Consider the following 288,358-nt stretch of genomic DNA (forward strand, 5'->3'; position numbering starts at 1 on the left):
CAGCGTGCCGTGCACTCTTAGGCAAAGTTACACCCTTTGGAGTGCCCCTTCTGCCACACAAGGATAATCGTCATCTGCCTTGATGCGTTTCCTTTCTTTAACGCTGCGAGCCCGGCACTTTCCAGTAACGAACCGCATGCGCGTTATCAGCATGATAGCATTCCCGACAGGAAAGTAGCGGGCGCGGCGTTTTCAAGAAAGGAAACGCATCAATGCAGATGACGATTATCGTTGTGTGGCAGAAGGAGCAATTCAAAGGGTGCAACTTTGCCTAAGTGTGTGGTTGAAACTTGCGAAGACAGTGGTCTTAAACTAGCTAGCCGACGCACTTCTTCGGCACGATGTAATGTCTGCGGAATGGATGTGTGTTGGGTTAGTGTCAATGGCAAAATTGTGTTGAAGAACGTTTGGGGCCTGCGAGCGTTCAACAGACAGAAAGCGCACACACGGTTACATCGAGCGTGGCTGTATTGTATGCGTACTTGACAAAGGGCAGCATGACATCTCAATTCCTGTGATTAGCTGCGACGTACAGTGACATGTTGGTAAGTGTCCGGTGTATTCGTATGTTCGGTGAGGCTTTTTGTTTTTAAGTGGTACGGCGTTGAATGGCAATAAGTAGAGCTTCAAAGCGCAGCAGTTCAACAACGTCGGCGGTGAATTGCCGTCCACGGTAACTTATAACAACGCGTGGAGAGCCGTGATGCAGGATGACAGAATGAAGCAGAGAGCACGACAGATCGCTGGCGGTAGCAGAGGTAAGCGCCGCTGTCTCAGTATAGCACGTGAAGTAGTCGATGCACGCAATAATCCAGTGACGGCCGGTAGACCTCTTCAAAAGGGGGCCCAGCAAATCGATACCAACTTTTTGAAATGTTAAGGTACATCGCTTCACTGGTTGTAAAAACATACAGGAAGGGTCGCCGGCTTCTTATGACGTTGGCAACCTGGGAAACTCGCAAAGTACGGCCTTGTGCTCTGTCATAGCTTCGGCCAGTAATGCTGGCGTAATCATGAAGCGTGCGAGCAAAGCCAAGGTGACCCGATGTGATGTCATCGTGCATGGCGTGAAGAATAGCAGTACCCAAGTGTTCGGGAACGACTAGGAGCAAGGAAACGCCTGCAGTAGAGTAATTCTTTTAGTAAAGCAGACCGTCACATAGCGTGAAGGGCGTTGTCTGAACTGACGTGCGGGCCGCCTCCAATAGGGGTATGAGTGTAAGATCACGACGTTGTTGACATTTAGAAGTGCTGAGGTCAGGAAACTCGGTAATGCTGGCAAGATAGTCGTCAAAGTCGTCATCGTTGGCTGTGAAGTGTGGAGATGGGAGACGGGACAAGCAGTCGGCGTCGGTATGACACCGATCGCTGCTGTAGCCAACAGAAAGCGTAACGCCCAACATGCCAGCCGTCCAGAAGGATCGCGCAGTTCAACAAGCCAGCAAATGAAATGATGATCCGTCACTATCTTGAAATGGCGACCGTACTGATATGGCCGAAACTTCTGGATGGCGAGGAATACTACTACGCATTCCAATTCGGTTACAGTGTAATTTCGCTCCCCTCTCGTCAGTGTCCGACTTGCGTACGCAACGACGTGCTGGCGCCCATGACGAAGTTGGAGGACGGCGCCAACGCCCAACCGCTACCGTCAGTGCGTAACGCAGTCATGGCCTCTGGCTTGAAATGGCGCAAGAATGGACCAGAAGTTAGTAAATACTTCAACTGACGAAACGCGTCCTTGCACCCTGCAGTCCATACATAGGGATTGTCTTTTTGAAGGAGGTATGTGAGTGGGTGAGCAAGTTGAGCGTAGTTCTTAATAAATCGGCGAAATTACGAACCCAGGCCTGTAAACTGCAGAGGTCTTTCGCTGTCTTCGGTCGGCCAAATCGCCCACTGCAGCAATCTTTCAATGGTAAGGTAGGAATACCTTCTCTGTCTTCGAGAAAACCGAGCGCGAGAGTCTGGCACTCACCGAAGGGACACTTCTCTGAGTTTAAAATCAGTCCAGCGTTTTGTATGCGATCCGGTGCGACACCAAATGACTGATTTTGTTCCTCAAGTTTTTTGCAAAATATGATTAAGTCGTCGAGGTAGCACATGCAGGTCTCCTATTTAAATCGGCGCTGCAGTGTGTCCACAAAACTCAAATGTTGCTGGTGGATTGCATAAACTGAAATGATAGAAATTATGCTCGAAGAGACCATCTGGCGTCACAAACGCACTTTTCGCTTTATCTGTCGGGTGCATGGGTGTTTGACAGTATCCCGATCGTAAGTCAACAGAGGAGACGTAGCAGGCTGCATGAAGGCAGTCGATAGTATCGTCGATGCGTGGCAAAGTGTATACGTGCTTCTTTGCAACTTCGTTAAGCCTTCGATAATCAACACAAAATCCGCAAGAATTGTCCTTTTTCTTAACTAGTATCAGTGGAGCTGCCCAGGGACTGCAAGGCCTCTAGACAACGCCATTACGAAGCATTTCTTGAACTTGGTCAGTGATTACTTTTCGTTCTGCGGGAGAGACGCGGTATGGCTTCTGGCGAATAGGCGTTGCTTGGCCCATGTTTTATCGGTCTTGCGTTGGCGAGTCAGGAAACGAAATTGGACGCTTACCTTGCCCGAAATCGAATACTAGGGCAAAGCGGACGAGCACCTTTTGCAATTCTTTCCTCTCTGAAGTGTATAGCGATTTGTTCATCATGCGGTAGAATTCCATGGAATAGTCGCAATTTGCTGCCCTTGCATCGGTAGACACGTCAACGGCGTCAATACTGACGGTTGCTTCTGAGTAGAGGTGGCCAGCTTGAGTCCTCTCGGCAGCAAAACTTCCACCAATGACGTGTTCACCATCCACACGTGAACACGACCATCTACACATTCTATAATGGATCGAGGAATTAGTACATTTTTTCTTCGACAGAGTATGGGAGTACTGCTCAATTAAACCATGGAAGCAGTGCGGAGGGCCATGCGTGGAAGTCACCGGAACAAATGCCGCTGTCCAAGCTGGTAAAAGGAAATCGTGATACACAGAAAATACACTCTGCTTGTCCACGCCTGATACTGCTGGTACGGGTGTTATCAAGTGCCTTCGAAGGAACATTTCTCCAGCCCCACAGTCTAACATTGTACGACATTAACCAAGAAAGTTAATTCCAAGGATGATATCGTGAGTGGTGTGTTCCAAAAGAACATATTAAGTTGGAAAATCTTGTCCATCCACTCCACACTCACTATAGCAGAGCAAACTCCAACGGTCCGCAGCAGTTCGCCGCCAACTCCAGGAAAAGTGCTCTTTTATTGCCACGCGAACATCATTTTGTTTCTAGCAATATTCTGAAACAAAACAGTCATTACACAAACTGTAGCACCGGTATCGACTGAGGATGGTACTTAAACAATCAACAAAGACATAAACTTTGTTTTTGCGCATGGCGAGAAAAGCAGGACTAATTGACCATCCCGCGACCTCACGTCCATTGGTCGCTGAAGCTAGTTTCCCAGCTGGAATGGTGGTGAAAGTGAGTGACAGCGAGGTGATCGCGAGCGACGATAGCTGGTCGAAGGAGAAGTAAAGGCTCATTCACAGCGGCGACTGACAGCGGTCGAGCGAACAAGTTGGTCGCAAAGCGACCAGTCGCAAATAGTCGCAAATGGTCACTTTTCTCGAAAAGCGACAATTTGGGCTGGTCGCTCGCTGCTCGATTTTTCAGTCGTGTGACCGTGGTCGCAAACCTGATAAACCAATCAACGGCGCACCGTAAGTGATCTTTCTTGTGTCTACATAAAGCCTGCTCCCGCGTCGCGGCAAATTGCGCGTAGATTCCGAAAGTTTTCGCTGAGAACGATAATCTCCGGGATTGCGACTTGCGGGTCGCGCTCAGCCGGGCTTCCGATATGAACATCAGTCGCCTTCGGTCACTTTTTGATCGCGAGTAGCAAATGGTCGCGCGACCTCCAATTAGCCGGTGTGAATGAGCCACAAGGCTGCGGTCGGAAGCTGGAGACTCACGCCGGGATGCACGTTCACGCGGTTGTCGTTCACGAAGCGCAGCGGTCTGCCCCGGCGCGCTGACTTGGCCTCCAGATTGATAACAGGGTAACAGGATGATAACAGGAAGCTTGCTGGTCCCGTCGGCGACAGTGTGTCCACGGATACCGCAGCTAAAGCAAACACGTAGCTCGCGGTACACAAGATAGTCCTAAAATGGAGCCTCGGGCTGGCTGTACCTGGGAGCAAGGCGTTGGGGTGGTGCGCTCTGACGACGTTCGAAGGTACGCGAAGGATGCCGCGATCATGCAAAGGCCGAATTTCGTTGTCAGTTTGGAGTTGGCAAAGTATCGGCTGTTCAGAACATTGTACGTCAAACGCGCATTGGGGTACTGCCTTCGTACTTCTCTTGCTCCACCTTGTGCTTGAAAGTGGGCCAATTCTTCTTTAATGAGTTGACGTACTAGCAAGGCGATGTCGCGCGAGGAAGAGACATCCACGTTTGCGACTTTGGTCACGTTCTGAAGTATACCTAACTTTGACAATACACGACGCGTCTTGAGTGTCCCTGTTGTCATCGTGATTTTGTTACTCTCGAACCAGAGTAGCGCGGTTCGGGTGAGAAAGAAAACGCGGTTTAGCAAGTTCGGCGCCATTGCGTTTGAGCAATTGTGACTGCTCACCCTCTTAAAATGCCTGAGCCAGTCGTCGACATCCTTGTCAGCTTTCCCGGAAAAGGTGCGCAGTTTTTTTAGGGATCCAGCAGATGACTTGCTTTGGGCGCTGACTGTCAGCTTGCATGCTTGTGTCATGGCTGCCGCCAGCTGCTTGGGGTTCGTTCTTGTCCATGTCTTCACGTGGTAGTCCGAAGAAGCGGCCGCTTCGTCGGAGGGTGTGTAGAAGGAGGTTGTCCAGAGCGATTACCCCACACTGTCCACCAAAGCTGCTACAGGATGAGATAAATTTCTTTACAAGATGATCGAGGGGCCGTAGAGACGATATCACTGGCAGTCGGGCATCTTAGCACCGCGATCAATTCTTTCATCTCCTCGTCTTCGGCTCCACCGCGCAGCGTAACAATATATGCGTACGCCTAAAGGTAGATGCTGGAATCACCGTGCCGTTGGATAGGGTTATAGTTCCTAGCATGGACAGCAGTGTAGTGTGAAGCGGCCACGAGGGAAGTCGCCCGATATAAGAGGCTGGGAGCTAGCGCCTGTGCGCAAAGAAGGGGTGCCACGTATCGTGCAGCAGCGAAGAGTGTTTGTGTTTGGTGCAGCTTCGTCCTTGCAAATGGATGCGCGCAAGTGCGTGTCAGGTGGGATGGCGACGAATGTGCCGTATGGAGGATGGAGGTCTGGGTTGGCATGAAACGAGCAGCACGGGTGGATGCTGACGACGTGGGCCGCAAGGAAACGGCATGGTGTGACTGGTCCCATGGCGAAGGTGGTCGGGACTGTGTGTCGGGAGGCAGCTGCCGTGAGCCTGAGGGAGTATAGCACCTAATGACGGTGCACCACGCGTCCACGTACGTGTTCGGCTTCGGAGGTGGCAGTCGGAGTTACCTGGCCAGGCCTTCCGGAAGCTTCCGCTGTGCTTGATGGTAGCGTATGAGTGGATCGGTCACGTTGGTAACGTGCAAGCTGCTGTTCAGTTGCCCTAACCCTAGAGCTTGCTGACGACATAGAATTCCTTGAGGCCATAGAACCACGGTACGTCTGTTGGCACAGGAATGTTCCTGGCACGCTCGTCATGTTCTATGCTGATATCTTGCACGTGCTGGCTTGGTCAGCTGGCGTCACCCATTATGTGGAAACGGCTCAGGAGACGAACCCGCCGCTGTCACTATTTGTTGGCGCTGGTTGCTCGTGGTGCCGGTGATCACGGAGAGCGGAAAGTAGATGCAACTGCGTGAGGTGGACTCGATGGCAAGGTGTTCTCCGCATGAGAATGAACATACGCCGGTCTTCTTTCTCGGCGCGCTATAGTAGACTGTCGGGCTATTATTATGCTATCGAAATTGTTTGATGTGGAAAGCATACGCAAACTCTGGCGTCATGACAAAAGCTATGAATACATTATGTACGCTACTACTAGGATAGTATGATTCTCTAAACTGGTCTTTCGTTTAGGTTCAATAGAACTTGCAAATTAAGTCAGAGTGTATCAACTCTTTCTCACCAGGTACACTTTCATTTTCTCTAAAATTGAAATGTTGCTCATTCGTGGACCCACAAAACAGGTCAACACTTCGCTTGCAATAACTATGTGTAACTTGTTGACTGATAATAGCTCCACAATGTCATCAACGTTAATAATACTACTGCTAATGATAATTAATCCTGCTCCTTCCTCCTAATATTGTTGAAGTACGGCAGAGAGCTGCGTAAACCGAGCTAACTAGGCCTTCAAATGAGGCTATTGTGGCGGAAGGAAGTTACTCACCGTTGACACAGCACTAAAGCAGCATGCGGGTGGTCGGCGACGTTGTACAGGAGGGCCGCCTTCAAGAGCTCACTGCTTTCTCGCCTTCGGAACCTGTGTCTGAACAATGTTTGAGTTATGAGGCGCCAGAGTCACGGGTATACAGTTGAGATCAAGTAACTTACCACATATCTATACATACTACGCAGCTCAAAAGCAAATTTTGAACTAGTAAAACGTTATACAGGGCGACCGCCACCACCATGGAAAAATGAAGAGGAAGCCACGCAGGGTAGCCTGGCTGCCTCAGAAATGCCCTGCGGAAAAGTACTCAAGGAAGCTCGAACGAACTAGAAAGAGAATTATAAAATGGACTAGTACTCAACCTGAACGAGGAGCGCGGACAGATAGAAGGGCCTTCGTGCTCCTCTGTGCATGCACAACCAGATGCAACCCGGCGCGTGGCCCTCGCGCAATGCGGATGCTAAATATTTCTCAGAACATGTCACACGCCCACTGTAGGGTATGGGCAAAGCATTCGATACTACATGAGGACCAAAAATAAAAATAAACAAAAATATCAATATAAATACAATGCTTATATACGCAAGATATTAGAGAGCCTTAGAAAAGTAAAGCAAGTGTGAAAAAATGTCTAAAATTATGACGAAGCAAAAAACGAGCACTGCAAACGCGTGTACACTCATCTTAAAGTTGATTTTTAGAACTTCTCTACTTAGTATTTGAAGTCTAGAAATATACAGAAGAGAAAAAAAATCCTTGACACATCTGTTCTAGTCTGACGAATGATACACCAAAAGCAAGGACGCTGTATTTAACGAGTTGTCACATTGATCGTTAGTAACATACTCTGCTTCCCTGATCGTGTGCAGCGGTGTGGAGGCTAGCAAGACTACCAATGTATGTTGAAACAATGCATTCAAAATGCGTGTCAGAGCTAACAAATAGAACTATTGATAACTTAAGTGCTAGATGTATTACTGGGGGCCTTTGTGTAACCAGGGGTGGCTCACGTGTAAAAGTGCGGTGAACATGACCGTCCAGCGGATGACTGTACTAACAATTCAGTGTGCGAAAAGCGATGGCGGCCACCCCTCGCGCACATGGTATTTTCTGCCAGCAAAAAAAAAGAAAGAAACACCAATTCAAACGTCAAAGAGAACATTTGTTTCAAGGAAGCACGGAGCCATCTTTACATTGTTCAGTACACCTCTTACGTAGATGTGGAACTTGAAGGGCACGAGTCACAACATCCTATCGTGGCCATGCAGATCCCTCTAAGTGGACCGGCGGCGGTGCATCCAGCGCCAACGGTGGATGCTGCAGGTGGTGCTCGGCTGTCTTCGAAGGTACCTGAGCTGTTGCATGCGAGCGACAGAGTGGTACTAGCGGACAATGCCGGGCATGGATGTGTAAGCATTCTTTGGCAAGTACCATACAAAATCTGTGTTTAATGCGGTGTATCAGTGCCAACGGCGGATGCTGCAGGTGGTGCTCGGCTGTCTTTGAAGGTACCTGAGCTGATACCACCTGAGCAGGTGGTACCAGCTCAGGTACCTTCAGTACGATACAAAATCGTACGATACAAAATCTGTCTTTAATGCGGTGTATCCAGCGCCAACGGCGGATGCTGCAGGTGGTGCTCGGCTGTCTTCGACGGTACCTGAGCTGATGCATGCGAGCGACAGAGTGGTACTAGCGAAATGCTTACGCCAAAGAATGCGTAAGCATTCTTTGGCGAGTACCATACAATATCTGTCTGCAACGTGAGAAGTGTCACACCCATTATTTGGAAAATAATCGCATAGTTGGCAAAATTAAGACATTTATACGTTATAATAGCGTAAATGTAGATGATTGTTAGCCTTAGAATCGATAAGGTATGAATGAAAAGCTTAGAAAAAATTTAAATGCCATGCCGGCTCTGGTCGAGTGGATGTCCAGTTAAGCTGTTACAAAACAATCAATACAAGTCAGTCTTACAGTATATCTGTGAAGCAGGCCTGTTTGCTTATATTCAGTTCTATCGTTACGCTACGCCATGCACCAAGCCAAGCGCAAAAAAAAAAAAACCTGCTGAGGGGGACATACAATGCTTTACTGATGGTTCCGTTGCTTGTTTTGAGCTTGTTCTTTACGGAACCGTACGTTGTTCTGTGTGTTGTATGGGTACTTTCAATGAATGTACGCGCTGCTCGCTTCACTTTGCTTAGCGCTTGTAGCCTCTGCCTTACGGGCGTATCAGCCATTGCATTTTTTCTTGCTTACGAGGGTATGACCCATTGCTTATGATGACAGATGCTCGTTTTGATCTTGTTCTTTACTGAAACGAACGTTGTTCTGTACGTTGTATGCGTGATTCTAATGAATGTAAGCACTGTTTGGTTCACTTTGCTGAGGGATTGTAGCCTCTGCATTACGAGGGGGATGAGTCTTTGCATTTTATCATTGCACCCTCTCAGGAGGGTGTGAGCCATTGCCGATGATTATTTTTGTTCACAGAGGTACATGAAGTATGCCCACCACAGAGAGGATAATAGCTTCACTGTAAAACAAATACAAGAACCGTTTGAATCATGCCCCCTTGCAAGATTACTTTTCCTGCTGGCCCGCGTGCAAAGAAGCGCGCTTCCGGATTACAGATTAAAAAACGATAGAATAGCTGATTGATATACGTTATAATAGTGGAATACCAGATATTTCGTAGCCTCAACAAAACCTTAGCTCGCCGTGGCCGTCTTAAGGTCGTAACAAGAACAAGAAAACAAAAAAAAAAGACCTGTGCTGTGAAAAAGCTAGAAAACCGGTACTGACGGCGTTGCGGCTTAGTTGATATGATAAATCTGCAAAGTTAATGCGTTATTAGTCAAGTTAACACATGTAATCATTACAATAGTGTAATAGTAGATTATTGTTAGCGATGGGTAGACATGAAAAAGCTAACGAAAGTAATAAAACGATAATACTTGGTGCTGGACTAGTTGGTGATGCATTCTTGAAAACTGATGGCAGCACTAAAAGAGGCGAACACACGCTGAAACGACGACACGACGACACGACGACGAGGGAACGCTTCCCTTGTCGTCGTGTCGTCTTTTCACCGTGTGTTCGTTTATTTTTGCGATACCATCAGGTTTAAGTAACTAAACTAAGTAAAAGCGAAGTAGCAGCCGAGTCAAGAACGCTTACGCATCACAATACGACAGAATAAGGGGAACGCAGGGGCTTTATTTTGTTAAACATGCCCACATAAAACCAGCAGACAATGAAGCCAACAAAAGCATAGGGGAAACTAGTTGTAGTTGAAATAAAAATGGGCGCACAAAATAACAAAGAAAGCGAATTGAAAGTGGACGGAAAGATACCGTGTCTCTGGGGGGAGCCGAACCCCCAACCTCTGCATTACGCGTACGTTGAGCTACTAGTTGTGGTGCGCCGAGGGCTATCGAACGATCCACTACTTGCGTATCTATGTTTATCTGCCATGCTAGTTTGCCAGCTGGAATGGTGGTGAAAGTGAGTGACGGCGAGGTGATCACGAGCGACGATAGCTGGTTGAAGGAGGAGTGAAGGCTCATTCACACCGGCGACTGACAGCGGTCGAGCGAACAAGTTGGTCGCAAAGCGACCAGATGCAAATAGTCGCAAATGGTCGCTTTTCTCGAAAAGCGACCATTTTGGGCCAGTCGCTCGCTGCTTGAATTTTCAGTCGTGCGACCGTGGTCGCAAAACTGATAAACCAATCAACGGCGCACCGGAAGTGATCTTTCATGTGTCTACATCCAGCCTGCTCGCGCGTCACGGCAAATTCCAGGTAGATTCCAAGAGTTCTCACTGAGAACGATAATCTCCGGGATTGCGACTTGCGGGTCGCACTCAGACGGGCTTGCCCCTGTGAACATTAGTCGCCTTCGGTCACTTTACGGTCGCGAGTCGCAAATGGTCGCGCGACCTCCAAATCGCCGATGTGAATGAGCCACAAGGCTGCGGTCGGAAACTGCAGATTCACGTCGGGATGCACGTTCACGCGGTTGTCGTTGAAAAGGCGCAGCGGTCTGCCACGGCGCGCGGACGTAGCCTCCAGGGTGATAACAGGGTATTCCCGAAACTGGCTGCTGCCGTCGGCGACAATACCTGGCCATATGTACATGGATACCGCAGCTAAAGCAAATACGTAGCTCGCGGTACACATAGGATAGTCCTAAAATGGGGCCTTGGGCTGGCTGTACCTGGGAGCAAGGCGTTGGGGTGGTGCGGTCTGACGACATTCGAAAGTACGCGAAGGATGCCGCGATCATGCAAACGCCGAATTTCGCTTTTAGTTTGGAGTTGGCAAAGTACCGGCTGTTCACAATATATTACTTCGAGCGCGCATTGGGGATACTCCCGTGGTGCATCTCTTCCCCCCCTTCCTAGTGCTTGAACGTGCGCCAATTCTTCTTTAATGAGTTGACGTAATTGCAATGGATGTCGTGGGAGGAAGAGACGTCCACGTTTGCGACTGTGGTCACGTTGTCAAGTATACCTAACTTTGGCAATACACGACGCGTCTTCAGTGCCTCAAAAGAACGGCTGCGACGTCTTACATCAGAGGGAGCACGGCGGTCTTCCTTTGATACAAGTAAATTTTAGACGTCTTCAGCGATGCCCTTGAGAAGATTTCCAACGTTACCTTCGTCCGACATGCCCGTGTTCACAATTCTACACAGTTTCTAGGTTGCGCACGTGTTTCCGGTTAACTGTGCTCTACGCGAAAGCGTATGCTGAGCCTTCTTTCTTTTTCAAAGCGGGTCTCCGAAGCAGCTCTTGGTTTCTTCACCAAACCTTTCCCCCGTTTTCATCGTGCTTTTGTTATGCTCGAATCAGAATAGTGCGGTTCCGGTGAGAAAGAAAACGCGGTTTTGCAAGAAGGGCGCCGTTGCGTTCCACCCATTGTGACTGCTCACCCTTTGATAATACCTCAGCCAGTCGCCGACATCCTCGTAGGCTTTCGCGGAAAAGGTGCGTGGTTCTTTTAGAGGGATCCAGCAGATGACTTGCCTTGGGCGCTCACTGTCATCTTGCATGCTTGTGTCATGGCTGCCGCCAGCTGCTTGAGGTTCGTTCATGTCCATGTCTTCACGTGGTAGTCCGAAGAAGCGGCGGCTTCGTCGGAGGGTGTGTAGAAGGAGATTGTCCAGAGAGATTACCCCGCACTGTCCACCAAAGCTGCTACAGGATGACATGAATTTATTTACAAGATGATCGAGGGGCCGTAGAGACGTGATCGAAGGCAGTCAGGCATTTTCTGCACCGCGATCAGTTCTTTCGTGTCCTCGTCTTCGGCTTCGCCGCGCAGCGCAACAATATATACGTCCGTCTAAAGGCAGATGCTGAAATCACCGTGCCGTCGGATAGGGTAATCGTTCTTCGTATAGAGAGCAGTGTAGTCTGAAGCGGTTGTGAGGGAAGTCGCCAGATATAAGAGGCTGGGAGCTAGCGGCTGCGCGCAAGGAAGGGGTGCCACGTGTCGTGAAGCAGCGAAGAGTGTTTGTGTTTGGTGCAGCTTCGTCCTTGCAAATGGATGCGCGCAAGTGCGTGTCAGGTAGGATGGCGACGAATGTGCCGTATGGAGGATGGAGGTCTGGGTTGGCGTGTCGTAACGAGCAGCACGGGTGGACGCTGATGATGTGGGCCGCCAAGAAGCGGGATGGTGTGAGTGGTCCCATGGCAATGTTGGTCGGGACTGTGTGTCCGGAGGCCGCTACCGCGAGCCTGAGGGAGTATAGCACATAATGACGGTGCACCATGCGTAATACGTGTTCGGCTTCGGAGGTGGCAGTCGGAGTTACCTGACCAGGCCTTCCGGAAGCTTCCGCTGTGCTTGTTGGTAAAGTAGATGCAACTGCTTGAGGTGGACTCGATGGCATGGTGTTCTCCGCGTGAGAATGAACATACGCCGCTCTTCTTTCTCGGCGCGCTATAGTAGACTGTCGGGCTATTATTATGCTATCGAAATTGTTTGATGTGGAAAGCATACGGAAACTCTGGGCGTCATGACAAAAGCTATGAATACATAATTTACTCTACCACTTGGACAGTATCGCTCTCTAAACTGGCCTGCTGCTTAGGTTCAATACAACTTGCAAATTAAGCCGCAGTATATAAAGTTTTTCTCACTTGGTAAACTTTCATTTTTCCTAAAAATTGAAAATTAGCTCGTCCGTGGTCCCACAAAACAGGTCAACAGTTCGCTTTCATTAACTATGTGTAACTAGTTGACTAATAATAGCTCCGCAATGTCATCAACGCTATTATTACTACTACTAATGATAATTAATCGTGCTCCTTCCTCTTATTATTGCTGATGTTGAACGGCGTAAAGTTGCGTAAACCGAGCTAACTAGGCCTTCGAATGAGGATATTGTGGCGGAAGGAAGTGGCTCACCGTTGACACAGCACTAAAGCAGCATGTGGGTGGGCGGCGACGTTGTACAGGAGGGCCGCCTTCAAGAGCTCGCTGCTTTCTCGCCTTCGGAACCTGCGTCTGAACAATATTTGTGTTATGAGGTGCCAGAGTCACAGGCATGCAGTTGAGATCAAGTCACTAAACGCAAATCTATGCATAATACGCAGCTGAAAAGCAGATTTTGAACTAGTGACACGTCATACTGGGCAACCACCGCCACCGTAGAAAAATGAAGAGGAGGCCACGCAAGATAGCCTTGCTGCCTCAGAAATGTCCTGCGGAAAAAGTGCTCAAGAAAGGTCGAACGAACTAGACAGAGAATTAGAAAAATTAACTAGTACTCAACCAGAACGAGGAGCGCTGACAGGTAGAAGGGCCTTCGTCCTCCTCCGTGCATGCACAACCAGATGCGACCCGGCGCGTGGTACTCGCGCAATTCGGATGCTAATTATTTCTGAGAACATGGCACACACCCACTGTAGGGCATGGACAAAGCATACTATGTTATATAATGACCTATAATATAGCATAAACAAAAATATTAATAAAAACACAATGCATGCGTACGCAACATATTGGAGAGCCTTAAAAAGTAAAGGAAGTGTAAAAAGAATGTATAAAATTATGGCGAAGCAAATAACGAGACAGTAAAGGCATGCACACTCATTTTAAAGATGATATTTAGAACTTCTCTGCTTAGTATTTGAAGTCTAGAAATACACAGATGAGGAAAAAAAAATCCTTGACACATTTGTTCCAGTCTGACAAACGATACACGAAAAGCAGGGACGCTCTATTTAACGAGTTGTCACATTGATCGTTAGTAACATACTCCGCTTCAGTGATCGTTTGCAGCGTTGTGGAGGCTAGGAAGAATACCAGGCTATATTGAGACAGTCCAGATCCCTGCCATAAAAGCGGTCAAGGCCAGAACATCACTGTTGCTGCACCATCAGTTCCATTTTCAAGCACGTATCGGATCGAACTTCCTCGGTTTCACAGCATAGCTGCATCGACTGTCCCCTCGATAGCTGCGTTGATTAGCTGTATTATCATACTTGCATCGAACACGTTCCTGCGCGGCACTGACTACCGTGCCGGTCACGGCACGCACTCCGCTGAAACCACCCCCAAGCTGCATTCTACGCAGTGCGGTTTCGGGTCATAAAAGCCGTCCTGGCGAGAGCATCACTGTTGTAGCCGAAGCAGTTGCATTCTCAAGCACACATCTAAGCAAACTTCCTTGGTTTCACAGGCTAGCGGCTTCGGCTGTCTCCTTGATAGCTGCTGTTACTACCTCGCTGAACATCCTCGAATCGTACACATTCCTGCGCTGCACTGGCTACCCTGCAGGTCTCAGCGCGCACTCTGCTGAAACCACCTTCAAGCTGCATTCTAAACAGTCCGCCTTCCTGCCATAAACGCCATCCCGACCAGATCCTCACTGTTGGTGCAGCATCAGTTGCAATCTCAAGGACGCATCTGAGCAAGCTTCAGTGGTTTCACAGTATAGCTGCATCGATTGTGCCCCTGATAGTTGCGTTGACTACCTGGATGATTATCCCTGCATCGTAGACGTTCCTGCGCGGTATTGACTACCCTTCTGGTCTCGGCGCGCAGTCCGCTGAACACCCCCCCCCCAGCTGCATTTTACGCAGTCTGGATTCCTGCCATGAATGTGCATCGTATCGTACACGTGCCGTGCAGGCACGTGTACGATGCGAGAATGAGCAGCCAGGTATTCACCACAGCTGTCCCCTTGATCATCAGCTATCAAGGGGACAGCTGATGCAGGTAGCCTGTGAAACCAAGAAAGTTTGCTTAGAAGCGTGCTTGGCAATGCAACAGATGCTGCTACAACAGTGATGCTCTCGCCGGGACGGCTTTTATGGCATGAATTCCGAATGCGTTGAATGGAGCTTGGAGGTGGTTTTAGTGGAGTGCGCGCTGAGATCAGCAGGGTAGTCAGCGCTGCGCAGGAACGTGTACGATACTTGGATGACAATCCAGGTAGTTAACGCAGCTATCAAGGGGACATTAGATGCAGTTATCCTGTGAAATCTGGGAAGTTTGCTCAGATGTGTGCTTGAGAATGGAGCTGATGCTGGAACAACAGTCATGTTTTGGCCGGGACCGCTTTTATGGCAGGAATCCGGACTGTCTAGAATGAAGCTAGGGCGAGGTTTCTGCGGAGTGCGTGCCGAAACAAGCAGGGTAGTCAGTGCCGCGCAGGTACGTGTACGTTACAAAGATGATCAGCCAGATTGTCACCACAGCTATCAAGAGGACAGCCGATGCAGCTAGCCTGTGAAACCAAGGAAGTTTATTTATATGCGTGCTTGCGAATGCAAGTGCTTCTGCTACAACAGTGATGTTCTCGCCGGGACGGTTTTTATGGGACGAATCCGAATGGCGTAGAATGCAGCTTGGAGGTGCATTCAGTGGAGTGCGCGCCGAGAACAGCACGGTAGTCAGCGCCGCGCAGGAACGTGCACGATACAAGAATGACAATCCAGGTAGTGAACGCAGCTCTCAAGGGGACAGCCGCTGGAGCTAGGCAGAGAAACCTATGAAGTTTGCTTAGATGCATGCTTGAGACTGCAACTGATGCTGCTACAACCGTGATGCTCTTGCCGGGCCGGCTTTTATGGCAGGAATCCGGACAGCGTAGAATGCAGCCTGGGGGTGGTTTCAGTGGAGTGCACGCCGCCCAGGCACGTATGCAAGTTTGATCATCCATGTAGTCACCGCAGCTATCCAGGGGACAGTGAAATCGGCTACCTTGTTAAACCAAGGAAGTTTGCTTAGATGCATGCTTGACAATGCAACAGATGCTGCTACAACTGAGATGCTCTCGCCGGGATGAATTTTATGGCAGCAATCCGGACTGCGTAGAACGCAGCTAGGGCATAGCTTTAGCGTAGCCGGCACCGAGAGAAGTAGGGTAGTCAGTTCCGCGTAGGCACGTGTATGATGCTACGATGATCATCCAGGTAGTCAACGCAGCTTTCAAGGGCGCAGTCGATGCAGCTATCCTGTGAAACCAAGAAACTTCGCTCAGATGCGTGCTTCAGAAATGAGCTAATGGAGCAACAACAGTGACGTTCCGGCCGGGAGGCCTTTTATGGCAGGAATCCGGACTGTCTAGAATGCAGCTAGGGCATGGTTTCTGCGGAGTGCACGCCGAGACCAGCAGGGCAGTCACTGATGCGCACGCACGTGTACGATGCGAGGATGACTAGCCAGATAGACACCGCACCTATCTAGAGGACAGCCGATGCAGCTAGTCAGTGAAACAAAGCAAGTTTGCTTAGATGCCTGTTTGAGAATGGAACTGCTCCTGCTACAAAAGTGATGCTCTGGCCAGGACGGCTTTTATCGTAGAGAACCGTACTGCGCAGAATGCAGCTTTGGGGTGTTTTTTGCGATGTGCGCACCGAGACCAGCAGGGAATTCAGTGCCGTGCAAGCGCGTGTGCGATGCAAGGATGATCAGCCAGATAGGCAGCGCAGCTATCAAGAGGATGGCCGAGGCAGCTAGCCTGTGAAACCAAGGAAGTTTGCTTACATGCGTGCTTGCGAATGCAACTGCTGCTCCTACAACAGTGACGTTCTCACCGGGAATCCAGACTGCGTAAAATGCAGCTTGGGGTGGTTTCAGCGGAGCGTGCACTGAGACCAGCGGGGTAGTCAGTGCCTCCCAGGGACGAGTGCAAGTTTGATCATCCATGTAGTCACCGCAGCTATCAAGGGGACAGCCAATGCAGCTATCCTGTGAAACCAAGGAAGATTGCCTAGACGCGTGCTTCACAATGCATTAGATGCTGCTACAACAGTGATGCTCTCGCCGAGACGGCTTTTATGGCAGGAATCCAGACTGCGTAAAATGCAGCTGGGGGGGGGGGGGGTTCAGCGGACTGCGCGCTGAGACCAGAAGGGTAGTCAATACCGCGCAGGAACGTCCACGATGCAGGGATGATCATCCAGGTAGTCAACGCAACTATCAGGGGCACAATCGATGCAGCTATACTGTGAAACCACTGAAGCTTGCTCAGATGCGTCCTTGAGATTGCAACTGATGCTGCACCAACAGTGAGGTTCTGGCCGGTATGGCGTTTATGGCAGGAAGGCGGACAGTTTAGAATGCAGCTTGAAGGTGGTTTCAGCAGAGTGCGCGCTGAGACCTGCAGGGTAGCCAGTGCAGCGCAGGAATGTGTACAATCCGAGGATGTTCAGCCAGGTAGTAACAGCAGCTATCAAGGAGACAGCCGAAGCCGCTAGCCTGTGAAACCAAGGAAGTTTGCTTAGATGTGTGCTTGAGAATGCAACTGCTTCGGCTACAACAGTGATGCTCTCGCCAGGACGGCTTTTATGACCCGAAACCGCACTGCGTAGAATGCAGCTTGGGGGTGGTTTCAGCGGAGTGCGTGCCGTGACCGGCACGGTAGTCAGTGCCGCGCAGGAACGTGTTCGATGCAAGTATGATAATACAGCTAATCAACGCAGCTATCGAGGGGACAGTCGATGCAGCTATGCTGTGAAACCGAGGAAGTTCGATCCGATACGTGCTTGAAAATGGAACTGATGGTGCAGCAACAGTGATGTTCTGGCCTTGACCGTTTTTATGGCACGGATCTGGACTGTCTCAATATAGCCTGGTATTCTTCCTAGCCTCCACAACGCTGCAAACGATCACTGAAGCGGAGTATGTTACTAACGATCAATGTGACAACTCGTTAAATAGAGCGTCCCTGCTTTTCGTGTATCGTTTGTCAGACTGGAACAAATGTGTCAAGGATTTTTTTTCCTCATCTGTGTATTTCTAGACTTCAAATACTAAGCCGAGAAGTTCTAAATATCATCTTTAAAATGAGTGTGCATGCCTTTACTGTCTCGTTATTTGCTTCGCCATAATTTTAGACATTCTTTTTACACTTCCTTTAGTTTTTAAGGCTCTCCAATATGTTGCGTACGCATGCATTGTGTTTTTATTAATATTTTTGTTTATGCTATATTATAGGTCATTATATAACATAGTATGCTTTGTCCATGCCCTACAGTGGGTGTGTGCCATGTTCTCAGAAATAATTAGCATCCGAATTGCGCGAGTACCACGCGCCGGGTCGCATCTGGTTGTGCATGCACGGAGGAGGACGAAGGCCCTTCTACCTGTCAGCGCTCCTCGTTCTGGTTGAGTACTAGTTAATTTTTCTAATTCTCTGTCTAGTTCGTTCGACCTTTCTTGAGTACTTTTTCCGCAGGACATTTCTGAGGCAGCAAGGCTATCCTGCGTGGCCTCCTCTTCATTTTTCTACGGTGGCGGTGGTTGCCCAGTATGACGTGTCACTAGTTCAAAATCTGCTTTTCAGCTGCGTATTATGCATAGATTTGCGTTTAGTGACTTGATCTCAACTGCATGCCTGTGACTCTGGCACCTCATAACACAAATATTGTTCAGACGCAGGTTCCGAAGGCGAGAAAGCAGCGAGCTCTTGAAGGCGGCCCTCCTGTACAACGTCGCCGCCCACCCACATGCTGCTTTAGTGCTGTGTCAACGGTGAGCCACTTCCTTCCGCCACAATATCCACATTCGAAGGCCTAGTTAGCTCGGTTTACGCAACTTTACGCCGTTCAACATCAGCAATAATAAGAGGAAGGAGCACGATTAATTATCATTAGTAGTAGTAATAATAGCGTTGATGACATTGCGGAGCTATTATTAGTCAACTAGTTACACATAGTTAATGCAAGCGAACTGTTGACCTGTTTTGTGGAACCACGGACGAGCAAATTTTCAATTTTTAGGAAAAATGAAAGTTTACCAAGTGAGAAAAACTTTATATACTGCGACTTAATTTGCAAGTTGTATTGAACCTAAGCAGCAGGCCAGTTTAGAGAGCGATACTGTCCAAGTAGTAGCGTAAATTATGTATTCATAGCTTTTGTCATGACGCCCAGAGTTTCCGTATGCTTTCCACATCAAACAATTTCGATAGCATAATAATAGCCCGACAGTCTACTATAGCGCGCCGAGAAAGAAGAGCGGCGTATGTTCATTCTCACGCGGAGAACTCCATGCCATCGAGTCCACCTCAAGCAGTTGCATCTACTTTACGCTCTCCGGGACCATTGCCACCACGGGCAGCCAGCGCCAACAAATCGTGACAGTGGCGGGTTCCTCTTCTGAGCCGTTTCCACATAATGAGTGACGCTGGCTGACCGAGCCAGCACGTGCAAGAATCAGCATAGCACATGGCGATCGTGCCAGCAACATTCCTGTGCCAACTGACATACCGTGGTTCTATGGCCTCAAGGAATTCTATGTCGTCAGCAAGCTCTCGGGTTAAGGCAACTGAACAGCCACTTGCACGTCACCAACGAGACTGGTCCACTGATACGCTACCAACAAGCACAGCGGAAGCTTCCGGAAGGCCTGGTCAGGTAACTCCGACTGCCACCTCCGAAGCCGAACACGTATTACGCATGGTGCACCGTCATTATGTGCTATACTCCCTCAGGCTCGCGGTAGCGGCCTCCGGACACACAGTCCCGACCAACATTGCCATGGGACCACTCACACCATCCCGCTTCTTGGCGGCCCACATCATCAGCGTCCACCCGTGCTGCTCGTTACGACACGCCAACCCAGACCTCCATCCTCCATACGGCACATTCGTCGCCATCCTACCTGACACGCACTTGCGCGCATCCATTTGCAAGGACGAAGCTGCACCAAACACAAACACTCTTCGCTGCTTCACGACACGTGGCACCCCTTGCTTGCGCGCAGCCGCTAGCTCCCAGTCTCTTATATCTGGCGACTTCCCTCACAACCGCTTCAGACTACACTGCTCTCTATACGAAGAACGATTACCCTATCTGACGGCACGGTGATTTCAGCATCTGCCTTTAGACGGACGTATATATTGTTGCGCTGCGCGGCGAAGCCGAAGACGAGGACACGAAAGAACTGATCGCGGTGCAGAAAATGCCTGACTGCCTGCGATCACGTCTCTACGGCCCCTCGATCATCTTGTAAATAAATTCATGTCATCCTGTAGCAGCTTTGGTGGACAGTGCGGGGTAATCTCTCTGGACAATCTCCTTCTACACACCCTCCGACGAAGCCGCCGCTTCTTCGGAGTACCACGCGAAGACATGGACATGAACGAACCCCAAGCAGCTGGCGGCAGCCATGACACAAGCATGCAAGATGACAGTGAGCGCCCAAGGCAAGTCATCTGCTGGATCCCTCTAAAAGAACCACGCACCTGTTCCGCGAAAGCCTACGAGGATGTCGGCGACTGGCTGAGGTATTATCAAAGGGTGAGCAGTCACAATGGGTGGAACGCAACGGCGCCCTTCTTGCAAAACCGCGTTTTCTTTCTCACCGGAACCGCACTATTCTGGTTCGAGCATAACAAAAGCACGATGAAAACGGGGGAAAGGTTTGGTGAAGAAATCAAGAGCTGCTTCGGAGACCCACTTTGAAAAACAAAGAAGGCTCAGCATACGCTTTCGCGTAGAGCACAGTTAACCGGAAACACGTGCGCAACCTAGATTGCAGAAGTATTGAAACTGTGTAGAATTGTGAACACGGGCGTGTCGGACGAAGGTAACGTTGGAAATCTTCTCAAGGGCATCGCTGAAGACGTCTAAAATTTACTTGTTTCAAAGGAAGACCGCCGTGCTCCCTCTGATGTAAGACGTCGCAGCCGTTCTTTTGAGGCACTGAAGACGCGTCGTGTATTGCCAAAGTTAGGTATACTTGACAACGTGACCACAGTCGCAAACGTGGACGTCTCTTCCTCCCACGACATCCATTGCAATTACGTCAACTCATTAAAGAAGAATTGGCGCACGTTCAAGCACTAGGAAGGGGGGGAAGAGATGCACCATGGGAGTACCCCCAATGCGCGCTCGACGTAATATATTGTGAACAGCCGGTACTTTACCAACTCCAAACTAAAAGCGAAATTCGGCGTTTGCATGATCGCGGCATCCTTCGCGTACTTTCGGATGTCGTGAGACCGCACCACCCCAACGCCTTGCTCCCAGGTACAGCCAGCCCGAGGCCCCATTTTAGGACTATCCTATGTGTACCGCGAGCTACGTATTTGCTTTAGCTGCGGTATCCATGTACATATGGCCAGGTATTGTCGCCGACGGCAGCAGCCAGTTTCGGGAATACCCTGTTATCACCCTGGAGGCTACGTCCGCGCGCCGTGGCAGACCGCTGCGCCTTTTCAACGACAACCGCGTGAACGTGCATCCCGGCGTGAATCTGCAGTTTCCGACCGCAGCCTTGTGGCTCATTCACATCGGCGATTTGGAGGTCGCGCGACCATTTGCGACTCGCGACCGTAAAGTGACCGAAGGCGACTAATGTTCACAGGGGCAAGCCCGTCTGAGTGCGACCCGCAAGTCGCAATCCCGGAGATTATCGTTCTCAGTGAGAACTCTTGGAATCTACCTGGAATTTGCCGTGACGCGCGAGCAGGCTGGATGTAGACACATGAAAGATCACTTCCGGTGCGCCGTTGATTGGTTTATCAGTTTTGCGACCACGGTCGCACGACTGAAAATTCAAGCAGCGAGCGACTGGCCCAAAATGGTCGCTTTTCGAGAAAAGCGACCATTTGCGACTATTTGCATCTGGTCGCTTTGCGACCAACTTGTTCGCTCGACCGCTGTCAGTCGCCGGTGTGAATGAGCCTTTACTCCTCCTTCAACCAGCTATCGTCGCTCGTGATCACCTCGCCGTCACTCACTTTCACCACCATTCCAGCTGGCAAACTAGCATGGCAGATAAACATAGATACGCAAGTAGTGGATCGTTCGATAGCCCTCGGCGCACCACAACTAGTAGCTCAACGTACGCGTAATGCAGAGGTTGGGGGTTCGGCTCCCCCCAGAGACACGGTATCTTTCCGTCCACTTTCAATTCGCTTTCTTTGTTATTTTGTGCGCCCATTTTAATTTCAACTACAACTAGTTTCCCCTATGCTTTTGTTGGCTTCATTGTCTGCTGGTTTTATGTGGGCATGTTTAACAAAATAAAGCCCCTGCGTTCCCCTTATTCTGTCGTATTGTGATGCGTAAGCGTTCTTGACTCGGCTGCTACTTCGCTTTTACTTAGTTTAGTTACTTAAACCTGATGGTATCGCTAAAATAAACGAACACACGGTGAAAAGACGACACGACGACAAGGGAAGCGTTCCCTCGTCGTCGTGTCGTCGTGTCGTCGTTTCAGCGTGTGTTCGCCTCTTTTAGTGCTGCCATCAGTTTTCAAGAATGCATCACCAACTAGTCCAGCACCAAGTATTATCGTTTTATTACTTTCGTTAGCTTTTTCATGTCTACCCATCGCTAACAATAATCTACTATTACACTATTGTAATGATTACATGTGTTAACTTGACTAATAACGCATTAACTTTGCAGATTTATCATATCAACTAAGCCGCAACGCCGTCAGTACCGGTTTTCTAGCTTTTTCACAGCACAGGTCTTTTTTTTGTTTTCTTGTTCTTGTTATGACCTTAAGACGGCCACGGCGAGCTAAGGTTTTGTTGAGGCTACGAAATATCTGGTATTCCACTATTATAACGTATATCAATCAGCTATTCTATCGTTTTTTAATCTGTAATCCGGAAGCGCGCTTCTTTGCACGCGGGCCAGCAGGAAAAGTAATCTTGCAAGGGGGCATGATTCAAACGGTTCTTGTATTTGTTTTACAGTGAAGCTATTATCCTCTCTGTGGTGGGCATACTTCATGTACCTCTGTGAACAAAAATAATCATCGGCAATGGCTCACACCCTCCTGAGAGGGTGCAATGATAAAATGCAAAGACTCATCCCCCTCGTAATGCAGAGGCTACAATCCCTCAGCAAAGTGAACCAAACAGTGCTTACATTCATTAGAATCACGCATACAACGTACAGAACAACGTTCGTTTCAGTAAAGAACAAGATCAAAACGAGCATCTGTCATCATAAGCAATGGGTCATACCCTCGTAAGCAAGAAAAAATGCAATGGCTGATACGCCCGTAAGGCAGAGGCTACAAGCGCTAAGCAAAGTGAAGCGAGCAGCGCGTACATTCATTGAAAGTACCCATACAACACACAGAACAACGTACGGTTCCGTAAAGAACAAGCTCAAAACAAGCAACGGAACCATCAGTAAAGCATTGTATGTCCCCCTCAGCAGGTTTTTTTTTTGCGCTTGGCTTGGTGCATGGCGTAGCGTAACGATAGAACTGAATATAAGCAAACAGGCCTGCTTCACAGATATAGCTGAACTAATAGCTCAAAGGCCAATTCCTGCATGCTTTTCGCCAATCGGGTAGTGTGCAGAAACTATGTGTGATACATCACTTCAGCTACACCAATAATCAAACAGCTAAACCTGCCACATATAGTTAAATCATCGATATAGGCAGAGAAAGAAGTTGCACCTATGTAACAGTTACTCATCTCATGATATGTGAATGACCCAAACCTTCGCAAGCATATCGGTCACAAACACCCGGGAGCGCAAGTGGGAACACTTGTGCTATCATAAGTGAAAACAAGTAGAATATTGCCACCATCTCGGCAGGTTTGTCGTGATAACCTTTCCTGCAAGTTTCTTGTATATATTGGATAGGCTTCCTACTTTATGAATTAGGAGCTTTCACAACATTTACTGCGCTAATGAAGGCACATCACAGATACCAGTACTGAAGGAGGGATATACAAGTAGGGCAGAGAACTTGTCCGTAGGTTCAAAAATATACAGGTAAAACTATGTTGAACAAACTATTTTCACATTAGAAGATATACGACTGGCAATGAATGCGCATTCAGAACATGCAATAAGGGCCCTGTGCGGAAGACCGCGACCTGTGATGCCAAAAACCTGTTTGCCTTTAGAATATTGACATAAAGAAGAATTCCACTCTGTACTTCTGCGTCGGAGGGTAGAATATCAGAGAGGTGCAAAACAGATTTTGTATGGAGTAGTCCACTATGAGTGTACTGTGTTTGGCACAAGCTGTGCCAAACATAGCTACCTGTGTGCAAAGCATTGGACAAGGTACCATATGGATGTCTGACACAATAAAAATTTTTTCCATTGAACATTATGAGGTCTATGCATGCTGTTTTCAGCTACAAATAGCGCGTATACATATTTGACCTGCACCACAAACAGCTAATGTGACAACGAAATATATACACCTTGGTGTTATGTTGCTTTTTATGGTGTTTCAGTTTACGTATTACAGTTTTGAATTTACAGATTACTTCACATGCTTATGGCTAAAAACTACAGAAAACTACTTGCATTGTTACTGCGAGATCACAACACGAGGATTTGTGTGGTATCTTTTGTCCATCAATGTGCCCTTGCACTATATATGTAAAAGGTTACACCTGTAAAGCTGAGCATGCACCCTTAAATCTCAAACACTTCTTTGAATGCTCGGTAGTTATGCCTATAAACATATTTTTGCAGCAAATCTACACAACCATAATTTCAGTGCGATATAAAGGGCTGTTTGTGCATAGCCATTCTGTTCTAGCGCGCCTGCAGGAATACAGCATTGTCCAGTGGCACCGTATAGGCGAGGCGTAACAGTGAACTAGTAATCAAAGTGGCTGATAATACTAAGCTGACCCATTTCTAGGAGCATATTATTATCTAACACACATACAAAGTTGCTTTTAGTGTATTTAATAACCACAGCTTTGATTTGCCAAGTTATATTACTGAACACACACAGCGCTGAAACAGTCTGTACAATGGTGAGCAATGTGCCAAGGAATGAAAGATTACTTGTGATGTGTGGATTTGAATAGTAGATGGGAATGCATACCCAATTCACAAGTATGCGTGCTTTCTTCTCGAACAATCTTACATTTTGCACAGAGGCTGAACCATTGCGGCCTCCTGACTGCAAATTTCTGTGCTCTCACAATGCTAATGGGGTATCATTCATTTGGCCAGCTGAATAATGGATAGATAATGGAGCACAACAATCTTGCAGTTTTACGCAGAACACCTTGTGCTCTATTCACGAAACTGAACCTAAGTAACTATTTGCTGGTTTGTTATGCAAATAAATAATGGCAATGAATTGTTTCCTCACTTTAGTGTGGCCCGTCTTCCGCCATATAAGCCTTCATTTCATTGTCATGTGCATGTTAAAGCAGCTACTAATTAAAAAATACAAACACAAGACTACTAACTACATCAACCTTGTCAGACCACAAGAGGCGGCTGAACTCACTGCTAAGCTAAGTCACTTGATAATCTCCGTTTGCTTTCAAATAAATACAGGTGTTGGCCAGCTGTTTATGTTATGCTATGCATTTTTTTTCATTTTCCTTAAATATGACTGCATCAGCTAGCTAGGTTGTTACTGCATAAATACATAAACAACATGCAACCGATGCCCAACTAACTCAAGTGACCTGAGTAGAGCTTACAATAATTCATGTATCATGTGCATCCTGTGTGAGCTCATTTTTTATATGTAGGGCAATCAAAATAGAGCATGCATGTATGATACTGACGGTATCAGCCTCAAGTCGATCATCCTTGTTTGCTGCCATGGGTGAGAGAGGGAGCATGCCTGTCATGATACTGCTTAATTTTGTGCACTTTGGTAATTTATAAGTAGTAAAGTGGCAACAGCTTGACCACCCAGCCTGGCAAGAAAGAATACGATTGTTTGATTTCACTCAAAATCAGCTTTCTTATCAGCAATATAAATTAGTTACTTTCAAATAGATATTCTCCTTGAAAACATCTCATGAGTACATATCTGCATAAGGTCACCGTTATACATACCTACATATTGCTTTTATGCCAGTGATAATGAACTGTACACTCGCTGCTTAACCTGCGATTCTTTCTGCACCAAGTTAACCACTTATGCACAACCTTTTTGCACATGGTGAGAACGTCATCCACGACTGAGAACATCATTTAAGGTTATATTTTGTTTTGAAGTTTACAAGCAGCAAGTATTAATTTTTCATATGCATACTTGATGCCTGACTTCATCTATGGTGACTTCATGTACGTAAAAAAGCAAATGGCATTTCATGCATCCAAGCGTTTTAAGCACTTTCTTAAAATTGGCAGAGTGAAAAACAGAAAGCATGAGCAAGCAAATGCAAGCATGTCACCAAACTGTACTCGGAGCCTCACATGCGTGCAGCGTGGTAAATAGGTGTGTCTTGGCGACCTACGCAGCTGCATTCCGCGACAGATGTGCGTGTGTTCCCTATTCTTGCAAGCTGTTACTAGCACTACAAAAACTGCTCCATCGCGCCGAACACGGGGATTTGGGACGAATTGCTTGCTGCGACAATATCACTTTCGTGTGACGTACAACGCTGCACGTTGGATAATTCGAGAGGTTTTGCTCAACCAGCCTAGGCAGCGCGCGCTCAGAGCAATCGTCTGGGAATATGCCGCATGCTGCCGAAATGATGCGACTGCAATGCATCTTTAAGAGGTGGCTCAGATAAGATTTCTGTGCAGTGTTTCGAAGAAGGATGACGGTGCCAATGCAACACATGCGGTTGCAGCACAGAATGTGGAAGCCTAGAGTCACATCTTCACTGTAACACGAAAGCTTGAAATCACATCTGCAAAAATGTGCCAGTGTCGTCTGCTTCCAGCGCCTCATCTACGTAACGGAGGCGATATCTGCTGTCCAAGGTAGTTGCCGACCTTCAAGACCTTTGCTCCGCCTAACGGTTGCCTGCTGTCAACAGGCCACGTCGCCCAATAGAGTGCGCTGCGAGGGTAAATGCCCTGAGGCATTTAACCTCGCATATAAGAAAATAGGAATGCGCATGCAATCCGCTCGTGCGGATTGAGCATGCACCAAATTTTGCGACATATCACTCGCCTATTGGACGTCCGCACGCGGGCGGACGAGGGCTGAACAGACGGGCGGCTTGACCCTAACCCACGCTACTCGCGGGCCGGACCGATGGTGGCCTCGGAGACGTGAAGAAAGGCGGGGGGGGGGGGAGCGACATCGATGATATAGACGCTCCTTTTCCAGCCCCTTCCACTTTCAAAGAGCCTAGGGAACTAATGGCTCGTGTAGGTCCCACATGAAATCCGTTATTCAAAATTTTGTCGTTGCGATAGGTAATGTCGAAGACGGGCCCCAACGCACTCATTTCCTGTAGCCACTAATTGCTGAAAATTACAAAGTTAATTACCGTAACTTCACTAATTACACACGTTATTGCGTAGATTCTTCTGTATCTAGAGGCTGCCTATCCGTACATTCATATGGTAAACATCACGTTGCCATAATTTATATTTTTCTAAAACTTAAACAGGCGCTTAAACAGGCGCTAAGAAAATATGGTATTATTTATAGCTTTGAAATCATCGCAGAAATTTTCTAGATATATAAGCTATGGGCTAGTTTTTCTGGATTCCTTCTCTTACTATATGTCCCAATAATTTCCTGTGAGAAGACATCTATTCTAATTGATTTGCATAACTTAGGTCACAATTCTTTTTATGTTTAGGCTGAACCGCTGTCTATGTGGGGGGAAAGAATAAATATTCACGTAAAAGGCCCCGCGTACAATTTACAAATAACCATTTTGAGCTACTTGTGATGTTTCCATGTTATAAATATATGATTATCTAATCTCGTAATTGCTTTCTCTCCACAGAAATCCCTGAACATGGCTAAGCACAGTGTTGGAGTGTTCGCGCTCGTGAGCCTACTCGTGAATGTTGCCGCCCTGGTGATCGACAAGTCCGACGGTGGCTACAAAGACATGCTGATCTCCATCCATGATGACGTCCAGCCAGATGAGGCTATTGTGGAGAACCTCAAGGTATTTAGCACGAACTGAAACCGTTCCAACAATCGAAGAGTACCTACTGTACCACTTTTTAGAACACCCCACACCCGTCTCTCTCCCCCACGCTACCGCCGTTTTATAGGCGAGAAACAGAGCAGCAAGCTTCAACCGCTGCACTCCATTAACACCACGACGTGAGCAAGTAAATCGGTGAACGCGCAGATTTTGCTTATAGTTTTGTTTCACCGCATAAACTAGAAAAACGGTACGAATGTGGTGTATATATTTCGGCGTTAATGTTTGCTATGCACCTGAGCCCCTAATGTGGCCATACAAGACGCATATGGTGACGGCAAGAAATGTTGCGGCTACTTAAGGAATGGTAACAGCGATTGCGCCTAGATGTCGTTCATGACAACGAGTTTTTTTGGTTAGCTATATATCTTCCTGAACGCACCAAAATGTGCAAAAAATAATTTCATCTTCATATGAGCGTCGCAACACCATTTGTAGCTGACGACTTATCAAAACTGTAGCCAATGTCACGCCTAGCTACCAAATCAGAGAAAAGCTGCCGTGTTGCGATAACCTAGCTGCGGCACCCGTTTGCTACCTACGTGGTAACATTGCTCTAAGGGATCATATCGCGGGAACGTAATCTTTTACGAAAGCATTGAGATTGGGATGGGCAAACTCGGGTGGTGGATTTTACTCGGGATGTTGCGGTATGTGCACGACCACTGAGACACGCCACAGACTGAGCCACGTAACTGTGTTATTTTGCATTATCGTCACTATCACGTGACTCCGTCATTTGTAATGACGTCGCTCTCTTACATCGTGGGAATTTCTAGCATCCTTCAATGGGAAGTCTGAATTCTAGAGTTCTTTTGCAAAGGGCAAGGATGAAGATATCGAATAAAAAGAAGTGTCCCGCGTGCTCTAACCCTGCTAGGCGCAATACGCACGTAAGCCACACTCAAATGCTGTACGAATTTCGGAACAGTAAATAAACCCGCCAGTGACGATGTCTCGCGGTTCTGACAGAAGGTAGCTACTGTCATTAGCCCTGGAAAGAGGCATCCACCTTGAGCTAAACAGTGGCATTTCTGATCCGTTCCCAAAACAGGGAACCCTCATAATAAATATATTATCTTTAGTCATCTGCATGAACTTATGTCTGCACAAAACAGCATAACATCTTGTTCATGGCTGTCTCAAAATCTGAAGGACGTACACTCTTCTTCAATACTCTCAGAGAGCGAGGCAGTGAACGCCGCGCAGGTTCACTTGACACAAATCATTATAGCGTAATCTTTGCGAGCGTGGCTTCACCGCTGCCCTCGTGCGTCCTGCATGCAAGCGTTCTCCACAGGATTCGTCTTTATTTGTCAACTCATCATGGTGGCTCAGTGTCTACTGCGTGCGCTTCTGAGCATGACGTTACCTGCTTGATTAGGCAACTGCTCCACCTTTCTCCTAACAGTGCCCTGTAATGAAAAATCATTCGTATACCATGTATGTGGCACGCACCAAGGAGCCCCAGATGGTCCAAATTATTCCGGAGACCTACACCACTGTGTCCCTAATGTATCAGTATGCAATTTTTTACACAGTACTGCATACAGTATGTTATAGAACGGAGCTATGAGGACACTTCTGCAATGATTGTCTGGTGGTAGTGAAGGCCGCAGTGCGACGGTGCGGCCAATATAAGATGTAACTGAAGCATAGCGTGTTTCACAGCGTCGAAAGTCGCTTGCATCGTAACAAATCATAATTACAGATATGTTACCTTAACCCTATCACACTGGAATAAAGGACAACTTGTATGAATCATTTTATTTACGTGTAACCCCCAATTCTTGTTTGTCTTGTTTATATCTACAATTCTTTATCTGTTTTTATCTACAATTCTTTATCTGTTTTTATCTACAATTCTTTATCTGTTTTTATCTACAATTCTTTATCTGTTTTTATCTACAATTCTTTATCTGTTTTTATCTAGAATTCTTTATCTGTTTTTATCTACAATTCTTTATCTGTTTTTATCTACAATTCTTGATCTTGTTTATATCTACAAGTTACAGGTAACTGAGTTTAAATCGTTGCGGCGGTTAAAGCACAGAGTGTGTTTTTGTAACGAGGCGGGCCTGGAAGCTGTCACTAAGAACAGCTACAGCCAAGACCGCTCTCGAATGCTGCTTCAACGAAAGCTGTCATCGATTGAGGCTGGGAGGCACAAAACAGACTTCTTCTATTATTAACGTTTGAGGACCTGAGTATAGTGTTTGACTGTTTTCGATTTATCACTTGTCAGTTTCGCATATATATGTGAAGATTTACAACGGAAGGAGGGTCTAGCGAGACTGTTGAGCATCATAGCGCCATGGTTTTTATTGGATGAGTGGCGTAGCCAGAAATGTTTCTCGGGGAAGGAGGGACGCACTTTAGAGGTTACGCTGATAGTGAGGGGGGGGGGAGGCGTGGGTGGCTGTATACTAGCACAGAAGCTCCAGTGGCCGGGGGTGGCAGAGGGAGGCACATATCTGGTATTCCACTTCATGGCAACGCCACCACGTGGAACGGTAAATGCCGGCGTATGACGGCCCAGTCGATATCAAGTGTAAATGCAATGAAATGCTTAGCGGAGTCCGCAGTTTGCTTTCCATGGCGGCGTAATAATAAATGGTTATAATATAAGAGTTTTTTTCACATAATCAAAGTCGCCTGTTGAGTAATTGACCTAGATAAACGTGCTCCTGTAAAGACATTGGAAGCTGATTGGCGCATCTGAATTTTCGTTCTCTCGCCAAGCCACTGAACATTACCTTTGTCGCCTGCATTATAATCTTCAACCCTACTCTTACGCTTTCTTAGTTGACGCCCTCAATCATTTCTTGCAGTGTCGCTTGCAAACTTAAAGTTTTTAAGATATTCGACGTTGATTCTCATTCTTAAGCCTTCCCCTTCCAATAGCTTCAATACTTCTAAGCATGCAGTGAATAACACAGGAGAGATTGGGCCTCCTTGCCTGATCCTTTCTTTATAGATATTTTTCCACATTTATTTTGGGGATGCAAGGCAGCTGTAGAGTCTCTGTACGTATTTTCCAAGATATTCACGTATAAATGTAATCTTTCATTACGCATTGCCTCCATGAGCGCTGGTATCTGTACTGAATCAAATGCTTTTTTTAATAATGCACAAAAGCCATATAAAAAGTTGATTGTACTATGCAGATTTCTCACTTACCTGATTGATGACAGGAACGTCATCCATCTTGAAGCCAGCTCCTGGTTCACTGAAGTCAAGCATTTGCCTGACTCTATTGGAAATTATCTTGGTGTCTATTTTATACATTAATGAAAGCAAGCTAATGTGCACTCTAAAAATTAGGGTGAGTATCGCAGAGGTAAAGGAGCCGATTTACTCTTCAACTCATTGTTTCACTCTCGCAAAATGTCTTGTGGAGTGAAATGCATTGTTCGCTCCAACAGCAAGGAGAGAGCGAAATGTTCCTTTCACTCTGCCCATTTGAGAGAGAGTAGAATGCCCGTTCAACTCTCGCGGCAATAGAGAACAAAACATAGCGTAAGCGCCTGCTTCAACTGTAGGAGGCTGGCCCCGAGCATGGCAATGCAACACTTACGCACGCTGAGCAAAGAGCACACCGTTTTGCATTTAAGAGAAGAGGCAGCCGCAGTACAAAGGTACGCAGAGCCAGCTTCAACTGTAGGAGGCTGGCCTCGAGCATGGCGATGCAACACTTACGCACACTGAGCAAAGAGCACATCGTTTTGCTTTTAAGAGAAGAGGCAGCCGCAGTACAAAGGTACGCAGAGCCAGCGTTCTACTTGTTTACTCGGAGTTGCCCAAGCGTGTGCGCGCACAACATCGCGGGACAGCACAGCACTGGAGAAAGAGGGTCGGTCCATGCAGCGTGAAAGAACGGAGGCCATAAAGAGAAATCGTGTGTCATCCATCTTGCGCGGCCGCGAAAACAGGACGAGGCGTTCATTTGTGGGATCGCCAGCCGTTTGTGCGCAGGCAGGCGTAAGAGCGAGCGCAAGAAAGAACATCTGGGGTCTTTTGCTCCTTGAATATATGACGCTGTCTAGCCGCGATTTCATCAAGGTGTTGTTCACTCAGCCCAGGTCAGGAAAACTAAAGCGAGTGACCTGTCGATGCAAGGCCTCTGACGTTCGAAAAAGCCAATGTCTTCCATCTCGTCTACCGATAGCAACGACGAATAGGACCAGATGAACACGATAAGTAAACAAAGCATCTGTTCAGACTTGCATATTACCATAGGCGGTGGTGAACTGAATGCCTTAGTGGACACAGGTGCTGATTATTGCGTAGTAAGATATGCACTCTCAAACGAACTAAAAAAAAAGCTTCATGCGGTGGAGTGGATCTCAGGTATGTACGGCTGGCTGGCAACTCATTACACCTCTGGGCAGATGCACAGCGAGAATCGGAATATTATGTTTTGCTTCAGTCACTGATTTTCTCGCACTATCGGCATGTTCAAAGTATGTAATACCCGGATGGACTTTTTCTGGCGAACGGTGCCATAATCACCTGCCGAACTCTAGTGTGCCCTCTTCTGCGAAGCCCGCTATAGATATGCAAAAATCGCCGGAGACAAAGCCCGTTGCATTGCGGGTTACCAACGATGACATAACCGTGCCACCATGATGTAGCACGCTGGTTCGCGTAAGAAACGAAGCTTTGATCGACTCATAAAACTTAGCGGATGCGAAAGTCGCACTACTGTTGAAGAAAGGGACTTGTGCAGCACGCGGAATTGTTAAGCTACGCAATGGGTGTGCTAATGTATTGCTGACGAATTTGGGAAGTGAATTTCATCATGTCGGAAAGAGCATAGGCATCGCCTTTCTGCACAGCGTTACCGAAGTCACAGATGTATGTAGCTTAGCGTCAAGGCCGCCTGCCGCACAAACTACGGATGACGCCATGACATCAGTTGCAACCAGCCAAAGTCTGTCGCCCGCCCAGAAAGAAATTATGGAAGACCTCGTAAATGACTTTACAGAATGTTTCTCCAACTCGTCAAAGGTACGGCACAGACCGGTTGTTAAGCACCGTATAGTAATAGTCAAAGCGACTCGACCAGAATAGCAACACCCGTACCTAGTATCACCGGTTAAACGAGAGATCACAAAAGGTCAGGTGCAAGAGATCCTTAAGGACAATGTCATTCAGCCTTCAAACAGCGCGTGGGCGTCACCCGTAGTACTTGTGAGAAAAAAGGAAAAAACATTGAGAAACATTGACTACGAGAAATTTAACAGCGTGACCAAGCGTGATGTATATCCCCTGTCGCGCATTTATGACACCTTGAATTGGCTACAACATGCAAATTTTCCTCTTTATTAGATCTCAAGAGCGGGTATTGGCTAATAGAAGTTCATGAAAGACGGTAAAAAGCTGATTGCGTAATCACAGACGGCCTGCACGAGTTCAAAGTGCTTCCATTCGACCTATGTTGTGCACCGGTGACGTTCCAGCGCACGATGGACAGTGTGCTCCCAGCTCTCGAATGGCAGTCCTGCTTAGTTTTCCTAGGGGACATGGTGGTGTTTTCCAGAACATACGACCAGCATGTACAGAGGCTGCGTTTATTATTTCAAGCTATCCGCTTGGCAGGTATGATCATTAAACTGGAAAAATGCCAGTTTGTATTTCAAGAACATTGTTTTCTGGGTCACGTAATCAGCGCGCAAGGTGCTGGCCCAGAACCCGAAAAAGCTATTGGCGTTGCGCCATTTCCGAAGTGGACAGGCAAGAAGACAAGAAGGCGATTTTTGGGTCTGGGACAGGCGATTTGCAGAAAAGTACTCAAAAATTCCTGAACCTCTAACAAGACTTACTAACGAATACATACCCTTCATCTTTCATACTGTACAAGAGGTTGCCTTCAATGAAATAAAGGAACGATTGCAAGCCCCGTCGATTCTCACCCATTTCGATGAGACGGCGGACACAAAAGTCCATACAGATGCAAGCAATCTTTGTCTCTGCGCGGTTTTAGCTCATTGGCGAAATGGGGAAGAGAAAGTCATAGTGTGTGCTAGCTGCACTCTCTCGAAAGCTGAAACAAATTACTCTGCGTCAAAAAAGGAGTGTTTGGCTGTCATATGGACCATCAGCAAGTTCCGACGATACCTCGACTTCTACGGTAGGCCGTACCGTGCAATCACCATTCTCGTTGCTGGCTGGCAAGCCTAAAGGGCCCATCTGGGCGACATGCGAGGTGGAGCCTTAGCCTTCGAGAATGCATTACTATTTGTTATGTCGGTGTGGCCGCCATGAATGACACGCCGGGCGCGGAGAATTAAGGGCACGCGGGGACGGCGGCCTGAATCCAGCACTTGGACACAGGCAGCTACCGAGGTGGAGAACTCCTTTATTTGGCGAGGAGCCGCTAAAATAGACTCTGAACCCTGCCACAGTGCCCTCTAAGAGCCAATCAGCTTGGTTCCGTAACCTAAACCAATACATAACACTTGTATGCAGGTCTAGGAGAAAACATAACGATGCTGACTGCTTGTCTCGTTCACCAGCGGAGTCGATCTCATAGTATTTCTTGTTCTTTACTGTTCTGAACGCTTCGGAAATCGCCGAGCAGCTGCCGGTTGACACAGAACTGCTCCCACTCATCAAGCACCTGGGAGGACACAACCTCCGATTCCGGTGCGTGATTGTGTGAGGTCTGTCATCATTTTGGGTCCGAGATAATTTCCACAAGAGGAACTTTGAACTCAATCAGGAAAAATTTTTACTCGCTGTGCCCTCAGCAATGCGACTGAAAATTTTGGAAGCTTGCCGTAATGAACGGTCGTAGGATGACTTATGTGTCAGAATTTGTTCGCCAGACTTTGTCTTGGATGCTCGTGGCATAAATTATTAGCCTCGGTTCAGCATTACGTGAGGACGTGGCCTCATATCAAAGGCGCAAAACACCACGTGTAAGGCTGGCCGGCATTTTATAACCCATAGACGCACCGAAGGCCTTATTTCAACAAATTGGAAGAGATCTTCTTGCATGCTTCCCAAGGTCATCGTCAGGAAGGAGATGGATCTTTGTAGCGACGGACTATTTAACAACTTTATGTTGAAACTGGCTGCCTTGAGCTAGGAACAGTAGTTGAACTTGCCAAGTTCTTCTTTTTTAACATGGCCATGTGACATGGTGCACCAATGGTTGTGATTACCAATGGAGGAGCGGCCTTCTCAGCTGAGGTGATGCAGCGTTTGATGAAGATGACTTGCACCAGTCACAGGAAAAGCACTGCATACCATCCCCAAACAAACAGCCTAACAGAACGTCTAAACCAAACGCTGGCCGACATGCTCTCCACCTATGTCAACCTCAATATAAGACATGGGCCGCAATTTTGCCTTACTCTACTTTTGCCTCAAATGCGGCTCTACAAGAAACAACTCGGGTCACTGCATTTCAACTGGCCTATGGTCGTACAGTCACAGCCACATAGGATACTACGTTACCAGTAGATGATGAAAACTACAACCCCTACGACGTCGACGACTTCCTACAAAGAGCTGAAGAAGCCCGGCAGTTGGCATGGTTCCGTATACGCAAGCAACAACGTAGGGGCGCGAACAACTAGAACCTGCAGCGCAGAGCAGTTTAGTACCAGCCAGGCGATAAAGTGTGGGTATGGACACCAGTGCATCCTCGCTCACTGTGAAAACTCCTTCGCCGATGTTTTGGTCCTTACGGCACTATTCGACGAGTGGGCGACCTGAATTACGAAGTAATACCTCATGGACAAGAAGGTAGAACCGGCACATCCTTGCGAAGGTCGTACACGTAGCAGGCATGAGTGCGACGTGCAATGAAAGCACTTCTATTTATCAAATTTACCTCGCACGCACAGGGACGATGCGTGTTCGGAGGGGTATTCATACATCAGATGCAACACTGTGGAAGCTACGCAAGTAGTGCAGTCTCTAAATTTTATCACTCCGTGCTTAGCGTCTATGCCTCGCTGGGTGCCAGCGGTGTTTGCTCGCGCGAGCATGCAGGTGAGGCTGCCGCGACGGTATGCAAATAAAAACAACGAAATGAAGATTGATGTGAAACCACGTGGTAGCATCCAAATAAGCGCATGGTTTATTTGCTTCTAAGGGTAAATTCTTATTTTCATTGAGAACCGAGCTTATATAAGGAACAGTTTCGCAAAAAGCGGTCAAAAGACACCCAACTATTTCTAATCGCGAACGCAGCCACCGCAAAAAGTATCTCTAGCCTCCAGAGCGCTGCACCTGATATATAAAACGGAATATAATGCAGCAGAGAGCTCTCCACATGCCAGTTACGAGCACTCTCCCGAAGTACCCTTCCCAGCGCCTGATCGCGTCGCCATTCAAAGAGCGCCAGCAACGCCTCGCGCATGGCGAGCCAGCACGTGGCTCTCGGGCACGCGCACGCGACAGCGACCGAGTCCGCCCGTCCAATGAGGAGTCAGGCATGGCTCCTGGTTATCGAGGCGGGGAACGTGGTTTGGTGGAGAGACGTTCTTGGGGGGAGGAGGGGGGAATTGTTGGATAGGCTCCAGCTAACTCTGCTATCAAATTGTGTAGAAGCGTTTTAGCCTTGAGTTTGCACTCACAAGTTCACCCACAAGAAGCCAGTTTGTTTAGTGCTCTTAGTTGAAGAGTGCTACACTATAGGGCTGCATGTGTCAGAGCAGAGTGTCGACACGCAACTAGGTCAGGAGTTGCCTGAAAATTTAACTTCACACCACGTCGGGTCAAGCAAAAAGCTGATCGGCAAGACGGCACTTAACTAAGGGCCCCCTCCTAATAAACGGATGCGAAAAAAATTCACAGGGTCTAATATGTCATCCCTAAGGCGACTTGAACGCGAAAGCCCAAGTGCCGATGCTTTAAACATGGACACATATTGCGTGCACATGCCTTTTAATTCGCTTGGTCTACTTCGCTTGGTCATCCCTCTTAATTCTCTTACTCATCCTCTTAGTTCCCTTAGTCATGCCCGTTAATTTGCCTAATGTACTTCGCTTAGTCATCCTTCTTAATTACAAAGATCAAGGGTTCGACTGGCAGCCAACGTCCTGGGTTCGAACGGCTTAATTAGCTATATCTTAATTACCTGAGTCCTCATGAACTTTGTCTTCATTAACATCAAAGGTTAAGTGTTCGAGTGCCGCACATAACGCTCCCTTAATTGCCTACTTTAATTAACTTCGTCTTTAGTACCACCTAAGCTTGTGGGTCCGACTCCCACTCAAGGTCTAGGGTTCGACTCCCACCAATGGCCGAGGGTTCGACTTCGACCAAAGATCGTGGATTCAACTCCCACTTAGAATCGTGGATTTAAGTGCCTTAATTAACTCCATCATCATTAACTTCCCCTTCATTAGCACAAAAGATCATTGCTTCAACTTCCACAAATGGTCGTAGTTTGCAACCGACGATCAAGGGTTCTTAGCCTTTTGTACCTTTTGCGTCACCGACACGTTTTCGCTCAAGGTAGACTAATTAGAAAAATAGTATTTTCGCCTTACAGTAATTCTCTCTCTCCCGCGCAAGCTGTCTCTCACTTAGAAGTTCGTCAGATGTGTATACATATCTGGAATATGTGTACTTTTTTATTTACAGTAGGCTTCAGTAAGCGAACCTGGCAGACGACACAAAAACGTTTAAATAGATACTTTTAGCTTGTCCGCTATTCCAGCAAACGGGGTGGTTTGGGTGGATTGCCGGATAGTCGGGGGCGTAACCATGAGCGTCCGGAGCAGTACAGCCGCCTTGTGGTGTATAGCTCAACCAAACACAGAGCTAAAATTGCAGTAACCTACAATAGTCTGCATCGATGCTGGTGCACATTTTTGCAGTGTCGTAATCGTGAACATGATTAAGCTGCTGTCGAAAATTTACACCCCAGCTAAGGATATCGTAAGTGGCTCTGTGTTTGTCGTTGAGCTTTGCACCACCAGCTGGCGCCACCAATCTGACCACTCACGTTCACGCTCCCACTCATCCGGCAAACCGCCCGTGCTTGTCGGAATACCAGACGCACTAAAATTCTCTAATGACGCAATGCATGCATTTCTAGATAATCCTGTCTACACGAGCGCAGCCATCTACTGCACCTTGTAGAATTCGCTCAGAGCATGCGAAATCACACATTCCTTGTTTCTCTAACCGTGATTAAGATAGCGCACGTACGAAGTGGTAGAGGTGCATTGGCACACGTGTTTGAATTGAATGCTGGGGTTTTACGAGCCAAAACCACGATTTGATTATGAGGAACGCCCTGGTGGAGGACTCCGGATTAATTTCGACCACCGGGAGATCTTTAACGTGCCCCATTGCACTGGACGCGAGCGTTTTGCATTTCGCCCTCCTTCGAAATGCGGCCTCTGCGGCCGGGATTCCACCCGTGTGCTCGTGCTTAGCAGCGCAACACCATAGCCGCTAAGGCAACCCGGCGGATGGCACATGTGTTTGAGACGCGTAACTAAATGAGATAAAATGAGACTATTCCGAAGAAAGCACAAACCTACCCGCAGAGCCTGCATACTCTGGTTGCAGCAGGAAGCTCAAATGTCTCTTCTCTAAGTGTAGGTTCCATTTCAGGCATGTTCTTTTCTCTAATGAATGCGAGCACCATGCCCTGGTATTTTTGTAGAGAACTGAGCCCCACCTGCTCTACGGGTATATCCGCACTGACTAAGCCTAAATTATATTCGGGTAAAGGAGTCGCAGCGCAGGCAATTTTAAAGTGATATACCTTATAGTTTGGGTGACAATAATGAGCTCTAAAGCTTAATACACCTACGTCTATCTAATGTAAGCTAGGCAGCGCTGGTATAAATCGGATACATTAGCTATAGTCAGCGGTGAAGCGCTAACTAGACGTTTTCTCGAAAATTTGGGAACACAGTGAGCATTTCCTATGTGAATATATAAGCACGTCAAACACAGGTTCAGGCTTAACCCAAAAGGTCGAGGATTCATAGCCTTTTTGTAGCTTTCGTGGAAAACTCGTTTGTTAGGCGTGTTTTCCAGTTAACGGAACTTGCCCGTAATGCAGACGATGCATCCTGACATGCAGGTTGTGCTTCGGGCTTCATCAGAATTCCTCCACCGTGCCACAAATGGCCGAGTGTATTTCAGGCACGTAATCATCGACTTCCCGGCGACGTGGCCGAAAAGAAGAGGCGCCCGGGGCGTGCCGTCAAAGTTTTTCACTTTGAGCGACGTTCGTATCGAAAATCCCACGCGAACTGATGTCCCCGTCTTCGCGAAGCCATCGAGGCGCTGCGGTCAGCGGGGAGAATTTATCGGGCTGTCGTCCAGCTTCCTTGGAAACCTCAAGCCTTCAGCTACCGAGTCCTTCAAGAGCGCAGGTACGCCCATATAGAAATGTGACTCATGTCTGGCCGTCTATATATATATATATATATATATATATATATATATATATATATATATATATATACTATATATATATATATATAACGAAATCGACGCTTATAAACGAAATCGGGTGACTTGACGTGCCACGTGAGCGCGATCGATGACTTCACGAGCGTACTCAGTTATATATATATATATATATATATATATATATATATATATATATATATATATATATATATATATATATATATATATATATATATATATATATATATATATATATATATATATATATATATATATATATAACTGAGTACGCTCGTGAAGTCATCGATCGCGCTCACGTGGCACGTCAAGTCACCCGATTTCGTTTATAAGCGTCGCAGCATATACAAAAAGAGTGTTATGACCGGTGCCATCGAGATGTTAGCTTCACGCCAGTTGTGTGGGTGCTTCTTTGGGCACCACGTCATCGGGTTAGCCTCTCCCAGAAGTTTCTCTCGCGCTACACAGCGCCTTATGAAGTCCTACGTCAAGTTAAAGGCGTAAATTACAAGAATCCGCCATTACAGTTTGATGCATCCTCAAGTCTGACGCCTGTAGACCTCGTCCACGTTTCGCGGCTGAAGCCATACTTCGCTCGTGGTTATATATATATATATATATATATATATATATATTTCCACGATTGACAGGCGTCAGACTTGAGGATGCATCAAACTGTAATGGCGCAATCTTGTAATTGACGTCTTTAACTTGACATAGGACTTCATAAGGTGCAGTGTAGCGCGAGAGAAACTTCTGGGAGAGGCCAACCCGATGACGTGGTGCCCAAAGAAGCACCGACACACCTGGCGTGAAGCTAACAACTCGATGGCACCGGTCATAACGCTCTTTTTGTATATGCTGCGAGGGTAATAAACGATATCGGGTGACTTGACGTGCCATGTGAGCGCGATCGATGACTGCACGAGCGTACTCAGTTGTAACACGCGGTACAAAAGGGAGGATGGTGTCAAAAGGCAAGGTGGGGTTGCGGCCATACAAAAGATGGAAGGGTGAATATCCTGTGGTATCATGTCGTGACCAGTTCATCCTTCCGTAATATATATATATATATATATATATATATGATGGGTGCCTGTGTGTGCATGTTTGTGTGTTTGTGTGTGTGTGCGTGTGTGAGATAATACTACTAGGAACCAAAGGCATAGTGAATTATTTGTTAGATTGTTAGAGACATGAAAAAGGCAATAAAGTTAGAAACTCTTAAGGAAAATTGTCACATTTCTTTATTTGAAATGTATCGATAATCAGTAAACGTAAGTCAGCGAAACCTGTGTTTTAAATACAGGTTTAGATGTGGCCTTCCCTCCGTCAAATTTATTTGTTGTCGAAATATGTGTACAAGATTTTCAGTAGGGCGCTTATACGTGGTTAATATAACGTAACTTACGATACAGTGTTGGCGGCGACAAGCAGCAGCAAAACAATTGATGTAATAAGTGAGTGGACGTGGCATTCTCCGAACGCAATAAAGGACTGTGGTGCTGCCAATGTTCTTTGTTCATTGGGACTGACAAGTTCATTTTCAAGTGTGGTCCCCATGCGTGGCACGTACGTATACAGAACGAGAGCTAAGACAGCGCTGTAATTTGATTTCTCACTGAATGCCCATTTTCAAACCATGTTTCTCACTGGCACCATCTTTCGCGGTCTACTACCAGTGGCATTACGACATCCACCCAGAGTCACGCCATCTAGCGGTGATGCATTGTGACAAGAGAATCACACATTTCACTTCAGAGGAAGCGGTATAGTTTCACGAAAATATGGAGGTGGAGGACATGGAGGTGAACAGGAGGTCGAACGTGAGTAATCTTCCAAAAGCGAGCATACTATAAGAGAACGTGTAGAGATTCGGTCCGGTCGCTGCTAGCAAATATTCGTGAACTCTATTGAGCGCTATCATTATCGTCACAAAAATCATCCATCTATATGACTCGCTCATGAGATTTCAAATCCTGCTCAAACAATAGAAGCCAGAAACTAGGGTAAAAGGTGGAGTAGTGGCAATGCGAACCCTATTCACCGACGTCCATATCGTGGTTCTGCGTCGGAACGAGCTGTTATCAAACAGGAAGTAAAAAAGATGGTCGAAAAGTACATTATCGAGCCTTCCTGTAGTCCCTGGGCTTCTCCCGTCGTACTTGTCAAATAGAAGGATGGAACATGGCGCTTTTGTGTAGATCATCGCCACCTGAACAAAATCACAAAAAAGGACGTGTACCCTTTGCCACGTATTGATGGCGCTCCAGACTGCCTGTACGGTACCAACTATTTTTCTTCTATCGACTTACAGTCCGGCTACTGGCAGATATTTGTTGATGACATGAACCGAGAGAAGACTGCATTTGTTACCCTTTACGGTCCTTATCAGTTCATGGTGATGCCTTTCGGTCTCTGTAACGCGTCCGCCACCTTCGAACGAATGATGGACTCTTTGCTTCAGGAGTTCAAGTGGTGCACCTATTTGTAATATCTGGACGAAGTCATCGTTTATTCGCCCACATTCGACACGCATCTACACAGCCTTACAGCGATTCTTGACGTGTTCCGCCGCGCCGGTCTCCAGTTTACTCGCCAAAATGTCACTTCGCTCGCTGCCAAATCACCGTCTTTGGGCACCTCGTGGATGCCAGAGGCGTGCGACTTGATCCGGACAAAATTTGCGCCGTTACGAACTTTCCTGCTCCGAAGTCTACCAAAGACGTTCGTAGTCTCGTAGGGCTGTGCTGTTATTTCCGACGCTTTGTGAAGGATTTTGCGACCATCCCACGTCCCCTTACCGAGCTGTTGAAGAAAGACGCCCCATTTTCTTGGGGACCTGACCATCCCGCATCTTTTTCGCAGCTCACTACTCTCCTTACCACGCCTCCAATTCTGGCCCACTTTGACACGTCTGCCTCAACGGAAGTTCGAACTGATGCCAGTGGTCCCGGCATAGGAGCAGTGTTAGCACAACGCCAGCGTGGACATGATCACGTTATAGCCTATGCCAGCCGACTTCTATCACCCGCCGAGCGCAATTATTCAATCACAGAGCGCGAGTGCCTAGCTCTTGTGTGGACTGTTGCAAAGTTTCGTCTATACTTGTACGGACGCCCATTCTGCGTCATCCCTGAACACCGCGCTCTCTGCTGGCTATCCTCGCTCAAGGATCCCACGGGACGGCTCGCTCGCTGGGCGTTACGCCTGCAAGAATATACCTTCTCCGTGGTGTATAAGATGCTTGTCAGCACCCGCTTGCACCAGGATGCCGATTATTTGTCCCGCTACCCCGTCGACGAACCGGCTGATGCGAACGCCATCGCTTGCGTTTTCTCTGTGTCCCATTTGCCTAAAATCGCCAACGAGCAACGCCGCGATCCTTCAATACGAGCCCCCATCGACCGTCTGGAGTCAACGCCTGGCGACGCCTCTCTCCGGATGTTTCACCTCAAGGACGTGACATTACACCGCCGCTCTTTCGATCCACACGGCCCTGAGCTTCTGCTCCTCATTCTATCAGCACCTGCGTTCGACTGTCCTCCACCAAATTCACGACGCTCCCTTGGCTGGACACTTGCGCGTCTCGCGCACATACGACCGTGTACGCCGTCGATTATATTGGCCGGGTCTCGCCCGCTTGGCGCGGCGCTACGTCGCGGCTTTTGAGCCCTGTCAGCGCTGGAAGAAGCCTTCCACACTTCCACCTGGATGTCTCCAGCCGATGGACATACCACCCGAACCACTTTTCCGTGCTCGTCTAGACCTTGGACCATTTCCTCTCTTGGGCTCCTGAAATAAATGGGTAGCCGTCGCTACTGATTATGCTACGCGGTACGCAATCACTAGAGCCCTCCCGACAAGTTGTGCTACGGACGTTGCTGACTTTCTTCTTTATGACATCATTTTGGTGCAGGGTGCTCCGCGCCAATTACTCACTGACCGCGGTCGCAGCTTTCTCTCGGCAGTCGTCGAGGACATCCTCCGTTCGTGCTCGACAAAGCATAAGCTCAGCACGCACTACCACCCACAGACCAAGGGCCCCATGGAGCGCCTCAACCGGACCATCACCGACATGCTTTCGAAGTACGTTGCGACCGACCACCTTGACTGGGATCTTCCCTTACCATATGTGACGTTCGCAAATAATTCATCGTGTCACGACACCGCCGGCTATTCCCCATTCTATCTCGTATATGGCCGAGAACCCGCGTTGCCTTTGGACACTTTGCTGCCGTCGCCTGCACGTTCAGCCACTGAATACGCCCGCGACGCGATCGCACACGCCGACCACGCACGCTAGCTTGCCCGCACCCGTCTAGAGGCCTCGCAAGAGCATCAGAGACGCCTCTGTGATTGCCACAATCGCCACGCGTACATTTCTTTGGGTTCTCTGGTGCTTCTCTGGTCACCCATTCGACGTGTGGGCCTTTCCAAAAAGCTGCTGTCGCGCAAACACTGGACCATACCGTGTGGTGCGACAAGTGACTGATGTCATGTATGAAATCATCCTCTCCGACTTCTCAGAGTCATCGTCAGCTGCAAATGACATCGTTCACGTGGCGAGACTACAGCCATACTTCGCACATTTCATCGCGGATGTGTAAATTAAGCACCGGGACGGTGGTTCTACTGACGGGGGTGACAATATGGAACAGCCACCACAGTGTGGCTGCACTAAGGAGGAAGAAGACGACGTGTATGACCGTTTGATGTAGCGTCGCCATTTTGGCCTCCGTTTGCTCCCCTCTAAATAAATTGTAAAGAGGATTGGGCCTCGGCTACACGTAACAGTACAAAACTGGCAAAGTTCACTGCATAACATATTGACCGCAAATAAAGACGGGGACAGCGGGGGTGTACACATAAACAAGGGCGGTAACTTTCAACTGGTTCATTCACGGCAGGCCGTGGGCATATATAGACATATAGAACCTGCGCAAACGCAGCAAACAAGAACACTCATCAGCCTAGCGTGGCAACCAATTATAAAAAAAAAATCTTTTTCCGATAGAAACAACCTAATGGAGGTGTCACTAACAAAGTCTTGGCCTTTCTTTTTTATGTGGTAAGCCTCCATCAGTTCGCGTGCAGTCTGGTTCTGCCTTCTCCACAGAATCTTCATCTCTTTAAAAAGAGGTGCACAGTGACAGGCGTTGCAGCGCGCAGGCAAGTGCGCCAATTCATCTTTCGTTAACTTTTGTTTATGTTCCCTGGCTCGACCATTCAGGCACCGTCCTGTCTGCCCTATGTAGGACTTGCGACACGCTAGAGGGATTTCGTACACAACTCCTACATTGCATTTTTCATACGGCTCGGTGTGGTTCTTGCCACAGCCTTGCCTTCCTTTAGAATCACTGGAGGTGCGGGGGCAGAGCCGCGTCAGCTCAAAAGGCGCTGAAAAGACAAGGGGGACTCCAAACCTGCCTGCCACCTTCTTTAGGTTGTGAGTGACCCTATGAATATATGGCACCACTTCAGGTCTTACCGCCATAGTAGCCGTCCTCACCCTTGCTAAGCTGCTAGATCCTTTTACCTTCTGCAGGAGGGTCTCCACCACTGGCGTTACCATCGAGTCAGGGAACCCAGCCGTCTTAAGACGGGAAATTCGATTAACAAAGGGAAGCTGCATCTTGTGCACACACGACTTGCGGAGAGCCGATTCTCGATTAACAAAGGGAAGCTGCATCTTGTGCACACACGACTTGCGGGGAGCCGATTCTAAGCAGAGCATCGCTATTCCTCGTTTAACAATTTTTGAGTGGGAGGAATCAGATTGCACCAAACCCTTCTGTGTCCGAGGGAAGTACTGCCAGCACGCGTGGCCTTTAGCAAAGGAAATGCGTAGGCCTAAGAAACGCAGGGGATTGTTACGCGGAAGTTTGTGTGTAAACGAAAGCCCTTTACCGAGTTATTTAACAACGGCTAGAATGCTGCCACAAGAAGTTAAACTTCCTTGCCCGTTAAAAACCATTAAATGCCATCCATATATCTAAAAAAACATTTAAAATGTTTAAAAACGCCCCCTCCCCAAACGCCTGATCAAGCGCTTTGTCAATGGTTGCTAAAAAAAAAATGTTGCACAAAATCGGCGCAATGCACGAGCCGATGCAGATCCTACAATTCTGCAGATAGAAGTGTTCGTCATAACTGATAAAAGTGATATTAAGATAGGCTTCTAAAAGAGTTAAAAAATCTTCCACCGAAATGCCAACTGCATTCTGGAAGGGAATAGTGCCATTTTCTTCAATACACATCCTCGCAGCAACAAACTGATCTTTATGAGGTATGGAGTGGAAAAGATCTTCTGCACCAACTGAAAAAGCCGGACCTATGTCCTGGTTCTACCACATGTCATGGCGCTCTTTGGCCAAACCTGGCCCTTGCGCCACAAAACACCACATATCATCATCATATGTCCTGGTTAGCCCTTAGAAAATCAACAACCTCGTCAGAGCTTTTTTGTAACGAAGGAGTCGGATAATACATGCGCCTACAAACTCTTTAAAATGAAGCTGCTAACTTCAACCAGCCATGTTTCACGCTCGCTAACTATTGTCCTGAATGGGATGCCGGGTTTATGCGTCTTCGCAGTAAAGAAAACACTTAGCGCGGCGCCTTAACCGCTACTGATATTCCTAGCTAGTTTATAGAGATTAAGAGGCTTGCACATTTTATAACCCTGCTTTTAACTCTGGTTTCAGAGTTCCTAATAGGTTTAAATTCTTCTTCAGTGCTTCAGAGGCTTTAGCACCAAACATGCCCTTCGGGAGCACAAATCCCCCCCCCCCCTCTTTGCTCCCAAAAGAACAAGCTCGTTGTTTTTACAAAACGTCAAAGTCCTATGAATGGCAGATACTGTTTCATTGGAAGCCGATTTCGAGACACTCCTGCTAAGGACAGGCAACAGCATGCAACAGGCACCTGTCGTGGTGATCCTGCGGAGCCATGTTCGCAACCCGCCTGTTCAGAGCAGCCAGTTCATGGGCAGGAGCTTGATGCTCGACGCTGTGCTTCGCTCCTTTAGCAAGCAGGGCGGTCACGTCTTCTGGGATGCTTGCGTCGCCCAGCACAAGCGGCTTATTTTCTTGTCCCTGACTAGTCCTCGTACTGTTCCATGCCCTAAGGAAATGACCAACCATGTTGTTCCAGTAGTACTCGGTGAACTGATGAGAGGCAGACTTCTGAGAGGAAGTCTAGCAGACTTCAAGTTCCTTTCCGCATGCCATTCTGTAGCTTTAGTAAAGTATATGAAGCGAAGCCAATCTTCGAGCAGTCTAACTTGCCGCCACAACTCTGCCCGGAGAATTTTGCATAGGCGCTTGATGTGACCCCACGACGGAACGACACACCCAAACAGGGCACTCACTTCCAAAGGAATCAGGCCGCGCTTGATACAGAAGCCGATGAATCTTTCCCGGCAGGTAGTTGCCTGCCGGGTACTGTTATCTACGCGGTACTGCTACGCAGTACTATTACGCAGGTACTGTTATGCAGTAAACACCAACTAAGTCAAACTGAAGTTCTTCTGGCAAATTTCAAGTGAGAAACACTGCAACATCCACCATACTACCCAGACCTGTCACCTTGCGACTTCCACATTTTGGAGCATATGAAAAGACAGCTCAAGGGAACCAGATACATGTCGGACGATGACGTGAAAGAGTCAGATACAAGACTTTTTGAAGCAGCAACCCAAGGGGTTCTATGAGACGGGAATCACGCGACTCGTTAGTCAGTGGGACAAATGTCTAAATGCTCATGGAGACTATTCTTAATGTAGCCCGTTTGTCAGATATTCAGATTAACTTACTTTCATTGGACTTATCCTCGTATATTTTGCAGAACTCCTGCTTTTATATGTTGCTCTCTCTCGCTACTTTTTGGAAGTTTGGAGCGATTACTCAAAAGACACGACCGGCGCCAGCTGCTCCTACGCAATACATTATAACAAAGGACAGCATCATTCAGATTTTTCCCTGGTCTCTGCGTATGTACAAAAATGTAAACAAGGTTCTTGAATGACAGAGAGATGCGAATTAGAGAAAGGGAGAGAGGATAAGAACGTTCTATTAAAATAGTTCTCCTCAAATTGTTCATTTTCTGGCCTTAACATTTTTTATATCAGCGGCATGCATTGTTTTGATGGCTTCAAACTGATACAGTTCCAAAGTTCGTGTGATATTGGCTTTACCTAATAAATACACTGAAAACATGGAAGCATTGATATCAGTTACTTCGGGCACAATTTTTGAGACATACGGGTATATTCTTTTTAATTACATATTTTATTTGCCTTGACAGTGCGTAGCGTTCAAGAATTCTTTCGCAGCATCCTTGGCAATGGCAACGCAGTTATTAATAACGTTTAATGTATTTGATCCCTAGACAATTTTTATAAGGAGGAGGTGGACCTGCAATGTGAGCCTGGATAGAATGTCCGGATAGAAGCATGGATAGAATGTCTTTTTCGTAGATAAGTTTTCCCATGCATACTCTGTAGATGTAGATAATGCCTTTGTGTGATTTGGAGTTTGGAACACTGTATGATATGACTTCATGTTCCTGGCCGTCGGTATGAAAGACTAGGTGGCGAGATATTTCTTCAAGCGATCGCAGCTTTCCGTGTTGAGGGTACCTGTGATGGTGGTGGGGTTGATGGTAACGACGTCTTGGCGCAGCTCCACAATGGCTGAAAAGTCGGCTGCCGCAGAGGGAAGCTTGGTGACTTGGAAGTGGCGGAAGTGGGAGGCGCCGAAACGTCCGCGAATACGAAAAATAGCCTTGTATCAGCTTTCAGGTAACTTGAGAGGCCTGATTTTGTTATTCCTGGAGACCATCTGTTTCCATACAGCAGCCTTGGCCGTGGCAGTGATGGCGTCCTTGCGGAATGAGTCTTGATATACGGCGTCGTATATGTGCGAGGCACTGGAAGTCGTAAGGGAATACATCTACTTAGGGCAGGTAGTGACGGCGGATCCGGATCATGAGACGGAAATAATCAGAAGAATAAGAATGGGCTGGAGTGCGTTTGGCAGGCATTCCCAAATCATGAACAGCAGGTTGCCGTTATCCCTCAAGAGAAAGTATATAATAGTTGTGTCTTACCAGTACTCACCTACGGGGCAGAAGCCTGGAGGCTTACGAAAAGTGTTCTACTCAAATTGAGGACGACACAACGAGCTATGGAAAGAAGAATGATAGGTGTAACGTTAAGGGATAAGAAAAGAGCAGATTGGGTGAGGGAACAAACGCGAGTTAATGACATCTTAGTTGAAATCAAGAAAAAAAAATGGGCATGGGCAGGACATGTAATGAGGAGGGAAGATAACCGATGGTCATTAAGGGTTACGGACTGGATCCCAAGGGAAGGGAAGCGTAGCAGGGGGCGGCAGAAAATTAGGTGGGCGGATGGAATTAAGAAGATTGCAGGGACGGCATGGCCACAATTAGTACATGACCGGGGTTGTTGGAGAAGTATGGGAGAGGCCTTTGCCCTGCAGTGGGCGTAACCAGGCTGATGATGATGATGATATGTGTGTTTGTCGCCACTTGAGCATCTCCTCCGGGGATAGATCTGCCCCTTCTACTACCTCAACCTGGTTCATGACGCCCGCACGAGGCGTGTCAACACCTACGGTGTCGGAGAGTCACCACGCTCTTGTAGGAGAGGAACCACAAAAGTCACAATAGACGGCGTTCTAGTGCACAAACCTCATCAAAAATCGTCTCAATAGGTCGCGGAAATCCTCACACATGTCGAGTGAAAGAGCCACTAGGATATAACAAAAAAGACTGGCGTTACACCCAAAAGCTCACGGGGCCGATGAGAAACGTCCACACGCTGCGACGTCACCTCGAGCTATGAACTCCTCGCGGGCGAGAAAGCACGTTGAGGCGCTTGGCAAGCGCCTCCTAGACAGCGCAGAGCCGGTTCGCTGGCTTAGCGAAGTGGATAAGACACTCAGTTTCTGAGCGTTTGGCCTAGGTTCAAAATTCACCACCAACGTTTCCTTTTCGAATTTATTCTGTTTTTGTGCATTAATTTCTTTGTAGCAATTACCGAGGCGAAGCTAGAACGCAGGCGATAGCTTGCACGGAGAAGGAACGTACGGATAACGTACGGTTGCGAATGTGAGGGTGATGTGGTGTCATGGCGATGCTGTGTCGAGGCCTGCATGTGACGTGGCGTCGCAGCCAATGTGAAGTTAAGGGCCACTGCGCTGCTACAGACGCCGGCTTTCTTGCTCAATGGGCCATTTGATGCTTTCGCATAAAAAAAAAACATGCGTACTCACCGTGAAAGTACCGCTGCAGAAGTGAAAGAACGCAGGCGGTTTATAATAAATAAAAGCAAATACAAAGCTGTATACAGACAGCATTTTTTTCTAGGTATACGCCTCGTTTGGTCAATGGCAACCGTATACCAGAAAGTCGCTTATTTCCTCATATTCATGGTGGGCTTCTGTTCGTGTATACTGGCCGCTTCATGCTGCCCGTGTGTAGAGAGACTGCTCTACAAATAATTGTCTAAGGCACTTTCTTTGGTGTATGATCAATCTTTGTGAGCGGAATGTCTGTTGCCTGGGAAGAGGTTCTATTATTGTTTCTTTAAGAAATCGGTTATACAAGAATCGCTTGGATTATGTTACGACACTAGAAAAGTGCATAATACTTCCTACTACTGTCGATTTACTGCGAGCAATAGTCCTAAGCCAATCAATTGTTTCCTGTTTTTTAAAGATTGAACTTGCCCATTTCTGGATCTGTAACAGACGTGTTGACAATATATACCGGTAATATTCGGGGATTCCTAATGTAGTCATTTATTTCCCGCGCACCATAAAAGGCTGTCCCTTTGTATGGTGCTTAAAATGAGTGCTCTTTATTCAGTTTACTTCACTTGATTTCCAAACTCGCTTACGCGACATGTTAGTGTCATAAGGCCTTATCAAAATGACAACCCTCACTTCAGTCTCAGGTAATACGCATTGACCTGAAATACAGTCTCCGTATTTCTGTTGGTTTTCAGGCCTGCCCGTGTACGCCTTAAGCTCTAAGAGCTTGAGTTTCAGCTGCGAACCTCACATCCCGTTTCGGGGAAGACTAATAATATGAACGCATTGCCGTGAAAGTGGCCGCAAATATTTGTGATTGTCGTGTTTTTTACTGTTTTGGCCACATGTTTAATATTACTGGGACGGTATTACTGATGCGAATGCTTCAAATGGCTCATTGACTGAAAAAGCCGGCGTCTGTCGTCTGTAGCAACGAAACGGCACATAAAGCCGCACTGCCATTGGCTGCGACGCCACTTCATCAGCGCGCCTCGAAGGTGCAGGGGAAGGAAAAGTACACCTGTTGCTACGCTGCCACGCCAGTTGTTGCGGAGGCGAAAGGATATTATCGAGACAAATAAATTTCAACAAGAGCGGACACTCCCATAGAGCCCAGCGGCCGAATTGACTGTAGTGCACCACGCGGATGGTATTAACATCTTCCGGTTTGCGTTTTAGCGCGCGCGTTTTGAAGGCCAGTTTGTACACGCCAGGCCGGCTGCGCTGATCGCCGCGGCATTTATTTTTTTTCGCTTCAACAGCTAAACCACGCGCGGCCTTGGCGGTGAACTGTTTTATTATTTAGTAGAAATGATTGCGAACGATCTTTACAAGTCTCCGCCGAATATGTGTCACGTGCAATTTCATAAAGAAAACGCAAGACGTCTTCTGAAATTATGAAATGTTTATTTTGCTCTATATAAATGCTCGTTCCGGGCTTCTTGTGCATTCATCCAAAGTTGTGGCACCAGGTAAGCAGCAGACGTTGCCGTACGAAGCTCCACCGGATGCCCTCAGCTGAAAAAAAGTAAATTACAAGCATGTATCATTTTGGTATATTGACCTAACAGCAATATTGCGTGTAGAGGCGAAACGTGCGTAAGTGGTGAATGAGCGGCATTACAGATAAATTCACTTTTACATACATTTCGTAGCAAATAGACTCCTCCCAAACACTGCCATAAAATCCAAAGAAAATATCCAATTTTCAAGCATCCCTTCCTTCCCGGGCATTATTTTATGCACTTTAAGAGCACAAATGCATAGGTCACTGCGCGTTTTCAAAGCAACTTGGCCTGAGTGGACGCGATGGCACGCCGAGTACACAGAGGTGGCTACAACACAAGCTCTCAGCCAGACCATGTTACACGTTCCCAGAATGTCTTCCAGTCGCACTAACGACAGAGTCGTGGGTGTAAAGCCTGTTTTCAGTCGCTAAGAAGATATAAATGTCAAGTTTATGAGCTCCTCGGGGTTATCTTTTACGCGTCCTGCCGGCGCAAGCAACACACTCCCGTGTTATCACTCTCGGCAATCGCTCGTCGCGTTTTCGACAAGCGTGAGAACCGAAATAAGGTGTATAATAATAATAATAATAATAATAATAATAATAATAATAATAATAATAATAATAATAATAATAATAATAATAATAATAATAATACCTTTATGTTGTTGCGTTATGTTGTTTCTGGGCCATAAAAAGCGTCACAAACATGTCCCACTAAAATTCAATACAAGCAAATCTACGCCACTACGCTGAGCGCCCCAAGTACCCCAAGTACCCCAAGAAGTAGCGAAATTAGTTACAATATTATCTGGGGTCAGAGAAAGCGCCAGAATTTGTCCCGGTAAGATTCAGTACACGCGAAACTGCGTCACACGGCCGAGGTACTTTTCGTCACAAAGCCAGGTGCAGCGAGCGTGCCCAAAAACTACCGAAATAAGTTAGAATAATGCTTGGGCTCATAGAAAGCATCGCAAACATCTCCCAGTACGAGTAATTACCTTAAATTAACTATGCTTGGATGGCGAAGCTGTTTTTCGATAACTGCGTCCATAATAGGTTCAGTTTTGTGAGCTAAGTCTAAGTGTGCCTGAAGTGCGTCGCAGACAGTGAAATAAAATTGCTCACCTTGCTGTAGTCCAGTAGTGCAGCGGTGTCGTGTCGAAAAGCAGACGAAACACAAGGGAACGCCAGGAGCCCCAAAAACGGCCTACATCCAAAACAGGTGAGTCGCCGAGCACGCGAGCTTCACATGCGCGGCCTGCCTCACTCGTTTCTGTGGCATGTCTGGCGCATGACGTATGCACGCGCGTCTGGCGTCTGGCGTGCCGCTAGCTTGTTGCTGGGCAACGCAAGACAAATAAGTCGCAAAGTATAAGTTCATTTACACGCAAAACTTCTTTAGTTTTAGTGGGAAAGAATAAAATATAAAACGTTGTCTGTAAGTTCATTTCACATTCTTTTTTTTTTTTTGATGCTCGCGTCAACTATAACGGATGGAGTTAAAACTAGGCGGGACATGTTTCCTGTTGTCAGTTTTTTCCGAGTGTACCCTCTTGTTGAATTTCTCTCTCTATGGCCGAGACGCCACGTGAACCTCACTCTGGATCTGAGAAGCCTGTCTTATCCGCGCGTTCTGTGCCCCTGCAAGTTCTCGCCTGCGTTCTGACTGCGCCTCGGTAAGTCAAAATCAAAACACGCCAAGCGTCTCAGCGTGCTCGCTTCCACGCGAGGAGTTCGTGAACCCGAAGGACCGTTCAGCGGTGTTCAAAATGACATTATTATGCGAAGCATATTAACGTAGGTTTCGGGCCTTCGCGCGACGCCCGGCGGTGGCCACCATTGACCCTGAAGTGGGGTCACGTGACATGACGTCACGTGATGACGTCACACAGGCTGCAGATGGGGCCTCATATCGCGCCGTCGGTCGCCTCCCGGCAGTGGCCACCATTGACCTTCAAGTGACCTTCAAGTAGGTCACGTGACATGGCGTCACGTGATGACGTCACACCGGCTGCAGATGGGGCCTCATATTGCGCCGTCGGTCGCCTCCCGGCGGTGGCCACCATTGACCCTGAAGTGAGATCACATGATGTGACGTCACGTGATGACGTCACACCGGCTGCAGATGGGGCCTCATATCGCGCCGTCGGACGTCGCCAGGCGGAGGCCATAACGCTTCGGTTCGCGCCGTCGCGCGCTACGCGGCGGCGGCACCACAATCGCTGCATCACGTGATATGTGATGTCACGCCAGGGATGAAGCGGCGCGCGCCCGCCGTCGCGTCAGTCTCTGTGCCCGCAACCGCGCCAGCGTCTTTGCGCCGGGCGTGTATGCGGTCAAGATGCCTCCAAACGCTAAGGATACGCTAAGGTTAAGCCCAGTGATAAGCCTCTAATTTTTTGCTATTGCATTCACAACGCATAAGAATAAGAAGTGTTTAGGTGTCCTCGGATTGTTGTAAACGCTATGGCGCCCTCTGGAGGCGAGCATTAATAAGGTTTCTTAAGTTGTGTGCAAGACTTCGCAACCTTCTAGTTTCACTGTTCTTCACCCCACTTATACACTTAATTACTCTTCACACAGGTATTTATACATGAGGCTCACAACCACAATATTCAGGTGGCTCATATCGCAATTCTTAGGATTTTCCCACCACACCCAATGGCTCGGCCTTCGGGGACGCACGAAACGGGGAGTAGGATTTACGGCTCGTTGTTGTCGTTAATGTCTGTTTTTTTTTAAAGACCTCTCCCGTGCCAGAGGCAGGCAGACGCGACAGTAACCTGATAAGTATATCTCCGTGCGTACGCGACTGGCAGTTTCCTGGTAAGCGATGAAAACTTTTTTTAGACACGTTTTAAATGTTGCTCAAATTCAGCGAAAATATCTCGTGTACATAGCCGCGTTCATACCTGCATGCGTAATGACACGTGTACTTTACCGAGTGGCCGCGTTTCATCGTCTAACCATAGGTCTAACGGATAGACGCCGAGGTTGAGCCGAGCAGAGCGGTTGGCTCTCGTAGAACTCCGCGATTTCCTATCTTTTGACCAGTTTTTCCTATGATGTGCTCAATTTCGTGTAGAATACATGATTCGGGAACATCCACAGACTGTGCACTGTGCAGTGTTAGCGGTGAGCCCTTCGTCTTTTCGTAAATACGGGCCAGGACGTGCCCGCCACACGTGTGCGGATTGCTAACACTTACGCCGACTACGGTGGAGGCGTCGGCTGCTGCGCGGGAGACGCCGTGCGCGCTGCCGCAACAGGTGACGACGGCATCTGCGGCCGGAGCTGCGACGCCCACGGGGGCGACGAACGCTTCGACGAGCATGCCTAAACCAAACTATATTGAAGCTTCAAGCTCGCACGAACCACTAAAAGTACGAGCGACGCTCTCAGGCCTGGACCGGGAACAAATGAACACCCAGACACCGACGAAAGGTATGGTATCATCCTACAAGACACCGATATGCCCGTCACACGCGTCGGGCAGGAGGAGCACAAAGGAGGAGAGTGGCAAACGGTGTTAACTGTTCGCCCGAAGAAGGCTTTCGCAAGAGTTGGAAGAAAAAACATGGCAGCAGGGCTGCCTACGACTCGTCAAGTCATTATGGCCACACAAAGGAAGGTGAGAGGGGAACACTTCCTGTTACGACTAAAGCCAGGATCAAACATCTTTATCATATCTACCCCTAAACAAGAAGTAGAAGATATAGTCAGGAAGATAACGACACTCGTTATCAACGGCAAACAACACGCACTAAACGCTTACGTGACGGCCGGAGACGACACAAAGAAAGGTGTAGTGCACGGATTGGCAGCGCAAACGAGTCCGGAAGCATTCCAATCCAACCTGCGCATCAGAGCGCAAGGAGTGGAGATACTACGAGCACGCACGCTTGCGGAAACAAAGACTACGGTCGTTACATTCTATGGCCCCATGCCACCACGCTTTGTCTACTTCGTGGGAGGAGAAATGCCCTGTTACCCGTTCAAGAACACCATACAATTCTGCAACGCCTGCATACAAAGAGGCCACAGGACGGACGCGTGCCCTCAACCTCATATCTCGGTATGCAGCAAATGCGGCACTTATGAGCCAGAGTTGGAGCACGAATGTAAACCCACCTCCTCCACTTGTGGAGAGGAGCATCCTGCCGGATCGAAGGACTGCAAGAAACGGTGGAAACAGTCAAGGCAGAACAACAAAACGCCTAGGAAGTCTTCATCCTGACTAGCCAAGACTCCGATCAAGGAGTTTGTACCAAGGCCACGGTGGTACGACACGGCTGAAACGGACGGCGGCGGATGGCCACCATTAAAGCGCCAAGAAGACCTACAAATGGTGTCTCCACGACGACAGCGATCCCGATCAAGAGAGCGACGAAGGTGACATAAGGACTCTTACTCTTCAGACCACTCCACTTTCAACTGCCAGCCCATTCTTACGGGATCCAGGCAAAGATCTCCCACTCCAACAAGGAAGAAGGAACACACCGACAAGGTGAGCGGGGTGGGGATGGTTCATACGACTCCCATAACATCGAACCCGGAATACCAACAGATTGTATAAGAAAATAGGCAACTGAAACGAAGCTTAGAAGAACTTAGGATGGAGATCGCCACACTTAAAAGCAAACTCACAGCCAAGGCGGAACAAGCAAAACCCATAGATGCGGCACAACAAGAACACACGGAAGCGACATCCTATACGGACAAAACATTACAACTCCTTGTGCAACAGTTGCAAAGCATCCAAAGCTTCCAAAAACAACTATACGCTGATTTACAGGAACCTAAAGGATACGTAGATGAAACGCTAGCCCGACAAAGGCCACTGCGTAAAAGAAGGAATAGCAACCCCAGCGCACCGTCGGCTAGAAAAGCTAAGAATGGCATAATCTCGGACTCGACAGACGTCGAAAGCGTGATAAACAATGGCCAGTAAAACGCCCAGAACCGCAGACACGCTGAGATAATTGCACTAGAACTGCCGCTCTTCTTTGGAAAGAGCGGCAGCGCTACAGACATACATGAATTCGGCCATCAGCAAACCTGATATTATATGCCTCCAAGAAGTAGGAAAGGGATCGCTGCACAGTTACGAATCAACTGTACCCGCTGGTTGCTACATTAGCGCATAAAGGAATAGCGATGAGCTCACACTATGTCGCTCAATGCGCAACCGAGCACCAAATCATTGAACTACAGACATCGAAGACAGGGAGAGCAAAGACTTATTTGCAGCATATACAACCCTCCCAAGGAACGTCGAAGGGACTTTGCGGCAAATATTGAATACGCATTAGGTGACCTGGGAGGAAAAGGCAAATTCGTACTCCTAGGCGACATAAACGCTCCCCACACCAATTGGGGATACCGACGATATACCCTCAAAGGGCCTTGTAGAAATTAGACAGGTATGATCTAGAACTAGTAAATCTCCCACTAACACCCACTAGATTAGGAAATAGCGTGTGTGGGGACACCTAACCCGAACTAACCTTCACACTAATGGTAGCGGATGGACAATACAGGAATTTAGACGAAAATCTGGAAAGTGACCACTATGTTATTACGATGAGCAAAACGAGAACAAGGTGAAAGCAGGAACCAACATTTCGACAAGTGGACTTGTCTTCTTCATGGCGACGTATGCTTTCCTCGCCACAGTATATATAGGTGGGTTCTTCTAAAGGAGAGAGGGTGTAAGGCGAGTGGGTGCGGCAACGAGGGAAGGTGTGTTAGCGTGTCGGATTGAGAATAAGGGAATACTGAGCACAGTCAAGGCCAGGGACTCCCCCCCCCTCACTCCATTTGTCAACCACGTGTCAACGCACGTGTATTAGCCGGCGTGTGAACTGCGTCTGACACGCCGGTTGAAAAAAAAGGAGGAAAGGAAAGGAAGAAAAAAAAGGAAACGCCAAGAAACCAAACTAAGTGTTGTTGCATATAGCTTAAAATTTAGCATAGCGAATAGAATCTAAAGCTCCCTTTGAAACGTTTATGGCTATTGGTTGCAAAGTCTTGAACTTATGGATACGGTATGATTCTCTGCATTTTCTTTCTCGTTCAGAACGGGAATTTGGCTGTAAGATGTAGACTTTAAGTTTATCAGAGTTATGTCCTGCTTGGTTGAAATGCTTGGCGACGGCTTTGGGAAGCTTTTTAGCTGTGTCCGCGCGATGTCCGTTTAATGTGACGTTCATTGATTGTCCTGTTTCCCCGATATAACATTTAAGCATATAAATAACATCCGAACTTGTACAAGTGAAGCTGGATTTGACTTCATGTGTATGACTATTTGCGGTGCTTTTAATTTTAATGTCACTTTGAAGATGCCTGCAGGTTTTGCACCTGGGGTGACAACATGCTTTTATTACGGGGGAATGCTGTTGGCTGAGTTTTGCGTGCCCTAACATGTCTTTAAAGTTCCAGTTTCGGCGATAGGTAACCCTATTCAATGATCACACCCCTGCTTAAACTTCAACCAAAGCAGTCCAGAATTACAAACTGGACGGTGTACAGAAAATATCCAATGTCCATAACACCTCCCAACACAGCTGAGGACTGGGCAAAGGAACTCAAAGTCGCACACGAAGCCACAACAGAAAACATATCCATTAACGTGAAAAGACCTGCAGTCGACCCACACCTTCTGCACCTGTGGGAGGGATGGCGCAGCTTAACCAAGCCTTGGAAAAATCAAAGACTGCACAGATAATTTAGGTCAACAATAGCAATGTTATCGGAACAAGCAAATGAGTGTACCAGACAGCTGCAAGCGAAAAATTGGCTCCAATACTGCGATTCACTGAGAGGGACGTTATCCACCGCTAAGACATGGGCTATCTTACGTAGCATGATAGACCCGGACTCTACAAAGACGGCAACAGCGAGAACGATACGCACCCTAGTAGGTGAATACAAAGGTGACACCGATAAACTGATCCAAGTGCTCAGGGTCAAATACATCAAAACAGGGGGCGATAGCTTCGAATCTCTCGGCTACAAAGGGCCGACAAACAAACCTCTAGATGAGCCCGTTACTGTTGCAAAACTATACGCAGCGGTACAGGACATCACACGAAACACAGCACCCGGAGGGGACGGCATCCCCAACGCAGCTGCGCAACCTCAGCAATGAGCAACTCGGACGACTAGTCGACTACTTCAACAAGGGCTTCTGGGAAACTGGCACTATTCCACAGCAAGGAAAGGAAGCCACCATAGTCCTAATCGCTAAACCGGGAAAACAGGAAACTACTCAGAAATTGAGACCAATCTCACTTACGTCATGTCTCGGGAAAAAGTGAAAAAGTTTGAAAAAGTGATACTCACCAGGTTAGCCGATTATTTCGAAAGTCACAAGCTCCTGTCGGTGTACATGTACGGTTTCCGCAAACATCTTTCAACACAGGATGTTTTCCTTAGGCTGAGAGACGAAGTAATAAACAACGTGGTAACTGGAGAAGAAATCATAATGGTGGCGTTGGACCTAAAAGCGGCATTACACACCACGTCCCATAAGCTCATCATGGAGGAACTAGAAGAAATGGGATGCGGAAAGATAATTTTTGACTACGTCAAACCCTGCTTAACTGGTAGGACTGCCACGATAGGTTTAGAAGATATACGATCACCCAAGCTCAACCTCCCCAACAAAGGAACTCCACAGGGATCTACACTCTCACCCTTATTGTTTAACATTGGCATGAACAATTTGACAAGAAGGCTGCATCCAATCCAAGATCTCAAATTCGTGCTCTATGGGGATGATATTACCTAATGCATGCACAAAGGATTGTTAGGCCACAAAGAAAGCACCCTACACGAAGCCATCAACACCGTCCAAAACTTCGTGGCAGAACACGGCATGGCCTGGGCACCAGAAAAGTCCGAATGAATCAGAGTCCATGGATGAAACTACCGTAACAGGCCAAACCTACACCTCCAGCTAGAGAACCGCATGCTTCCAGAAAAGACCAAGGTTCGTGTCTTGGGCCTCTGGATACAAAGCAACAGGCGAGCGGAACAAACTATCGCGACCCTGAAAGCGACAACTAAGCAAATAGGAAAACTAGTAGGAATAATTACAACGAAAGGGAGAGGCCTATACGAAAGTAAAAGAATACGACTCGTTCAAGCTATTGTCAAAAACCGGATAACTTATGCTCTACCCTATCAAAACTTAAATCGCACAGAAATCAAGATGGTGGGCCAGATCATACGGTACGCGTGCAAGGTGGCCCTAGGATTACCAATGAACACCGTAAATGAAAACCTACATCACACAGGAGTTTACAAAACCTTTGAAGAGCTCAAGGCAGTGGTTATAATAAATCGGACAGAGCGCCTGTGTCTCACACAAGCCGGACAACAACTGCTGACTGAATTAAGATGTTCCGTGAAACCACCATATTGCATTGGCCAAATCCACCAGCTATCTGGCCACATCAGGAAGTAAATGCAAGCCACACCGATACCAAAGAACATGAATGCCGAATACCACAAAGGCCGAAAACAAGCCCGAGCCAAGTAACATATCAAAAGCTTTGGGAATAATCAAGAATTGCAGTACACGGATGCCGCTCGGACTACTAGAGGACACTTCATAGTAGCAGTTCGCAACAAGCAGCGGAAAAGAGCCGAAATAACGGCCTCAATAAACACAACATGCACAGCCACTGCCGAAGCCTGAGCAATCACGATGGCAATCAAACACAGCGACAGCGCCGGGCACTCGGCACTGGTTATCTCCGACTCTCAAACAGCGTGTAGAATGTACATGCAAGGCAGATTGCCATGAATAGCGCTGAGAACCTTAGGCGACGCACTCCAAGAAGAACATGCATTCATATGGTGTCCAGGACACGAGGGCATCCCAGGCAATGAGAGGGCCCAATCCCTAGCTTGAGAACTCACAAACCGAGCGGGGAACCACAGCCCCTTCCAAGATAGTCCACTCACACCCAGAGACACCCTCGAACACCAACGTCGCACGAGAGAGCGGCTTGCTCCCCGCATCGGCAACTGAGGGTACAAGCCCGCGCATACAGAAGAATACAGACACATATCTATCCCCACTTGGAAAGAGCTCACCATATGAATCCCACACTACATGCCGGCGCTTGTGCATGGTGTGGTGCGTGGCCGTCGCTGCCACATGTGGTGTGGGAACGTACAAAAACACCACTAGAAGCGAACTCGCCTGATATGCTTACCTACAATAGGGAGCCGTGGGTGATCCTCCTCGCTCGGCCGGGGCTGGGGGCCGAAAGGGTCCTCTTGGACCAGGCGGAGAGAGTAGCCAGGATCACTGGCGCCGGCGAATAGGGACCCACCCAACCGCTTCCCGCCCAGCCTACCCTTTTCCTTATTACCCTCTTCCCTCTCAGTAATTAATAAAGCTTTTTCCTCCTCCTCCTCATCGCCTAACAAATGCTATCGCTCAGTGTAGGATGCGTCTACATGTGTCGGAATTTCCTGGAATGTTATCGATGATTTTATTGGTTTTCTGCTGTCGCCGAACCTTGTGTAACCTGATTGCATGTATGCGTTACACGAATGGTGTAGAATTACCTGGAAGACACGCTGGCACTAACGATAACTCCATAGGGAAAGAAATTCAACAAGAGGGGACACTCGGCAAAAACTGGCAACAGGAAACTCGTTACACCTAGTTTCAACTCCATCCGTTAGTTGACGCGAACATAAAAAAAAAAGAATGTAAAATGAACTTATATTTTGCGACCTATTCTTCTTGTGTTGCCTAGCAACAAGCTAGCGGCACGTCAGACGCGCGTGCATGCGTCATGCGCCAGACATGCCACAGGAGCGAGCGAGGCCGGCCGCACGTGTGAAGCTCGCGTGCTCGGCGACCCGTATTTTTTGGATATAGCCCATTTTTTGGGTCCTCACGTTCCCTTGTGTGCGGTCATCGCTGCACTACTGGACTACAGCAAGGTGAGGAATCTTGTTTCACGGTCTATGACGCCCTTGAAGCACAGTTAGGCTTACCGCACAAAACTAAACCTATATAGGGACTCAGTTATGGCAAAACAGCTTCGCCGTCCAAGCGTAGCTAATTTGAGGTAATTACTCGTACTGGGAAACGTTTGCGGCGTTTTATATGAGCCCGAGCAATATTGTAACTTATTTCGGTAGTTTTGGGGAAGGCTCGCCGCAACCTGGCTTTGTGACGATAAGCACCTCGGCCGTGTGACGCGGTTTCGCGTGTACTGAATCTTACCGGGAGAAGCCATGGCGCTTTCTCTGATCCCAGACTTTATTGTAACTAATGTCGCTACTTTTTGGGGTGCTTTTAAAGTGGCGGAGTTAGCGAAATGCAGCTCGGATGTGTGCCGCAGTTAGTTTCGCGTGTACTGAGTCTTACTGGAAGAAGTTTGCGACAAGTTCTCTGACCTGAAAAATTATTGTCATTCATTTCGTAACATTTTGCGATACTTTTGAGGCATGCTTGACGCGTGTGGGGTTGTGAAGCTTTTAGCAAAAAAGCAAGCCGGCCATGGTGAGTCAGTTTGGCGTGTACTGAAATTTAGTGGGACAAGTTTCGGACGCTTTTTACGGTTCTGAAATAACATATTCCTTATTTCGCTACTCCCGCTTGCACAAAACGCGACGCGCCATTGCCAAGAGTGATGACACGGGAGTGTGTTGCTTGTGCAGGCAGGACGAGTAAAAGATAACGCCGATGACCCGAAGAATTTGAGATTTCTCTCTTCAGAACGACTGAAAACAGGCCTTGCACCCGCGAATTTTTCTTGAGTGCGACTAGAAGGCATTCTGCGAACGTGTAACGTGGTCTGGCTGAGAGCCTGTGTTGTAGCCACCTCTGTGCATTTGGCGTACCTTCGCGTCGACTGAGGCCGAGTTGTTTTGGAAACGCGCGGTCACCGGTGTATTTGTGCTCTTAAAGTGAAGGAAGTAATGCCCAGGGAGGCAGGGATGCTCGAAAATCGGATGTTTTCTTCATATGTCATGGCATTATTTGGGAGGAGTCTATTTGCTATGAAATGCATGTAAAAGTGAATTTATCTGTAATGCCGCTCATTCACCACTTACGCACGTTTAGCCTCTGCACGCAATATTCCTGTTAGGTCATTATACCCAAATGATACATGCTTGTAATTCACTTCTTTTTAGCTTATGGCATCGAGTGGAGCTTCGTACGGCATTGACTGGTGCTTACCTATTGCCACAACTTAGGATGAATGCACAAGAAGCCCGGAACCAGAATTAATATAGAGCAAAATAAACATTTTATAATTTCACAACACGTCTTGCCTTTTCTTGAAATTGCACGTGACAAAGATTCGGCAGAGGCTTGTAAAGCTCGTCCGCACTCATTTTTACTAATTAATAAAACGATTCTGCGGCAAGGCCGAGCGTGGTTCAGCAGTAGAAGAGAAAAATAATAAACGCTGCGCCGATCAGCGAAGCCGGCGTGGTGTGTACCAGCTGGCGTTCAAAACGCGCGCGCCGTAAACCGAAACCTGAAGGTGTTAATACCATCTGCTTCGTGCGCAACACTCAATTTGGCCGCTGGGCTCTATGGGAGTGTCCGTTCTTGTTGAATCTGTTTCTCTATGATTACACTGGAAAGTTCGATTTCTCATGTGTAAAAACCGGCACGCTTGACCTGCTCATCAGATTTCGACGATCACTGACAGTGTTCGCCGCTATCGTTTTACATTAAGTGTAGCCTGTTTTTGGTGGGCACAGGTTCGGCCAATAAAAGTTTCGTCATTCACAGTATTGCTGCTGTGTTCCTTACCGTTACTATTACGTAGCATCTAGTGGAGGTGGTTTGTTTTCATCTACCGGAGGCTCCACAAAGTCGTTACCCAAGCGCGAAATCGAAAGACAAGATCATGGTCGCCAAGAACCAGAGAGGTAGCCGCCGGTGGCAAGGACTGACCCCGTTACAAGGGCATTTGCCTTATACAACGAGGAAGATCGTCGCTAAGTGAACTCCAATGGCAGCCCCAGCGTCGCCCATCCTGATGGAATAGCCCAGGGAACCACCACCCTTCCATGGATCATACCTGGCTTGAGACTAACGAAAGAACCGCCACATTCAACAGCTGGGACTCCGACAACGAACCGCGCCATGTATACTTCACCTTAGGAGACGCAGGCAGAACGTGGTTTGAGAACCGAGAATTGCCTCCGACAATATGGGACCTGTTTCAGACCTTTACGACTGTCATGCGCAAGAAAAATGCCGAAGCTCTGCTAGAAGCCTGAGTGCAACTTGCCAACGGGAGCACTGCGATCTTCACGGAGGAGATGACTCGCCTTTTCAGACCGCCGACCCGACATGCCAGAAGGGAAAAAAGTTTGCTTCTTGATCAGCGGTGTCAAGCAAAGGCTCCTCACCTGGTTGGTGCGCAACCAGCCCAGGTCAGTTGTTGAATTTGCTTTCGAGGCTACAACCATCGAGAAAACAATCCAAATTAGGAACAAGCAGTTCAACCCACGCACTCTTCTTGTGAACTACGCCGATGTTCATCCAGTGGGCGCCGACGACTTGCACGAGAGCATCAGAGTGGTGGTGGAAGAGCAACTATAGAAGCTCTGCTCAAGGTCGCAGCCTCAATAGGCCTCAATCGCCGACATCGTCAAAAAAGAAGTTCAGCGATCACTTGGGCTTACTTAGGTGCAACCGCCATCGCCACAGCCCCAGCCAGAAGCGATGACATACGCCACCGTCGCCCGCCGCCAGATTCCGCCTCGTGCCCGCGACCATGACTCCGCGATTCTGTCGCCAGACGCTGCCACCTCGCCCACCTGCCGACCAACGAAACGCCCCAAAACCGCCCGCTTTGCTACAATTGCGGGGAAGCCGGCCATGTGTACCGCCGATTCCCATACCGCGACTTGCGACTGCGACGGGGGTTCGCCATCAACGCGTCGCTCCACCGCTTGGGGAGCGCACACACAACATCGCCGACTACATCATCGGCAGTCAGCGGTTCTCGACTACCATTCTGTTCGCCCTCAACCGCAACGCCAACCATAGACTGGCCCAGCCCGGGGCCTGTCTGCGAGTCCATATCCGGACTCCATGGAGCCGATGGAGGTGTGGTTGCTGTTCGTCGAGCTGACGAAGATCCTGCGCCCCTAACGAAGACGCCTAAAAGTCCGTCTCGACAATACATCAGCGAGAGGCCGCCACCCGGACGAAGCCTAGAAGCAAATATTAGGTCAAAAAAAGAATAACTGATGAGCCGATATTCCAGCCACAAGTTAACACCACGTCGTCGTGATCCGACGCCAAGACTCAACTGTGACGTATTACAAAGAACCACCGACCTCGATGTACTTCTCAATGGCTACGCAATCACTTCCTTAGAGGATACAAGAGCCCACTACTCCGTGATGAGTGGACCACTTGCTGCCCAGTTAAAGGAAGTTAAGACTCCATGCGACAGCCCTCAAATCCGGACATCTGGAGAACACATCATAACACTGGCCGGAATCAGCACGGTCAAAATTACCGTTCATGACCACACCTACCCTGCCACTTTCGTAATCCTCCAACAGTGTTCACGAGACGAAATTCTCGGCATGGACTTCCTGAACCAACACGGCGCAGTCATCGACCTGAATTCGAAGTCGATAACGCTATCCGAAAATCAAGAATACCGCCGGGGAGCTCTCGTGGTCATCATGCCTTGAGTGAGCTCGAAACTACAGTCGGCATCCCGCCCCGCTCTAGCATTGTCATTTCCTTCGGCACCGAAACAATTGCAGACGTAGAAGGCCTCATCGAGGGCGACCAGCATTTACTGCTCGACCATGAAATTTGCGTCGCAAGAGGGATCACTCGACTGCACGGAGGAAAAACGAAGGTGTGGCTGACAAACTTCAGCAAGGAGTTCAAGCGCATCAACAAAGGCGTGACGATCGCATACATGGAGGAAATTCTGGAAACCAGCACCGCGTTTGTCCTCTTGGATTCTGCCGCATCTACCTCGACGACCATAGTTCCCGAAAAAAACTTCAACATAAATCCACATTTCCCCATCAGTAAGCAGGAAAAGCTCAGATGTATTCTCCGACGCCACAAAGACTCCTTTTCGAGGTCATCGAGGATTCGAAAAACGCCATCTGCAAAATATCGCATAATAACCGAAGAGTGTGCTTCACCACTCCGCCAGAGCCCATGCCGAGTTGCATCACGAGAACGTGCTGCTATAAAGCAACAAGTCGACGAGATGCTGCGGGACGACATCATCCAGTCATCGAAAAGCCCGTAGGCATCTCCTGTAGTCTTCGTAAAGAAAAAGGACGGAACCCTACGTTTCTGCATCGATTGTTGTCGATTAAACAATATTACGAAGAAAAAAGTATACCTCCTTTCACGGATAGACGACGCATTTGATCAGCACTGCAACGCCAAATACTTCTCATCAATGGCTCTCAAGACTGGCTACAGGCAAAGAGAAGAGGACGAGCGGGATCGCGAATAGACTGCCTTCGTCAATGTCCCTGTTAGTTGAAGGTCATGCCATTCAGACTGTGCTCGGCGCCTGCAGCGTTTCAGTGCGTGATGGACATGGTGTTTGCAGGGTTGAAGAGTGGCAGACCAGCCTTGTGTCCTTGGATGATGCCGTTTTTTCTGCAAGTTTTGACGAGCACTTGAAGTGCGTTAAACAGTGCTAAAGACAATCAAGTCTTCCGGACTCACTTTGAAACCGGAAAAGTGTCGCGTTGTGTACGAAGAGCTGCTATTCCTGAGACGCGTCATCAGCAAGCCTGAGTACACCCCGAATGCAGAAGACATCTGCCATCGCAAAGTTCCAGCAGCCCGTTGGTAAAAAGGCAGTACGTAGTTTTCTTGGCATGTGTGCCTACAACAGACGCTTTGTCAAGGACTTTTCGTGCATCGCTGCACCGCTGCCACATCTAGCCCAATGCGATGTCTAGTTCAAGTGGGAAACGCCACACGTTGGCGTATGTCAAGAACTCAAACGACGCATGCATTTGCCACTGTTACTTGCGAAATTCGATGAAGACGCTGATACGGAAATCCACACTGACGCCATTAGCCTAGGCCTCGGCGCCGTCCTTGTCGAGAGAAAAGATGGCCCTGAACATGCGACAGCTTACGCTAGCCGGTTGTTGCCAAAAGCGGAAGGCAAATCTTCTACAACCCAAAGGGAATGCCTTGCCACCATAAGGGCTACAGCAAAATTTCCCTTTTAACTATATGGCAGACCGTTCAAAGCCGTAAGCGACAATCAGGTTTTGTGTTGGCTAGCGACCTTAAAGAACCCTTGAGGACGCCTGACACCGTGGAGCTACAGAATGCAAGAATATGAGATCACTGTAATTTACAAGTGAGGACAAAAACCCTCTCATGCCGACTGCCTGCCTCGCACTCCCGTGGACCCTCCGCCCAAGAATGATAAGACGATGACGCCTTTTTAGCAACAATAAGCACAGACGACTTTTCCCAGCAGCCGCGAGAAGACCCCGAGCTAAGAAGCCTTGCTGAGTACATGGAAGGAAAGACCAACTTTGTCCCGAGGACATTTAGGCGCGGATTCTCTTCTGTCTTCTTGCGAAATGACATCCTGGCGATGAACTTTTTCCCAGCCTGTCCAAGCTACTTGATCGTTTTGCCTGTAGCACTCCGGTCAATAGTCCTGCACGCCCTGCACTACGATCAGAAAGCTACGCATCTCGTGTTTTTCCGTACACTCCCAAGAATACAAGAGAAGTATTACTGGCCACGCCTGACCTCCGAAGTCGCCCGTTATGGCAAGTCTTGCCGTGGCTGCCAACGACGCAAGACACCGCCAATGAGGCCAGCGGGATTACTACAGCCGATCAAGCCACCTTGCCGACCGTATCAGCAGATCGTGATGGATTTGTTGGGACCTTTTCCAATGTCAACGTCAGACAAGCCACAGGAGGACAACTGCCTGCCACCCGCAGACGAATGGTCCTACGAAGCGGTTGAACAATACTCTCGCCGACATGCTAGCAATGTACGTCGACGTCGAACACAAGACGTGGGATGCTGACCTGCCGTAAGTTGCCTTCGCTTACAACACGGCAGTGCCAAAAAACAACAGATCACGCCGTTCAAGGTGGTTTACGGAAGGAACCCGACGACGACTCTTGACGACGTGCTGGCGCACGTCACTGACGAAGAAAATGTCGACGTCGACGCCTATCTCCAGTGCGCCGAAGAAGTCTGACAGCTCGCGCGCCTACGCATCAAGAACCAGCAGAGGACCGGCAGCTGACACTACGCTCTTCAACGACGCTACGTGGAATACCTGCCCGGCGACCATTTTTGGGTTTGGACCCCGATACGCCGACGAGGGCTCAGCGATAACCTATTGCAACGGTATTTCGAACCCTACAATATCACTCATAATGGCAAAGCCTCTAGCGCAATTAAAAAAACAGGGGCGTGACAGAGACGCAGGGCAGCGCTAACTTTTAACTGACGTCTGTTGAAACACAGGGGCAGATATACACTTGAAGAAAAGAGCGCTACGAAGACGCGGACTAAAAGAAGAACAAGCACGACGGACAATATGCTACTTCCAACTAAATGTTTTTTGAAGAAACATGACTTTAAATAGATACAACCACGAATGGCCCATCGTGACATCACGACCTCCCTATCTTATTAGGAAAGCTATCTCTTTTTCAGTAAGCATCACTGAAGGGCAACTAATGGATGTGCCCTCGGCCTTTGCAATGTAAAAGCTTATAATATCTCCCGTTCTAGTCTATCTCTAGGCCGTACCAGAAACTTGGTGTCGCGAAGATACGGACGGCAATATAGTGGCAATATGGTGGCAATATAGGCAATATAGATATATAGTGAAGCAGGTATGAAAGATATAAAAGATACAAAAATACAAAAGATAAATGACACTCCACGCATGCGCATGCCATTACGGTGAAGGAACGCGATTTCCTTGTCAGAAAGATTAACTGACGATGTACTAACCCAGTCTGCTCCCGTTTTTCGAATCAGCCGGGCTTTGATTATTTCACGCATGCAGCAGTCTTTGCTTCTGGCCTCCACTGTGCATGTGCCAAGCATTGGCTTCCACGTTTTACAGGGACAATCATGGCAATGTTCAGAAAGGATCCCATCCCTTGGTTTTACAACATTTCACATGTGTTCTGCAAGCTTTTCATTGAAGCATCTGCCAGTTTGCTCTATCTATACCGGGCCGCAAGTTAACGGAATACGGTAAACCACCCCTTGTCCTGTCATGATACCCGTCAGCCTGAGCGAGCAAGCCAGTCGGCTTTCTGTGGCTGGTGATTCCAAAGATGTGCTTGTTTCCGTGACGGAAGGCTTGGTGAAAGAAGTGCAAGAAAAGCCGCAGCGAACAATCCACCGGAAGGGAAAAGACGGCGGTGATTCCGTACATACACGGTATCTCCCATATGCTGAACGTGTTGCCAATAAGGCGAATATCAAGATGACATTCTCTGCCCCAGACAAACTATCAAAGTTGTGGAAGCTCACGGACCCTTTTTCCAAGCGATCAAGAGGACGTAAAGTGAAGCATAGAAATAAGTTTGTGGAGTGCTCGAAAGGGGTCGTTTACCGTATTCCGTTAATTTGTGGTCGGGTATACATAGGGCAAACTGGCAGATGCCTCAATGAAAGGCTTGCAGAACACACGCAAAATGTGGCAACACCAAGGGACGGGAACCTTTCGGAAAATTGCCATGATTGTCCCGGCAAAACGTGCAAGCCGATGTTCGGCGCATGCACAGTAGATGCTAGAAGCAACGACCGTTGCATGCGTGAAACAATGGAAGCCCGGCTGATTCGAAAAAAAAAGGGTGCGGACTGTGTAGGTACATCGCCAGTTAATCTTTCTCACAACGAAATCACGTTCCTGGACGGTGATGATGTGCGCATGCGTAGAGTATGCTTTCTCATTTGTATTTTTGTATCTTTTGTGTCTTTCATACCTCCTTGGCTTTAAATCTGCTTCTGTGTTTCAATAAACGTCAGCTGAATTTACCGCTGTCCTGCGTCTCTGTCACGTCCCTGTCTTTTTGAATTGCGCTAAAGGCTTGGCCGTTATGAGTAAACCGTACCAACTAGCCCAAGAATCAGTCTTGTTGACCTTCAAGATCATCCGACGTATTGGTACACTGGACTATGAGGTCGTGCCAGACGGCATTTCCCAATCACAGCGGCGCCGCGCATGATGTCAAGTGGTCTACGTGGTTTGTCTTAAGCCCTTTTACGCACGCTGACGAAGTTCGTTATTTTGTTGTTCTACTATGGGTGTTTTTGTTTATTACTTTCGTTTAATTGCAGCCTCGGCAGGATGCTTTTTTAAAGAGAGGGGAGTTGACACGTGTACTTCTTTATCGAGTGAACGTGTTTCATTGTGTAACAAATGTTATCGCTCAGCGCAGGACGTGCCTACATGTATCGGAGGTATCTGGAATGTTATCGGTGGTTTTTTCCGCTGTCTGTGGTCATCGAAACTTGTGTAATCTGATTGCGCGTATGCGCGACGTGAATAGTGTCGAATAGTCGAAGACACACGGGCACTAGTGATTACTCTGGAACGTTCGATGGCTCATGTATAAAAGCCTACGCGCTTGACCTGGTAATCAGATTTCGACGATCGCCGACTGTGTTCACCGCTATCGTTGTGCTTCAAGTGTAGCCTGTTTTTCTTGGCACAGGTTTGCCGAATAAAAGTTAGTTTCGTCACTCACAGTATCGTTGCTGTGTTTTTTACCGTCACTACAATATGACAGTATGTGAAATTCCGGAACCATGATGTTAAAACTATTGAGATAATACTACATTATGACATCTATCGCGAAAGGAAAACCCGTCTATCGCGGAGAAATCAAGGGAGATTTTAGGCATGTCAGATTTACGAGAAGGGATTGGACTTACGCTAGGGACATTTTACTGAAAACTCTACAAATAATATGAAAAGTACAAATTCTTGGCATCTGTCTTAGTATTCATCCTTCGGGTATAAATGCTGAGATGGCCTTGTTGTTAATCCCTTCGTAAGCATACACACATAAGAGTTTTCTTATGCATACCTCACACACGTATTCGGGGAACTTAATGCGTGAATAGATGCATAAATCAACGTAGATTTTAGGCATGTGGGCTCCGCTGGGCTGGACTTCTCAGAGATAACGGGGCCTCGCCGCCTACAGTATTATCTGATTCAGCTATCTCGGTTGCTTGGTTGCCAACTTCAGGAGTTCGAATCCTCGGTTATTTTTTAATCTGAAGGTGGTAATCTCGAATTCGCTTCCTCCAGTGCACTACATCTCTAGGCTTCGAGTGGCGTCTGACGCCGGCAAAAGATGCCGAGGCCCAGTGGGGCTATGCTAATCCAGGTACAACCAAATTAGGAACACCAACTAAGCTTCCACAAAATACAATCCCTCACCAGTACAGGAATTGGCCTCTATGGTGCAGTATTCGGTCACTCGCTCGCAAATAACTCATTCGATCAGCCAATGGCCCACAGTCCCCAGAAGCTGCGCAGCACCTGACCAACGCTGTGGTTAGAGCTGTGGTGCAGAAGAGGGTGCTATGAATTTCGGTACCTGGACAGCCCACCAAAGAAAACTGACCCTCGCAACGTGTAACACCTTAGCTCTGGAGTGATGCTAGCTTAGGAGGACGTTTTTAGGAGCTATCAGGCATTGTTTGGAGTATCATTGGCCTTAGTGAGGTTAGAAGAACTGGTGAGGCTTATACAATACTGACTTATGACCACATACTCTTCTGTAGAGGGGTCCCAGATAGGAAGCTTTACGGCGTAGGATATCATTAAGGACATAGCGGGCAACATTGACGAATTCTCAACCAACAATGAGAGAGTAGAAGTAGTAGCAATAAAACTTAGTAAGAGGTATAGAATAAAGGTAGTAGAAATCTACTCTCCCACCTCCAGTCATTATAATAATGAAATAGATTAGTTTTATGAAGATGTTGAATTACCCAAGAGAAAAGTGCAAACTCAGTACAGTGTAGTGATGGGCGACTTCAATGTAAAAGTGGGGGAAAAATAGGCTGATGAGCAAGCAACTGACAACTACGGCATCGATTCTAGAAACACTATAGGAGCGATGCCAGCAGAATTCGCGGAAAGGAATAAGCTGCGGCTAATGAACACCTTCTGTAGGAAGAGTAGCAGCAGAAGGTGTAGTTGGAAAAACCCTAATGGTGGAACAAGGCAATCAAATAGATTCATGCTTTCTACCGATCCCAGCATAGTGCAAGATGTAGAAGTGTTAGGTATGGTTGCGTGCAGTGAACATAGTTTAGTGAGGTCTAGGATTCACCTCGATTTGAAGAGAGAAAGAGTAAAATCGGTCAGAAAAAAAACAGGCCAACCTAGACTGAATAAGGGTAAAAGCGGACAAATTCAGGCAGGTCCTGGCAAACAAATATGGAGCCTTAGAACAGAGAGATGAAGATGACATAGAGGTAATGAATGAAACGGTAACTAGGCTGGCTTCAGAAGTGGCATTTGAAGTGGGAGTTAACGCACCAATGCAAACAGTGGGTAAGCTCTCCCATGTAACAAAGGACACAATAAAGAAACCACAAAGAATGAAAGGGTCCAACTCAAGAGATGTCAGAACTGATCAACAAGGAGAAAGTAAGGAATACTTGAAATTATAACGTGAGTAAGACTGAGGAAGCAGTAAAAAATGGACGCAGCATGAAATCAGTGAGAATCAGGCAAAATACAAACCAAGATGTATGCACTGAAAGATTAGCAGGTTAATGTCATCAGCAATCTCGAATATATAGTAAAAGCAGCGGAAGAATAGTACACTGCCCTGTACAGTACCCAGAACAGCCCCAACACCTCCACTCGAAGTAGCATTGAAGAGGTCATAGAGGCTCCTTGTATCATTAGTGATGAAGTTAGAAGGGCCTTGAAAGACATGAAAAGGGAAAAGGCGGCAGTAGACGATAGAATAACACTAAATTGGAAAGTTGGGCGAGTTGGTATACATTCATAACGGGAACAGCGCGAACAAGACGACGATGGAGCGAAAGGACACAGGACGGGCGCTGACTTACAACTACGTTTACTGAAGCACACATCAGGTATATAGCGACACAAGTAATCACATGGTCATTCGAGGAAGGCACAACCGGGCAACGTGTATGCAGGGCATCTGTTACCGTATCGAGCTATCTAGGTACGTCAATTCCTGCTGAGGAAGCGCGATCGAAGGCTAGCTAATGCACCACGTGTCCTTTTGGTCAATGTGGGCTGCGTCCACACTAATCTGATGGATGCATCAGTATGCTTAGGGCCCGTGGTGCATTAGCCATCCTTCGATCGCGCTTTCTCAGCAAAAATTAACGTACCTAGACAGCTCGATACGATAACATTTGCTTGGTATACACGTGTCCCGGTTTTGCGTTCCTCGATTGACCATGTGATCGCTTGTGTCGCTATATACCTGATGGGTGCTTCAGTAAACGTAGTTGTGAGTCAACGCTCGTCCTGTGTCCTTTCACTCCGTCGTCGTCTTGTTCGCGCTGTTCCCATTATGAATAGGATAACAGCCGATTTATGCTAAGATTGAGGAGACATAATGCTTGGAAAACTGGTAGCCCTTGATACGAACTGTCTCACGAGTTCAACGCTGCCAGAGAACTGGAACAATACAAACATTATACTAATCCTCAAGAAAGTAGAAAAAGAATTGAACTATTATAGGTCTATTAGCTTGCTTCCAGTATTATATAAAATGTTGCCACATCCTATATGGTCGACGCGGGTATGTGCCAGGCGATGATAACGACGCTGGAGTAGAACGCGGGTAGAAAAAGAAACAGAAGACAACGACGTCGTGTTGACTGCTCTGATAAAGTGCTTTTATACGTCCTCTACACCGGCTTTCCCGTCTTCTACTAGTGACACTGGTGGAGGTGAGGGGTAGGATTGCCTCATGGTTGGCACTCCTTCACGGAGCCATACATCGAACGCGGCATCACCTTCGTTCGTCAAAACCCCTGTTCACCGGTGCAGTCGCCACCTGCTAGGCCTGACCACCGAGTTCAATCTTTTGCAGGACCCTGCAGGAACGCGTCTACCTACTTCCGCCATGGCCACTGCAACTACATTGTAGCTTACACCGCAGAATCCTAAGATCCCAGAAAGTTTCCATGGTGATGCTTTTGAAGATGTCCAAGATTGGTTGGACCAATTCCAGCGTGTCCCCAGTTATAATGACTGAGGCTCCCAGAAAAAGCTGGCTAATGTCTATTTTGCTCTTCAGGACAGTGCGTGGACGTGGTTAGCTAACCGGGAGAGGAGTTTCACCACATGGGATGGCTTCCGCAACCAGCTGCTAGACACATTCACTAGTAGCACCAGAAGAGAGAACGTGCAGCGCCTTCTCGAATCCCGTATTCAAGAACCAAACGAGAGCGTTGCCATTTTTGCAGAAGATATGGCCCGCGTTTTCCGCAGAGCAGACCCTTAGATGGCTGAAGAAAAGAAGTTACGCTATATCTTGCACGGAGTGAAGGAGGAACTGTTTGCCGGACTCGTGAGGAATCCACCGACGACAATGGCCGAATTCACTAAGGCGCCCAACGCTATCGAACGCGCACTACAGCAGCGGTACCGCCAATATGACCGCAAGAACTCTTCGAGGAATGCTTCAATGCTACCTGAGAACTGCGGCGCGTCTCAGCGTGAAGTCATCCGAGCAACTGTACGAGAGGAGATCAGGCAGCTCGGAATTTCTCCCAAGGCCCCAGCGGTGGCTTCTGTCGCTGATATTGTTCAGAAGGAAGTTCGACAGGCCTTTTCGTCGCCGGAATAGCAGGTGGAATAGCAGCGCAGAAGCTGTTTGTCGTGCACCTCCCGCCATTTCGATGCTGCTGACACCGTCAACCACTACGATGCAGCCATCACCGCCACCACCGACCCTATTCGACAGCCTCCGCCAGCTACGGCGTATCGCCAATAGCCGATCACTCCGCCTGGGTCTTACGGCGAATCCCCTGCCGTCTACCCGCTTCGAAAAGACCGAGTTTTGGCACACTGCTGACCGCCGCCTCCTATGCTCCCATGGGTGGCGAAGCAGGATATGTTTACCACGCGTGTCACTACCGCGCAGCCGGGTATCCAAGATTTCCCAACTGCAATTACCCTCTTTTTGATGCTGCACGTACCTGTGACAGCAATTCTACGAACTCCCGGCCGGAAGATTCAACGACGCCTTGATCGCGTTCGCCATTTTCGGCTCGTTACACCCCACCGATCCCTCGCGATTTTCCTCACGCCTCTAGGGGCGTGGTCCCCTAGCCCACGCCGGGGAGACTAGAAGGCAGCGATCTGCGGGGATGAGGTTGCAAACCGCCTAGCTTTCCAAGAGCCCCTATCGGCGACGATCGACGACTATAAAACTCCGACGACTCCAACCGCACCCCCTTGTAACCGACGCTGTGAGTGCTGATCTTGTCGCCCGCACTGACGGCCACCAAGTGGCCGCCCTCGTCGATACTGGTCCACATTATTCGAAAAGTCTAAAGCTGGCCAACAGGTTGAGAAAAGTGAAGACGCTGTGGACCGGGCCCAACATCAGAACTGCCGGCGGCCAATTGATGACGCCGATTCGAAAATGCACAGCCAGAATAGTAATCGCCAGTTCAGCCTTCGTCGCCACCCTCGTCCTTCTCTTTGAGTGCTGCAAGGAAAGTATATTGGGAATGGATTTTTTGAGACAGTATAGTACAGTGATTAACGTCCAAAACCTCGTCATTACATATTCTACGAGCTCAGACGACGTCGACCCTACGGAACACCAGCGACCCCGTTTATGTTTCGCCGACGACGACGTCCCGCTACCACCGCGAAGCTGTTCCCTCGTGCCTGTAATCTGCGACAACTTTCACACAGGGTCTGGCGACGCTGAACACATCGACGCACTGGCACTGAGTCAAAACGTTCTCATCGGCAGGGCCGCAATTAATGTACTCGATGGACATGCTGAACTCCTACTGACGAATTTTAGCAGGGAACGTCGACACATCGTTAAAGGCGCGGCTGTTGCTTACTTAGAGAAATTTCCCCCAATACAAGACAGCCTCTCAGTGCAGCATGCGGCGTCCACCTTGGCTATGCCTGCCCCTGTAGCCGATGTCAGTCCCACCTTATCACCCGTCGAACGCAACAGCCTTCATGAGCTCATCGATGAGTTCAAGAGCTGCTTCCCATTTACGGCACGAGTTAGCCAGACGCCGCCCCCTAAGCACTGTATTGTCACCGAAGTCAACACCAGACCAATTCGGTATAGTCCTTATGGTGTAGCGCTGAAAGAGCGCGAGGCAATACGAACACAAGTGAAGACGACGCTTCAGGACGGGGTTATTTGGCCATCCAAGACTCCTTGGGCATCACCTGTCGTATTGGTGAAAAAGAAGGACGGTAGCCTGCGCTTCTGCGTCGGCTATCGAAGATTCAACCATTTCACAAAGAAAGACGTTTATCCGCTACCGCGTATCGATGATTCACTCGACAGGCTACGAAACGCACGTTACGTTTCATCGATGGACTTGAAAAGCGGCTACTGGAAAACAGAAGTTGATGAGAGAGACCGTGAGAACACCGCTTTTGTGATGCCCGACAGACTTTAGGATTTCAGGTGTTCCTTTCGGTTTATGTTCTGCGCCAACAACGTTTCAACGACTAATGGACACGGTACTCTCAGGCCTCAAATGGCAAACCTCCCTAGTGTACCCTGACGACGTGATTGTCTTCCCCGCCACGTTCGAGGAACACTTGCAAAGACTAAAGGCGGTATTTGAAGCAATACTCTGAGCTGGTCTAAACTTGAAATCTGAAAAAGTGCAATTTTTGTTTTGAAGAACTTCAATTCGTCGATCATAATGTTAGCTGTGAATGTGTCCGAGCTGACCCTGATAAAATCTCTGCCGTCCCTAATTTCCCAACACCATCCGATAAAAAGGCCGTGTGACGTTCTCTGCGCCTTTGGGCCTACTACCGACGGTTTATTGCGGAATTTTCGCGCATCGCATGGCCATTAACTCATCTTACCAGAGAAGATGTTCCCTTCGTGTTGGGCGAAGACCAGCAACGGGCATTTCGCGACCTACGGCAACGGCTGCCAGAAGCCTCCTGTGCTCGCACAATTTCACGAAGACGCTCCGACGATTCTTCATGCCGATTCGAGTAATGTCGGCCTTGGCGCAGTGCTTGTACAGCTGCAGGACGGCACCGAAAGAGTGATTGCTTACGCCATCAGGACGTTATCATGAACGGAGGCTAACTACTGCGCTACAGAAAAGAATGTCTCGCACTGGTATGGGCCGTCTTGAAATTTCGCCCATATTTGTATGGTCGGTCTTTCACCGTTGTCAGTGATGACAACGGTGAAACAACGGTGTCAGTGATGAGTTTCACGCCAGCAACGCGAGGACGCAGAACTGTTTCCTCTTATCAGTTACTTAGAGGGAAGGACCAGCATCGTGCCAAGGTTATTTGCCAGAGGGCTGCCTTCATTTAGCTTGCGCCACGACGTTCTCTATGAAATGAATTATTCAATAAGTGGCACCAGATACCTACTCGTCAATCCCGTATTTCTTCGTGACGAAGTCCTACATGCCTGTCCCAACGAGCCAACCTGTGCTCACTTTGGCTACGCCCACACATTGGCAAGAATTAGGCTAAAGTACTACTGGCAGAGACTTGCCGCGGTCGTGAAACGTTACATCCAGACTTGCGGCCAGCGCCGCAAAGCCTTACCCGGCAAGGCCGCTGGACTGCTGCATCCTGTTCAGACCCCGCAAGCGCCGCTAAAGCAAATAGGCTTAGACCTTGTAGGTCCGATTTCACTGTCTGCTGTCGGTAATAGAAAGATAACCGTTGTCACAGATTATCTTACTGGATACGCCGAAACATGTGCTATTGAACGGGTAACAGCAGCAGAAGCAGCGGGATTTTTTGTCGAAACCGCCATCCTAAGGCATGGCGCTTCCGCAGTTGTCATAACAGACAGAGGTACTGCGTTCACGGCCGCGCTTCTGGATACTGTTTTGCGACTAAGACCACGGCTTGTCATCCCCAAACCAATGGGCTGACAGAACGTTATAACAAGAATAAGACTCTGGCAGACATGATGAGTATGTACATCGACGTCGACCACAAGAACAGGGAGGAGATTTTACCAAATTGTCGCGTATACCCTGCTGGAGTATACAAGCTGAATCAATATACAGGCGGTTGCACTTTACGGGCAGTGCAAGGCAAGGCGCGAGAGTGCGTCAGCGTGTTGTTGTATGCGGCCCGACTTGTACACGATGGTCACGTCGTACTCCTGCAAACGTAAGCTCCACCGTTCCAATCGTCCAGTAGGGTCCCGTAGATTTGCACGCCAGCATAACGAGTGATGGTCAGTTACAACTTTGAATGGGTGGCCGTAAAGTTAAGGTCGAAATTTGGTCAGCGCCCATACAACGGCAAGACACTCTTTCTCCGTGGTGGTGTAGTTGGTCTCTGCACGCGATAGTGTGCGACTTGCGTAGGCGATCACTCTTTCAATACCTTCCTGCCGTTGTACAAGCACCGCACCAAGACCAACGTTACTGGCGTCTGTATGAACTTCCGTGTCCGCCTCCTCGTCAAAGTGGGCCAAAACTGGTGCTCACACCAGACGCTGTCGAAGCTCGGTGAAAGCAGTCTCTTGCTCTGAGGACCAGACAAACGATACATCGTCTCTCGTGAGGCAATTCAGCGGCTCCGCCATCTCCGAAAAATTTTCTATGAAACGCCGGGAGTATGCGCAAAGGCCCAGGAAGCGTCGGAAACCTTCATTGTCAGTCGGTGTTGCCCTTTGTGTTCAGAAAGTGATGCAGCGCTCGTGGAGGTCAATAATGACGCCATATTCCCGGAGGAAGTCCATCCCAAGGATTAAATCGCGGGAACACTTGCGTAGAACCAGACAAGTGGCGAGAAAAGCCGCACCGCGAATTTCTTCTCTGGCCGTGCACAGGCCAAACGGTGTGACGACGTGGCCACCTGCCGTACGAACTGGTGCCTCATTCCAGGGCAAGGTAACTTTTTTCAGAACGCTCGCCAGTTTTCCACTAAGAATAGAGTAATCGGCGCCGGTATCTACAAGTTCGGCCGTCGATCAACACAGGTATGTCCAGTGAAATCTTGTTCGCGGAAACTGGTTCTGGCGTCATCGTGTTTTCGTTATTCTGCGGTCGGCACGATACGAGGTCTTGAGCGCGACGAGTATCAGCGGCCTCGCCTCGCAAGGCCGCTGACATCAGTTTCCCCGGCGTGGACTTGGTAATCGCGCTTGCGTCGTCCTCGAGGTGGTATCGCTAGCAGGGAAATATCGCCGCGTTGAGGGTGAGCGTGACTGCCGCTGCGATGAGCCCGGTATGCGCTGCTGTTCGAGCAATTATGCGATGTCGGGTGGTCTTTGGCCGAGCCTAGGTCGAGGTGAATCGATAGAAAAAACCCACAGTCTGAGTCGTCGGTAGGCGCACTCCCGATACACATGATCAGCTTCGCCGCTGTGGTAGCACAGCGGTCGTCGACCGGGTGCTCGCGAAACCTCTGATTTCCTCGCGCGTCTTCGGCGGTCGTCGAAATACGGTGGCGAGGTTGTCGGAGCGGCTTGCGCCGATCGCCACACCATGTGGCAATATGTTACATTTGCGTATAACACGGCTCGCCAAGAGACAACTCGCGTGACACCTTTGAACTTTGTTTACGGCCGGGAACTGACAACAATGTTGGAGGCGATGCTGCAGCACGGGTGCGGTGACGACTAGACTGCTGCCGAGGAGTTTACGCAACGCGCAGAGGAAGCCAGAAAGTTTGCGTGTTTGCCAATCCAAGAACAAGAGGACTACGATGCCAGGCACTACAATCTTCAGCACAGACCCGTCCCGTACAACGTCGGGGTTCAGGTGTGGGTCTCGATTCCTATTCGTCGTCGGGGGCTACGTGAGAAGCTCCTGCGTCAATACTTCGGGCAGTACACTTTTCTGCGCCGCATCAGTGATGTGAATTATGAAGTTGTCTCCGACAGTCATAACTGCCCCAAACGCCGGCGGCATCTGCCCGAGGTTGTGCACGTGCTTCGTATGAATCCATACTTTTGCTAATGGCTTCAACTTTGCACCATCTGTGCACTGCCTGCGGAGGTTGTGGCATCGGGACGATGCCTTTTTTTAAAAGGCGGGGCAAATGCCACATGCTACATGGTCGCCGCGGGTATGTACCAGGCGATGAAAACGACGCTGAAGTAGCGCGCGGGTAGGAAAACAGACGACAACGACATCGCGTTCACTGCTCTGATAAAGTACTTTTATACATCCTCTACATCGGCTTTCCCGTCTCCGACTAGGCCGTGACAATGTTCACGAACATCATTTTCAATTAAATAAGGGCAACACTGGAATTCAGTCAACTAAGGCAATAGACTGGCTTCAGGAAGGGATCATCTACAATGCATAACATCCATGTCATCAATCAGGTAATTGAGAATTCCGCAGATAGCATTCAGCCTCTCTATATGGCTCTCATAGATTACGCACAGGCATTTCATTCAGTACAGATACCACCAGTGATAAGGGCATTACGTAATCAAGGAGTACAGGGCGCTTATGTAAATATATTGGGAAATATCTACAGAGATTCCACAGCTACCATATTCCTCCACAAAAAAGTAGGAAGATTGTTATAAAGAAATGAGCCAAACAAGGAGATAAAATTTCCAATGCTATTCACGGCGTACTTGTAAGAAGTATTCAAGCTATTAAACAGCGAAGGCTTAGTAGTCAGCCTCAACGGCGAATATCTCAGCAACCTTCGGTTTCCGGATGACATTGTCCTGTTCGGCAACACTGGGGACGAGATACAACAAATGATTGAGGACCTTAATAGAGAGTGTGTAAGAGTGGGGTTGAATTATTATGCAAAAAAGAAAGTTAATAAATAGCCTAGCAAGGAAACAAGAAATCAGGATCGCCAGTCAGCCTGTAGAGTCTGTGAAGGAGTAGCTTACCTAGATTAATTACAGGGGATCCCCACCATGAGAAGGAAATTCACAGAATAAAAATGGTTTGGAGTGCATACGGAATACATTCTCAGATCCTGACTGGAATCTTACCATTATCATTGAAAGAAAGGTGTACAATCAGTGAATTTTACCGGTGCTGACATATGGGGCAGAAACTTCGAGACTGAAAAAGAAGCTCGAGAACAAGTTAAGGACCGCTCAAAGGGCGATGAAACGAAGAATGTTAGGCTTAATGTTAAGAGCCTGGGAGAGAATGGGGTGGATCAGAAAGCATACGGGGATAGCCAACATTCTTATTGACATTAAGAGAAAAATAGATCTGGGCAGGTAACGTGTAAGTAAGATAACCGGTGGACCATTACGTTTGCAGAATTGGCTCCAAGGGAACTGCACTCGAAGAAGGCAAAAGACGAAGTCTGGCGATGGAATTGGGAAATTTGCGTCCTCCAGTGGGCATACAATAGACTGATGAATGTTTTCACTTTGTACAGGTCGTTAACACAAATCAATCAATGTAACATCACGCCGTGTTGCTTGTCATAAATGAAAAGCCGAAGCAGCATATCATGTAGACTGATTAGATGAAGCCAAGGGATGCTTGTATGGTATTCATTATTGTCAAACGAGAGAGGCAGCTAGTTAACGTATTTTTACTATAGCAATAGCGCTGCACCGCGACTCTTCGTTGACAAAGTGTTGATCGCGTTTTCTATTTCAGCGTATGCCTTCGTTCACGCATGGGCGAAATTCAGGTATGGTGTGTTCGAAGAGTATGGCAGCATCTATGACGACGACTATCCTTTTACCTACTGCACGCCTGACGGAAAGGTTGGTGGCAATCTTTTGACTTAATTTGTGCGCGCTTTGAAGGCGATAACGTTGCACTCAATTCTTTTATATAAAGATTCGACAAGTCCTCTTAAGTTATGACTAGACAAAGAGAATCACAAAAATACGGATACATTCACGGATTAACGCTTGCGACACAAGGAATTCGCGACGTGTAGTCTTTGCAATGAAATCGAGCTTTGGTAAGTACAGGAACGGTGCATCGGAAAGAAGATACTAAAGGGCGAAATGCTCAAAATTCCTTTGAGCAAAGGGAATTATGTGCACCAATCGAAAACATAGAAATTTCTTTGTTTTGATCTGTCTAATGCGCTGTTTATTGACCTAAACACGGCCGCTTGATAGAAATGCACGTCGAGCTGCCGTGTCTGTACAAGACACAATTTAGGCTCACCTTATTACAAACCCAACCGTCTTGCAGTGTCGTGCAGCGTAAAATAAGGACATTTTTCGACAGAATCATTATAGATGTAGTGTGCGCTAGAATTTGCCAGGACGGCGTGGATGGATGGATGGATGGATGGATGGATCGATCAGTGGAAATCTTTACTGTGGTCCATAAGGTCGCACTAGCTTCCTAGACCGATGCGGGCCACTCCCAAGTTGGGACCGAAAGGCCAAGCCTATGGGCGGCTTCGCGGACCCGTTGGACTGCCCATAGCTGTTCTTCGAATGTGAGAATGCGTAGAGCTGCGCCCCACCACGCTTCAGTGTTGTCTTGTCACAGCGTAACTCTGAGCAATGTCAGAGCATGAGATTAACATCTGTGGTGTCGTTACATTGATAGCGTGTCGTAGGTGTAGAGAACTTGGGATAGATCTTGTTGATTAGAAGCGGTTTCGGATAGGGTCTTGTTTGCAATAGCCTTAGCGGAATGACCTGAGCTCTATTTAGTTTACTGTGTGGAGGGGTGAAGACCCTGCGTCCTACGTAGGAGTGCTTGGTTAGCTCGTTGTACGTGAATAGGTTATTCCTGCAATCTGGAACCTCAGAATCGTCTTGCCTTGTGGCTGCGCGGTTGGCAATTCCTCATGCAGCACTGCGGGGAGATTCGTTGAGATTCGTGGGAGCACCGGCGATTTCTCCCATATGAGGAGGAAACCAGATGATCGTGTGGAGTTTGACGACCTTTGCGTCGAGAATGGCTAGGGCCTGTGTCGATATGACTCCTTTGGCAAATGTTCGGACTACTGCCCAAGGATCGCTGTAGATGCTGGATCTCTTTGGGTCTAAAATCGCCAATGCGATGGCTACCACTTCTGCAATTTCTTGTTCTGTGGTGCACGTGGAAGCCGAGTTGACTTCACCTTTGCCGTTCCGAAGGACCGCTATGAAGGCTCGTCCGTTTGACACGAAAGCCGCGTCGACGAAGAAGCATTCTTCTGTCTGATTTTCAGCTTTCGGTAGTAGGGCTTTGGCTCTGGCTTGCTTTCAGCTTTGTTCGGCAGGTCTTTGAGAATTTCTCTAGGTTTACTACGTAGTTATGTAATTCGTATACCAATCTGTTTGGGGATGTTTAATGAACTGGGCTCTTTCTTGTGCCTCGCCTATTTCCTCCAGTGTATTGTGCAGCCCTAGTTGCATTAATATTTCAGTTTCTGTGTATATAGGTAACCCAAAACCTACCTTAATTATCTTCCTTAACAATGCATTGAGCTTGACTCTTTCAGATCTCTGCCACTAGTACATGGCTCCATAGGCGAAGCGATGTAGCACAAAGGTGTGAAGTAGTCTGATGACGTTGTCTTCTCCAAGCCCATGTCGGTGGTTAGTTACTGGTTTGGTGAGCCTCTGATTGCATTGTCCAGTTCCTTAGCGATACGTACAATCATTTGATTATTGGACCCGTTGGCTTCTATCACCCAGCCCAGAACGCGCATGGAGCCCACCCTTGGGATGACGCTTTCGCTGCTGCTATAGAGCATTGTGTCGTCCTCCCTACGATCAAGCCATCCCCTCGGTCTGCGGCCTCGTCGCTTAAGTCGGTCTAGTAGGAGTTGCGATTTCTTGGGTAAGCATCGGAGTCCGATTGGAACGAGGTGCTCTTCAGTGACGCTTCCATAGTCTTGGAACATTTCTTCTACTTCTCCGTCGCTGTATCCAGTACACCATATTGTGTCGTCTCCACGTAACTCATGTATTCTGTGCCTTCGATGTCTTCGAGTCTTCTGGTGAGACCCATCGTTGAGATATTGAAAAAAGTGGGCGACGTGACCGCTCCTTGGGGTGTGCCTCGGTTGGCTAGCTTCATTGTCTGTGATGCTAGGTCCCCAGCTTTGAGCGTGGCAATCCTTCCACTGAGAAAGGCTTCGACATATTGATGAAAGTGAATACGCAGACCGAGGTTCAAAATGGTTTGAGTGTAAACGTTGGGATATTATCAAAGGCTTTATCCATACTTAGTCCCAGTATTGCTATCGTGTGCCTAGTCTTGTGGCTCATTATTTTATCCTTGAGTCGGTGCGTGGCATCATGCATAGATAGACCAGGTTTGAAGCCGATCGTCGTGTGAGGGCAAATATCGTGCTCTTGCAGGTACCGAGCTAATCGGTTGAGTATTGCATGTTCAGCAACCTTTCCTACGCACGATATGAGCGAGATTGGTCATAGATTCTCGAGGCCAAGCGGCTTGCCCAGTTTGGGGATTAAAATAGTGTGGACAGTCTTCCATTTGCCAGGAGCGTCATCACCCCTCCACATGTCATTAATTAGTTGTGTCAAGTACTCATTGAGTCGTCATCCACATGGCGGAGCATTTTGTTATACTGACAGTACCATGAGGCAGATCTTACGTTGACGCCCTGTAAAGCCACCCTAACATCTTCTACTGTAAACTCAGCATCTGAAGTTGGGATGCTTGTTCCTATATATTCCAATCGAGGAGGGGGCGCCTGCTGCGTGTCATCGGCGGATAGGTGATAGGATAGGATAGGGCTAGCTGTGCAATGACTTCTGACTAGGATAAGTCATTCTGTGCCACGCGCAAGATTTTACTTAACGCGTAGCGTTGATTCGATTTTGTGCCGCTTTCACCTAGTAGGTGCTTCAGTAGATTCCAGGTTCCTGCTTCGCTTTCCGCCATCTACAGAGTTGCAAACCTCATCCCACTGTTGCTTAGAGAGGTTTTTGCAGTGCCCTTCTATCGCTCGATTGGTGTCGGCAAGTTTCTTTCTCAGCCTACGATTGATTGTCTGAGCCTTCCATCTGTCGAGTAGGGATTGTTTAGCTTCCATGAGGTGCGCCAATCGGCGGTACATCTTGTCGATAGGGAGATCCGTTAGCACCTCTTTAGTCGCGGCGCCAACGTCCTTCCTTAGTTGTACGGTCCAGATGTGCGGTTCACTTCGCCAATTACAATTTTCTTTCTGATTTTACGGAATTCATCCTAGTGTACGACCGGGAATTAGCTTGGTCTCTTGTGTCCAATCTGTAACGCGATTGTTATTATATTATGATTGCTACCAAAGTCACGGTGCAAGTTAGCCCAGATGGGTTCCGAAACGTTGCGAACAAAAGTGAGGTCAGCTGTCGTATCTCGACATGTCTTTGAGCCACATCTAGTTGGGAATACTGGGTCTGTGAGGAGCCATTTCGCAGCGGCTGAGTTTGAAGTCATTGCCTCGAATTAGGATCAGCCTGATTTTTAGTACTTGTCCGCGTTGTGTGCTAGCAATCATGATATTCGGCTGATAGTTGGGGCATATTACGTCATCGCTGGTCCGCGATGGGTTAAGCCCGACCGCTTCAACGATGGCCCTCCCGATGACGGTGGGCCCAGTCTTGGTTATATTAGGCCCTCCCCTTGGTCGGAGCACAATTTTAATGTCTTCCTTCGGCATCAGTGGCCATGCCGGAGTGCGCTCACTCTCCGGTTCTTCCATTTATCCCCACTGGTCTTCAACCTGGACGACCCGCTGATGCAGTGGCCAGCCAGACTCGAAGTGCGTACGTTGCGGTCTACTCGGCCAGCTACGGCACTCGATCTCTTTGAAGGTGCTGTTTTCCAGCCATTTTCCTCAGTAAACCCTCCGGGGGGTAAACCGTCCCCTTCCACAATTATATCCGCCATCTCCGGCCCTTCCAGTGGCAGCGCCGTTTGGCTCGTAGTCGACGTTAAGCCTAGCAGAGCGGCGGTGCAGTCCGATCACAGAAATTTTCAGAAAATGGGAAATTGTCCACCCACCGTGCAATTCTTGGTACCGGAGTAATCCACGGCAATTTACACGTCGATTGGTACATGTTTTCGGAGGATCGGAGGTTATTTCACGGGTGAAAACATTTGAGAAATATGAGCCCATGTTTCCCCATCTGCATTGCTCGGCGCTTCTTTTTCTTCCCCAACGGCGTGGAGGCTGCATAGTTGGCACGCCCTGGAAGAGACGCTGGCTACAACGATGTGCACAGGCGCGAACTGGTTGGTGGGGGCGATACACTGGTTCTTGGTGGAGTTCGCTGGCGCGAAAAGGAACCTCGGCTGGCTCCACATGATTTGCACTTGTGTTATTGTAAAATTCGGCGGAAGAAAGAAGCCAGTATAGTGAAAAATAAAATAATTGATTCGATATTACTAGAGGCAGCGGACCATTCTCCAAAGTAACGATACATTTTGAGGCTCCGTATGTGCGTGTCGCTTCACAAATGTGAACGTGCACTTAGCCGCGATATTCCCGCTATGCACGCTACGACACTAACCATCAGTTTCGTTTCTGACGCGCTTTTGACTCTGCGCAGCATTGCGTTATTGAACGAGAATGCTCAAATCCGGCTAATGTATCATGTTCTTTTTCTTTTAGGCTTGTGGCAATGGGGAGAACCGCAATGCATGTACACCTTTTCTCGCTCATTCACCATATTTATGTCAGTGTCACATCTATGGTGCGTTGCTCGTAATTCTTATGTAATGGCGTTTTCGAAAATTGGGGGAGTTGACGCCACCGACGACTGCTAATTATTAGAATGATGTGATGATGGCGCTATTAGGAAGCTCGACACAATATTTCAAAAAGACCCCGAGAAGCCGGCCACTGCACGCAATCATCGTACTAAGAAACCAGCTGAAGCAAGTGTTGCGTTTCCACTTGGTTCATTTTAGTGAAACATGAATGGTATTGTAGCACCCACTAATGCCGCTACGCGCGGACGCTAGAGCTTGGCGCTCTCTGTCGTCCCTGAAGAAATGGCAAAAATAAAATAGGGTTGCGCGTGCTCGCGGCGCAAGCACGGGACGTGCTAGTCCGTTATAAGAGCCTGCTACGCTGGTCCTCTGGTTTTAGCGCTCCGCTGCAACCCCTCGGTTCCTGACGTTGGTGATTCCGGACTACGAGATGACCGAACCCAGCTACCTATCGCCCTGCCGCAACGTTGCGCCTGACGCTACCTCGTGCCCTCAGGACGTCGCAGCTCTACAGCATCGCCAGCCCACGTTCTGGCGCAACAACCCACAAAATATGTTCACCCAGGTTGAAGCGTCCTTCGATCTACACGGCATTACCTCGGAGACTTCTCGATATCACCGCTTATTTGCCAACCTGTCTTCTGAGATTGCTCAGGAGGTGGTGGACGTCATCGCTGCTCGTTTGGGGGATGCCGCATACAAGCAACTGAAGCCGAATATGTTGTACCGCACCTTCGAGAAGCTTTGAGATCGCCGCCCTTCCAGTTGCTCAATAGCATGTGACGACTCCTTGACTCCAGCAACATCGACGGGTACGGTGCGCTGTTGAAGGAGCTCTACCTGCAGTGCTTGCCGCAGTCACCCACCTTGTGTTGGCTGCTGCAGCAGACTTGACCCTTGACCGTCTCGTCGAGCCCGCTGTTCGAGTCCACGGCGCGACTTTTATTTTTGTCGCCACCCTCTTCAGTACCAGAATCATCTATCATGGCCCGCTTAGAGCCCCGGATCAACCAGTTCGCCGTCTCCATCATCACCCTTTTGGCGTCCTGTGATGACCAGTGCGGCTCCTCCTCACGTTCCAGCCGCTGTCTCTCTTCTCTGAAGAGTCCCTGTTCATGCTGTCGTCAAAGTTCCCCTACTTGCTGGTATCTTTGCACTTTCCAGTACCGCGCCCGCCAGTGCAAGTCCCCATGCCAGTGGTCGGGAAATGCACTGTGAGATCACTGACGGCGGCATGTGACCTCGGCTTACAACCCGACACCCTTTTCATCCTCATGGATCGTATTTCCGGCCTGCGTTTCCTTGTAGACACGGGTGCCGAGGTCCGCGTGCTGCTGCCCACCAAACGTGACAGCCCTTCTAAGTGGTCCTACGCTCTGCGCGGCAAACTTTATCGCCACGCACGGTCTATGGTCCCTCACTCTCAACGTTGGCCTGCGGTGCACGTTCCGGTGGGTTTTCATCATAGCCGACGTCAATCAGCGTATGCTCGTCTCGGACTTCTTAACCCATTTCGGCCTCGACGCCAGCATGCGCCTCCGTCGCCTGATTGACAGCAAAAGGGGACTCTCCATCTCTGGAGTCTTGTCTGCTGTCTCTCCCACTGGCATACGCACGCTGATTCTACCATGCCTGTACGCTGGCATCATCGATGACTTTCCTGAGGTGACGAGGCCCTGCACTTGAAATAAGCCACCCAAGCTCAGCGTAACCCACCAAATTGTCATGGGTGGTCCAACCATCGCAGCTCGTCTGCACTACCTCTTCGGTGAGCGCCTGGTCATTGCTAAACGGGAATTCGAGCGCATGCTCCAGATGAGTATTATCCGCCCTTCATCCAGTAGTTAGGCCTCCCACTCCACCTGGTGCCCAAGAAAGAACCAGGTGACCGGCGTCCATTTGGCGACTACCGGGTGCTCAATGCTCACACGGTCCACGATAGCTATCGCCTTCCACACATCCAAGATTTCACAAGCCACTTCTAAGGATGCAAAATATTTAGTAAAGTGGACCTTGTGAAGGCCCGTCACCGAATCCCCGTTAAGCCTGCCGATATTTCGGAAACAACCATTACTGCACCCTTTGTCCTGTTTGAGTATGCGCGTATGCCATTTGTGCTAGGCAACGCTGCTCAAACGTCTCAAATACTCCTTGCTGAGGTAGTACGTGGACTCCTGGCTGTATTTGCGTAGGCCGACGACATCCTCGTCGTGAGTGCTAATCCACAAAATCATGAACTTCACCTCCGGTAGCTTTTTCAACGCCTTCAACAATTTGCGTTGGTTCTCAACCCCAGAAATGCATCTCCACGTCTTCCGAGCTGGTATTCCTGGGTCACCACATCTCGGCTCTCGGATTTTGTCCATTGCCTTCCCACGTCCAGGTCATGCATCACTTCCCGACGCCCATTGCCCTAGGTCATCTGCGTGAGTTCCTGGGCCTGCTGAATTGATCCCGACGCTTTATTCCGGACTGAGCTGAGCTGCTGTTCCCATTGACTGACCTTCTTCGCACGACCAAGGGCTGCTCGTCCGCGATTTCCTCGTCTCCAGAATGTGAAGCTGTTTACGGGGCTGGTAAGCAAGCCGACGCTGATTCGGTGCTTCTCATACACCCGAGAACTGATGTGGCTACTCGCATCATGGTGGATGCTGCCAGTGTGGGCATTGGCGCTGTTCCCCAGCAGCAAATAGGCTCCGAGTGGCGTCAACTGAGCCGCTCACTATCTACTCCACCATGCAGCACTTCCGGCACTCTAGGAACGCCAATGAATTCATGTTCCAACGGGGCATAAACCTGTGGTTTATGTTTTCCGTACAAACTCTTCTAAGTACGTCGCACGTGGACTTCGTGAATTCACCTATATATCTGAGTTCACTACGGATATCCGGCCCATCAAAGGCACCGAAAATTAAGCAAATGATGTTCTCTCCCGCATCAACAGTCAACTGGCAACGTCTAGTTCGGGCCTACATGGACGACCGTGACCTGCAAGCGCTGCGTGATCATCTCTGTTCTCTCTGTCTGCAACTCGTTCATCAACCGTTTGTACCTGGCTCACTCTGGTGTGTCGTGTCAACGGCTGCAGCTCACCCTTCATTCCGGCTACCTTCCAACGTGCGGTGTTCTAATCTTTTCGCCATAACCGTCACGTAGCGCCTCGTTACAAAGCGCTACGTCTGACCAAGCATTAACGACGGACGATGTTCGCCAGTGGGCACGTTCGTGCCTCACGTGCCAGACAGCCAAAGTGACCCACCACACGAAGACTCCCACAAAGTATCTTTTGCCACCTGGCTGTCGTTTTGACTACGCCCATCTTCATTTGCCTAGGCCACTTCCTCCCTGTCATGACTGCAGGTATGTTTTAACAATGATTGACCGCTTCAACCGTTGGTCCGAAGCTGTGCCCATTCTGATTATCACTGCGGAAACAATGGCCAAGCCTTCGTTTCAGCATTGGTTTTCCTGTTCGGCTGCCCCAGCATCGTGACCACTTATCGCGGCCGGTAATTTGACTATTGCGTCTTCAGTTCTCTTCACCGCGTCCTCAACGCTAAACACTGCCATACCACTACATATTCTCCGGTGCCAGTGGTTTGGTTGAACGACGCCACCGTCAGATCAAGGCTGCCCTCACTGCGCGCCTGGATCTGGAGCAGTGGGTCGCCCACCTACATATGGCGCTTCTCGGCCTACACCCTGTCCTTCATGCCGACCTCAATTGGATGCTCTCCGGCCGAACTCGTCTATGATACACCTCTGTGGCTTCCGAGAAACTTGTTGGTTGAACCCTCTTCCCAGCCGCTGCAGTACTTTTAATGCCTACAGGACTGCATTAAGCAACTGCGTCCTGTACCGCCTCTAAGGACCATCTTTGTGGATACGGACCTTGTGTCGTCGACCCTCGTTTTTCAGACGAAATGCTGTAAAGGCACCTCTTCTACCCTTCTACGATGGGCCGTACCTTGTCCTCCGCAAGACACCGAAGACTGCCACCATCATATTGCTGAACGCGTAACTTAGCGCTATAAAAACCACAGATTCAAGAAATGTGTGCAAAGACAAGCGCTACTGACAACTGTTTAACGCAAGTACAGAATTTCCCATATATCCTATTGTTACGCATGCGCATACCGAGCAATCAAACCGGGCACATGTGCATCAAAGGCGGTTGCGTAAGAAGTCACATTCAGCATCAAGTAATTAGATAGAAGGCTTACCTATACGCCGATCTCTGTTCTTGATGATGAAGGCCTCGAGTACAAGTCTAAAAGAAGTGTTACCACTCCGGCTTAGAAAGGTGGTCTCACAAAATCAAGCGCCACACCCACCCGCGGTAATATGAGCCACCATATGTGCTCTCTTAGCCTCCTTTTTACTTTTTTGCGCACGTTCCTTTACACGGTCGTTCACGCAACTCCTGGTTTGTCTGACGTACAGCTGCCCGCAATAGTGCAAGGGGATGACATAAACAACCTCTCTAGAGCACTTCACAGAGAGCTTCATATTTTTTTTGTGGCCAACATGCTTTCGAAGCTATGCTCTCGTCAGCTGTGAGAGCAGGCGGGGCTGCCGCACTGAAGCGCTTTGTTAAGGGCTCCAACGGGGTTGTGTATTCCATCTCCTTGCACCAATATGGGCAGCTGTACATCGGTTAACCCAAGCGCTGCGTGAACGACCATTCAAGAAAACATGCGCAAAAAATAAACAAAAGGAGGATAAGGGCGCACAAATGGTGATTCATGTTAACACGTGTGCGCGTGATGCTAGATTTTCTAAGACTACTATTCTGGGCAAGTGCAGTAGGGCCTCTTCTAGACTTCCACTCAAGACCTTCTTTATCGAGAAGAACAGATATCTGCGTATAAGTGAGCCTTATATCTCAATACTCGATGCTTAATCGGACTTCTTGCGCAACCGCCTTTAATGTACATATACCCGGTTTTATTGCTCGGTGTGCGCATGCGTGACCACAGGATATATATGCACAACTATTTCCTTCGAATAAACAATTGTCAGTAGCGCTTGTTTTTGTCCACCTTTCTTGTATCTGTGGTTTTTATTGGGCTAAGCTACTTGTACAGCTGTGGAAAACCAACTAGCCCATCAATCAACTCTTCTAGAATACTATCGTATGGTCTCGAAGAGGCGGTCTCATTAGACAGCACCAAACCGGCCTCCCTCCTGACGCCTTCCACGAAACTACCCGGGGATGTCGGCGGTGTATCCGCGGATCTGCATGGAACCAAGACAGCACCTTCTCCACTTGGGCGACGAGTAGCGCCCACCGATGCCACTATATGTGCGGACGCTAAAGGTCGGCACTGCAAAAGATGGCGACAATGAAGTTGGGCGGAGCGTGCTCGCGGCACAAGTGCAGCACGCGCTAGTCCGTTCTAAGAGTTTGCTACGCTGGTCCTCTGGTCCTGGCGCTCCGCTGCAACCTCTCTGTTCCCGACAGTATCAAGTCTATGAAGCTCCAATGCACGCCAAGAAGAATCGTAATGGACACGTTGGTAGTAATGGTCCATCTTTATGGCAGTACATTAACTGAGAGAGAATGCAGGAAAGACACAATGCGATGGACATAGATTTATGCGATATTCTAAATGCGCGATTTTACACAAAGGATAGTACACGAGAGTGCTATCAGCCATTGTTGGCAGAATAGGCGTGGTTAAAGCTGTACTATTCACTTCTGCTGCAGGTTTAACCTAGAGCACCGGTCAAGTCCATTGGTACGAACAGGGCAACATGTTTCAAGAATAGACAGTTCTTACAAGGAGTAATGGCTCTAAAGTTCTAATTTCATGTCAAAGGTTTTATGCAAGCATTTACTTCTTGTCTCTACGGTGTCCACACATAAAATCTGCAACACCGATGCGACACCCTGTTAACATACATGCTATTGCCATGCCCGCAAGCCACACTAACCGACAGTTCTCTTAAGATGTAACTACTTGGATGTGTCGATCGGCACGCATCCTGATATTAAAATATTGATTTCGTCAGGTGGATTGCGTTAGCCTTTTTTCCAAACAAACAGAAAGTTATGGGACTTTCGAAAGAGCGGCGTGTCAGAGCTGGCATCGGCGCTTCTACGAGAAAACACTACACTGAGCATTCATGTAGGCTTTGTTTATATATTGTTGCTCTACTGAACAAAAAAAAATATATCCATGTCGTTTGGCACAGCCGAGAGAACCAGCTACAGAAATGGGTAGCAGTATCCTAACCAGCGTCCGTGATTACCGTGGTCCTTCTCTGGTTTTATGCTGAAACACAAGCACCCCACTCCCCCCGCAAAAAACAAAAAAAATCTGTTTTTTACTTGACTGCGTGCATTTCAATAATGATATAAACGTGCTCGTGGTGGCATAAGCTTTAACTCTGGTCGAGAAATTCGAGAAAATTTCGGGCTTAGATAACGCAAGCTATGTAGCGTTGAAGGGGTCTACTAGTTTTGCAATGCATATATACGCTGTGTCGATAAATTTTGCCTAAAAAGAATATCTGCGAATTCAACCCGCGATGTTGTGTATGATGCTCAGCTAAACACTTAACATTCCCTTAGTACTTAGCTATGAGGGATATTGCATTTTTACATGGAAGAAAAATCTTATCTGGTGTCGACATTATTCCGCGATAAGGCCTGCGCAGCGAAGCTTTCGTCATTATTCTTATTACTGTTGCGAGTTGTTCTAGTTAAATAAGGCCGCTTTATTATTGCGTCAAACGAAGAGCTAGGCGCGTTTTGCACGAAAAAGCTTGCTACTATACTTTCCCCAGTCTCTAAAACAGGCACCCAGAAAGCGCATTGATCATGGTGGTTAACACGACGGTGGGTCATCCAATTGCTTCACGAATATTATAACGGCGATCACCTGAGAGAAAAGTTTCGCAATTAAGATCAAGAGCTAATCAACGGGCGCTAAGTATGTCTATCATAGTGGCCTTCATAGTTGCCCTGAGTAGCCTTTATCGACAATATGACATACCTCTCAAGCGACGCAAGCAACCGACTGTCGTTATGGTGAGGCACGCTTTTTTTCGCGAAATCCATCATTTCCCTACAACTTCGAATTTAAACCCTGGTGCAGCTTTTTTACAATGCCAATTGCAGTGCCTTAGCTATGCTCGAGGCACTACAGCGCAGCATAGGCTGCCAAGAATAGCAAAATTCAAACACATTGTGCCTCACCACGTCTCGAACGTGCGTTATTTGAGTATACAAACTGAGAACTATTCATTTCGTGAGTACACCAAAGAGGACCTCGCGTACCCGCCTCATCAGACGCCACAGGCCTCACATGAATTCTCTTGATTTTTGACCACCGCGCATTCACGATATGTTCAATATTTTCCCTTTACTACTAGTAAATGAGGCTTCCGTTTCATTCTGGCTGCTGTCATGCGACGGAAAAGACACATTGCAATCAAATTTGGACCAAGCAGCTTGTGTCAGTTTGTTAGACAGATGCGTCATGTTGGTTCCTCAAGCAACAAGCCCCAGTAAATTACATAAGTGAGTTGAACGTGTAGCACAGAAAAGGGAATAAATATTGGTATCTTTCTTTATGTACGTTGCAAACAGCTGTAAGCCTCAATTAGCTTTACATGAAATTACCGCCGCCTAATATCGGTTAAGAAAGGCCTAAATGTGAGAAAGGGTTAAAGAAGTGGTGATGGTAGAACCTAAATAGCAATGTGACTCTTGTACTTAATAAAAAAGAACAACCACTATATCATAAGTCCTCGGGCTGCTGCAGAGCGCTACTGTGAAAATAATACCTTGAACTGTTTGTAGTGACCAAACATATTTAAGCGGGCGAAAATCAAAGTAAATGCTGTAGAAGTCATATATCGCCAGCGTTTCTGAGATGCTTGTTCATCACGGCTGGTATGATGTCTTAACTGGATTCTTATCTGCTATGTTATGCATTTATGCTTTTATTATTAACGTGAGCACCGGCCGCAATATGTATAACCGCACCTAAAAAAAGCCGCAGTGGGCTGGTTTCGGCTCCTTCAGCTCGTACTGTAGCGTTACCTTTGAGCAATCTATTGTCATCTAGGAAGTAGACTCTTTTAATAAATTTTCGCTAATAAATGCGTCACCAAAAAATATTCGAGACGACCGTCATAAGTATAAAAGCACAGGTAACGAGAGTAAGCAAACGGAAACACTGCAGAACGCGCCCGGACACCGCCCGAACGGCAGCAAACGACAGGGGAGCAGGCGATCGCTAAAGCTCGCGCCTCATCAGACGCCATCCGACGGAAGCAAGGAGCAGCAACCCGCCCTTCCGCGGTGTTGTAATCGCACCGCTGGCGCGAGTTGTTGGGAACTCGGCGCTGACGCCCATTGTTGCAGCTGGGTCGCAAGCCCCAAGGGTAGCGTTGGCCTGGCGGCCTGGGGCACAACTGGAAGCATCCGAAGGTCCCGGCAAAGCATGAGTCGACTGGTAACAACAAAACAACTTGTTTATTCTAACATCGCAAAGAGTTGGCGGTCAGGTTGACCGAAGTAGAGAGACGGGAGTGCACTTTACTCAACAGAAGAAATCGGAGCCCTCTTTTGGCGTCCGGGGGCAGCTGCTTTTATACTCTCGCAGTTGAGGGCAAGAAGGAACCCCTCTATAGACGAGCACGTGACGGTGCCGCTCGGGAAAAATGGGATAAGGTGGCGCAGCCGTCGTGCCGGCGCCGTTCGGGCACAATGGGGAGGAGAAGGTGGCTCACACGTCGTGTCGGCGCCTGTCAGTCCCCCTCGCTTCACAGTTGTTGGGAGCTCCTCTCCCCGGCTACCGCGCTTCGACAAGCGTGGGCACCAATATGCACATACACGCACACACGCACATGAAGACACGTGGCATCGGAACATGCCTGTACGCGCTTGGCGGGGAGGCGTAGCGGCGGCGCCGAACGGGCCAAAATGTCTGCCGCTTTAAACGAAGCCCCGGCGTCCGTTGCATCCGCGCCGGCTTTACCGCGCGTCGTAGGCGAAACGTAACAGACCGCCCCGCCGGGGGAAGGAGATCCCGATGGTCAGGGGACTGCATCCGCTGTCCGGAGGGATGTCGCTCGATGATGCTCATAACCGAAGTCGGGCGTCCCTCGACGTTTCTTGAGCGCAGCGCACAGAGAAGGCCTCGTTCTCTCGTTCAGGTTCGCACGGGACACTGCAAAGTGACTTCGAGAGAGTTCACATTTTTGTTCTCGTTCCCGGCAAGCGTTAGAACTACGCTGAAACTCAACCGCTCAGTCAGCAAGCACGGCACAACCCTCACTAAGCCCTGCCAGGCTCTTTCCCATTTTATACCACTGCCTAGTTCCTTACAGTAGTCTAGCAGCACTCAGAACGCGTCCACAAATTGGAAAATTGCACTAGAAAGCATGTCATCACTTTGAAACACTAAACAAAAGCAATATGTTAAAAATCCTGCCTCAGGAAGAAAAACATCAGTAACAAGCCATTTTGAGGCTGATTCCTACGTTAGGGGCTTCGAGTTAAGCCATCGGAGTTACCGTTGAGACTCCCCTTTTTGTAACGCACCTCAAAGGAATATTGTTGCAAAGCGAGGCTCCAGCGCAGGAGGCGGCCATTTTTGGGAGAGATGGTCTGCAGCCATTGGAGAGGGCAGTGATCCGTCTCAATGATAAACCTCGAGCCGGCTAGATAGCATGACAATTTCTGAACGGCCCACACGAGACACGCACACTATTTCTCGGTGGCGCTGTACGCCTGCTCACGACTGGTCAGCTTACGACTAGCATACAGGACGGGGTGTTCTACTTCTCCATTTTCCCGTTGGCACAGTACAACGCCCATGCCTCGCTCACTAGCATCGCACTGAACTACGAACCCTTTTGTGTAGTCTGGCGATCGTAGCACAGGCTGGCTTGTTAGGGCACTCTTTAGGGCGCTAAAAGCTCTTTCCTTTGTCTCATCCCATACGACTGTTTGGGGCTCTGTTTTTCTTAGAGCACCTGTCAGGGGAGCCGCGATATCAGAGTACCTGGGGATGTACCTCTGATAGTAGCCGGCGACACCTAAAAACGACCGAATATCGGTCTTCGTGCGTGGTTGCGGGAAGTCTCGCACAGCGGCCACCTTTATTTCAGAGGGGCGGCGACGACCCTGACCAATCACGTGACCGAGGTAGACAACCTCGGCCTGTGCTAACTGGCACTTAGGAGCCTTGACTGTCAAGCCCGCTTCGCGCAGGCGGGTTAGCACGGCCCGCAAGTGTGCCATATGCTCAGACCAGGATGCGGAGAATATCGCTACGTCGTCTAGATACGGTAAAGCGAATTCTTGCTGTCCCCGCAACACTTTATCCATGAGGCTTGAAAAGCAGTATGGCGCGTTCTTCAAACCAAAACTCAACACTTTAGGACGGAATGTTCCCATTGGTGAAATGAACGCCGCATACCTACTAGCCTCTTCTGTAAGTGGAACCTGCCAATAACCCCTGACAAGATCTAGGGTGGAAATAAACTGAGCGCTACTAACTTTCTCAAGGCTCTCCTCGATGTTAGGGATCGGATAAATTTGATCCTTAGTGATGGAATTAAGCCTGCGGTAGTCGACGCAAGGACGAGATTCCTTGCCCGGTACCTCAACTAAAATCAAAGGGGAGGTATAATCACTATCACCTGCCTCAATAACACCGAGCTGTAGCATTTTCTTTACCTCAGCCTCCATAATATCGTTCTGGCGGGGTGACACCCGATACGCCTTGGATCGTACTGGCTCTGGGGAGGTAAGTTCTATATCATGAGTAAGTACAGAAGTCCTACCAGGCCTCTCAGAGAACAGACCTTGAAACTCTTGTAAGAGCTGGTGTAGTTCGGTTTTCTGCTCAGGCGACAGCGATGCTCCACTGACTAAGTCACTAATGACCTGATCGGTGTCTTTCCTGTTCGTCACTGAGCCTAGTCCCGGAAACTCGACCGGAAGCTCTTCAGGAACGTTTACCATCATGCTCACTACTGCTTCCCTTTGTCTATAAGGTTAGAGCAGATTACAGTGGTAAACTTGCTGTGCTTTCCGCTTTCCTGGCAGACTCACCACGTAGTTAACGTCCGACAGTTTCTGAACAATTCGTGCTGGGCCCTCCCACTGCACGTCTAGTTTGTTGTTTAGCGATGTGCACAATATCATGACCTCATCGCCCACCTCAAAACGACGGGTCCTGGCGGTCCGATCATAATAAACCTTGGCCCTCTGCTGGGCCTTTGCCATTGCTTCGCCTGACAACTCCTGTGCCCTTCTTAAGCGTTCGAGGAGCTTAAGCACGTACTCCACCACGACTGGGTCGTCGCCCCTGCCTTCCCACGATTCTCGAAGCATGCGAAGCGGAGATCGCAGCGAGCGACCGTACACCAGCTCAGCTGGCGAAAACCCCGTAGCTGCATGCGGCGCGGTCCGTAATGCAAACATCACCCCAGGCAGACACAGCTCCCAGTCAGTTTGATGTTCAAAACACAATGCTCTCAACACGCGCTTCATGACGGAGTGGAGCTTCTCAACGGAATTCGCCTGTGGGTGGTACACTGAGCTGTGTAACAGCTTTACCCCACACCTTTCGAGAAAAGTTGTCGTCAAAGCGCTAGTAAACACTGTGCCCTGATCTGATTGGATTTCCGCAGGAAAACCAACTCGCGCAAATATGGACAGTAGTGCATTGACTATCTCAACTGAGCTGAGTTCTTTAAGCGGCACTGCTTCAGGGAACTTTGTCGCTGGGCAGATCACAGTCAAAATGTGTCTGTACCCCGTGGCTGTTACCGGCAGAGGTCCCACTGTATCAATAACGAGCCGTCTAAAAGGCTCCGTAATGATAGGTACCAATCTCAACGGCGCCCTCGATTTGTCCCCTGGTTTGCCCACCCGCTGACAGGTGTCACATGTCCTCACGAAATGGTCTGCGTCCCGAAAACACCCTGGCCAATAGTACTCTTGCAAGAGACGGTCCATAGTTTTCTTAACTCCTAGGTGTCCGGACCACGAACCCCCGTGCGACAAGCGCAACAGATCCTCACGATAGCATTGAGGCACGATCAGCTGATCGAACTCCACTCCCCTGCGGTCTAGATACTTCCGGTACAGGACCCCACCTCTTTCCACAAAGCGAGCATTTTTCTTGGCGATGCCTGCCTTGACAATGCAGCGTATGTTTTCTAGGCTGCCATCCTTCTTTTGCTCGGCTATCAAAGCCGACCGGCTGACTTTTAGCAACCTATTAAGTCCGTCTGACGTAGGCACGATGAGCAAATCTGCAGATAGCTCTTCTAACTTTCCCGCATCGGGAATTTCCTCTCCAGTATCTGGTGCCTTTAACGTTACAGACTCAATTTTATTCAGTTCAGGCGTGCTCTGAATATCAGCTTGCTGCGCCTCTGACCCTTTTTCATTGTTTGATAACGTCGGCCCCGCAACTACCGCCTTTGCAGCGAGCTCCCGAACCTTCGATCTGGTTAAGACCTGAACGCTAGCCTCACCAAACAAAAGCCCCTTCTCGCGCAGGAGGTGATCGGACCTGTTCGAAAATAGGTACGGGTACTGGGGGGGGGGCAGACACTCCGAAGCGCTCCGAAAGGTCCTTCAATAAGCACTTTTGCTACGGACAGACACACGCTATGAGCTTCCACGGCTTGCTTGATCCATGCGCACTCGCCCGTGAACATATCGGGTTCTACGTAAGACGGGTGAACTACATCCATCGTAGCTGCGGAATCGCGAAGCACTCGGCACTCTTTCCCGTTCACGAGGAGGTCTCGCATGTAAGGCTCGAGAAGCTTCATGTTCTCGTCAGTGCTGCATATTGACAAAAACACAACTTTTGGTTTTGTTTCCGGACACTGCGCCGAAAAGTGACCCGGCTTCTGGCACGTATAACAAACGCGCGCTTGCCTCGTCTCGAACCGCTTTCTGCGTTCGGCTTCGGCTGCCGCCGTCTCCTTAGGTTCGGTCGCGCTGCTTTCACTCGCATCCGCACTACGTGTGTTCCCCTTGGCTCTCATGGGTGTGAACTTTGGCCTCTCAAACTTGGAGCCAAATTCACCCTTTTGACCGTCCTTAGCTCCGCGAGCCCGACGCGTCACAAACTCCTCGGCTAGCTCGGCGGCTTTAGCCACTGTACTAACGTCTGGCCTATCCAAGACCCAGTACCGCACGTTCTCCGGTAACCGAGTATAAAACTGTTCTAGCCCGAAACACTGCAGAACTTTCTCGTGGTCACCAAACGCTTTCTCTTCTTTGAGCCACTCCTGCATGTTTGACATAAGCCTGTACGCAAACTCTGTATATGACTCACTTTTGCCTTTCTCATTTTCCCGAAACTTCCGACGGAACGCCTCCGCTGACAGCCTGTACTTTTTTAGCAGACTCGATTTCACTTTGTCGAAATCCTCTGCCTCCTCTCTATCCAAGCGAGCGACTACGTCGGCCGCCTCGCCGGGTAACAAAGTGAGCAAGCGCTGTGGCCACGTTTCCCGAGAGAACCCCTGCTTCTCGCACGTTCGCTCAAAGTTAACCAGGAACAAACCAATGTCCTCTGCAAGCTTAAACGGCCGCATCAGGTCAGTCATTTTGAACAATACGCGTTCTCCTGCACCGTGTGCCTGACTTCCATTACGAGCGCGTTCCATCTCTATCTCGAGACGCTTCATTTCCAAAGCGTGTTGACGGTCGCGCTCTTGTTGCTCTCGCTCTTTCTGTTCTTTACGTTCACGCTCTTCTTTTTCTTTCTGTTCTTTAATTTCGCGCTCCTGTCTTTTTGCCGTCTCCCTTTCCTCAGTGGTCTCAAGGCATTCCGACAGCTCGTCATCCTCAGCTTCTAACTCAAGAATAGCCCTTAGCAGTTCTGGTTTTCTGAGTTTGTCCGAGACATCCAGACCCAACTCTCTTGCAAGCTCCAGCAATTTCGGTTTGCGCAACGACTTCAAATCCATGGCTGCTCTGAATGCTGCTTTCTCTACTGCCTAATATTGTCTTGCCGCAAACTAACCCGGCAGCAACGACAACCACAATTACCAGCTCCGTTTCTGACACTAACAAAAGCCTGGCAAAGCTCAGAAGAAGAAAGTCCCGCACTCACCAAACCTCGCAGCCAAGAATTCAGCGCAGTCGTTCCGCTGCAGGCAACCAGTCATCACACGGGGCTCGTTGCACTGCTCCCGGATGGTCGTTGAGCTGCTCAGCATACAGTCAACTGCATCTCTTCGCTGCTGGCCTCCGTTGTCGCGATCTCACCGCTGGCAGACAGTTGTTGTAATCGCACCGCTGGCGCGAGTTGTTGGGAACTCGGCGCTGACGCCCGTTGTTGCACCTGGGTCGCAAGCCCCAAGGGTAGCGTTGGCCTGGCGGCCTGGGGCACAACTGGAAGCATCCGAAGGTCCCGGCAAAGCATGAGTCGACTGGTAACAACAAAACAACTTGTTTATTCTAACATCGCAAAGAGTTGGCGGTCAGGTTGACCGAAGTAGAGAGACGGGAGTGCACTTTACTCAACAGAAGAAATCGGAGCCCTCTTTTGGCGTCCGGGGGCAGCTGCTTTTATACTCTCGCAGTTGAGGGCAAGAAGGAACCCCTCTATAGACGAGCACGTGACGGTGCCGCTCGGGCACAATGGGATAAGGTGGCGCAGCCGTCGTGCCGGCGCCGTTCGGGCACAATGGGGAGGAGAAGGTGGCTCACACGTCGTGTCGGCGCCTGTCAGTCCCCCTCGCTTCACAGTTGTTGGGAGCTCCTCTCCCCGGCTACCGCGCTTCGACAAGCGTGGGCACCAATATGCACATACACTCACACACGCACATGAAGACACGTGGCATCGGAACATGCCTGGACGCGCTTGGCGGGGAGGCGTAGCGGCGGCGCCGAACGGGCCAAAATGTCTGCCGCTTTGAACGAAGCCCCGGCGTCCGTTGCATCCGCGCCGGCTTTACCGCGCGTCGTAGGCGAAACGTAACAGCGGTCGTGCAACCTGGGTTGTCATTCAGGGACGCGCTCAGCGGTCGCGGCGCCCAGCCGGCGGGGCAAGCGCAGACTCAACAGCCTACTACCTCCGCCACCTCCGATGCAAAGGATGCAGTTATTGCGGCCCTCGCAGCAGCACTGCGCGTTCTCATAGAGACAGCAGCGATGGACGACACCACTCGGCAAATGTGCGTCGCGGCCCTTGCAGCCCAGCAAGCCCTACCCCAGCATGGATAGGCGATCTCCAAAACGTCGGCCGCGCATCCTCCAGTGGAATGTCCGCTCCATGCGCTGCCGCCACGCACAACTCGCCGAGCACTTCTCACTACACGAATACGACGTGCTCGCGCTACAAGAAACTTACGCGCGTCCCGGCGAGTTTAACCTCCCCGGATTTGTGGCCTATCACAGTGCCACCGAATGCCAGTCGCAGACCTGCAAAAAGACTCATTGCTGTGACCCACTCCATTCGCCTGGACGGTCCCGCGCATCTCTGTATGTTCGCGCATGTCTCGCGCAAGCCGACGTAAATGTCACAGACATCGTGACCAGTGGCATCGAATGCGTGGCCGTGACTGTGCGTGTTGGGGGTGCCGACACCTGTGTCGCCAGTGTTTATGTTCGGCCCTTGCGTCGGTGGGACAGTTCGTTCGTGGTTGCGCTTGTCGCTCGCATCGGGGTTGATTGTGTGGTATTGGGTAACTTCAACAGTCACCACACAACATGGGGGTGCCCGCACACCGAGCCGCGAGGTAGGGACTTGCTGAAATCCATCCTTTCTGCGGGCCTCCTACTTCTCAACACCGGCAGTCCCACATTCGTGCGCCGGGGCGCGCGGAAGAGCGCCATCGACTTGTCGCTTGTGAGCGAGGGTTGCCACTACGAGTGGCGACGCAGCCCCGACACTCAGGGCTCCGATCATTACCCGATCTCCCTCGAGCCGCACGCTGCAGCCCATGGACCGCGGCGCTCCTACCGTGTCACCGACTGGACACAGTTTAGGAAACTCTGTGCCACGCCCCGTACTGTGAACACAGATTTCCTGATTCACGTGACACGTTGTGTCGACGCCGCCACGAGATGCTGTTCTGCGCCTGCGGGAACGCCGGTGCCCGACATCAAGCTGCTTAACCTTCGAGCTGTCCGGCGCCGCGCTGAACATCGAGCCATCAAGAGTGACAGGAAAGAGGATTGGACTCTCTACAATCGCCTTGATGCGGCTTGCCGCCGTTATGCCAGGTAGCGGCGCAATCAGAGCTGGAACAGTTTGTGTGTGTCGCTCGACGATACGCTCAACAGATCGCGCCCGTGGCGCATTCTCGGCGCTCTCCTTTGACCATAGGTCCCTCGTTGTCCTGCGCTTTCCGTCGTGGTCGCCCAGGGCTTGAGCGCAGCGCAGCTCGCGGACGCGTTCGCCGCTGCCTTTGCACTGCCGCCACCGTTGCTTCCGCCGGATGGTCCAGTTTTCGAGCGTCCCGAGCTTCCTGAGCACAACAAAGCCGCTCTCCTCGCGCCGCTGCGCTACTTCCCGACGAACGGAATTCAGCAGCAGGTGAAGGCGCTGTGCACGGAGGACTTCACCTTGAGCGAGCTTCGCATCGTGCTCAACGCTCGGAGGCGACGTTCTGCGCCGGGCGCGGATGGAATCACCTACCAGACGCTGCGAAACATCGACAACGAGCAGCTCCCATCGCTGTTGGAGGTGTACAACCGCGTCTGGCGCACCGGGGTCGTCCCTGCCGAGTGGAAAGAAGCAACCGTGGTACCTCTCCTCACGAGTGGCAAACCGCGAAGCAGCGTGAGCTCCTACCGGCCGGTTTCACTCACGTCTGTCACCGGTAAGACACTCGAAGCCATGGCACTTCGTCGTCTGGAGTGGATTGCGGCGGCACTCGACGCATTCGCTCCCTTGCAGAGCGGCTTCCGCCGGCTACGCGCAAGGACTAACGCCCTGTCCGAGGTTGTCGCTACTTTGGAGCAGGCGGCGGGCCGTCGCGAGGCCGGCTACCTCGTCCTTCTTGATGTACAGGACGCCTTCTATAGGTTGCCGCATTCTACGATCGTCAGTGTGCTGCACGAGCTCGGCATCACCGACCGGCTACTCGGCTACGTAGGAGCCTTCTTGTCTGATTGCACGCTTCGGGTGCGGGTTGGAGGTGCGCTCAGCCGGCCGCGCAGTGGGTTTTCTGGTGTTCCACACGGCAGTGTTTTGAGCCCCTTTTTGTTTAATCTTGCCCTCGCGCGACTTCTGGACTACATCCCAAAAGCGATGCCGCACGAAGTACGGGTGGCCATCTACACTGACGACATCGGCCTCTTTGTGACTGGCCCTACTGAAGTCGGCTATCAGGTGCGTGCATCCGTCCAGACTGCAATTGACGCGGTGGACCAGTACATGGGAAGCATCGGCTTCCAGCTGTCGGCGACCAAAACAAAGGCACTACTGGTACACCCACGAGGAACGCGAGCACGTTCCCAAACGCCACCACTGACTCTGCGCCGTTGCCCTCTCCCGTGGCGCAAGAGCGTCCATTACCTCGGCCTGCAGATCGACTGCCGCGTCAACTTCAATGCGGCCCTCTCCCACATCTACAAGCAATCAAGGAAAGTCGCCAGCGCCGCGCGCTCTCTTCTCGCGCGTGGACACGTATGCACGCCGCAACTCGCACTGCGCGTGTAGAACTCTGTGGCCCCATCGAGGGCACAGAGTTGTACGCCACAGCTGCACTGCAGGTGCAGCGGTGGCGTAGCGGTAGAACACGCGCCTCGCGTGCACGAGGTCCGTGGTTCGAATCCCGGTGCCGGCAATTTTCCACCCGATTAAAAAAAAATCCGCGTGTTGATAAAATTGCATAAACAGGCCTGGAGTGTAGCCTGATCGCGGTGACCAGAACCGGTAACGCACTCCCTCACCAGAGCAGGATTGGCCACCCTTTTGCAGTACTTGGCCACAACCTCCTATATGAACACAGTAATTAAACCCCGGCCCTCAGTCCCCCGCAGCTGCGAAGCAACTGACCCCGGCGGCGGTCAGACCTGCGACGCAGCAGAAGGTGCTATGAATCACTGGCTCCGGACAGGCCGCCATTGGAATATGAACCAGGCAACGTTTAACGCTAGAATGTTATGTATTAAGGCGAGTCTAGCAGTGCTATTGGAGGAATTAGGGGGCAGTAAATGGGATATAATAGGGATGAGTGAAGTTAGGAGGACAAAAGAAGCATATACAATGCTAAAAAAAGCGGGCACGTCCTGTACTACCGGGGCTTAGCGGAGAGACGAGAACTAGGAGTCGGATTCCTGATCAAGATCAGTGATAGGCCAAAATAGAATCCTGGGACGTATCCTAGTACGGATTCTATCCTGGCAGGCTCGCCAATTTGTGTCTCATGTCCCTGATCTACGGGCCGTGCGAATGTTAGGAGAGATGGAGACGCAGGGCAACACTGCAAACAGATCTTAATTTATCCAAACTAAAAACTCAATTGGCCAAAAGAAAACTCCACACTTTTATATCTTAAATATGTCCTTATCCTCGCCTACGTTATTCCTTAGCGGTTCCTAGGCGAAAGTGAGGCAACCCTAACCTATGGCTGCGCACGACCAGAAAGGAGCGTCCTTGCAGCATCTTGTCACCTGTGTCCTCTGAGTCCGATGCCAGTCAGATCTTCCCCATCGCCGACGCGGTAGGCGTAGCTGCCTTGATGTCGGCCAGTCCACCTGTCCATCTTTTCATGCCGGTGTCCCGAACCCTGTCGGTGACGTGGCACCACAGCCTCGCTGCCTAGGCCTAGCGCTGGGTTCCGCCGCTACTTCTTCGTGTGCTGACGAGACGCCCCGGTGACTATCGTACATGCTGGTCCGCCTCTGAAAGGGGATCCTTCTTTGAATGCGCGGCACTGCTGTGAGAGGTTGCAGCAGGTCCAAGGAGCCTCGCTCGAACGTCGCCGAGGTTGACGGCCACAGCCTGGATCGCCAGCGTCATGGGCTTGACCGAACCTCCATGGCTCCCGTAGCCAGTGCAATGCTGATGCTCCAACGTTCTTGGTCCAGAGCAACGTCGATAATGCCAGCTCAGCGCCGCTTCTCTCCCGATCACAGCTCGGGACAGAACCTTGAGGGCTCGTTCCGTTCGGACGGATCCGCAGGCACGGTCCTCTTCGTTTCTTTTTTCGCTGCATGGCTCTTACTTATGACACGCACTGCCTCGACTCTGCAACGCTAAATAGTTCCCTTCGATGGATGACAAGTCTGACTACTAGCGAATAGAAGTCGGCGAGAGAGATCGCAAAAAGACCACCTTCATCACGCTAGACGGCCTCTTTATATTCAAGGTTATACCATTTGGACTCTGATCGGCACCTGCGACGTACCAAGGCGTTGATGGACACGGTTTCAGCAGGATTGTAGTGGCAGACCTGTGTTGTTTACTTGGACGACGTCGTCGTCTTCGCCGCTAATTCCGACAATCACCTTAGGCGGTTTGCGACAGTACTAGAGGCCATCAAACCATTGTTGGGACCCTTTCCAAAGTCAACATCCGGAAATAAGTGGATCGTCGGGGCGATGGACAACCTGACTCGCTTCGCTGAAACGAAAGTTCTGCCGAAAGGTAGCGCAGCTGAAATGGCGAAATTCTTCGTCGAGAACATCCTGCTGCGACATGGCGCTCCAGGAGTCATCATCATCGACAGAGGAAGGGCCTTTACAGCGGCGCTTACCCGAGCCATTCTGCAGTATTGCCAGACAGGCCAACAACTGCCTACCGAACTCAGATGAATGATCTTGAGGAGCACCTGAATAAAACCCTCGCCGACCTGCTAGCAATGTACGTCGACGTCGAACACAAGACCTAGGATGCCGTTCTGCCATACGTAACGTTTACTTACAGCACGGTGGTGCAAGGAACAACACAGATCCCTCCGTTCAAGCTCGTTTACGGCAGGAACCCGATAATGGCTCTGGACGCCATGCTGCCGCATGTCACCGATGAAGAGAATCTTGATGTCGCCACTTATCTCCAGCACGCCGAAGAGGCTCGACCGCTCGCTCGCCTGTAGATCAAGAATCAGCAGATGACCGATAGTCGACAATACAACCTTCGAAGACGCTACGTCGAGTACTAGCCCGGCGACCATGTTTGGGTTTGGACCCCAATACGCCGACGAGGTCTTAGCGAGAAGGTTTTACGCCGCTGTTTCGGACTGTACATGATCATCCAACGCATAGGCGCACTCGACTGTGAGGTCGTGCAAGGTGAAATTGCGCAATCACAGGGGCGCCGCTCCGGACCTGCAATAGTCCATATTGTGCGAATTAGGCCGTTCTACCAGTGCTAACGTACCTTGGGAATTTACATAGCTGAGCTTCGGACTTTCTTTTTTTCTTGGGGGGGGGGGGTTGACTTTGTTACTTTCAACTTTTGTTTTTGATTTTCTTACTTTTGTTTAATAGGTATCTTTTGTTTTTCGCTCTCCTGTTATGGAAGTGCTTCTGGAGAGTGGGCTTCGACATGTGTACTTGTTTATCTTTTCCAGGTGACCGCTTTTCACCGTCTAACAAATGTTTTCGCTCAGCACGAGGCGAGCCCGAAAGTATCGGAGGTTTCTCGAATGTTATCGATGGTTCTATCTGTTGTATTTTGTTACCGAAGCTTGAATAATCTCAGTGCATGTGCGACGAGAATTGTTTAGAACTTTCTGGAAGACACGCGGGCGCCAGTGATTACTCTGGAACCTTCGATGGTTCATGTATAAAAGCCGACGCGTTTGACCGGCAGATCAAATTCCTAGGATCGCCGGCCGTGTTCGCCCCTATCGCTGTGCTTTGAGTGTAGCCTGTTTTTGTGGGCAGAAGTTCGCCCAATAAAAGTTAGTTTCGTCATTCAGACATTGGGCGCTGCGATTAACCGTCACTACTGCGTGACAATATGCATATTCAACTCTGACGAATTGCTTCCAAATTCACAAGATTACTCACCCTCCTCAACCTTTTCTGTACCGCGTGCGCTCAAACTGGTCCAGACTGACGTTATTGTTTTTTTTTTCTTTGCAATGTGTTCTTAGGTGAAAATGGCTACTGCGTCATAAGTTTCTTTGCGAAGTCCCGTTCTTGGGCTGCTTACTGTTTTATGTTGTTATACCAATAAGCCAGCAAAACCCAATTTTACGAATTTTTCCTCTGAAGTAAAACTATTTGGGTCTCGAACTTGAGACTGCGGCTCGCGCTTACTTCTGTCGAGTCGCTTGCTGAAAACTTGGCTTTCGCATTGTTCTGGTGAAAGCGCGCTGTTATCACATTCTCTCTGTTTTACACAAGCATGTCTCATAAGCGGATTTGAGGTGTTTTGTTCTGTCTCAGAGTGAAGCTTAGAGGACAAAGGCAAGTTCACATTGCTTAGATATATTTTTATTTATTTATTTATTTATTTATAGATACTCCGATCTTGTACAAGATCTTAGCAGGGTGGGATCATACAAGTACATACATGCAAACATACAGTTCAAGGAATCATGCCGACGCTTGGATTCAAGATGGCAAAAGGACAAAATGCATATTTTCAATATATATATATATATATATATATATATATGTGTGGATAATATATGCAAACTTTCAGAATGTGTTTGTTTTCTTTTTACTACTTCTTTCCTTTTTGTGTTGCACTGTTTCAGGTCACCTTGAACTCGTGCTCAGGCAAAATTTTATTTAGTGTTGAAGGAACATGCAAGATCCGGGAAAACTGCCAGCTTACCGACCACTGCCAAGTGGTGCTCTTCCAAGGAACTGACAACCCTGTCGATTCGTCCATTATGTTTATGCCTTATCTCCATAATGCAAGTATTTCTGTAATATGGGCCTCTTCTCGTACGCATGTCGTTCATGTCTACCACAGATTCATTATGCATTTGAGTGCCTGCAGAGAATGCGGTATTGTGAAAGAAGTCTTTTAAACTTATTTTATGAGATCAGAATTTTTCTTTGCACTGCTTAGTTTTTATTTTGCTACCAGTGGATCGCGTGGTGAAATGGTCCCCTCAAAATTATGCTTCTTTAACCTTAGCAGTTGAACGAGTCTCAGAATATTGAAGTAACATTGCGAAGAAAAAGGCTATGTGCCTGAAATGCAAATTCGTTCCAGCTCAGTACATGAATAAACGATGTGAAAATGGGCAATATTTCGGGACTATGTTTTGTGACAACCTGAACGACATCGTATTGCGCTGTGCAAATTCAATAAAAGCTATCATTTATATTTATTCGCTTTTCAAATGAATATTTATTGAAGTTTATAGAAACTAAAAGAAATCCGCAGAATGTCAAAGAGCACTTGCGTTGGAAGGCGTTGGAACCATCTCCGACGCTTTACTTTGTATACTGCAATTATTCACTGGACTAGCGTTTTCAAGTATACATTAAAATGCAAAAACCCGATTGCAGTGTAACGTGTTTCACATATATTCTTCCACTAATGATGAGCACGAAGCAGAACTTCCATAGAAGCCCTGCTTAAAGCTGTTATACCGGTTCTGGAAAATGCTATCGTCTCACTGTGTTGATATAATAAATATGCTAAATAAAATGATCAGTCAATCAGTAATTATTATACCTTACCCACGACCAAACCTGATGCTTGAATGTTAGCGCACACGTTAGGTAAAATGTTTTTTTTAATATGAAAAGAAGAGGAAAAGGACAGAACAACTGGACATAGTGTGCATGACTAAACAAATTAAGTATGTACAAATACACCGACAACAAAATATCTATGTTCAATAGAAAATCGGGGAGAAAATGACGAATAATATAATGAACCATACTGCAAAAGCGCCAAGCTCGCAAGAAACAATGCGTAGTTCAAGCAAACTGGCCGCATAACTATATTGTATTGTGTGGACAGCTGAGCATTGACTATGACAGGCGGGAACATGGAAAGGTATAACGGCCTGGTGGTTTTGCGTTGCAAGTAAAAGTCGATACAACTGAACAGTTCAGGTTGGGCAAGGATAGCGCAAAGGCAATGAAAACAGAAAATTAAGGTAATTCCAATATCATTGGCAATGAAGTAATGGCGGTGAAAATAATCCAACAGTGATAACAATATTGACACGTATACTTAAGCAATCCGTTTCTCGGGGACTGCATTTCACCCACTAAGAACTTAAACTTATCGCTCAGAGCAAGACCCACCTAAATAATTATAACTTGCTGAAACGTTATCGTTGGTTCTATGCGTTGTCTGTGGTCACCGAAGCTTGTGTAATCTGGTTGCTTGCGTGACGCGAATTTTCTGGTACTTTCTAAAAGATAATTGGGTGCCGGCAATTTCTCGGGAAATTCCGACGATTCCTGCAGAAGAGCCGACGCTCTTGACCGGCAGTTCAGATTTTCAACGATCGTTGACTGTGCTGGTCGCTATCCTTGAACTTTGGGTGTAACTTGCTTTTGTGGGCACAGGTTCGCCGAATAAGAAGTTAGTCAAGCTATTGACAGTCTCGCCGCTGCGTTTTTTGGTAGTCACTACCGCGTGACACCTGGTGAAGGTGCTAGTGCGTTCATGTACCGAATGCCCCCGCAAAGCCGCGATACAAACCCGACACCTGAGGACAAGTGCAACGTCCTCGAAGACCGCCCAGCTAGCCGTAGGCAGCAAGGACTTCTACCAGTATACGGACTGCTACCTGAAAATACCAGGAAGTGCCCGGTCACGACAGCAGCTACATTAGAAGCGCCAGCATCGCCAACATACATCCTGCTGCAGCTTCCCAGGGAACCGTCAACGTTCCGCGGATCAAGATTTGAGGACCCAGAAAGCTTGCTGGAGACGTATGAGAAGGTCACTACGTTTAACACCTGGAAGAAACACCTGGAAGAGCAATGCGACATGTCTATTTCGCATTGGACGTGGTTCGCGAGGACGTGGTTCGCCAGGACGTGGTTTGAGAATCGAGACACCACGTTAACAACGTAGGACCTGTTGCGCAGCGGCTTCCTCCAGACATTCAGAAGCGTCGTGCGCAAAGGGCGAGCCGAAGCTCTACTACAAATCCGAGTGCAGCTGCCCAATGAGGCTATCACGAATTTCATGGAAGAGAGTGCCGTCTTTTAGTGTCGGAGGAGAAGAAAGATCGCTCCTTGATGCGGGACATCAAGGAAGAACTTTTTGCCGGACTAATCCGCAACCCGCCGAAGAACGACAGTCCCCCTCTGCGGCGTGCCTCACAATCACATCGTGGTATTGGCACGTAAAACACCATAATTTAATCGATCATTTTTGCACCTCTGCAAATGCGCACTAGGCAATATTACCACCAAGTGCACACGCAGCAGTGCGCCATCCAAGGACTGGGCTCCTACGAGCTCCAAAAGACCACCAGGGCCATTGTGTGCGAAGAACTGCGCAAGATCTTGCCTTCATCGCAACCTCAGGCGGCCTCGGTCTCTGACATGCTCTACAAGCAACTACAGCGATCACTTGGAGTTCCTCAGGTGCTACCGCCATCGCCGCGATCCCAGCCAGAAACGATCACAAACACCGCCGTGGCTCGCCTCCATAGTTCCCCTCCGTGCCCGCGCCAGGGCCCCACAGCATCGTAATTCCGTCGTTCACATCCACCGTCCGCTCTGCTATCACTGCCGAGAAACGGGTCATGTCTACTGCGTGTACCCATACCATGAAATGGTACTACGAGGGTTCTCTGTCAACCATCTGCGCCCGCAGCAAGGTGAACGCCTGCGCGATATCGCCGACTACCTCGCCGCCACTCAGTGGAGCCCTCGACGACGATATCATTTGGCGTAACCAGGCCGCTACCTGTCGCTGAAGCGCCAACCATACAATGGCGGAGCCTGGGGCCGGTCCGTCAGCCCATACCCAGAAAACTAAAAGTAGGATCTGATAGAGGTGCGGTTCCGGTTCGTCGAACTGACGGAGATCCCCCGCCGACAACGAAGACGCCCAAAAGAGTATCTTGACGACACATCAACGACATGCAGCCATCCCGACGAAGCCTAGAAGCAAAAAAAAAAACGCCGACAAGAAAGATCTGATGGCGCGACGTTCCAGTGACAGGTCAATTCGACGCAGCCGTGATTGAGCGCCAAGACCTAACTGTAACGCAAGATAAAGAACCAGTGACCTCGACGTGCTTCTCGACGACCACGAAGTCATCGGGCTTCTAGACAATGGAGCCAACCATTCCTTCCTCAATGGATTATTCGCCGCCAAGCTGAAGAAAGTCAAGACTGCATGGGAAGGCCCTCAAATTCTGCCTATGGAGGACACCTAATAAGGCCGAATGGAATCTGCATGGCAAGAATTACGGTTCTTGCCACCTTCGTTATCCTCCAACAGTGTTCACGAAACATTATTCTCAGCATGCACGCATGGCGCAATCATCAACCTGAAGTCGACGTCGATGATGCTGTCCGAAGTTGAAGCGATACCGCTGGAGAGATCTCGTAGTCGCCATACCTTCAATGTGCTCGAAGATCAAGTGAGCATCCCACCTCGCTCCAGCATTCTCATTTCCGTTGCCACCAAAACATCCGCAAACCCTAGAAGGTGCCATAGAGAGCGTTCATCGTCTACTGCTCGATCATGAAATTTGTGGCGCAAGAGGGATCACCTGACTGTATGGAGGAAAAGCGAAAGTGATGCTGACCAACTCCAGCCAGGAGTTCGAGCTCGTCAAAAAGGAAACGCGATCGTATACCTCGAGGAAATTGTGGAAAACAGCAATGCGTTTCTCCTCTCCAATTCTGCCACATCCACCTCGACGACCATAGTTGCCGAAACAGTCTTCGAAATAAATCCAAGCCTCCCCGTGACGTAAGCCACAATAGCTGGAAAGTATTCTCCGACAATAAAATGACTGCTTTTCCTCGCCATCAGACTCGGCAAACGCCCCTTGCAAAGCATCGCATAATAACCTAAGAATCTAATCGACCACTCCACTAGAGAAGATGCCGCGTGTCGTCGAGAGAATGAGAAGCTATAATGCAACAATTCAACGAAATGGTGCGTGACATCATGTAGCTTTCGAAAAGCCAGTGGGCGTCTCCTGTGGTATTGTTGAAGAATATGGATGTAACTCTGCCCTTCTGCGTCGATTATCGCCGCTTGGACAAGATCACCAAGAAAGATGTACACCCCGTTCCACGCATAGATGACCCATTAGACCGACTCTGCAGAATTACTCTGTATGCTAAGTACTTTTCGTCAATGGACCTCGAGCCTGGTACTCGCAAATTGAAGTCGACGAAAGGGATCGAGAGAAGACCGCTTTTATCACGCCAGGCACTATATTCAAGTTTAAGGTGATGCCATACGGACTTTGCGCCTGCAATGTTCCATCGCGTGATGGTCAGTCTTGGCAGGACTGAAGTGGCAGACTTGTCTTGTCTGCTTGCATGACGTTGTAGTCTCTGCCACTAATTTCGAAGCTCACCTGAGGCGGCATCAGACAGTAGTGGGCGCTATCAAGTCATCTGGACTCACCCAGAAGCCGGAAAAGTGCCTATTCGCTTGAGATGACCTTCCCATCCATTATTCGATGAACGCCTTCCCAGGAACAATAACTGCAGACGACTTCGCTGAGCAGCAACGAGTGGACCCGGAGTTACGAAGCCTTGCGGAGTGCTCAGAAGGAAACACCGACGTTGTCCTTAGGGTATTTCAGCGTGGACTGTCTTCGTTTTGCTTGCGCAACGACGTCCTCGTAAAAAAGAACGCCCCAGTCCGCGCAAGCGACCCTCTCCTTGTTCCAGCAGCACTTTGGCCCGAAGTCTTGCACGCCCTGCATGACGATCCGATTGCCGGGCACATTGGGATTTCCTTGTATGCTTGTAAGATTACAAGAGAAGTACTACTCGCCGCTTCTGACCACCTACGTCGCCTGTTAGGTGAAGACATGCTGAGACTCTTAGCTACTCAAGACACTACCTACAAGTCTAGCTAGTTTACTACAGCCGATCGAGCTACCTTACCTACCGTTTGAGCAGATGAGGATGAATTTGTTGGGTGCCATTCCGACGTCTACCTTTGGAAACAAGTGTATCGTCGTGGCTACCGACTATCTTACCGGCTACGCCGAAACGAAATCCTTGCCCAAAGGTAGTGCAGCGTAATTAGCCAACTTTTTCATCGAGAACCTTTCGATGAGACATGGGGCGCCAGAAGTTCTGATTACTGACAGAGGAACGTCTTTCACAGCTGAGCTGACTCGAGCCATACTGCAGTGTAGTCAAACAGGTCACCGGATTACCACTGCCTACCACCCGCAACCGAAGAGCCTAACGGAACATCTGAAGAAGACGCTCACCGACATGTTAGCGGTGTACGTCGACAATGAGCACAGATTATGGAATTTCGCCCTGCCGTACGCAACCTTCGCTCACAACACGGCGGTGAAAAAAATAGCGCAGATCACGCCGTTAAAGCTGGTTTACGGCAAAATCTCTTCGAAGACTCTCGACGCCATGCTGCCATACGTTACCGACGAAGAGAATCTCGACGTCCCCGCCTATTTCCTGCTCGCCGAAGGAGCGCGACAGATTGCCCGCCTGCGGATCAAAAACCCCAGTATAGGAGCGACAGCCGACGCTACCATCTTGGACGACGCTATGTCGAATACCAGCCCAGCGACCGTTTTCGTGTTTGGACTCCAGTATACCGTCGATTGCTTAGCGAGAAGCTTTCGCGATGGTACTTCGCACCCTACAAGGTCATCCGACATATTGCCGCGCTGTAGTTTGAAGTCGTGCGAGACGGCATTTCGCAATCGCAGTGGCGCCTCTTACGGTCTGAAATAGTCCATGTTCTGCGCGTTGAACCCTTCTACCAACGCTAGCTAGGGACTTCGTTTCTTTATTTCACTTCACTGTATGTGCCTTAGTTTCTTGTGCTCTTGGTTGTAGCATCGGAATCATGATTTTTAAGAGGGGGGCGTTGACACGTGTGGTTATTTATCCTTTCTTTTCTCGGGGACTGTATTTCACTCAATAACAACTCGTTAACGCTCGTTAACGCTCAGCGCAAGACACGCCTGCATGATTGGAACTTGCTGGAATGATAGAGCAAGGAATACGCGGACACTCCCATAGAGCCCAGTGGCCGAATTGACTGCAGCGCACCAAGCCGTGGGCATTAATACCTGAAGCACACTTCCGGTTTCTGTTTTGGGCGCGCGCGTTTTGAACACTAGCTATTGCGCGTTACGCCGGCTCCATTGGTTTTATTTTTTGCAGCAAATATTTATTAATATATTTGTTTTTTTTTATTTATTAAATGTGTATTTGCAAATCATTTTATTGATAAGTAAATTTGATTGCTAACGATCTTCGCAAGCCTCCACTGAACATGTGCCACGTACAATTTCATAAAAACGCAAGACACCTTGTGAAATGAGGAAATGTTTATTTTATTCTTTACAAATGCTCGTCGCGGGCTTTTTGTGCATTCATCCAACGTTGTGGCACCAGGTAAGCAGCAGTAGTTTCCGCAGGAAGCTCCACCAGACGGTATTTTGGTATTAACATGTAAGAATAATGCCTGTATGGGCGAAGCGCGCGAAAGTGGTGAACGGACATCATTACAAACAAAAGGAGTTCGTAGTTACACACACGGCGTAGAAAATACCCGACTCCTCCCCCCCCCCTCCCCAGCAATACCGTACATACCACAAACACATCCTAATTCCAAGCATTCCCCTCTTCCCAAGACTTATTTCCTGCACTTTAATAGACCGAATGCGCGGGCTACGGCGCGTTTCGCGAACTTGGCTACAACGGACGCGATAGTACGCTACGAATATACAGAGGTGGGCACAACACAGGCTCTCAACCAGAGCATGCTGGACGCTCGCAGAATTCCTTCTACTCGCACTCAAGACAAATGCGTGGGTGCCGTTCAGAAGACAGAATTTCCGAGTTACTAGTTCCTGGCGTTTGAGCTCCTTGGCTTATGTCTTGTGCGTTCTGCAGGCGCAAGCAACGTACTCCCGTGTTATCACTCTTGACGATTGCGCGTCGAGTTTTCGACAAGCGTGGGTACCGAAAGAAGGCTTAAATTGTTGCGGGGACATAAAAATTACCACAAACTTGTCGCAGTAAGATTCAGTACGCGCCAAACTAACTTTGTCACCACGGCTGAGCTGCTCTTCGCTGCGTCACAACAGGCGTGGCGAGCGGCCCTCATAAAAGTACCGAAAATAATTTTCAGCAATGTTGGGCGTCAGAGAAAGGGCCATGAACTTGTCAGTGCATTAAAGCGCGAAACCGCGCACCACGGCCGAGCTGATTTTCGCTAACCGCGTCACAGCGCCAGGCGTGCCCACTGCGCTCGAAAGGTACCCCAAAAAGTAATGAAATTTGTTTCAATAATGTTGGCACTCAGAGAAAGCGCAAAAACTTGTCGCAGTAAAATTCAGTACACGCGAAACTGCGTCACAGCACCCTGTGCGACTAGCATGCCCAAAAACTACAGAAATTAGTTAAAATAATATTGGGGCTCATAGAAAGCGTCGCAAACAGCTTCCAGTACGATTAATTAATTCAAATTAACTGCCCCACGACGGCCACGCTGCTTTTTTGAGTGGCCGTCGCCACAAGTTTAGCCTAGGTGTCGGGCAATAAGCCTGATTGCTTGAAGTGCGTCGCAGACTATCGAACAAAGTTTCTCACCTAGCCGTAGTCCAATAGTGCAGTGGCGCCATGTCGAAGTTGCGAAGGAACGCAATAATTCGCCGGGAGGCCGCCAAACCAGGCTAAATCGCAAAATAGAAAACAGGCAGACGCGTGCCCGAACAATCCAACGCTCAGATGCGTGGCCGGTCTTTCGCGCTTCGGCGGTGTGTCTGACGAATGACGCAAACATCTGGCTCGTCATTCACCGGTTCGCCTGTCGCTAGGCAACGGAAGTAAGCCGCAAAGTTTAATTTATTTATACGCAGATATTTTTACTTTCTCCGGGAAAGAATAAAAATATAAAACAATTTCTGTTAATCTCATTTCACATTCTTTTTATTTCGATGCTCGCGGCCCCAATTCATCGGCGTTAAGTGACGCGTTTCCTGTTTCCAATTTTCGCCGAGTGTCCGCTCTTATTATATTCCTTTCTCTATGCTGGAATGCTATCGATGGTTCTATGCCTTGTAGGTTGTCGCCAGGGTTTCTGTAATCTGATTGTATGAGCGAAGCGAATGGTGTGGTACTTGCTGGAAAGCACGTGGGCACCGGCTGTGACTCTGGAAACTTCCATGACTTATGTATAAAAGCCGACGCGCTTGACCGGCAGTTCAGATACTCGACGATCGCCAAATGTGTTCGCGGTCATCGTTGCGATTTGAGTGCAATTTGCCTTTGTGGGCACACGTTCGCCCAATAAGAAGATTATTCAAACTATTGACAGTTCTGCTGCAGTGTATCTTGACCGTCACTACCACGTGCCAATATTGTTACGACGCAACCAAGAGTGGCGCCAGTCAGGAGAAGACGATTTAACATGTGTTGGCGGAATCGGCCTCGACAGCCGTCATATTTATGCATCGTTGTCTCACTTGTAAATATTGTAAATACATTTTTATTATGTGTGCCTTAGGCAACGTAACAATATGTTGCAGGGCTGGTGTTGGGAAAGCAAAATGCCATATGCCAATTTTATTCTGGACCCTCTTTACAATTTCAGTAGTATTTAAAGGTGTCATTCCGTAGTCCACTTATTGAAGTTAAGGATAACACATTGTTGCGTACAATTGGTGAAGAATTGTATTTTTTTATAGTCTGCAAGCAGAACCTACATAGCGTTTAGTCCGAGCAGAAAAGTGAACGTTGCAGCAAGGAGTTCGCGAATATTTTTAAGCATAAAGGCCTCACACAGCGGCACAGAATCTGCAGAATAAGGAAACGTGATACTTGCTGTTTCACGAGAAAAAGTCACAGCTCTGCTCTAAACAGCATTGAAGACGAGGTTTATGATATTACACCATTCAGAAAAATAAAACTCGCACTGCACGGCACGACTCAATAACAACGTAAATTTTCATAAGAATCGGCCTATAAGAGACGGGAAGAAATCCAAGTGCAAGAAACATTGTTTAAGAAGTGAACAAGTGATTTAACAAGGACCCCGTTGCAGTAATTGACCTTGGCACTCTCGTCCGCATACTATCTCTTATATATTCATTGCTATTTTTTGCTATTGAATGGAGAATAAACTCAAACAAACTGAACTGAATCCTAGTACTGACACATGAGACACGCCGCTAGCTCGCAAATTATTCTAAGATAACATAAGCTGTCAATATGATAGCAACATAAAAGTATGGCAGCTGGAAATGTTATAGCAAAATGCGTTAACTTGAGCAGAAGCATGAATTGAGAATGTCAAAAGCTTTACTGAATCACAGTGAATGGTACCAACTTGCATTATTTTATTTACCAGCGGGTCTTGAAACTTGCGAGAGATTTCCTAAACTGTGACTGAAATGGGAAAATAAAGGAAGTGTCTAATTTTCCTTTGTGCCTCTTTATTGATAACCTACGCGTTGATAATCCTTTCTCGGTCAGATCTTCGTCATGTATTCCAAACAGACCAACGTTTTCTTTCAGACGCGACACAAACTTGAGTGCTATTTAATATTCGTGAATTTTTAGCTATTATTACACGCTGTAATAAGGCGCCTGCTGTTATATTACAGATAAGTCATTTTTGTGAAGGCAAGAATGGAAGCCACCCGCACAACCGTTTTGCGCCGAACCTGCATAACAAGATGTGCGATGGTGCTTCAACTTGGGAGGTCATCAGCAAGAATGATGACTTCAAAGAGTACGTGGAATCTTTCTTTTTAATAAACTGACAGCTTTCTGCTTCCACACCTCTTTCGTCATCTTAAGGCGATCGACGGATGTTTCCTCCCAGTGAGCTCACCCTGAAATGCATGGGTACTAGTTGTTGAATTTGCAGAGCAGGTAACATAATTGAGTTATTAGGGCTTGAAGGCTGCTTCAGGTGAAGTGATGAATGATCTAAAACTAACATCACACTGTGGAAGAAAAGTGCCAGTGGTGTATGCTTTTATAGAGTCCTGTTTGTGTTGGTATGAACCAAAAAATTAAAATGTATGAATGCCTCTGCTGAGCTATAAAACGCCTTTTTGGAATAATTTAGATTTTTAATGTATGGGGATTATAATGATTTATGTCAAAGTGTAAAACAGTGTTGCACTCTGCCAGCATAAGAATACGCGAAGCAGTTCTGACTGCAAATCAACGCCTGTCTTTTACGTTTGACGCCATGTACACTTTCGGTAGAGGCTGCACAGCTTGAAGTTTGACATAACTGTTGATTCTTTTCTAAGCTCAGGAAGAAGTTGTTACGATGCATAACGCCGACATAAATAATCAAAACATAGTTTGCCACTTCTCGTTGTAAATTTAGGAGACTATAGTTTCACAAGAGCTATTTATTCTAGCAGATTCTGGCGACCTTCAGCACTATCATCTACAGAATATTTTTAGTGCCATTGAACTACGACACAGCATAGAACACACTCGTTTTTTTTGGCTGATTAGAATAATATTTACAATAAGTATAACCAATTCGCAGATGTTCATTTATAAGCACGAATTCGTTAGCCATGAATATACAGTTCTGGCTTATACCGGGTGCTCGTTTGGCAGTACATCAGTTACATATTATTTATGTAATTAGTTTATGCAAACTACTACCCATAAACAGAAACTTCATGCAGCATATTTCCGACACCTTTCTAGCGACTGAACTTCGCATGTCGTTGCGTGATTTTAGCGCCATACCAATGGTAAAACGAACTTGGCCATTAGGACTCCCATTCAACTGCTAACAGTTGATGTCAACAGCATGGGTTCATATGGCTAAAACAAAAACAAGCAAAAAAACCGCCACTTGCGCAGAAAAGCAGACAGCCTGTGAAAAGAGTTCTCATACCTTTGGAATATTTACACTAAAAATTAATGGGAAAATAGAAAAATCACAGAAGCGTTCTTACAAAGAAATGTAATTCAATGGAAGACCGATATTTCATTTTTTAGGGAATCACTTCTTTCTCTGTAAGGTCCAAGACACAATTTTGCTTCATTCTAAGAAAATTGGTGTCAAAAGTGTATGTGAAAATTTTGTCCTCGCTACTGAGAGCGAAATTAGATTTTTTTCCTTTCTTCAATATCTTCGGTTACCACTTGTGTGCAGCTTAACCAGTCAGGCAAGTCTCGGCCAAGATATCTCGCTTAACTTGAGGCAGAGCGCAACAAAGCACGAAGATAACAGAAGGGAACGAAGGCACAGCACTCGTATGCCTGAGTAAATTGGTCTGTTTCAAAACAATATACTGTTGCAATTGTGCTGAGTCACGCGGCCCAGAGCATGCCTATATGAGCTCGAACAGAGTGGATATTTGGATGTGTCGCGTAGCGCGGCAGAAGGGTGGCTGCTTTGGGCTGCTTGATGAAACATTATTTAGTCAAGAAAAATTGTTTTATTGAGCAAAATGCAGGTAGAATATGATAAGGCGACAAGAGTACGTTCTTTCCTGTCGCCTTCTTTTTTCCTTTTTGCATTTTGCGCAATAAAAAAGATTTCTCTTTCTAAGGAGCGTAGTGCGCATTTCTTGGTGCAAGCTGTCTGGGCAGGGGGTCACACCTCATATGTTCCTGTAGCGTTCTTAGCTGTACATGTAAAATGTAATAGTTCTGCGGAAACACGCAAGGTGGTGAGAAGTAATTAATAAACGGGAAAATGAGACATACAGCCAAACGTAGCCAAGTGCTACAAATGAAACCCATACGGGTTCCTCGAAACACTTGGCTCGCTACTCCTTGTCTTAGTTCCTCCTATGTAGCACTTGCGATCGATCAGGTGCCATGAAAGGTCAAATCATAGATTCAGCTGATGCTGAAGACAAGTTGCTACATCTATATCTCCGTTGCGTTATCAGGTTGGTGTTCATACACTGGGCTCAACATGGCAGCAGTGGTTAATTGCATTTGCCCTCGCAGCTGTATTACAAAGGAAACATTTTGCAATGTGTTGCCACTTCAAAGGGAATTTTATTGTGCTGCGCTGAGCATAGGGAGGTTTAGCCTTCGAGCCATTACTGTCATTACAAGTTGACAGCTGCCTATTTGTCAGAACTCCTAAAGGTACATGGTACGATGCTATGTGGGCCTGGAGGGTAAATCGTATTTGGAAGATCACTCTCTTGCTGGCTAGCTTGAGCACCCTAAACATGAAAAAAGGACAGAAACTTTTCAACTATGCAAACACATAGCTTACTAGTTACCCCGCATTCAGATATGCATGTTTACTTGAAGCTCATGATTGATTTAGTCATTATATCGACAGGAGTGGACGTTGCAAAGATAATCATTGCCTTTCCTTAGACGCGTTCATGACGGGCTTTATCTTGACCAAATCACGTGTGGGCTTCAAGTTAAGGCACGTTTCAAAATGCAGGGGTAAGGTACACGAAGTAACCTGAGACGCCTAAAGTGACCGGTTTTTAGCTTCTCTACATGCAGTGATTGGGATAAAATCCGAGAGTAGATATCAACAGCTATAGCATCTCCTGTATCATTGTAGCAGACCTAAGGCATCTGCTTAAATAGTACCACTGGCAATGAAATTTGTCCTTACAAGCAGTAGAGCACAGCGAAGCTTTATGTAATGTGCAAAAATATTGACTGTTCAAGAACACCTGACAGTATATAGCTTGTGCCTACAAACGATGCAAGCACGTAATAGTGCACGCTGTACAAAAGAGCTATGTAAACATACAGAAGAGCAACAAAGCGTGCAAAAGATCACTTAGCTCTACAGACAGCCCTTATTACAAAAGCCCTCCACCAGCACACAGAAAAAAAGCAATGCATAAATGGTGACTATCTTACAACATCGAGCACCACTACCGAAAACGTGTGCCGGAACCATTGAAACCATTGTGCCGTTGTGCAAAAAAACCTGTGGACGGCGAGAATCACAGCACAAGAAAGACGAAGGCGGGCATGAGAAGCTGCACTGAAACACGGGAAAGAGGGAGACAGACAGGTAGGTCGCTTGTCTATCGCCATTTGTTTTGGGTTGCAGTTCAGCTATTCAAACTCGTCTTCGCCATGCATTTTGTGGTTCAGTTTTTTACTATCCCGACGAGAAACACCGGCGATATGCCTTGAAGTGTACTGCCGAAACCATTCTGTATTTGCGTTGTGCACGAGCCTTAATTCCAGCCCAGCCCAAACTCATGAGCAGCATAAAAGAAAAGAAAGTACAAAAAGAACCCCGCCAAAATACCTTGAAAAACGTGTGCCTGCTGACGACTGCACACCACTGCAGACATGGCGAGAATAAGAATTGAAGCGTCACAGCATCAGGAGGCACCGCAACATGAAAGTGGTACGGCGTAATAGTTCTGGGGAAACCCGCAAAGTGGACAGCAGTAACTAATGAAGGGAAAATGAGGCATCCTCCGAATTGTAGCAATGGCTAAAAACGAAATCCATATGGGTTCCTCAAAAGAAAAGCCTCGCAGGTGAAGAAAAATTTGTCCTGGTCCGGGACTCTAACCCAGGACCACCGCCTTTCCGGGCCAGCCGCTCTACCATCTGAGGTATCCGGGCAAATTCGCATTTGTCAACCACTCGAAGCAAAGCAAGTGTTTGATTTTCCCTTTCACATCCCGGACCAGGACGAATTTTTCCTCAACTGCCAGGCTTTTCTTTCGAGGAACCCGCAAGGGTTTCGTTTGGAGCAATTGCTACTGTTCGGTGGGTGTGTAATTTTCCCTTCATCAATTACTTCTCTCCACCTTGCGTGTTTCCACATAACTATTACTTCAAACTCTTACCGTCGCTTCGAACCATGCCCGCGCTGTTCCTCGTATTATCTGTCCACACCTGTCTTAGCACGTGCCTTCGTAGTAAGTGACAAGGTTTCAACTTTATATTCAGGCTGCCCCCACCCAACATGTCCAAACTCATCCAGGTGGATTTTGAAGAAGTTCAGCAAAAACCTAAAACGATCCAGCGAATTGTTTTTGCTCTGGACGTTTCCCGTAGCATGTCGGTAAGTGCCTTCTGCTTCTCGCGCTGTTTGTTATTACTAACCTTCCGCAACGTTCTCCCACATTTCAAACTCTGGCCTGGCGTAAGCTTTTAAGCGTGTACTGAGTATTCATTGCAAATTACTGAATGCCCAGCGCATTAACCAGCTCACGTAGACAAGTATATTGTACCAGCTTCTTCTTTAAGTGCATTTATAAAACAGGCTTCGTAAAGAACTTCGTAAATTTCTGCACAGGGCAGTAAGCCACGATGTTGTTAACGTAGTTTGGAAACTTTATTATTTTAAAGGTTATCACAGTATCATTTAGGCCGGCAAATGAGAAGTACTCAACGGGACAAGAAATGAATTAAACACTCAAGGTACAGCTTTCCGACAGTCACCTACCGTATATTCTCATTGAAATATTCGCGGTGAGCCGTAGCTACATGATCTTCCCTTGAAATTGAAGCCCAGAGCACCGGTGATGTCTATAGTACTACAGAATATTGCGCTCCAACAGAAACGAAAAATAATTGTTCGTCACCTTCCACATGCACTCCGGCTCTGACCGAAAGTTCTGAAATAATATTAAGCTCCTGAAAGGGAAGATAATGTTATCCACCCGAATGTAGCACGAACATTAAGCTCCTGGAGGATGACGGAAACGCGTGGCTGTACTGTATTGCACGGCATAGAAGAATGTATCAACGGACGGCACATACTATTCAAGAGCCTATAAACGGAAGACGCCAAAATAAGACACCTTCCTCCACAACACATGTTGCTTAGTCATTCGAATGGCCTCCCAGAATCTCTCTACAGTCTGCACTATAAATAGTCTAAGTCTATCCAAGAATCTTTTTGGAAAGTTATGAGGCTCAAAAGCAGGGCTTAAGGAAACTCCTAAACACAGCTACGCAAACAGCTCCTGAACGTCAATTTGCATCTAAAAAGATTACCGTCAGCATAAATTCAAAAGCCAGCATTTCTAAATAGGCTTGACGGGATTCATGGTGTATTTTTGTGCAGCGCTCACAATTCCACGAAGGGCGAAGCAGAAACACACATGCGTTGAATCTCAGCTGACATTCATTTTGAAAAACATCGAGGAAGAGAGCAATCCGTAGTCTTTGGACACGCGATGAACCCCGGCCGAAGCGTTGCTGCCTTATTGGTGCATACTCAGATTTGGAGCCCGTCGTCGGCTCCTATGTGACTCTGCCGCGCGTGCTAGTCCGACATTCAAATTCCTTGTCCCATAGCGGAATTGACGGTTGACCGACAGCCCCTTTTCTTCTGATGTGAAGTGCTTCAATTATTTCACGCATGTGTGTTTCTGCTTCGTCCTTTGTCGAATTGTGAGCGCTGCACAAAAATGCGTCGTCATGAATGCTTACCAACTTGCCCGCTTTTCTATGCTAATGCAGTCAATCGGGTTCTTATGAGACGTTCACTTGGGGGATCAACAGCTGTCTGTGTGCAAGCGCGAGTAAGAGCGGGCGCAAGAGAGAAAATCTGGGTGCTTTTGCTCCTTGAATTTATTACTCTGCATAGGCTCTACGGAGGAGGTTTCTATGCAGGCGTTTGTCCCTAGGCATGCTGGCGTTGCGGAGTGGGGTCGTTCGTTTGCGTTCGGACGCTGGCTGCTGGCGCAGTAAATTAGGTGAAGCAACGGGCACTGACGGCTGATTTGGTGACCGTTGCGTCGGACAGACTGTCTCTCACCTGCGGCGCTCGTGCTAACTCAATCGTGGCGGATCATAGCTTTGTCGCGCCTTCCGGCAATGTACCTTGTAAATAACACTACAGAAGTTTCTGTGGGAACAGTAGCGACCGTAGTAGAGCCCTTACCGCATATGTTGAAAATCTAGAAGGCAGAGTGCCTTAGCAATCACGCTTGAACCAAATTGAGTGAAAGGCCGCCAGTAACGATGACTGACTCAGCACCCGCGCCGCAGACGCGATAAAATATGCCCGGCGTACCTTCAGAGGCGAAGTCCTGACTGATGTTGCAGGAGTCGTGGGGTGGTGTAGTGCTGAACTTAGCGTCACTAGTTACTGAATCGTGTTTTTTTACTAATTATAACAACGTGTTGTTATTTCACATTATTGATGGCACCTCCAGGACACCAAAGTGGCAACAGAGACACCATGCAAAGCTGGAACCTGGACTGGTCCGTGGGTTGCCGCTTTCCGGGGCTGCACGTGCGAAAGAGCGGCTGTCCGCGACAGCGGACAGCCAATTTTTTATGCGAACACGCCCTGGCACGGTTCGGCCTCAGCAACCCCAACCCACGGGCCGCCGTGCTTCCAGCTTTGATACCCACTCTACGCCTTGGGTGCCCTGGGTATCCTGCGCCGTCTGCTTTAATATAAGCTCAAGTGCCCTCCTGAGGCCTCCGTTTGCCGGTTACATGTGCCCTCCTTGAACAGTGCTTGTAAAAAATCCAATCTATCATCGCGACGAAAACAGCAACCCCTGACTTAAACAACACCAATCAGAACCTTGCCCCTTCAGACGCAGCAATCACCAAATGGGGCGTCCGTGCCTACTGTCTCACCGCGCGGGCAACCAGCGGTGGAGCGTAAACAAACTAGACCGCAGTATAAATTGGGCTGTCCGCTCTCGAGGACCTGCGAGCCCCAACCCACGGACCAGTCCGGGTTCTAGCTTTGATGTCCCCGTTGCCGCTTTGGTGTCCTGGAGGCGCCACCAATAGTGCGAAATAATGGCACGTTGTTTGAATTAGTAAAAAACACGATTGAATAAATATAATTGCGTCAAGCCACCCACTTGCGGTGCTAAGTTCAGCACTACCACGCCCCATTACTTCTGCCGGCACGCCTAGGGACAAGGGCATACAACACGCGCTAAGAAACTCCACCGTAGTGCCTAGGCAGAGTCGTATATTAAACGAGCAAAAATCCCCTCATTTCCTCTTTCGCACCCGCTCTTACTCGCGCATGCGCGCAAACGTCCGTCGTCTCCGCAAATGCCACACCCCGCTGTACCTACTATAGCAATTGGAAATACGCGTCCGGGTTCTCTTGCTCTCACGTTTGCCAGCGCACATGTTACATGCAGAATGTATACGCCGTATGGATATTAAGCGGCCGCTTCTCCTTACGCAAAATGGCATCAAGGCATCTAGCACGCCGTAGTGATGTGAATTTATGTTAAAAGGCTATTACATTTTGCGTTTGTCTTGTTCCTTATTCGAACATTGGGAATGGTGCATGATATACGTGGCCTCAAAATGCCCACTGCGCCAGTATCGGAGGCAGCCCTTGGGCCGATACGGTTTTCCTCAAGATCGCGAGATGGAGGCCTGACCGATTATTTAAGCTGATACTATAATAGTACAAAGCCTCTAAAAAGATGTGCCAGTGGTAGTAATATTTTTCTTGCCGTGGGAGGGGGCAGGGCGAAAATCCACAACCTGTTTAAAATATTTGATTCAATAACTCGATATTATCTAATAATAAAACTTGACTAATAAAACGGGCACCTCGGTTAGCCCGCTTTCTTCTCTATATATTCTGGATAGGTTTATTACAAGTGGAATTGAAAATATAAATATTTGCGCTTCAGAATATCAGAGAGTCGTTTCAGAGGACGTCGCAGGGGAGGGTTCTGCGATTATTTCTGCCATCCATGGGGCGTTACATGCACATAAATAACGCTCAACGCTTTTTTTTTCACTCGGCACCCATCAGACTGCATCAATTCTCGCGTACGTAATGCGCATACATGTTAAAGAGACTGTCTACCGTTTTTCAAGGACTTTATATTTTGTAGCACAATAGAAATCCCTCCATTTGGAGTGTCTCAATGTGCAATGTTTTCTGCGGTAAACGAGTAGAAATTTTTACAATAGAATTTTTGTATCTGCATAGCTTCCCCTTAAAAGTGTGTACGGATAGCGGCGATAGTAATTATTGGACGCGATGGCAATCTCAGAGACCACGTGTCGATGCATTACTCCAATCACTGTGGCTCCATTCATTTTCACAAGCGGTGGAACTTTCCAACATGCGCTAACATGAAACATGAAAGAAATACCTCTCTCGTGTTAAGTTAGCAGGACAAGATGAAATTCAAGTTCAGGCAATTGATACAATATTGCATCTAAGTAAGAAAACTCTTCCTGCACAATTTTTTGTTACGTGACGGTGCAGAGGTTCCATACACTTTTTCACTGTCGAGCGACGTCACATGCATGTGATGCTTGCACCACTTTCACAGCCAAATTAAAGATAATATCTCTTGTTTATCAGATACGAGCATGCTCGTGTCCCTCTATATAACACGCAATCTTCTCTATTCTCACTGCAATCTAAACACATGTTCCGAGTGCCACTGTTTGTTTAAATGATCTCTCGAATGCAGCGGCCGGGAATTGTTCCAACTACCCCGTCTCCTTCTCAGTAAGAAGTCGCTGGTGCGATTCCTAGAGCCCCCAGAACGCTGCATAGCTGTTAAGTCAAAAAGGGGGGTCTTCATTTTCGCGTTCGGACTGAGTTTCCCATCATACGTTGCGTAAGGTTTAGTGAAATTGCCCAATCGACTGTTTAGACCGAATGAAGTTCACGGTATATTAAAACGTGTATGTGTGTTGACTCCGAAAGAAAACACCGTGCTATAGATTGTTTTGGGATCTTGCCAATTTGAAATAATGTTGCTAATTATAATTTTCAAATGTGATACCTGCGTTTTGTGAATTCTAACGCTTTTTTTATTCAAGGAGCAACATAAAAAATTGGTTCTGTAAATACACATTAGATCGATCTTGTGTCAGATGTTGCACTGTGTTAAACGAGTTGTCTATGCAGCGTCTTCTAGTGAAATATTTAAAACTAACAATGTCTCTTTAGTCGATGACTTGTCCCGCTTTCTCCTTATCTTGTGGCACGCCAGTGCCATGACCACACCACTCCACACAAGGCGCAACATTTTTACTCCCGCCTTGCTATTCTGGACAATGTCTGCACTGTATGCCTTCCATATTGCAGAGACACAAGCGCCTGCAAATGGTGAAGAATGCAGTTGTTGGCTTCCTCCTGAGCTTACTCGACGACTCGATCCGGCTCGCCATCGTCAAGTTCAGCAGGGTGGCAGAGGTGCAGCACCCGATGGCGGCTGTGAATAAAGCAACCGTGGGAGGCTTTCGCGTTGCTGTGCATAACATGTCGACGGCAGGCGGCACCTGTATCGGTTGCGCTCTGGAGAAGGCGCTTGAGGTACGCTATATCGTGAAAATTTTATTACCAACCCTTTAAAAAAGCACCTGTATTGGCACGCTGTCCTGGTTGTGAAGAATCAGAACTAGGAATATCGCAAAACAAACCTTTTTTCACGGGCAATCTTGTGCGTACAAACGCAAGTTGAACCCCCGTGCTCGCCACAAGCGTTGCGTTCATCGTCGAAATTTGATGTGCGGGTCAATCGCATCGGTAATAAATAAGTGGCTTGTATACATCCCAGCGTATTTGCCGGTGCACTGCTAATGTTTGCTGTGCTTTGCCTTGGAATTGCGCAGATAATTTTCTTGCCGCCTCTGTGCAACCTTATTCTGATGCTCGGCATGTGCTTTATCATACTAGGTTTCTTTATATTTGGTTTTGCACGGCAGCCATCCCCCCCTCCCCTTCCCCTTTTGTAGCAATGACGCTGCACGCTTATCGAGAGGATGGTTTGAAAAATAAATTGTGCGTTTAAAGAAAAAAATTACCGACGATTACGTTACTTCCTAATGCGAAATTTGAGCGCAGCAAATAAGCTGTTTCACCTTTTCGATAGATTGAGGCAAAGAAATCGAGCAACACATGTGTGCGCTATCACAGAATTTTTTTTTTATTTTTCACACGTATTCCTTTAACAAAGACTCCACTAACAGTTCTTGACAGTCATGAAGGAAGCTTTGGGGTCGGAGAAATAGACTGATATATGTTTGACTTGGTACACCAATGCTTGATTCTCAAAGATGAGATCTATACAAGTGCCTCGCGAGGTTGTCACAGCCGTGGGACGCGTTACGAGCGAGAGGAACGGGAGGTTCTCCCGCATAAGTGTTAGGAAATTGCTGTTTGTCTTTATGTCAAGCCGCCACCGATCTGGCTCTCTGATTGCCACCGCACAGGGCGAACGGCAGCGGCAATTTCGGCTCGGGCGGTGCACATATACAGATCCGCCGCCACCGATCTGGCTCTCTGACTGCCACCGCACAGGGGTTGCATTGGAGGAGGAGCGAAGAAAGGAATTAAGTTCGAGCCGGCGCTTTGACAACCGGAGACTCGCAGGAAGAGGGGGGAGGGGGGCGGCGTGTACACCCAGCGGCAAACGATGGGGGCAGAAGCGCGCGCAGCAAGCGGACAACACGATAAAGGGAGGAGGGAAGAGATAGCAGCGACTGACTGATGCCGCTGACGCCGATAGTGAGTCAACCCCAGCTGCGGAGTTGGTTTCAGGGACAACGAATAACCGGCGCGTCGGCAACTGAAGAGCACCCTATCCGCCACACAAGAACAGGGGGGGGGGGGACCCTTTCCTCCTCTTTCTGCATGGCGGCGACGGTGTTCTATGCAGTCACGTTATCTTGACTCTCTAGCGGCGTCAGCGGCATCCAGCGGTATCAGTCGGTCGCTGCTAGCGCTGGGGGGATGAAAGGGGGGCGGAGCTGGTTACGAGGCCGACGACGACGACGACGCGAAACCCAGGAACGGACGCCAAAGAGCTGCGCTCTAAAACGAGTCAGATATAATTTAATGGAGGCGGTTATGGGGCGCTGTATGAACCTTCTAAATTGCCGTCCCAGATTTGAGCAGTCAGTTATATTATGTAATAGTTGCAGTAAGAAAAAGAGTGTGTCTGCGGAAAAAATGAGTTATTCGAAACACACGTGCATGGCGGCATTTGTTCAAGAAACATAAGTATTACTTCAAAATACTTGAGTGTGAGTGCTCCGATATTGAAGGATGGGTGTGCCTGTGCAGACGCTGTGTCCCTCATGTGAGAGCTTATCATCCTTGTGTAATCTCTAGCTGCTTTTATGTTCATCCACCCATTATTTTGTTTCTCATTTAAAGAAATTGTTTTTCATTCACAGAGAAAGGTGTAAATCTGAGCTTAAATCGGTATTTACAGTATACGAGCCTTTCGGCGCGCTACACGAATACGATAAGAGAATGATTGTACATAGAAATGGGCAGAAAGCTTTTACCTGATGTGGCAATATATCTTTATTTGCTGTGCCGCCAAATGATCTAGGTCCAAGACCGATACAATATTCCGGCAAGGGTACAACTTAAATATAAGTAGAACCTCGTTCATACGTTTTCGGGAAAAACCGCAAGATAAAATGTACTTACCGGGTAAACGTACAATCCGAATAACAAAAACAAATTGACAGACTCAACTTTTGTTGACATCTACATAATGCGAAGCCTAGCGCGGATTGTTACGGCACGAGACGCCGACACGCGTCGAGCTGGTGATGCTCCTGCGGCCTGAGACGCGTTTTGTTGTTTTGTTCTTGCGCGGTATTTTAAGAGGGCGAGGGGGATTCTAAACAAAATCGCGCTGGTGGGTGACACCGGTTGCCGCTGACGCGAAACGTGATGCCCACATCACGTGGCCTGCAGCAGGGAAGGGCGCTGCGTTCGGATTATCGCCTACTAAAAGCGTGCAGTACGCTAGTAATGACACTACGCACCACGCGCTGCAAAATAGCCAGGTGAATATGCTTATTGCAATAGGTTTGGCGGCGATAGCTGTGAATTCGGTGTGCGACGACCCACGCGGAGATTCGCTTGGACCGGAATAAGGAACTGCGCGCGCCGTAGTTTTCCAGTGAGACAGGCGGCTATATACCGTGCTCGATCACCTGAGCAGCTAGCGCCTTTTCTTGTTCACGTGGGATCTAGCGGCCGGAAAACGTATTATACGATCGCCGTTTGGCGATGCACTGAATGTCGGTGCCGAAAATGTGTGTTTTCCGGGAAGGTATGATCCTGCAAAAAATGAGCGTAACTCTGTTATGTAATTTTATGTGCTCTCGAATGTGAACGTTGGCGCCGGAAAAACGAACGTAGCGGGAATGTATCAACCAGGTTCTACTGTATCATCAGTGTCATTACGAATGGTATTATTACATCCCTAGTATATTGATTCCATCTTTCTTGTGTGCAGGTGCTGCGTTCTGTTGACGAGACTCCAGAGGGCGCAGTTATAGTGCTTTTGACCGACGGCTCAGAGAATGAACACCCCTACATTGACGACGTCTTGCCGCAACTCTTAGAGGAAAAGGTCGAAGTTCTGGCTATGGCAATAGGAGACAAGGCTGAAGACAAGCTTGAGAAAACTGCTACAGCAACAAAAGGGAAGACCTTCTTTTTTCCAGACATCCATGGGAACACGCCGAAGGCCTACATAGAAGCTACCGAAAGTCCAGAGCACGGGCACACTAGACAGCGTTTGGTCAGTACCCTGTCATCTAAGAATAGACCATAGATATAAACTTTGTTGCAACTCCAGTTGCTTCAACACCTTCCTGCATTGTTTTCGCCTTATCGAAATCAAAAGGTACAGCGAGTTTCAGAAATTTCCATAAAGTCCATAGAGGTCATAAAGGTCGACAGGTCCATAGAGCCGCTTTATATTTTACCTTTGACTGATATTTGCACTTTCACCCAAAGAGGAAACATAGCAAGTGAGAAAAAAGGCTTAGCGTTGCGCTCGAGCTCCTCGGACGGAGTGTTAACAATACACAGCGATGACACATTGTCTTGTCACGCTATAAGGAACCATTGCTGCGAAGCAGAAACGTCGCCCTTGCGTCCAACAGGCATGTCTATACTCTTCGCATGCATAACGTCTATATAAAGTGCACTTCCTGACAATTTTATGCGACTATAAATTATTATAAGTTACTGAGCAATCTTTGCTCAAGTAATCTTCAAAAAAGGGCAATAACCTCACAGTATTGTGCACCTATAAATAGACGTTACATACTAATCTTTAATAAAGGGGCCCATTCTCACAAACTTGTGCACCTATATATTAAAATGCATATGGTAATATTTATAGGTAAGCTTCAGAACAGGAGCAACTAACCCATTTTACCTTCGCGGTTGCTGTAGCGGATTTATAATCGTAGCCTTTCGTAATGGCATAACACCTTGCAATTCCTCCCCCGCGTATCCTTCCATGCTTGCCCATGAATTGCAGCCATTGCTCCTTCGGCCATCCGTTAAACATGCCACAACGCACTAGCGTAGCTCACTGAGAAATACTTTATAAGACTAACATGTGAATAGACTAACCGAATTTAAACAACTTTCAGCTATCAATTACTCTCTTCTGATAAGGTAGGCATCTACGGTACTTAGTCTAAACTTCTTTGCTGCGTTGTAGCAGCATTTTGGTCAGGACTAAAACACTACTATAACACAGCAGGGAAGTTACGACTAACTGCCGTAAAAGCGTATGTTATCAGACAAATCTTTTCTTCGGCACTGCGAACAGAAATTGTTGCGTTTCGGCCGATATATTTAAATATCAATTTTTGAAGGTGCTGTTGATAGAGTTACTCTAGTGCATTGTGGTGAAATGCGACGTATGGACGACGAAGCAATGTCGAAATTTCGTAGGCATGTCCCGAAGGACGCTGCAGAGGACTAGATGCATTTATGAAATGTGCTTATACTGAAAGGGACAAAAACACGTCCAGGAATTCTGGACTTTATCCTTCGGAACTCACAGCAACGCACAAGCGTAACTCAATGGGAAATTTCTTTTTTCAAAATTATATTTCAGAATATCGGCAGAGGGTCAAAAAGCTTCAACTGACTACAACAACAGAGTAGCCCGTTCTAACAACATATGTATTTTGGCACTTAGAACATTGGGGGTGCGTTAAAGCAGGCAAAGCAGGTCAGGTAGAGCAGGTGAAGTCCCACTACAGGAGGAAATGGTTTTGCACCATCCCTCCTGAGGGCACATTGACTTGAAGGAGCGCCAAATTTGAACCGTAAAGCGGTTTATTCCAGTTGGCATTGAGAAGGTAATGGTAGAGGGAGTGTTATGCAGCCTATTAGCACGTGCAGGTTTTTGAGAAGCAGCCGAGATGGTACATAGTGGTTATGTGTGTGCATGTCTTGAGGGTGCCTTGGTAGGGTTCTATGCGCGTGTGCGCTCTGTGTATGAGTGTGTGGGCGTGTGTCTCCGTATTTGCGTTTGCATGCGCGCGAGTGCGTGCATGGGTGTGTAAGCGTTCGCGGTGCGTGTGCGTGCCTGCGTGTGCGGGCGCGTGTGCGCGCGCTTGCCGTGCACGCGTGGGCGCGTGTGAACGTGTACGCGTGCCAACGTGTTTTGGAACTTTAGCATGCACGATTGCGAAAAAATGTGTGCGTGTTTGTGTGCGCATGGGTGCCTGTGTGTGCGTGTAGTGTGTGTGTGTGTGTGTGTGCGTGCGTGCGTGCGTGTGTGCGTGTGTGTGTGTGTGTGTGTGTGTGTGTGTGTGTGTGTGTGTGTGTGTGTGTGTGTGTGTGTGTGTGTGTGTGTGTGTGTGTGTGTGTGTGTGTGTGTGTGTGTGTGTGTGTGTATGACGGATGGAGAGAGAGTACATGCGCGTGACGGAGAGTGCGCTTCTATGCGGGGGAGACAGAGAGAGTGCGTGTGGGCGAGGGAGAGAGAGCTTGTGCATGCGCGAGGGAGAGACAGACTGTGCGTGTGTGTCCGTGCGAAGCGAGCGTGTGTGCGCGGGCTAGTGCCTCCGTATTTGCGTATGCTTGCATGCGAGTGCGTGTATGCATGTGTAAGCGTTCGCGGCGTGTGTGCGTGCCTGCATCTCCGTATTAGTGCATATGTGTGAGCGCTTGCGTGTTTGCGGCGCATGCATGGCGACGTGTGAATTTGCACGTGTGCGACCGTGCGTGTTCGTCTTTCAGCATGCATGCCTGCGGGCAAAAGTGTGCGTGTTTGTGTGCGCATGGATATCTGTGCGTGTGATGGAGAGAGCGTGTGAGTGCTTGTGAGGAAGAGAGTGTGTGCTCGTGCGAGGGAGAGACAGTGCGTGTGTGTGCGTGCGAGGGTGTGTGTGTTTTCAGGTGTGAGCGAATATTTTCCTCCTTACACCTGCTCTTGGAAACAAAGGCAATGCGGAGACCATTAAAAGCCGTGTTTAAATTTTCCAGACAAGAACAAATGACACTGCATTTGTAGCATTATCTCTTTGTTAAAGCGAAATCAACAAAAAAAAAGCGCCTGTGACGTCAGTATTGCCGCTCTTGGCTGGCACAGCCTCGTAACAAGCTGCCAATCAGTTCAACTTCTTTATCTTGCTTCCGTCGGTGGCAGCTCAACGTCCTGAGGGCAATGACGCGCTAAATCTGCACTATCATTTAATCGTGTATCGTTTCTGTGACCAAGGAAGCTTTCGGCAGCGCACGTTCGTTGCTACATTGAAATTTCTACTTAAAACGACTTGGCTTCGGAAAAACGATGTAAATAAATATCGACAGTCGTCTGGCCGCAAGTAACATGCTCACGGAGCTGTGCCATTCATGACAATATCTCGAAAGGCTGGAAGCGGTCAGGTCGATGTTACGCACGATATTTTTCCGCATCAGTTAGGCTTTCAGAGAACGCCTAATTGCAAAATTTGTTCTTAGCTCTTACAGAAGCATGATTAATAAGCATATATTCGCTCAACTACACAATGTGAAAGACAGGCTCCAAACTACGGATTTGCTTTAGCCACCCAAAATCAATTATTTGAAAGATAACATACCTTCGTAAATTACGCACACAACTGCTCAACTTTCTCCGTATCCGGAGGTTACCATCTGAACACTCGAATGACAACAATTATTTCAGGATGATTTACATTGATCTATTTCTTAAAATTTGGTGCGGCTAAAATGACCGCCTGTATATTGATGGTGCAGTAGGCACCTAATAAAGCGAATATTTGGACAGGTTTTATTGACGCAATTCAAGTTGAAGGACTTAGAACACATGCCCTCAACCGTGCACCTCTCTCTTTACAATGTATTATCCAACATTGTACATTAAACGCCTCAGCCCCACGGTACATCAAAAAGGTGTGCGGGAGCATTATTTGCTTTCCCTGATAGCTTTCTGAGCGTTCGTGGCATCAGGCTTGGTTTCCTCGCGCCATCAAGAATGGAGGAGCACATATCTAGGGGCCCATGCAGGTTTCCTACTTCCACTCCTGGGTCAGCGTAAGATTACAGACAGACAGACAGACAGACAGAACAGACAGACAGACAGAACAGACAGAACAGACAGAACAGACAGACAGACAGACAGACAGACAGACAGACAGACAGACGGACGGACGGACGGACGGACGGACGGACGGACGGACGGACGGACGGACGGATGCTGTTGATTGACTTGCTGTTGATTCCGTAATTCGTAACAGATGGGGCAGTGCGAAACCGATTAGATCTGGGTTGGGACGGAAAATATCGGAATTTTAGGATGAGTGTTTCCTGAAAATGGATTGTCTAAGGTGAATTATAATAAATCTTTCGGTTTTACGAGCAACAACGACGATTTAATTATGAGGCACGTAATAGTGGCGGGCTCCCGATTAATTTTGACCACCTGGGCGTTCTTTCAACTTCCACACAATGAGCGGTACGTTACACTTCTTGCATTTCGTCGCCTTGGTAATGCGGCCGCCTCGGCTCGCATTCCAACCCACACCCTCGGCCTTAGCGGCGCAACGCTAAAGTCAGTGCTTGAGGATGGCTAGAACTGGGAGGCATGAAAATCGGCCTCCTAAGCATGTGGCACTTTCTAAATGTCGCACTGTCGTCGGGTGGGGCGGGGGGGGGGGCGACTGGAAGACAGGGAATTAGGGTTTGATTTACCTTGCATGAGTAATCGACAAATCGCGCAACGGAAGGTCCTCGGAGTCATGTATGATGACACTCTTCCACTAGCGGACAATGCATGTGATTTAGACACTTGCGAATATTTGTGGCAACGCAGCGACAAACTTAAGCCTTAAGTTTAGCACAGAGAAATCGGGACTTATGATTCTTAATGAAAGGGCGAATAATTATATGGTGTCAATTCAACAGCAAGTCATACGCATAGTCAAACAATGTATATACTTATGCGTATATACAGGCTGTCCTACGTAACTTGAGCCAAGCATTAAAAATATGCAAATACAACGTAGCTGAACGGACTCAACGTAATGTTGTTTTCCATCGCTTGGAGATACTCAGGTTAATTTTTTTCATTCGGATTAATTAGATAATTAGCCTTAAATATATATTCACCTTCTCAAATATTATATTTAGGTGAAAAGTGTCAATGAGAAAATTGTATACCAACATGAAAACTCCCGATCAAGCAAAAAATGAAATGCCTCATAACCCCGTAAGGCAGAGGCTACAAGCACTCAGCAAAGTGAAACGAACTGTGCTGAAAATCTTTCTAATCACGCACACAACATACGAAGCGGCATGTCGAAAAATGTCATCATCAATGGCTCATACCCCAGTATCAAGAAAAAGAATGCAATGGCTCATAGCCCCGTAAGTTTCTTGGCTACTCACTATGCGCGAATCAGCTGTGATGTCACTACCTCTGTTGTTGTCGGTGATTTCAATGTGCATGTGTGGGTACCGAAAAGAAAGCGGTTTACGCGTTCCGTGTTGCAGACATATCCCTTGCGATGCCACACTGATCCGGCCCAACCGTCCATCCAGCGGCGTATGTGCACCGATTTGACATTCGCAAAAAATGTGAGTGCAGTTGCGAGTGAGAAATGACGACCCTAAGACAATAAATGAGTTTGGACCTTTTGTTCAAAATTATGTGTCACCTCCGAGTCATGTGCTAAACAGCTTCGCTGGTCAAACACCTTCACGGAATGGAATGGCTCATTTTTTTTTTTACTTTCTCTCTGTCTTTCTTCGTTTCTTTCTTTCTTTGTTCTCTTGTTCGATCTTTTGTTACTTTTTTCTTTCCGTTGTTTTTTTTCATTTTGTTTTTTCATTCATATTCAGCCATTGCATCTTTGCTTGCTTAGAAGGGTATGAACCATTCCTGATTATGTCGTTCTTCATTCGGGAAGGACCCATTGCTGCAGGTATTTTTTGTACCATTCATCTACTTTTCTTGTATCATTCCTCTACTTCGTATCACTGGACTAGACACCGCTTATTTTTTTTTAGGGTATGAGCCATTGCTACGAGCAACTTGAGTCGTTCGCCTTAATAAACCAATATTTCGTGTGCCAATGTAGCCATGCTATTTGGGGCTGCGTCCACCACGGGCCCTAGGTCGGAACTCATGTTTCCCTTGACTGCATACGTATATCAGGATTAATTCTAAAGAAAGTCTGGTATTTTTTTCTTTATATGTTAACAATAGATAGCTAAAATATATTCCGCAAAGCACTCATCCTAATACTTCAGTACTTTTTGTTCTAACACACACGTTCGCGATACTCTATTTGATAGAATGTACTAAAAAAAATTTCATTGCTTTCCTCCAGGCAACTGCTTTTATTCTTAATGACGCCAGGAAACCGAGCCTGATGCCACCAATGCTCATATATGTAATCGGGAGCGCGCACAATGTTCTCGCACACCTTGTGTGATATACCGTAGCACTGAAGTGCTTCTTGTATAACGTAGGAGAGTACGTCGTAAAAGCAGAAGTGTACTGTTGGGCACATGTGCTTAAGTTTATGAACTTGAATTGCGCTAAGAAAACCTGTCGAAGCAATCGTATCTGCTTTTTAAGAAGCGTACTGCACCATGAGTATCCAGCCAGTTATTTTTTAACGGCGCCAAACTTTAATAGAGCGATATAAATCTTGCTGACATTATTATCATTCGAGTGTTGAAATTGCTAGCCTCTACATACGGAGTAAGTAGAGGCTAGCACTGCCGCAGCCGCTGGACTTCTCCGACACGCTATTCTCCTAATTACCACCCTCGCCCTTCTAGTGCATCCTTTTCCTTCGCCCCTTCTATGCCCGCTCCATCATCTGACCCTGCGACGCCTTTGACACGACCCCGCTACTCCCGCTCGCCTCCTCCCTCCCGTCGTCAATCTCGCTCGCCCCCGTCTCGCCGTGCTCCTTCTTCGACCTACTCGCCGCACCCTCGACCGGAAAACTAGACAGTGCAGCTTCTGGAGGTGAAGCTGCAATGACGACATTAGCACGAAATCCTCGCTTCACATTACCCACGAACAAGAATCTTTTGGACGTTCTCATCGACAATGTTCCTGTGTGCGCGTTGATTGACACCGGGGCGCATGTGTCCATTATGAGTGCTGCTTTCGCCGTCAGCTCAAGAAAGTTCTGACGCCCGCCCCGAACCGAGTCTTACAAGTCGCCGACGGAGGGACTGTCGCTATTGTTGGCATGTGCTCTGCCCCGCTCACCATTGCTCACAGACACACCGCCGTTCTCTTCACCGTCATCGAGCATTGCCCTCACGAACTCTTTCTCGGTCTGGATTTCCTTGGCAATCATTGTGCCCTCATTGACTGTTCGGGCGGCTCCCTTCGACTTGACTTGCCTCTTCTTGCCGACCCTGTGGACCCGCCTCCAAGCCGTTTGAGCTGCTAGGATTTTATTCGCCTACCACCTTACTCTGTGACACACGTCGACTTGTCCTCACCAGCTGTACCTGACGGTAATTACGTGGTCGCACCAATTCCGGCAGTTATACTTACACATGGTGCTACCGTGCCGCACACTGTGCTGACAATTACTAGCAACCGCACCTGCCTTCCCCTTGTCAATTTCGCGCTAACCACGCAAGTTCTGCTTCAGGGGATTTCATTGGCTATAATTAGCACTCTGCAGGATGATGAGATCGACCCATTCACAGTGGAAGATCGTCACAGCTCAGCCCATACCGTGACATCATCGCACGTTACTGACGTCGACTTTGAGAAGATGGTCTCCTCTGTCCTTACACCTGCTCAAGCTGAAGCTCCTTGCCGCGTTCTTGAAGGCTATCGCGACATTTTTGATTTTGACAATCGACCCTTAGGTCAAACGTCCGTCGTGACCCATCGTATAAACACTGGCGATGCGAACCCTATTCACCGAAGTCCATATTGTGTTTCTGCGTCAGAACAAGCTGTTATCCAACAGGAAGTCAGAGTTGCTTGCAAAGGACATTATCGAGCCTTCCTGTAGTGCCTGGGCTTCTGGCATCATACTTGTCAAAAAGAAGGATGGAACGTGGCGTTATTGCGTAGATTATTGCCACCTCAACAAAATATCAAAAAGGGGCGTGTACTGTTTGCCACGTATTGATGACGCTCTGGATTGCCTGTACGGTGCCACTTATTTTTCTTCTATCGACTTACGGTCCGGCTACTGGCAGATATCCATCGGCGACATGGACAGAGAGAAGACTGCATTTGTTACCCCTGACGGCCTTTATAAGTTCAAGGTGATGCCTTTGAGTCTGTGTAACGCGCCCGCCACCTTCGAACGAATGGACTCTGCTTCAGGGGTTCAAGTGGTCCACCTGTTTGTACTATCTGGACGACGTCATCGTTTATTCGCCCACATTTGGCACGCATCCAGACCGTCTTTTAGTGATTCTTGATGTGTTTCGCCGCGCCAGTCTCCAGTTGAACTCGTCAAAATGTCACTTCGCTCGCCGCCAAATCACCGTCCTTGGACACCTCGTGGACGCCAGAGGCGTGAGACCTGACCCGGAAAAAATTCGCGCCGTTACGAACTTTCCTCTTCCGAAGTCTACGAAGGACGTTCGTACTTTCATAGGGCTATGCTCTTATTTCTGGCGCTTTGTGAAGGATTTTGCGACCATCCCACGTCCCCTTACCGACCTGTTGAAGAAAGACGCCCCATTTTCTTGGGGACCTGACCATGCCGCATCTTTTTCGCAGCTCACTACTCTCCTTACCACGCCTCCAATTCTGGCCCACTTTGACACGTCTGCCTCAACGGAAGTTCGAACTGAGGCCAGTGGTCACGGCATAGGAGCAGTGTTAGCACAACGCCAGCGTGGACATGATCACGTTATAGCCTATGCCAGCCGACTTCTATCACACGCCGAGCGCAATTATTCAATCACAGAGCGCGAGTGCCTCGCTCTTCTGTGGGCTATTGCGAAGTTTCCTCCATACTTGTACGGACGCCCCTTCTGTGTCATCACTGATCCCCACGCGCTCTGCTGGCTGTCTTCGCCTAAGGACCCCACGGGACGACTCGCTCGATGGGCTTTACGCCTGCAAGAATATGCCTTCTCCGTGGTATATAAGACGGGACGCTTGCACCGGGATGCCGATTGTTTGTCCCGCTACCCCGTCGATGAACCAACTGATGCGGACGCCATCGCTTGCGTTTTCTGTGTCCCAGTTGCTTGAATTCGGCAACGAGCAACGCCGCGATACTTCATTACTAGCCCTCATCGACCATCTGGAGTAAACACCTGGCGACGCCTCTCTCCGGATGTTTCTCCTTAAGGAGGGGACATTATACCACCGCAACCTCGATCCACACGGCCTTGACCTACTCGTAATTCCATCGCACCTGCGTTCGACTGTCCTCCAACAACTTCATGACGCTCCCGTGGCTGGACACTTGGGCGTCTCGCGCACATGCGACCGTGTACGACGTCGATTCTTTTGGCCGGGTCTCGACCGCTCCATGCGGCGCTACGTTGCCGCTTGTGAGCCCTGTCAGCGCCAGAAGAAGCCCTCCACACCTCCAGCTGGATGTCTCCAGCCGATCGACATCCCACCGGAACCCTTTTTCCCTGTTGGCCTAGGCCTGCTTGGACCAGTTCCTCTCTCGGGCTGCGGAAATAAATGGGTCTCCGTCGCTACTGATTATGCTACGCGGTACGCAATCACCAGAGCCTTCCCGACAAGTTGTGCTACTGACGTTGCTGACTTTCTGCTCTATGACATCATTTTGGTGCAGGGTGCTCCGCGCCAATTACTCACTGACCGTGGCCGCAGCTTTCTGTCGGCAGTCGTCGAGGACATCCTCCGCTCCTGCTCGACGAAGCACAAGTTCAGCACGTCCTAGCACCCACAGACAAACGGCTTCACGGAGCGCCTCAACCGCACCATCACCGACATGCTTTCGAAATACGTCGCGACCAACCACCACGACTGGGATCTTCACTTACCATATGGGAGGTTTGCGTATAATTCATCGCGTCACGACACCGCTGGCTATTCACCATTCTATCGCGTATATGGCCGAGAATCCGCGTTGCCTTTGGACACTTCGCTGCCGTCGCCTGCACGTTCAGCCACTGACTACGCCCGCGACGCGATCGCACACGCCGACCACGCGCGCCGGCTCGCCCGCACCCGTCTACAGCCTTCACAGGAGCATTAGAGACGCCTCTATGATTGCCGCCATCGCGACGTGCACTTTACTCCGGGTTCTTTGGTGCTTCTCTGGTCACCCATTCGATGTGTGGGCCTTTCCGAAAAGCTGCTGTCGCGCTACACTGGCCCATATCGTGTGGTGCGACAACTGATCGGTGTCACGTATGAAGTGATCTCCGCCGACCTCTCAGCGTCATCGTCGGCTGCAAGTGACATCGTTCACGTGGCGAGACTAAAGCCATACCACACACCTTTAACCGCGGTTGTGTAGATTAAGCACCGGGACGGTGCTTCTACTGCCGGGGGTGATGCTACGGAACAGCCGCCACAGGGTGGCTGCACTGAGGAGGAGGAAGACGACGTGGGCCCGCTTGATATAGCATCGTCATTTTGGCCTTCCGTTAGCGTGTCCGTAAATAGAGTGTATATAGCACTGGGCTTCAGCTACACGTAACAATTTGTCTCCGGTCACGCCTACTACTCGCTCCATCGAAACTTCACATCACGTCGTTGAGGTCAGCCGCCTAAAACGCTACCAGTACTTTTCTGCCTAAAAAGCAGCGGGACGGCGCTTCCACACGAAGTGGAAATATGTTGCGCAGCTCTGCACAAAGCTGAGGAAGATGAGCACGAGCTTAGGTATGAAGAAGTGAACGCTTTAATGACTAGCCTGCTGTAGGCCTGGCTTTGTCAATTATTGTAAATTACTGTGCATTCTCTAAATAAAAGAAATTATGGGGTTTTACGTGCCAAGACCACGATCTGATTAAGAGGCACGGCGTAGTTGGGGAATCTGGAAAATTTCGACCACCTGGACATCTTCAACGTACAGCTAAATCTAAGTACACGTGTATCTTCGCATTTCGCACCAATCGAACTGCGGCCGCCATACTTTATATGCGCTACCCGCCATGCTTCTTCTCTCAGCAAAAATATTGTGACACGCTGACGAAGAAAATGTTTTAATCATCGTCGGAAGAAGACAATGTTCTGGGTTTGGCCCGCTGGCTACCATCTCGTCAGCTGATAAAATTATTGTAAATATTCTGTAAATACACGTCTCACTGTCTTTAGCACAGTAACGTTTTTGGTGGAGGTTGCGGTATCATTATCAAGACGGATTTACGCAACGGGCGCTTCTTGGCTGCATCTACAATGCAAGCTCAAGATGAGGATACTGTGGGCCCGTCGGCACCCTCGCTCACCGTCATTCTAGCAGAACCCCGCGACCCAGGAACCTTTTCCGGCACCGACGACACTGATGTTGAAGACTGGCTTCAACTATTTGACCGGGTGAGCGCCAGCAACCACTGGGTCCAGACCATCATGATCGCGAATATGATATTTTGCCTCGTGGGCACGGCACGCGTCTGGTTTCAGACCCACGAGGGAAAACTTACCAGCTGGGACATTTGTAAACAGAAACTCAAAGATTTGTTTGGCAAGCCAGTTGGACGTCAGCGCGCCGCCTAAAAAGACCTCGAAATTAGGTGAAACAGCGCGAAAAAGACGAGGACACAAGGAAACAAACACCACAGACAAGCGATCGCACACGCCTGCGTGTGCGATCGCTTACTAGATCGCGCTTGTGATCACGCTTGCGTGAACGCTTGCGTGATCAGCGCTTGTCTGTGGTATTTGTTTCCTTGTGTCCTCGTCTTTTTCGCGCTGTTTCACCTCAGTTCTAAGTATGAACCAACTAGCCCTCATCAAGATCTTACTAATGCAAAAAGACCTCGCTTCGCGTGTCCAGACGCGCACAGAATCCAATCTCACTTACACCCAGGACGTGTTCGCTCTGTGCCGCAAAGTGGATCTGAAGGTGTCCCAACCAGAGAAGGTTGCACATGTCATTAAGGGCATAGCAGATGATGCCTTCTATATCCTTCTCTTCAAGAATTCTTCCACTGTGCAAGCCATCATTACCGAATGCCGGCGTTTTGAAGAAGCCAAAAGTCGCCGCATTGCCCAGCCATTTCCCCGCTTTCCCAACCCAGCTGCTACGTCCACCTGCGAAGAGCTCCGCAGTTCACCCACACCCAATTGCTCTGATGACGTCCTCCATGTCATCGAACGTGAAATAGAAGTCGTATCTTCTGTCATGACTCCAACCCATGGCCCCTACAATTGCGAGGCGACCGTTTCATTGATATAGCCCGTCGTGCGTCAAGAATTGGCCAACGTTGGCATGACCAACGTCTGCTCAGTTAATCTCCCTGACTACACTCCGTCCAGCACTGTCATACGCACCAGCAGCCTGAATGCCCCAACACGGTATAGCAAGCCGGCCGAATGGCGTACTCCAGACGACAGGCCTATATGCTTCACTTGTGGCCGTATCGGCCATATTTCACGTCACTTCCGGTCTTCGTGGAATTCGACCCCCTGGTCCTACCACTCATGCCACGGCCCTCATGCTGCTCCGCGCTTCGCCCCGCAAACGCAGCCAGCAAATTCTGGCGACACTTCTTGTCCTACCCGCTCTAGCCGCTCTCCTTCACCACGTCGCTGCTTCTCCCGATCGTCCCCATCTCACCGATCACCATCCCCTAGTTTCTTCCGGCGCACCCCTCCGGAAAACTAACGTGTGCAGTACCTAGAGGAGATGCTGCCAAACCGACCCGACGTAAAAATCCTCTTTCGACCTTGCCCACACATCGGAACCTCATTAACGTGAGCGTGGATGGTGTACCTGTTACGTTTCTGATTGACACTGTCACGCACGTATCTGTGATGAATGCTCAGCTTCGGAATCGTCTCATGAAAGTCCTAACTGCTGCCCCTTCGCCTGTGGTCCAAGTCGCCGACGATGGAACACCAGCCGTTATAGGAATGTGCCCGGCTCACGTGAGTGTCGCCGGACGTCATACGTCTGTTTTATTTTATGTACTAGAGCACTGCCCTCACGACCTCATCCAGGGCCTTGACTTTCTGTCTACACATTCCGCTTTGATAGACTGTTCTGCTGGTGCTGTGCAACTCGCTCTACCTGCTGCTATTGACTCTCCCGATAGTGATCCGATACGGCTGTGTTCCACAGAGCATATTCGCCTCCCTCACCGTGCCGTTACCTACATAGGTGTCTCCCCCGTTCTACCTGTCCCCGACGGTGACTACATCGTATCTCTTAATCCGGATGTCCTGCTCTCGCATTACGTCACTTTTCCTCTCACCGTCGTTACCATTTCGGACAACACATCCTGCCTTCCGCTTGTGAACTTTGGACTCTGTACACAAGTACTCCCGCGCGGAATATGCCTGGCGCTAATAACGCCAGCCACAGACTGCCACATTTCGGCTTTAACTTGTGACAGCTCCTCATGTTCAACGCTTGCTTCTCCCCCTGTCCTTCAGATTTGAATGCCCTAACAAAAATGATTGCTTCCGACCTTCCTTCCCAGCGTGCTCAAGAACTACGTTGCCTCGTTGCCTTATACTGGTACATATTCGACCGTGGAGAACGCCCTTTAGGACAAACATCTGTCGTAAAACATCGAATAAACATCGGTGATGCGAGCCCGATCCATTGGCGACTCTACCACGTCTCGCCTACTGAGCGACATATCATCCAACACGAAGTTGACAAGATGCTTTCACGAGACATCATCGAACCTTCTTGCAGCCTGCAGCCCATGGGCATCCCGTGTTGTACTAGTTAAAAAGAAGGACAACAGTTGGCGATTTCGCGTCGATTATCGACACCTCAACAAGGTCACAAAAGAAGACGTCTATCCGCTACCGCGCATTAACAATGCCCTGAATTGTCTGCATGGAGCACAATATTTTTCGTCCATCTACCTTCGCTCCGGCTAATGGCAAATTTCCGTCGATGACATGGACCGCGAGAACACAGCTTTTATTACTCCCGATAGCCTGTATCAGTTCAAAGTGATGCTTTTTGGCTTATGTAATGCCCCGGCCACATTTGAACGAATGATGGACGCCCTCCTACACGGTTTCAAGTGGTGAATTTGCATCTGTTACCTGGACGACGTGATCGTTTTTTCTCCGACTTTTGCGACACATCTCGAGCGCCTGTCAACGGTCCTATCTGTTTTCCCTCAGGCGGGGCTACAACTAAATTTGTCCAAGTGCTACTTCGGTCGTCGTGAAATTTCTGTGCTTGGGCATCTCGCTGATTCTTTTGGTGTACGCCCTGATCACCATAAAATACGGGCTGTCAAAGACTTTCCAGTGCCAACATGTGCCAAGGATGTCCGCTGCTTCTTGGGCCTTTGCTCCTACTTCCGTTGATTTGTCCGAAATTTTGCGTACGTTGCGCGCCCTCTCAATCGGCTCCTCAAGAAATACGCTCAATTCATTTGAGGCCCTGAGCAAGCTAGTGCTTTCACTGAGCTGACTGGGCTGCTTACGTCCCCGCCCATTCTCGCTCACTTTGACGCGTCAGCTCCAACAGAAGTTCGTACCGATGCCAGTGGCCACGGTATTGGAGCTATCTTGGCACAAAAACAACAAGGGCGAGAACGTGTTATTGCCTACGCCAGCGGTCTTCTCTCCTCTGGGGAGAGCAATTATTCTATCACCGAACGCGAGTGTCTGGCTCTCGTTTGGGCAGTGGGTAAATTCCGCCCCGATTTGTACGGCTGCCAATTCACAGTCATCGCTGATCACCACGCTCTGTGTTGGCTTTCGTCCCTGAAAGATCCTTCAGGGCGCCTTGTCCGCTGGGCTCTGCGCCTCCAAGAATACAAGTATTCTGTTGTATACAAGACCGGCCGGTTGCATGAAGATGCGGACTGCTTGTCGCGCCATCCTGTCGACCTGTCGACCCTCCTGACGTTTCTGCGGCCGGCATACCTGTCACCGTTCTCTCTCTGGCTGCTTTTCGCGACATTGGAGCCGAACAACGTCGGGACCCATCCATGCAACACCTTATTCAACGGCTCACGTCAACGACGCCCGATTCTTCCATTCGAATGTTTGAACTTCAATATGGTATATTGTACCGCTCTAACATGTGCCCGGACGGCCCTGCCCGACTTTTCGTTGTGCCTGAGCATCTGCGTCAGACTGTTCTCGCCCAGCTTCATGATGTACCGACTGCAGGTCACCTTGGCGTGTCAGGGACTTATGACCGCGTTCGTCGGCGCTTCTTTTGGCCTGGTCTATACCATGACGTCTGCCGTTATGTCACTGCGTGTGATCTCTGTCAACGACGCAAAAAGCAGACCACAGTCCCTGCTCGTCACCTTCAAACACTTGACGTACCATCAGAACCATTCTTCCGTGTAGGTGTTCATCTTTTAGGGCTTTCTCTAGGTCTGGTTCGGGAAACAAGTGGATTGCTGTAGCAACAGACTACGCCACCCGTTATGCCATCACACGGGCTCTTCCGACATGCTGTGCGACCGACGTCGCCAACTTCCTAGAAAACGTCATCCGTCACCACGGCGCCCCTCGACAGCTCCTCACCGACCGACGCCGCTACTTCCTTCCTAAAGTTGTCAATGACATTCTACACTCGTGCGCGACTAAACACAAACTTGCTACGGCTTACCATCCACAAACGAACGGTTTAACCGAGCGCCTTAATCGCACCCTTACTTACATGCTGTCCATATATGTCTCCTATGACCATCGTGACTGGGACGTTGCGTTGCGGTTCGTTACTTTCGCCTCTAACACGTCTCGCCATAATACCGCAGGCTTCTCTCCATTCTTCCTCTTGTTTAGCCATCACCCTACGTTACCTTTCGGCACCGTTCTGCCTGCTAGTCTGAATTCCGCATCCGAGTGTGCCCGTGAAGTCATGCTCATAGCAAAAGAAGCAGGCCATATTTCTTGACGTCGACTTGTGGAGTCGCAGGAGAATCAGCGGCGCTTATATGACGCCCGCCATCGTGAAGTCCCTTACATTCTGGGCGCCCTGGTTCTCCTTTGATTGCCGTCGCGATGCTTTGGCCTCTCCGAGATGTTACTTTCACGCTACTCCCGCCCTTACCGTGTCTTGCGCCAAGTAACTGACGTCACGTACGAAATCGCCCCTCTTGAGCCAACCGTGGCTCCGCATCGCTCCGACGTGGTCCACGTCGCGCGTCTTAAGTTGTATCACTCGCCCACCTCCTAACCAGCACCGAGCCGGTGCTTCAGCCGCCGGGGGTCATGTGACACGATGACGAAGAGAATGTTTTAATCATCGTCAGAAGAAGACAATGTTCTGGGCTTCGCGCGCTGGCTACCATCTTGTCAGCTGATATAATTATTGTAAATATTCTGTAAATACACGTCTGACTGTTTTTCACTCCATAACAATATTATTCTAAACCTAACTTAACGGGAAGCTTTTGCGCAATTCAGGAGTTATGTTGAACTTGAAAGAAACAGTTAAAATGAGATTTCAGAAAGCAAATTTTTATTTAGCTTCCACTTCTTTTATATAATAAAAATGCGAAATTTGTAATCTGTACTCTGTACCTCAGCAACTAAACATGATATCGGAATTTTGTAAGCTGCACCTAATATTTCATTTAATGCAGACAAAAATGATATATCATATGCGACCCTTAAATACACCGCTAACTCCTGAATATGGTATTCGCAAAATCTTTACAGGCATTGTAACCGCACATAAGTTATAAATTCATGGATCGAATTTGTCCGGTTAAGATACTCCAAGGGATGCAGTTTAGAGGGATGCGATATCAGTTTTTATCCGAACTAACGGATTTGTAAACTTCGTACTTCTATTCATTTTTCAGATTTGCCAATTTCCGATAATTCTTGTCAATAATGCCTTGGCCTAAATCAAAATTATTATTGCAGCGATCACTGTGATCTAACGTTCCCTCTTGAATGCAACAATTCTCATTCAGATCGGTTGAGCGATTTTCTCATGAAGTCATTATGAGTTTGACATGTCTTATAGCAGCCGGCATCGAAGAAGGGCCCGAGCTAAAGCTTCCTTTTATTGAATCACACCGGCTCATAGAAAACGCAAGAAAAAAAACGCTGACTATACGGAAGCCCGCGGCCCCAGTGGCGAACAAATAATAAGAAAAAACAATGAAGAAAGGAAACCCGACGGAAGCTTTGCAGGAGCTGTTATTACGGCCAGACATCTTACCCGGAAGGCCGACAAACTGTCTGGCAAGGTGCCTAGCAAAATCGTCGATTCATTGCAAGTCGAGCAAGTAGCAGGTTGTCTTCAAGATAACGCTGATACATAAGCGCGCTCGTTTCCAAGTGCCGAGGTGAAGCAAGAGTCTCAGAGTCTGCTTCTTTTTATTTTGTTTTCTTTAGTTGTGCGCCATGGCATACGTCATGGCACGAATTTCAAATCTTTAAGGTTGATAACGCCATGCGGTGGCCAAAAAAAAAACTAAACGCATGTCCAGAACTCCTTGGTATGAGACGGCCGATGATCTATGCCCAAAATTAGGAACTCAAGAGAAAATGACCTTTTATTGCTGTGAAAGCTTCATTAAAGGGGGGGGGGTATCAGAACTTGTGCGAAATTTATCAGCAATAAATTTAGGAACAAAATTTTATTGATTAGGTTTGATTTATTGCTTTAGAGGACATCTCGTTGCAGAGTGAAAGCCGCCAGAAGCAGGGTGTCAAACCGGATAGCCTTAGGGTTTGTTTCGCCGTCAGGCTTAAGACTTATGCATATTTTACGTTTCTGTTCGACTTCAGCTACGGTGAAAAAATGTGTAAAAATATAATGGTTCTGACTGGTTTGGACCGGTTAGTAAAGGTTCATATTGGGTCGGAATTAAGGAGAATGAACTGTTTAGTCTTACCAGCGAACTTCAGCGAACTATAGTTCACTGTAAAGTGTCTTACTTTACTGCACCTTTATTTCCAAAAAAAGAAAACAGGTGCTCTTAAGATCTCCAATAAGAGATGAATGGCGGAAGCCTACTCTTCCTCCTCTTAGCATTCGCCTCTTTCTCTTTCACTCTTCCCTTTCTCTTCTTTCTTTTAGTCATCACTGCTCATTACTAAGCAATTTTCGTCATTTGTAATCAATTGTGGTCATTACAAGCCGTCGTTAGACACGTTGGTCATATCTTAGTCATTAGTAGTAATTTCAAGCTATTTCAGTTTTTATTAACTATAACTGGTCATTATTATGCATTTTACTCATTTTTAATGAATTGTTGTTGTTAAAAGTTGTCGATAGACATATTTATGATTTCGTAGTCATTACTAGTCATTACAAATCATTTCAGTCATGATTAGTCATTACTACTGACTACTAAGCATTTTTAGTTATTTGTAATCAATTCAGAATATCAGAATTCAGAACAATCAGAAGAATGATAGGTGTAATGTTAAGCGATAAGAGAAGAGCAAACTGGAAGAGGGAACCGGCGCGACTTAATAACATCTTAGTTGAAATCAAGAAAAAGATGGGCATGGGCAGAACATGTAATGAGGAGGGAATATAACTGATGGTCATTAAGGGTTACGGACTGGATTCCAAGGGTAGAGAAACATAGCAGGGGGCGACAGAAAATAAGGTGGGCGGATGAGATTAAGACGTTTGCAGGGACAACATGGCCACAAATAGTACATGACCGGTACAGTTGGAAAAGTATGGGAGAGGCCTTTACCTTGCAGTGGGCGTAATCAAGCTGATGATGATAAATCAATTGTAGTCATTTCAAGTCGTCGCTAGACAGGTTGGTCATATCCTAGTCATCAGCAGTCATTACAAGTCATTTCAGCCATTATTAGTCATTACTGGTCATTACTAAGCACATTTAGTCATTTCTAATCAATTGTAGTTACATTTCGTCGTTAGACATATTGATCATTTCGAAGCATTTGTCTCGCAAACCATACTTAATTCAAGGGAATTTTCCACGTCTCAATAATCTGTCTCGTCGTATTCGAGTGCTGATTGCCGTGTTATTGTTTCTTAACGAAGCTTTCCCCTCAAGTCTAAATATTTTAAGGCAGTTTTCCTAGTCTCTAAAGCCGCTCGAGTTCGCTCTTCTCCTCGGGCGGCCATTTTTTCTAAGAAAGTATGCCTTCCAACCACTCGGAATCAAAAGCAAAAACCACAAGCAAAAAGCAACTATCGCGGACAACATCAGTCCCTTTCCACGTAAGTATGAGGCTCGGAGCAGGACCTATGGCGCTTGAAAGAAACCTGGGGCTTAACGAACCAACCGACTGAGCTATCTTTCCGGGCAACATCTAAGGGTGACGAGTTCAAATCACCTGTTATGTTCCTTTTTTCCCCTTTTTTTCTTTCTTTTCTTTCTTTTTAATGTCTTTTTCTTTATTTTATCACTGTACGGGAACCCTCCTAAAAAATTGTATATATCCTCCCTTATGTATGGCCAAGCGTGTGCAGGTCATAAACACCAGGTTCTCTAGCCGAGTGCCATCCGTGCAGTATAACCGAGCTCAGAATGGCCCACCATGACTGATCAAATAGGGTACCACTGTAGGTTAAATAACGCGTACAACTCGTGCGTGACACGCCGTGGTTGCTCAGTGGCTATGGTGTTAGACTGCTGAGCACGAAGGTCGCGCGATCGGATCCCGGCCACGGCGGCCGCATTTCGATGGGGGCGAAATTCGAAAACACCCGTGTACTTAGAATTAGGTGCACGTTAAAGAACCCCAGGTGGTCGAAATTTCCGGAGTCCTTCACTACGGCGTGCCTCATAATCAGAAAGTGGTTTTGTCACGTAAAACCCCATAATTTAATGTTTCAATTTAACTCCTGCGGGGACGGTAGCGTATCCGTCTCCCGTGCAAGAGGACCGCGGTTCAAATACCGGTGCCGCGCAATTCTCTACCGGAAAATACAAAAAAACCGTGTGTTGAGAAAATTGCACAAACAGGCCTGGAGTGCGGCCTGATCCCGGTGACCAGAACCGGTAACGCACTCTCTCACCAGAGCAGGATTGGCTACCCTGGTGCAGTACTTGGCCAACGACCTCCTATATGAATACAACAATCAAACCCCGGCCCTCAGTCCCCAGAAGCCGCGAAGCAACTGACCACGGCGGCGGTCAGATCTGTGACGCTGCAGAGGGTGTTAAGAATACCTGGCCCCGGACAGGCCGCCATTGGAATCTGAACCTGGCAACGTTTAATGTTAGAACGTTATCTAGTGAGGCGAGTCTAGCAGTGTTATTGGAGCAATTAGAGGGTAGTATATGGGATATAATAGGGCTCAGTGAGGTTAGGAGGACAAAAGAAGCATATACAGTGCTAAACAGCGGGCACGTACTGTGCTACCGGTGCTTAGCGGAGAGACGAGAACTAGTAGTCGGATTCCTGATTAATAAGGAAATAGCTGGTAACAAACAGGAATTCTATAGCATTAACGAGAGGGTGGCAGGTCTTGTTCTGAAACTTAATAAGAGGTACAAATTGAAGGTGGTACAAGTCTATGCCCCTACATGCAGTCATGATGACCAGGAAGTCAAAAGCTTTTATGAAGACGTGGAATCGGCGATGGGTAAAGTCAAAACAAAATACACTATACTGATGGGCGACTTCAATGCCAGGGTAGGCAAGAAGCAGGCTGGAGACAAGTCAGTGGGGAAATATGGCATAGGCTCTAGGAATAGCAGAGGAGAGTTATTAGGAGAGTTTGCAGAACAGAATATTATGCGGATAATGAATACCTTTTTCCGCAAGCGCGTTAGTCGAAAGTGGATGTGGAGGAGCCCGAATGGTGAGACTGGAAATGAAATTGACTTCATACTCTGCGCGAACCCTGGCATCACACAAGATGTAGACGTGCTCGGCAAGGTACGCTGCAGTGACCATAGGATGGTAAGAACTCGAATTAGCCTATACTTGAGGAGGGAACGGAAGGAACTGGCACACAAGAAGCCAATCAATGAGTTAGCGGTAAGAGGGAAACTAGAGGAATTCCGGATCAAGCTACAGAACAGGTACTCGGCTTTAACTCAGGAAGAGGACTTTAGTGTTGCAGCAATGAACGACAATATCATGGGCATCATTAAGGGGTGCGCAATAGAAGTCGGTGGTAACGCCGTTAGACAGGAAACCAGTAAGCTATCGCAGGAGACGAAAGATCTGATCAAGAAACGCCAATGTATGAAAGCCTCTAACCCTACAGCTAGAATATAACAGGCAGAACTTTCCAAGTTAATCAACAAGCGTAAGACAGCGGACATCAGGAACTATAATATGTATAGAATTGAACAGGCTCGCAAGAACGGAGGAAGCCTAAAAACAGTGAAGAAGAAACTAGGAATAGGCAATAATGAGATGTGTGCGTTAAGAGACAAAGCGGGCAATATCGTTACTAATATGGATGAGATAGTTCAAGTGGCTGAGGAGTTCTATAGAGATTTATACAGTACCAGTGGCACCCACGACGATAGTGGAAGAGAGAATAGCCTAGAGGAATTCGAAATCCCACAGGTAACGCCAGAAGTAAAGAAAGCCTTAGGAGCTATGCAAAGGCGGAAGGCAGCTGGGGAGGTTCAGGTAACAGCAGATCTGTTGAAGGATGGTGGTCAGATTGTTCAAGAGAAACTGGCTACCCTGTATACGCAATGCCTCATAACCTCGAGCGTACCGGAATCTTTGAAGAACGCTAACATAATCCTAATCCATAAGAAAGGGGACGCCAAAGACTTGAAAAATTATAGCCCGATCAGCTTACTGTCCGTTTCTACAAAGTATTTACTAAGGTAATCGCAAATAGAATCAGGAACACGTTAGGCTTCTGTCAACCAAAGGAACAGGCAGGATACCGTAAAGGCTACTCAACAATAGACCATATTCACACTGTCAATCAAGTGATAGAGAAATGTGCAGAATATAACCAACCCTTATATATAGCTTTCATTGATTACGAGAAAGCGTTTGATTCAGTCGAAACCTCAGCAGTCATGGAGGCATTACGGAATCAGGGTGTAGATGAGCCATATGTAAAAATACTGGAAGATATCTATAGCTGCTCCACAGCCACTGTAGTCCTCCACAAAGAAAGTAACAAAATCCCAATAAAGAAAGGCGTCAGACAGGGAGATACGATCTCTCCAATGCTATTAACAGCATGTTTACAGGAGGTATTCAGAGACCAGGAGTGGGAAGAATTGGGGATAAATGTTGATGGAGAATATCTTAGCAACTTGCGATTCGCTGATGATATTGCCTTGCTTAGTAACTCAGGAGACGAATTGCAATGCATGCTCACTGACCTGGAGAGGCAAAGCAGAAGGGTGGGTCTGAAAATTAATCTGCAGAAAACTAAATGTTTAACGGTCACAGAAGAGAATAGCAGTTTACGATAGGTAGCGAGGCACTGGAAGTGGTAAGGGAATACTTAGGGCAGGTAGTGACCGCGGATCCGGATCATGAGACTGAAATAACCACAAGAATAAGGATGGGCTGGGGTGCGTTTGGCAGGCATTCTCAAATCATGAACAGCAAGTTCGCACTATCCCTCAAAAGGAAAGTGTATAACAGCTGTGTATTACCAGTACTAACATATGGGGCAGAAACCTGGAGGCTTACGAAAAGGGTTCTGCTGAAATTGAGGACGACGCAACGAGCTATGGAAAGAAGAATGATGGGTGTAACGTTAAGGGATAAGAAAAGAGCAGATTGGGTGAGGCAACAAACGCGGGTAAACGACATCTTAGTTGAAATCAAGAAAAAGAAATGGGCATTGGCCGGACATGTAATGAGGAGGGAAGATAACCGATGGTCATTAAGGGCTACGGACTGGATTCCAAGGGAAGGGAAGCGTAGCAGGGGGCGGCAGAAAGTTAGGTGGGCGGATGACATTAAGACGTCTGCAGGGACAACATGGCGACAATTAGTATATGACCGGGGTAGATGGAGAAGTATGGGAGAGGCCTTTGTCGTGCAGTGGGCGTAACTAGGCTGATGATGATGATGATGATGATAGTCATTGCTATTGTCATTTGTTGGGCGTGTTGGTAAATTGAAAGCATATTTAGCGCCAGCAAACAAGGACTGAAGGGAGACGACAACACAATACGCTAACTTCGACAACTGGATTTTCAGGAAATACACCTGAGTAGTAATGAGTAGTCATTACTGCTCATTACTAGTTATTTCTAATCATTTGTGGCCGTACAAGCCGTCATTAGACATATTGGTAATTTTAGAGTCATTGGTAGTTGTCATTAGGCTTTACTAGCCGTTATTAACCTTTACCAATCTCTATTATAACGTTATCATTCACTCTCACCATCAATCATTGTTTATTCTTTCATCTGTCTTTAATCTGTGTTCGTATGGCGTGATGACGCTTCGGCGGACACTCTGGCGGTCAGGTCTGCTGACACGAACTTCTCCATGAGTCTAGAAAGGCTTTCGCCTTAAAAAGAAAAAAAAAAGAAAGCAAGGAAGTTGAGAAATGCCGAGTTGGCCAGGGCACGAGAAGACTTTAGGGGAAAAGTATGGCCACAGTGCTCCATCCAGAATTGTATTTTGATGGGTGGTTCTGCTCTCGGCTCGCTCCTATAACTTGGCGCATTCCATTTGCTCGCCAGCAGAATCCTATGCTACATGCCAGTCTTCTAAAAAGCTGTACGGGGAATCTCCAGGCTCGTAAACAGGGAGCGCCATACGTCTACGAGCCAGACGGCGTGTGCTTATTTCGTCGATGAGGCCGTGAGAAGCACCTTGCCTGCTTTGGTGCACAGGAATCCACCATCTCACTTCGTTGCCAGCGAAGAGACTTAAGGCTACATTTTAAGGAACTATTGTGACTCACCAGATTTCCTTATCAAAGAGCTCCGCAGCCACTGCGACATCAACATCTCCTTTGTGCCACATGCCTCAAGTAGGCCTCCAAATACCAGCGATTACGAAGAAAGCCCAGGTGTGATCAGCAGTGCTAAAATAGCTTATTTTATTGCTTTTATACGAAGCTTATGCGCCGCTTTCTCTTTTGCACCTACAGTGCTGCCACATATGTCAACACAACACCCACCGTTCTAATGCGTCTGGTCACAGCTAAGCTCCGACAGTCACAAATGACCACGTCCACAAATTTACTTAGAGTAAAAGGACATGCTCGCTACAAATCAGAAAAAGAAATTGCAAGAAAGCTCATTTCAGGATGATTGTACATGGTAATGCAACTAGCATTCGAGCAATGTAACGCCAAACCGTATTTCTAAAGTAGCGTTTATGCAAAATCTGTATCGGTCAAGCTGCGATTTCCGATGTTTCGGTTACATGCGGCCCACTCCGGTGTCGTCCCGCTTTACCATGGCACTCGCTTGCCAAGATCGCCCAAGAGAACGGCCGTATGATGATGACTGCACGATGCGAACACACTGACGATGAGGGAATGACGAAGAAGGAATGACGTCGATGGAACGGACAAAGGCCGTATGATGACAACGACTTGACGACAATTAGACGACAATTCCTGAATGGTGGCGATGCTATAGCGACAACAGTGTGATGACGACGGCGACGTGAGCACAATGGGATGGTGACGAGTGCCTGAGTACGATGACATAATGACGACGGTATGACAACGATGTTACGAGAAAGGAAATCTAATAGGCCCGGTCTGGCGACTATGCAATAACAATGTTGAATGGCAATTGTTGGCGCCTAATAACAGTTCAATGACGACAACATGATAAATCATGAGTTTACCAACACGCCCAACAAATGGCCATGGTGGGATGATAAGGATATAATGACGAAAAAGGAACGACACTGAGGGATCAGAATATATGGTATGAATTGACGACGGCATTACGATGATGCGTTGAGGTTGCTGATGTGATGAGATTGGAAAAACAACAGCGTGAAGAAGACGGCATGACGAGAGTCAGATGTTGAAGAATGACGACGATGAACGAACGGGGCAGCACAACGACGGTAAGACAATGATTGCGTAATGACGACGGTATGACGACAATGGCGGGACTACGACTGTATTACATCATCATCATCATCATCATCAGCCTGGTTACGCCAACTGCAGGGCAAAGGCCTCTCCCATATTTCTCCAACAGCCCCGGTCATGTACTAATTGTGGCCAAGCCATCCCTACAAACTTCTTAATCTCATCCGCCCACCTAACTTTCTGCCGTCCCCTGCTACGCTTCCCTTCCCTTGGAATCCAGTCCGTAACCCTTAATGACCAACGGTTATCTTCCCTCCTCATTACATGTCCTGCCCATGCCCATTTCTTTTTCTTGATTTCAACTAAGATGTCATTAACTCGCGTTTGTTCCCTCACCCAATCTGCTCTTTTCTTATCCCTTAACGTTACACCTATCATTCGTCTTTCCATAGCTCGTTGCGTCGTCCTCAATTTGAGTAGAACCCTTTTCGTAAGCCTCCAGGTTTCTGCCCCGTAGGTGAGTACCGGTAAGACACAGCTGTTATATACTTTTCTCTTGAGGGATAATGGCAACCTGCTGTTCATGATCTGAGAATGCCTGCCAAACGCAGCCCAGCCCATTCTTATTCTTCTGATTATTTCCGTCTCATGATCCGGATCCGCCGTCACTACCTGCCCTAAGTAGATATATTCCCTTACGACTTCCAGTGCCTCGCTGCCTATTGTAAATTGCTGTTCTCTTCCGAGACTGTTAAACATTACTTTAGTTTTCTGCAGAATAATTTTTAGACCCACTCTTCTGCTTTGCCTCTCCAGGTCAGTGAGCATGCATTGCAGTTGATCCCCTGAGTTACTAAGCAAGGCAATATCACCAGCGAATCGCAAGTTACTAAGGTATTCTCCATTAACTTTAATCCCCATCTCTTCCCAATCCATGTCTTCGAATACCTCCTGTAAACACGCTGTGAATAGCGTTGGAGAGATCGTATCTCCCTGCCTGACGCCTTTCTTTATTGGGATTTTGTTGCTTTCTTTATGGAGGACTATGGTGGCTGTGGAGCCGCTATAGATATCTTTCAGTATTTTTACATAGGGCTCGTCTACACCTTGATTCCGTAATGCCTCCATGACTGCTGAGGTTTCGACAGAATCAAATGCTTTCTCGTAATCAATGAAAGCTATATATAAGGGTTGGTTATATTCCGCACATTTCTCTATCACCTGATTGATAGTGTGAATATGATCTATTGTTGAGTAGCCTTTACGGAATCCTGCCTGGTCTTTTGCTTGGCAGAAGTCTAAGGTGTTCCTGATTCTATTTGCGATTACCTTAGTAAATAGTTTGTAGGCAACGGACAGTAAGCTGATCGGTCTATAATTTTTCAAGTCTTTGGCATCCCCTTTCTTATCGATTAGGATTATGTTAGCGTTTTTCCAAGATTCCGGTACGCTCGACGTCATGAGGCATTGCGTATACAGGGTGGCCAGTTTCTCTAGAACAATCTGCCCACCATCCTTCAACAAATCTGCTGTTACCTTTTCCTCCCCAGCTGCCTTCCCCCTTTGCATATCTCCCAAGGCTTTCTTTACTTCTTCCGGCGTTACCTGTGGGATTTCGAATTCCTCTAGACTATTTTCCCTTCCATTATCGTCGTGGGTGTCACTGGTACTGTATAAATCTCTATAGAACTCCTCAGCCACTTGAACTATCTCATCCATATTAGTAATGATATTGCCGGCTTTGTCTCTTAACGCATACATCTGATTCTTGCCAATTCCTAGTTTCTTCTTCACTGTTTTTAGGCTTCCTCCGTTCCTGAGAGCATGTTCAATGCTATCCATATTATACTTCCTTATGTCTGTATTACAAAGCCTCTATTATGACGATGGTGCGCCGATGTTGGCATGACGACGACAGCCTGCAGAGAGTCGGATGACTATGTTGGACTAACAACGATGGCATCACGACCGTGGTGTGACAAAAAATGCATGGCTACTATATGACGACGATGATGTGACGACGACGGCATGACATGAGTGAGATGTCGAAGAGCGACGACGATGAACGACCGTGACAGGAAAACGGTGACGGTAGTAGAAGGAACACATGTTGACGACTGCATGACGACGAGGAGATGACAACGGTATAAGGATAATGGTATGACGAACAGTCTATGACGGCAATGGCGGGACGATGACTGTATTACGAAGCCTGTATGACAACGTTGCGGTGACGACGACGGCATGCAGAGTGTCGTATGATGAAGCTGGACTAACAACGATGGCATCGCGACGGTGGTGTGACAACAAATGATGACCACTGTATGGCGACGATGGTATGGCGACGGCGGCATGACATAAGTGAGATGTAGAAGAACGACGACGATGAACGGCCGTGACAGCAACACGGTGACTGTATTAGAATGAACACATGTTGACGACTGCATGACGACGAGGAGATGGCAACGGTATAAGGGCAATGGTATGACGAAGAGTCTATGATGACAATGACGGGACGATGACTGTATTGCGAAGCCTGCATGACAATGCTGACGTGATGGCGGAAGGCATGAAGACAGTCGGATGACGATGTTGGACTAACAAGGACGGCATCCCGACAGCGGTGTGACAACAAATGCATGACCACTGTATGGCGATAATGGCGCCACGATGGCGGCATGACATGAGTGAGATGTCGAGGAACGACGACGATGAACGACCGCGACCGCAACAAGATGATGGCAGTAGAATGAACACATGTTGACAACTGCATGACGACGAGGAGATGGCAACGGTATAAGGGCAATGGTATAACGAAGAGTCTATGATGACAATGACGGGACGATGACTGTACTGCGAAGCCTGTATGATAGTGTTGGCATGACGGACGACGGCATGAAGAGAGACGGATGACGATGTTGGACTAACAACGACGGCATCGCGACGCTGGTGTGACAAGAAATGCATGACTACTGTGTGGATACGATGGCGTGACGAAGATGGCATGGCGAGAGGTCATTAACATATCTGGACTGACGACGATTGAACAACCATGACGGTATCACGACCACATACCCACTGGCCGAAGCTATCAGACAACTTGGGCCGCTTGGTCAGCGTAAAAGGTGCAACCACGACCGTATGGTGCGGACGATAGCACGAATTCGGAACGAATACGATGCAGTGACAGCGATGGCCTCAGGACTACGAGCACATACCTAGTGTCAGAACTGTTAGACTACTTGACCCTCTGGGTCGGCGTAGAAGGCATGACGACGAAACAATGACGACAGTTAGATCACAAAGCGGGAATGACGGCGATGTAACGACCACGATGCCATCACGGCCATTAGCACCGTGTCATCTCGCATTAACGAAAACACAGGCACACTAACGAGCGTGCCTACGAAGCATCCTTGACATTTGCTGTGACGCCTTATGTATGCTATGAGACGCAGCTTTCTTTCAAGAACCCTCTACTTTATTGTCTTTCTTAAGCTGTTGCGTCAATTCTGCGGCATATAATGTCTACAATTTGCACACGACACTGTATTCCACCGCACTCATGTCAAAAAAAGCCCTGGTCATTCATGTTGCTCGCTATACGATTACTGAGCAGTGCGCTTCACCTGCACCCTGAATGTACTACCGCGCGGTGCCTTATTATCTCCACGTTTCTTTTTATTGTATGATTATTTTATTGTTGATTTCAAGTGGCTTACATTGTAATATTGAGTAAACGAACGATTCATTTCTTCACTGTGCCCCGCATGTGTGGTATCGCTATCGCCAGTGGTATTGCTGTGTTTATATTTTTCTTGTTGTTACTATTGCGCACAACTTTATCGTCTGTCTTCTCACACGTAACATTCTGGTGGAGGTTAGCGATCCCCTCCCTCGCCACGGAACTGCGAAGTAGTCGACACGTCGACCTTGTCCCCATGCCTCCCGGTGACGAGCCCGCCTCTGCAGCGGCTTCGGCTTAGAAGAGTTTGGGCGTGAATTAGTTGGTACGAATAATGCATATTTAAAATAGCGCCAAAAACACGGACAAGGGAGGAACACAGGACGATTGCTGTTCGGCTTATCCGACTGCTCCAATCATCACGGTTGCCCCACATCGCGACCCTCATGTGTTCTCTGGCCTGGAGGGACAGGAACTTGACGAATGGATCAAGCTGTATGAACTCACCAGTGCTAATAACAGATGGAACCCAAGGATTATGCTCGCAAATGTCATTTATTATCTCGGTGGCAGCAAACGCATGAAGACGAGATAACCAGTTGGGACAGTTTCAAAGGAGAGCTAGGGGAACTGTTCGGCGACCCCTCTGGGTGCAAGGTTGTCGCGAGAAAGGCTCTTGTATCGTGTTCAGTCGTCTACAGAGCCTTACGTTTCATACATCTTCAACGTCTTGGCTCTATGCCGCAAATCTGACGATAATTTGCTGAAGCCGATGAAGTGGCGCATGTGCTAAAAGGCATCGACGACGACGCTTTCAATTTGCTTGTTTTCAGCAATGTCTCGGCTATCGACGACATCATAAAAGAATGGCGTCGCCTTGAACAAGCTAAGAGCCGCCATATCACATACCATATCACTCGGCTACTCAACACTGCTGCTACATCGACATGTGAGGGTCGACCGCGTCAGACCACCACCTGTGACGACGTCACCCGTATTGTTCGCCGCGAACTCGAGGCCACCTGTTCGCTAGCATTCTCCACGACGTCTCCCGATCCGCCAGCAACCACCATTGCAATGATTCAGGCAGTCGTCAGACAAGAATTTGAGAACATGGGTCTGAACTCAGTTTAAGGTACGTCTCAACCCAGTGTTGCCCAGTTCTCTAGGAGCCCCCCTTGTCCCCGACAGTCCTTTTCTGCCATATCTCGCAGCAACCCGTCCGAATGGCGTACATTTGATGACAGACTGATCTGCTTTCACTGCTGTCGCATCGGCCATGTCACTCGTCACTGCCGCAACCGATGGCCACCACATCCTCGGGCATACGGCCCCGCTTATTCCCGCACCTTTGGGCCTTCTGTTCCTCATACCGCCCGCGATGAATGAACTGCCCCTGATGCTTCCGCTCCGAACCTTTGCTACAGTCGCTCGCCTTCCCCTCGACGCCATCAGTCTCGTTCGCCCCAGCATCGTCGCTCCTCTTCGCCGCTATTCGCATCCCGGATCCAGCCTGAAAACTAGGCACTGCAGCTTCTGAAGGTGAAGCTGCGTTGTCGACTCTGCCCTCAAATCCTCTGCTCATGTTACCTACGAACCAAAACCCTCTTGACGTTGATGTTGACGGCTATTCTTTCCCGGCACTCATCGATACAGGAGCACATCTTTCTATTATGAACGCTGCCTTCCGACAACGACTGAACAAGCTCTTCACCCCAGCGTCGGCACGCGTCATCCGCGTTGCTGATGGCGGTACTGTGCCTATCATCGGCATGTGTACGGCACGTGTCAGCATCGCCGGCCGCCACACTCCTGTCCTCTTCACTGTACTTGCTCATTGCCGCCACGCCCTCATTCTCGGCCTCGATTTTCTCTCCGCGCATTCTGCTCTTATGGAGTGCTCTTCCAGTACCCTTCCCTTGAATTGCCGATTCTCGCAGAACGTTCTGACGCACCCCAATGCCGCGTACGCCCCACCGGCTTTCTTCGCATGTAGCCTATGTCAAGAGCCTATATTTAACTGTTATCTTCCCCATCAATTCCTGTTGTTGAGTACCTCTTAACTCTTCTGCCCGACATTCCACTGCAGTAAGACGTTAGCTTGCCTCACAGTATACTTACTATTACTGCGAACCGCACTCGCATGCCTGTCTTTAATTTTGGATTGGCAAAGCAGGCTCTACCGCCAGGTATTTATCTTGCCACCGTTGATTGTCTCGGCAACCATCACGTGGCAGCGTTATCCACCGATGGTTCTCGCGAGCTTAGCTGGCCCTTCAAGCCAGCCTCGGGCGGAGATCGCCACATAAAGAATATGGTTGCGACGGATCTGTCCTCTGCGCAGGCTGAAGACCTTTGCCAAGTCTTATCGTCCTACCGAGATATTTTCGACTTCGACGACCGCCCTTTAGGCCAGACGCTCGTGGCCAAGCATCGGATTCTTACTGGCGATGCTACGCCTTCTCACCGAAGACCGTATGGAGTTTCTGTGCCGGACGCCAAGTATTTCAAAGTGAAGTAAACAGAATGCTCGATAAAAACATCATAGAGCCTTCTTCGAGTCCCTGGGCGTCACCTGTGGTGTTGGTGAAGAAGAATGACTGCACGTGACGCTTTTGTGTAGACTACCGTCATCTGAACAACATTACTAAGGACGTCTACCCGCTCCCACGTAGAGACGACGTCCTTCACTGTCTGCACGGTTCCAGCTATTTCTCTTCTATAGATCTTCGTTCGGGATACTGGCAGATTGCTGTTGACGATATGAACAGAGAAAAAACCGCGTTCATCACACCTCATGGCCTATACCAATTTAAAGTAATGCCGCTTGGATTATGCAACACCCCCGCCACCTTTGAGAGTATGATGGACTCCTTGCTCGAAGGTTTCAAATGGTCTACATGCCTCTGCTACCTTGACGACGTCATCACCTTCTCGCCAACGTTCGACACTCGTCTTGAGCGTCTAACAACTATACTTGATATAGTTCGAAAGGCGAAGCTGCATCTTAACTCGTCCAAATGTCGTTTTGGTCACCGCCAAATTACTCTTCTGGGCCATCTCATTGACGCTGCCGGAGTACAGCCTGATCCTGACAAAACTCGCGCTGTCCGAGTTTTGTCCGAGTCACAGCCGCAGGCGTTCGAAGTTTTGTAGGTTGATCGTACTTTCGTCGTTTTGTTCCAAATTTTGCGGCAATTGCTAGACCCCTCAATAATCCTTTGAAGAAAGGTGTACAATTCTCGTGGGATACTTCAGAAGCCACCGCCTTCTCTCGTCTCATCACTTTTCTAAACTCACCACATATTCTGGCCCACTTCGACCCTCATGCCCCAACAGAATTGCGTACAGATGCCAGCGGTCATGGTGTCGGTGCCGTCTTAGCCCAGCGTCAGCGTGGCCAGGATCGTGTTTGCTTATGCGAGCCGCCTCCTAGCACCATCGGAGCGCAATTATTCCATAACGGAACGAGAATGCCTCGCTGTTGTCTGGATGGTTGCGAAGTTCCATCCTTACCTTTACGGTCGCCCTCTTTTCGTAGTCATTGACCATCATGCTCTCTGCTGGCCCTCATCACTAAAAAATCCTACAAGCCGGCTTGGTCGATGGGCTTTGAGGCTAGATGAATTTTCACATTCCATTGTGTACAAGTCTGCCCGCCTGCACCAAGACCCTGACTGCTTGTCGCGTTACCCTGATGACGACTCTGACTCCTCCAACATTGCCTGTGCTTCTTGCGTGTTCTCTGTATCACAGCTGCTTCATTTTACCGACGAGCAACGTCGTGACGCCTACATCAGAGCACTCATCGACCGTTTTGAACACACTCCTGCCGACGCAACACTACGCCTCTCCATCCTCCGCGACGGTACTCTGTACCGTCGTAACCTTCATCCGGATGGCTCTGTGTTACTACTTGTAATACCTAAACACCTCCGTTCCACCGTTTTAAAAGAGCTTCACGTAGCACCAACGGCAGGACACATCGGCGTATCTCGAACCTATGACCATGTACGTCGCCGTTTCTTCTGGCCGGGCCTTGCCCATTCTGTACGACGTTACGTCGCCGCTTGTGAACTTTGCCAACGACGCAAGAAGCATTCCCAGCTCCCCGCCGGTTACATGCAGCCACTCGACATCCCTGCCGAGCCCTTCCATTGTGTCGGCTTGGGTCTTCTCGGCCCATTTCCTGAATCTGCATCAGGGAACAAGTGGGTTGCAGTTGCGGCGGACTATGCGGCCCGCTACGCCGTAACCCGCGCTCTTCCGACTAGTTACGCGACTGATGTTGCGGACTTCCTCCTACACGATACAATTTTGTTGCATGGTACTCCGCATCAATTGCTAACAGACCATGGTCGTACGTTTTTGGCCAATGTCATCGACGACATCGGGCGTGCCTGCTCAATACAGCATGAATTTACCACCCCCAAACGAGCAGCTTCACTGAGCGTTTGAACCGCACCCTTACAGACATGCTATCCGAATACGTTTCAGACGACCACCATGACTGGGACCTGGCTCTACCTCACATTACGTTTGCGCACAACTCTTCCCGTCTCGAAACTGCTGGCTTTCTCCCGTTTTACCTCTTGTATGGCTGAGAACCGACGCTAACACTGGACACTGCTTCCGTCCGCCACAGCTTCAACCAGCGATTATGCCCGTGATGCAATCGCCCAGGCTGACCATGCTTGCCAACTTGCGCGCGCTCCTCTTCAAGTGTCTCAAGACGAACAGAAGCAACGCCACCACCTCCGTCACCGTGACGTCAATTTTTTGCACGGAACCCTCATGTTGCTTTCGTAATCTTCACGTAAAGTTGGCCTTTGTGAAAAACTGATTTCCTGTTACCCAGGCCCATATCGCGTGCTCCGCCAAGTGGCCGATGTCCCCTATGAAATCTTTGTAGCTACGCCCACTACGTCCGCCGCTGTGACAGCCAGTGACATTGTCCACGTCGCCCGACTCAAGCCCTACAACTCTCCACGCGTCTTAGATATTTAACAGTACGGTGACGGTGCTTTTGTCGCCGGGGGGGGGATAGTATTACAATATCATTGAGCGATGCTCAAGAAACGAGCCGCCGCGAGAACGACGATGAAGTTTGTCGGTGCGCTTAGCGCGAGCAAGTTTCGGCCTGGCTGCCTGGCTCCACTGTGAATAGCATGTAAATAGCCTCTTCTGTCTGTGCCTTTCCACACGCAACAATATATAAACTATACAACAAGTGTCCATTGTTGTATGGGTAGCTGGGCGCAGGCGGCGACCGCAACGGAGCTCCAGGGAGGACGGGAACGCGAGAGGACGTCGGGATCTTGACGTGCCCCCACCACTTTATAATACCGAGACCGATCAAGTTGTCCAGCACTGTTTATTCCAAGAAAAGGCAACGCCCCAGCTCACGCCCGAAGAAGTCGAAGAACAGGGCAGATGCTGACGGCTATGTACAAATGAAAACGACGAAGTATGTTAATAGTGCTTACAATATATATATATATATATATATATATATATATATAATCTCCAGCAGCTCAGACTGACACATGCGAAGGAAGGTTGCATAACCTCACACATCCTGCAGTCGCAAGAAGTATTCTCTGCATTGTGTCCAAGACTTCACTAACTGTCACGTAAACCAGCGGGCTAGTCTTTGTTCAGGGAAGGACTGGAGACACTGAATTGATGACAACTCCAATGCTTGATTCTGTATTTTAAGTCTTAGTTGAGCTGTTAGAAGTACTAGGATTAGGACAGTGAAACAACAAGGAAGCTTGATAGCATTGTGAGGCCACAACACTATAAATTTAACTCATCCCGCCTAAATCGGCTTAGATGCTTCCCTCCTTCGGTCATCGCGATGCGTAGAGTCATGTAGAACAATGATTTGTTTTTGGTGATATCTCAGCGCACCAGCCCAAAGTACCAATTCCGTACATGAGATGTAAATTTAAGGCAACACTGCGCATAATTCCGGGTCTGCACAAAAGCTTAAGAATATTCCAGCAGGGAAAAACTTCCATGCTTTTTTATAGCATTGCTTTAATCATAAACGAAATACTGCTATAACGCAGCAGACAAGTTAAGACTAAGTGTCGTAAGTGCCTACGTTATTTGAAGAGAGTATCATCTTGAGGTTGCCAACTGAAAGTCAACTTCGACCGATGTTTCGACATAACATTCTTGCAAAGTGCTGCTCAGTGAAGCACGCGTGTGAAGTACGCAAAGATACATGGGTGGTCTTGGGTAAGTCCACCCATGCACCTTTGCGTAGTTCACATGCGTACTTCACTGAGCGGCACTTTGCAACAGTGCAGACAGTCAAGGACGTCGTCTATACGTAGGAGCGGGCAGACGTCCCTCTTAGTAATATTGTTCAGATGACGGCAGTCTAAACAGAAGCGCCACGTGCAGTCCTTCTTAACCAACACCACAGGTGATGCCCAGGAACTCGAAGAAGGCTCCATGATGTTTTTATCGAGCATTCTGTTTACTTCACTTTGAAATGCTCGGCGTCGGGCACAGAAACTCGATACGGTCTTCGGTGAGAAGGCGTAGCATCGCCAGTAAGAATCCGATGCTGGACCGCGAGCGTCTGGCCTAAAGGGCGGTCGTCGAAGTCGAAAATATATCGGTAGGACGATAATACTTGGCAAAGGTCTTCAGCCTGCGCAGAGGACAGGTCTGTCATAATCATTTTCTTTATGTTGGGATCGGCGCCTGTGGCTGGCGCGAGGGGCCTGCTAAGCTCGCGAAAACCATCGGTCCATAACGCTGCCACGGGATGGTCGCCGAGACAATCAACGGTGGCAAGGCAAATACCTTGCGGTAGAGTCTGCTTTCCCAATCCAAAGTTAAAGACAGGCATGCGAGTGCGGTTCGCAGTAGCAATAAGTACACCGTGAGGTACAGTAACGTCATACTGTACTGGAATGTCGGGCCGAGGAGGGACGAGGTACTCGCCATCAGGAACTGGTGGGGAAGACAAGAGTTCAATATAGGCTATTGACTTTGGCTACAGGCGAAGAAAGCCGGCGGGGTGTAAGCGGCACTGGGGTGCGTCCGAAGGTTCTGCGAGAATCGGCATTTCAAGGCGAAGGGTACTGGAAGAGCAGTCAATAAGAGCAGAACGCGCGGAGAGAAAATCGAGGCTGAGAATGAGGTCGTCGGGGCAATGAGCAATTACAGAGAAAAGGACAGGAGTGCGGAGGCCGGCGATGCTGACACGTGCCGTACACATACCGAAGATACGCACAGCACCGCCATTTGAAGCGCGGACGATGCGTGCCGATGCTGGGGCAAGGAGCTTGTTCAGCCGTCGTCGGTAGGCAGCACTCATAATAGAATCGATGAGTGCCGCGATAGGATAGCCGTCCACATCAACGTCAAGAAGGTTTTGGTTCGTAGGTAACGTGAGCAGAGGATTTGAGTTCAGGGTCGACGACGCAGCTTCACCTCTAGAAGCTGAAGTGCCAATTTTCCGGCTGGATCCGGGAGGCGATAGGCGGCGAAGAGAAGCGACGGCGCTGGGGCGAACGAAACTGATGGCTTCGAGGGGAGGGTGAGAGGCAATAGCGAAGATTTGGAGCTGGAGCATCAGTGGCAGTTCGTTCATCGCGGGTGGTATGGGGAACAGAAGGTCCAAAGCTGCGGGAATAAGCACCGCCGTATGTCCGATAATGTGGTTGCGGTTGCGGCATCGTTGTGGTTGCAACATCGGTTGCGGCAGTGACGAGCGACGTGGCCGATGCGACAGCAGTGGAGGCAGATTGGTCTGTCGTCAGAGGTACGCCATTCAGACGGGTTGCGGCGAGATGTGGCATAAAAGGACTGTCGGGGACGAGGAGGGCCGCTAGAGAACTGGGTAACACTGGGTTGAGACGTGGAATAGACGGTGTTCACACCCATGTTCTGAAATTCTTGTCTGACGATGGTCTGAATCTTCGCAATGGTGGTTGCTGGCGGATCGGGAGGCGTCGTGGAGAAAGCCGGCGAACAGGTGGCCCCGAGTTCGCGGCGAACAATACGGTTGACGTCGTTACAGGTGTTGATCTGACGCGACCGACCGCCACATGTTGATGTAGCAGGATTGTTGTGTAGCCGCGTGATATGGCGTGTGTTACGGCGACTCTTAGCTTATTCAAGGTGACGGCGCCCTTTTATGATGGCATCGATAGTCTAGACGTTGCCGAAAACAAGCAAATAGAAAGCGTCTTCGGCGATGCCTTTTCGCTGAAGAGCCACTTCATCTGCTTCGGACATATCGTCAGCTTTGCGGCATAAAGCCAAGGCGTCGAAGATGTATAAAACCTACGGCTCTGTAGATGACTGAACACGAGACGCAAGGGCCTTTCTCGCGGCAACCTTGCACTCAAAGGGGTCGCCGAACAGTTCCCGTAGCTTTTCTTTGACACTGTCCCAACTGTCTCGTCTTATCGTGCCTTATGTCGTCTTATCTCGTCTACATGCGTTTGGTGCCACACCCGTGGGGTCAGCATCATCATCAGCCTGGTTACGCCCAGTGCAGGGCAAAGGCCTCTCCCATACTTCTCCAACAACCCCGGTCATGTACTAATTGTGGCCATGTCGTCCCTGCCAACTTCTTAATCTCATCCGCCCACGTAACTTTCTGTCGCCCCCTGCTACGCTTCCCTTCCCTTGTAATCCAGTCCGTAACTATTAATGACCATCGGTTATCTTCCCTCCTCATTACATGTCCTGCCCATGCCCATTTCTTGTTCTTGATTTCAACTAAAGATGTCATTAACTCGCGTTTTTACCTTCACCCAATCTGCTCTTTTCTTATCCCGTAACGTTACACCTATCATTCTTCTTTCCATAGCTCGTTGCGTTGTCCTCAATTTGAGTAGAACCCTTTTCGTAAGCCTTCAGGTTTCTGCCCCGAGGGTGAGTACTGGTAAGACACAGCTATTATAAACTTTTCTCTTGAGGGATAATGGCAACCTGCTGTTCATGATCTGAGAATGCCTGCCCAACGCACCCCAGCCCATTCCTATTCTTCTGATTATTTCCGTCTCATTATCCGGATCCGCCGTCACTACCTGCCCTAAGTAGATGTATTCCCTTACTACTTCCAGTGCTTCGCTACCAACTTTAAATTGCTGTTCTCTTTCGAGACTGTTAAACATTAATTTAGTTTTCTGCAGATTAATTTTTAGACCCACTCTTCTGCTTTGCCTCTCCAGGTCAGTGAGCATGCATTGCAATTGGTGCCCTGAGTTACTAAGCAAGGCAATATCATCAGCGAATCGCAAGTTACTAAGGTATTCTCCATTAACTTTTATCCCCAATTCTTCCCAATCCAGGTCTCTGAATACCTCCTGTAAGCAGGCTTTGAATAGCATTGGAGAGATCGTATCTCCTTGCCTGACGCCATTCTTTATTGGAATTTTGTTGCTTTCCTTATGGAGGACTACGGTGGCTGTGCAGCTGCTATAGATATCTTTAAGTACATTTACATACGGCTCGTCTGCACCCTGATTCCGTAATGCCTCCATGACTGCTGAGGTTGCGACAGAATCTAACGCTTTCTCGTAATCAATGAAAGCTATATATAAGGGTTGGTTATATTCCGCACATTTCTCTATCACCTGATTGATAGTGTGAATATGGTCTATTGTAGAGCAGCCTTGAGGGAATCCTGCCTGGTCCTTTGGTTGACAGAAGTCTAAGGTGTTCCTGATTCTATTTGCAATTACCTTAGTAAATAGTTTGTAGGCAACTGACAGTAAGCTGATCGGTCTATAATTTTTGAAGTCTTTGGCGTCCCCTTTCTTATGGATTAGGATTATGTTAGCGTTCTTCCAAGATTCTGGTACGCTCGATGTCATGAGGCATTGTGTATACAGGGTGGTCAGCTTCTCTAGAACAATCTGCCCACGATCCTTCAACAAATCTGCTGTTACCTGATCCTCCCCGGCTGCCTTCCCCCTTTGCATATCTCCCAAGGCTTTCCTTACTTCTTCCGGCGTTACCTGTGGGAAATCGAATTCCTTTAGACTAGTTTCTCTTGTATTATCGTCGTGGGTGCCACTGGTACTGCATAAATCTGTATAGAACTCCTCAGCCTCTTGAACTATCTCATCCATATTAGTTATCATATTGCCGGCTTTGTCTCTTAACGCATACATCTGATTCTTGACAATTCCTGGTTTCTTCTTCACTGCTTTTAGGCTTCCTCCATTCCTGAGAGCATGTTCAATTCTATCCATATTATACTTCCTTGTGTCAGCTGTCTTACACTTGTTGATTAACTTCGAAAGTTCTGCCAGTTCTATGCTAGCTGTAGGTTTAGAGACTTTCATACATTGTCGTTTCTTGATCAGATATTTCGTCACCTGCAATAGTTTGCTGGTATTCTGCCTAACGTAGTTACCACCGATTTCCATTGCACACTCCTTAATGATGCCCGCAAGATTGGCGGTCATTGCTTCAACGCTAAGGTCCTCTTCCTGAGTTAAAGCCGAATACCTGTTCTGTAGCTTGGTCTGGAATTCCTCTATTTTCTCTCTTACCGCTAACTCACTGGTCGGCTTATTATGTACCCGTTTCTTCCGTTCCCTCCTCAGGTCTAGGCTAATTCGAGTTCTTACCATCCTGTGGTCATTGCAGCGCACCTTTCCGAGCACGTCCACATCTTGTATGACGCCAGGGTCAGCGCAGAGTATGAAGTCCATTTCATTTCTAGTCTCGGCGTTCGGGCTCCTCCACGTCCACTTTCGGCTATCGCGCTTGCGGAAGAACGTATTCATTATCCGCATAATATTTTGGTATTATGTATTATCTTGTATTATAATATTTTGCATATCATGACCTCGGGTGCTGCCGAGATAAAAGATTCATTGGCGAACCTAATCGTTGGGTCCCACATGTAATAAGCACTGGCGAGTTCATACAGCTCGATCCATTCGTCAACGTCATGTCCCTCCAGGCCAGAGAACACATCAGGGTCGCGATGTGGGGCAACCGTGATGACTGGAGCAGTCGGATAAGCCGAACAGCGCTCGTCTTGTGTCCTCCTTTGTCCGTGTTTTTTGACACTGTTTTAAATATGAATGATCCGTACAAACTAGCTCGTGCCCAAACCCTTCTAAGCCGTAGCCGTTGCAGAGGCGGGCTCGTCCCCGGGAGGCATGGTCCCCGGGAGGCAGTAATCAGCGATGTGTAATAATAATAATAATATTTGGGGTTTTACGTGCCAAAACCACTTTCTGATTATGAGGCACGCCGTAGTGGAGGACTCCGGAAATTTTGACCACCTGGGGTTCTTTAACGTGCACCTAAATCTAAGCACACGGGTGTTTTCACATTTCGCCCCCATCGAAATGCGGCCGCCGTGGCCGGGATTCGATCCCGCGACCTCGTGCTCAGCAGCCCAACACCATAGCCACTGAGCGATGTGTCGACTACTTCGCAGTTCCGTGGCGAGGGCGGTGATCACTAACCTCCACCAGAATGTTATGTGTGAGAAGACACACGATAAAGTTGTGCGCAGTAGTAACAACAAGAAAAATATAAATATAGCGATACCACTGGCGGTAGCGATACCACACACGTGGCGTAGAGTGCAGACTTCCAATGCGCAGTGCACAGTGGACCGTCGCATAACGCAAGGAGCCCGATTCGGGCATAAAGTTCCAATGGCGTTTTGATGGCGAGCGGGCTCAACGCCGCATATCGCAGAGGCCGCGGAACCTACGGGGCTCATGGATTTCAGTTCTGAAACTTTGTCGGTATAAGGTTCTCATAAACTTTTCATGCGAAAGGTACGCTGACATTTCCAAAGTCGTGCTTTAGATTTTCAATTTCGGAACCTTGTAGGTTTAATTTTGTTATGAACATTTGACGCCAAAAGGGCATTGAGTTTTCCAAAGTAGTACATCTGACCATACAACGATACAATGAGACAACCGAAATCAAGATACCATCAGACAAGGTGACAAAGCACGCAGTGAGGTCCGATGAGATGAAGCGTTGAGGTGGTTCATTTCTGTCGTCATGTCACAGAAAACATTATCAGCATTTGTTTCCACCTGCATCAAAACATCCATGTCAAGACACTAAAGCCAGCAAATGTATCTACGTTATCATTTGTTTTTCTACTTTTACTTTTATCACGAGGACAAATTGAGCTTCAATTTTTTTTGCTCTCGCTACCCGCTGGCTGCCGGAGCCTACCAGAGCGAATGCATTTTTCTCGTGTTGCCGCGACCACCGCGCGCGCGCATTTCGATGCGTGTTCGTTTTTCTCTGGCCGAGTGTGTTTTCGCTGGCAGAGTTTTGGACGCTTTCTGGCTAGCAGACGAGAAAAATAAACAATGCATGTTCGCTCGCCGCCATCACTGCGCGGACTCGCACGGGCCGGCAGGTCCTACAAACCTTGGGGTTCCCAGCTATAACAACGCGAACCCAAGAAACCTGCTCGATACTTCGTCACGTCCAGGAGAGGTATCTCGTAGCCCCGATACCATGCAACAAGGACCCTAAGCAACACTTTGGCCGGAGGAGAGCAAGGGCCCAGTACATGGAGAAAGCATTCAGGCCCAATTCCATGGCCCGTTTTACGGACGCCGCCATGTATGGGACGAACAACAAGGTCGCACTGGTAGAGGTTGCGACTACCGAGGCCACGTTACCTCCGATGCATCGGCCCTCCTCGTCGCCATCATGGAAGCCGAACAGCTGGCCATCGCACTAGCCATCGGCGAAGGCCTCCACGCAAACAAACCACCCACGATCCTCACGGATTCCCCGTGGGCCTGCCGTAACTTCCTACAGGGATGAATCGGAAGACCTTCTGCAGAAGTCCTAGGCCAAATACTCAAGGAGTATCATAAGGACATCAACACCCAAACCATCATCTAAATACTGGGCCACACTTGCATCACGGCCAACCTGCAGGCCGACAGAGCAGCTCGAGAATTCGTGCATGAGCGAGCACTCATCACGCCGGCTGCAGAACATCCGGACCCTGTCGACCACGAGTATTCAGCCATAGTGAACTACCACAGAGGGAGTCGCTTGCGATATCAACCACACCATCGAAATCTAAAGACAGAGGATGCCGTTGCCTGGCATAGGGTCCAGAGAGGCAGTTGCACACGAACCTACACTTATTACATCGCATACACCCCACAGCTTACAGGAACGAATGCCCGTGGTGCGGGGACTCACCAACACTATACCACATTACGTGGGGGTGCACACTACACAACATAGAACACCTCGACAGGAACACCAGGACAGCAATAGGAGGCACTGCTCTCTAGCTCGGCCGTCGACAACCAGCTCAAGCTGATATAGAGAGCTGAGAAGATGGCAAGAGCCAGTGGAGCCCTGGTCTAAGGTTCCGGACCATTAGCGATTCTTCTGATTATTCTTTTGATGAAATCTATCTATCTATCTATCTATCTATCTATCTATCTATCTATCTATCTATCTATCTATCTATCTATCTATCTATCTATCTATCTATCTATCTATCTATCTATCCATCTATCTATCTATCTATCTATCTATCTATCTATCTATCTATCTATCTATCTATCTATCTATCTATCTATCTATCTATCTATCTATCTATCTATCTATCTATCTGTCCGTCCGTCCGTCCGTTGCCTGTCTGTCTGTCTGTCTATCTGTCCGTCTGTCTGTCTGTGTGCGTCTATGCGGTGACTCAGGATTGCAACGCGTTCGCTTGAGCGCAGCCTCTCCGGAAAATTTTGTCTCTCTAGTGCACGATTCTCTGTGGACCAAGTGTCTCACGTTTTCTTCGACATTCCTTCAGTAGCCACATAGGTGCCCAAAGTAGGCATTCGATTGTGGCCAACATGTTTTCTTTTGCGTTTTTTGACGTCCGTGCCCTTGCCTCGAAAAAAAATATATTGTGGCGGCTCAGCAAATTGTCGCATAGTGAAATTTCGATTTTGTTACTTCTTCTTCGTTTGCGGAAATAATGGGCTACAGGGCGCTTCAGTTTCCGGATAATTCCGGATAATTGTCCATATAATTGCAACAGCAATTATATGGACACTCCACGCGCATTCCTGCAATCGCCTTCACCGTCATGTTCCGAATGAAGTCCAAGTGTGATATCATCATGACCGCGCGCCGAATGCTGTATGTGGGAGTGAAAGCGTAAGAGGGGGGGGGGGAGGTGGCACGCGTGAGCCGACGATGGTGGCTCTGTCTTGTGGGCTCAAAAGACCAAAGGGGGGAGGAAGCGCACCGCCTCGTGTCACGCACGATACATCAGGGGGAGTGGATACAGCGGGGAGCTGTAATCAGTGAATCTTGTTGCGCAACATGTTTATTTTCCTTCTTTGACGCATTACATGCAGTGACTTTTTTTAGATAGGTAGATTTATTGGAGTCTTATACGTATAAATAGATATCTGGTTGCGAGGTTATGTGCATACCCGTGCAGCGAAATTTGTTTCCAGTGCCACTTTTTTTGTCCTTTATCAAACTGTGCCTACGCATTTGTATATTCCATTGTGCCTTCGCATTTCTAATGCACGCGGGCGAATCAAATGAACGTGAGTTTATCCACCCCGTGCAATAATAGTTCGGCTCAGCATGCGCGAGGCATGCGCGTAGCATACAGGCATCTCTAATTTATCAAAGGGACACGAAGTTATGAGGATAAAGGTTATTTAATGCTCTCATAAATTGGGTTGAACACGGTTACATGACGTAATGGAAACTGCCAATGTTGAGCAGCGTGGTGTCGTGAGGTTTCTCACGCCTGAAGGTGCTTCTCAAAAGGTGTTTCCCAAATGTCCTTCCCATATGACTGCCGTTCACGTTGAACATTGCATTTAATTAGCCACTGTGAAGCGTTGGAGCAAACAGTTCAGAGAAGGACGTGACAGTTGCAAGGACGATTCAAGACCGGGTCAAAGCCACCGTGCAATCACACCCAACACTATTGCAAAGGCTGATGAGCTGATTAGACAAGAAAGGGGGATAATCACCGATGAATTCGCAAGGCGTGGGAACATCAGTCGCGGTTCGGGTCGCACCATAATTCGTGAACATCTCGGTTATCCGCTCTTGTGTGCGCAATGGATGCCCAAGATTTTGAACCACCGCCAGAAGAACCAGCAGGTTCAGCGCTACCTTCCCTTATTTTATCCGGTTTCACAATGAAGTTGACGACTTTCTGTCTAGAGTAGTGACCGGGGACGAATCATGGTGCCGCTACTAGGAGCCTGAAAGACGACGGCAGAACTCACAGTGGGAACATTCGGCTTCGCCACTCCCAATCAAAAGACAAGCCGTGATTTCCGCCGGTAAGGTGTTGACTTTTCTTTCTCGATAGTCAGGAGCCATTAGTGATGGAATTTGCTAAGCCTGGGGAGACTATCGATCGCTTCTAATACAGTAAAACGCCGGATCGACTGCGTGTCGCAATCAAGAACAAACGACGTGGAAATTTGAGCAATGTGGTCATGTTGCTCCACGACAATGCCCGTCACCATGTCGCTGATGTGGCTAATACAAGAACGGCGAAGTTCAAGTGGGAAAAGCTGCAACATCCACCATACAGCCCAGACCTGTGGCGCTGCGACTCACCATTTTGAGCTTCTGAAAGAACAGCTCAAGGTAACCAGATTCGTGTTGGAAGATGACGTGATACAGTCAGTTACTGTCTTTAGAAGCAGCAACCCAAGCAGTTTTATGAGACGGGAATCACGCGTGTCGTTAGTCGGCGGGACAAATGTCTAAATAATCATGGAGACTACTTTTAAATAAAGTACCCCGTTTGTCATATATTCGCACTGGCTCACTTTCATTGGAATCGCCCTTGTATATTTTGCATAACTGCTGCTTTTTATAGGTGCTCTCTGTTATGACTATGATTTCAGTGCAATTACAATGCACGACAGATGAAAGCTGCTCCTGCGCGATAAATTGTAACAATGGGAGGCCTTATTGAGATTTTGCCTGGTCGTTGTATATGTATAAAGATGTAAACAAGGTTCTTCAATGACAAAGTTTCATTAAAGTAATTGTCCTCAACGTGCTCATCTTATGGCCTTTACATTTTTCATATCAGCCACATGCACTGCTTTGCTGGTTTCAAACTGATATAATTCTAAACTTCGTGTGATATTTTCTTTACTTATTGAACAGAAAACATGGAAGCATTAATATCAGTTATTTCAGGCATGATGTTTGACACATGCGAGTATGTTCTTTTATGAAAAAATACATATTTTACTGGTCTTGACAGTGCGCAGGGTTCAAGAATTCGTTTTTAGCATCTTTGCAGTGGAAATGCAGTTGTTATTAGTGTATTTGACCCCTCGACAAATTCTATAAGGAGGAGGTGAGCTGCAACGTGAGCCCCCCCCCCTTCCCCGGACGAAATTTCTGGCTACTCCTCTGTTCACTACCAAACTACAATCATCGTATGAGTAGCATACGTACAACGCTATTTATCAACTCAGAAATCGCTGTGAACTAGTAAACGAGGTCAATGTGCCGGTATCTGTTTGTTTCAGGGGCTGATTACTCCCGATGAAACGAGAAAAAGTAGCACCAGTGTACCACTGGTTGACGGGGACGAGACCATGGGCCTCTATCATGAGAAATTCAGCCCACAAGAAGGAGCGGTGAAAGCCATTCCGGAAGTATCTGATCACGCCTCAAAAAACCAGATAGGCAAACTGGCTGATGGAGCAGAACAGCACTCCTTCCAGTCGGCTAACAGCAAGTGCTACCAGTTCTCCGGATACGACTCAACGATCGGCCTCCAAATGTCGTTGGGAGATTCAGTGGGAACCGACGCATTCAAACCGATCACTGTGAGTATAGGATGTTAACCCCATAGGAAACCAAAATATTCGCAGAGGCAGCCACAGCTTTCGAGCCTATATTGCTTATTTATTTTCCCCCGAATAAAATGTCTTATTGCGCTCTGCAAAGTTGGCAGTACGTATTGTTGTGAGCGAGCAAATTTTACAAAAAATGCGAGCAATTACCAGGACTTCATTGCTTACGAATCGTTTGCTTTCCTCATTTACGGCGTAGCAAAATACGAGACCTCATTGAGCGCTATTGTTAGGGTTGTCACGTAGGCGTTGTCTAAAGTACAACCTTTAAGATGCCTATTTTCCTTTTGAAGGGCCAAAGTGCGCGGAATATTCTTGCTCGTGTGATCGGAATTTCTCTACAGTGCTTGTTTCCATTCGAGGCATTGAGAGAAAGCTCCTACCCCGTATGATGATAACGCAGCTGCAACGAGCAGAGTCGTTTAACTCCGTAGTTGTCGGACGAATTGCTGCCTTGCTGGTTTTTTACTGGTGTCCTTATCGCAATATATCTTATAGTTGCTTGGTAATTATCTACGCAACAGGGCACCCAAAATAAGTGTGCAGTTTGACAGTACATAATTTATGCGGTCTCTAACAGCAAGAAGAGAACAATTTGTTTCAACGAAGAACACCATCTGGTCTTTGGTAAAGCGCTGCACCATAAGAACAGTGCTGGCTTTTTGGTGAGTTGATCAGCCGTCAAGTGCTGTCGGTGAAGCAAAGAGCCGCGACAACTCCGAAGTGAAGTAAGCTGCATGAATTGAAAATAAAGTTCAGAGAACAATAGCCTTGCAAAAGAAGTCTTTTTAGCAGAAAAATAATGAGCAGAAGGGGATAAACTCTATTGGTAAGAGACGTTTCCGATACGCGACTAAGAGGCGTCTTATTCCGAGCAGAGCGCCAAGACACCGTGGGTAAGACAACTCTCGGACACCGCCTTGAATTTTCTGCGTTTTATATTCTTGAGGTCAAAGATTTCAAGAGAAATATCTGTGGACCAGTAACTACGCTGTCGGCGTGCTAGGATTGGACGTACTGCATTCGAAAAGAGGCGAACGAGTCTGTCAACTGAGTTTGCATCACATTGTAGATATAGTTGTGAACCCCGACATCACAGGCACCTATAGAATCCGGGACTTCGCAAGAACGTTACGAATTCTAGATGAACCGCTACGGTTCAGGCCTCGTCGCTGTTCCGCAAGGTCTCACTTAAGGGTTCGCTGGTTTCGCTTTGGCCATTGAGTTTACCTGTAATCAACCTATCACTTCCTGCCAAACTGATGGACGAGGCTTTTGACCGAGCACTTCACGAATATAAAATAGCTCATTTTTGCTTTGATTCCTACCATTACACTCATTTATTTATGGGTTAAAATCTACACAGCTAATTATACCTTTGTCTCTGTATCTGCTTGTAACTGTTAGCATATGTTCATCGTTCTGGGGCAATTGTTTCGTGTTTAATTACGCTTTGTCATTCGCGCATTTCCCTTTTCTAATCGTATATTGGTTCCGTTTTCAATCGCGAGAAAAGATTTTGTTCACCATTCTATTTTGTATGGCTTAAATCATGTTCCTACTTTTGAATGGTCGCCAAAAGGGCCTGCAATGAAATGTTGTAAAATTAATGAAAACCTAACAATAAAACCCAACAAACGTTAATAACGTAACAGCATGGCGAAGCCCTAAATGCATTATCTTCTGCTGGAACAAAACATTACTACTTGCGTAATAAGGAAAGCTTATAATGATACCTTGACATGTTTTATTACATCGGTATTTTTTCTTTATTTTTAGTAAGATCTTTATCATGTGTGTGTTTACTTATTGTTTTTGCGCACCCTTGCTAATGTTACTTATTCCTTTCTAGAGACGCGCTTCGTTGTCTTGGATTTTTTTTTACAAGATGCTTTGTAGGGGAACTTTAATTCATAGCCCTCTCCATTGTTTTGATGAAAACAGGATGTTGTTATGTTGCTTTGAAGTGTCAATAAATTTGCAACCACTTGGGTTTGCAGGTTATGTCAGAAAGCGAAAACTTCATGGGAACTCTGGAGAAAACATTCATTATTGATGATGACATTGGAAACAACACAGTCGTTACTGTAAGCTGCGCCTCCGGTCGAAACTGTCCACTCTCGGTGCAGCTTGTTGACCCCACCGGACTAAGGTGTCAAAACTGTCGTGAAGATAACACCGACCTCCAAAAAATACTCACCATACCCAGCCCTGCAAAGGTAAGGCTGCATCCTGAGAATACAGGACTGGCCTAATAGCGACATTGGTTTGGTTCGATTTTATTCATTTCTTACCAGCTGGCCCTCATGGCCTGCCGATCACGGCGGTAGCGCGGGCGCAGGCCCCTCTGACAATTCCTCAAGTGTGAAAAGGAAAATAACCTGAGTAAAACTTACATTGTCCCGGCCCATGTTCAGATACATTTGTTTTAATGCCTGTCTGAAATGGGGCTGCAAACTTGTTTTGCGCTCTCTCGCAGAGGCGTTTTAAGGCAATTTGCCTCCCCAACCAAAGTCAAACTAATGCGCCCCTCTCGACTCTGGCAACAAATTTATGGGTAGTATGTTGAAAAATTCGAACATGACTTTCTGACAAATTATTACTAAATGTAACGAAAAAAAAACACCCATGTTTTCGGGTATCATTTTAATAATTCGTCTACAATTAGCCGCAAAACACGACTGACTTAAAAGAAGACATGAATGTTTTAAAAGTGCTAAATCGTGGAAAATAGTGCGAGGGGTCGGCCAAGGTAAGAATATCCAAAAACGAAAGGCAAGCAAAATTGGGTATAGCAAGAGCCGAATTTGATCGGTGGCAGGCAACAATTTTGCATGTAAGAAGAAATTCATGTATGAAATCTAAATATATAATTTTGATTAGATAAGAATGTTGTAGTTACTACTATTCGCGAAAAACAGAACATCACGTAGGTACTGTGCAATGTATAGGAGATATACAATGTGAAATCTATTCGTTGAATCAAAAACACGTACTCTACCACGTTTCTGCTATTGTGCTCACTAAAAGTGCCCGAAAACCCATCATCGTGAGCAAAGTGTAGCGCCCTACATTTGTCAGCAATTTCTTAGAAGTGCCACACAGCATAATTGCAAACGCTGCATGCGTGTCAGAACTCTCGTCTTTGGTGAAACGACTCCGCGAAGTTTTTGTTGTCACATTATACCCGACGATATCACTTGACCAAATTCACGAGGATTCAGCCCTGTGAATTCAGTGCGCATGTGTGCAAGAAGTTGTTGTAAAGGCTGAATATGTTTTAGATAAAGGCTCATAATAGAACATAAATAAAGTGCACAAGAATACGTCTTTTCAAACCTCGAAATGAAGAAATATTTCGCGGGAGAAAGCTAAACATCTGGCAGTCAGTCGTTACTAGTACTACTAGCGACGATCGAAAGTGGGCCCTTTGATTAGCGTTCAGGTAATATTGTGGATAGACACGCCGGATATGTAGGTTCAGTACCTGATCAATAATTCTGTAAAGCTTTTTTTTTTGTCGGCGCCAGTTTACCAGACTTGGCGAAAACCTTTTTCGCCGCTTACAGCTGACATGACAAGATTACAGGAAGCAGTGCGGCCTCGCTGCTGCCGGGCAGTCACGTCCGTGGGAACATCGGGTCACGTGGTTGAGGTGTGTTTATTGTGCTGTTCTGACATGTCACACAGGTAAAAACATCGCAACAAACGTACTGATGCGGATGAGCCGGTTGTCCAACAGATGTGACTGCTGGGCAGTAGCAAGGACGCGCTGCTAGCATTGATTTCCCATTGTCAGTTCTTAGTACGAAAAGTCTTTTTCGACATCACACAAATAGCAGCAGCAGCAGCAGCAAAAAAAAGGAAGAGCCGCGACGTGGATTTGAACCATGCACCACAACGTGAAAATGCGACTTTATCGCGATGCCGCCGCCGCTGAGTCTTTCGTAGGTGCTCCTCCACTTGTAATATTAACCACCGCCTGAAACTGTTCGAGCTTTTACGCCTTGCTGTTGTTGGTTTCGGCGTGTGGAAGGCCAATTCTTGCGCATGCTGCATAGTTTCTGATTTTGCGTCTTATCTATATAACATTTGCTGCACAGAGCCATTTTCGTTGCAATTTCGAGCCCTGAGCCCCGCTGGTTCTGATCGCCGTCACACTGAACTACAGCACGTAGATTCCCCCTTTTTATTGATCAGCATATGATGACTGTAAGGCATCCGAGTATGATGGGCAGCTCTGTATGCATCTTAGCCCCAGTTCACTCAAGCTAGTGTGAAGCGTTCCTGAATACCGTTGCGGCAGAGCTTTGTGCCTTGTGAATGTTCCGCGTCCTTAAAAAAGACGAATTGGACTGTACGTACTGTTGCGATTCTGGCTCCGAGCGGCCATTAAGGTGCCGTGGCTGGTGATGTCCCAGGTGTCAGGTGATTGAGAGGGCCGGGGTGGCGTCAAATAGGTGAGAAAAAGTGTCCACTTAACGTAGCAGTTCTGCGGAAACCCACAAGGTGGAGAGAAGTAATTATTAATGGGAAAATCAGACATCCATCCGTTCGTAGCAATTGCTACAAAGGAAACCCATACGGTTTCCTCCAAAGAAAAGCCTCAGAGTTGAAGAAAAACTCATCCTGGTGCGGTACTCGAACCCGGGACCACCGCCTTTCGGGGGCAGCCGCTCTACCATCTGAGCTAACCAGGCGGCTAGCAGCTGGCAGGGCGAAGTCGTATTTGTCGACAACAATTGCAGCAATTGTATCAAATGTAGCAATTCTAGCGATTGCTACGAACGGGTGGATGTCTGATTTTCCCTTTATAGTAGGGTTTATTTACAAATTAACGGGATGCGGGTTTCCATGTACGAGCACGAGTACCAGCACTAGTACGAGCATGAGCACCCCCACCCCCCGCCCCCAAACACTAAAATTTCGCTTTTCAGCGCTTTTTTTCTCCTTTCCATCATTTCGTAAATTCACTGTTCTTCTCAGCCACCCACAACCGTCGAACCGTTCGCGAAATCCGCCCATTACGTTGCACCCTTCTGTCGGACTCCGCCTCCAACGTTGCGCATTCGTCCGCTCTGTACGAGGCAACGTCGTGATAAACTGGGAACTTGATGTCGACGTCGTTTCCACGGAAGTCCTTGGCGTTGGCCCCTTTTATCAATTAGTGGGCCATTTGTGACGGCCCGTTTGTCAGGGTCAGGTTCAGGTAGAGTGGTCTTCGCTGTACTCATTGCTTCCACGGAGGGCAGTGGGTTTTGACCGCCTCCAAGTGAGCTCCTTTGTCTGCGCGTTGCAGTCTATGTCGGGTTGAGTCTAGTCCAAGCGGGCGTTCGTCTGATTTAGTCGCCAGCTCCCTGGTTCTGAAAAAACAACGATGCCAGTGTGGAGAGCCTTTCATAGCTGCGCGCTCGCCGGCGGAGCCTCATTTGTCGGGGATGGATGCCGGGCACAGCAGTGCTAAACGCCAATCGTAACAACGGGTACGTCCATCATGTGTTCAGCCAATTCAGTCTCAAAAATGTGAACAGCTATACGGAGCTTATCGAAGCCAGTTCATTGGACACTGTATTGATATTCCTGGAAGTCACTTTGCCCTCTCAGCACACGAAAACGCTTTGCGATTGGCAAAAACATTGCTTTGATATAATGAGTCGGACACACCAGCGACATCGGAACGTTGACGCATTATCGCAATTCCAAGTTGTGAGCAATGCGGCAATACTGGCCTCTCAAGACAGCGGCAAATTGTTGGAACTTTAGGAGAGTACACGGGAGAGGAAGCTGCAGAATGGCGTCTGTGTTTGGCAGATCAGTTCTGCGGAGGCCCGCAAAGTGGAGGGATGTTCATGAAAAGAAAAAAAGCAACGACATCTATCCCTATTTTATCACGAAGCTACAAAGAAAACCCACACCGTTTTCTCAGAAACAAAGCTTTGCGGTTGAAGAAAACTTCGCATTGCCCGACCAGGATAAAATTTCCTACAACTCGGAAGCTTTCTTTCTGAGAAACCTGTGTGGATTTATCTTGTAGCTTCGTGCTACAAAAAAGGTGGACATCAATTTTATTTTCAGGTGTATGTTTGTGAAAGAGAAGATCAAACATTGGCTGCAACGAACACAGCGGGAGGGGATGATAGAATTCGGGAACGCAAGGCCACCAAGGTTTTCTTTGAAATACACGAATACAGGTGTTGTTAATTACGTCAAACCATGTCATGAGTTTCAAATAATCAAATAAATGCACAAACCCGTCGTAAGCCAGCGGTACTGCTAGAATATTTGACATTTAAAATCAACTTCTTGATTTGGTGTCGGTCAAGCAGAAGCAGAAGCAAGGTGTTGTGGATGCGAACATTTGTTGTCGCTATGCACCGTGGTTTTGGCAAAACCTTTAACAGTTTACTGTCGTGCATTCCAAAATTGCTCACAAGGGCTTCGTACGATCTTGTTTGACTTAGACGTGCCTTGCTTCAAACTTTTGCTTGTGGCCCATCTGAAACCTTTTTTCCACCATCGCCATTATTGAAGCGGAAACAAGTCACAGCGGCGTCTACTCTTTTCCGGCTCCGCGTTCAACTGCATATTGCGGTTGGCTAAGCTAGCCTCCGAATTGTGATGGAACTGAGTGCCAATATTTTCTTTTCTATTCTTTCCTTAAGACTAATCTTTTCTTTCTAATCTTTTCTTAAGACTTAAACAACACTTTTATTGCGTTAGATCCCGTGGTGGTATTTTGTGAGTTCGGTAAATAACATTCTACTATAGTGCTCTTTCATGTTGTGATTATGACCTTACAGCTATCGTGCCTCTGGATGTACTGTCTTAAAGTTTTTTCTACCATTCCTCTAGTATGAGCATCTTGCGGAAATTCAGCACCTGTGAGGTGGAAATTTTGTCCTATTGTGCCATCTCCGACTTCTGTTTGTCTATTGAATCCACACTGTCCATTTGTATACAAGAATGCACTTCTAAAACGTGAAGCGTTCCTGGACCTAGTAGCAGCGAAGGTCAAATGCGAGGCCGTCCAAGGCCACCGAGTTTGTCGCCGATGCGCGCGCTCCTTAATGTGCCTGCTAGGCGGCCGCTGTTGACTCGGCCCCCTCCTCGCTCCACGCGCATGCTCTCTCTCTCACGCGCTCGCTCACGCATCGCTAGTGCTTGGCTCCTCCACTGGGCCCTGTGCGGGTTTGCGTGCCACAAGTAGACGGGGCTCGGTTGAGCCAGTTTTGCCGTGTTGCGCGTAGGCCTCCACTTGTAGATACAAAAATGGGCCCTCCAGAAGTATCAAGTGGAAGAGGAACATTGAGGTACTGCAGAGGTACGCGATGCGTACCAAAGCGGCGAGGCAGGAGCAGGTGAAGCGACGGGTCGAATTGATAAGCTTGGCCAAGAAGCGGTAGGCGAAGCCGAGGGCTGCCGAACGGGCTACAGAGGCCAAGCGTCGCCGATTGGAAGGCCACCACTTGCGGGACGCAGATTCGCACTTTTGAAAGCACTTTGCCGAAGACAAATTAGGTGCGCTGTGTCAGGTCTGAGAGCGCCTCCAGTTCCCATACGACGTCGTCAGGCATGTCGTGGCCCGCGAAAGTGCGTGGTGGTCCTCAAGCGAGCGTGACAGGGTGGACGTGAGTGCGTTCGCGCTTTGGACAACGCGCACGCGAGCAAGGCTCCGCGTTGTGTCTGATGGTCATCAAGGACGGTTCCTTCCATAATTCCTTTCTCTGTTCATAATTTCCAGCGTTTGCCAGAAATAGAACAAAAGAAGCAATTTTATTGTGGTTTAGGTAATGGTTACAATTATGGGGCTTTTGCATGCCGAACCCACGACCTGATTATGAGGCACGCCGTAGTGGTGGACTTCGGATTCATTTTGATCACCTGAGGTTCTTTAAGGTGTCCCGAATATCACGGGACAATGTCACGGAATGTCATCCGAGGTGTCACGGGGCGCAGGGGTTTTTGCATTTCACCCCCCCCCCCCCCGCCCCTCTATGGAAATGCGGCCGGCGCTGCCGAAATTTCATCCCGCGACCTCGTGCTTAGCAGTGCAACACCACAGCAGCTAAGGTGTGGGTGGTTTAGGTAATGGTGATGTGACTGACTGGCTGCCTGACCAACTAAATAACTGATTGCGTGACCGAGTGAGTTACTGACCGAACCAGCAACTGATCAACTGATTGACTGACTGGTTGACTAATTTTATATTTCAAGGCTGGTACATGGATGCTTCAAGTGAAGAGCTCAAGCACGGACCGAGTCAATGTCAGCATCCTGGTCATGTCCGAAGGCAGAGACCCTACAAAGATGCCGGTATTGGCTGCAAGTCGAGGGCCAAAGAACCCGGTTAGAGCACCTGATGAAGCATTCATAGACGTCTATGTGTGGAAAGGCGAGAAAGTTGTCATTGGCGCAAAAGTTATGGCGGTGGTGATCAACACGCAGGGGATTTGGTGCATTCCACTGTTTGACAGCGGTCAGGGTAAGAGCATCGCTGAAATAATTTCTTCTCGTTAAACTTGGCACATAGCGCTGCGCATTTTATATATTGATATAGTATGATGCTTGTTGTACAAAAAAAGATACAAACAACAAATCACGCCGACAAGATCCAACCAGGCATTCCATTATGAAAGGAGGACTTATTGGCTGCAGCTAGCCTTTCCCACTACCGCAGCACTAATTTCGAGCTGCGACTCTAATCGGACAACTTTTTTTTCTGCTACCAGGGACGCTCAATGCAGAGGTATTTGAACTAATGCCGCCCAGATTCCTCGAACTATCCGGTAGGCTGTAACACGCACGCAACCACGGTGGCGTACGTAAAATGTCTTGCGCGCGCTGCGAAGGGTTTATGGGACCTCGGGTACAGAAATGGCGTAGACAAATACACAAGTTTCATTTATTCGTGCATTAGCAAGCGTAGTTGTTAAACTTATGTTGCGGCTGTTTTTCGCTCCATGTTCGTGGTGGGTACGTTTGTTTTTTACTGGAGATTTTAGTACTAAGGTGCGGAAATGATCCCCCCCCCACCCTTGCATGATGGTGCCCGGGAATGTCCTGCACCGCTCCAGCCTGCTGCAGTCATAAATTGCTGAGGCTCCTGAACTTGTCTCATTGGCGGACACGCTTAGCCGTAGTAAAATCGGTCCGGTACCCCTGTGTCTCACTGCCCTAGTTTCTTCGCACCTGTTTTGCATCCTCATCATGTCGAATGCAGGAAAGCCATAGGCAATAACTGTGTGCTATTCAGATGAATCGAATGGATTAGCGCCGGCATTAGCGTCAATCCCCGGACACCGAGGTCTATTTTGTGTCCCTGCCGGTGGTTGCACCGAAGTCATAAATTGTGTATCGCGCCACCACAAGCAGCGCTGCTTTCGTCGACAGAAAAATATTTGCTGTCTACGCTGCCGTTGATAAATTGCTGTACCGCAAACTTGTTTTCCTAGACATGAAACAAGAAGAAAACAGCTACAAGTATTATACAATGACTAAATATGCGAAAAGCTGAAATGCAGTTTTTATGAAGCGGGTAGAGCAGTCAGGCTTGTCTCTTCCTCTTCACTCTTGACACTCGCGCCATCTGGCGATGCCACCGTGAAGTTCGCGCACCCTAATGGCGGAAATACAGGGATCGAGGTCTGTTTCAAGGAGGTTAATTAAACAGCGCCACATACCGCGGGGCACATGCTCTGTGCTACACTCACCCTATTTGCACTATTTTAAGCTGCTGCCAAGTGTTTCGCACACAACTACTTGCTACGCACACCACGTATAGTTACGGTAAAATAAATCGATGTCAAAAACAATTGGCATCAATGAAAAATGCATCCCACTCAAAGGTGTCATGTGGACGTCCTGCCCGGCCCCGACTCCTCCCCCCCCCCCCCCGAAGAAAAATGAAGAAAAAGGATATGCACGTGGGTGTTTCACCACAGAGAAGGAGTCAATGCGCAAAGAAATCGAATAGAGAAGTGAAGGACGCCACTCGCAGTGGATTTCGTGAATGCCAATTCGCGGCGATTGGGTTTAAGCACATCTTTCTCACCTATCTGAAGTGGAGAGGAGATCGCTAGAGGTACCTTTACACATCATTTATTGCTCCGTGGTATAGCGCCATTGATTCTGTGATTTAGTTTATAATCGCCAAATTAAAAAAAAATTATATGGGGTTTTGCGTGCCAGAACCACTTTCTGATTATGAGGCACGCCGCAGTGGAGGACTCCGAAAATTTCGACCACCTGGGGTTCTCTAACGTGCACCTAAATCTAAGTACACGGGTGTTTTTCGCATTTCGCCCCCATCGAAATGCGGCCGCCGTGGCCGGGATTCGATCCCGCGACCTCCGTGCTCAGCATCCCAACACTATAGTCACTGAGCAACCACGGCGGGTAATCGCCAAATTTGGTGCAGCAGTTATCATCAAAAGTTGGCATACGAGACTAGCATGGAGAAATGAAAAATAATTTCTTTGACGTGGTATTCACATGACTAACGTAACATATTTTGTTCTTGTTTTTGAGTTGCCGCAGTCCTGCTAATTTTCGGTTATTTACTTTGTCGCATCTAATCTATATGTTTTATTTTTCAATGGTAGGTTGTCGCAGAGTATAAAATATGAAAATAGTGGAAGCACCATTTACTTATCACGGTTTTGCAAAAAATATTTCAAATGACACTGAACCACTCTCTTACGGTAAAAAAAGCTGTTGAGAATGCTGCTGTGAACACGCGAGAAAATTAAAGAAGCAACACATGGCTTCAAGACAAAGCAAACCTACTACCTTGCGTGATCATATCGCTTGACTTTTCTTGCGTTATACTTATTCTCTGAAACATTTCCACCTATAACAACCGCGATAACGTCAAAAGAGGCATGACTAGCCATAGACGTCTACCAGTAGCTACGCGCCTGCATTTCAGCAATTTTTTTTCGAAAACAGTATTCTAGTCCGTTCCATCGACGGTTACTTCGCAGGCCCCGGAAGCTTTCGTCAGACGGCCCAGTTTTGGCCATTGAGAATGTAGCGTTCACGACGGTAGCAAGGTTTAAGACTTGCGCTGAAACTTCTCGGAGAGTACTCCAGCAATGCACGTGGGCAACGCGATGGAATCGATGTGGCATTCGAGGTGAAAGTTGCCTCGGAGCAGAACTAGCAGCCTGCAAAGGCGGCTCGAAACACGGGGGCAAGGACGAGATGAGATCTACAGATAACCGTTCTAGTCAGCGTCACCTTTATTGTCTCTTACGCTTAAGTCAGCGCATGCGCGCTATGCCTAAGGTCCCTAGATAAAGTCCCTAGATAAAATCTGGGGAGTTCAGGTATACCCACCCGATGCTAGTGCACCTGACCACAACGCGCATTCGAACACAACACTGCCAGGGCTCCACTAATGAAGTCAATAACTATAGGGTCATTGTGCGTCCACTTAATTTCTCCTTTTTTTGCACCTCATTTCTGTTCTTTCCTTTTCACAGCAGAATGGACTGTCATAGTGTTTGCTACAAAACTTGTTAAGGAAAATGCCGGCGTTGCAACCAATGACCTGCGATGAACCTGTGGTTATTACCTGCGTATTTATGGAATCTTTGTATTTTTCAGCTTCAATTTTGTTTATTTGACAATAATTAATTTTTATCGATTTCCAAGCACTCATATAGCTTTTTGAAAACAGCAAGGCAATTAGCCTGGGCGATCACGCGTAATCACCGCGAGACGTTGGATTATTATTTGTGAAATGACTTTGAGACGATTTAAGGCCAGATATGCGCTGTTCAGGCAAATCCACGCACCAGCCACAGCGATCATGACAACCGATCGCCCATGCTTGCTCCTCCAATAAACACCTCCCGACAGTAGCGCCTCAGTCCTCAAAATATTTGTCGGTAAATTGATTCGGACTGTGCCTCACTCGCGTCTAAAGAACCCTTCGGGATGAGACAGTTATGCCAGGTTATGCCATGACGTACTGGTCTCTTTTCTCTGACATGTCGACCCGCCGCCGTTGATTAGTGGCTACCTGGTGGGGGCTTAGTAGCATGAGGTCGCGGGATTGGATCCCGGCCATGGCAGCCGCATCGACGGGGGAGAAATGCGAAAAGACCCGTCTATTTAGATTTAGGCGCAGGTTAAAGAACCCCGGGTGGTCTAAATTTCCGAAGTCCACCACTACTGCGTGCCTCGTAATGAGATCGGGGTTATGGCACGTAAAACCCCATAGTTTATATTTTTTTGCCAAACTTAGCGCTTTAGCATCCACAGTGTATTCCATGACCTTGAAGTGCCTATGCGTCTGACTGGTTCTGCGACGTTAATACCGAGACTTATCACGGAGGCCATTACGGCGGTGCTGGCCGTATGTATACGCCACAATTGTGTCATTATCGTGGCAGTAATAAACTTGCGACGCTAAATATCCTATATACCTGTGAAGAACCGAAATAGACTTGCTGTTGTTCGGAATAGACAAGCAACCTTGTGCTACAGACGACGTCGCATAACTACAGTATACGGACTTGCTTTCGTGTAAGGGCAGGCGAATGCTGTGTGCGTGTTCACCAGCTCTTGCTCCTAAATTCGCAGATCTCGACGTGCACAGTAATGATGGTATCTACAGTGGATACTTCACGCAGTTCACGGGTGCGGGACGGTACTCTATCTTTGCTTACATTTACGGAGACAGCAAGACCAGGCACGCGCACCGAATTCCAGGCTTCCCCCCTGAATCTAGTATCACCGTTCATAATCGTCCCCGACCCGGTGAGTTGGTCATTTGTACGTTTTCGTGAGATAATTACGTCTCTCCCTTTTGCGTTTATTACGATCATGACTAGTGAACTACAGCCAGACACGTATGTCATAAATGTGTTTAATCTTGCTTTAAAGGCATTCTTTGCACAATTCTCGCCGACTGAAAAGCGATACTCGGCGCGTGTGGCGCTGTGGGCGCTTTTCGCGCCACTGGTCAGTGCTGGGCCAATCGCTGTGCAGCCGAACGCAGCAAGATTTACAACACGAAGGCTCTCGCCTTTCAAGGGATACGAAAACGTGTCGAGCCGGTGTCTCCAGAGTCGCACCCGGCGTCCGAAAAGTGTCGGCAGATGCCCGCGGTATGAGCATAGCGTTTCAATCGCTGAGCACTCTGCTTATATGCGTAGAAACTGAGAGGATTTGCGCGTGCAAACGAAGGTCGTTGAAGTTTTCCATGCCAATACGGAGGGAAAACTGCACGAACCACGGTACGAAGCGCCTGCAACTCAGTCTCTTTACCACTGTTGCTTTAAAGGTGGGGCGACCGAGGAGCAAGTTGTGTTGGTGTTAGTACAGTTTGCCTCTTGTGGTGGTTTTGAAATAAAGGAATACTGTGTCTTACCGATAACCATTACAAAGAGCCCTTGAAAGCGTTCACCAGAGGTAATAGACAGCGTTTATTGTGGCCAGGTATATCGCCTTTCACAAACAACAACGCTATCAGAAATATGCATATATCTACGGTTTCGAAAGGACCATAGGAATAATGCAGCAGCGGTGTAGCATTCTCATGTGTAAAACAGCGCCAAAAAGGACAGAAAACTAGCCAGTAAAGGGCGACCACTAATTAGCTACTAAATGGTATATTCCAGATATCGTTGCCTTGTCTGACATTCAAGCATAAATAGATCAATAATATTGTTTTTATTCTTCGATACCTTTGAAAAAGTTCCCACTGTTGCAGATGTATCAGATGGCAACTGTAATGTTCGTTTATATGCCGTATTTCTTATGTTTCTACTTGTTGCGTGTTAGCTTTCACGGAATCGCGTGCGGTTTCCGCGAACTGGCGCATGTGTTTAATATAGTCTGTAACTATGTTTTCTGTATATCTGTAGATGGGGTCGAGGATTCGTCAGGCCGAGTGGTCTTTGACATCGACCTCATGTTAGGCACTGTTTAAGGAGCCAAATAAATAAAAAAAGAAAGGTGACTTTTAGTAAAACCCACTGACCGATGGTGGTGAATGATTGCGAGAGCATGCATTAGCCAACTACACCAAAGGCAAGAGTTGAAGGCTAAGCAATTTCAGCGCATAACAAATGTTAACCTGACAGCCAATACATATCCACCATTAAACGCCCTCAATTAGCTTCAACGACACCTACCGTCATTTATAAGAGCCTTTCAAAGTCAAAGTCACTTTAGACATTATTGATGTCATTTAGAGGTAGGGTAACCCGCCGTCATGTGATGATAATCAACAGATGACCAAATGCATCTGTTATGTTGAAACGTGCGAGTGGAGTTTGCATGAAGAGGAGAACGAAGCTGGACTGGCTGGCGCCCGGTGCTGTGCACTCATTTCGCTAAGCGATACCTTTGCATTTTTCATCTTGTAATTAAACGCAATACATCGTCACAACTGTGTTGAAAGGTGTGCGGTAGGCCACCTACTACCTAGTGCTACCTGACGGACACCGTTTGCCAACGACGCAAGCATAACAGTACTAGCTTAGCCGCGGCCGTGGACTTGCGGGCGGACTTGGCAGCACTAACTAAAGAAATAAACTCAAACCGAGACACCCAGCAACCATCCGCCAGGGTCTCTCCTCAACGCCACAGGCAGCCGCGGACCATCACAGGAAAGCCCGGCAGCGATGTGGATAGATGGTCCGAATGCTGCTAGCGAGTTGTCTAGCGTTTCGTTATTCCTTGATTTTGCTGCGTTACTATGGTTTGAGAAACATGAAGACACTTTGACAACCTGGGAACTACTTGTGGAAGAAGTTGAGAAATCCGTTGGCGGCCCAGAAACGAAGAAGAAACGCGCGGAGTACACGTTGTCGCAGTGGGCCCAAGTCACCGGGAAAGCTTGGAGAACGTACGTTGAAGAGATGCTGAAACTATGCAAGTCGGTGGATTCCCAAATGGCGAAAGAAGACAAGGTGTGCCATATTCTCAAAGGAATATTGCCGAGGATTTTCGCCACTTCTTCATAGACAAGGACAGTCGGGCATCAGTAGCTGACGTGATCAATCAAACCTTCGAGGCCCTTAAAACACGTTGCATCACTTCGAAGTTTGGACGTCTGGCCGACGTCACGGTCGACGGTCGCCACCGTCGATGTATGCCATGATTCACTACCTGCTGGCCTTTCCTCCGCCATTCGTCCTGTAGGCGAGGAAGTACGTCGGCATGCTTCTGTTCCCGTGCAAGCTAAATACGCGCAGTGTCATATACCATCCACAACTATCCATGCTGCGAGTTTCGACGAGCGCAGCTACTCCAACCACGAGCCTCGCTAAGGGTTTCATTACCAATGGCCTGTAACGTCGAGCCGCCTTATGCGCACCGTGACAGTTACAGCTACAACAGTCGACCGTCTCATTTCGTTCTAGAATGGGAAACTGCCTGCCGGCTACACCCACAATACCGTGACTTTTCGTATGCCGCGTGAACGGTGTGCTCCCAGTGCGGCGTTCGTGGACACATCGCCCAGTTCTGCGCTACGCGAAGTCGCCCGCATACGGCATTTTCCGAGCGATCCGCGACATTCCCATGGCGAAGCCAACGGCCCGATCACACCATCTGGCCTTCGGATTGAAATTCCCAGAAGTCCGCGCACCGGCAGAACGTCCGTAGTAACCCTCTCGCCTCTGTTCGAAGCCTGACGCCACCTACTACGCGCATGGTCCCAGCGGCAGCTTTCGTATCGGCCACTGGGGAACTAGCCTGCGCGGCCGATGAAGGTAAGGTAGCTGGACTACCTCATTACACACAAGTAGGCCTCCGGAAGTTTCGACGTTTCAAAACAAGGTTCATGTGCTTGTTGACGATGTTACCACAATGGTTCTGATAGACACCAGAACAACTGTTTCTGTTAAGAGTTTAGTTTTCAGGAAATAACTTTACCGAAATCTTACCTTTTATAGGGACAAGCCTACTACCTTTCGTGCAGTAAGCTGCGCGTCTTTGTGTCTAATCGGTGTATATACCGTGTCTGTGTGTCACTGGGAAGGCCCTCAAGGCAGAATTTGCAGCACTTGCTCATCCCACGCATGACGTTATCCTTGGCATCCACTCTTTGCAAGAGTGCCGTGCAGTACTGAATTGCGGAACCGGGAAAGTCCTATTGTCTACTCTCACCGAGCAGCCACCCTGTCGAAGCGACCCCTTCGATGTAATAATAAAAGGTTCAGCTCTTCCGCCTTGGTCCATGACCAGCATGCTAGTTAATGGATCGACAACCAACGCGATTACCGGTTCAATCGATATTGTGATTGAGCCATTGCCCTAGCATAGTATGAAGAAAAACATGTTTGCGCCTCACTGCCTTGTTTCGCTTGCTAGCGGAAAATTATAGTTATGGGTGGTGAACTGTAAAGCCGAGTCCGTCATGCTCCCGGAGAGTACGTGCATTGCACTGCTTGAAAAGGAGTGTGGCATTTGCAGTGGAGCCCTAAGCAACTGCGCCAAGTCTGATCGTGCTGTATCTCCGTGACAGAATTGGAGTTTTTAAAAACGATTAGCACGACTCTTCCCTCGCAGGAGCGCAGAGCTTTAGTTACATTGTTGGCCAGACGCGTTAAATATTTGATTTTGCACAGAAAGCACACCGAACTCAGGTACCGAGCTCGCACACTTATCGCAAGATTAACACCGGATCTGCGTATCCTCTCCGGCAGAAGCCTTACCGAGTTCCGGCGTCGGAGTTCAAAGTCATTTCATTGAAAGTCATCGAGATGCTGACCACCTGCGTTATGCAAGAATCGTCGAGTGCCTGGGTTGCGCCTGTTATATTCGTTAAGAAAAATGCCAGGTCATGGAGGTTCTGTGTCAACTGCCGACGTCTCAACTCCATAACCAAGAAGGACGTCCACCCACTTCCTCGCATCTATTACTTTATCGACTACATACATTCGGTGCCTTATTTTTCCTCAGTAAACTTGCGATCCAGGTACTGGCAAGTTCGTATGGATCTGACTCACAAAGAAAAGACAGCTTTTGTAACGCCAGACGGTTTGTTCGAATTTAAAATTATGCCGTTAGTTTTGTGTAATGCCGCCGTCGTGTTTGAAAGATATATGGACTCAATTTTGCGAGGCCTCAAATGGGAAATATGTTTTTGTTATCTGGACTATGCGGTGATCTTTAGCCAAACATTCGAGGAACATAACCATCACCTTGGTCTTGTTCTAACCTGTCCGGAGAAAGCTGCACTGACGCTGAACTAAGAAATCTTTTGGAGAACGCGAAACACTGGTTTTGGGACACTTTGGGGAGAAACATGGCTCTAGAACGGATCCGCAGAAAGCCGCCGCTGTCAGCAACTACAAGAAGGCTCAATTTCTTCGGAACCTGCGAAGTTTTCTGGGCCTGTGCTCATACCTCCGCCGCTTTATTTCAAATTTTGCTCATAGGGCACAACTACTGACTGACTTGGTGCAAAAAGACGTGCCTTTCACTGGACACAGGATTCTGACTCTCCATTTACGCAACTAAAGTTGATGCTGACATCGGGGCCGGGGTGCCACTTTGATTCTTTTGCTCTTATACACAGAAATGCATACCGATGCCAGCAGAATTGGCCTTGGGGTACGGCTCGTGCAACGTCGTAACAATGTTGAACTCGTGGTTGTTTATGCAAGCCGTTCATTGAGCAAGGCAGATCGCAACTATATAGTGACAGAACAGGAGTGCCTGGCAGTGGTTTTCGCCGTTCGCATGCTTCGCGGATACGTATATGGCCGTTGTTTCACAGTCACCAACTACCATCATTCCCTTTGTTGATTGATGAGCCTACGTGACCCCTATGGCCGACTTGCGCCATGGGCTTTGCGCTTACAAGAGTTTGACTTGGTACTACGCTACAAAAGCGGTAACCGCCACACAGAGACTGACTGCAGATCGCGCCTACCTCTTCCTACGACTGAGTGCGAAGCCGACAACTTCGATCAGTATATCGACGCTATCGACGCCCCATTCCCTGATCTCGCGACATTCCAACACGCACAACCTGACGACCGTGGCTTAGATCCCCTGTTCGCCTATGCGAAAGAGCACGCCAACCCAAGATGTTTCGTAATCCATGACGACATCCTCTACAAGAAAAATTATTCAGGCCAAGGAGCCCACCCGCTTTCCGTCGTTCCACGCACTTCACGTTCGCACGTTCTTCGCTTGACGCCCAATGGCGGAATGGCGGAACCTGCAGCTTAATAGGCTTTGTCCGAATGTTTCACCGCCTCCATCAAAAGTTCTACTGGCCCAAGATGCGACTCGACACGAAAAAAGAATTGACCGCCCTTCCAATACTGTGAGGAGGGGTGCAAGTGAAGTTCGGGATCCGCGGCTTCTCCGTTGTCGTAACGCCTCGGCTTCACGCTCCCTCACGGCAAGGTAGGCACGTCGACGACGAGCCTTTTCTCGAGCGAGTTTCCGGCGGCGTTCATAAACCACCACCTGTTTTTCAGCTGAACGCACGACGTGTCGCCCGCTCCCACTGCCGTTCCTTCAACGCAGCCTACTCGTCGGGCAAACGAACCAAATGCGGCCTTCCCTTCTGAGTGCAGGGCCTAAACTGGCGGGAAATGGCGGGCGCCGAGGGGATAGAAGACGCGATCACACCCTTTCCGTCCACCTCCTGAGAGAGTGGATGCCTGTGATTGGCTCCAATCACAGGCGTTGTAATGATTGGAGTCGGGCATGAATTAGATGGTAGCTGGCCGATGCCATCGTCCAACTCATCCACGCTGAGGACGTTGTGGAAGTGAGAGACTTGTTCCCATCGAGAACGAAGAATATTTGTTTATTTGCAGTATATACATGCGGACGTTGCGGTTCATCAGCCTAGCATGACTGCGACAGAAAAGCACACTGAGGAGCCGCGCAACAGCTCCTTAAATACACTCTGTCCTCCCTAGATCCCTAGGTGAGGGAAAACGTTCGACCAGAGTCGTCGTAGCCGAGCCGCCTTTCAGCGGGAGGGCTTACACACACACTTCCGCACAGGTTTCTCTGCCCCCACCGAGGTGAGGCGGTCTTCGCAGAACTGGGTCTTGCGTCTTGAAAGGCGCGTGGGACGGGGCTGCCAAATACATTCCCTCGGGAACTCCTCCACTCCCGACAGACCACGTCGGTGGTGGCGAGTTCACTAACAAAGCCTGGCTCGTCAACCTCGCCTCGGTATTCCGGCGACGAAGAGTTGCTGACTCAGTGTGTTCTCCTCCTAACACAGTGAGTCGCCGCAGCAGACAGAGATCGTGATGCCAAGAGGCTGCGGAACGACGCTTTGTCGCCGTTTCAAAGCAAGTCTCCACAGTAGACCAAGTGGCGCCCTTCGGCTGGAGACTGACGGTCGGTTCTTAGAAAACGACCACCCCACTACTGCAGCTGGCTGAGAAAGCTTTGCATGTCGGCACCTCTGCCGGCCGTTCCTAACATCGTCCAATCATAGGAAGAATGACAAGTTCACAAGCTTCCCACGAATGCGCCTCCCATACTTCTTCATCCTGTGCCGCCTCCAAGCTCTGCCTTCGAGGCTGTTGGTGTCGGTCTACACTGCTAATTTCCGCAATCAGACAATGCCAATCGGTGTGTAGTCGTCTGTGCCGACCATCTGAAGTGCTACGCAGAAACTGCGGCAGTACCTGCAGCAACGGCCTACCACGTATCGCAGTTTATGCTTCGCCTTATAACTCTATGCCACGGTCCTCAACGAGTCATCATCAGTGACCGCGGGTGCCAGTTCGCCGCCGACGATGTTGAGAGGATCCTGCGCCTGTCCACCTGCCAGGTGCACCGTGCCACTCCATATCACCCGCAGGCCAATGGTCTCGTAGAGCGCCCGAACAAAACTCTTGGGAACATGTTATCCATTTATGTCGACTACAAGCACAAAATAACTAAAGCCTACAACAACGCGAAGCACGAGACCACAAGTCACCATCCATGTTATCTGCTTTACGCTGACTCTCCTCGCGTCTGTGTCGACTCAATTTTTCTTTTACGGCAGACGTGGAAACTTCGGTTGGCATTCTAAAACTGGTACAGCACAACATAGAAAGAAACAAGCCTAGCCGGCCAGATAAAGGAACAGTGCGCTCTGTTCCTATATCTGCCCGGCTCGGCTTGTTTTCTTCCATTTTATGTTGCGCTGTACCACTTTTAGAATGGAGTACAAACTCGCCCAGTCATCAACCGTAGTCGCTTGGCGAGACATTGTGCCGAGCCCATGTCCGTCACAACGCACGCCCCCGAACTCTGACATCTCAACAGCGCTCAAAGATCCGTCACGACGCCCGCCATCGGACCGTGTCCTATATTGCTTATACTGGTTCTAGACACCGGTCCGCAAACGTGGTGTGTATCGGAAGATCTTGGTCCGCTACACCATTCCATTCGTCATTGCCGAGCGCTTCAGTGACGTTATGTATGTTATCTCTAGCGTCGCAAGCAATGGTCACCGCTCCACAAAGACACAGCTGACCCATGTCGCGTGCCTTAAGCCATTCTACCGTCAGCATTCTGCACTACTCGCCCAGCGGGCATCGTCTGCGAACTGAGGAGTGAAACGTGCGAGTATTCTTTGGATGACAAGGACAACGAGGCTGGGCTGGCTCGCGTGCGGCGCTGTGAGCTGATTTCGCTGCGTGATAACCTTGCATTCTTCATCTTGAAGATGAACGCCATCCATCGTCCGAATATTAGCTGGTGCCTGCGCTCGCTCTAGCCCTTAGTTTTATGACAATCACATTGCTGATAGCAGGGTATTGTTGACAGCAGGCTATCGAAGGCCATATGCTGATATTATGGCATTCCATTATTTGCCGCTGCACACGTGTCAAAACTGTTTACGTATTAACAGCATTTTACTTTTGCTGCCAATCGGCGACAGGTAAAGTCAAAACAAAATACACTATACTGATAAGCGACTTCAATGCCAGGGTAGGCAAGAACCAGGCTGGGAGACAAGTCAGTGGGGAAATATGGCATATGCTCTAGGAATGGCAGGGGAGAGTTATTAGTAGAGCTTGCAGAACAGAAGAATTTGTGGATAATGGATACCTTCTTCCGCAAGCGGGATAGCCGAAATTGGACGCGGAGGAGCCTCAATGGCGAGATTAGAAATCAAAGAGACTTTATTCTCTGCGCTAACCCTGGCATCATACAAGATGTGGACGTGCTCGGTAAGGTGCGCTGCAGGGACCATATGATGGTAAAAACTCGAATTAGTCTAGACATGAGGAGGGAACGGAAGAAACTGGCACTTGAGAAGCCGATCAATGAGTTAGCGGTAAGAGGGAAAATAGAGGAATTCTGGATCAAGCTACAGAACAGGTATTCGGCTTTAACTCAGGAAGAAGACCTTAGTGTTGAAGCAATGAACGACAATTTTATGGGCATCAATAAGGAGTGGGCAATAGAAGCTGGTGCTAACTCTGTTAGACAGGATACCAGTGCTATCGCAGGAGACGAAAGATCTGATCAAGAAACGCCAATGTATGAAAGCCTTTAAACCGAGAGCTAGAATAGAACTGGCAGAACTTTCCATGTTAATCAACAAGCGTAAGAGAGCCGACATAAGGAACTATAATATGGATAGAATACGGAAGAAGCCTAAAAACAGTGAAGAAGAAACTGGTAATAGGCAAGAATCGGATGTATGCGTTAAGAGACAAAGCCGGCAATATCATTACTAATATGCATGAGATAGTTCAAGTGGCTGAGGAGATTTATGTAGATTCATACAGTACCAGCGGCAACCATGAAGATAATGGAAGAGAGAATAGTCTAGAGGAATTTGAAATCCCACAAGTAACGCCGGAAGAAGTAAAGAAAGGCTTCGGAGCTATGCAAAGGGGGAAGGCAGCTGGGGAGGATCAGGTAACAGCAGATTTGTTGAAGTATCGTGGGCAGATTGTTCTAGAAAAAGTGGCCACCCTGTATACGTAATGGCTCATGACCTCCAGCGTACCGGAAGCTTGGAACAACGCTAACATAATCCTATTCCATAAGAAAGGGGACGCCGAAGACTTGAAAAATTATAGACCGATCAGCCCACTATCCGTTGCCTGCAAAGTATTTGCTAAGTTAATTGCAAATAGAATCAAGAACGCCTTAGACTTCTGTCAACCAAAGGACCAGTGAGGATTTCGTAAAGACTACTCAACAACAGACCATATTCACACTATCAATCCGGCGATAGAGAAATCTGTGGAATATAACCAAAGCTTATATATAGCTTTCATTGATTACGAGAAAGCGTTTGATTCTGTCAAAACCTCAGCAGTCATGGAGGCATTACGGAATCAAGGTGTAGACGAGCCATATGTAAAGTTAGTGAAAGATATTTATAGCGGCTCCACAGCCACCGTAGTCCTCTATAAAGAAAGCAACGAAATCCCAATAATGAAAGGCGTCAGGCAGGGAGATACGATCTCTGCAATGCTATTCACAGCGTGATTACAGGAGGTATTCGGAGACCTGGATTGGGAAGATTTGGGGATAAGAGTTAATGGAGAATACCTTAGTAACTTGCCATTTGCTGATGATATTGCCTTGCTTAGTAACTCATTGGACCAATTGCAATGCATGCTCATTGACCTGGAGAGGTGATGAAGAAGGCTGGGTCTAAATTTAATCAGCAGAAAACTAAAGTATTGTTTAACAGTTTCGGAAGAGAATAGCAGTTTACGATAGGTAGCGAGGCACTGGAAGTGGTAAGGGAACACATCTACTTAGGGCAGGAAGTGACCGCGGATCCGGATCATAAGACTGAAATAATCAGAAGAATAAGAATGGGGAGGGGTGCGTTTGGCAGTCATTCTCAGATCATGAACAGCAGGTTGTCATTATGCCTCAAGAGAAACGTGTATAACAGCTGTGTCTTATCAGTACTCACGTACGTGGCCGAAACCAGGAGGCTCACGAAAGAGGTCCTACGCAAATTGAGGACGACGCAACGAGCTGTGGAAAGAAGAATGATGGGTGTAACGTTAACGGATAAGAAAAGAGCAGATTGGGTGACAGAACAAACGCGGGTTAATGACATCTTAGTTGAAATCAAGAAAAAGAAATGAGGATGGGCAGGAGGACATGTAATGAGGAGGGAAGATAACCGATGGTCGTTAAAGGTTACAGACCGGATTCCAAGGGAAGGGAAGCGTAGCAGGGGGTGGCAGACAGTTAGCTGGGCGGATGAGATTAAGAATTTTGCAGGGCCAACATTGCCACAATTAGTACATGGCCGGGGTAGTAGGAGAAGTATGGGAGAGGCCTTTGCCCTGCAGTAGGCGTAACCAGGCTGATGATGATGATGACTTTCGTTACACACATTACGCTAGTGAGAATTCACATATGGCCCAGAAATTATGTAACATTTCTTGACCTTTACTGCCGAAGCCCCGGCCGAAATGAATTGAACGAGTAAAACAATGGAATGGTGTTTCTTTGGGCAGGTACTATTGAAACAGCAACTCCAAATGGGCGGCCTTACAGGAGGAACATCAAAAGTAGAAACCCTTCCACACAGCATTTTGGCAGTCCTTACTCCGATAGCCAGCAGAAGAAAGCTGTAGCGCTTATTCCTTTCGGACCAGCCATCACAGAAATCGGCACGTGGGTGAAATAAATGAGTAGATTTTCGTAAAACGCACTTTACTAAGCTTCCATGTTAGAGGATCCCTTTAACACAACATGTTAGGGGTATGCCGCTAAGGTATTGCCTGGAAATCGGAGGATTGGATCTATATTTTTAGAAGACGTGCAAGAAATGATATATTCTGTTTCCTCCGAAGAATTATTATTGGTTGTCAAGGACTGCATAAAAGAAAAAGGCGGTTGAGAAATTTCTTGAACGGAACCGTCAAATATCTCTAGTGCTTTAGGTGTGTGGAGGCACTCCGATAGATAAGCTGCGCGCTAAGGGTATGTTCTATCTGAGCAGTCAGGCTGCCGATGGTTCCCACAAGGGGTTCGGAGATGCGGCCAATGAGGCCGGCCGCGTTAGCGTGTTTTATTCTTGTGGCACTTTCACGCGGGGCTAGTTATATTCTTAACACGGGACCTGCTGCTTACAATTGACGCGCCGCCACAAGCCTCTACAAGTGTTTTATATTTGATCAAATGCTGTTCGTGTTATTGGACGTTTTTATGTGTGATACATTATTGCTAACATCGGTTTTTGAGTTGTGCTTGTTTTGTACAGCGTCTGTCTTCTTAGCACTGATTTTTACCTAATGTTTGATACAAGTGGGGTGAGGGCCTTCTACTTATTTATTGAGGTTGTGGCCATATCGCCAGCAGGCGTTATAAACAGATAGGGAAGGGGAAATTAGTTGCATACACATCATTCAGATGCAGTTAACATCACATTAGCAAATGATTCAACGGAACAAAAGTGCAGACAAGCAAAAATTAAAATGTAAGTGAGAACTATCGAAAAAAATTATATGTCAATCAACAAACGCAAAGTGACACCTTAAACAATGTCAATCATTCACGGCATGCAGAAAGTACAGCTAATCGAATCAGCTAGTTAACCATGTAAAAGAAATCATCATTAAAAGAAACCACTACAATCGAAAGAGGCAACCGGTTCCACTTGCGAATCGTTGTCGAAAGAACGAAATAATAAATAATTCCGTTTTATAGGAGTATTCGCGTACTCTCTGCTTGAGGTCACCTCGCTGTGTAGGTTCCCTCAGGTACTCGCCCCTGTGGATGCCAACAACAGAGCAGTAGATATCTTAGAAAATTTTCAGGTGAACTGCACGACGACGATGGTCTAAACTATGTGACTTCACAGCCTCTTTTACACGGGTGGCACTAAGGTTTCTGTCATATTGTCCAGCGACAAAGCAAGTTGGCAAATTATGCACCCTTTAAAACTTAGCGACGTCTTCCATATTGGTAGGTCCCAAACAACCATGCGTACTCAAGGGCGCGACCTCACGAATGTCTAATAACGTAGCTCCTTAGAAGTTCAAATAAATGTATCTGCAATTCAGAGAAGAAACCTCCGTATCTGGCCTGCTTTAACTATTACGTAGTCGACATGACGCCGCCAATTAAAATTATGTGTATGCTCTTAGATATTTATACTGTGATAGCCTAGTTATTGCCATATCATTAATGTACAGCGACCATGCGCCCCGTAGTTTCCCCAACAGTGCCCCGGAAATACAGTTTGCTCTGCCGTAGGGGCCAATAATATCTGCTCTTTCTTGCAACAGAAGCGGCTGCCCTACTGGGGCGCCACACTGCCCCTCAACAATCCTGAATTCACTCTTGAATAAAGCCAGTCGATTCTCCGTTCTCAAGCTCTCAAAACGTGCATTCCTTGCCTCCGCTAAACAGAGCTCCCAACAAGTGGTGATAAAGGACCTTTAGGTTAGTTTTTTTGGAATACTAGCCACGTACGACGCTGTTTTTATTCCTGCTGATACAGATGACGCCATGGTTACGTCTCCTGTCACCGCCGCAGAGCTTCAGCTTTCCAGTTTTTGGCCCAACAATGCTGACGTTTGGGTTATGCAAGTAGAGACCCTTTTTCGATCAACTCCGGATCATTACTTCAAATCTATTCCGTCGTCTATAGCACGGGTCATCGCCGATGCTATAGACGACTGGCTAACCGACACGCCTTCAGCCATAGCATACGACTACCTGAAACGCACGGTCCTGCACCGCCTCGAGCCACCGCTATAGAGTAGGCCTCAACAGCTCCTCTTTGAGAAACTCGGCGACCAACGACCGTCACAACTCCTGTACGGGTTGCGTAAGTTACTGAGGGAGCACTCTGCATACGACAGCTGCAGCTTCCAGTTTTGTGCCAGCGCTTCTTGCAACGCCCCTCACAGTCCCCACGCATGGTATAGGCAAGTTCCGTCTAGACTGGCCTTGATCGGCTAGCTGAACTCGCTGACCGCATAAATAGATTTCAAATCTTCTATCGCAGCTGCGTGAGTCCCAGAGCCAGGGGATCGACTCACGAAGCTGGAGGAAACAGTCAACCGCCTTACCAGTGCGCGGGAGATCGACTCACGCAGCTGGAGGAAACAGTCAACCACCTTACCAGTGCGCGGGAGAAGCTGACAACGGGCGGCAATACTGGCAACCAACTTCGGCGCAACTATTCGCCTTCACAGTCTCGCAGCGCATCCTAGTGACTCGCCGCCACAGTTGTGCTCGCACCACCATCGCTTTCGCGAACAAGCAATTCTCTGCATCTGGCCCTGTTCATGGACGCGAAATGCACCGGCCAGTCGCTAACGGCGGCATGCGACATCGGCCCTCGCGCAAGCCGCCTATTCTTCGTGGTCGGCCGCATCACCGGTACCTCCTTTTCCGTCGACACCGGAGCCGAACTGTCTATCGTTCCCACCACAGCTGCAGATCGCCAACGCGGCAAATCCGCACCCACGCGCCGCACACTGAGTAGTAACACTGTGTTCGTGTCGTATGGATTCCGGTAAAGAACACTAGGCATCGAACTCTGGTTCTTGAACAGATGGGTGTTTGTGATCGCCGACGTCGACTTTGCCTTACTGGGAACGGACTTCCTCAGCCATTTCAACCTAGATGTCAGTGTTCGCGGTTGGCGCCTGAATTATAACGTCACATCCCTCGATTTACTTGGTCTACAGTCCACCTCATCTGACATCTGCACATTTCCGCTGCTGTCAACGTAAGACAAAATATTTGCTGGGTCCCCGCAACTCACGAAGCCCCGAAACGATGTGCTGCCGCGAAACACAAGGTGACGCATCGTATCATCACCAACGGCACACCTGTCGCCGCCTGGCCACAGAGGCTAGCGCGAAGGAGGTTGGAAGTCGCCTGCCGTGAGTTCGAACGCACGTTTCAGCTCGGGGTTATCCGTCCTTCCTCCAGCAATCGGTCTTCCCTTATCAGGCTCCAAAGCAGGACAGTGGCAATGGGCAGCCTTGCGCTGATTACCGAGGTTCAAATGCCATCACTACTCCGGATCAATATCCCCTTCCCCGCATACATGACCTCGGCGCTGATCTCGGAGGAGCCAAATTATACAGCAAGATTTTTTTGATGAATGCGTAGCACCAAATTCCTGTCGAGCCGAGCGATACTCTGAAGACAGCAGTCACTACTTCATTTGGCCTATTTGACTTTTGCCATATGCGATACTATCAGAAAAATGCGGCGGAAACTTTTCAAAGGTTCACTGAAGTGGTTAAGCGCGGACTCCCGTTCATTTTTGTCTACTTTGACGACATTGTCTTTGCAAGTGGCACAGGCGGAGAGCACAAAGAACACCTTCGCCTTCTATTTGAGCGACTGGATTAACACAGCCTGTTCTTAAAGCCCCAGAAATGCATTTTCGAAGTTGAAGCCCTGGATTTTCTCTACAATCGCATTTCATACCAAGGCCCATCACGGCACTAAGAATCACGGGTGCGCGCAATAAAGGACTTCCCCTCTCCAACCTTTTCAAAGGTTGTGCGAGTTTCCAACGCTCATAAATTTTCACTGGCTCCTCATATCAAACTGTGCGCAAGTTCTTCAACCACTTACCAACGTGCTCAGTCGCGACCCCAAAAAAAGAACGCCTACCTTCCACTGGTCCTCGAAGCACGAACACTCCTTTCAGCAAGCCAAGACGCGGTTCGCGACTGCAGTGTTGCTGATTCATCCCTTGCCCGATGCGCCAGCTCGCCTTATGATAGAAGCATCGACAACGGCAGTGTGCGCAGTACTGCAGCAGCACGATGGCACAGACTGGAGACCACTGGGCTTCTTCTCAAAGCGTCTCAAACATAAAAAAGCTCGCTACAGCACCTTCGCGAGGGACATGTTGGCCATCTAATCCGTTGTCAATCATTCCGGTTTTTTTTCTTGAGGGCTGTAGGTTTTACATTCCGACTGACCCCAGGCCGCTAGCCTTCATATTCAAGAACAATATTTCCTCGTGCTCAGCACGTGAGCTTCGGCAACTTTCCTTGATCTCCGAATTTTTTACCGACATCCACCATATCTCTGGGACAGAAAACCAGGCAGCTCACGCACTGTCACGGATCAGCGCTGTGCCTGATGGCCCTGTGGATTTCCAAGCTCTAGCCTCCACTGAGCAGCAGGACCCCGAGCTGCGCCAGTGGCGGGAAAAAGGTTCGTCACTCCAGCTTGCGGAGGAGGCGTTTACATAGACAACAACATTGGTCACTTGCGATACATTGCAGGCAGTTCCTCGCTCGCACTTGTCCCATCAATTTCGGCGTTCAATATATGAGTCAATGCGTATCTGGCCAGTCTGACCAGGGATCAACAAAGTTGTTTGAAGCTGGGCAAGAAGCTGCCAGGCCTGCCAAACCGTGAAAGTGACCCGGTATGTGCATTCAGTTGTGCCGCCGTTTCGACCACCAGAGAGCCGATACGATCATGTGCACTTAGACTTGGTGGGGCCTCTTCCACCCTGCGAAGTTTTCAGATGCCTCCTCACGTGTGTCAACCGGTACTCACGGTGACCTAAGGTGACGCCTCTGCATGAAATCACGGTCGAAATAGTGGCGGAAGCATTTCTTGTTACGTGGTTTTGTCGGCATGGTCATCCTTTTCGTGTGGCTACGGGCAGAGGCCGACAATTCCAAAGCTCGCCGCTATTTTCTGCCCTGGCGAGACTGCTCGGCACGCGCATTCATAAGATCACGGCTCACCACCCGGAAATATTTGAAATCAGCACTCATATCTCTCCGGCATTTCTAAGCCTATTGTTTCTACTGTCAGTATCTACAGCTCGCTCAAAGACTGTTTCGGCCCGCTAGACATGTGTGCATGTCAGTAAAGCGATGACTCAGAGAACCCAGTTTGTACGACTTGTTATTGGCAATAACAATTGGCTGATAATTTATCTATTCAAATTACAACGTATATAGGCTCAACTATAACAATGTAATTAGCAAGCATTGACACTAGTTTCTATCCAAGTCGTCATCGTACGTAAAATAGATGGCATCAGTTTCGAAGTTATTATCAAGGTTTACGTGACAAGGCATGGAGCAAGATTGCTAACGGCTCTTTACAAGAAAGCTCCTTACTTAATCAGCGTTGACGAGGTTGAATGTCAATTACTGAGTGAAACAAGTTAATGTGAGAATATATGAGAAGTTTAATTATTCTGCATGGCACACAGCTTAATAAAATGTGGAGCTAAATAAAAATGGGAGTCATTATTCACTGTTTGAACAACTGCAACGACGTTTTTTCCTTTCCAATAGTCTTGTAATGTAACAGCAGGCAATTAACAGTGACAACAAATTTCTCAGACTTCTCGGTCTAATATGTTTAGCACTCATTCAGCAGCTTTCAGTTGATCTCGTCCCCACCTACGAAAGTAGAGAGATAGCTTTTTTTCATAATTAAGAATGTCTTCTACCGAGAATATAATCAACAGCATATGCAGTGTTACGGTAATTGGTTAGAAAAAGTCCTGGGTAATAGTCTCTTTGGTAAATGCGAAAAGCATGCGGCGTTCAACATTTGTAGACAGTCGGCGTCTGGGGTACAGTCACCTGTTGGATTTATCGTGTTGACAGTATGACCCAATTTATCATTTATAACTTGCGAAAATTGTGAGGGCTTGGAGTAAGATGGCCTTTAAATGTGATTTAGCGCAAGCAGTATGGGTGGCACTCAAATAAGCCGCCCCAGCCCCTTATTATTGATACCATTTATCTGGGCTATATAGCTGCACTGGAAGACTAGGAAGTGAATTCCTATTTATTTTGCAGCTTTTTACGAGCCATGTTTTTTTCATCGGTCTTTTTTTTTCTAACTTCACAACAGAAATGACATATAATCGCTTTGCGGAATCAGCTTGGTGGAATGAAAGCGCACTCTTGTTTTAATTAAGGAGAAAGCGTCAGCGTCAATTCCGCGGCACGTAGGGGCCTTGTGGGGCCGAGAAGCAGTGAGATGGGTTGTGCAATACGGCAGCACACAAATCACTGTCCGGTGCAAGCGTTATCCATTACACTATACGCAGTGGGACGACAAGCGCAATGCCAGGATTGTCTACCTTATTCTGTGAAAATAAATGTAAATTGTTTTACGTGCTTTATGGCGTCATTTAAAAACAATGCCTACATAAGCGAGAACGCTTCCTTTTTCTTATCGGGTATGTTTGCGCCTCTTTCGAGGGGAGACCCGCAGATAGTGCAGTCTAAAGGCATCCCATTAGTACGTGCAGTCGGAATGTGTTGGCCGGCCCAAAAGATAGCGGGCGAAACATTGTAAGCAGTCGCATGCTCCTCGTAATCCCGCCACTCGAGGCGTGACGCGATAGAGCGCCGTGCGCAATTACAACGCCCCACTCCTTACCCCAACTTGTTCAAGGAGACATGTCTTCGATGGATGTGAACGACTAGGGGATGAGTTTACTTTTTTTTTCGGACAACACTTACACCCTTTAAACTTACATAGATATCATCAGCATGCATGAGGTATGGTCATGAAAACAAAAGCCCGCCTCCATTTGACCCTGTACAGCGAAGCTGATGTCTATGTTAGACAGGTACCGTCACCCCACCTGAAGATAAACAACGTTGCGCAAGCTCCACCACCACAGGCGTCGTGCGTCACGTGGGCACGCGCATCGTTCTTCCAGGCCATCCGCCAATCGCAACTGCCTTATTGAACAAAATTTGTGTTTAAAAGCAAATAGCGTCGGAAAATGCGTAAGGTACGATTTATGCACAAGCGGCAGACACGGTAGCTTCGCGTTGTAATATGAATACACGAGGAAACAATGCTGTTACCCGTGCGCTGAAAGACAATGCCCTTTTGGAGCTGCCGTTTGATGTCCATCGTCATTCGTCTTCATTCTTGCAGGCATTGTACTAATTGAATTTCTCGAAGTATAATGTGTCAGAAAACGTGTACGACTTATACACAACCTACAGACATGACAGCATCGAATTGTAATTCGTATATACGAGAAAGTAACATAGTTTTGTTACGTGAAAACACCGACACAAACCCTTTTTGAGTTTGCGGTTTCTTGGGTGAGCATGCCACGAAAAATTTCGAGCGACTGGAGGATAGCAGTTACGCCGCAAAAAGTAGCACAAGGGATGATAGTCATTGCCTGTATCTGCGTGACCTGAGTATTTGTGGTGTTTTGCTCTGGGGCCTCAGGCATGCATTCCCGAAGCGATAGCTTAGCAGACGTTATTTGAACTGGTTGTTTCTGGATAATGCCGCTGCTATGTGGTAAATGCTATGTTACTACCACTACGCTTTGTTGACAATACAGTAACACGTTGGCTTTGTGTCTTCCAGAAGGATTGCCAGAAATAAACATCAGCGCCATCGAGCCGGTGCCAGCAAACTACACACCGGCCGATGACCTTTTGGAAGACATTGAGCCCACGCCCCCATTCCAAAGGGTCATAGCTGGTGGTTCATTCACGGTCGCCAGTAACCTGCTCCAGGCTGATGTTCCTCCTGCCAGAATCTTTAACTTTCAGCTTGACGGTGGGCATGTTCTGAAGGACAGAACTCCTATCATCACTCTTAAATGGACTTGGCCTGGGGCGCACATGACAAATGGAAAAGGTGCGTAATGTCTGTGAACGCGATTCACGAACACACGGACACGTGGCTTCAGAATACTCAGCAGGAAGGTTAGTGCTGGTCACAAAATCAACTCGAGTTTTGGCTTCTTTATTTTCGTTTGGGCGTAACTAGCGTCGAGGACACTGCGGTTGAGACGAGTGTCGCGAATAATGCAAGCCTAGATATTGCCGAATATTTTTAAAGATGTTAATTGCTAGTGAGTGAGGTGACACCTTGCTTTCTTATTTAGTGTTCACAATGGTGCCCTGCCGAAAAAAAAACCCACAAGAAATGCCTATGAACATCGCGCACGTAGTTGACTTTTTTGTATTGTATTGATTTGCATTAGGCTGTAGGTATCAAAAATCTATTTCCTTTGTTTGGAAATCTCGGCTTTTGTTTGTGCTAAGTATACGAGGAGGACACCCTGGCATTGTTTTGATGATTCTGAAGATGTTTTCATAACCAATATTCTGTTCTTCCATACACATATTAACTTTATTGTCAATAATGACAATCGTATGCTGGGTGTTTAAGCCGCAATTTCTCTATGGCACCATCTTCATTAAAACTTCTACTCTATTAATCGCTCGCACGCCAAAACCTTGAATATGCATGCTCGGTGTGGGATTTTGGTCTTTTGTCTCTCATCCAAACTTTGTAATCAGTGCAAAATCTAAGCGCAAGATTCGTACTTCACAACTACTCTTGTCTGTCTAGTGTGTCTGCCATTAAAACTAGTTGGAACTTTTCTCTTCTTCCCTTACGACAGAAAGTGTCTCGGTTAGCTCTCTGTCACGTAAAATTATCAGATTGAAGTCCTTCCATCTGATCCAGAGTACATTTCATCCCGTAAAGATTACCTTCATAAAGTAGGCATCTTGTTTTCTCGGACTAACTCATATTTTTACTCATTAATTCCTAGGACAAGTAACGATTGGAACCGCCTGACCACTTCAAGTGCCGCAATTACCGACACTGGCTTGTTTAAATCGGCTATTGAGGATCTTGTGTATCTTCAGTAATCAGAATTTTGCTGCAGCATAGTTACCTTTTTCTGTTTTTGTTTTCTGTATTGCAGCAATCCTGCGCTATTCTTGTTTCCTGTACTGCCGCATTTCTGTGTTATATACATTCGTTTGTCATGCATTCCACTCCCTTCTGCAACACCCTCGGGGCATGAAGGTGAATAATCGAAGCTGTTTTTTATCTTTGCCGTATTACAAAAGCATCGTCCATGCAAGTGTATTCAAGGCTCACATTGCGCGATACCTCAGCTATATGAATATAGCTTTTTATAGCTAACAATTTATCAAAAATCATCTGTGGCATGTCTTCGGCAAATATCGTCTTTTGCAAATATTGTATCGTCTTTGGCAAATACTGCGATACATTGCCCTGAGTGGCGGACATTATTCATGAGAAATAAAAAAAAACTATATCCTCCTGAGTGCCGGCTATGGGGTATTTCACCAATATATTGGACATCAAATACTCCGTCACTACCCAGGCAGCAGCATGTTTTTAGCCCGTAAAACCGAATTGTCCAATATTTTAGACACCTACTAGCGCCACCTATAAAGTTTTGTTGAAAATGCATTAGTAGTTTGGCCACCAGGGGTGTTTGCAATGGCGGCATTCAACTGCACGGCTTTCTACGGCAACCGCCGAAAAAGTAAGTTCTATTCCTCACACATTATCGCTCGTTCTTTTTCTGTAATGAAATTTCCATTATTGAACAGATTTTGCACTTTTGAAGCCATTTGCAATAATAAGTTTGCCCTTTGCTACTGCATATCCACTACCACAAAAATGACCGGGTAGAGTTCCAGTGTCCAATGTATTGGACATCATGCTGTGCTAAAACACCCGATAATTGTGAAAAACTAAAATTCGCTTTTTGTCTCTGTAACGTAAAAATCAATTTCTGAAAAGCTCACAGAAATCTGTAAACATTAATACACCTCGGAACTCAGGAGGATATTTAAACAGTTGACTAACGTTCGCTAAATTATTCAAACTAGCTACTTAAGGCACATGCTAGAATTTGCGAATTGAAGCTGGCCATTTCGACAGTCATATCCTCTTAGGATCAATTCTGTTAATTAGAGCAGTTTTGAGATGAGAGTTCCGAAAATTTGAAGTGAAAGCAGAATCATAATTAGTTTTATTGTGATGATTAGAAAGATTACGAGATGGCAATATGCAACAATGCACTGATGTTTCAGTAACTTTTCTGTTACATTAAATTAAAAAACTTTTTGTGATAAAGGTAAGTGGAATAACAGTGTATTTCTTACCGCCAGTTTGACTGGACTCATATCTAAGACAGTGCTAGTTTAAAAATTCGTTATAAGCGTATGTGCCTAATGAAATCCCTAGCTTCAATTGTTATATGGCTATACGTGCGTTAACGTTATTAGTCGACTGGTACATTAGTGAAAACGTGTTAATTTGTCTGCAGCACTATCTTCTTCTATGTAAGTAATGCCCTATGCGAGTAATCCAGCTCGATAAGTAGATTTGTGCTACAGGCCACAAGCGATTCTCCAAAAATTATGTTTGCGTCAAGATAAAGCGTCCGCTATCACACGCTATGGTAGCCGAGTGGGGATAGCGTCGCGGTACTTTCTCGGAGTCGCGGCTTCAATCCGGCTAGCACCGGTCACAGAGTGTCCTAAAATCATCCCTAGAGGGATCTAATGAAGTGAACGTGTCGGCTAGTTGATTCAAAGTCTTGATCTAGGGAACAGCGCGAAAGGCGAGGACGCAAAAGATGCACACGAGAGCCGCACGTAGCGCTAACAACTGAATTTACAGAGATGAAGGACGTACATGTAAATACGCTAGTGCGCATCGTCAGTATAATAAAAAAACATAAAAGAATGTGAAGACACGGAATGATCACCTTTACATGCTGCATCGCGCGGTTGGAGAAAGCGGGTCCTCACGACAGGTCACCCGATAAATGGTGCAATTCCTTTGTCAGATAAAAAACAGATGGCGCACTCACACAGTTTTCATTCAACACTTGATTTCTGTGGGCCTCGATGATGTCGCACGTCATTTTGGTTTCTGTTTTTGGCTGAAACGTCACATTTCTTTTATTTAGGGCGGCACCCACACTGCTTACACTGAAATATCTAGACGTAGAGAACTATGGCGCTAGTGTCTACGGGAACTGCAAATTGGGTGTACCAGCCGGCAAGGGAACCATGCTTAGCACATAAATTTGCCTAAGCTAGCTTCAACGTTCTGTCTTTAAACAGTTTTCGTGAGCTTGAAAACTTATAATTTGCAAGAAACCACGGTGTTAAAAATAACTAAAGTGAAATTTAATTAAGTTCTCCGACGGCAGGATTCAAACAGAGGACCTCTAGCAGAGAAGCGAGATATTGAAACCACTACGACAGGCGTACGCATGCTTTGAAAAACCGGCATGAAAGCCCCTAAAGAAATTCTCGCGCGCAATCCACGACGTTGAGAAGCTTGGCACGTTTCAATTTGGCCTACTTGGACTACGGTTGCGCTTTAAAACCACGGCGCTGCAAGTTTGCTTTCCTTTCCTTCCCTCTTCTCCGCCCTTAAACTAGCTCTCTTAACTACTACACGCAGAGGCAAGAAACAGCGCGCGCTTTAGATCCTATAGATGAGATGAATATTTACAATTATTATTAGGGTTATAATTTATTCGAGTGCTGATTGCCGTGTTATAGTTTGTTAACGAAACTACCCCTCAAGTCTAAATATTGTAAGGCAGTTTGTCGTGTGCGTATCATGGCCACGCATGCTTATATCGTCTTTCCGTTTCTCTACCACGGTTGCGCTTTAAAACCACGGCGCTGCAAGTTTGCTTTCCTTTCCTTCCCTCTTCTCCGCCCTTAAACTGGCTCTCTTAACTACTTCACGCAGAGACAAAGAAATAGCGCGCGCATGCGATCGCATAGATGAGATGAATACATATATATAGAAAAGCATCAGTCATAGCTCTCGAAGTATAATATAATATAGAATAGCTCTCGAAGATAGCTATTCCGGCGGCTAGCTTCCCACGCTATGCGTGCCGCCCTCGCACCTGTGAAAGCTTTTCCAAGACGCTAGATCTATACTATTCCTGCGCATTCTTGAGCGATCGGAAAGCGCGTTTTCCACGCCTGGCCGGCGGAGAGGGTAGGCTTCGTTCCGGCCGCGAAGCTCTCCACATCCCCGTAAGGAGCCTGGTGGTGGTCTCGTGCTGACGATGCCCTCTCGGTGAGCGCATATTTCCCCCCTCATCTTTTAAGAGATTCAATACATACAAGCATTTGTCTCGCAAACCAGATTTATTTCAAGGGAATTTTCCACGTCTCAATAATTTCTCTCGTCGTATTCGAGTGCTGATTGCCGTGTTATAGTTTGTTAACGAAGCTTCCCCTCAAGTCTAAATGTTGTAAGGCGGTTTGTCGTGTGCGTATCATGGCCACGCATGCTTATATCGCCTTTCCTTTTCTCTACCACGGTTGCGCTTTAAAACCACGGCGCTGCAAGTTTGCTTTCCTTTCCTTCCCTCTTCTCCGCCCTTAAACTGGCTCTCTTAACTACTACACGCAGAGGCAAGAAACAGCGCGCGCTTTAGATCCTATAGATGAGATGAATATTTACAATTATTATTAGGGTTATAATTATATTCGAGTGCTGATTGCCGTGTTATAGTTTGTTAACGAAACTACCCCTCAAGTCTAAATTGTAAGGCAGTTTGTCGTGTGCGTATCATGGCCACGCATGCTTATATCGCCTTTCCGTTTCTCTACCACGGTTGCGCTTTAAAACCACGGCGCTGCAAGTTTGCTTTCCTTTCCTTCCCTCTTCTCCGCCCTTAAACTAGCTCTCTTAACTACTACACGCAGAGGCAAGAAACAGCGCGCGCTTTAGATCCTATAGATGAGATGAATATTTACAATTATTATTAGGGTTATAATTTATTCGAGTGCTGATTGCCGTGTTATAGTTTGTTAACGAAAAATCGACTGTCGCGGACAACACCAGCCCCTTTCCACATAAGTATGAGGCTCGGAGCAGGAGCTATGGCGCTTGAAAGTAACCGCTGGCTTGACGAACCAACCGACTGAGCTACCTTTCCGGGCAACATTGAAGGATCACGAGTTCAAATCACAAGTTATGTTCCTTTTTTTTCCCCCTTTTTTTTTCTTTCTTTTTAATGTCTTTTCCTTCATTTTATCACTGTACGTAAACCCTCCTAAAAAAAAAATTATATATCCTCAATTATGTGTGGCCACACATGTGGAGGTCATAAATACCAGGTTCTCTAGCCGAGTGCCATCCATGCGGTATAACCGAGCTCAGATTGGCCCACCTTGACTGATCAAATTGGGCACCACTGTAGGTTAAATGAGGCGTACAACTCCTGCGGGACCCGCCGTGGTTGCTCAGTGGTCATGGTGTTAGACTGCTGAGCACGAGGTCGCGGGATCGGACCCCGGCCACGGCAGCCGCATATCGATGGGGGCGAAATGCGAAAACACCCGTGTACTTAGAATTTAGTGCACGTTAAAGAACCCCAGGTGGTCGAAATTGTCGGAGTCCTCCACTAAGGCGTGCATAATCAGAAAGTGGTTTTGTCACGCAAAACCCCATTCTCGAATTTTTAATTGAACTCCTGCGGGGACGGTAGAGTATCCGTCTCCAGTGCAAAAGGACCGTGATTCAAATCCCGGTGCAGCGCAATTCTCCACCGGAAAATACAGAAAAAAAACGTGTGTTGAGAAAATTGCACAAACAGGCCTGGAGTGCGGCCTGATCCCGGTGACCAGAACCGGTAACGCACTCTCTCACCAGAGCAGGATTGGCCACCCTGGTGCAGTACTGGGCCACAACCTCCTATATGAATACAACAATCAAACCCCGGCCCTCAGTCCCCAGCAGCCGCGAAGCAACTGACCACGGCGGCGGTCAGATCTGTGACGCTGCAGAGGGTGCTAAGAATACCTGGCTCCGGACAGGCCGCCATTGGAATCTGAACTTGGCAACGTTTAACGTTAGAACGCTATCTAGCGAGGCGAGTCTAGCAGTGTTGTTGGAGGAATTAGAGGGTAGTAAATGGGATATAATAGGGCTCAGTGAGGTTAGGAGGACAAAAGAAGCATATACAGTGCTAAAAAGCGGGCATGTACTGTGTTACCAGGGCTTAGCAGAGAGACGAGAACTAGGAGTCTGATTCCTGATTAATAAGGAAATAGCTGATAACATACAGGAATTCTATAGCATTAACGAGAGGGTGGCAGGTCTTGTTGTGAAGCTTAATAAGAGGTACAAATTGAAGGTGGTACAAGTCTATGCCCCTACATGCAGTCATGATGACCAGGAAGTCGAAAGCTTTTATGAAGACGTGGAATCGGCGATGGGTAAAGTCAAAACAAAATACACTATACTGATAGGCGACTTCAATGCCAGGGTAGGCAAGAAGCAGGCTGGAGACAAGTCAGTGGGGGAATATGGCATAGGCTCTAGGAATAGCAGAGGAGAATTATTAGTAGAGTTTGCAGAACAGAATAATATGCGGATAATGAACACCTTTTTCCGCAAGCGGGTTAGTCGAAAGTGGACGTGGAGGAGCCCGAATGGTGAGACTAGAAATGAAATCGACTTCATACTCTGCGCGAACCCTGGCATCATACAAGATGTAGACGTGCTCGGCAAGGAACGCTGCAGTGACCATAGAATGGTAAGAACTCGAATTAGCCTAGACTTGAGGAGGGAACGGAAGAAATTGGTACACAAGAAGCCAATCAATGAGTTAGCGGTAAGAGGGAAACTAGAGGAATTCCGGATCAAGCTACAGAACAGGTACTCGGCTTTAACTCAGGAAGAGGACTTTAGTGTTGCAGCAATGAACGACAATCTCATGGGCATCATTAAGGAGTGCGCAATAGAAGTCGGTGGTAACGCCGTTATACAGGAAACCAGTAAGCTATCGCAGGAGACGAAAGATCTGATCAAGAAACGCCAATGTATGAAAGCCTCTAACCCTACAGCTAGAATAGAACTGGCAGAACTTTCTAAGTTAATCAACAAGCGTAAGACAGCGGACATCAGAAACTATAATATGGATAGAATTGAACAGGCTCTCAGGAACGGAGGAAGCCTAAAAACAGTGAAGAAGAAACTAGGAATAGGCAAGAATCAGACGTGTGCGTTAAGAGACAAAGCCGGAAATATCGTTACTAATATGGATGAGATAGTTCAAGTGGCTGAGGAGTTCTATAGAGATTTATACAGTACCAGTCGTACCTACGACGATAGTGGGAGAGAGAATAGCGTAGAGGAATTCGAAATCCCACAGGTAACGCCAGAAGAAGTAAAGAAAGCCTTAGGAGCTATGCAAAGGGGGAAGGCAGCTGGGGAGGATCAGGTAACAGCAGATTTGTTGAAGGATGGTGGTCAGATTGTTCTAGAGAAACTGGCCACCCTGTATACGCAATGCCTCATAACCTCGAGCGTACCGGAATCTTGGAAGAACGCTAACATAATCCTAATCCATAAGAAAGGGGACGCCAAAGACTTGAAAAATTATAGACCGATCAGCTTGCTGTCCGTTGCCTACAAAGTATTTACTAAGGTAATCGCAAATAGAATCAGGAACACCTTAGACTTCTGTCAACCAAAGGACCAGGCAGGATTCCGTAAAGGCTACTCAACAATAGACCATATTCACAGTGTCAATCAAGTGATAGACAAATGTGCAGAATATAACCAACCCTTATATATAGCTTTCATTGATTACGAGAAAGCGTTTGATTCAGTCGAAACCTCAGCAGTCATGGAGGCATTACGGAATCAGGGTGTAGATGAGCCATATGTAAAAATACTGGAAGATATCTATAGCGGCTCCACAGCCACCGTAGTCCTCCACAAAGAAAGTAACAAAATCCCTATAAAGAAAGGCGTCAGACAGGGAGATACGATATCTCCAATGCTATTCACAGCATGTTTACAGGAGGTATTCAGAGGCCTGGAGTGGGAAGAATTGGGGGTAAAAGTTGATGGAGAATACCTTAGCAACTTGCGATTCGCTGATGATATTGCCTTGCTTAGTAACTCAGGAGACCAATTGCAATGCATGCTCACTGACCTGGAGAGGCAAAGCAGAAGGGCGGGTCTGAAAATTAATTTGCAGAAAAGTAAAGTATTGTTTAACAGTCTCGGATGAAAACAGCAGTTTACGATAGGTAGCGAAGCACTGGAAGTGGTAAGGGAATACATCTACTTAGGGCAGGTAGTGACCACGGATCCGGATCATGAGACTGAAATAACCAGAAGAATAAGAATGGGCTGGAATGCGTTTGGCAGGCATTCTCAAATCATGAACAGCAGGTTACCACTATCCCTCAAAAGGAAAGTGTATAACAGCTGTGTGTTACCAGTACTCACATATGGGGCAGAAACCTGGAGGCTTACGAAATGGGTTCTGCTGAAATTGAGGACGACGCAACGAGCTATGGAAAGAAGAATGATGGGTGTAACGTTAAGGGATAAGAAAAGAGCAGATTGGGTGAGGCAACAAACGCGGGTAAACGACACCTTAGTTGAAATCAAGAAAAAGAAATGGGCATGGGCAGGACATGTAATGAGGAGGGAAGATAACCGATGGTCATTAAGGGTTACGGACTGGATTCCAAGGGAAGGGAAGCGTAGCAGGGGGCGGCAGAAAGTTAGGTGGGCGGATGAAATGAAGACGTTTGCAGGGACAACATGGCCACAATTAGTACATGACCGGGGTAGTTGGAGAAGTATGGGAGAGGCCTTTGCCCTGCAGTGGGCGTAACTAGGCTGATGATGATGATGATGATGATGATGATGATGATGATGATGATGATGATGATGATGATGATGATGATGATGATGATGATGAAAAGGTATATTCGCGGCACTCCGTAGTGATTATGTATGCTCAAGAGCTTTATTGCCTTATCCTTTTAGAAAATGTGAAACTGCTTTGGAATTTAGGTCACTTAAAGACACACAAAGGGTAGTAAGCAAAGCGGCAAGAACACCTGAAGCAATGATCAAGAAGATTAGACAAATCCGCGTACTAGCGGCCCTCCCCGTGGTGTCAGAACGATCGCAGTGCCAGCGTTGCATCAATTAATTATTTTAGGAAAACTCGCGTATGCGACTTATCCCCTGTGTCTAGTCGTCAACGAATGATATGCGACAACGCGACCGTGAGCCCTTAAGTAGATTCTGTGCTCAATCTTGGTGTAAGGAGAATCACTGATACATGGCGGCGTGATTAAAGTTGGAGGTGTTCACATTCATGTATAACTTGTGTGCTCTCAGTTACTCGCCGCCGTATCTCGTACGGTTTGCCGCGTCAGAATTAACAGCGCTCGTCATGTCTTTCATCGGCTGACGACTGTACACAAATCGTGTACCGCAAATCACTGAAACATGGTGGTTGCGTTAGGGTAACAGGTGTCCAGATTCATGAGGAACTCATGTGCTTTCAGTTACTCTCTGTAGAACGTTTTGCAGCGCGATAACGTGTGCTGCAGAGGAGCAGCACTCGCACTATCGTGTTTCACGCGCTGACGATTGCTGGCATGTGTATGGGTGCCCCTACCTTTGCCAGATGACGACTATCCTTTTACTCAAAACATAATAAGCACCTGTGCGATAGCAGGCAGCACGGAAAATCTCCGCCGCGCTTGACGGTTTGATGAACATATGTTTTGAGAGAAGGCAATGCTTAAGCTAACAGCCGGGGAAAAGTGCGAGGAAACGCATGCATTGGTGGACGTGGGTACACGCTGCGAAGGCATCAGCGGCATTCCCAAACGATCACTTTCACGAGTTTACGCCACCTGAGGCGTCGGCGGTCTACTGAAGACCACGCTACTGGCACAAAGGGAGGGGGAGAGGGGTAACCCGCGGTTGACGGTCCTGGACTGTACTTTCACTATACGTATATGTTATGTACCCGAGAGCCCCAGACTAAGTCGACTAGGTTACCCAGTGTAGCTTTTTCTAGGGGGTCCCTCCCAAATCTTGGGATTTTGGCTCAGATGGGCACACCTCACTGCATGATAATTTTGTCACTGTCCGAATTTTCTGCAGAACGGATATAGAACAAGCCATCAGAAGCGTAGAGCAGTCTTGGAAACTAGTGGACTTGAAACAGCTCAAGTGGGAAAGAAAAAAAATTAATTTTACTTTATTGTTTGCACCTAATGTACCTTTGCACCTAATGCACCTTTTGCACATATCGCGCCTATTTTACTAGGCTGAGCGTATTTCGAATGTCTTCAGGGCACACAAAAATGTCCTGCTGCTCACCGCCATCACACAAATGCGGTGCCATTAGTTTCGGAGGTTCCTCTAATCCTCTTCATTCTACTGCTTTACTTTTCGTTACCGCACAAGAAGATGACACTAGCTTCCTTACGTTCCACACTTTTGTTTGTAATTTCTTTTCACTAGTACTGTGGTAAGTAGTAAAGACGTAAGAGCAGCTGAAAACACTATCATAAGCTTCATTGTCTATTCTATATATAAAGCATTCCTATGGAGGCGTCAACGTTTTTCGACTGTACCAAAATAAGAATGACGATAAACACCGAACGCAAGCATGACGCAAACTTAATCGAACACACTCAAAGAATCCATTCCTCAAGGCTGGTCAGCGGATTCCCACAGACCTATCCCGGAATAGTGGCATCGCCACAAAACTGGTGGCTGCCACTGTCACCACCTGTTTTACAGCTTTGCCCAAGCTCTGCGCGACACAGGAGGCATGCTCATGTATGCTTGATCGAGCGGCCGTGACGGAAAAAGTACAATGAATACAGAGGAAACAAAAGAGTAATTAGTTTTACATTATCTTATAGATGCTTACAGCAGCAGCACTACCATATGAATCTTCAAAACTAATAGCAGGAACAGAGCATGCTGTAGTGAATATTATTGCAGTGTGAGTACAGTCAAAATGAATTCACCATAAACGCCCTAAGGCGTCTGCGATGTTTAACATGCCATGCTCGCTCACTTTTATCGTGAACTCCTGCTGCAAATCCATCGGCTATAGACAAGGCCAGATTGGAAGCCGAGTTCTAGTTCCGGTTGTCCACGGTGCCTTCTTGCCAAGCAATGTCCAGGTGATGCCAACAGTGAAGGTGGGTGGGACCCAGACCAGCGCATCAAATTGTCTGTAGATGTTGCTGGACAAAGTGCCGACACGTCTGAGGTTCTTATGCTCGGAATCCCATCTGCTTGCACCTCTCATGCAGCCATGCGCTTTTTCAAATGGCCATATGTCTCTGTTTGGTGCCATAGCATTTACTGGCCTTCTCTTTGGCATGACACCTTGGTTGGTGAACAGCTTCTCGAACCTGTTACAGAAGTATGCTTGCCTGGGCCAAGTAGTCACAGGGGACCTGGATCATGAGTATAACACCTAATAAGAATAAATTGGGGTGCCTAGTTGAGTTTCTTGTTATCCTAGAAAACTACACAATCAGTGTATTCTACCGGCACTAAGCTCAAGGGCTGAAACTTGGTGGATAACAAAGAATCTTGAAAACAAACAGGACTGTGCAATGCTTGGTGGATTAGACTATGACAGGTTTAGCATTATGAGACAAGAACTATACAGTACTTATTGGACAGCAAATGAGTGTAGCCAATATACTGGCTGAGAGTAACTGAAGTGGAGCTGGATAGGTCATTTAATGGAAAGAGCAGATAATCGGCATTCTTAATTTAGGAATTTCTGCCAAGGGGAGGGAAACATGGTGAAGGGCAGCAGATGCCATAGTAGCCTGGTACTGTTAAGAATTCTGTAGGCATAGTATGGAGTTGGTTTACAAAAGGCAAGATATCTATAGAGATCAATGTTACCTTGAAAGCTTTTCGTACAAGAGAACCGGGCGCATTGTTCGTACAAAAATTACGAGTTTTGTGGGTATTCAAGGTGAGCGAAATTTAGCACAGCTCTGCTGTTTCTCATTTGTTTGAATGTGTTTCTGACTGTAAAGTACTATGCACCATCAGCTTCCTGCACATCATCCTCTTTCATTATTTCCTGTTTTTTATTCCGACACTTTCTTTGCCGCTTCCCCAGGGCATGCCCTTTGTCGTCGTTTTCGTGCCATATATAGTTGTGACTGCTTGGGTCACTGGGTATGTACACAAATAGACAACCTACTGCTGGTTATTGTATGGCGTAATCGACAACATCGGAACAGGGTATGCGCAACTGAGTATGTGCTCATTCTTTGCTAATCCCCCAGAATGGGTACGCTAGTGAGACACACGGGGTATGAAGCCTTAACTGCATTTTGATATTTATTTATTTATTTGTCTACGCATACACCTATCACTACTGGACCTTCTACCCATGCTCACTCACGTTGCCTAGCTGCAGGCCTGCTCAAGATTACCTGCTGCGTGTTTGAGCACATGCTGGAACTGGGAATCGTGCATCCATTTTCCAGCCCATGATTAAGACCATTGCACATGGTACCCAAGATGACTCCAGGTGACTTGAATGAGACCTACCAATGTTTGATGCTACCGTCCCCGACTGCTAGCTAGTGTCACACGTTGAAGACTTCGCAGCATCACTACACGAAGCTATCTTCTACAAAACCTCTCTTCTCATCCTCTAAACATTTTCCACTTGAAGCATCACACATTACCGTCATCTATGACCCACAGAGTTAACAGCCACAGGCAGTGATGCTGTGCTCATGTGGTTTGCTATAGCTGCAACCTCACCAACTCGGACAAGCTTCGTGGAATTTATATTTCAACACTGTGTTGGATCTGCATTTTTGATCGTGATAACCCTCACAGTGCATTAAAAAGAGGGTGTATGAAGAAGGGCACCTGATCGTATATATTTAACACAATTCCTTGCTTTTTGTTTACGTGAGGATATGCATTTTCTTAACGATAAAAGTTTGTTTGCAGACAGTGCAGACATAAGTTTATTCAGGCTGTTTTTTCCTTGCCATAATTTAATAATTACCGACTTTAGGAGCTGTAGGTTATGTTAACTTCAGACTTTGCTGTTTTTAGTTACATCTAGTAACTTATTGCTTGGTAAATTTTCTAGTCGAGCATCATGTGGTGTAGTGCAAAGCAGCTCACTTGAGAGGCATGACATGCTCCATGCTTAAAAAATGAACTGTTTGAAGAATTCTGGGAGTAATATTAGAACAGGCAACCCTTAGTGAGCACTGCTTTCGTCACAAAATGTCGGAATCACCTAGGCGTATGCTGTCATGCTGCGTTATGTTCAGCTTGTAATGAGTATAAAAGAAACAAAATTGGAGTTGCGGAGTTTAAAGCCCTATGGCTACCGCCTCTTTTTATAACTGTGACATTATAAAATTTTTGAGGACGCAAGCAGGCATGCGTGAATAAGAACCCTGTTAAGGTTTTGCTAGGACCCATGTGGCGTGCATAACCAAGCAGCACACGAGTCGCTCGCGTCTCATCTAGTACTATTATTTTCACTGTAAAGCGACCAATATGAGTAAGTCTGATCAACCTTCATTAATCTGTTAGCAATATTTAACCACTTAAGGTGCGTCTGTATTGAGTGTTTGAAGCACTTCTTGCTATTCAACTCTTGAGGCGTTTACTTTGTTTTTATGTGCTGTAAGATTAGTTAGAGATTCCTAATAAAACTGCTAACGGGAAAGTGTGGGTTGGTATATTGGTCATGCCAATCTAAATCTGTTAAGTCTGACACTGTCAAAGCATTTGGCACTATTAGTGAGCTTCACTTCATTACAGATATGCATTATGATGTATTACCAAGTGAAAGTAAAAATTCCGGCAAGTAGAGAGTTCTAGAGCACCTGGTATTACAGCAAAGCGGGCGGTGCAGTATTCTCAGGGCAACAGGAACATCGAAACTGGAACTTGGGCGCCCTTACGACCCGGCCAGCAACGCAACGCACTGTTTGCTTCACCGCACTACATAACTGTGCTGCGATGAAGGTATTGTGGACGTTTATACACACACGTTACTTCATCCCAACTTTGTACAGAACCTCACGTCCCATTGATAGACCTAAAAGTGCGAAAAACGGGCAGAGATGCACCTGAACATCACAGGGCGCGGCATTAAGCTCCATCTCACTGTGCTTATAGCGCCCTTAGTACCAAAAATCCTAAAAGATCTACTCTGCATTTGGCATATTCTGGCAGACCATGTGATGTCATTAGAGCTCTTTAACGTCCACAGTACTACAGTCTAAGTGTAAAGCCCGCGATGAAGGCAAATCACACGAAGTCACGGACAGCGCACTAACGCTGAACTCTATTGAAAGCGTACGCTGCCTCATTTCAAGGACGCGTCAATAGTTGTGAGCAAACACCACCTTAAGCAATATATCACTTACGTGACTGACTTCGTGGCCAGGAACACGTACGATACCTCCGCCTTCGACGCGCGTCAAGTAAAGGTGCATGTTCGATGTGATGACGCTGCCGAAAAGAGCGGACCGGGCGACGTTGCTGTACAGTGCCGGTTCGCAAACTGTGTCGCCGAGGCGCTACGCCACTCCACTATTTCAGTCGTCAGCCCCACCGAATTCTTCAGAAATACGGGCCTCGCACTACCAGAGCTCACCGACACAAAAAGCCGACATATCGCACCACTAGCGCTCCATGACTTTTCGCCAATAAACACTGAACGCAGCGCAGAGACGTCACACAAGCAGCGGTCAGCATGTGCCAGAGAGCAGGCACGCCAAGGCGTCACTTGGCGCTCGCGTCGCCATTCTCGAAAGTCCCTAAACGATCCTGTCTGTAGGCAACTAGGATCAGGTCACGTGAGGGATTTTTGTACGACATTTAGACGCATGCACGTTCATGGCGTCCATCCGGTGCCCTTGGTGTTCACCGCTCGATATCGCAGTCAAAGCCGCAGCAGGTCCAGCGCCGAGAACGCGACGTCATCACGTGGTCACGTGGGTTCTCATGACTCGAAGGACCGTTCAGCGGCGCCACTTCCTACTCATTGGCAGCGCCGTCACGTGCCCAATGACGCACGCATTAGGCACACATTTAGTCAGCCAGAGCCGTGGAGCCGGCGTGGCGCCGGGGAAGCGTGCTCCGGAGGCACACCACGGAGGCACGGTTTCAATATCCACACCAAGCCGAAAATTTTCAAATTCTCTTTCCGAAGCTATTCCTTTACTTTGTTTACAGGAATCTCCCTGAGAAGTTTGATGTCGATCCGAGTCTTTTAAGGTGTAAGCCTTTAGTGGCTCACGAGTGTGCGGGCGCAGTCCGTGGTCGACGCAGGAAAGCGGTGATCACCGGCGAGGGGATTAAGGAGAGGAGGCTCCACTGGCAACAGAAGCAAGGAGAGGAGGCGCCCCGCCAGCAGCGCTGTACGTGTGGGCGCGTGGGAGAGCGCGGACATGCGCGTGGGGGTGCGCGCAGATCGGCGACAAACCTTGCAGCCATTATGAATGTGATTGCATCGCATGCTCATCCCATCCCATGATGGAAAAATCGCACCCACGCACGCACAAACACGGCGATGTTCTACCGATAAGATGGGCCATAGGCCAAATAAATATGGGGTAGTATTTTCTGTCGCCACAGGGAGAGCTCTAAGAGACTTCTGAAGCCTAAAGTAATAGTGCCCCAATTCAATAGGTTACTTTCAAAACCAGCGCAAAAGTAACGCCTTATCATAGGCGGCGCGCTGGAGGCAAGGTGATGATCTTACACTCGGCTCGTTTGAGAACGCTGTCTTTCTTGCGCGTGTACGCGAAGAAACATGGGATTTCTTTCTTTCGCGGGCCCATTTTAAAGGGGTAAAAGAGCACCGCCAAAGAAAACATGCCACAAATAACGAAAATTCGTGTTCTCGATGTCGACTAAACACGTGTACGCAAATACACAATAGCTTGTTTCAAACTACAGACAATCGGTTTCATCTGCAAAGCAAAGCTTCGCTGTTTTCAAACTAGGTGGGTGACAGCTGACACACACACACTCACACACACACACACACACACACACACACACACACACACACACACACACACACACACACACACACACACACACACACACACACACACACACACACACACACATATATATATATATATATATATATATACCTGATGAAGATCGGTCCACCGATCGAAACTGTCGAAATTAAATACTTGTTCTGTTTACCTTGTAGCACCACTCATGTTCTTTACGTTTGAAAGGTAGCCTGAAGAATCCCTCTTTGCCTACGTTATATACAAATATATATATATATATATATATATATATATATATGGTCTTTCCGTGTCGTAGGCGCACATTGGTTAGAGCTATGAATCGATCTCATGGCATCATGCCTGGCATTTGAACCTTTATCCATGAGGCCTGCGAGCGGATGCGTGTTATCGTCTCTCTGTAAATATCAACGTCTTGCCGAGTGCGAGCTATATGGTCTGTATCTTCAATTGCAGCTACTTCAGTGGAGATCCGAGGCGGCACGGACGAAGGCGGGGTCTTTAACGACTTCGACAGCCAGGAGCTGTTGAAGAGCGTCGTCAAAGGCAACCTCGAACCCCTTCCCGCCGGCTCCAAACACATGGTCACCATCAGCCTGCCGCGTCGCTGGGCTACGGCGCCCCGTGGCAACGATAGCTTCTACCTGACGGCGTACTTGGCTGCACGCGTTCTTAATGCTGAAGGGCTGAAGTCGAAAAGGTCCAACGTCATTCGAGTGAAATTCGAAATCGCAAACTTCACCGCCGAATTAGCCTCTGAAGTAGCTGACGCCCTCACGCCGGCAAAGCCTTCCCCGAAGGCCAGCCCAGCGACAATCACTACAAGACCGGCCAGGACCGAGCCACCTCTCGATCCGGCAACAACCCCCACTGCAGAGGTTCATCATGAAGGCCAGAGATCCGTCTTCGTTTGGATCCTGGTGGTGTCAGCGGCCGCAGTCGTCGTTATGGCAGTCATTATTACGCTGCTGCTGAAGATCAAATCGGACTACAGTGATGAAACTAACACCAACACAAGGCAGAGGACAACATAAACCATGCCAAGTTAGTGCCGCACGGGGCAATTCTGGGCAAAATAAATGATAGGGCAAGCCTGGGCATGTGAGACGTTATCTATGACATTAATAATGCGAAAGCCTTAGATGATTCATAGGTCGAAAAACCCGATGTCCGGCGTTATGGCACCCAACTTCATAGGGAGTCGAACCCAGGACCTTTGGTAATGATTAGGCCGAATCATGCCATCAATTCCTTTATAAGGAAGCGTGAAGCTGAGGCGAAGAAGCATCAGTACGACCTGTGGTGTTAAGGGAAAGCTAATTAAATAGAGGTAATTAAGGCACTCGAGCCTACGTTTGGTGGGAGTCGAACCCACTTGGACATGTGGGCTAACCGGTCAAATCTCCAAATTGGATTGCGATCGACATCGTGAGGATCAAAAGTTCAACCAACTACCTTTGCTGTCAATTAAGGCGAAGTGAATTAAGGCACAGTTGATTAAGGTACTCAAATCCACGACCTCTGGTGAGAGAAAACAATAGGAAGTAACAACGCATTCGAATGAAAATGTCGAGTGATGTAATGAATGTCTCCTTTTGCCTTCATCTTGTTTAGGGTAGGCTAAAATAACTGTCATCTTTTATTTGGCCAGGAGGTGTAGGTTCCTTTTACACCCTCCCGATCAACTTTTTGTTACCTTAGGATTTTGTTGTTCATTTCAGCCTATTTTCTCACACACGGTAATGGCATTTCTATTGTTGCGCTTCTGCAACACATGCGAGAAGCTAACGATTATTTTATTGGACGACACCAAACAGGGGCTATTTATTGCCACTTGTGACGTGACTGTCTATCAAAACAAACGCAGTAGTGCAGCGGTTAGCGCACAGTACTAGCACATACTCTTCTTCCTGAGTAAGTCGCGAGCACCAAAACTTACGTGACAACTTGCATGTGTGATAGCGCATGGCCTGCTTAGTCATTCTGATTACTTCATCGCATAAGGTGAAAGCAGCATTCGAGGTTTTCCATACGAAAATCGCTTGATACAGGTGAAGCACCACGAATTTTGATATTGTTATCCTGTACTAAGCCATGGAAAAAATCGCGTCGTCTATACATGATTCATTTATCGCTTAATCGGGCAGATTTTAGGGAAAATGATACGTTAAAAACTGGTTTCTGACTTGGTGAGTGAGAGGATGCGTACCTTTAGCCTTCTGCCTGTATGAAATTTTCAAATACGCTGGAATTACAAAAACGCATGTCCCCGAATAATTGAAGGCTAAACAGGGAAAGAGAAAAACTAATCGGAGAACCTGTCAATGAAGTCTATTCAGCAAGACCAAAGATGAAGATGCACATTTGTATTAGTCCAGCTAACTTCTACTTGGGAATGCAACGATTGCAATTTGAATTTTTCTTGCCTTTCACTTTCTTTTTTCGATGCACGGTTCATTGTCCCTAACGTCAGCTTTACAGCGAAGCTTCATACAGCTACCTTCCGGCGGTGGTCGATGTCCGTCCGTCTACGCGTCGCGTCGACACGAAAAAATGTTTCGTCTCCTGTTTCTCGCGAATACTCTGCGACTCTCAATCTAACGTGGTTATCTTGGGAGGAAAATCATACTTAAATTGGCTACCAAGACGACTGTATCATTACGCCGGGTTTCATTCACTTGTCGTCTTTAGTTCACAGTGAAGTTGTAAACGTTACAGAATTCCCGTCTGCTGTCAATACTTGGCCGTCTACAGAGGGAGTATGGTTGTAGAAAACGGCTGTAACTCTTGCTTTATTAAAACTATCCTGACGCAAATTATATGAAAATTAGCTGCTAAGTCGACTATAACGTTACGCCGACTTTCATCTACTTTTCATAATTACGTAGTTCACAGTGAAGCTGTAAATACTGTGCGATTCCCGTCTGCCATGCGGCGGTACTTCACTACTTCGTAAAAGAATAAGAATAAATCACTACACAGTCAAAAGATGTATTCGCTCTCTGTGTCCTTCGATATTAATATTAATAAAGAATAATGATAATGCCTATACATACATAGATACGTCGATTGAGGTAAAACACAACGCAGCTTCGCTGCTCTTTCTTCGTCACAGTGGACGGGCTGATGAATTTTGCTATCAATAGTAAACTGTACATCCCGGATGTCGGTAGACATTGACTTGCTTAAAGGCAAAATCATTATCAATTGCGTTGCTGGATAAGTATATCTTTGCACATGCATAAATAGAGAGGGTGCCGCTTGCCATGGACAATACGAACAATCCCGGCGAGCTGTACGAACCGATATATACACTCTCTCCAAGAACAGCGTTCCTTTGTGTGACCTATTAGTGGCTACATATTAAGTAAGCAAAGGACGTCAATAAAGTATACTTTATGCTTTTTACGAGAACCATGCGGTTCCAAAGCTGTACGTAGAACATCAACCCCATTTAGAATGCTTTTGGAAGGGGATTGAAGAATGTGTCGTTGACCTCCATATCGACACTCCGTACTTGCGCACTCTTTTCAAGAAAGGTGGTCACCTCTACAGACTCCGAGATACACAACGAGTCATCCTTCGGTGATAGCACAGTTCTTGAGTACTTTCATATGGTCAGGGTAATCGCCCGTTACGCCAACAATGCCAACCACCGTGGATGCATCGCGGTGCTGGGGAAGATGGAAGCCCATCACAGCAGACGCCGAAGGAACGGCACGGGCACTCGTTGCGTGCGCCGACTTGTACGCCGAGGGCGAATGCCATTGGCTGCATGGGAACATCGTCGACGCAAAGTGCTATTTGCCGCTCCATTTCTGCGCAGTTTTACTCTTGTGGCGACGGCAACACTTCGTCAAAGCGACAGTGCCTGTATTTCTGGAGCGCACCGGCGTGTCGGTGCGGTTTCTAGAGTGCCCACGAAAGAATATCCTTATTTTGTTTCGCTAGGGACGCGGACCTGCGATGCCCCCACTGACAAGGCGAGCAGCGCTGTGGAAGCTGCAGGACTCCGTAGCCAATACGAAGGCAGAATGCTTCTCGGGATGTGTTCATCAGCGCCGCATCGTCAGCTCACCGCCATATAATTTGTGGTGTACGACTTTTACACGCAACATGTAATCTATCGATGTAATGTATCATGTGTCAAGGAAAAATAAATCTCTTTAATTCCATCAACAGCCAGACAGTTACGCCCGGCACTATATTTCGCTGCGCAAGAATACTACCTGCATAAACCTACTACCTTCTTCAGAGCTGCAAATGACTTGTGAGATGGACTATCGGCAGCTGGGAATGATCCATGACGCGGTGAGACAGCTTAGGCTGGCTGGTAACAATTTTGCAAGTGTGAAAAACATTTGGTGCATACATTATACGTTCAGATGTGTGCAAAATAAACAGTGACGCTGCGTTACTGCAACCTGAGTGATGTCGGCTCAAGGCAGCTGCCATTCTAAGTATTTTTACAGAGAAGCTGTTAGTTGGACGGTATTTTTCAAGGCGTCGACATGACGTGAAAGAAAACCTTCAGCCATTGAAGCGATAAATGCATATATTCTTTAGTATCACGTGTACAACATTCATCTCGGAATATTTTTCATAAAGAGCAAACACAAGCATTCACATGACATAATTGTTAATAAGCTGCTCGTGTTAACAATGTGAAGCACGTAGCGCTCCCAAAGTATGTTTCCCGGTAAAGGTTATTGTTGCGCGAGCTGCCGCGCCGACAGCAGCTTGTGATGTGAGGAGTGACGTCACTAGCCTTTCATATATAAAGAAACCAGCCTAGCAAATGATTTCATTGTTGTTGTTGCAGCGATGCGATGGGTAGGCAAGACATAGGACTTCCGAGCAGCAGCGTGAGTATGAAGAGAGGCAAAGGGAAAACAAACGGCAATGCGACCAGCTGCGGCGCGTTGCCACTGGTCGTCATCTCATCATCATCATCAGCCTGCTTACGCCCACTGCAGGGCAAAGGCCTCTCCCATACTTCTCCAACTACTCCGGTCATGTACTAATTGTGACCATGTTGTCCCTGCAAACTTCTTAATCTCATCCGCCCACCTAACTTTCTGCCGCCCTCTGCTACGCTTCCCTTCCCTTGGAATCCATTCCGTAACTCTTGATGACCATCGGTTATCTTCCCTCCTCATTACGTGTCCTGCCATGCCCATTTTGTTTTCTTGATTTCAACTAAGATATCGTCAACTCGCATTTGTCCCCTCACCCAATGAGCTCTTTTCTTATCCCTTAACGTTACACCTGTCATTCTTCTTTCCATAGCTCGTTGCGTCGTCCTCAATTTAAGTAGAACCCTTTTCGTAAGCCTCCATGTTTCTGCCCCGTACGTGAGTACTGGTAAGACACAGCTGTTATAAACTTTTCTCTTAAGGCATAATGGCAACGTGCTGTTCATGATCTGAAAATTCCTGCCATACGCGCCCCAGCCCATTCTAATTCTTCTGATTATTTCAGTCTGACGATCCGGATCCGTAGTCACTACCTGTCCTAAGTAGATGTATTCCCTTACCACTTCCAGTGCCTCACTACGTATCGTAAACTGTTGTCCTCTTCCGAGACTATTACACATTACTTTAGTTTTCTGCAAATTAATCTTTAGACCCACCCTTCGGCTTTGCCTCTCCAGGTCAGTGAGCATTCATTGCAGCTGGTCCCCTGAGTTACTAAGCAAGGCAATATCATCAGCGAATCGCAAGTTACTAAGGTATTCTGCATTAACTGTTATCCCCAATTCTTCCCAATCCAGGTCTCTGAATACCTCCTGTCAACACGCTGTGAATAGCATTGGAGAGATCGTATCTCCCTGCCTGACGCCGTTCTTTATTGGTATTTTGTTGCTTTCTTTATGGAGGACTATGGTGGCTGTGGAGCCGCTATAGATATCTTTCAGTATTTTTACATACGGCTCGTCTACACCCTGATTCCGCAATGCCTCCATGAGTGCTAAAGTTTCGACTGAATCGCACGCTTTCTCGTAATCAATGAAAGCTATATATAAAGGTTGGTTATATTCCGCACATTTTTCCATCACCTGATTGATGGTGTGAATATGGTCCATTGTTGAGTAGCCTTTACGGAATCCTGCCTGGTCCTTTGATTGACGGAAGCCTAAGGTGTTCCTGATTCTATTCGCAATTACCTTAGTAAATACTTTATAGGTAACGGACAGTAAGCTGATCGGCCTATAATTTTTCAAGTCTTTGGCGTCCCCTTTCTTATGGATTAGAATTATGTTAGCGTTTTTCCAAGATTCCGGTACGATCGAAGTCATGAGGCATTGCGTATACAGGGTGGCCAGTTTCTCTTGAACAATCTGCCCGACATCCTTCAACAAATCTGCTGTTACCTGATCCTCCCCAGCTGCCTTCCCCCTTTGCATAGCTCCGAAGGCTTTCTTTACTTCTCCCGGCGTTACCTGTGGGATTTCGAATTCCTCTAGGCTATTCTCTCTTCCATTATCGTCGTGGGTGCCACTGGTACAGTATAAATCTCTATAGAACCCCTCAGCCACTTGAACTATCTCATCCATATTAGTAATGATATTGCCGGCTTTGTCTCTTAACGCATACATCTGATTCTTGCCAATTCCTAGTTTCTTCTTCACTGTTTTTAGGCTTCCTCCGTTCCTGAGAGCATGTTCAATTCTATCCATATTATACTTCCTTATGACAGCTGTATTGCCGTACAATTCCAGCACAGGGGAAATCCGCACGCCCACGTTCTCCTGTGGCTGAATAATGCACCGGAGCAGGAATTTAGAAATAAAGCATTGCACTCAGCAGTAGTAGTGGCGGGTTTCAACAGCTTCGGCAGACATCCACTTTCACTGGGCCGGGATGGCGAGTCAATTTTTCAATTCCTGTCCGTTTACTCGTCTACGCGGAAGCCACTGTTTCGTGAAGTGACACGATATAGACCACTACAGACAGAATAGTGGTTCGCAGTTATCGACTAATCGTGTTTTTATGATGGAGACCTTTCTGCCCATCTGTTAAGCAGACAGACAGTCTGCAAAGGGGATGCATCGCTACAGCAGACCAAATTTTCTACTCAATCGGGCTTTCATCTAAATTTTCGTAATCTCGTTTACATGGTAACACAAGAAAATGAGCCAGCTCTGTACGCACACTCAGCGACGGCTAGCAGTGTCGTGCTGACTGGGTGGTCCAGCTGCGTCAGCTGACTCATGGGTGAGACGTGCTTGGGCGGTGCAGGCTCTCTTGGGGCAGAATAGCAAAATATGCGAACCAAGAGCACCGGCAAATGTACACTGTTCTATGGTGCTAAAGCAGCATATTAATTAAATGCATATTACTTTAGAGTAAAAGCAGGAACAGCGCAACACAGGGCGAGCGAGTAAATAGGACAGAGCGCTGACTAGCAAACAAATGCTTTATTTGCAGAAGCCGCCTCTAAATACATCATGAAAGTGACATAAAGAACAGAAAAAGAAGGATCACAAGGATAAGTGTCAGCCACTAAGATAATCAATTTCCTTTGTTGAGAGCGAGAGGGACGCAGAGCTGACGCATGCGTCGCCACTTCTGAATATACAATATGCTTCAAAGTTTTCCCGCGCACAATTTTCACTATATCTGCCGATGATTTCGCACTTGTTAAAGATGGGGTTGTAACCACACGTCTTACAGTGCGCAGCTAGATGACTGTACTGGTTTCCGTTTCGTGAAGCGGCATGCTGGCGCAGGCGATCAATAATGCACCTCCCCGTTTGCCCGATATAGCAACATTTACAATCAAGCGGGATTTTATAGACGTCCTGCGTTCTACACTTAACAAAGTCCTGAACATGATTCTTATAGCAGCTTTTGCGGGCGACAGTATTGACAGTATTCGGGCGACAGTATTCGTTCATGATGGCGTCGAGAGTCGATAAGTTTCTGAAGACGAGGAGGTTGAATGCATCGTCCGCGATGCCTTTGATAATGTGTCCAACCTTCTCTGCCTCTGGCATGGACTTGTCGATTTTATGACAGAGGGCTAGGACGTCCTGAATGTAGGAGACATACGACTCAGTAGCCCTTTGAGCACGCGTGGCGAGTTGTTGCTTGGCGGCTAGGTGTCGGCCGGTCGGATTACCGAAAACGTCGGAAAGCTTTTCTTTGAACAAGTCCCAGATAGTCAGCTCTTCCTCGTGTGCGTAAAACCACGTTCGCGGAGTTCCGTCGAAGTGCAACACGACATTCGCCAGCCTTATGGTCGGATCCCACCTGCTCACCTTGCTGGCGCGCTCATACATTTTCAACCATTATTCCACGTCAACACCATCGAGGCCGGTGAACTTGCTGGGGTCTTGCGGCTGAGGTAGAGCAACGTACTGGGTATGCGTAGTCGGCATTTCATCTGCGGATGCGGTGCCTTCTACTGGAAGCATCGTCCAAGGCGGGGTGAGACGTCCGCTGCGGAGCTCCCTGGCGAAGACACGTAGCCCGCACGTCCACCAAAATGTCACGAGTATAAAACTGCTTACACGTTGTATTTACAAAGCGTATATACACAGCTGCCAAGAATCCCGATAGGCTCTTGCCACTTCCTCCTCTCCACCGTCGACGACCTTGTTTTCTTTTTCCACCGTAACAATATTTAGACAGTTTAGCGTTCTTGCACACGCGCAGAGCTTTTGTCAAGCCTGGATGACTCGAAAAAGTGGGAACGAGCTTTAAGAGGATGTTGCGCAATATGAGCGGTGTTTATATTTCACCAACGCGTCCACACACCACAGCTTTATGCCTGCATGCGGAATAGGCCAGCTAAGAAAGAAAAAATATAGGCGAGAAAAATCAAAAAGAAGGGTGCCATCCGCACTCGGTGTTCGCATGTGGTCTCCCTTCCAAGTACTGACCGAACCCAATGCTGCTTAGCTTCGGGTATCGGACGAGAATAGGCGTATTAAGCATGGCGTGGAAGATTTTTTCCTTTATTACACGGAAAACAAAAAAGTAGGTGTAATAAAAAGTGGACACAACTATACACTTAAAACTCAGGCAAACACACAGATGCATCTAACAAGTGCATCCAGGCTGGCGGAGGTTCCTGCGCAGCGTACACACTTCTTACGTAAGCAGCACTTTTGCGAAAGAAGGATTTTGTAGATCGTGTGCTTTCGGCATGGCGATCAGTCTACTTCTCCGCAGGCTTTATAAACCAAGTACTACGAAGATGTCATAGGGAGGACCGCCCGTAATCTTAAACTGTAGAAACCTTATTGTCAATGTCAATGTCTTTTTTTAAATGTCCGTTGGAGAATGTCCCCCCCCCCCAAAATACAGGGCCCCTACAGTCTATGAAACAGTGATCTATGGTTTCAGCCCGTGGACAGAGTCGGCAGTTTGTTGACCACGGCACAAAGCAACCTCTCGAATTCAACCAAGTTTTAAAAAGGAGTTTCTCCGAATGTAATTTAAAGAAAAATGTTTTTACTCCAGGAGGTACACACATTCTTGGGACGCGCTTAAATACATCCTGATAAGGTCGGCTTAAATAAGATGCACGACACAAAGGGCCTGGGAAACTACAGTCCACCAGAGCTGCAGAAATTGCTTTTCGACTCGCAGTGAACACGTACTCCAGGCTGAATCTAACGTTCAAGAAAAGAAATGTGTCAACAACCTCCTTGAGAAAGCCCAAAGGGGCCTGTGGGACATCTTTGGCATTTGATGACACTAGTATATTAGGAACATAATGAACTAAACGGAGAGCTAAACGGAGAGTTGCAACATTTCACGCGAAAACGGATGGTCACTGTCTCGAAATAAAAACTGGCGAGAAACAATTTGCCTGACGAAGAGGTGGACTAATCCTAGACCACCACGTTCAAAGGGGAGGAACAGATTGTCGCGCCGCATCGATTCACAACTCGAACTTCAAATGAATGTTGCAAATACGCGATGCAGTGCCTGAAGGCGAAGCCGTGAACTATGCAGTACTTGCAGCACACACATAAGACGGGAAGCTAAGAACACGTTGCACACTTCAGCACGAATGAACCTTGACAAATTGCGCCTTTGCCATGAATTCACCTTACGTTGAATTTTGCCAACTTCTCCCGAACATTGAGCGTCGCTATTTCTATACTGTGAGAGAGGCACACCTAAATAACACAGATTTTTATCCATTGAATGCCTGCGTAAGGTGATGGCATTGTAGCCCATAATCCAAGCCAGAAACGTGAACTTTTTTCAAAGTTAACGTCTGCACCAGAAGCTGCACGAAATTCTTCTGTAATTGCAAGGGCTGTCTTTACACTCTTTTTATTGGTAGAAAAAAGGACACGTCGTCTGCATACGCAAGAACCCGAATCTCATTAGTCAGTAACTGAATGCCTTGGAAATTTTGTTCTTTAAGAATGCTCATACAAAGTGGCTCTAAATACAAGCACAACAGAAGCGGTGACAAAGGGCATCCTTGTCGTACTGATGATACAAGCCTAATCGGACAGGAGAGAGAGCCACTCACTATGAGCCTTGTTGAGCCATTAGTATAACATATCCTGACACCTCTAAGGAGCAGGGATCCGATATTTATAAGCTCTAGTACAGTAAACAGGAATGAGTGATTCACCCTGTCGAACGCCTTAGCCAGGTCTAGCTAAGGCGTTCCATTGCCACCTGTCCAATCCCTTCATCTACAGACTCTAGTACCGATCTCACAACATGAATGTCTGAATGGACCGGCCCCTAATGCCACATATTTGATGATCACCGACCACAGATCTTATTACAACTTGCATACGGTTAGCTACTACCTTTTCAAAAATTTTATAGGCCACATTGCATAAGGAGATATGCCGATATCCGTCAACTTTTTTTTATTTAGTCTCATAATCTCTTTTGGCTATAAGGACAGTGTGTCGTTCTTACATTGTAGCGGTTAGGTACCCTGCTTCCAAGGCCTAACGGTACACCTGAAGTAATAATGGGGATAAGAGGGAAAGAAAAACTGATAAAAATCGGCAGTAAGGCCATCCGGACCAGGCGTCTTGCCTTTCGCTAACTACTCGATGCATGCAGTTGCCTCGTTAATATCGATGTTTTCATTTGTATAATCGTAATCATCCTTATTCAGCTGGGCCAGTAAAGATACAATTTTTTGGCAGCATCTGTATCCAATGGCTTATGGTCTCGAAATAATTTTGATAGTGTTCGAAAAACGCTTTAATTATTAGAGTAGGCTCATTAACAATGATTCCACTATACTCTGTATATAGTATTTGTCTTGACAGCACGTGTCGGCGCTCATCACCAAGGGCCCTACTGCAAGGCTGTTCTTCCAGAAAACACTGCTCTCGCGCACGCACTAGTGCACCTCTGCATTTTTTCTGTGCTGAAATTTTGTAACTGTGATTTTGACCTTATGAATATCTTCAATATATTCAACCGGATGTAGACATTCAAGCTCATAGAATTCACTCAGAAGTCTACATAATGCTTTGTAATTATTCTTTTTTTTTTCAAAGGCCAATATTGATGATCCTTCGATAGATATCTTAGCTTCGTGTTTGAATATTTCCCACACAGCAAAGAGTGGCAAGTCATTGCGGCATATCACGAGCTATAAGCTCAGTAACACGATTTAGGAAACACCCACGAGAAAGTAATTGGTTAATAAACTTCCACAGCTATCAGCACATACTCCGACTTTGGTGCCGACAGCTGTCAAACGATGCTGAGACTGAGAGTGCTGAAAGCAAGTTCAACACTGTAACGATAAACATTCACAAATGTCATCCATAAAGTCACTATCAGGTTTCGTACCAACTCTGTAGTCACCAATTCAAATTAACTGAAATATAAAGGCGCTAGGACGAAGCTGGTGTGTAGGCCTCGCCTGCGTGAGCAGTACAAGCGCCAAACAAAAGATTTATAGCATATAAAGAGCTGCGATAAGCGGCTCCAGCACAGCGAGCACTTCAAGGGCACATTTAGCGGCCGGATTGTCGAGACCACCGAGAATCACACGAATTGACTCTACCAGGTGATTCAGCATTTTTTGTACACTTTCCTTCTCATTGTGTTCATCTCCTTGCTTGCCCGTAGTGTCACCAGTTTCATTGGCCCTATGTTTCTTGGTTTTATGGCGCTGTGGACCACTAGGGCCCGATGAAATGGCCGTGGGCCTAGAGGGCAGCAAAGGCCATTCCAGGTCTGTATCAGCCGGTGGAGGTCAATGTTTGCCGCGTGCTCTCGTCGACATTGAATTATCAGTAGACGCCGTTACCGGCCTCGATGGACGCAACCCGCCGTGGTTGCTCAGTGGCCATGGTGTTGGGCTGCTGAGCACGAGGTCGCGGGATCGAATCCCGGCCATGGCGGCCGCATTTCGATGGGGGCGAAATGCGAAAACACCCGTGTACTTAGATTTAGGTGCACGTTAAAGATCCCCAGGTGGTTTAAATTTCCGGAGTCCTCCACTACGGCGTGCCTCATAATCAGAAAGTGGTTTTGGCACGTAAAACCCTATAATTTAATTTTTTTTCGATGCACGCACAGGCAGAGGTGGTCGTGGTACCTGTGCCATGCTAGGTAGTTCTCCTGAAATAGTTTTGTGATGCTTCCGTCGCGATCGTTGGTCACTTTGGCGAACAGATTGAGCAGCCTCTTTACGTGAAGATTGGTCTCTTGCCATTTTTCGAAGAATACGGACCTCTTGTTTCATCTTCGGGCATTGCTTCGCAGTCGCTTCGTGAAAGCCACTACAGTTGGGACATTTAAATGAGGATGCCTCGCAGTCGGTGGTATCATGCTCTCCGCCGCAACGCGAGCAGGTGGCTTTGCTTCCACAAACAGCGCTCACGTGTCCTATCTTGTGGCATTTCCGGCACTGAATAGGCCTCGGAAGGGATGGTTGTATTCAGTGTATCATGTAGCCCACTTTGACAGACGCTGGTAATGTCGGAGAAGCAAATATGAACTTGATACATCGGGAGTGCCCCAAGCGGTGACTCTCAAGAATGCGCAACGATGACCTCAAAAGGCTCTTGAGGTCCGCATGCTTCATTTCAAGCTCCGCGTCGGAAATCACTCCAGTTGTTGCCTCCTTCCCGTAAGTGTTAAAGGAGCGGACTGGGAATGCGCTTAACTGTGGAATAGTCTTTCACTTCTCAAGTATTGCGGAATTTTTCACATCTATTGTCCGGATGTTCTTGAGAGCATTGATCCTGATCTCGGCCAGACTTTCAAAGTATTCAATTAGAAACTACTTGCTGAGGGAGTTCATGCTGCGTGATGCCGAGAGCGACACACAAGAAACCATGAAGGATTCCTATTCACTCTGATTCGATGAAGTCGCCTCAGTCGACATACGGCACATCTTCTTCATACGGCGACCCATGACTACGGTGTACTCGCTGTCAGAGTCCATGGCTTCTGGCCTGGAGATCTCCCAGGAATCGAGCTGGTCAGAGGTTCCAAAGGCACGCCGTCCGAAAATGAGCGATGAAGTAGACAACTGACCTCGTTCAGGTGGTCGTGGGAACATCTTCTTGCTCATCCTTGATGAAATGGCTCTCACGAAAATGGCAAGGACGTAAAAAAATGCATAACAGCGAGAGGCCCAGAGCACCAGCAAGGTCATGGCCTTTCTTTCTCGTATGGAATATAGGGTGCACAATGGAACCATAAATAAGAGATAGCGGGCTAAGTGAAACGTAAATTCGATCAAGCCTTGCATGCGAGGAACCCTGGAAGTGCGTATATCGACATCCCGCCTTTTCATTTTCCCCAATATGCATAAGCTGATAATCACATATCAGGCGTTGCAACGCATCACTACTTGGATCATGTCTCAGCTTCAGTGACGTACGATCTTGCGGGTTACATACACAATTAAACTCACCAAAGAGAACCAATGCACGATCAGTACAGAAATAATGTTGTAGGGATAAGAAGAAACACTCGCGTTCACGTAACTTGTTCGCGGCATAAACACACACAAATATAAAGCTCGTGTCACTGATATCAATATCGCAACAGATTAGGCACTTTTCCCTATATGTAAACAAATGTAACAAATCACATGGTAAATGTTTTCTAACAAGTAACATACAACCCGCGGAAAGGCCTACTGCATGCCTTACATTAGCATTACAGTCAGATAGGAATGGAGATAGAGCTAGTTGTGTGTTTCCGTCGGATTCGATCTTTGTTTCTTGTATAGAAGCGATATCTAATTTTCTATTGGGCAGCATATGAAGAACCTGTACTTGCGGTCGCTTACTTCGTAAGCCACGCACATTTAAAGTACCAAAATGGAAGGGAAGAGCGCCCGCCATATTTACCTATGTAGGTGCAGTGTTTAAACGCTGCTCCAGTGGTGCACCACTCCCTTCTTGATCAGTTGATGTACTACGGACCTTTGGTGCACGTTAACATAAGGGCAATGCATGCTCACTGACCTGGAGAGGCAAAGCAGAAGAGTGGGTCTAAAGATTAATCTGCAGAAAACTAAAGTAATGTTTAACAGTCTCGGAAGAGAAAAGCAGTTTACGATAGGTAGCGAGGCACTGGAAGTGGTAAGGGAATACATCTACTTAGAGCAGGTAGTGACCACGGATCCGGATCATGAGACTGAAATAACCAGAAGAATAAGAATGGGCTAGGGTGCGTTTGGCAGGCATTCTCAAATCATGAACAGCAGGTTGCCACTATCCCTCAAAAGGAAAGTGTATAACCGCTGTGTGTTACCAGTACTAAAATGTGGGGCAGAAACCTGGAGGCTTACGAAAAGGGTTCTGCTGAAATTGAGGACGACGCAACGAGCCATGGAAAGAAGAATGATGGGTGTAACGTTAAGGGATAAGAAAAGAGTAGATTGGGTGAGGCAACAAACGCGGGTAAATGACATCTTAGTTGAAATCAAGAAAGAGAAATGGGCATGGGCCGGACATGTAATGAGGAGGGAAGATAACTGATGGTCATTAAGGGTTACGGACTGGATTCCAAGGGAAGGGAAGCGTAGCAGGGGGCGGCAGAAAGTTAGGTGGGTGGATGACATTAAGACGTTTGCAGAGACAACATGGCCACAATTAGTACATGACCGGGATAGTTGGAGAAGTATGGGAGAGGCCTTTGCCCTGCAGGGGGCGTAACTAGGCTGATGATGATGATGATGAACACAAGGGATATCTGCAGGAGTAGGTGTTTCCCGGAGCGGTTTTGTCAACGTTGACACTTTGTGAACGCGAGCCTCCTTTCCCGAGTGTGATGGATTGTCAGATGGCGTTGGACGCTTCTTAGCAGCCTCGCTGATCGATCTAGATTCCACTGACGGTGGGAGATATTTAAATGTTGGCGTTTTTGCCCATGACACTGTTGGTTCGTCGCCAGGTGCCTTAGTCTCATCCGCGCTCGCAGGCTACTGGCCAAGGCTACGATGACGGCTTAATCTGTTCTTGTCGATGAGTCTCAGGGAGTGTTTCACCAGTTGCATCCACAGCTTCGCTCGTCTATTAGATGATGGGTGATTGTATCATCCTCAGCTGGTCTATTTCCCCGAAGCTTGTCAGCGTAGGTTCCGATGGATGCATCTACTGGGTGACCATTGCTATGACAGCTACTGCAGCGCGGTGTTCCACTTTGTCGCCGGATATGCGCAACTCTATTGCACCGGAGGCAAAGTGGTGGTCGGCCAGGAACCAAGATAAGGCACTGGTGGCCGTATATGCTCAATAGATGTGGCAGATTACTGGCAGAAACTGCATCTTTCAATGTCAACGCTACGTCTCGTTTACTCATTTGCCAGCCCACCGTGCCGTCACACCGCCACATTTCTCTCGTGATTGACACCACTGTGCCATATGGCTCTAGTGCTTCAACAGCCTCTGTTCGAGGTGTGGGGGAAGGGAAAGAAGCTTCATCTGGATATTATTGCATTCCGGGTCTTTGACGTGGCACTTGAGGCCCTTCACCAAGAATCCGCCTTTGTCGACAAGTTTCTGTTTCGCGATGCTGTGAACGCCTGTCACTAACCATAAATGGCTCATCTGGTATTCTCCAGCGCCAAAGATATCAGTTGCATTTAGCACTGAAAGGAGAGCATCGCGAAAGTCCGCGGCCCGATACGGCCGCCCTGCCAGGAAAACTGAATCGAGAACGGTGTTGCCAGTCGGTTGACGAGGGAGAACGACTTTATAATTATCGGAATCAGTAGTTGACGGTGGGTGCGAACCTCGGCCGAGGGCTGATGCGCTGTTTCCAGCGGATCTCATCGCAGACGTGCGCATTCGAACAATCCGATTGCGATGGCCGATGGCGAGAAAGTACTCTTGCCGATGTTACCTGTATCTAAATATGTGCATTCATTCTCTACTGCTACAATAAAGAGTTTTTACGTGCTACGGAGACGTCATACGTGGCTTCAATATGATCATCTGCGCTAGAAAAGTGCAAACTGCGAGTTCGAGTTGTGCACAGAAGAGTGGACGTAACACCTTATTTGCGCGATAAGTCACACTTCTTGTCACCATATTACTCCGCGTAATATCATGCCACGTCCTTCATGTTCTTTTAATTTGTGCGCGCGAAGCACATCGATGTTGGCGTGAGGATGATGTGGATTATGAGCGGTGTTTATGTTCCGGTAACGCGTCCACACACCGCAGCTTTAGGCCTCCAGGCGGAATACGCGAACTAAAAAAGAAAAAAATATCGGTTAGAAACAACCGAAAAGAAGGCTGCCATCAGCACTCGGTGTTCCCAGGTGGCTGCCTCCCAAGTACTGACCGAGTCCACTGCTGCTTAGCTTGCGGGATCGGACGAGAACCGGCATATTCAGCGTGGTAAGGCCAATGGCGAGAAATGTCGATTTCCGATGTTACCTGTATCAAAAAATGAGCATTCGCTCTCTACTTCTAGAATAAACAGTCGTTACGGGCTACGGGAACGTCGTACGTGGCTTCCATTTGTTCATCTGCGCTAGAAAAGAGCAAACTGCGTGTGCGAGTCGTGCACAGAAGAGTTGAGGTAACTTTTTTGTTTCTTTATTACCTTGTGATGAACATTGTACAAACAAACAGCAAACAAACATATACCAAATCCCTAGCCATTCGGCTAGTTCGTGTGTTTTAGAACGTCTTAATCTTGGCTATTTTATGAAAAGCAATAATCCACTCCGGAGGACCATTTAGTGCCTTATAAGCATCTCTAATATATATGCCAGCTTCAATGAAGTAGTGTCTTGCCGATCGGGGATACAAAGGCGCATGTCTGACGTCCATTCTTGTTCGCCAGATGCTGCGCCAATGCCTTGGCTGCGCATGCACATTACCATGAACATATTATTGGGCACTCCTTCTCGTTCAGCACAAGGTAAGTAGCGAATTCCGAAAGGGCTTAAAGGCAAGTCTCTTTTTAAATTCCTTTGAAGTACATCCCATAGGAACATCGCATCATGACAGTTAAGAAAATCATGTCCAATTGTTTCCGGTTTTCTACAAATTGGGCAATTGTCAGACCATGGAACGAAGAGGCCTCTGCTATGTAACCATGGCTTTACAGGTAGTGTGCCGGCATTCATTTAAAAAAATAAAGATTTCCTTTAGGGTTTCACCGGCATTCGCTTAATACGCTTGAGGACGTCGAGCTCAGGGCCTAGCTGGTACAGTCCACGGTACACAGGAATCGGCAAAGATACATCAAGCAGGTCTTTGTATAGACGCTTACGTGTCACACTCGTTAGGTACTCATAGGAGAATCTTGCCCTAAGAATCTGCGCAGAAGATACAACTTCTCGTAGGTAGCCAGATAAGACTGCTGGCCTCAAACAATACGTTGATATTACGTAGTCTGGTAAGGAATCCTGTAACCGCACTTGGATTACAGTTCGAAGAAAAACGTCAGCCTGTTCACTCAAGAAAAGAACCTCGTCACAATCTGCTTGAACAATAAATGTGAGAGTCCCAAGCCCCTGTTTCTAACTTTATGAAAAAGGTTGCAACGGCTCATGCGCTCCCAAGTGGACCCTCCTCCCCAGAAAAAAACTGCAAAGACCCTGTGTAGTTCTTGTACAGAAAGTCTAGTAATTCCTATCACCTGCAGCACATAATACAACGTAGCAATTATAAACACATTAAAAATAGCGGCTCTTGAAAACATCGAAAATTATGTGCCCCCCATTTTTCTCTTTGTAACTTAACTCTTTCTACTTCATCTGCCCAATAGTCCTTGCTATCCTTATGGTGTTTCAGTGGAACTCCCAAATAGCTATCCGGAGTTATGTTCCATTGTATGGTGCACAACGTGTCAGGAGCGGTTTCCCAGTTGCCATACCGGAAGCCAAAACATTTTGACCAACTAATCACGCTTCCTCTCGCTGTGCAAGAATCTTTAGCCTATCGTACAACTTCAAGCACGCTTCTTTCACCTGCGCAAAAGGCTGCTATATAGTCAGCGCAAGCAAGGACCTTAACTTCTGTATTGAAAAAATGGAGCTCCGAATGTGCGGATTTGTAAGTACTTTTCAACAAAGGGTTCGAGGTAAAGATCAAAAAGGAGGGATGATAAAGAACAGCCTTGCTTTACAGATGTTTCAACGCAAATACTTTCACTCAGTTTCTTATTAATCACAAGTTTCACTGCACATTTGTCATACACCGTTTTCATGCCATCTAGAATTACAGATCCTACATTGACGTGGTTCAGTATGAGGAACAATATTTCGTGCGCGACTCGGTCAAATGCCTTATTCAAATCTGTTTGAAGCATAGCAACTCGATCCTGCATGGCATCGCAACATTCAAGAACAGTTCTTGCTGCACGGATATTTGTAAGAATGGATCTTCCTTGAATTCCACAGGTCTGATGTGGACCTACGAGAGATTTGACACACTTAGGAAACGGTGAGGCAAAACTTTCATGGTAACCTTGTAATCAGTAATTGTAAAACTTATCGGTCGGTATGTTTCCATTGAAAGCAGTTTCACCAGGTCATTAGTTTTAGGAATCAATATGACCCGGGATGTTCGAAAGCACGGCGGTGTTGGTTTTTTTTCAGAGCACTCTTCTATGCTTCAGTGTAGAGATTCTGCCATTTCACATTTAAAGAACTTGTACACAGCTGCCTTGAGACCATCCGGGACAGCTGAGTTACCAGGATTGCGATCATCTATCGCCTGCTCAACTTCTGCTACTTTTATTGGCCTTTCAAGTGACTGTTTTGACTCGTCATCAAGAATAGGCATGAGCGGCAGAAGAACACTTCGAAACCTTCCAGTATCGCATGCTTTATGACTAAAACGTTTTCTGTAATATTGAAAAACGGCCAACTCTATCATTTCACTCTCTCGAGTAACGTCATTTCGAAAACTGATTTCGCTAATTTCCTTCCATATTGCATGTTTCTTTTCATCGCTGAGCGCGCGCTTTGTGGGCGTCTCACCCAACCATAGCCACTCGCACCGCGCCTTTATCATCGCGCCAAATGGAGCCCCGTATGAGTCAGACAGAGCTCTGAGAGCAGCAGCCAGCCGACGCAAGAGGGAACTCCGTGCGACTGTGCCCTCAGACCCAGACCCACTTCCCGCAGGTCTTCCCAGGTCGGGGCAGATACTGCTGCATAGGCTCCGTTCCGGCTTCGTCCTCACACCGGATGTGCTGGAGCGGTGGCGGCAGTACCGGCCACGCCGGGAAAGACACTCTGTCTCCGTCTCTCAGCTCCCTTCAATCGCAGGAACCCGGCCCTCCCGCAGCCTCCGCAGAACACGAAGCACCCCAGGCGCCACGCAGGCGCCCTGACTGCGACATGGCCATGCGGCCATCCGCAGCCCACCTGTTTTGGGAGTGCCAGCGACACGCTCAGCAGCGGGACCACCACCTGAGGGTGGTGCGAGTGTCGTACTACGAGGAGTGGATTAGACCGGCAACTTGCTCGATGGATTCCGACCGGGTCATTCTGGACTCGTTCTTGGATTTCGCCAAGGACGCGCAGTTCCTAGGACGCCTCTGAACAGCCTCCGCCTTCCTCTTCCTATTCCCCATTGTAGGCCTTCGAGCCATCCCTCAATAAATACATCTTCTCATGATGATTATCACCATCGCGCTACGATACTTTCCTGTTTCATTGATCTCAAGCTTCGCCTTTACTTCTTTTATTTCTTTCGAGAGCAGCACGGGCTTAGCATTATCTGCGCTGACCATGTAATCTAACGCGCTATGCAGCTGTTTTTCTTGCTGTTTTTTTTCTGTCTTAAAATACTTGCTCTTTCCAAAGCGGCAACTTAGAATTCGATCTTGAACTGTTCCTACGGCCGTAAAAAATTATATGTTTGATTCAACAGCACACTGTTTATATATTCCTTTATCTTTGCAACAAAAATTTCATCTTGTAGTAATTTGGTGTTGGATTTCCACAATTCCCAGTTGAACGTTGCCACTTTTTTCTTTGCGCCTAAAGTAATCATGACTGAACAGTGATCACTAAAGGTCACTTGCTGCGCATGGTACTTGGAACACAAAGGTACTCATTCAACAGGAACATAAATTTGGTCCAATCTAGCATGAGAAACATTTTGAAAGTGAGTGCATTTTCCTTGGTCTTCATACATCAATACTAAGCAAATATCTTCGAGTTCAATCTCCTCAATCATTACGCACTCACCACTCAGCACTCACCACTTCTCTTATCATCATCATCCATCCCAATACTTTCCCTCCCCTTCCCTCTTCCCCAGTGCATGAGTAGCAGACTAGAGCGCACTAGCTCAGGTCGACCTCTCTGTCTTTCCTATCAATAAATTCTATTCAATTCATTCAAATGCTGTTCACGATTTGAGAATCCCTGCCAAACGCACCCCAGCCCATTCCTATTCGTCTGACTATTTCCGTCTCATGATCCGGATAGATGTATTCCCTTAGCACTTCCAGTGCCTCACTACCTATCGTAAACTGCATTTCTCTTCCGAGACTGTTAAACATTAGTTTTCTGCAGATTAATTTTTAGACTCACCCTTCTGCTTTGCCACTCCAGGTCAGTGAGCATGCATTGCAGTTGGTCCCCTGAGTTACTAAGCAAGCCAAAATCATCAGCGAATCCCAAGTTACTAAGGTATTCGCCATTAACTCTTATCCCCAATTCTTCCCAATCCAGGTGTCTGAATACCTCCTGTAAACACGCTGTGAATAGCATTGGAGAGATCGTATTTCCCTGCCTGACGCCTTTCTTTATTGGGATTTTGTTGATCTCTTTATGGCGGACTACGGTGGCTGTGGACCCGCTATACATATCTTTCAGTATTTTTACATATGGCTCGTCTGCACCCTGATTCCGTAATGCCTTCATGACTCCTAAGGTTTCACTGAATCAAACGCTTTTTTGTAATCAATGAAAGATATATATAAGGGTTGGCTATATTCCGCACATTTCTCTATCACCTGATTGATAGTGTGAATATGGTCTATTCGTGAGTAGCCTTTACGGAATCCTGCCTGGTCCTTTGGTTGACAGAAGTCTAAGGTGTTCTTGATTCTATTTGCGATTACCTTCGTAAATATTTTGTAGGCAACGGATAGTAAGCTGATCGGTCTATGATTTTTGAAGTCTTTGGCGTCCCCTTTCTTAAGGATTAGGATTATGTTAGCGTCCCTTTAAGATTCTGGTATGCTCGAGGTCATGAGGCATTGCGTATACAGGGTGGCCAGTTTTTCTAGAACAATGTGCCCACCATCCTTCAACAAATCTGCTGTTACCTGATCCTCCCCAGCTGCCTTCCCCTTTTGCATAGCTCCCAAGGCGTTCTTTACTTCTTCCGGCGTTATTTGGGGGATCTCAAATTCCCCTAGACTATTCTCTCTTCCATTATCGTCGCGGGTGCCACTAGTACTGTATAAATCTCTACAGAACTCCTCCGCCACTTCAACTATCTCATCAATATTAGTAATGATATTACCGGCTTCCTCTCTTCATGCATACATCTGATTCTTGCTTATTCCTAGTTTCTTCTTCACTGCTTTTAGGCTTCCTCCGTTCCTGAGAGCATGTTCAGTTCTATCCATATTTTAGTTCCTTGTGTCGGCTGTCTTACGCTTGTTGATTAACTTAGAAAGTTCTGCCAGTTAGAAAGATCTGCCGAAGCGGCAGAGGAAGCGGCCATAGTACTGGCCCTCACACAAACTAAAGCTACATACGTGATCTGTGATTCCGCAAACGGCGATTCGCAATTTTGCAAAGGGGCACATCTCGCAAGAGGTGTATCCCATACTTCAGCGACATCCCACACACCAGGGAGAGGCCGACTTCGATAACCGAAGACATTTGCTATAAATCCTGGCACACACTGGATTGACCACCCCTAACGAAGGGGTTCACCGCGTTGCACGAGGCCTAACTCACCGAGCATCATCAGAGGATGAGCCCCCGCGGAGTTCTGCAACCGTCTGGGCGTGGTAGGATCGTATGTCCAGGTTCCACGACATCACGAAACACTACCAGTTACAAAGACGCGTATACCCATTCCCTCACGCTAGGTTAGACAGGAGACAAGCAGTACACTTCAGACAATTAAAACGGATTCTTACAGAAACCCCCGACTCATGCATGCCACGTATTCAGACATATATACTAAAGACAGATGCACATCATGTGGCGAGGTTGCCACACCTAATCACATGCTATAGGAGTGTCGGGACTTAACAAACAGGTCGGGCAGCACCGACTCCTCCGTCTCTTCCACCGTTAGCCTCCGCTCGCGCTGGAAGACCGCACTGCTCAGCTCGAACTTGGCAGCACAACTCTGGGCCGTCCAGGGAGCCGAGGACGCCGCTTCGAGACAAGGTCTCGGAAAGTCGTCCGCGTCGGGTGCCCAGACCCACTAAAGAGACGCCGGACTCGAATCTTGTTGATTTGCAAACAAAAGTTTACTCTCCCTCTATCTCTCTGCCAGTTCTGCTCTAGCTGTAGGGTTAGAGGCTTTCATACATTGGCGTTTCTTCATCAGAGCTTTCGTCTCCTGCGATAGCTCACTGGTAGCCTGTCTAACGGAGTTCCATCAACTTCTATTGCACACTCCTTAATGATGCCCATAAAAGTGGCATTCATAGCTTTAACAGGAAGGTCCTCTTCCTGAGTTAAAGCCGAATACCTGTTGTGTAGCTTGATCCGGAATTCTTCTATTTTCCCTCTTACCGCTAACTCATTGATCGGCTTCACATGTGCCAGTTTCTTTCGTTCCCTCCTCAAGTCTAGGCTAATCCGAGTTCTTACCATCCTATGGTCACTGGTGCGCACCTTGCCGAGCACGTCCACATTTTGTATGATGCCAGAGTTAGCGCAGAGTATGAAGTCTATTTCATTTCTAGTCTCGCCATTCGAGATCCTCCACGTCCACTTTCGGCTATCCCGCTTGAGGAAGAAGGCATTCGTTATCCGCATATTATTCTGTTCTGCAAACTCTACTAATAACTATCCCCTGCTATTCCTAGAGCCTATACCATATTCCCCCACTGACTTGTCTCCAGCCTGCTTCTTGCCTACCCTGGCATTGAAGTCGCCCATCAGTATAGGGTATTTTGTCTTGACTTTACCCATCGCCAATTCCACGTCTTCATAGAAGCTTTCGGCTTCCTGGTCATCATGACTGGATGTAGGGGCGCAGACTTGTACGACTTTCAATTTGTACCTCTTTTAAATTTCACAACAGGACCTGCCACCTTCTCGTCAACGCTACAGAGTTCCGGTATGTTACCAGCTTTATCCTTATTAATCAGGAATCCGACTCCTAGTTCTCGTCACTCCGCTGAGCCCCGGTAGCACAGGACGTGCCCGCTTTTTAGCACTGCATATGCTGCTTTCGTCCTCCTAACTTCACGGAGTCCTGCTATATCCCATTTACTGCCCTCTAATTCCTCAAATAGCACTGCTCACTCGCTTCACTAGATGACGTTCTAGCGTTAAACGTTGCCAGGTTCAGATTCCAATGGCGGCCTGTCCGAAACATGGGATTCTTAGCACCCTCTGCTGCGTCGCAGGTCTGACCGCCGCCGTGGTAAGTCGCTTCCCAGCTGCTGGGGACTGAGGGCCGGGTTTTGATTGTTGTTTTCACATGGGAGGTTGTGGCCAAGTACTGCACCAGGGTGGCCTATCCTGCTCTTGTGAGGGAGTGCGTTACCGGTTCTGGTCACCGGGATCAGGCCGCACTCCGGGCCTGTTAATGCAATTTTATCTACACGCGAAGTTTTTTTAATGCTGTGGAAAATTGCGCGGAACCGAGATTTGAACGTACGTGAGGCGGATGCTCTTCCTCTACGTCAGCGCTGCATTCTTTATATACCACTTTTATACCTTTATGTACCTTTTTATACCGCTAATGTAAAAAAAGGTGAAGTCACTACTCACATTTACGATTGTAGCAGCTTCTTTCTCAAAGCGTAAGCGTCAGTGGAAGGGCGCCTGGCCGAGGAAACATTACAAACTTTCGCGAAGTTATTCTGTCGTGGCGGTGCCCTATTAAAAGGTGCTGAGTGCCTTGACAGTTCCCGATCCACTATTTTGCAAATTTTGTCCTCGATTGTTACGAATAATTCTTGTTGGCAATTCACAATGAATAAATTCTCACGCGTCATACAATACATGCAGCGAAAACCACGCGGCAATGCAAGCACTACACGAGCAATATTTATCCACCGCCCTCCTGTATCTCACGACTGCTGCAAGCAGCGAAGATCCTTCTCGGACGCAAGTATACCGCTGTGGGCCGAATTTAGGTGCGCTGCGTTACGGACACGCTAGGAGCTATCAGCTGTTCGGGTAAACAGAGGCTGCCACTTTGCGTGCGATGAACGACATGCATTGGATGCACATCCGGCAAAAATGTAGTTACGGCTTCGAAAATAGAAGCACTTGCGTTTGCATTTCTCTAAGCTACGGCAGCTTTTGCGTTGTAAGGTTAGAAATTGAATTTGCTTTACGCAGCATGGAAGCCCGCTTTTATTAAGTCTCGTTTTATCAAACATTTGCTAAGCAGCCCCGGAAATAGAGAACACGAAAGAAACATCCAGCCAACCAAAGGCGCTTCCGATTGGACTATCCAAAAACGTCGTGTATACGCGAGCACCATTTCAACAATCGCTGACGTCACGCGAAATGGCATTTGCATAAAAAAAGTTATTTCTGCAAAAACGCATCCCTGCTTGCGTTATAGGCAGAGACCCGACCAGGTCTATCCGAACTATGGAAAACGGTATCTCGGAAGATGGGATTGGGTGTTAAAGGCCTGCAGGAGACGAAGTCGGTCGTTTCCGCCGTTGACACTGGATGCAAGAGGCGACGCGCTTCGCCACAAAGGTAGACTTGCTTGGCCAAACAAGCGACTCCTAAGACAGTTTTATATTTTGTGGAAGCACAAGGGGACAGCAGCAGATGGGTGTCGTGAAAGGCTTCAAAGACTTGTGTGCGCAGCGAACGTGGGAAAACAGGCACCCAGCGGTGTCTGTCAATGTCATAAATGTAGCGGAGGAGGACAGCGTGTTCGAGTTTAAATAGTCGCAGCTGTCGACGCAATTTGCCATTCGGTGCGGGAGAAGTTCCGTACAGGCGATGGATAATGCAGTTGCAGCATGGATCAGAACGTTCACCCGAGACGAATTGAGTGCCGCGATTGGAAGATAGCATGTGAGTAACTGTTAGTAGTGATAGCGTAAGTGAAGACATAGCCTTAGCCTCATCATTAAGTGGGCAGCAATGGAGAGACGTTCTCGAAGAAACCCGTGGCAGAAGGCAGCGAGAGAGAGTGTTCGCATCCTGATGTTTCTTTTTTTTTTTGCAGACCTGTACACAACGTCAAAATCGTACCTGTGCAATCGGAGCACCTAGCGACCAAGGCGTTACTAGATATTGCCGTTGAGTGCTGGAGTTGGCCGGCGTTGAGGAGGATTTTGAGATCTAAAAGGTTATTTACATTATTTACAATAGTAACACAAAGTAGTGAACAGTCATAAAGTCTTCGACGGCCGGCCGCAGATCGGACGCTGCGGCCCGTGGCAAGAAGAACGAAAAAACTCTTTTCCCGGTCTCTCATTTTTGTTGCCTTCAGACTCTCGGGGTCACGTCATTTTCGGCCAATCGTCGAGCCAGCTCAAGAGTCGTCACTTTGCTCCAATGGTAGGCGTGCGTGCAAGTGCCGTCACATTCGGTCAGTGGGGACCATTCGGTCCGTGGGCGCTCAGCTGGAGGAGACGGGATGTTCTCGAACGACCTTCCAGAGCCGCACAACGGCTTTGCTCGGGACCAAGATCGACTACCTGGAACCGTGCCAGCCTCCCGTTGGACTTTCGGCAAGAGTCAAGCAGGGGGAGACAATACTTCGACGGGCGGCGCACGAGGTGGGGGTAGCCAACCTGTCTGACGGGTCCGGTAACGTTGTAGACGCACCCCGGTGCACCATAATTGGAATGCGACGGTGATTGGATATGGTCGGGGAACTTGAGTGATGCCAGGAAAAGTGTCGGTATCCAACAGGTCCTCCTCGCCCCGGAAGTTCGGAATGGCCGGTGAATGCTATTCGCTGGCCATGAGGAACCCTGATGAGGAACCCTGAACTGGGGACTGGACTGGAACTGGGAACTGGAAACTGGAGTCAGGGGCGAAGAGCCTGCTAGCGCAGGCTCTTCGCCCCTGACTCTCCAGGCTATTACAATGTCAAAATCAACCCTGTTTTTTTTCCTTTTCGCAATTTTGATAAAGCAGTTCCAACCGCCTCCGTAAAGATCTTTCCATATCTCGCCGAATGCCGACAAGGCCAGAGTGACATTGTCATTGCAAAAGGAACAGAAGAAAGCTAAACAATAAATGAAAACAATTTTTCTAACTATGCACAAGCAATACTTTCAAACTACAAGTATGACTTCCAGCCCATAAAAACAATTCCTACCACTTTAGTGAAAGGAAGGAAGGTTACACGCCGGTTTACCCAAAGAACCGGCTCAAATCATCCGCGTTCCCATTTAACTTGCCCCTTTTGTAACGGACGCTGATGTTATATTCCTGGAGAATTAGACTCCAGCTGAGCGCTTCATGGCGAGCAGGCGACGCTGGAGGCAAGTCAGCCATCGCACAATGGAGCGCTTAGAGCGTCCCCATTGGCCGAAGGTGACGGCACTTGCACGGGCACCTACCATTGTAGGAAAATGATGACACCTGCGCTCGCTCGACGATTGGCCGAAAATGACGCGACCCCGAGTGACCGATGGGGTAAAAAGCGAGAGACAAGGAGAAGAGTTTACTCCCTTCTTTCCACGCACAGCAAGCCTCCGATTTGCTGCCGGCCATCGATGAGTTTATGACTGTTTATTAGTTCTGGTATTACTGTCAATAACGCAAATATATATAATTGTGGAAATATATATATATATATATATATATATATATATATATATATATATATATATATATATAGTATAAATATCGAAGTATGTATAAATAAAAAAAATGCAGCGGTCTCGTAAAGGTAGAACACCCACCTCGCGCGCAAGAGGTCCGTGGTTCGAATCCCGGTGCTGCGCAATTTTCCACCGGATTAAAAAAATAATAATAAAATAAAAATAAAATCCGCGTGTTGATAACATTGCATAAACAGGCCTGGAGTGTGGCTTGATCCCGGTGACCAGAAGCGGTAACGCACTCCTTCTCCAGAGTAGGATTGGCCACCCTGGTGCAGTACTTGGCCACAACCTCCTATTTGAACACAACAGTTAAAACCCGGCCCTCAGTCCCCAGCAGCTGCGAAGCAACTTACCACGGTGGCGGTCAGACCTGCGACGCAGCAGAGGGTGCTAAGAATGCCTGGCTCCGGACAGGCCGCCATTGGAATATGAACCTGGCATCATTTAACGCTAGAACGTTATCTAGTCAGGCGAGTCTAGCAGTGATATTGTAGGAATAAGAGGGCAGTAAATGGGATATAATCGGGCTCAGTGAAGTAAGGAAGCCAAAAGAAGCATATACAGTGCTAAAAAGCGGGCACCTCCTGTGCTACCGGGGCTTAGCGGAGAGACGAAAACTAGGAGTGGGATTCCTGATTATTAAAAATGTAGCTGGTAACATACAGGAATTTTATAGCATTAACGAGAGGGTGGCCGGTCTTGTGAAACTTAATAAGAGGTACAAAATGAAGGTTGTACTGGTCTACGCCCCTACATCCCGTTATGCTGAAGAGGAAGTAGAAAGCTTCTATGAAGACGTGGAATCGGCGATAGGTAGAGTGAAAACAAAATACACTCTAGTGATGGGCGACTTCAATGCCAAGGTAGGCAAGAAGCACGCTGGAGACAAGGCAGTGGGGAAATGTGGCATAGGCACCAGGAATAGCAGGGGCGAGTTATTATTAGAGTTTGGGGAACAGAATAATATGCGGATAATGAATACCTTCTTCCGCAAGTGGGATAGCCGAAAGTGGACGTGAAGGAGCCCGAATAGCGAGACTCGAAATGAAATAGTCTTTATACTCTGCGCTAACCCCAGCATCATACAAGATGTGGACGTGCTCGGCAAGGTGCGCTGCAGTGGCCATAGGATGGTAAGAACTCGAATTAGCCTAGACCTGAGGAGGGAACGGAAGAAACTGGTACATAAGAAGCTAATCAATGAGTTAGCGGCAAGAGGGAAAATAGAAGAATTCCATATCAAGCTACAGAACAGGTGTTCGGCTTTAACTGAGGAATGGGAACATAGTGTTGAAGCAATGAACGAAAATCTTGTGGGCATCAATAAGGAGTGTGCAATAGAAGTCAGCGGTAACTCCGTTAGACAGGATACCAGTAAGATATCGCAGGAGACGAAATATCTGATCAAGAAACGCGAATGTATGAAAGTCTCTAACCCTACAGCTAAATAGAACTGGCAGAGATTTCGAAGTTAATCAATATGCCTAAGACAGCTGACGTAAGGAAGTACAACATGGATAGAATTGAACAAGCTCTCAGAAACTGAGGAAGCCTAATAAAGCAGTGAAGAAGAAACTAGGAATTGGCAAGAATCAGATGTATGCGTTAAGAGACAAAGCCGGCAATATCAGACATCGCAACTGCGGGGCCACGCCACCGCAGTTGCGATGTTGCTCTCACCGTTTGCATTTGTACAGGTGCTGGTGACTGGGCTTGGTCTGCTGACGCCTATTGCTTCGACTCGGCTCTTCAAGATAAAGGACGGATGGTGTGCTGACGCATCAACTAGGACCGCCGCCCTTGGAATGGAACAGTGCGTCCTATCCTCGAGCCGGCCGCTACCTACACCGCCACTTCTGGACACGGGAGCACCCTTCGTTTGGCAACATGGAACATTGTCAGCTGATCCGCAGTGTGAAAAGGGCGCCAACATCTTCGACACATCGGGCCACGCCACCGCAGTTGCGATGTTGCTCTCACCGTTTGCATTTGTACAGGTTAGCTACCACGATTCCTACGCCTTTCGTGATAACAATGTCTGTCTTGTTGCGGTGTCGTGGCCACCCGATTGTTGCAAGCGTTTTCGTTCCGCGGCTTTGTACCTGTGGCGTCGTTTGCTCTTAGGTGGTGATATTGAGTCGAACCCTGGTCCGATGACAAAGGCGCAGGAGGAGAAGCTTGACTTAGTGTGCAATGCAATTAGGCGTCTCGAGACAAATAACGCGAGCCTTCTAGAATCTGTAAATAAAGTTCTAGAAATGCATAGCATCCTTAAGAATGACTTAGACGCGCTAACTAAACGCGTCGATGACCTTGAATCTAAACGTGTACCTATGCCTCCAATGCAACTTCCAGAAACCTGTGACAGCAACGTTCGCAAACTCCAAGAGAAAATTGATGACCTTGAAAACCATTCACGACGATCGAATGCACTGTTTTTTGGCATTGCAGACACCGACCATTCAGAAACGTGGGACAGTACCGAGGCTATAGTTCGAGAATTTTGTAAAAATAAACTGGGGGTTTCAGTACAGTCTATTGCCAGGGCCCACCGCCTGGGTCGGTTCTCAGCCGAGAAAAATCGGCCAATAATAGCTAAATTCTACAATGAAAAAGAAATCGAGGCGCTGCTCAGCAATGGCAGCAAGCTGAAGGAAACAGATTTCAGGATAGCACGGGACTACTCTGTTGCCGTGCGCGATAAGCGCCGAAAGCTTTGGCAGTTCTCGAAGTCAATAAAAAAGGAGGGTGATCGTCCCCGCCTTGCTTTCACCAAGCTCATTCTAAATGATGACGCTTACGTCTGGGACACGGATGCCAACTGCGCAGTCCGTTTACAAACATCTGGAAATGATGCGCCAGAGGCAGAGGATGGCGCCCACGGAAGTGCTGACAAATGACCCAATCATTCTCCTGCCTCAGCTCAAGTAATGAACCCTTCTTTGCCGTCAGTTCATAAGCCTTGCCATAATGCCGCATTAACTTTCCTCTATACAAATACCAGAAGTATCCTCTCTAAAGCTGTTCCCATTTCCTCGCTCATCGATTCATGCTCTGCATCCTTAATCGCGTTCACGGAAACGTGGCTTACGGACAATGTTCCCGACGACAGCATTTTTGTTACCGAGGCGACGTTTAACATATTTCGCTGCGACAGGTCAAATCGGAGAGGTGGTGGTGTTCTGTTGGCAATAAAAAAAGAATTATCATGTGTACCCATCATAATTTCTACGTTTCTTGAATGTGTATGGGTGTTGTTAAACGGTAGCAGTACCGACATACTTATTGGTGTTTTTTATCGCCCCCCTGATATGGCCAGTACTTTTGTTGAAGAGTTCTATCGCATTTTGAGTGAAGTGTGTAACCGATTTCCAAAATGTGTGTTACTAATATTTGGGGATTTTAATTATCCACGCATCAATTGGGCAACTCTATCTGTCACGGAGAGTGAAAGAGAATCGAATGCATTTCTTCAGTCATGTCTAGATTTTTCATTATCCCAACTTATCATGCAACCCACACGGCGCACTGCCACATGCTCCAGTATTCTTGACCTAATCCTTACTAATATCCCTGACATTTGCGCCAACATTGGTCACCTAGATGGGCTCTCCGATCATGACGTCATTACTGGGGACATTGTTTGTCGGCATAACAGTAGGAAGATCATTGAAAAAAAAATTAAATGCTATAGCAGAGCTAACTTTGATGGAATGAATGCACAATTATCTCTTTTTGCCGACCAGTTTCTTAATGACTTCTTGTCCCGTACAGTTGAAGAAAACTGGGTGGCGTTCAAAAATATGTTTACTGATGTCGTTAACAAATATATACCGTCCATAACAATTAGGAGTAGGAGTTCTACGCCATGGTTCAACAAGCAACTTCGGCGTCTAAACAACAAAAAAAAGCGATTGTACAGGCAAGCCCAGAAATCCAGTCTTGCACCATCGTGGCTTAAATACAAACAGTGCGACAAAGAATACCAAGAGTTACTTAAATCCAGTCGCCGTCACTTTTTCAACCACGACCTGTCATCTATGCTGACTAACAATCCTCGTAAATTTTGGCAAGTAATAAATCCAAGCAATCACCCCGATGTTGTGCTTACCGATCCCACAGGCGCCACTGTTCCCGAGTCAAAGTGTGCACAAATATTAAACAATGCATTCTCGTCTGTGTTCACCCGCGAGGACGTCACTTCATGCCCAAACATAGGTACACTTTCCGATATCATCATGCCGCAGATAAATATTACCGAGTCCGGTATCATATCACTAGTTAATAATCGTAAGGTATCATCTGCATCTGACCACGTTGGGTTCAACAACAAGTTGCTCAAAAGTACATCGCAAAGCATTTTGGGAATCTTGTGCGCTCTTTTTTCACAGTCATTATCATCCGGCCAAATTCCTAATGACTGGCGTACAGCCAAGGTCATACCAATTTTTAAATCTGGCGATCGCTCATCACCGCTTAACTACCGGCCTATTTCGTTAACTAGCACCGTTTGCAAACTACTCGAACATATCATACATTCTCAAATCATAAAACACTTAGAAGAACATAACCTAATCTTCAAATACCAGCACGGCTTTCGCAAAGGATATTCATGCGATGGGCAACTTGCAGGGTTTACTAATGACTTGCTTTCATGTATTGACGCTGGCAACCAAATCGACGCGATATTCTTAGATTTTTCCAAAGCTTTTGACCGCGTTCCTCACCACAGGCTACTACTGAAACTTGAACATTTTAACATTGACGCACAAGTCATTGCATGGATAAAAGATTTCTTGTCTTTTCGAACTCAATTCACAAATATTAATCATTGCAACTCCCCTTTTATTCCTGTCACGTCCGGCGTTCCACAAGGGAGCGTGCTTGGCCCTTTGCTTTTTCTAATTTACATTAATGACTTGCCTAACTGCATGTCGTCCAGAGTAAGACTGTTCGCCGATGATTGCGTAATTTACCGTACCATTTCTACTGACACTGACCATCAAGCTTTGCAGTCAGACCTCAACGCAATAAACAGATGGTGTTCAGACTGGCAAATGACCCTAAATCATACCAAAACTAAGTGCATGTCATTTACGCACTCCTCTTCCCGTATTCCAACTTCATACTTTATAGGTAACAATGTTGTCGAAGTTACTACCACGTACAAATACTTAGGAATCAACTTGCAATCGGATCTAACATGGCATCATCACATCAACGTTACTCTTGCATCTGCTAACCGTACTTTCGGAATCATGAAACACAGACTAAAGCAAGCGCCTTCACACCTAAAGAAACTCGCGTACACCACGTTAATCAGGCCTAAAATTGAATATGCATGTGCCATCTGGGACCCGAGCCAAGAGTACATTATACGTGACATTGAATCCCTGCAAAGCCGTGCTGCTCGCTTCATTTTTTCAGATTTTTCTCCGTACTCCAGTGTTACATCTTTAAAAATTCGTGCCGAACTGTCTCCGCTATCACTACGACGGAAACACGCCCGCCTATCTCTCTTTCACAAACTTTATCATCATGATCGTTTGCGCGACGACTTCTTTCAGTCACCCCCTGTCATTTTTCCTCGCCGTGATCACCCCTGCAAAGTCAAACGCCCAGCTTGCCACTCGGCCCATTACGCACAATCATTCATCCCCAAAACCATAGCTGACTGGAATAACCTACCATCTGATATTGCCACTGAAGTTAACACCGATCAATTTCATCAAATGCTGTGGAATCATATCAGAATTTGACGTCTCTACGCGTCCTTGGTGTTAGCTATTTCTTTTTCAGGGCTAATTTAATACCTTTGTATCTTGTTTGACATTGTATTGCAGTTTTTTCTCTTTTTGTGTTATCCTTGAACCCCCGGTGTTTCAATTTTCACACTTCATTCTTATCTTTATTCGAACTTTAATCCACTTCCAATATTGGTGTATGCGTATTTTGTGGTGTTCTTACTATGTTTGCTGAATTGTTTATTGTTACTATTTTTTTCGCATATTCTTATTAGTGTGTTTCGTGTGCCCCCCCTATGTAATACCCTCTCCAAGAGGGCCTTTAGGGTATTTGAATAAATAAATAAATAAACTAGTATGGATGAGATAGTTCAAGTGGCTGAGGAGTTCTGTAGAGATTTATACAGTACGAGTGGCGCCCACGATGATAATTCAAGAGAGAATAGTCTTGAGGAATTTTAAATCCTACAAGTAACGCCGGAAGAAGTAAGGAAAGCCTTGGGAGCTATGCAAAGGAGGAAGGCAGCTGGGGTGGATCAGGCAACTACAGATTTGTTGAAGGACAGTGGGCAGACTGTTCTGGAAAAACTGGCCATTCTCTACACACAATGCCTCATGACCTCGAGCGTAACGTAATCTTGGAAGAACACTAACATAATCCTAATCCATACGAAAGGGGGACGCCAAAGGCTTGAAAAATTATTGACCGATCAGCTTACTGTCCGTTTCCTACCAAGTATTTACTAATTTCAAATAGAATCAGGAACACCGCAGACTTCCGTCAACCAAAGGACCAGGCAGGATTCCGTAAAAGCTACTCAACAACAGATCATATTCACACTATCAATCAGGTGATAGTGAAATGTGCGGAATATAACCAACCATTATATATAGCTTTCATTGATTACGAGAAGGCGTTTGATTCAGTCGAAACCTCAGCAGACATCAGGGTGTAGACGAGCTGTATGTAAAAATACTGAAAGATATCTATAGCGGCTCCACTGCCACCGTAGTCCTCCATAAAGAAAGCAACAAATTCCCAATAAAGAGAGGTGTCAGGCAGGGAGATACGATCTCTCCAATGCAATGGCAGGCTGTTTACAGGAGGTATTTAGAGACCTGGATTGGGAAGATTTGGGGATAAGAGTGAATGAAGAATACCTTAGTAACTTACGATTCGCTGATGATATTGTCTTGCTTAGTAACTCAGGGCACCAATTGCAATGCATGCTCACTGACCTGGAGAGGCAAAGCAGAAGGGTGGGTCTAAAAAATAATCTGCAGAAAACTAAAGTAATCTCGGAAGGGAACAGCAGTTTACGATAGGTAGCGAGGCACTGGAAGTGGTAAGGGAATATATCTACTTAGGACAGGTAGTGACTGCTGATCCGGATCATGAGAGTGCAATAATCAGAAGAATAAGAATGGGCTGGGGTGCGTTTGACAGGCATTCGCAGATCATGATCAGCAGGTTCCCATTATCCCTCATAAGAAAAGTGTATAACAGCTGTGTCTTACCAGTCATGTACGGGGCAGAAACCTGGAGGCTTACGAAAAGGGTTCTACTTAAAGTGAGGACTACGCAACGGGCTATGAAAAGAAGAATGACAGGTGTAACATTAAGGGATAAGAGAAGAGCAGATTAGGTGAGGGAACAAACGCGCGTTAATGACATCTTAGTTGAAATCAAGAAAAAGAAATGTTCATGGGCAGGAGGACACGTAATGAGGAGGGAAGATAACCGATGGTCATTAAGGGTTACAGCCCGGATTCCGAGGGAAGGGAAGCGTAGCAGGGGGTGACAGAAAGATAGGTGGGCAGATGAGATTAGGAAGTTTGCAGGGACAACATGGCCACAATTAGTTCATGACCGCGATAGTTGGAGAAGTATGGGTAAGGCCTTTGCCCTGCAGTGGGCGTAACCAGGCTGATAATGATGATGATGTAATTAAAGCTTCAGTTATCAAAATCCTCCTCAACGTCAGCGAACTCCCGCATTCAACGGCAATATCCAATAGCGTCCAGAGAAATTTTAAATGACAACCAGCATAAGGCGTGATGGTAGGTGATGACAGAGAAGTAGTACCCACGAAGATATGGCCGAAATTTTTTTATGGCCTAAACTACTGCAAGGCAATTTGTATAATTGTAGCTCAGCGACTGAATCCTACGTGGATGTTTTGAGGCAGCGGTGCATCGCGGCATGTTGGCTGCAGTAATGTGACGCTGTCATAAGTGTTACTGTCAATATGTAAAGGAAACACCCATACACCCTCAAAGAGAATAACCTGTGATACAGCGGTTTTAATAAATCGCAACCTATTGCAAAAAAAATCTCAAAATTATACGCATGTCAGGGGTGTATATGTAGTTTACAACTTAAAGGGTGAGAAAATATACTATTCAAATGCCATTTCATACCATCTCTTTATGTTTTATTCCCTCCACCATAAAGCCACTGCTCTTTTCTGAAGCCATTTCTGAACTTTTGTTCAACATGAATATGATATCATGCGAGAAATATTCATAGGCTGAAAGAGCCCCAAGATGATGCGAAGCAGGGACACGTGCGTGGTCTGCTCCTAATTGATTTTAATGAGTTGGCATTCTTAGGGTTCCTCACGCACTTTCCGGCGGCTATCTGTGTATGTTTCTAGCTAAACATTTCTCCTTCTGTGGTCAGTGGTCGAATGAGTGTAGCGCATGGGGCTGTTGTACTGAGGTAACAGGGTTCGAAACCAACTATCGGACCGCGATCTGGATCGGACCAGGGCCGGAACTTGGATCACTGAGTATAAGCTAATGGGTACATACGAGTCGCTCTTCAACGAACCTCTTTCGCATCGCCATGTGTCACCTCGGCGCCGACTTGAGAGTACCAGATATGTTCCACTTGGTCTGCGCTGTTCTCCTATGAACTTGTTTGATGTCATCATGGGCAGGTGTGCACAGATCTTGAATTAACTCTTCGACGCCAACTTGGGTAAGTATACACGTGCTATTGGGAATATGCCACTCGAAAATGACGAAAAAAATTATTTCAATGTCACTAATTTTGAGTGGAATCAAAACCACGTGACAAGGGTTCCTTAAAAACAGCAACTCAATGAATTAGCCGGCTGTGTCACAAATGCACTGTGCATGTGCCGCTTTTCAATGAGCGCCTTTCACGCCAACGCTCTATAGGGAACTAGCTGCTCCATGAATGCACTGATTAAGCACAGGGCATCACAAGCCTCTTCGCAGAGGCCACCCGCAGACTTCTCGTCAGTACCACTAGATGACGCAGCATGCTCAGAAAGAAGCGCGAGAGCGGATCCCGGTTGCCGCATGGACGCATTTCTCAGCGCTCGCGCTTGGTCGCGCCATGCATTTCAGAGGCCAAGCGCAGCCTTCGTTGCGGCTGCGCTAGATGACACCACGTGTTGTGAGTGAAACGCGAAAAAGGTGTCTCTCTGCAGCCCACGCCTCATGCATAACTTGTTTCAATGCTGGCATTAGGTTGTGTCGCTATTTTGATTCAATGTTAATGCATTACTGTTGACAGTAATCCTGAAATGGTTATCCTGTAATCCTGACAGTAATCCTGAAATGACAGTAATCCCATAGAGTTTTCTACTGCTCTAACTACCTAATCAGCACACATCTTTAGACTGCACAATCTTTGAGATTGCCACTCATCTTGAATTATGATGACTTGTTCAGCATAAATAGTTTCTGGAGTTCTGCTTGCCAAAGCTGCCATCTGATTATGAGACGCACTGTAATGGGGCGAAGAGGTCGGTGGCCTAATGGTTTCAGAATCAGGCATCCATGCTAGACATTCTCTTTTCAAATCCAGCCATCTGACCACTTCACTTTATAGAAGTATATAAGTACCATCGACCGAAAAAGTTTGCAGGCCATGGTTCCCCCCCCCCCCACATAAGCGCAGTTTGTTATAAACTTACCAATCTCAACGAAATGGCGCACTCCGATGCAGGCGGCGTTATTGACCGTCACGGAACAGCCCTAGAGGTTGACGCAGAAAAGGACAGGCTAACGAGCTATAACGAAATAACTAGGGATTTTTATCTGGCGCGATGAAGTTTCCCTCCTTATGTAGAGCCCAAGCGACCACCTGGGGGCAACAACAAATAAATAATTTCCCTGTACATAAATTGAGGGAGATGGGCCGGAGGTTGTCTATGTTTACCGATTTCCCCGCCTTCGGGATAAAGGCTACCAACGATGTTTTCCAATCGACTGGCAAGAAAGTGTCGCCAGTCCCAATGGCGGCGATGCATTCTAGTAGGGTTCCGTACGCCCGATTTGGAAGGTTTGCCAATAGTTTGGCTTTTACCTTATCCCTCCCGGGCGCCGTCCCCCTCCGCATTCGTGCAACAGCCGCACGAAGGTAGTGAAGCTGGCAAGGCTGATCCATTTCTGGATTATGGCAGAATGCCAGGATCCGGAAATCAGCCTATTATCAGCCTATTATTATAATTATCAGCCTATTTGTGTCCACTGCAGGAAAAAGGCCTCTCCCTGCGATCTCCAACTACCCCTATCCTGCACCAACTGATTCCAACTAGCACCCGCAAATTTCCTAATTTCCTTGCACCACCTAGTCTTCTGCCGTCCTCTAGTGCACTTGCCTTCTTTTGGCACCCATTCTGTCACCCTAATGGTCCTAGCGGTTATCTTATCTGCGCATTACATGACCTGCCCAGTGCATTTTTTCTCCCAATGTCTATTAGAATATCATCTATACCCGCTTGCTATCGGATCCAACCCACTCTCTTTCTGTCTTTAAAGTAATGCCTAGCACACTTCGTTCCATTGCTATTTGCGCGGTCCTTAACTTGTTCTCAAGCTTCTTTGTCAGTCTCTAAGTCTCTGCGTCATATGTCAGCCCCGGTAAAATGCACTGATTGTATAGTTTCCTTGTCAATGATAACGGTTACCTCCTAGTCAGGAACTCACGATGTCTGCTGTATGCGATCCAACCCATTTTTATTCTTCTGTGAATTTCCTTCTCATGGTCAGGGTTCCTTGTGATTAGTTGACCTAGGTAAACGTACTCTTTCCCTGACTCTAAATGCTGACTTGCGATCTTGAACTCTTGTTCTCTTGCCCGGTTATTTCTCATTATCGTTGTCTTCTGCATATTAAATCTTCAGCCCCACTCTTACACTCTCCCTGTTAAGGTCCTCAAGCATTTGTTGTAACTCATCCGCACTGTTTCTGAACAGAACAATATCATCAGCAAACTGAAGGTTGCTCAGGTATTCGCCATCTATCCTTACTCCTAAACCTTCCCAGTTTAATAGCTTGAATACTTCTTCCAGCACGCAGTGAATACCATTGGAGATTGTGTCTCCCTCGCTCACCCCTTTCTTCATAGATATCCTCCTATTTTCTTGTGTAGAATTAAGGTTACTGTAAAATCTCTGTAGGTATTTTCCACGGTCGTAAGCGGTCTGTAGTCATTTATTACGCATTGCCTCTAAAACTTCTGGTATCTTCACTGAATCAAATGCTTTTTCGTAATCTATGAAAGCCATATAGAGAGGCTGATTGTACTCTACGGATTTCTCGATAATCTGAATAATGATATGGACGTGATCCATTGTAGAGTATCCTTTCCTGAAGCCAGCCAGCTCTCTTGGTTGACTAAAGTCCAATGTTGACCTTAATCTATTGAATATTACTCTGGTAAATATTTTGTTTAATACTCGGAGTAAGCTAATGAGCCGATAAGTTTTCACTTCCTTAACCTCGCGCTTTTTTGTGGCCCTCAGTAACCTATGATCACTGCACTTTACCCTACTTATCATTTCTATTTACTTATCACGTTTTAATTCTCCCAGTTTTTCTGGGACCCTTGAAGTCGATAGACACTTCGTACAGAGCCGCCAGTTTTTTCTAGCATTATGTCTCCTCCATCTTTGATTAAATCGACTGTTATTACACCCTCTCCTGCCGCTTTTCCATGTTTCATGCCTTGCATGGCCCTTCTGACCTCATCTCTAGTTATAGGAGTTTGTGCATACTGTTCATTATTGTTTCCAATAGAGCACTCCTGAGTCCTGTGGGTGCTGTACAGGTCAGTATAGAATTCTTCTGCTGCTTTTTATTATACCTTCGAAATTGCTCATGATATTACCCTGTTCATCTTCCAGTGCATACATCTTGGTTTGTACTATGCCAAGTTTTCTTCTAACTGATTTCAGGTTGCGTCCATTTTTTACGGCTTCTTCAGTCTTTCTCACGCTTTATTTCTAACATCACTTATTTTTTGCTTTGTTGATGAGTTTTGACCGTTCCGCGTATTGTATCTCATCTCTTGAGTTCGACAGTTTCACTCTTTGTCATTTTATTTGGTCCATTGTTACTTGGGAGAGCTTGCTTACTGGTTGTCTTGGTGCTTTGCCTCCCACTTCAACTGCTGCCTCTGAAACCAGCCTCGTTACGGTTTCATTCACTACCTCTGTGTCATCATCATCCTTTCCCTGTTCTAAGGCTGCATATTTGTTTGCAAGTACCAGCCTAAATTTGTCTGCTTTTACCCTTACTGCCTCTAAGTTGACCTGCTTTTTTCTTGACCAATTTTTACTCTTTCTCTGTTCAAATTCAGGTGAATCCTGCCCCCCCAGTAACCTATGATCACTGCACTTTACCATACTTATCACTTCTACATCTGGCACTATGCTGGGATCGGCGGAAAAATATGAAATCAACTTTATTTATTGTTTCAACATTAGGGCTTTTCCAGGTCCATTTTCTGTTGTTACGTTTCCTGAAAAAGGTGTACAATTTCCTCAGCCTATTCCTTTCTGCGAATTCTACCATCATCTCTCCTCTAGCGTTTCTAGAATCAACACTGTCATTGCTAATTGCCTGTACACCAGCCTGGTTTTCCCCACTTTGGCATTGAAGTCCCCTATTACTACTGTATACCACGTTTGCACTTTTCTCATCGCTAATTCATCAACCTCATAAAACTGATCTACTTCCTCATCGTCATGACTGGATGTTGGAGCGTAGGTTTGTGCTACCTTTAATCTATACCTTTTATTGAGTTTGAGTACGACTACTACTATCCTCTTGTTCATGCTGTAGAATTCGTCAATGTTGCCCGGTATGTCCTTAAGTATCAGGAATCCTACCCCGTATTGTTTCTTATGCAGGAGACCTCTATAGCAGAGGACATGGCCGTTATTCAGCAATGTGTAAGCCTCACCAGTTCATCTAATCTCTCTAAGGCAGATAATATCACAAACAATGTCTCATAGTTCTGCAAAGAGCCCTGCTAAGCTAGCCTCACTCGAGAGGGTTCTGGTGTTAAACGTTGCAAGGGTCAGTTTCCATTGGCGGCCTGTGCAGACCCAGAGATTCCTAGCACCCTCTGCTGCGTTGCAAGTCTGATCGCCGCCTTGGTCAGGTGCTCGCAGCCGCTGCGGTCTGAGGGCCAATGTACCACCTTTCATTTTCCTAAGGCTGCAGTGCACTGGGCAGACTCGTTGCTGCTTCAATAGTAGGCTCTTAGAGTATTGCAGCCCTTTGTTCACATTTTGCTGCAGATTCAATCAAATGCGAATGCAAACTGTTTTGCAGGACACGTCAGTTCAGTTCAAGCAATTGGACCTAGTAACCCACGGAATAGTTTGTCTCCTAAACGTTTTAATACAGTCCCTAGTTTAATACAGGTTTTCGAATGAGCTTCGAATTCTTCTACGGTACAATGTTGCTGCTTGCTATGCACGGGTGTTTTGATGTGCACACTCTCTTGTGTTGCTATAATGACAACTTCTAACGAAGATTTCCCTTCCTAACAAACGTTTCGAGACAGTGCCTGTCAGCTCGTCTTTTAACTTGTTTTTCATTCGATCTGTGCATTTACATAGAACATAAACTACAAGATATCATTACTGAGATTCAAAAAAGAACACATCTGTTTAACCATTCTGCTGAGTTCGTTATAGTGGTCAGCCAGAGAATGCAACGCAGGTAGAAAGGCATCCTCAGTTAAAGCAAAATAACAATCATTGTAAGATGCGGATCTAAAATTTTATTCTGCTAGGCTTTTGGCATGTATACTAATTACCGCATTTGTTATGTAAAATAGTTTTGCATAATAGTTGAGCAAGGTTAACGTCTCGCCCTGGTTGACTGTCAGCCAGTGCTACTCATGGCAATGATGGAAAATATGGCACATCCTTTCAAATGGAACTTTTGTGGGTTACATTAATTCAAAACAACTTAGGTTCACATAATACGTGACCCCTGTGGTTAGAAGAATGTGTTGCATGCAGCACCAACGCCACGAGTGACACTGCCTAGCACTTACAGGGCCAGACTTAGTACACATACAATAAAACTGTACAGGTGGATAGCTGCTGCTATAACTGAAAGGTTGCATGCATCATGCAGATGTGAATGCAGCTCCCATCAGGAGTGAGTTGCCCTTTGCTGCGCTTCCCTTCCTCTTTTGTCTTCATTGTGTGTAGGTGCCTTATGGTAATAACGATCAAAACTCAAGTACCTCATTTCCCATTCTTGTTTTACTACATGATGTAAAGTCATCAAAATGCGCTTAAGATTCTTAAGGATGTATTTTAACCATTTTGTCTTAACAATATTTTTCTCTTGGCTTCACTGCACCTTAATGTACTGCTAATTCTAGACAATGCTTGCAAAAAAACCTATATCCACAGAATAAAACCTTCAATTTAGATTGCACACTCTATGGCTTCGAGATAAGTCCATACATAATTTATACATGTTTACAATGAAAATATATGTGACTGTTCTAATACGCACAGTTAGCATACTGCAAACAGTCACCTGGTTCCAACATGGTTTTTTGTTATCACACATAGGACAGCTACAACTATAAATTTAATTCTGGCAGTGACTGAAGACACTACCAAACCTTCATAGAGCATTCAATAAAAATGTTCCAATTTAGAGGCGTTAGAGATAAATAGGGCACATAGTTTTATAGTTAAATAAGGAACTGTTAGGTTACGCGGCGGTAAAAGTCATGTGTCTGAAACATAGGTATTGTTTATCATATAAGCACGTTCTTATATTTTTGCTTACTTTCCTAGGAATGGCATCAAACAATTTTCTTCCGCGTAAATTTTTGCTACATGGCTGTATTATGTTAGCACTTGCCTTTTCACATTTGTCCTAATGCAGCTTTATGCGCATGCAAATGGGCCAATACTAACTTCAGCTGAAGGCCAAACACTGTGCTGTCCAACATAGATGCATTTTACAACACCGAACAGCAGATTTAGAGAATGAGGAAGTCTTCTAAAAAGTTAAGTTCGTTGGACACAAATTAAATGATATATATCTGGAAAACAAAGCTTTCGCTAAAATGATAACTTAACCTAATTGGTACTAGGCATAATGCATCACGCAAGAAACTTGCATTTACTGGGCACCACTATAGACACTGCGACCTCTGCGGCTTCTGCACAATCTGGAACAATGCGCTCAAGCAACCTATAAACCCTGGAAGTCGTCTATGACACTCTTTTTAAGAAGCTTAGCAAACATGAGAAGGACACAAAATGGAGGTCAGAGAAGCAACAAATTTGTAACCATTTCTCTCTATGTTGCTATGAATGTGAAGGTGCCAGCAAAGGATGTATCGTGCAAAAATAGGAGAGCACATTTTCGCAATAATAATGTGATAGAAAAGAATGACAGAAACCATCCTAATGAATATTTTCATAAACTTGCACGAGGTTTTCGTCATTATGCCGATGTACACACCTGCATACCTCTACTGTGCAGTCTTGTTTCATTTCTTTATTTTATTGTCACATAGTAATTTACATGATACACTTGTCCTGAAATACGTAATGTTGGGCTTCTGCAGTATTTTTGTTTTCTTACTGGAACAGAGATGCCTATGCAGGGCATGTGTATGCCAGGTAAGCCCTCAAATACATACAAAACTGCCACGGTACTGGCCACTCAAGGTCAACATGTTTGTACAGAGCAAAAGAAGTGCACTAAAGAAACAACACAACATAGACGCTGTCACACACACACACGCTCAAGGCAATTTGCGGGTATTCCTAGGCTTCTTTCATGCTCCTAAAACACATCATGTAGCACATATTGAGCCACAGAAAGCTGTACTGGGAATTTTTCATGTTGCTCTACAATTCTCTAATTCACACTTTTAATCTAATTATAATATTTGAGAAGTTCATTAATTGAATGATGCTAATTAGGTAATTAGGCAACATGCAAAGAAATTCAAGTATTTCCAAAGAGACAGGAAACAACATTACCTAGGTTCTGTTCAGCTAGGTGGCATATGAATATTTCTTTAAGTTTCGTAAACATACGTCGGATAACCTGCATACGTTGTCCCATGTGACAGGTGTCCGACCAATCACTCTAAGTAATGCCGCTAAACTAGCCATTGCACGTAAAGTATACAGAGTAAAAAAAGGTAAACTCTAGGTAAGAACATACCAAGGCCTCTGTTGCTGAAAACGAAAACTGATGGAAGGTGTCTGATGTTCGCCTATGAAACTGCTTCATCCTCACATCTGGCAATGAAACGGCCACAGCCGCAGTCCTGAAATCAAGGAGAAAAGTTAGACCCTTCAACGATCACATAGAAAACGAAAAAGTTGGTTGCAAGTTTACCTTGGAGAACTTCTCCAGCTACATTAGGTTTTGTACGTTGTTCAGCTATTGTTTAACTTAGCTTGCCAAAATTTTATACCTTAATGGCTTTGCTCTTCACAAACTAAAACCATTGCCCAACTCATGGACTTATGCGCTACTTAAGCTATGAAATGTTTACTGATCGCCTACAATGAATGACTACTAAGACAAATTATTTCAGACAAAATGATGCATAATTAGTGAGTGTTACTGACATTGAATACCACGGTAGTATCTCTCTTTATAATAGACGATGGTGGACTTCAAGCGCATTTTCTTACAGATACACGTTGATCGGTGCGCCTATTTTATCCCCAGCAGCAGAAATTTTGGTATTCATACTCGTGCAATACAGTATGACGCTGTGAAGTGTGATATGATCCTGAGTTGAAAAGCGCAACATTTTATGTGAATTTTGCACCTAGAACTCAAAACTGAATATCTGTACCCAATGACATAGCAGCAAAGTAAACAAACATTAAACAAGTCGAGGCATCCAGTGCACAGAGTCGGCTGTTGAATAACAACACTGCGCAAGCATCGGCTATATAGATATAGCGTAGTAGTTGCACGGGAGGCGTAGTGGCGGCCTCAGCAAAGAAAACTGCCACCGAGCGCGCACCCGTACGACCTATCGCCGGCAACGGCATCGCGTAAATTCATATATCTCGTCACGGCAACCACATCTTTTTCTGCCCGCCGAGGTGCCGGCACCATTGGTACTCACCTGCTCCGGCCGCCGAGGGTCAAGTGCTGGCGTATGCAGTAATCTGAACCCAAGCAGAAAACCTGTTGCTGCCAAGCTGTAGGCTAACTGTAGAGTTCCTGAAACACATAACACAACCATCTCAATTACTCTGATCGGCAGCCCGTGCGGCGTTGACCCGTAGTGTCGTTCGAAGCTTACAACACGCTTTTAATAACACGCGCCGCCGATATTTCGCGCCCGCAGACCAAAGCCGACGGGCGCAGGCGTTCCAAGCTTCCAATCGTGCATTGCCTACACAATCAGCGGCGTGGGCGCGAAGAGAGACAGACGATAGCGCGGAGCGTACCCGCAAATCTGCACAGGGCGCGCTTAGCAAGCGACGTACTGCACACAATCGTAGCAGCTAGGGGATTTGGCGACACGTACGCGGCAGCTAGCAGATGCCGTGCACAAAGAAGCGCCGCCTGTTCTCGCCCAAGCGATCGCTGTACAAACACGCGCATATGCGCACCACAGTAAACCTTAGCGAGTCGCCACATTTTCAGGTCGTGGTTAAGCGGCGAAGCTCAGCTCACCTCGCACTGCAAGTAACTTTTCTGCAAGTGGCTCGCGATTCGGGGAACATGTCGCACGCTCACAGCCATCCAAATAAAGACGCGGCAAAGTGTATCATCATCTAAAATCATTGTTTTTGCGTATTCTCGCTTCGTTTTAAGCACTCAAGTTACCTTAATGCGACAAAGCTCAAACACACACAGTGATCGTGCAAAACAGTTCTGAACGGCCAACTGTCGCGCCATGTTGCACTGTGGCCTTCAATAAGTCATACCAGCGCGTCTCCTCACCTACAACACATACACACTTATAGAACGTGCAACTGTCCTTCAAAGTGACTTACCGTGTAGTCCTGGGGTTTCCAAACTATGAGAGACATCAACATCGGTAGAAGAATGCGCCGTTGCTGCTGCTTGGTCGCTTTCAACGCACGCGTGTGCGCTCCGAAGTCCTGTGTTGCTCCGCCTGTAGCTTCAACCATACAGTTCCTCACTATATTACCTAGAGGGAAATCTGGCGCTGCTGCGCTTTGGTATGCAAGGGAATGCCGGTATATTGTGACTTCGGATTGTCATCGCTCTCGGAGAGCCAGGCAAGCACCGTTCCGTTTGTCACAAGGATTCATATTCTACTAGAACTGCACGTAAAAAGCTGTTTTAGCTTTACTATTACACAAAAACATGTTTTGTTTAACCATAAGAACTGGTTATTACATGTAAAATTAAACGATACGTAAAAAGTATCAGCGGGCCGCTAAAGTTGGAGGACACACGACAATATTCACGTTGACTTTGAAACAGTTTGTCGTCTGTTCTTGCTTTTCTTTCCTTTGTCATGCATTGTAGGTGAGTAAAAATGCAATTTGCGTGAGTGGAGCTATTCTGTAAAGATTTCACTTTAAGAGCGCGTTATTTGTGTAGCCATATTCACGTTTTAGACGAAGCCTCTTGCAACACCAGCCAACACAAGCCTCGCAGACACATATACCGTCATTCCCATGACGCCACGGCGCCCCTTAAGAAACTCCCATAGACGGTGGCGCCAGATATCCTTCTAGGTGTTATAGTGAGAAACTCTATGGTTTCAACTTTCGGCGTCCTCTGCGGCGCCAAGGCGCACCTACTCCGAACATAAAAACAGCACGGACACACATTGCGCGGCATATTTGGAATCTGACTGCAGAAATAATTCTACTGAAACTGTCGCTGCGGCTGACAGCCTTGTTTGTAACGTCTGAGTTATTCTTTTATCTATTTGGCTCGTGTCAGATATGAACGTATTTAAACATTCCCAATCTCCGTATGCTATAGTTATGCTTTGAAAACCCTCATTTTACAACCGCAATGCCCCTTCAAATGAGGTCGGGGGTAAAATAATGGTTCTAGCTTATTTTACTTCCTCTCGTGGGAGGGCTCATTTTAAGCTAGGGGGGAAAATGGCATGTCAGCTGTTAAAACGCCCATATGGGCTAATTTGTAGTTACAGTGTATCATCGCTTTTACATGTACAACCACTGAGATTTTTTTCCGTTGATTTGACAATCATCATCATCATCATCATCATCATCATCATCAGCCTAGTTACGCCCACTGCAGGGCAAAGGCCTCTCCCATACTTCTCCAACTACCCCGGTCATGTACTAATTGTGGCCATGTTGTCCCTGCAAACGTCTTAATGTCATCCGCCCACCTAACTTTCTGCCGCCCCCTGCTACGCATCCCTTCCCTTGGAATCCAGTCCGTAACCCTTAGTGACCATCGGTTATCTTCCCTTCTCAATACATGTCCGGCCCATGCCCATTTCTTTTTCTTGATTTCAACTAAGATGTCGTTTACCCGCGTTTGTTGCCTCACCCAATCTGCTCTTTTCTTATCCCTTAACGTCACACCCATCATTCTTCTTTCCATAGCTCGTTGCGTCGTCCTCAATTTCAGCAGAACCCTTTTCGTAAGTCTCCAGGTTTCTGCCCCATATGTGAGTACGGGTAACACACAGCTGTTATACACTTTCCTTTTGAGGGATAGTGGCAACCTGCTGTTCATGATTTGAGAATGCCTCCCAAACGCACCCCAGCCCATTCTTATTCTTCTGGTTATTTCAGTCTCATGATCCGGATCCGTGGTCACTACCTGCCCTAAGTAGATGTAGTCCCTTACCCCTTCCAGTGCTTCGCTACCTATCGTAAACTGCTGTTCTCTTCCGAGCCTGTTAAACATTACTTTAGTTTTCTGCAGATTAATTTTCAGACCCACCCTTCTGCTTTGCCTCTCCAGGTCAGTGAGCATGCATTGCAATTGGTCTCCTGAGTTACTAAGCAAGGCAATATCATCAGCGAATCGCAAGTTGCTAAGGTATTCTCCATCAACTTTTATCCCCAATTCTTCCCACTCCTGGTCTCTGAATACCTCCTGTAAACATGCTGTTAATAGCATTGGAGAGATCGTATCTCCCTGTCTGACGCCTTTCTTTATAGGGATTTTGTTGCTTTCTTTGTGGAGGACTACGGTGGCTGTGGAGCCGCTATAGATATCTTCCAGTATCTTTACATATGGCTCATCTACACCCTGATTCCGTAATGCCTCCATGACTGCTGAGGTTTCGACTGAATCAAACGCTTTCTCGTAATCAATGAAAGCTATATATAAGGGTTGGTTATATTCTGCACATTTCTCTATGACTTGATTGATAGTGTGAATATGGTCTATTGTTGAGTAGCCTTTACGGAATCCTGCCTGGTCCTTTGGTTGACAGAAGTCTAAGGTGTTCCTGATTCTATTTGCGATTACCTTAGTAAATACTTTGTAGGCAACGGACAGTAAGCTGATCGGTCTATAATTTTTCAAGTCTTTGGCGTCCCCTTTCTTATGGATTAGGATTATGTTAGCGTTCTTCCAAGATTCCGGTACGCTCGAGGTTATGAGGCATTGCGTATACAGGGTGGCCAGTTTCTCTAGAACAATCTGACCACCATCCTTCAACAAATCTGCTGTTACCTGATCCTCCCCGGCTGCCTTCCCCCTTTGCATAGCTCCTAAGGCTTTCTTTACTTCTTCTGGCGTTACCTGTGGGATTTCGAATTCCTCTAGGCTATTCTCTCTTCCACTATCGTCGTGGGTGCCACTGGTACTGTATAAATCTCTATAGAACTCCTCAGCCACTTGAACTATCTCATCCATATTAGTAACGATATTGCCGGCTTTGTCTCTTAACGCACACATCTGATTCTTGCCTATTCCTAGTTTCTTCTTCACTGTTTTTAGGCTTCCTCCGTTCCTGAGAGCCTGTTCAATTCTATCCATATTATAGTTCCTGATGTCCGCTGTCTTACGCTTGTTGATTAACTTAGAAAGTTCTGCCAGTTCTATTCTAGCTGTAGGGTTAGAGGCTTTCATACATTGGCGTTTCTTGATCAGATCTTTCGTCTCCTGCGATAGCTTACTGGTTTCCTGTCTAACGGAGTTACCACCGACTTCTATTGCGCACTCCTTAATGGTTCCCATGAGATAGTCGTTCATTGCTTCAACACTAAGGTCCTCTTCCTGAGTTAAAGCCGAATACCTGTTCTGTAGCTTGATCCGGAATTCCTCTAGTTTCCCTCTTACCGCTAATTCATTGATTGGCTTCTTATGTACCAGTTTCTTCTGTTCCCTCCTCAAGTCTAGGCTAATTCGAGTTCTTACCATCCTATGGTCACTGCAGCGTACCTTGCCGAGTACGTCTACATCTTGTATGATGCCAGGGTTCGCGCAGAGTATGAAGTCGATTTCATTTCTAGTCTCACCATTCGGGCTCCTCCACGTCCATTTTCGACTAACCCGCTTGCGGAAAAAGGTGTTCATTATCCGCATATTATTCTGTTCTGCAAACTCTACTAATAATTCTCCTCTGCTATTCCTAGAGCCTATGCCATATTCCCCCACTGACTTGTCTCCAGCCTGCTTCTTGCCTACCCTGGCATTGAAGTCGCCCATCAGTATAGTGTATTTTGTTTTGACTTTACCCATCGCCGATTCGACGTCTTCATAAAAGCTTTCGACTTCCTGGTCATCATGACTGCATGTAGGGGCATATACTTGTACCACCTTCAATTTGTACCTCTTATTAAGTTTCACAACAAGACCTGCCACCCTCTCGTTAATGCTATAGAATTCCTGTATGTTACCAGCTATTTCCTTATTAATCAGGAATCCGACTCCTAGTTCTCGCCTCTCCGCTAAGCCCCGGTAACACAGCACATGCCCGCTTTTTAGCACTGTATATGCTTCTTTTGTCCTCCTAACCTCACTGAGCCCTATTATATCCCATTTACTACCCTCTAATTCCTCCAATAATACTGCTAGACTTGCCTCACTAGATAGCGTTCTAACGTTAAACGTTGCCAGGTTCAGATTCCAATGGCGGCCTGTCCGGAGCCAGGTATTCTTAGCACCCTCTGCAGCGTTACAAATCTGACCGCCGCCGTGGTCAGTTGCTTCGCGGCTGCTGGGGACTGAGTGCCGGGGTTTGATTGTTGTATTCATATAGGAGGTTGTGGCCAAGTACTGCACCAGGGTGGCCAATCCTGCTCTGGTGAGAGAGTGCGTTACCGGTTCTGGTCACCGGGATCAGGCCGCACTCCAGGCCTGTTTGTGCAATTTCTCAACACACGGTTTTTTTTTTGTATTTCCCGGAGGGGAATTGCGCGGCACGGGGATTTGAATCACGGTCCCCTTGCACTGGAGACGGATACTCTACCGTCCCCGCAGGAGTTAAATTAAAATTTGAATTATGGTGTTTTGCGTGACAAAAACCACTTTCTGATTATGCACGCCGTAGTGGAGGACTCCGAAAATTTCGACCACCTGGGGTTCTTTAACGTGCACCTAATTCTAAGTACACGGCTGTTTTCGCATTTCGCCCCCATCGAAATGCGGCCGCCGTGGCCGGGGTCCGATCCCGCGACCTCGTGCTCAGCAGTCTAACACCATGACCACTGAGCAACCACGGCGGGTCCCGCAGGAGTTGTACGGCTCATTTAACCTACAGTGGCGCCCTATTTGATCAGTCAAGGTGGACCAATCTGAGCTCGGTTATACCGCATGGATGGCACTCGGCTAGAGAACCTGGTATTTATGACCTGCACATGTGTGGCCACACATAATTGAGGATATAGAATTTTTTTTTAGGAGGGTTTCCGTACTGTGATAAAAGGAAGGGAAATACCTTAAAAAAAAAAGGAACATAACATGTGATTTGAACTCGTGATCCTTCAATGTTGCCCGGAAAGGTAGCTCAGTCGGTTGGTTCGTCAAGCCAGCGGTTACTTTCAAGCGCTATAGCTCCTGCTCCGAGCCTTATACTTATGTGGAAAGGGGCTGGTGTTGTCCGCGACAGTCGATTTTTGCTGAGTGGTTGAAGGCATAATTCTGAGTGGTTGGAAGGCATAATTTCTTGGAAAAATGGCCGCCAGAGGAGCAGCGTGAACTCGAGCGGCTTTAGTGACTAGGAAAACTGCCTTAAGGTATTTAGAATTGAGGGGTAGTTTCGTTAACAAACTATAACACGGCAATCAGCACTCGAATATAATTATAACCCTAATAATAATTGTAAATATTCATCTCATCTATAGTATCTAAAGCGCGCGTTGTTTCTTGCCACTGCGTGTAGTAGTTAAGAGAGCCAGTTTAAGGGCGGAGAAGAGGGAAGGAAAAGAAAGCAAACTTGCAGCGCTGTGGTTTTAAGGCGCAACCGTGGTAGAGAAACGGAAAGGCGATATAAGCATGCGTGGCCATGATACGCACACGACAAACTGCCTTACAATATTTAGACTTGAGGGGAAGCTTCGTTAACAAACTATAACACGGCAATGAGCACTCGAATACGACGAGAGAAATAATTGAGACGTGGAAAATTCTCTTGAAATAAATCTGGTTTGCGAGACAAATGCTTATATGTATTGAATCTCTTAAAAGATGAGGGGGGAAATATGCGCTCACCGAGAGGGCATCGTCCGCACGAGACCACCGCCAGGCTCCTTACGGGGATGTGGAGAGCTTCGCGGCCGGAACGAAGCCCCCCCTCTCCGCCGGCCAGGCGTGGAAAACGCGCTTTCCGATCGCTCAAGGTTGCGTAGGAATGGTATAGTTCTAGCGTCTAGGAAAAGTAGGACAAGTGTAAAATGCGGGAAAATCTCTTCCGCTTCTCCCCTCACCTACGAAGCGAAAAGAAACGATTTTGTACCTGTCTTCTCTCATTCTCGTTGTGCTAAAAGAAAAGTTCTCTTACATATTCAGCGAACTCGTAAATTAGGTGCGCCACTTGTCCAGCAATAACGGACACTGTCCGCACTGTTGAGGCACTGTCACGCTAGCCAAAATCACCGAGTGGGGTGAGGAAAAATGTGGCTCACAGCATAAACCAGCCGCATGAACAGGAGATTAGGAGGCTGACTCTGCCGAAATCCCAGGCGAATTATATCGCCCCAAAACTCTTCCGCTGCAAGACCTCCGTTCATTTGCGTGGGTGTGCACCAAAGCCGAGGAGCTGTACTTCGACTGGCTCAGTGGCCCCGTATGTCATTTCCGTGATGGGTATGAGTTAGCACGCTGGCGAACAAAAAACTACCCCAATAGAATGGGTTCTTCTATTTATTAAAAAAAAGCAAAGAACCTCACATGCTCCGGCAGGAGTATTCTGCGAGGAGGGATTATACAATATACATCTTCATAAGTGGAAGCATTACAAAGAAGAGATAACTAGCATAAGAGACGTATACTAAGGTACGTAAAACGAGGTGGTCACACAATGGTTAGCGGAACGCGATATACACTATCGGAATGAATGGCGACATACGCAATGTAAGGGTACATGCTCTAACGCCGTCACATTTTACAACAATAATGTAAGGGCACATCTCTTGACATTTCCAGATGCAGAAGTTAGCGAGATGCGTGTACATAAGAGAAAATGAATGAAAGCAACTGGTCACGAAAAAATAGCGGTTAATTCATGAAGAAACTTAACAGGGTGGTGAATGTGGACAACACTATTAGGGAGAGTATTCCATAGTTCGATTGCTAGTGGTGACGCTGATGAAGGCGTTTGTGTGCCCCAAGGTTACGTTTGAAGGAGCGGTTGTTGACGCCATGCCGACAGCGCACCGTGTCATATTCAGTTGACTTGAAGTTTTTATTGACCAGTTTTGCCTACAGGCGAAAGACAAAAAAAAAACTTTTCTTTCTCGAATTTCGGCATTGAACACGAAGTGTCTGGCTAAATGTCTTCGGCCAAACTGTATGACAAGGAGGAAGCAACATTTGTTGGTTTAGAGCCGAAACGCAGGGTGAGGAATAATATTCGCACGCTGCTTGCTTTCATTTGAAAGCATGGCCGGAGGAGGCAGACCAATGGGAAGATGTCCGGCTGCGTTAGTGTCACACATTTATTGTAAATGAAATGAAATGTACACCTCTGGTTCAGATATGACGAAAACTGTCTGTACAAATTCTAAACAAAGCCATAGGTGGCATGAGGGCAAGCCCGGATCGAGCTTTTTTGCCGGGTGTTCCCTCCTTATTAGTAAAAGGTTTCTTCAATATATATTTATTTATGCACTACTGTCAATCCCGTCACGGATCATAATAGAAAGGGCATTCAAAAATGTACACTGACATACAAACATGACAATAATAACGGTTTAGAAATACACATTAATACACAGAATAAACTTATACATCAGTAGCAGTAAAAATATTTATAATCAGGTTCACGCTGCAAGATTTGGGTTGAACAGATAATTGTGTTAAAATGCAAAACAAAAGTAGTAACAAAGTGATACTGACAGTAAACAAAAATAATTACTGAGATGTAAGTAGATAGTTTTCAACAAGCGTGATAAAAGCAGTTAGTGATGAACTATTAACAGAGCCCACGTTCAAAGCGTTGCAATCGTGTATAGTCTGTGGAAAGAATGAATACCTGAAAGTGTCAGTACGGAATGAATACTCGTTTAGTGTGTGTGGGGGGTTATGACGTGTTTTCTTCGTTTGAGATTTCGTTGTGTATCGTGAGGTATCCAGATTTAATTGATTATTTATGAGTTGGTAAATGGTTTTAAGGCGCGCTAGTTTTGCTCTGTTTTGGAGGGTTAGCATCCCGGCTTGCTTGAGTAGTTCTGTCGGTGAGTCTGCTAGCCTATGTTTGTTAAAAATGTATCTGAGCGCCTTTCTCTGAACGCCTTCAAGTTTTTTAATCAGCTTGTTAGTGAAAGGAAACCAAACTACATTTGCATACTCTAGTACCGGTCTGACAAATGTTTTATATGCTAGTAACTTTATATCAGATGGTGGTAGTCTGAGGCGTCTATTAATGAAAAATAACTGTTTTAGTGCAGTTGCCGTGACTTTGTTAACGTGAGCATCCCATCTGAGGTCAGAGATTAGTAATATGCTTAATATTTGTATTCACAGACCGAAGCAAGAGGAATGCTGTTTAGTGTGTACTGAAAGAGTGATCTATGTTTCTTCCTAGTTACAGATAATACCACAGATTTATTAACGTTAACAGTCATCTGCCAATATTCACACCATTTGATTACTGATGCTATGGCGTTATTTAAAGTTATATGGTCGACGACAGAGTTTTTTCCTAATATAGCACGCAGTCATCGGCAAAAAGTCTAATGTTGTTAAAGATGTTAGCAGGAAGGTCGTTTTTAAAAATTAGGAATAACACTGGGGCTAAGACGCTTGCTTGTGGTACACCTGATGTGACATCAGCTGTAACGGATTTCTCGTTGTTAATTTCGACAAACTGAGTGCGGTTAGTGAGGTAATCAGTAATCCAGTCTAAAATTCGGCCAGTTCCTAAAGTTAGTTCAAGGTTCCTAATAAGTTTTGGGTGTGACACACGGTCGAAGGCTTTCGAAAAGTCTAGGAAAATAAGGTCAATTTGTTTCTGGTGATCAATAGAGGTGGTTACGTCATGCACGAGTTCAATTAGTTGAGTAACGGTAGAAAGCCCTTTCGAAAGCCGTGCTGGAAAGGTGTTAGAATTTGGTTATCTTCTAGATAGGTTGACATGTGCTTTAAGATGATGTGCTCAAGTAGCTTGCATATTGTGCTGGTTAGTGAGATTGGTCTGAAGTTTGAAGGATCTGATTTGCTTCCTGATTTATGTATTGGTGTTATTTTCGCTGCGTTCCATTCTTTAGGAAGGGTGCAGGATGACAGGGATTTGTCAAAGAGTATTACTAAAAACTTCGCAATCCACTCGGCATATATGCGCAGGAATGTGTTAGAAATGTTATCAGGCCCCGATCCTTTTTTAGTGTCTAAATTTAGTAGTAGGTTTAAGACTCCAGCTTCAGTCACAGTAAGGTTCCCTATTTGCTTGCCGGTGCAGGGGCTATTGCGGGGTGCATTTCCATCGTCTGTAGTAAAAATGGAACAAAAGTAGTTATTCAGTGTGGTTGCAGTATTTCGATTTTCCTCCGAAGACGGATGGCTGTCATTATGTACTTTAGGATTTAAGTAACGCCAGAACTTCTGGAGAGAATCTTTTAGGCAATTTGTTAGCGCATTTGAAAAATAGAAAGTTTTAGCTATTTTGATCTTAGATTTTAAATCGTTAGTGGCTAATGCTAATTTTTCGGCTGTTCCCTCTGATGGGTGGCATCGTTGCGTTTTTTTCAGTCGCCGGACATTCCGTTTGGCATGAATCACAGTTCGAGTAATCCAAGGATTATTCTTTCGTGTTATTTTAGCTTTAGTAGGAACGAAATTAGTAATGCAACATGATAGAATATTTTTAAACCTATGCCATAGAATTTCCATATCGGTATTAGTGTCATCTGAGAGTTGACGAGACAATGATAGCTCTTCAGCTAATGTGTCAAGTATGCTAGCGTCGTCAGCTCGGCAGTAGTCAGGATATGCTATTGTTCGGGATGAGAGTGTAGTGTAATGAAACGGGACAGAACACATTATTAGTTTGTCGTCAGACAGACCTTCAAGTACTTCTACATTCGCGTCATGATATGGGAATTGCTTGCTCAGAAACACTAAATCTAACATGTTAGAGCTAGTTCCTTGTACACGGGTAGGTTCTGTTACGATCTGCGGGAGGTTGAAAGAAAGCATCATATTGAAAACAACTTCTGCGCAAGGTGAATGATGTTGCAGTGTACTCCAGTCGATGTCAGGAAGATGGAAGTCGCCTAGAAGTATTAGTCTGGTGCTCTTAACATGACGTTGTATATAAGTACATAATAATTGATATATATATATATATATATATATATATATATATATATATATATATATATATATATATATATATATATATATATATATATATATATATATATATATATATAATTTCGTTGATTCTGCTTATTCTGGAAGTGTTTCGCACATTTGGGCGCAAAATAAATTTTTTTGGGTATTTATATCTGTCGTCATTAAAGGAATAATCTTTGTCTGGTGCTTAGCGCTGTGGCCCCTGAGGCGACGCGAGGTAGCGTTTAGGGCCGGGAATCCTCGAGCCACCGAGATTAGTACGTTCAGGAGTAGGAGCGAAAGAAAAAAAGCTATTTTACGTTGTTTACACTGGCTCCATACATGAAATCCCACTCCTCGTAGGGGCGCTTTAAAGGTCTGAGCTCAATATATGTCTGCTTACACGGAACACCACCCAGATTAGCTGAACGGCTGCGCACGCGTCCGTGACGTCACGCACAAGAAATCGGCCTGGAAGTCAGCCTCACCCCACGCGGGTTATCTCGCCTGGCCATCAGAGCACCTGCTTTCAAAGATACCGCGTGTTTTGTGCCAGATTATTGTTAGTATTTAAATTATCTCTATCAATAAATGTACCCCTCGGGAATCCGACATAGTGTTTTTAGGCTAATGCAGGCTTCAAAAGCCATTCACTTCTCATTGTTTACCACAACTTGTTTACCCCTACGCTTTCCTTGGTTGCGGTGACTGTTAGCTTTCTGCATGTGTTAATCTATACCTACTTCATGCTGCACAAATAGCTCAAAACAAACCTGAAAGACTTGAAAAAGATGTGCAATGAATACAGGGAATGAAGAGTTTATTTCACCACTTTACACACACGCACAAACACGCAAAGGCAGCTGTGCCCAAATTGTGTGACATGGTGAGATATGCATCTCAAGCGCAGAAGAACCAAGTGCAATTTCTTGGCCACCATAGTTTGTCAAAAAGTAACAAGAACAGACATTTACATATACATCTCCTTCATGCAAAAGGGAACCATTTTGGAACACGAGTTCTCACCCAATACTGTGTTATTTGCAGCAGCCGCTTTGCCTAAGAAGAGCATGTACAAAACAAAATGGCTTAATACATAGCTATCATAATCATGTAATTAGATGCACAAGAAACAATGACTACTGAAAAAACAGTTGCCATTAAACCACACGATCATCAATTTTCAACTCCATAGAGTTTGCAATTTACGCTTCCACTTTAAAACAGTTGTTTTCTCATTTTTTTGTTTTACACAGACTATTCAACGTCCTGTTGACAGTTGCACTCAAAATATGGTGCATGACTTTTTCTGGCCAGTGGCCAGAATCACAGGCATCAAGGGCATCAAGGCCTCCAGAATCATGCAGGGCGGTTGACACAAGAGCAACAAGAGCCTCTTTCTGTTTTGAAGAGCAAGAAATTTTGCTCCAAACTCCTCACTCCTGCCTTTATCAAGGACGATTTCTGTACAAAACACAGTATTGACTACAACAGCACGCGTAAATTATGTACTCATCTTGTCTTACCTGCAATGAGCAGTGTGCCTTCATGGTCCAAACTGGTATTTTCCAGTATAAGGTTTTCTTTCCACGACACGCACATGAGCTTTTTTCAATGTCGCATGTGCACAATACCTAACAACATATGTAAGAGCGGGAATCATTGATTTTTGAGCAACATCAGCATCTCTCCCTGGTATGGTGAGCTGCCCACGAAGTGAGTCAACACTTATGGTAGGGATTGGCTGTGTAATAACGTCCAGGTCAGGGAGGTCCAGTACATTTTTGAAGCGTGAGCTTGTCCCGAGATTCATGGATCTTCCTGATCAAGATGTGCTGTTGGGCACTATATAGCTGGCGGTACTTCCCAGACCTAGTCTTCAATGCAATCTGTTTGAAATTTTCCAAGCAGCACGTACCGAAATCCTAGCTCTTCTAGGCTACAGAGATCAGGCTCTTCTAGGCTACAGGATACAGAGATCTCATGCAGAGGGTGACTCGTGTGGCCAAAAGCCAACTGCGTATCTTTCGTCGGGTGACCGGCTTCGTGCTTGAGGCTAGCCCAGTAGTCTAGCCGCTCTGCTATTTCTCTCAAAAATCCCAGCTGTGGACATGTTCTTGACACAATCGGATATTGCATTTCATAACGTAAGCGCTGACCTTTTTCGGTGTCTTTTCATTTACTATTCGCCACCATGTCAAAATGGTGTTAATGAAATCTGCCGTTCATTTGGCAAGTTGCACCGTAGAGTATTGCAATGAAGCAACTGTCGATTCATTAAATATTCTGAGGGCCAGCTTAATGTTCCGGCGCTCTATAGTTGATGGGTTTAGTGCTTTTAGTGATAGCACTAAAAAAAGGTTATTCTACTCAGCGTCACGTAGATCAGACAAAGATTTAAATGATGCTGTAAGAACAGCTGGATTTGGTTCATTGCTGCTCGGATCAGGGTAATGCACTTCCTACTATTCCTCTGGTTGCGCGAGTAGTTCCTGATCGATTTTAGGTGTACAGGGTCCAACGCAAAAAAGAACAGTGGGCGAGAGGAATCAGCTGGATGTGGGTAAACAGTGCGGCCTTGAGGGGGCTAGTAAAGGATGTCATGGCTTTTCGGGTTATAGTATTGTTGTTAGAAACAACTGCTTTTACCTTGAATCCAAGTGACTCAAGGTCAATGATGAGCTAGAGCAAAAATTTATGCAATGCTTTCGCATCGATCTGTGTGACTGATAAAATGTGAACCACATCCTTGTCGCTCGACAAAAGGCTCTGCAACATGAACACATATGCTGTTTCAGCCGGATTAGAACTTTGGCTGCGGCACCTGTAATGAAGCCTGCTTTGTATTCAAATTACGTTTGAAGATGGATCTCATCCATCATTAATGTTACAATGCGCTCATGCTTGGCGGCTGCTTGCGAGACAGTTTTAGCGTAGCTTAAGAAACAAGTATCTTGCTGCTCAAGAGCTCGATTCAAGTGATATGACGAACATAATCGGCGAAAGGTGTGTGGGCGTGGCAGGTTAATTTAAGAGAACTTCTGATGAACCTGTACGCATGTGGAGAAATGGTATACAGCAGATCGGAAAACGCAAGCACTCCTGGTGGTTATCGCGGCATATTTCTCAACGTTAACTTGACTTGGCTCCTCACAAATTTAAGTGCTTATAAGCTTCATCCATGACGTTCTTGGAGCTCGAATTCCTTGTTCATTTCATCCAGGAGCATCAGCAAAGTTGAAAGTCACTGGTGTCCCTTTTCTTTTCAACTGTTATCAGGACAACAACTTTGCAGCTTTTCCACAGATTGCAGCACTCGGTCAAGCTCCTTTAAATCCTTTAATTCTGATGGAACAACGACATCTCCAAGTTTGTGAAGACGGGACCCTGCGAGGAACACCTGAACAGACAGGTCTTCTAACACCCCAGTAACGAGCGCACTGCGAGAACACAGTCGAGGGAGAAGTCAAGAAACAAAACCCTTGGCTGTGTAGTGATCGCAGTCCAGACGTTTGAAGTCTTTGGCGTCGGAAGGGCACAAGTTCCTCAAAACCGGAAATTTTGTTCCTGCGATCTTCGTCTTCTTTCGCACCAAGAGAAAGCTCTATCGATTTTTGTAAAGATGCTGCCTCGAGCCGAGCCTTCTTTCCTGCAGGGGCTTCCCGCGTTGGGGTTGGCTGAGGCATATTTCAGGCAGCCGGGAAAAAGACTGGGGACAGCAGTTGGCTTGAGGCAAATGCGCTGCAGGTGGCACTTCAGTAACTTTTCCAGTCTTCAAGTCCGTGTGCATTGCAAGCCTGACGAAGTCACTCGTCTCAAAATGTCTTTTCACACACCTAAAAAGAAAATGAAACGAGGTCAGTTATGCTTAGGGGACAGGCTCACAAAACACGGCAAGCGAAATAACTGAGAATCAGAACTCGGCAAACGACGTAATAATAAAAAAAGATGTTCTTCTCTCGCAAGGTCGTTGGAGAAAAAACGCGGCATGAAGCACGTACGTTTAGCACAAGCATTCTGAAAAGCATAACAAAAAGCGATGCTTACCCCTGTGTACTTAGTCGGCATGAAATTTTCACGAGATATGGTGTTTGTCCACGCTGCCCTTTGTGTCTCTTCCGCAGGAAACTTATAGACGCGGACAACCACGCTGCTCGGACCACCACCGAACATCGATCTGGAGCTTGGGGTGCAGCAACTGCCACGCATTTCTGAACTGAAGATACACACGTTCCGTCATGTAAACGAAGCCTTTGCGGAAGAAATAGCTTGTACAGATCTCCGGCTCATCCGCGAAAATGTGCACACAGTCAGGTCAACTTCATCAGCCATGTGCGTACTATGTTCTTACTGCTTGTCTCAATGTTCCCAACAAGCGCAGGATATAGTCCAACGTGATCATTCAAGTGCACATAAATTTTAATATAAAATATTGTTGCTGCGCTAATAAGCAGCAAATATGCAAGACTTAGTACAAAGTTTACTTGTTAATTTTTTAAAAGTATAACATGGTTAATATAAGCGTGGCGAAAATAAAAAGACGACTTTGATGCGTACTAGCCGAAGCCACGACAGAATAACCATGCAAGAGCCAAGTCAAGGATGCCGCAGTAGCCGGTAATACTACCTATGAACAGGAACTGCTACTAAGTTGTGCTGGTTAGTCAACCCGCCCTTAGATGGTGCCATGTCAATCCGCTTCGCCGGTAGCATGGCCGGATCTCTTAGCAGTGACGTAGTTGCTGGGCGAGGAGGTCATGCGGATGCCTTGTAAAATCTAGCTGGCATTAGTACCGGTCAGGAGACGTCAGGACACATGTCAGCAGACGTCAGCGCACACTACTGCACCAAACGTCTCCGCTTTTAAAGCAGTCCATTTCACTAGGGAACTATAGATTAGAGAATCTGATGACCTTGTCTCGGCTAATCGCAATAGTCGGAAGATTCGCAAAATTCCGCCTATGACGTCGCACTGTTACGCTGGACTCCCCCACCCCTCGATGTTGCGCGATCGGTCCCGCATACTGTGATGGTTGGAGTTGGGCATGAAATAGATGGTAGCTGGCCCATGCCCACGTCCAACATATCCACGCTGAGGACGCTGTTGAAGAGAGAGACTTGTTCTCATCAAGAACGAGGAATATGGGATTTATTTGGCTGCTTATTTGAGCTGGCTGCTGGGCTATACACTCCCGCAGAGAGCGCAGGGTGGCTCTCAAGCTGCAACAACACAGCTTTTTGCTTTGCGTCCTCTCTCCTTTGTTGCTGATGTAACCTTGAGAGAGTTATTAGAATATGTTGTATTATATTGTATATACAATATCTACATGAGAACGTTACAGTTCATCAGCTTAACATGACTGAAAGAAGAATGTACCCTGAGGAGCCGCCACCGGCTCCTTAAGTACACTCTGTCCTCCCCAGATCCCCAGGTGACGAAAAACGAAAGTTCACCGTCGACCAATTCGGAACGTCCAAAGTCATCGCAGCCGACCCGCCTTTGAGGGGGAGGGCTTACACACTCTCTTCCGCACAGGTTTCGCTAACCACACCGAGGTGAGTGGGTTCTCGCAGACACGGTGCTGCCACGAGCAGGCTCCTCTTTATCCCAGAGTCGACTCCGCAGACAATGGCCGCCGTGTCTGTCCATCGACTGACGATTTCTAAGTTGCGTGAGACGGGACCTCAAGATATCTTCCAGGAGCTCCCCTGCTCCAAACAGACCATGCCGGGGACCGCGTACGCACTAACAATACATGCTCCGCCGCCGCAGCCATGGTGGCGCCAATGTCTTGTTGACTCAGTTTATTGTCCTCTTTACAAAACGAGTCGCCGCCGCAGCCATGGTGACGACGCTGGGCTGGTGACTGACGTATTGCCGTCCTGTCAAAGCGAGTCGTCGCAGCAGACATTGTGGCGCCTTTCCATCGGTCGCTTCCCCGAACATCGCCAGCCCCCGCTGGTCGAGCGTAACAATACCAGGCAATGACGTGGCAATCTGGGAGCCATATGTCGACGCTGTTCTCCCGGAAGTCGGTGAACATTGGCCCCTATTATCAATTAGTGGGCTCTCCGTGATGGTCAACCTGTAAGGGTCAGGTAGAGTAGCCTTCGTGATAGTTAGCGCTTCCATAGAGGGCGGCGATTCTTGTCGCCTCTAAGTGAGCTCCTTTGCTTGCGCGTCACATTCTATGTCGGGCCCCGCCGCCATCTGGGTGGGTGCTAATGGTAGGGCTGCCTCGTGAGAAGCATCCAAGGAATGCTCATCGCCGTTCTGAGACGTAACACCGCCGTTCTTAGACAACAACGGTATGGCAACGAATGCGTTACAGCGACGGTCCGACGACAACGCACCGACGACGACGACCACATGACCGTGGCGGCATAATCACGATTGAATGACTGTGGCATGAGTGCGATGACAACATGGCTGTCGATGGAACGACACAGGTGGTAAGACAATGATAGTATGGCGACAGTGAGCTGACGTTCGTGAAATGATGGCGTTTATAAGATGGCATACTGAAGATGACAGCGTGGCGACAATGATATGACGTCGACGCTGTGACGACGACAGCATGACGAGAATCCTGTGACGAAGTTAGAATGGTGATTAAAAAATCTTAACAGCATCACGCAACTGTGTGCCAGCGAATGCCCATCGACCAATTCATGACGATGTCACAGTGACGACGATGGCACAACTGCGGTATGAGAAGAATACGATGACTACAAAGCCATGGAGACGACTCTGATCCCCATGATATGACGCACGAAGCAAGGATAACAATCGGATGATGAAGCTGGAGTGACGACCATGGAATGAGCGGGACGTCATCTCGAAGACAGTATGACAACGAATGCACGACAGTTTGATGACGATGGCGTGACGGGGGCGGCATGAATAGAGTTGGATTATGAAGCTGGAACGACGAGAATGCAATGACCAAGGCGACACTGCCACCTGAAGCACATATGTAGTGTCACAAGTTATTTTTTTTGTTATTACGATATGAAAGGAGAGGTTGGTACCATTATTGGCGCCAGCTTTTCCTTTTCGCCGGGCAAGCAACATAAAGGCACAGGAATGTGACATGTGCTGGCGAGAGTCATATAGTACTAGCATTTGCAAAGTTCTACCGACAGGAGAAAGCAGCTATTAGACAATCGGGAGCACTAGGGCATCACAAAATGTGTGATGGGCACGGGCATCACGAGAGCTAGATGCCGAGGATAGCGTCCCGACGATGCAACAATCCCGATAGAATGACGACCACAAACACGCACCGCTAGTGCAAGCTATTAGACAACTTCGACCGCTGGGTCCACGCGAGTGGCTAGATAGATCGATTGATATAAAGAAAGGTAGGCCGCTCAAAAGGACCAATGCAGGCAAAGAATGCTAATGATGTTAATAAGAATGTCGCTGAAATGAGCGATGGCTAATTGCTTTTTCGAGTTAGTGGCGGTTTTCGGGCACACATTTGTTTGTAAAAGAAGCAACTGCAGTTACCAGGATTATCGGCGCATCGCAGTGCATTTTTTATGCCGGCTACTACGATTCTTGCTGGTACCAAAATCTGGTCCCTGCAGCCAACAAGACCTATATGTGCTGCACAGATGCAGAGTGCGTATGTGCTCTGAGGGGGAAAGAGGAATGCATTACGACGTACGCCACTCTTGTGGAGGCGTCGCTCAACCTCCGTGCTCCTGCAGTTGCCTACTATGACCTAATGTAAAACCGCCCGGTGCTTGCACAGGACTCGAAAATCCACGTGTATGTACTTGGATGGCTCCATCAGTTTACTGATCTTTTCGTCCATTGTTTGGACTCAAAGGGCTCACAATACGACATAGGCACCAGTAGAGTTGCTTTGGTTGGGAATTGTTCGCGTTGGCGTCGAGCGCTTCTCATCATTTCACGTCGCTGCACATGATGAGTGCCACGCCGTTCGCACAATCTCTTTTGCTTGATGCTCGAGCGCATCGGGTGGAACAGGCGCGTAACTGCGAACCGACACACAGCCGGTGTGAAAAGCTTTACGGATCTCGTGGTCCGAGAAAACGTTGAATTTTCCGTCCGTTCGTGACCGTGTGTATTCGCGTAAACTACATAATAATGGCCGCAAATTAAAATACAGGTACGCTCGCAAGGGTAGCGAAAATGGCCAGCCTTTTGTAGATCCCGCTTTGCATATAATTTTGACGCCGACAACGCACCACAGAAGGGATCAGCCACTGACGGTTAGAGTTATCGCTCAATCCCACCTATTCTTGTTCATTGATTTCCAGGTGGAACAAGTACACGGCACACCGCCAGTTTGTATGTTCGGCCTGGCATCGCCTGGAAAAGGGCAACAGAAAAGTACTGCACAAGCTGCAAGGTTTTTCTGATCCTAACAGTATGCTTCTTGTGCTAACACTGTACTGAATTTAATTTTTTAGAACTTAAGTACACGACCATTTTAGCGTTTCGCCCCCATCGTGATGCGGCTGCCACTGCCTCAATCGAAGTCGTGGCCCACAGCTCAGAAGCGCAGCTAATTGCGCTTCTATTTGGCCACAAATTGTTGCTGTAGCCGTTGTAAAGCTAAACTAGTTAGTACTGGTAAAGTATTTTTTTATTTGTTTGGTGCTTTTTCGCGGAAAAATGCTAAATATTGCAGAGAAAATGAATGTCAAGCTTTGTACCCTATCCCCAGAAACATTTAAATTTCTTTTTGAATTTGCGTCCAAATATCCGCAGTGGTACGTTAGGGGACGTCACCAATTTACATGAGTTATTTCTTTGATATTTTGACCATATTTTGCGCCGAAAATGCTCTCGAACTTCCCGAGTTGGATTTTTCATTTCCTTTAGAACTCACGAGTACCCCCCCCCCCTTTTTTTTTACCGATAACCAAATACGTACGCACACGCAGGTGCTTTCGAAATCCACGGCGATGCGGCGAATTTGAGTGGAATTAAAAATCATGGGGTTTTACGTGCCCAAACCACTTTCTGATTATGAGGCACGCCGTAGTGGAGGACTCCGGAAATTTCGACCACCTGGGGTTCCTTGACGCGCACCTCAATCTAATTACACGGGCGTTTTCGCATTTCGCCTCCATCGAAATGCAGCCGCCGGGGCCGGGATTCGATCCCGCAACCTCGTGCTCAGCAGCGCAACACCATAGCCACTGAGCAACCACGGCGGGTAAGAGTGGAATTGGGCAGGGCGGTTTCGCCATCTGACTCTCGTTTCCGTATCCCCAGGCGTTTTCTTGTAGACGCAGTGAAGTGCTTCCCTTTTCTTTCCCAGAAGAGTAATTTACTAATGCGGCTCAGCTTCCTGCTCTCCTTTAGTGTCCCCACCCATAATTACCGAGTCCTGGTGTGTGACAATGCCAGGCGGCGCGTGAAGTAACATACGACCACGTGGGCCGTTCCGAAAGGACGCGTCGGCGCGAGCGGGCACTCCCATGCGAGCGCCCACGCGAGTTGACCTTGGCAGTGTCTCGGTCAAGGCGCCTCGGAGCGAGGGTTTTCGGGTGCGCACTTTCACCGCCACGGGGAAAAACAACAACAGCAATAGCCGGCTTGTCCTTCCTAGGTAGGCCCACGCCGTGTGTGTTGACGCGCTTCCGCGTCGCGCACGTGCTACAGGTGTACACGTCGAGTAGCCACCCATGGCCGTCAATCCC

General features: G+C 47.4%; 1 protein-coding gene and 1 long non-coding RNA gene across 2 annotated transcripts; both read left to right on the forward strand.

Annotated features, from left to right (window-relative positions):
• Positions 1–52,661: 52,661 nt before the first annotated feature.
• LOC142558076 (uncharacterized) lies at positions 52,662–107,730 on the forward strand. The gene is made up of 3 exons (XR_012822947.1): positions 52,662–52,738; positions 80,893–81,002; positions 107,578–107,730. It is a non-coding gene; the product is annotated as an uncharacterized LOC142558076 (long non-coding RNA).
• Positions 107,731–109,469: 1,739 nt separating this feature from the next.
• On the forward strand, positions 109,470–224,468 carry LOC142558416 (calcium-activated chloride channel regulator 1-like). Its single transcript, XM_075670552.1, has 13 exons — positions 109,470–109,729; positions 110,203–110,392; positions 117,601–117,728; positions 121,883–121,997; positions 126,990–127,217; positions 130,165–130,452; positions 175,388–175,690; positions 177,718–177,936; positions 183,932–184,199; positions 188,306–188,482; positions 203,720–203,839; positions 207,008–207,283; positions 223,774–224,468. Exons 1-13 carry the CDS (start codon positions 109,470–109,472, stop codon positions 224,349–224,351), a joined length of 3,150 nt encoding a protein of 1,049 aa, XP_075526667.1. The 3' UTR covers positions 224,352–224,468.
• The last annotated feature ends 63,890 nt before the right edge of the window (positions 224,469–288,358 follow it).

The sequence above is a fragment of the Dermacentor variabilis genome, chromosome 9 (assembly GCF_050947875.1).
Source record: "Dermacentor variabilis isolate Ectoservices chromosome 9, ASM5094787v1, whole genome shotgun sequence".
Classification (NCBI taxonomy): domain Eukaryota; kingdom Metazoa; phylum Arthropoda; class Arachnida; order Ixodida; family Ixodidae; genus Dermacentor; species Dermacentor variabilis.

Coding starts and splice junctions, on each gene's coding strand:
- LOC142558416 (XM_075670552.1), top strand. CDS start 109,470: ATGCCCCCGCAAAGCCGCGATACAAACCCGACACCTGAGGACAAGTGC. Junction 117,729..121,882: donor AAGAATGATGACTTCAAAGA/GTACGTGGAATC, acceptor CTTTATATTCAG/GCTGCCCCCACCCAACATGT. Junction 127,218..130,164: donor CTCTGGAGAAGGCGCTTGAG/GTACGCTATATC, acceptor TCTTGTGTGCAG/GTGCTGCGTTCTGTTGACGA.